The following is a 287,077-nucleotide window of genomic DNA, read 5'->3' on the forward strand; positions in this document are numbered from 1 at the left end:
GTTTTCAAGGTGTGGACATTATGGAGTTTCTCAGAATAACAGCTCTACCTGGAAGGATTTTAGAAATCTGTAAAGGCGCAAAGACATATGCTCAGACAAATTTTATATTCATGATCTGATGAGTGCTGCAATTCTGTTTTTGGACTGTTTTTTAGTCCAGATGCGCCGCTATACCTATACCTTTAAATTAAGAAATGTATTATTATAAAAATAATAATTACTGTTTGTCTTTGCTTTTGCAACATGGATCCACTTTTAAATAATTTAAAATATATTTTTCAAATAATAATAATGAAAAAAAAACACTGTCGTTGTGTGGTTTAAGTCTGATGTCAAGGACAAAAAGCAACGAAGTGTGCAGCCGCCAGACATCTATTATATTACAGGCCTAAAAGTATGAAGACCATCACCCTCAACTACTGTAATAATATTTACTGTGCACACAGTCCAGAACACAAAGGTATTAGCACCATGCAGTGTACCTGAGCCAACTTTAAGATTTAAACACACCGTGCATGCAGCTGTTAGTGTGTCCGTCTGAATGAAATAAGAAGTCTGCAGTTGCAGGGATGGTTTTATTAATTTGACCAGGAACAAAAAGTGCAAATATTCATCAGACCTCCTAGGCTGTTTTAGCTGTCACATAAAGGTCTACATGTTACTGTATAACACAAGTGTCCTAAAAGGTTAGTCCTGCATGCAAATTTCCAATGGTTCACTCAGGTTGACTATACAATTATGTACAAGCCTGAAAGCTCTGAAACATTGTGGTCACATTGGGAACATTTCAAACACAATGGATTACAAATGTAGCCATTTATAAATACATATATATCCACGACAAAATAAAACAAGAAAGAACAACAATCAATAAGTTAAGCAGTAGGGTCCTATTTTTTTTCCATGGACATTCTCACAGTTGGCTTCTGCACAGGCGCCCTTTGGATGCCATGGATGGAGGTATAGGGCGCCAAAAGACGCAGACAGTCTCATGAGAAACTGAAGTTGCTGGAGAGCTCTCGGATCCTGTTCTCACGGCTCATTTTTTTCAGTTTCATCCTCCTGTTTTGGAACCAGATTTTGACTTGCCTGTCAGTGAGGTGCACACCGCGGCTGATCTCCAGGCGACGCTCTCTAGTCAAGTACATGTTGAAGAGGAACTCCTTCTCCAGCTCCAGAGTCTGGTGCTTGGTGTAAGGGCAGCGCTTCTTTCGGCCACTCTTAGCTGTGAGCCAGTTGGCCGTGCTTTGCATTTTTCCATCTCCTATACAATAAAAAATGAAACAAGATATTATAGGCAACAGGTGTGACAAAAAAACAATAACATCACAGGGGAGAGTGGGGTAAGATGAGCCAATTGTTTTTACTTATGCTGTCCTCGAAGTTATAGGAAAAATGAGACAGAAGTAGAATGAAAACATGAACCTTAATTTCAGGATCTCTCCTATCAAATTAAATGATCAGCATGCATCTATAACAAAGCTGTCTGAAGGGAAGTATCATTAAAAATGATGGGCGAATACGATTCAAAATAAAGATGTCAAATTAAAGTAAAACAGAATAGTATTAAACTACTGAAGATAGATGTGCTATATAAATTCTACTGTTTGGACTGACACCTATACTACATAACCATGGAGCATAGAAAATACCCATATAATGACTATTTTTCTGTTCTATTTGATTTTTACAACCATTTTTACGCACAGCCACATATGTGGATATCACATACAGCTGAAATTCTGCACTTTACCAGAAACTATTTGCCCCGTTAAGCAGCCATGCAGTAGCCAACTGCACCTTTATTAAGACATAAAACAGACATAAAGCCTTGCACAGTCTGCTGCTGAAATTATATCAAGGCCTGCATGTGCCTTTGACGAGGAGACATGTGATACCAAAAATCATGCCAAGGACAAATCTGGATTGACCTTTTGTTGTTGCTTTAAATTAAATAATAATGAATGAGAATATATATAAATGCATGTGTTTTTTAATCATCAAATTAATCCATAAAGCCTGTTTGAATAGCATTGTAATAAAGCACAGCTATAACAGCCTATTTGTGATGTAAAAACAGCTAATAAAGCACAATAGCTCTGCTGCTCGGCTCTGATTAGTTATACTAAGTCACGTTCAATTTCGCCTCATGGCCGATAAATAGCCCGTTAAACTACACCTGTGAGTGTCTGGCTGTTGACCTAAATATTAATACACGAATAGACTATCATGCATTCATCTGGTTAGAACCCATTTAACACAATGGAAGCCTAAAGAAGTATATATGCGCATGCCCCTTTTACGCATAGTCTGCTATATTTTTGCAATACATTTCTACAATGCTACTCTTCTTTACCTTTGACTGGCTTCTATCAGCACTCATGCATTCATCTGGTTAGAAAGCATTTGGTTTAACACAATGGAAAGCCTAAAGAAGAGTATGCTCAGACTTGCCAACAGCATCTCTTCTGATCCCTTACATGTTTTAAATGGATGAATATCAACTTCTGCCCTCCAAGAGGCGATTCAGAGTCCCTACATTTAACCTGCATCAGGCTAAAGAACGCTTTTGTCCATCTTGTTGCTAAACAATAATAATTAATATGCTGCTAAAGACATATAAATCCAGAGGACAGATGATGACTTTTTTTTATAATGGGTTATGTATGAATAATTGTGATGTGTTTTTGTTTTTTTGTCTGATGGGTCTTACTTGTCTGTCTGTTTATGGTAACAGTATGTCTATTGTATGTGTACTTTTTCTCAAACTGAGCTGGATGCAAAATTAATTTCAGTGCAAACTGACAATAAAGTTGTATCGTATCGTATCGTATATGCGCATGCACCTTTTACGCAGTCTCCTATATTTTTGCAACACATTTTCTACAATGCATGTCGACTCTTCTTCTTCACCTTTGACTGGCTTCTATCAGCACTCATGCACTCATCTGGTTAGAAAGAACTGGTTTCACACAATGGAAGCCTTAAAGAAGTATACATGCATGCCCCTTTTACGCATAGTCTGCTATATTTTTTGCAACCCATTTCTACAATGCATGTCGACTCTTCTTCTTCACCTTTGACTGGCTTCTATCAGCACTCATGCATTCATCTGGTTAGAAAGGTTTAACACAATGGAAGCCTAAAGAAGAAGTATATGCGCATGCCTCTTTTACGCATAGTCTGCTATATTTTTTTGCAACCCATTTCTACAATGCATGTCGACTCTTCTTCACCTTTGACTGGCTTTTCTGGACACTCGGCGCTGCATGTCTCAGCAGCGGGCTCAGGAGAGGATGAGGTCTCCTCAGAGAGACGGCTGTCCTCCTCGTCTCTGGCCGGTGCCGGTGCGGGTGCGCATGGCGCGAGGACCGGCGGCGCCTCCTCGTGGCTCTCCCTCCTCCGCTCGAGCTCAGCAGCAGACGCAGCCTGAGGCGGCTGCTGCTGGCTGTCCAGCAGGCGGGCAGGTCGTTGTTGTTGCAGAGTAAAGTGATTCATGTTTGGCTGCACATCATGGTAAAGCCTGGAGGACGCGTACGTCTGAGACAGGCGGAAATAGCCGGGGACTGGGCACGACGCGCTCGAGTAGGAAATGTCATCTACTGTTGCTCCTTTGGCACATTTGTCCGGCTCGTAAAGGCAGTACTCCTCTTTTATATTCGGTGAGAAGGAGCACTGAGGAGCCATATTATGCTGCTGGTTGCTGCTCGGCTGATCCACCCGGCAGGACCTGGACGTCTCCAGCCACGTCTCCATCCCTTGGACATACGGAGCAGAGGACGGGATTTGGGTGCTTATTGGCTCGGTGCGCTTACCGATCCCGGGGAAACACGAGCCACCGGAGAGTCCATAGGGATATTCCGACGCCGGTGGCAAATAGACACCGTTACTTTGGTAATACGAACCGCTGTCGGTTCTCACGTTGATCAAAGAGTCCACGAAAAACGAATTCCCAGCTTGGTTGTTGGGGCATGTCATCGTCGTGGTGTAATTTGACGGAGGATGAAGATAGCCCTTTCTGCAGGCTGACATTTCTTGTGCAAAAACATTGCTGAATAATTACTGATACTCACGCTTTCTCACTAGTAGCCTGCAGCCAATTAAAACACCAGGCGACTACCTAGACTCCTCCCAGTCTGACCAGGCTGCTCCACTATGTGTCGTATATTTGGTTTTAGGCTAAACTGTGGAGGGAAAGTGGTGCATCAGAGGCAAAATCTTTTAAATCTCCTCCTGAATCTGCACGTTTTTGAGCCTCAATCAATCCTCACCTTAGAAGCTCAAAGCTGTGCCTGTGTGAACTTAACAACAACCCCCTATTTGACAACTGGGGTTGTTGAAAAGCTGTCCCTAACAATTATGTACAATGCATAGCTTTATGGCCACTTTTACAAGCACTGTAAAAATGAAGGGTTTCTAGAGGTGCCTCAGGGTGCATCAAAGATCCAAAAAGGTCCTGTGTGACTCTTCTTGTGCTGCTCTGATGGCTATTATTGGACTGTTTTTTAAAAACTTCCTCGTGGACAGTCCAAAAGCAGTGCAGACAGTGTTTCATTGCAACCACATTGCTGGTCAAAACTTCCTTCAGAAACCCTCGAGTTTATCTGATTGTGGTGTGAAAATTGTGGGTGTAAAATGCCACGATTGCGTCCAGACATATTTTTACTGCAAAGGCACTGTTATGGGGCATTTATAAAGGTGACACGATGAAGCTGAACAATGCCCTGGAGCTTTCTTTTTTTCTTAATGATCACTTAATATTGGCAAGACTGTAACTGCATATAGATGACATTAGAACTTGTTAATCTTGCTATTATCTCCCAAAGAACCACTGGGAATTTTGTACGGTTCTCCACGTATTTATTATCTATTTATAGTCCAATCTATTTACTACTACCTATTGAAAAAAGAAAAAACACACACACACACACGCACACTTATTCCGGTGCATATATATAGGCTATATAGCTACACAGAGGTTAATCCCAATTTTTCTAAATTAAATTGAAGTTTAATTTCAAATCAGCACCTCCTAATACCCATTACACCCACGCCTAAAATACTCAATGCGCCTATTAAACTTGTTTTACTTTTCTTTTCTTTTCTTTTTTTTAAATATGACAAATCTTCACCGTTTCTCTCTTTATAGTTTTTGTCCTTTTTATGAAAATTATGAGACAACAGGCCTGAGGTGGAGGTAATGAGAAAAATATAAAAACTAGTAAGCAGAAGGCAAAAAATAAAATAAAAGAAAGTATATATATCATTTAAAAGTGCCTAATGTTATATATAGTTTTAATTTGAAATAAACAAGACCACTATTCTGACATGAACCATTTTGCAAAAAAAAAAAAAAAAAAAATGGATATAGTTGGCCCTCATATTATGAAGCACAAACATAAATCGTTCGCCTGGACTGCAACAATATTTTAAACAAAATAAAAAGTCAGAAATATATTAACCATATGCTTCCTTAAAAGTCCGTCAATAGGAGTTTACATCACAGGCCTACAGATTCAGATCAGCCTAAAGATTTCTCCAAATGTGGGTGAAATGGCTACAACCTCGGCTACCTCCATTTTCCTTTAAGTCTGGAGCCATAAAGTCTAGAAATCAGAGCTACAGTTTATGTACAGCCATTTTATCTGGCGTCAAACCTGCAGCATGTCTGGCTGCAGTGAATGATAATAATCATTAACCCTGCAGGATTATTTCCTAGGATGTTGCATTGTGCGCAGTGGGTAATCTGATTTTATATTATTATTATTCCCATAAAACTTTTCTAAAAAATTAATTCAATTAATTTTGTTAAAGACAATTATTGGAAAATCCCCCATAACGGACTGCTTTGTGTGACATGTCTCTCTGTTGGTCGCACACGCACAATGACACACACAATAACTTTTTGTAAAATATCATTCAAATGAATGAATAGGTTATATAGTATTGCACTTCATATGGACACACAAGTTAAATCTTAATAGTAAACAAATGGTCTCATTCCAATTTCTCGTTTTCATGTGTTTCCATTGTTTACATAACGACTAAACAACATAAATCAAATTTATAAATTTATAAGATGAAGTATAAATTATAAAAGTTAGAGAGCCACAAAATGTTTGGTATATATCATATCGGCCCTTGTGATCTTATTATTACTTTGTGCGCATTAGTCACTCCAGGCCTGTGTGTAACATCTGCACACAACTGCAACCTGAGAAGAATCTGCATTAAATCTGATGCTCAAAAGAAACAAACTTTGCTTGATTTACTTGTGATAATTTACGCCAGTAAATGCTTTTCATGACATCATATAACATCTGCACCTTATTAAATGATAAACAGCGTCTTCAGCTGGAGATGGGACAAAAAAATAGACCCACATCCTTAAATCACATTAAGGATTGTAGTCTTGTAGTCATAAAAAAGCACATGATAATATGTCTGTGCCTACCTTAACAATGAAATCCAGAAGTGGTGGTGGTGGTGACATATTTTAGAGCAGCTGAGTCAAACTTCTTTTATATATCTCAATTCACGGCAATGACATTGATCTGAGGAGCGCCACCCAGTGGATGGAGACAGCACATCTGCAACACAACACACAACACAACATGCAGGATATTCCTCCCTAAGACGCTGCAACAAATGACGCCGGAAAGGTCCGTGAACACAAGCTTTCAATGCTCCCAGCCCTTGTTTTTCAGCCCCCTTAGTCACAGTTAATAACCTTGGGTCTCAGACGCTTTATTGCACTACACTCTCCAAATGCTCCAGACGAATCCGCCGTTTTATGGCCAAGTTACTGGAGCAACTGGGAGGATGTGCAGCAATCAAAGCGGAATTCCTGGGAGCCTCACAGGATGCATCAGGGCCCTTATTAGCTTATGGCAGGCCAATTCAAGTTGCTTTCAGAGGGTCCTGGTTGGTGGTGGACACACAAAGCCACCTGAAGACACTTTTTACCCATCTTTTTTTAAGGCTTTCAGTTGACCTTCCTAACATAAATCCTCATTCACTGTAAACAATTGCTGTTAATTTACAGCAGGATTTCAACAGCATTAACCTGTTATTGCTAAAACAGTGTTAATACAAAAGAAAACCTGTTAAATTACGCTCATAGGTCGTTTGTTTTTTAACTGAACTATAATGCATTCTTAAAAAGCAGCCCTTTACTGCTGATCAGCTGTCTAAAGTATCATCAGTAACAGTTTCATGCAGTATTTTTTTAATTCTGGGACCTGATCTGCACATGTGAGGCTTGTACATTGTACATGATTGTAAAATCAGTGAATTAGTTTTATTGTTCTTCACTCACATGTTGTTATGGTTTGCATTTTGTGCTTGTAGCCAGCTATAGACAGACATTTTGGAAAAAGTGTCAATGAGTCTATTATAGCCTTTTTCCTAACAAGTGCCTTTAATTGTATTTAGTGTGACTATTCCTATGTCTGTAACCTGCTAAGTCTATTCATCTAAGTAAACAATTATATTTATTAAAATTTATATAAAAAATACAACCTAAATAGTGCATTAAAACAAATCAGTAAGATAATGTAAAAGAAAGGTGAAAAACAGCTATATAATGTATCTTTAAACAGTAAATTAACTGTAAAAAAAATACTGGGAAATTAATAAAAAAAAACTGTATTTTTCATTAACAGTACAAAGCTGTACATTTCAGCGACAGTATAATAATGTTAATTTTACAGTAACATAAAGACAACCCTGCTGCCAGATCTTTACTGTTATTTTACTGTGTGGCCTAAATTCACATTTAGCATCAAACTGATGTGAAGAAGTTGGACGTAGGTCATTCCAATACAAAGAGCTCCATCAGACTGGAATAATCTTCCTCTTTTTTCTGAGATCTATTACCTCTTTCCGTTGCTTCATGTACATCTTTATTTTCTCATCTTAAAACAACCTGTTCATGTTTTTTAATTTGTGTGTGTGTGATCCTCAGTTTATTTGTGCTATACATATAACCTGAAGACAAACTGTTGCAATTGTTCTTTTATGCTGATGTAATTGATTTAAATATGGTCATTGTATCAAATGTTTCTAGTATAACAGCAGAGGGCTGATGAGGGGGTCAGGGTGGGAGATGGTGAGCAAGCTGTCTGTATCTGTGTATTTGCAGTGTATGTTTTTTATGTAATGCTGTTTTGTCTGTATGTGTTTTTTTTGTATTTGTGTCTATAGGACCCCCTCGAAAATGAGATGCAAAATCTCAAGGGGCTATCCTATCCTTTCAATAAATTCAAATTCAATTTGGATTAAACCTCTCCAGATGATAAATTAATGAACATACAGATAGTGATGGTTGTAATAGTGATCTGGAGTTCTTTATTTACCCCCAGTGTCACTCCCATGATTAGCTGACTTTACATAAATAGATTCACATTCTTTGGTATAGTGTGGCATGTAACATCTATTATAGCCCATATATGCATTCACACAAGTGTCAAGATTGTTTCAGTAAGATGATAGGGTGATAGCCCTACATGATAGGGTGTACTGTCCTAGACCTCTAACAATTTATCATGATTATTTATTTTATTTTATTTATTTATCTATTTATTTATCTATTTTTTTGTAAACTTGTTTTTTTTGAGTGCCCTCTGGGTATTGTCATGGGATATCTATCAGTCCAAACATGTTTGTGTAATGGATTGTCAGAGTTGTATTAACAAAATTCAGAAATAAACTCTGTTTGAAAAAAAAAAAAGATTGTTTCAGTATAAGCCCTAACAGGCATGTTATGTCAGGAATCAGCCCCAGAACTGAATGAACCCTTTGTAATGGATATCAAACAATAACTGCAGCGGATCTCGTTTCCCAGCCATGAGGGAATAAAAAGCACCGGACCTACATATCATTGCATCTGATACGATACACGTGCTGGCATATAAAATAAAAATTTGGATGGTGTTTCATTGCTTTTATCTGCGGTTTGCCTTTTGGATGAAGTTCGGAAATAATCCAACTTTACGGCCACAAGAGCTCAACAAAAAGGGTTCAAGCGCAGATGTTAAGTATCAGATTTATGAAATGGATGAATTGGTGTATCAGATTATAACTTAACTCACTCTCTAAATATGCGACATTGAGCGGTCATTTGGGGGTTAATAGTGTCAGGTGAGGTCTGATATAGTAATGCCAAAACACACAAAACAGGTTTAAAGTCACCGGAGTTTGTATTTGTACAATATAAAGTTAAAATATTAAGAGAAAAGACACGGACAGTATAGTTTGATGTCAAAATTTCGGGCCATATAAAAGTTGCGTGCGTAAATTTGGGGAAACAATTTATATTCTAAAGAATTTAAGGAAAAAATAAAAAAAATAAAAAAAGTCCACAATAATCTCCGTTTGTATTATTACATAATATTTTGTATTATTAAATAATACAAAATTAATTTAGACACATCTAGCTTTCCGCGTAAGAACGCTATACACGCAACCATGCAACTTTAAAATTGGGAAAATTGCTTATTGGTCGGGCAAGCAGAATAACAGGCCTATAATAATAATAATAATAATAATAATAATAATAATTGAGCCAACGGTGTTTAATGACAAAATAGTGTATAAATAGTATAATTCTTTATGAAGTCTGGCATATTAAAAAAAGTCGCCACCCATCCTGTCCAGGTAACATGTGAAGGCTTAGATGTGAAGATGTGGAGTCTTGATGTCACAGTGACAGTCTCTTTGTTCAGTGTTTATAGCAGGGGGTTTGTGGTGTAGTACTGTAAACGGTCTCTGTTCAGTTTCTTCTCCTTCATCCTCCTGTTCTGAAACCAGATTTTGACCTGGCGATCTGTCAGATTGAGCATCCGCGAGAGCTGCACCCGCTTCTCTTTGTTGATGTAGACGCTGAAAAAGAATTCCCTCTCCAGTTCTCTGATCTGATACTTTGAATAAGGACATCTCTTCTTGCGCGTCCTCTGGCCACCTGAAAAGATAAACAAATAAAAGAAAAAGGCAAAATGTCACCACATGAGATATATAGACACAATGTAACAACATGAAATCATGTGTCCATTTCCTGCTTTGAAGCAGTGGTGCACTGTAAACTGTTAATTTACAGCAGGATTTCAACAGTATTAACCTGTTATTGCTAAAAACAGTGCTTTACTGTTAATACAAAAGAAAACCTGTTAAATTACGCTCATAGGTCGTTTGTTTTTTAACTGAACTATAATGCATTCTTAAAAAACAGCACTTTACTGTTGATCAACTGTCTAAAATATCATCAGTAACAGTTTCATGCATTATTTTTTTAATTCTGGGACCTGATCTGCACATGTGAGGCTTGTACATTGTACATGATTGTAAAATCAGTGAATTAGCTTTATTGTTCTTCACTCACATGTTGTTCTGGTTTGCATTCTGTGCTTGTAGACAGCTATAGACAGACATTTTGGGAAAAGTGTCAACAAGTCTATAATAGCCTTTTTCCTAACAAGTGCCTTTAATTGTATTTAGTGTGACTATTCCTGTCTTTAACCTGCTAAGTCTATTCATCTAGGCAAAAAATAATGTTTATTAAAATGTATGTAAAAAATACAACCTAAATAGTGCATTAAAACAAATCAGTAAGATAATGTAAAAGAAAGGTGAAAAACAGCTATATAATGTATCTTTAAACAGTAAATTAACTGTAAAATACTATGAAATTAATAAAAAAAAAACAGTTCAAACTGTATTTTTCATTAACAGTAAGCTGTACATTTCAGCGACAGTATAATAATGTTAATTTTACAGTAACATAAAGGCAACCCTGCTGCCAGTTCTTTACTGTTATTCTACTGGGAAATTCTTAACAGTGGTGGTGGTCTGACTTTGGAGTTCAAGTGTTTCCCTCCTCTCTCTCTCTCTCTCTCTCTCTCTCAGGCCTGCAGGACCAGGATTTGTAAACAAAGATGTTGGGCATGAAGGGGTCTGCATGTCGGAAGTTGTGAAAACTTATTGAAATCTGTAAAACCATACCGGCTGGCTTTTAAGAGTTGAGGGCGTGGGCCTTTAAACCGAACAGTATCGAGTATCTGATATGCTTGTTGTACGCTTTTTGATTTCACTGTGCGTAAAAAGCTGTTGTTTTAGTGTTTAGTGAGAGCAAAGTCCATGAAAAGAAAATGTTGAATTAAATCCTCACAAATCCTGTGAATTTGTAAATATTTGTGTTTGAATAAGGAGCATGGTTTAAAAGCCAAAAATCTGCTCCAAAGTCACATCAAAACTCCTCTTTAGTCAACCCAGAATAACTCAAATGATCAATCCAAAAGTAAACAAGTTAAAAAAAAATAACATAAGAAGTTAATTGACACAAATATGTGAGTTATAGGTTGTTTCTAAAATGTTTAGATTGTTATTTCAATAATATCTTATAGGGGTTTAAGCCAAAATCTGCTTCAAAGTCACATTAAAATTCCTCTTTAGTCAACCCAGAATAAACTAAATTATCAATCCAAAAGTAAACACGTTAAAAGAAATAACATAAGACGTTAATTTGGTTTATTCTGGGTTGACTAAAGAGCAATTGTGATGTGAATTTGTAAATATTTGTGTTTGAATAAGGAGCAGGATTTAAGCCAAAATCTGCTCCAAAGTCACATCAAAATTCCTCTTTAGAATAAACCAAATGATCAATCCAAAAGTAAACACGTCAAAAAATATAACACAAGAAGTTAATTGACACAAATATGTGAGTTATAGGATGTATCTAAAATGTTTAGATTGTTATTTCAATAATACTTTATAGGGGTTTAAGCCTAAATCTGCTCCAAAATCACATCAAAATTATTCTTTAGTCAACCCAGAATAAACCAAATGATCAATCCAAAAGTTAACACGTTAAAAGAAATAACATAAAACAGTTAATTGACACAAATATGTGCCATATAAATGAAGTTTACAGGCCAACTATACAAGCTCATATGCAGACCAAAAAAAAGTGGAGATGTTGTTTGAAATGTTGGAAGACAAAGCTTAAAGCCAAAGTCTTCACGGCCAATTCCAATCCCAAGGCACGTGATCTTGTCGTTTAATAACATAGTTTTGTTATAGGGGTAAAATCTGCAGGCCCTCCATAAACCTTACTTATAAAACAGCATATAAAAAGCTTTTAAGAGCAACGCGTTAGATTTGTCCTCTCCTATATACTCACTGCTGCTGCTTTTGCTCTGCTTCTCTTCACTGTGGTCGGAGGACGACTTGGGACTGCAGCTCTCAGCCATGTCCGAGCATGCCGGACCTGGGCTCGTTTTGGCCGCATGTCTGTCCACGTCTGCCGCTTGTGCCGTCTGAGTCGTGCCGCTCTCTGCGCTCCCGTACGCGGTGTCGAAGAACTGGTCGAACGCCTGCGGCAAGACGCCGTTCCTACCGACGCTGCTGTGATAGAAGCCGTGCGTCGTCGGGTTGTTGGAGGAGCTAGAGTGGCTGGATGAGCCTCCTTTCACCAGGATCTCTCCACCTCCACCTCCACCTCCACCTCCACCCCTGGAGGTCTGGCTCGTCCAGCCGTCCCTGTGCACCATGTCCTCCGGATAGCAGTGTGACAGGCTCCCCCTGCTGTGGTGGTGGTGCCATTTACTGGACGCATCAATGCCATAGTCTCTGAAAGCCACGTCTCTCACTGGTACTGAGGACTGGTATGGGTATGTCATGGGACAAGAGGACTGGCTCTGGGTTAAATAGTGAGGGAGACCCGGGAAGTCTGCTCCGGAGACGTAGTAAGTGCAACTCGGTAAATACATATTAGAGCCAGAGATCCGCTCATCAAAATCCATATTCTGCCTGTTTTGAGAAAAACGTCCTATAATAAACCGCGTAACGTCCTATAATAATAATAATAACGCGCACATAGTTCCTCCGCGTTCGCTGCATGCGCTCCAGTCACTTTGAGAGGCAGACTGGTGGAGCAAGAAATCCTTTAGACGTGCAAAGCAAAGCTGACGTGGGGGATCCATCTCTATCCATTCCTGAGGGCCAAAAGCCATGTGACCACTGGCACAAAATGACAGATAGCCTACGCCTCAATGTGTAGAGGGCTATAAGAGTCAATGAGTTTATAAAGTAGAGCTTTTGGCTGTATGGGGAAGGGAAAAATACTGAGAGAGAGAGACACAATTTAGGCTATTTTGGAAAACATTTTAGGCTCTTTTTTCATTGTAGAGATATACTTCTATCCGTCTGTGTGGACTGTTATTGCTATTAAATTACCACATTACAGGGTAGAACAAAACAGAATTATATCCGATTTCACGCCCAAGCTGCTTAACCTGCCATTTTTATACCTTTAGGTTCGTTTTTAAAACCCAACCCTCACCTTAACCCTAACCTTAACCTCTGAAAGGGGACGCCTGAAACGAGACGAAGACATTTTTAGACCATGCAAAGGCAACACGATTTAGACTTTGCTATGCATGTGAGAGCTTAATCCTTCAGGCACACATAACATTTAACAGGCTAAAATAGATCACTTGTTGAGTTTGATATGACAGGTCTTATTTTAAGAATTAGGACCTGTAAGGCATACGTGTCAATTATTTTTGGAGGATATTTTAACCAATTAAATCTATTTATTTCTATTTCTATTTTTTTATTCTTATTTTATTCTAACGTTTTTATCTATTCTTTTGTTATTATACTGCTTACTTGCACCAACAAAACCAAAGCCAATTCCCAGTGTATACCTCTTACACCTGGCAATAAACACGATTCTGATTTTGATTCTGATTTAAAAGGATTTCATGAATTCGTCGTTTTCTCTGTGAGAATTTTAAATTGCTTCTCTGGCTTATAGACTCATCTAGTCTACAAGTGCAATGCACTTTTTTTTCAGGCATCAGTCCAATTTGGCACCAAACAAAAAGACGAAAGGCCTGTAAAGACAGACTCCTCTCTTATGGTTGCTATGTGTTTGTTGGGAGCAGCATTTCATTTAAAGGTCCCATATTGTAAAAAGTGAAATTTTCGTGTCTTTTATATCATAAAGCAGGTTTAAGTGATATATAAATACTGTGAAAGTGTCAAAACGCTTAATCCACAGAGAAATACACACAGCCCGTTTTCAGAAACTGTACGTTTGAAACAAGCCGTCAGGATTTCTGTACATTTGTGATGTCACGAATCTACAATATTTAGACAATTTCACAGTTTTAAACATAAACATTCTAAATGTGTGCCTGTTTATTTCCTGTTGGAGTGTATGTGAATGACATCAGCCGACAGGATGTAAACATGGACCCAAACTGTTTCCTAGCAACGCAATTCAGTTGCCACTCGTTGAAATTTGCTAAAACTGAGCTTTTCAGACAGAGGGTAAATACAGGCATATTCAGACAGACAGTATGAGAAAAATAATGTGTTGTTTGAACATTACAGCATGTAAACATGTTCTAGTGGAAACCCAAAATACAAGTATGAACCTGAAAATGAGCATGATATGTCCCCTTTAAGCATGCCAGCTCGCCTCTGTTGTAGACTTCACCATTTCACCCATTTATGTTTAAGTGCGTGCTGATTGTGTCTGTTTGTGCGCGTAAAAGTTGATACGAGGTTCCAGACGCAGCCTGGATGAAGTTCATATGAGGCTAATGAGCTGATGTACGCATGCGTTTACCGTCTAATGTAAACATACAGATGTTAGGCTACTACTAATAATAAAAAGGGGCTCCAGTCTTTACATCGTCCAATAGAAACCTTTGGACACGGGCTGTTTCCATCACTCCAATCCATTTTCATTTGTCATCGCTGCTGAGTAAGTGGGCACACATGTGTCACATATCACTAATCCTGTTATGCAGCCAATTTTAGAATTTAAGTCCAAACTCACTTTTCATACATCAAAGCCTGTGAATTTGTTATGTGCAGGGAAGCATATAGGAGACTGTGTGATAGTTCATTCTGCCCAGGTGCTTTTGCTGTTTGAGTTGTTACCACGTGAAACTGTTATTCATTTTGGAGATTAAAATAGCCTTACATGATAAACTTGACGACAATTTCCTATTTTTTTTTATTCTTTTGTGAATTATTCAGCCACTTCAGCCTTGAGGCCGAGGATTGGATTAGTTTTTCACATTAAACCTCTTTTCTACTATACGTCTACAGCTTCAAAGATATTGTTATAACCAGAGCCAGTAGATGCGCATTAATACACTAATAGAAATCGTATGCATTGTATTGATTAGGCGTGTTGGCTGTATGTTTTAACAAAAAGCTGGTAAACCTTGACCTCCAGCCGGTTTCCATAATAAAGGAAAAGAAACGCTCAAAAAATATAGTTTCATTAAATTTAAATCATCCTACTTTATCAATACGAAATTATTAATCTAGCCAAATTATATATTGTATTAAAAAGGCATCTTAAAGCATGGCCAAATACTTTGAATAAAATGAAATTTAATATACCAAAATATTTTGTTGATATCATTTTTTTTGTTGCCATTTACTTAGACAACCACAAGAAAGTCAAGGCTGGTTAGTTGTTTCTGAGTCGCCTTGAAAGGTTCAGATGCAATAAAGTTGAGGAGGAGGGGGGGATAAAAAAGGGAAAGAAATCCTGTGGCCTGAAGACCTCAGAAGAATAAATATATGATATTTATTTCAGTGTAGCAAATGTAGAAGCTGAAGCTGTATAAAAATACATGTGAGCAGCCACTCTCTGCTGATGTGGCTGTGAGGAGGCAGCTAGAGGGGATTTTAAAAATAAAAGCATGTTTTCTTGGTTTCTCTCTGACTTTTCCTCCGACACTTAGGAGGACTGTGGTTTAACTTAACTGCCTGAAAATCTGTGTGCTCCTGCCTTTCCTGAGTCCATTTCACAAGGGGCCATTTTATAATATTTAGGTAAAAAGTGCGGGTTCAGATTTACCCATTTAAAGGCCCAATCTGTCATGTTTGTGCTAAATAAATACAGGTTACATGTAGCTTTTATTTATGTATCCAAATTTTTGAGTTTGTGAGCAATAGATTACAAATTTGCATTTTATTTCAATTTATTTCCATGTTTATAAGCATTACTTGTGTAATCAAAAATATATATATAAAAAACTTAATTTAAATCTAGTTTGTCTCTGAATTAAAGGAGTTGTATAGGCTAAATCAATAAGACAGTGTCAGCAGATTTCAAACCTGTGTTTTGAATTGTGGTATTTACATTTGGATCATGCAGTCAAGGAGCAAAACATTTCCCACTTTTTTGATATTTATGATGATTTGAAAATGTTTCTGTACTGATTTATTACTCAAAATAAAGCTTTTTTTCAAGGTTCTTTCAGTGTAATGGCTGCAACGTTGTTAACGTGAATCACTCTGAAGACAAACGATTTATTTCAAATGACTGAAACAGGATGATTTGAGCCACAGACCATAAATACGGATTTTGAAGCTGAAACAAAAATGATCCCAGATTAGGTTTATTGATAGTTAACTGTTTGTATTAGTTAAGCTAAAACTATTTTTTTGCCACAGACTCCATGGTTTCTAAAGTAATAAACAAGGTATTTCATATTATTTAAAGTTAACTGGTGGAATACGAGAAAAAAAAATTACATATTTGACAGTGATGAAGGACAATATTGAAATCTGAACTCACACAATGGGCCCCTGGACATAGACATGTAAAGAACCACCACTCATTAGCCACAGATTCAAAGAGACATATTTTTGGTCATTTTGCATCTCTTTGTAGTTGTTTTGCATCTATTTTTGGTCATTTTGCATCTCTTCGTAGACATTTTGCGTCTATTTTTGGTTGTTTTGCATCTCTTTCTAATCGTTTTGTATCTCTTTCTAGTCATTTTGCGTCTCTTTTTGATTGTCTTGCATCTCTTTGTAGTTGTTTTGCATCTCTTTCTAATCGTTTTACATCTCTTTCTAATCGTTTTACATCTCTTTTTGGTCGTTTTACATCTCTTTTGGGTCGTCTTGCATCTCTTTCTAGTCGTTTTGCATCTCTTTCTGGTCGTTTTGCATCTCTTTCTAGTCGTTTTACATCTCTTTTTGGTCGTTCTGCATCTCTTTTTAGTCGTTTTACATCTCTTTTTGGTCGTTCTGCATCTCTTTCTAGTCGTTTTACATCTCTTTTTGGTCGTTTTACATCTCTTTTTGGTCGTTTTGCATCTCTTTTTAGTCGTTTTACATCTCTTTTTGGTCGTTCTGCATCTCTTTCTAGTCGTTTTACATCTCTTTTTAGTCGTTTTACATCTCTTTTTGGTCGTTTTGCATCTCTTTTTAGTCGTTTTACGTCTATTTGTTCGTTTTGCATCTCTTTTTGTTCGTTTTGCATCTCTTTTTGGTCATGGTCAACAGATACCAGAAAACTAAAATAATTGAACGTTTGAAGACATCAAGGTGTAGAGAAACTGAAGAGCGAACAGAAAAAGATGGAGTTTGACAGCACAGAGGAGTGTGTGTATGTGTGTGTGTGTGTGTGTGTGTGTGTGTGTGTGTGTGTGTGCGTGTGTGTGTGTGTGTGTATGTGTGTTTGTGTCTCCGGAAGTGGTGGACTGTTGGGGGGTTTACAGCTGAGGAGGATGCTGTAAAACACAACAACTTCAAAAAGATAATAAAATTGTTTGGATTCACAAATTCAACCTCTCATTCATCCTCAAATATTCTGTCTGTTACGCAGATGTGATAATATTGCAGAAGGCAGCAGGTCTTCTAATTAAACACAGATCAGTCAAACTTCCTGTCTGCCTGTCTTCACTTTAAAGTGTGAACGTCTGTTGCCATTATTGTCCAGCTATGTTTTCATATTCATAAATGCAGTTTTGTTGTATCATATTTCGGCAATAAACACTGAGGAAAGGCTGCTACCAAATACAGCTGTGGTGTGATGCAACAAATATGGAGAAAAAAATAATTAAAATAAAATGCTGCAGTAGCCAAAGACAAATGTAAATTAACAAAACTTTCTCATCCAGAGTTAAACATGTTCATGCATTTGATTGTGCTGTTTGGAAGGAAGAATACCCAGCTATGCCAACTCATTAGTGTTCTGATATATTAGTTTGTTGGGGGAAAGATTTTAATTTTCCTCAATTACATGTTTCCTTCAACTGTATAAATAGCAAATTCTAAATAAAGATTTGAATTTTTGTCTGAAGTTCATCGCACATTTGTTGCTGTGTTAACTTTAATGTCCTCTTTTGGAAAATGGAAAGGTTTCAATTCAGCAAGTTTTCACTATTAGATTTAGATTTTATATATTAGTTATTTAGCTATTATTAGTGTTGTTACTGAGTAATACAGTGGCACGCTTCAGGCCTACATACGGGGCTTTTTTGGAGTGAGGTGCATTAACCTGTTTGACTGTTAGGGGGAGCAATGACACAGAATAACAGAATAGAGGTTTGTGAAAAGGAAATCCATCTCAACAAGGTAGAAGAACATCTACACATCAACATGAGCCACATCATTCCCAAACAGCAGTCCAAACGCTTTATTAAACCATTTCAGCTTTATATAAGTATTACCTGTATTAAAAGTCACATCTATCCAGTCGATTAATAGCCCTTTAGCAAAAAAAAAACTTGCCTTGCTATTGTTAGTTAGAAGAGTTAGACAGTTTGGAACTCAGTGCTCCGGTTCTAGAATTTCATATTTTAATTTGATAGAAACATCTGGAATATTCTATCCGGTTCTAGAATTTAATATTTTAATTTGATAGAAAAATCTGGAATATTTGACACTGCGTTCTAAATTGGTTTCTATTGTGTTAATGAAGCTGCAGGCCTACATGTCCATTATGTGATTGTCATAAGATCATGTGGATCACATTAACGCCATAATACAATTATAATACTGTCACAAGGACCGACACATGAAAGATTTCCTGCCCAAAGCAATAACTCTATACAACACCACTCATCTGTCTAACAGATGAGGGCTCTCATCTTTATATAGTTTCTGTCACAACCAGCCTCCATGCTGTTTTGCTCCTGTTATAACCTTGCACATGTTTAATTTGCACATACCTCATTTAATTATAAAACAAAAAAATGTAACTTGCACACTATGCTAATGTACATAGTACATTATTCTATGTTTATATTTTTATATTCTCTATGTTAGCTGTATGGTATTTGTATTCTAATGTATTTGTTATATTTTGTATTCTATAGATATTTATCTCTAGTGTCATATGTACATTTTATTTACTGTCCCTGTGCATTGCCTGCATAACCTGCTGCTGTAACACAATAATCCCACAATTTAGGATCGTCCATCCATCTCATATCTATCTAATACAGCATTTCATTTGAGGTAGAAGGCCAAATATCAACACTGACAACTAGATAAAAGAGTTGGGTAATGTTTTGTTTAAATACAGTTTTTTACAAATCGATTTTCTTTGTCAGTTTTTGTTCACAATGAGATGGACACATAAGCAACGTTCGTTCTTTAACACAAAGAAGAGCAGGTCATGTACTTGATGAATTTACACACATAAAACAGACTGTACCTTTAATATTTCGTTTTTTTTCGATTGATTATTATTTAATAAATATGAGCTTGAATTGGATGATGTTTCAAACATTTTGGGAGGCATTTTAGGAACGAAATTTTGAATTGCATTCAACAAAAAAAAAGCACAAAAGCACGTGCATATGCAAAAAAACATGATAAAACACAAATGATAACTGTGATTCGAGAGATTATTTCTCATTCTCATTTTTTGAACAAATGTTATCATTAAGAAAAAAAAAGAACTACAATTAGCTGTGTAACAAAAAAATAGGCAATAACATAACAACAATAATAATAATAAGTCACCATTATCATGGGCTTTGAGCTGTGCCATGACTTCATAAAGGCTTCATAAATTATATTTTGTCAAATCTGTCATATGCTAATATCACAATATTTCTTCTGTAGCCCTAAAATATTTGTATAGTATCCTAAAGAGATATTTCTATTATTATTGAAGAGAAATAAGGTTTCGAGTTTTTGCCTTAATTGTTTAAGTTGAATATAATTTCATTAGGTAAGGTAAATACTAAATAGGTATAAATAGGCATGTTCTCACTCACACACACACACACACACTTACACAAACAAACAAACAAAACAATGAATGTGAGAGTATAGAGGCAGATGTATAGAGTCTATTAGCAGATGCTGTGCTGACAGAGCTTCACCACCAGATGGCAACACAAACTCTTAATGAGCTCCTGCAGGCCTGTTGGCCTACACACACACACACTCATCACTTTAGGGGAATATATATACACCATAGTCATTTGTAATTTTACCATGAAATTAATTTATAAAGCCAACCCTTGATCGATCAGGCACCCATGTCCAATTTGGACAACAACAAAAAAATGATGAAAATGACAAGATCACATTGTGTCTCTCAAACATTTATTGTCAAAAAACTTTGGCTATTGCAGTCAAAAAAGGGTAGAATAGATAGTTGCAGTCAGATAATATTTACATGTTTAAATATGCTTGTGTTTTTAGTACTCTTCTTGACTGACAGGGCGGAAGTTGCATAGGTCAGTCTGAGTGTTATTCTAAGTAAAAACCCTGTGTTTAGAAGAAGAAAAAAAAGACAGTGACATGGACAATAAAACCTTTTGAAATGCTCTGGCTATAGTTTCACGTTTGATAACGTTTAATGAGATCCGATACTGCTGATTAACTAACATATATAGGGCTTATTTTAAATGTTAAGACAGGGATGTAGTAAACTCCAAAGCTCCAAATTGTGGAGTTTATCTAAATAAGTGAATTATACACCCAAGAAGTGCTGTAGTCTACTATTGCCTCTGCAAGGAAAGAGTATAGATACATATTTTGTTTTTTTTCTCTTGAATGAATGCTGAAAATGTAATTTCCAAAATTCATTTTCCTTTATTCAATTATTTGAATTAACTTGTTGACTCTTTTCATTGTGAAGATCTCAGACTGAAGGTGCCAATTTAGCCACCCATTTGTTATTATGTCTAAAGAGAAGAATATAGTTATTGTAAATGACTCTAGTCGTAATTTCTGGATTGGATTAAGTGGAATAAAAAGCGCAGGATTTCTCGGTGTGTCTTCGTGCCTTTAAGGCCAATAAGTCTTATTGTTTGGTGAATATTTGAAGGAGATTTTGCATCCCTCGCAGAGTCGCTTTGGTCAACATGTCGAAGACCATTTCCTTTTTCTTCTGTCTGTCAACAGGCCGCATCGACTGGTTCCAATTAAAATGTGAGGAAGGAAATGTGTATAGGTCAAAAACAGAGTTCATAATGTAATAAATTATAGCAGTTTTTTCTTTTTTTTTTTTTAAAGATGAAGGCCTCCTTGTGCCTCCTGTCTCAGTATATCTCCACAGCTAACTGGAGCTCTTGAACTTAGTGACGACTTTCTTCTCCTTTACGCGCCGGTTCTGAAACCAGATTGTCACTTGTCTCTCTGTCAGGTTCGTCTGAGCAGATATCCTCCTCCTTTTGTCCTTGGTGATGAATTTATTGGCAGCATACTCCCTTTCCAGTTCTTTGAGCTGCACCTTGGTGTATGGCACACGCTTCTTTCTCCCACGGCGGACAGAGCTGTCTCCACCAGAAATAGTGTCTGGAGGGGAAAAAAATGAAATATCACATTTTAATCGAACACTGTTAAGAATTTCCCAGTAAAATAACAGTAAAGAACTGGCAGCAGGGTTGCCTTTATGTTACTGTAAAATTAACATTATTATACTGTCGCTGAAATTTACAGCTTTGTACTGTTAATGAAAAATACTGTTTTTTTTATTAATTTCACAGTATTTTAGAGTTAATTTACTGTTTAAAGATACATTATATAGCTGTTTTTCACCTTTCTTTTACATTATCTTACTGATTTGTTTTAATGCACTATTTAGGTTGTATTTTTTACATACATTTTAATAAACATTATTTGTTGCCTAGATGAATAGACTTAGCAGGTTAAAGACATAGGAATAGTCACACTAAATACAATTAAAGGCACTTGTTAGGAAAAAGGCTATAATAGACTTGTTGACACTTTTCCCAAAATGTGTGTCTATAGCTGGCTACAAGCACAGAATGCAAACCATAACAATATGTGAGTGAAGAACAATAAAGCTAATTCACTGATTATCCAATCATGTACAATGTACAAGCCTCACATGTGCAGATCAGGTCCCAGAATTAAAGAAATACTGCATGAAACTGTTACTGATGATACTTTAGACAGTTGATCAGCAGTAAAGTGCTGTTTTTTAAGAATGCATTATAGTTCAGTTAAAAAACGGCCTATGAGTGTAATTTAACAGGTTTTCTTTGGTATTAACAGTAAAGCACTGTTTTTAGCATTAACAGGTTAATACTGTTGAAATCCTGCTGTAAATTAACAGCAATTGTTTACAGTGTGCTTTCACGCCCAGTTTTTGGTTCCAACTGCTTTTATTTTGGTAAATCGAAGCATTATATCTACATGTTTGTGTTGATGAGTAAAGTTAGAAAACTAACAATGCACAGTGTAAAACAGACTAACTAATGATTGGAAAAAACAACAACTACATGATAAAGAGTTGTGATATTTGTATGCCCCCTAGAACAGATATATGGAGGCTTCAAAATAAGAGCAACAAAGTCCTGTTACTGATTACCGCTCCAGCTTGGCTGAAGATGACTTAACAGATTGCTTCAGATCATTTACAAACTTTAAAAGCAGCTATAAAGGTCAGTTTTAGGTTGAATGTTTTTTTCAATATATCATCTTACCATTGAACGAAAATCTTTTTGAATTATTTCAAAAATAAAAAAAATTCTTTCACGCTTATTATTATTAAATATCAACTGTGGAAAACAGCTTTTTACATGAGACATATTTCTGCAAGTTTAACTGCAAACTGTATATGTGCATATTTTCTGTGTCAATAAAACAATTACAAATATTTTACCCATTTTATCTTATTTATATGTAGAGTACATGAATGTGGGTATATGCATGTGTGTATATATATGCAATATGCATTTATACATGTGTATTTGTTTATCTAATAGAATTACTCTTACTATTTCTATATTTATCAATATTAGCTTGCTGTCAATCTGATATGGTGCTCTCTTTCTCTCCACATGGCACCCCAAATATATAGGGTTTCTTGGGAATATGTTGTGATTATGTATGTACACATGTGTTTGTATGGATATGTACAGTATGTATGTGTATAGGCAAGGCAAGGCAAGGCAAGGCAGCTTTATTTGTATAGCACATTTCAACAACAGGGCAATTCAAAGTGCTTTACATAAACATTCAAGAACATTGCGACAAGGTGCAAAAGAACATTAAGACATAATTAAAACAGTTATAAAAACATTAAAGATTAGAAAATAAAAACAAGCTAAAATAGAATATAACACACAAGAGTAAAAGCTATAGTGCAGTATAATATCATTATCTGGTTTCATAAAAAGCAGCAGCAAACAGGAAAGTTTTATCATATATATGTATATATGTGTATATATATTTGTGTGTATATGCAGGAATGTATGTATGTATATATGTATATATTTAACTTATTAATTATTTTTTTCCCCCATTGTTTAGACATTTTATGTGGACACTCTTGTCTCCAAATAAAAAATGAATTAAAAAAACAAAACGAGGATTTCCACAGAGGATTTGACTGTGGCTGCTCCTTGGTGCATATGTATGTGTATATGTATATATGTGTATATATATATGTATATATATATATATATATTTGTGTGTATATGCAGGTATGTATGTATGTATGTATATATGTATATATATATGTATATATTTAACTTATTTATTTATTTTATTTTTGTTTTTTTCCCCAATTATTTAAACATTTTATTTGGACACTCTTGTCTCCAAATAAAAAAATGAATTTAAAAAAAACAAAACAATTACCTTGTAACGAGGATTTCCACAGAGGATTAGACTGTGGCTGCTCCTTGGTGGTGCAGTAAACTTGACCGCTCCATCCATTGGTGATGGCCCATGGCTGGTATGGCTCCATAGGCAACAGAGACTCGTGTCTTGGCTCAGATGGAGGTACAGGTACGACAGGCACGTCCAAGTAGCTGGGCTGGTAAGGACCTGAGGAATAGCCCTGATAAAACGCAAACTCCTTTGCTGCCCTGCTGGAGAACTCCTCACCAGAGACAGACGAGTCCATGTATTTATCACCATAACCAGAGGGCTGCGCGCAAGCTTTGACGCTGCCGTGTGACATCCTGCACGGGTAATAGCTGCTGCCAAAATATCCATAAGGCAAAGACGCATTGGGCGAGCTCTGGGTGGCTGAACAGGGGCTGCATTGTTTGCCAGGCTCCCCCATGCCCATGCCCATGCCAGAGACTGGCACCTCACTTGCAGCAGCAGCAGAGTAGGTGGTGCTCGGAGCCAGAGAGGTCGGATGCGCTAACAAACTCCTGCACTGGTTCGCTGCGAAATTGCCTCCAGTAAATCCCTCCATGCTCTTGCTTCTCTCATCCAAGCTGCTGTTGTCGTAGAGGAACATCACCGGGTCAATCCAGTGCGAGTGGAGGAGTAATGAAGCGGTCATAGCATGGCATGTCCCTAAATCGAGACGAACCAACTCCTTTTTTAAAAATCCCCTCGACTGACTGAGCAGAGACAGAGACTCTCGTGCAGAGTAACGATACCAACATGAGTACATAAAGATCGCGAGGTTATTGGCCAGGGCCAAGCACGTGATATGCAAAGGAGATGATAAACGTCTAGACATCAGATAATGCACATCAAGCTGGATACTTGAGATGAGATGTTACTGTGCATCAGTAGATATTGTTTTATGCAAAAAAAGCCCTAAGGGTGTTTTTTCCTAACATTATTTTTAGTGGAATCTCAAACTGAGTGAACTTGTGATGTAAAGGCAGTCTTGTGTCATCACAACACACTTATATGATGGATTGTGTTTTACAATGCATGAGAAAAACTAGAGGATATAGCATATTTTTAAGGTGGAATTGATGCGTAATTACGCGTGCCATTTCGGTTGCACAAGCTCTTACTGTAAGAGTAAAGCAACACATTATTTCAGATATGTGGATTTATAATGATTTTGGATTTATATTCAGTCAAAAAGGTGCAGACTTTTGCTAAAATGTATCATGTTCTTAAATGATCTGGCTTTTAAGCATAATAATTACGCATGCAGATTTGGCCAGGGCCAAACACGTGATATGCAAAGGAGATGATAAACAGTCTAGACATCAGATAATGCACATCAAGCTGGATACTTGAGATGAGATGCTACTGTACATCAGAGTGATTCTATAATTAGGGATACGTGTCATGTCCATGGGCTGTATTTATCAATTTTACTAAATATTCACTTCAAGCAATTGTCAATTTTATATCAGGGCACATTTCTCTTTCATTTAAAGGTCCCATATTGTAAAAAGTGAGATTTTCAGGTCTTTTATATTATAAAGCAGGTTTAAGTGCTATATAAATACTGTTAAAATATCAAAACGGTCAATATACGGAGAAATTTTGCGTTTGAAACAAGCCGTTGGGATTTCTGTCCATTTGTGATGTCACAAATGTACAATATTTAGACCATTTCCCGGTTTTAAACGTAAAAATTCTAAATGTGTCCCAGTTTATTCCTGGTTGCAGTGTATGTGAATAACATCAGCTGACAGGAAGTACACATGGACCCAAACTGTTGCCTAGCAACGCAATTCCATTGCAATTCCGTTGAAATGTGCTAAAACTGAGCGTTTCAGACAGAGGGTAAATACAGGTATATTCAGTCAGATAGTATGAGGAAAATAAAGTTTTTTTTTAACATTACAGCATGTAAACATGTTGTAGTAGAAACAGAAAATACAAGTATGAACCTGAAATGAGCATAATATGGGACCTTTAATACAAAAAAGGTCAACAGGTCCCATCATTTATTTTGCAGAAAATGCATCTTATCTACTGGAATTTTTGCTGTTTTTGTGCTGTCCGATTTGCTAAAATGTCAGGTTTTGCTCTTCAGATTAACATTAAAATACATGTTTTTGTATATAATTTTCATAATTATTTGTTCAAAATAATCATTAAAATATGAGAAAGGTGTTTTAAAAAGCTATTTGGCTCATTCATGTACATTAAATCATCCACTTTGTGTGTGTCCGAGAAATCTCTGTCAACTGTGTTACCCATTGAAAAAGCCCCTATAAATCAGTATATATATGTAGTATATATTGTTATATGCAAAGAAGCCCTAAGCGGTATTTTTTTCCTAACTGGTTTTAGTGGAATCTCAAACTGAGTGAACCTGTGATGTAAAAGGCAGTCTTGTCAGTCGAGTTGTGTCATCACAACAAACTTACATGATGGATTGTGTAACACATGGCGTGAGAAAAACTATAGGATATAGCAGATTATTAAGGCAGAATTGATGCGTAATTACGCGTGCCATTTCGGTTGCACAAGCTCTTACTGTAAAGAGTAAAGCAAAACATTATTTCAGATGTGTGGATTTATAATGATCTGGGATTTATATTCAGTCAAAAGGTGCAGACTTTTACTTGTAATCTTCTGTGATTGTAATGTTTAAATGTATGTATCCTTGTTTCTTGTCTTTGTCCTTTCTGTGATGTTGCAAATGGAGCTGCTGTGATGCAAAACAAATTTCTGACCTGTCTGACAATAGAAGTATTATCGTATCGTAAAATGTATCATGTTCTTAAATTATCTGGCTTTTAAGCATAAAACAAACACAGATCAATGTCTTATGGATACATTTAAAACGCATATTATAAACAACATTAATAAATGTTAATCATCCTCACATTTTGCACAGCAATGTATAAATGTAAACACCAGTTCAGTGTCCACTAAAATACCAAAAGCATGCCACATTTGGCTGCACTCTTCCTCATAGACGCGGCTGGAGGCCAAGGTCAAGTTGAAAGCTGCAGTCTGGCCAAATAGGCACTTCATGCCAGGAAGCCCGAAGAGAAAACAGCTAAAAACCGAAGAGGAAGTTTCATGGACAGACTGTGCTTGTTTTTTTTTTAAGACAAGTTACATAAACGTGATCTCTTCTTCCTTTAAATCCTATCCGACTTTTTCCATGAACAAAAAAAGGCCAACAAATGGTCAAAATGCTCAGGATGACTTATTTTATCCTTCTACTAGAATGAAAAAGTGACTTGTAGGAAAATAAAGCGCTCTCCACGGTTCCTACATGCGTTCACATTATGCGTAAAATGCCTCCATAGGTGGGCTCTTGTTTTCCTGTGCAGAAAAGCAGAGCTAAAAACAGTCGTGCATTGCACCACATATACAAACAAAGTATGTAGTGCAAGAATAAAAATAAAATGTTTACACTTTAGCCTATATATGGCACTAAAACACTTAGCTGTGTGTTTGTGTACTGTGATAGACTGAAAAAAGTGTCAAACTAAATACTGTTTTTAAACTTCCAGAGTTCATTTTTGTTTTACATTTCTAAATGTGAGATCACAGACGCAGAGAAATGTGTACCCACCTAAATTTGAGCACCTTTTTTATTTTTAATAGAGTTTTCCCACCTTTTGAGGCTGTAAATCTTTACGGCCCAAGTTCATAGCTGCTTGCAGGCTGGACTGAGTATAGTGGTCCACGTTTCAGGCAAAAAAGCATAATGTTTTACTAAAATGGGTTCATGTTTGAGTTCTGTTTTTATTGCATCATCACGATACCAGACTTTAGAATCGGCTTTTTTTTATGTACTACTATATTGGATAGAAAAATTCTCTACTTTGTTAAATTTAGCACGAAACCAGTTTAGAGAAAGTGAGTGTTGGCTGGACAGGAATCATCTCAGCCACGTTGTTCACACATTAGTCTGTCTCAACATATAGCAGCTGCTAGGAGCGCTTATATGAGCCAGTTAAACCAAAAACATGACCCATGGCTAAACTGCAAATAGGTCAGGAGATGTTGATAAAGAAGAATTTAATTTGTTCTTTTTTATTTCCAATATGCTGTCCACACACACACACACACACACTCCACACACACACACATGCAGGCTCTTATCCGCATATTCAAATGGCAATATTTAAAATATTTTGTGTTCATTTGTCATCATAACCGAGATGGTATTATTAGTGACGCTGGCTAAAAGGCGCAGTTAGGATGAATAAAAATGATGTGGTATTTTAATTATTAATAGCCTCTGAAAAGTTGACGCCAATATGCAACTAAAAATACTACAATTGGTATATAAAGTCTGAAATATACAAATATCTGAAAAAAAAAACGTTTTGACCAACTGTAATCAAATTAATTAAAAGAATATCTCTTTAAGTACGACGGATAAACAGACACGGGCTTAATAAAACAAAGTACAACCGATGGTTGGTTGTAGTATTTTCACTGATAAGTTTGCAGAGCGTTTCTTAACGGTTCTTTGAAAAATATATATTATATTTTTTTGCAATATAGCACACACACACACACACTGCTTTAAATTTGGACAAAGAGGCAGCTATTAAAACTACACTGATGTGACAAGAGACCTTAGTCATTGCTTGGAATGCAAAAAATAAAAATTGGTTAATTCTTGGAGTATGAATTAAATAACAATTTGCAAAAAGAAAACACCAAAATAAATGTTGTGACAAGTCATCAATGTTAGACAACATGCGCACTAACTTGCCAACAAAATGCATCTTTTTTGTTGACTAGCTGCAAAATATAGGCATGCGCAAAAATGCACGTAGTATAAATCTGCATCATCACCGAGTTTAAGAACAAACACAAATCGCCTGCTGAATGCAAAGCTGATTAAAAAGTGTTGAAGCACTGGGATGAGGCTCGCAGCAGCAGCAGATGATGTCAGGCTGTGTGTGTGTGTGTGTGTCACAGTGTGCTGGAGGCCTGAGACCAAAGTGCTGCTCTGTTTGCAGTACCTATCAAGTTAGATGGCAACACAGCTCTTAGCCTACAGTGCTTAATGGACTTTTTATGGGTTTGTCTTGTGATCGCATGACCTATGGCTCCTTGGCCCCTCAGTGGCTCTTGGCAAACTTAGATCAGAAACATGCCGCCCTCCTGGTCGGCCTAAGTGGGGAGAGGAAAAGAGGTCCACATCCCCAACATTAGCCCACTACAGAGGCTGGCTGCATGATGCAACAGTCGGTCACAACTTGGTTTTGTGGAGAAAGCAATATTAAAATCTTCATTAGAGGGGATTTGTGTTGGATAATTTACTTCTAACTGAAACAAAGTCGATGCGTCCTTTTCGTTTGGAACAACATGCGCAGTTTTGGCGCATCTGCTCTGCAGCCAAACCTTTGTTCAACGTTTTATCGTGACTACTGAACCAGTGGGACACACGATGCAAACTGGAGCTATTTAACTTACTAGCGCTCAGAGACATGGAGGGAACATTTTTGCATTGCGTGTGTCCAACATACAAAGCCTTTCGAATTTAAATTGCCATTTTCATGGCGAGATTAGTATCCTTCATTCTCATTGTCTTGAGGTTTGGCTGCATGTGCATGCAAGTTTGTGGACTGCATAAATTTAAGTTATTTAAACTGTGTGCACGCAAAGCTCTTCTCTTTCAATCCATGACAGTTATTCCAACAGAACGAATCAGTATGTATGGCCTTATTGCAACAAATCAGCAGAAATCACTGAATAAATGTGGTGCTTTATAGTTGTTTTTAGAAAAGTCCAGATCCAGAAATGAAAAATGGATGAATTTTAAAAGGAAGGTGGTAAATTAATTGTTCACAAAGTTTAAGACATCACAATGTGTCTTTATTTCCGAACAGGATATGATATAACACTCTTACCCCCAAAGTAACATTTCCAATGTCAAGAGAAGTGCCATGAACAGAAAAGAACGGCAACATAAAGAAGTGATCACAAACAATAGATAAATATGTGGAGACTAAACCGTGTTTGCATTTGTTGACAGTGTAGATTAACAGAGCTAATGAGTTGTCTTCATAACACCACAGATTCCCACTGGATTATTTGCATTATTAGATCTGCAGAGCTGCCACTGCTCGTCAGTCTACTAATCTTTTGAATCCTCTGAATATCTGACAGTTCACTTGTTTCTAAAACTGAGAGGAGTGTTGCATATTAAAAAGGCTAGATCACGCAGGAATCATGATTTCCAATAGGAGATAAGTGCTCACATGATTTGTCACGCTGTGTTGGAACTTTCTTGGCTTCATGTGTCTTTCACAACTTTGAAAAAGAAAGTCCTCAGGGCGAAATGCACCCTTCACTATGCTATGTTAGTCCTGTGCAGGGCTGGGCCTGGCAAGGCTGTGGACGGGGTGGAGGTTGACATTACTGGCCGCCCTCCTCCTCCTCACGCAGGAACTGGAATACGGAGGAGAAATCTTTAGTGGCATAGCCGCGTGCGCACATCATACGGTAGATCTGATGGGCTAAGGAGCCCAGAGGGACAGGCGTCTTTGTGTTGGTGGCTGTGTTCTGTGCGAGGCCCAGATCCTGAAAAAGAAAAGCAAACATATGTTAGAAAAACCAACGAAGCTGAAAATTAAACTCTGAAACCAAAACCACCAGTCCACACACACACACACACCACAGAGAATTTTTCTTTATGTAGTAATAATAAGGGCTTGGTTCCCTTTTAAGAGGGATGTAAACTAGTGCAGAGTAGTTCACTGCATCATTTTAAGTGGTGTGACTGAAGATAGAATTTTTGTTTTTTATCACTGTCACTTAAATCCCTGTCACATGTACGGCATGTGGCACAGAAATGACTTCCTGGCTGACTTAACTCTGATACATACAGTATATGAATGAGAACAATCCACTTAAATCAAAATATGAAGGCATCTGTATCTTTTTGTTCCAAAACAAAGGCTAAAAAAGGGATAGAGTATTTCTCTAATTAGAGAAAACTAATTATTACGGTCATAAAATATACTTTATTTCCTCATGTTTGTGATGACAAGGTCAACATGTACAAACCTAAAGGTGAAATGCTCAAACATAATTGCAGGCTCAGGAAAAGTCCAGCGTAGCAGGTTATCAAACTGACCTTAGCCATCAGCTGGGTGCCAAAGCCTCCCTGGTAGTTATTCGCAGAGGGGACTCCCTCCATGACTCCAGGCACAGGGTTGTAGGTGTCACTGGACCAGCAACGACCTGAACTCATGTTCAGGATCTTGGCCAGCAGTTTAGGATCAAGACCAAGTCTGTGAGTGAAAAACAAATTCCATGTTACTTACACAAAGTGTATTGCTGCTGCTGCATCTAATCACCGTGAGTTTAAATGACTGCATATACTGATATCTGTAACCAAGAGAGTGTTCACCTGATTCCCAAGTTCATCGTCTCTGAGGTCCCAATCATTCCAATGGCTAGAAGCATGTTGTTACAGATTTTAGCAGCCTGCAATAAGTTGACAGTATGTTAGAATTCAATAACCTGAAAACCACATTAATTACTTGTATTTTATCCAGTTTTTTTTTTAAATAAATTGACCAACAAGAACACACACTAAACTACTATCTTAAACAAATGAAACTTGTAAAAAAAACAACAAGACTTTGTTAGCTGAATGACAAATGCATCGTGACAGTTACTGAAAACATTAAGACCTACCTGTCCAGTTCCGACCTGACCGCAGTACACCACATTAGCTCCCATGCAGGTGAGCAGTTCTTTGGCTGCAGTAAATTCCGCCTCTGCTCCCCCAACCATAAAAGTCAGTTTACCCGAACTGGCGGCGCCCACACCTAGGAACGCAAAAGTGTGCTTATATCCACAATGATCCATGTGCAAGCATGCAGAGACGGTTGGCATATATGGATTTTCTGGAAGTATCATCAGTTGAAATGCAGTGAACAAAAAGGAAAGTAAATCATATGAATGTGCTAAAAGTAATCCTTGTAAATCATAGCAGCCTTCTCAAAGTAGCTGGAATAGCAGCTAACATCCTTTATGATACATGTTTGTCAAATTGTGGATTTTTTTTCATGTTAAGACAATTAAATCTTTGCATTTTGTGGGTTACCTTCAAGACACGACCAAACAATATGAAAGGTGCATCAACCTTCTCCAAAGACGACAAGTGTTATGTTGTCCGAAAACAGCCATATGGGTCCATATATTATATCTCAGTACCTTCATTCTCCTGATTGACAAAGCTTTCTTTGGAACATCGAGGTGCGGTACAACCAGAATCATTTCAGTGGAGATGGGGAGACAATGAATTAAACATTTAAATGTCTTTGTTGCACGTCGTACCCCATCTCTCTCCCCTCATTTCCTGTCAGCTCTGCATCTCCGTACTATGGACTCTCTAGTAAAATAATTTAAAAGCAATAAAAAAGGTGTCGGGAACACAGTCCAGAATAAATGAATACATTTATGGACATGCTTCTGGAGTGACAAAAATGTGTCAGTTTCGTTAAGTAGTTTGGAACTACAAGGACTAAATCACTGTAAATTTAGGGGATCTAATCAAATTACAATGTGTCTCACATAAAAAATAATACAAACGAGAAAACAGTATTGCATTGCGAGGTTAAATGCTACATAAAAAAAAATAAGAATAGCAATGTGTAGTACAATAAATTGGGAGCAATTGCAGCCATTTAGGTGTTAACAGCAAGTCTATGAAAGTATGTCTTTAAAAAGAGATTTGGACAATAACCTATGAGGCCTTTTCTCACTGGACAAGTCAGCCCAAAGCTTTGGGACACTGCTGGAAAAAATGTTCAGTCAGCTCTTGCCTGGATTTAAAAACAGCCGGATACATTTGACGGTGCATTCAGGTTCACATACGGTTAAAAGCTCAGTAATCTACAATAACCAGGTGCAAGCCACATGGGTGCCAAGAAATTAACCAACATAGTCTTATAATTAATCCTAAAGTTTACAGGAAGTCAATGGAGAGAAGCCAAGATGGGTGTTGCGTTACGTTTCCCCCCTTCCCTAGACCTCGTGAGCAGTCTGCCAGCAGCATTTTGCACTAACTGGAATCTAGAATGACTGAGCTGCTGGAGACATGTGGGAGGTACAACAGTCAGCCAGAATGTATGGAGAAGTAAAAAGCAAGATTTACCAACCGAGTTAAGTTGTCAAAGTGACAAATTTCAACTTTAACTTCTTCTTCTCACAGACATGTAGTCTGAAAGAATTTGAAGACAGTTATCGAGATGAGAAATCTGCACAACACTGAAAGCTAATAGTGAATGACTTGTTCAAGAGGCGATTGTATGTAACTGATTAGCTACATACAGTATGTAGGCAAGTAATTAACAAATACATTTTTAACAACTTCACATAATTTAATTTATGATCGATGATTGGAACTCTTTAGATTTATTCTATAGTTTCTGATGCAACTGAAAAACAAGTTACAACATGACCCGCACAGCACAAAAACCAGTACAACCTGTACAAAATATCCAGTTCATGATTCAGAAGCAGTCAAAAGGTGCATTTCTCTCTCTTGAGTGGGACCATCGCTATGCAACACGGACTTCGGTTAAAATACCAAAGCTGTCAGAAATCAGGTTTGTGGATTTTCTCCAGTTGAAGAATTCCTTTTAACTGTGCAGATGCCAAAACTTCACCGACACATTTAAAGTGAGAACTGACAGCGGAAACTATAGAGAAGGACTGCTGTTTACTCCAAAGTAGCTGGACAACAAATCACACAAGTTCCTACCCGGCAGACATTTGTGTCAAATTGCGTGGTCATGGATGTCAAAAATATAATCCTCCTCCAGGAAGTGAACACATACAAGTATAGGTTTCTTCTTAATACATGTTTCTCTTCTCTACCGCCGGTTAACCTGTCTCTATTTCTGTTATTTCAGACCTCTACTCTGCCTCTGGTAAGGTAAGCATTCCAGCCTGAGGAAAAATGAAAGATGGCCCTTATCTCATCTGGTCCTTACATATTTTTCACACAAAAGAAACAACCATCAGACACATGCTGACTCAATTATGTCCCCATCACCATGTGTGCTTTTTATGTTTAAACATTAACCACACTGGATCAAACAGTCACTACCATGCCACTGTACTTCTTTTGATTTCTGTATGACCACTGGAGATGTTCAAAAAACTTTCATTTAGGTGATTGACGTGATATATCAAAAGTATGACATACACTTCAGTTTGCACAAGTTAAACTGCCGGCACCACACGCACACACAAGTTCAAGGCGGAGAGCTGGACAACTTTAATCCATGTGCACTACCATGGGACGGAAGCATATAAATCATTACTAATCTTTAGGGCCAGGCTATAAAATGGGCCAAATTCAATTCAAAGAAAGTGGCTGTCTTGACGTTGACGAGGCCGAGTTCAAACAAACTGTGTTTTCAGTGTGTGGACCCCCAAGAAAGTTACAGAGCCCACACGTTACAGCGGGGAACATTTGTGCAGGCAGAAGCTGCTCCTCCTCCTCTTCATCCTTAGACAGATGTTGTTGCTTGCTTTGTTAACCATACTGGATTTGCCCCCACCAAAAAAAAACAGTGCTGAAATGCCATTCTCTATTCACTGTTCAATTTGACATAACATAAAAGGTAGCTGGTGAATAGAGTGCTGCAGTGAAGACATATTTTTGTAGACCAACTCAGAAGTTAGTATCGCCCTAGTTCCCTTGACAAAGAAAAAACAAATGGGATTTCTCCATTGGATTTGGGATTATTGCAGAAAATAAACTCTGTGGCAAACAAAAGTTAATGATACTTACATGTTTTGTTCAGCAAGATAATCTTCATGAATGAACACCACTTTTATGATTTTTGAAGCGTAGATGCAACGCCAGAAGTAAAACGCTAACGTTAGGATATAAATGAACTACACCATGGTCACATGACTTCACATCACCACCACTAAGCTAAAGGAGAACTAGTGTTCAGCGTGATGACGTTTAGTAGTCTTATTTAGCCTCTTGTTAGCAACCGCCTTAAGACAAGTAAAAGCTTCAAAATTCCCGACTGGGATATTTATCTTATGTCGTAGAACAAAACTTTAAAATCTCTTATGCTTGAGTTAACCATAGACCTTATTTCAGCCATCTAACCAAAAACCCATTAACTTTGAGGTGAGGGAACTGGAAGTCCTAAAATAATGACTACTCCATTTGGTTAATATTTAGCCCCGAGAGTCCCTTCCCTGCTTTCTACACATACAGTACATAATACTGTAATACATATCAGAATTCATGATCACACAAGGTAGATTGTTGAATATACCTTTCCAATATTGTAGAGCTAAAACAACTAGTAGATTGATCGAGCAACAGGAAATAAATATGCAAATATTTTGATAATTGATTAATCCTGTAAGTAACTTTTTGAGCAGAAATGGCAAAAATTCACTGATCTAGTCTCTCACATTTGAATATTTTCCTGTTTTCTCAAACTCCCATGATTGTAAACTAAACATCTTTTGGTTTTGGACTATTGGTATGACAAAACAAGATGTCACTATGGGCACTGGGAGCTTGTGAAGGGATTTTATTGCTATTTGCTGACATTCTATAGACAAGTGATTCTAAAAGTGGGGTCTGTGGTACTCTCTCAGGGGATCCGCAAAATAATTTACTATAAATTATAAAATTGTGCTGTATCATTAAAAGTGCATATCCCCAGATGGGGACAATTTGCACCAATAAAACAAGCATATTGTGTCCATAACTCCCACTCATGCTAGCTTTGGTCCAATAGAAACTCTGATGTGACTGACCATTTTGAAGTTGAAGCACTTACTGAAAGTCAGCTTTAGACTGGTAAGTATAAACATCTGGATTTATTAGGACTAAGCCAATCTTGCTACGGTTAATTTTCCGAAAGCTATTAAGATCAATTACTTGAAAAGTATGAAGTCTGTCTTGAGTCCAAATGCAATTTGAATAAAATGACACTCTGTTTAAAAGAATATAAGTGGTATCAGCAGGATTCAAATTGAAATGCGTTTCTGTTTATCACTGTGAAACAGGTCTGAAGTATTTAGGTTGAAAAGTACTAGAATAGAAGTAGTTCCAATAGTATCTAAGAATACAAATGGTAGTAATCATATGCTTAATCAATGTTACGATTAAGAGGGAGTACTTGGAAAATTATCTTCCCTGTAAGGGGTCCCTGGCCCCAAAATGTTTGATAACCCCTGCTATAGACCATAGGATTAAATCAATGATATATAATATATAATGGTTTATTAATCGATAATGAAAATAATTGCAACCTTACAATGATGTAAAATTGCAGAAATGCTAGATCGGTTGGAATGATCAATTTCTGAAAAACACCAGTAAATAAACCTTTTAACAGATAAAATATGTTCTCAAAAGGTTTTAAAGTATACGCTCAATTGCCAGTTTATTGAAAACCTCAGTTTTTGCTCACCCATTTATTTCAGTGTGAGGGCTGACTAAATATTAGAAGCACCTCTCAGTATGCTGCAATACAGTTCACAGCTCCACAATAGCCTGCAAAATGACCATAAAGTTGAATCAACACCTCTCTAAAACAGTTTAAACTAAACATTACCTTTGTGAAGAGGGATTTATTGCAGGACCTATATTACGTGTATTACGCTACATCAGGTTTAGTTAAGTGAAGGCTACCCGATAACATGGCAACCTGACAAGCAAGTGTATGTATTTAGTATTTGTATTAGATTGTAATAGATATTATACAAGCTATGTCGCGATCAAAAATGTAAAATGTACCTCCTGATACAGGTGCATCCATAAAAACTGCCCCCATCTTCTCCGCAGCAGCAGCCATCTCTTTTGAAACAGAGGGGTCGATGGTGCTGGAGTCAATGAGAAGGGAGCCTTTCTTCACCTTTCTGTTGAGAGAAGTGCATGATTTAGAATCTGACTTAAATCAATCAGGTTATTATGTACATATTGAAAGAGAAACAAACGTGTAGCCTACTTCAGAATGCCATTGGGTCCGGTGTACACGTCTAAGACGTTGGGACTAGAGGGGAGCATGGTGATAACACGGTCAGCCTTGTCTGCTACCTCAGCAGGAGTATCCACAATCTGAGAAAACACAAAAATCACATGGTGAGAAGAGAAAAAAACAGGTGAAAACTGTATAAAAATGAAAGAGGCTTGGGTACATTTTACACACCTGAGCACCCAGCTCTTGCAGTTCCTTGCAGGACTCCGGGAACACATCGGTGGCAATGACTGGGTATCCGTGCTTCAGCAAGTTCTTTGCCATTGGGTTTCCCATATTGCCCAGACCGACAAACCCCACCTGTGTCTTCGAGGCCATAGACCTTGCGGAGACTACAACATAACCAAATAGATAATGATAAGACATGGTATGGATACATATTAAAGAACAAACATGCTTGTTTGCATGTCATGAGTCAAGATACCTTGTTTTCCCCAACACTATGTATGTAAGATAAGATAATATAAGATATACTTTTATTGTCCCCGTGGGGAAATTTTTCCTGGACTCCTTCCAACTGCAGTTACAAACACTAAATTAAAAAAGCATCAACAACAATAACAAACAATTCCACACAAGACAGGGAAACAGTTCCACAGAAACAGATGTTTCAACAGGTACACAGTCCACGTACATGATGGCACATACTATCACACACACCATGGCAGGTATTGCACCCAGGTAGTGCACTTCACCGTCTACCGTCTTGCCCATATTGCACAGACAATAGCCCAATATTACACAGATGCAACATATTGCACTGTCTAACCATATTGCACTGTCCTTATGATAGCTTTATGTTACGAGTTGTGTAATGTAATATCTTAGTATTTATTCTGATAATAATTAAAACATTTTTCTCCAATCCAAGTAATGAAAGCCTATATGCTCAGATGTAATGTCTTAACATGTTTACATTTCATTCAGGTAAACAATCCCAATGCCCTTCAGTGTCAAAGTCATCTAATCTAAATGGTACCAAGCCTTTTCAATATTTACTTAGCTACTCTTTGATAACAGAACATGCAATGTAAAAGACAAGCATGCTTATTTCATGGTAGGTTTAAAGAAATAAGTCATAGAAATAACTTTAAATACTGGAGTGTTGAATGATATCTTGTGAGGTTTGTTTTACTACAATATGTTCACCCACATACTGCATCTCAAATGATAAAACCTTGTTGTGTAAAGGTGTAAAACTAAAAATGCATGCAGACAAGAAACATAAATAAGGTAATCTGTTTGAGTGGCTGCAAAGAGCCACCTCCCATCTTTGTAAAAAGACTTGACAGTATGCAAAGTGACTGACATTACATAATGTGATTTACACAAAGAGACAGTAGGACACAAAATGTCGACAATTTCCAACCTTCAGCTCTTTTGCAATATAGCAGAGGAGAGCATTAGCTGTGAGCATGCAGCACTGGCATGCAAACACGACGTGATTATAACAGAAAAGCTCCTTCTCCAGTATACAGTGAAGTGAAGCAGCTGCAGCAGCTTTAACCCAGTCTAGCTAGAATTAACTCAAACTTCTCTTACAACGAACATTTCAAGCAGAAGTTGTGTTTTCATGTCACAAACAGCATTTAAGCAACAACATTAGCTTGTGAAATTAAGCACAGAGATGTGTACAGTGTCTATGTAGGTCTAACTTTGTCCTCCTTACCGAATGCAAAGTCAACATGCTTGCTACACCTTCCAACCAGGTACCGAGACCCTCTCAACACAGCGGCCATGCTTCTTTTCCTCTTGACCTTACGTCTGACGTAACAGTATGCATGTTAATGACGTGTCCGCCGTCCAATCAGATGATAGATCAGAGCAGCACGGCCTCCCAAATCAGCCAATGAGCTGTAGGGGGAGGGGCTTAGATGTGCTACGTATTTCCGGAGATAGACAGATAGATTTGTTACAAGGCACAATTGGATAGGAAAGATAACTTAAATTATAAAAAAAATAGTATAATAACAAAATAAAACAGGGTAGAAAATAATGAAAGGAACAAAAAAATAAATACATAAATAAATAAATAATGTTAGAAGTATTGAGTTTAGATTGCAATGCCTTAATGTTTGTAAATTAATTATCTTCAATAAAAGATAAATAAATAAAAATAAAAAAAGATAGATTTGTTACATTTCTTTTGTGCAAATTTATGACTTTACATTTTTCAACAATATATGTGCTTGCTGCAAATATGGATAACCTACTGATTTTAATATTTTTAACCTTATTATTATTATTATTATTATTATTATTATTGTGTGTAAAGTGTGTCTTCATCATCAAAGCAATTACAAAGTATTATCTTAAAAGATAACAATCAAGCATAAAAAGAGCCAGCTCCAGGGACAACATTTAGTAAGATTAATATATCTGAAAACAAAGTGGTCTAAAATGCAATTACATGCATAGTAGTTTAAAAAAACAACACAATGATAATAATAACTCAATGATAAAAAATGAATAAATAATAAATAAAATGAATAAATAATAAATAAAATAAAATAAAATAAAATATAATTTAGGAACAACAAAATCAAGCGTTATTGTTTACAAACTTAATATGTGTATTGATATACACATGTATCAGTTTTCAAAACTTAGTAAAGTGATAATAAGATAGATAAGGAAGATAAAAACCTGAGTTAGAAAAGAAGAAGTGCAGTACCGTATATTAGGCATTTCTACTTTATTAGTAGAAATGAGATATTATTTACGCTACAGAGGATGAATCTATTTTCTCATTTGGAGCAATTTTGTTAATAGTCTGTTTATTGTCAATACTGTATATACTGCTCCTATTTTTATACTTCCTTCTATTTAAATGGTTCATATTTTGTTACACTTTGTGTAGCTCTTTTTTTTTAATTGTATTAGCTGATGCATCTTGTTTTTTGCACTATCCCCGTTGCTGCTGTACACTGCAAATTTCCCCACTGCTGGACTAACAAAGAAATTGCACAAGTGGAAAATTATATTGCACAATGAGAATGAATGAAATTCCACCTGAAAATATCAGGTTATTGTCATTATATTATATTATATTATATTATATTATATTATATTATATTGACATGTATGTTATTATTTAATCATTATTACTGACACTTATAACTTAACTTATAGCTTTTCAATTGTTTCTGGTCCATGATGTCAACCAAAAAATATTAATAGCATTTTAATGTTCCATTATATCATTGTTTGTTCTTTGTAATATAAGGTATTATATATTATTAAAACAAAAATTCCGACTGGTGGGATTCCCAAGCAAAGTCCCCCTTTCCGGAAGTGACGTAATGTTGTTATTATTCCAGGAAGAGGTCTGGGGGAAAGCACTGAACTGCGTCAACAATTGTTTTTGAGATATATTCGGATTTCTAGCTGCTGAACGACATGGCATCTGGGTATGTTTAAGCTTTATTTTATAAATGTGACTTACAACGCAGCTGTTGTTGATATTCCTCCCGTTTAACATGTGTTTTAAGAAGCTAATGTTAGCTCCAGAGACAGCGGTGCTAACTAGCTGCTGAGCTAACTCAGCCAGACATGATCACTGTTCTAACATCAGGCCTCTCAGCTCGTGTTCATCCAGCTGTTACCGTCGACTTCTACCAATATGTTTGATTAGAGTTATACATCAGAAGTTTGGTGATTGCTGTAGATGACAGCTAGTTGTTCAGTGGATCATCCGAGCTGCTGTTTTGACTGTCAAAGGCCCAATTACGTCGGACAAAATTATGTCAGCTGAGGCCAAAATGGAAGAAGATCCACCCTGAAGTAGGAAGTCTGACGGTGTTGTTTTTACTGTTAAGTTTACATAACAGTCAGTTTTTAGTCTCTGCTGTCATCTAGTTTATTGTGAATGATGTGGCACTTTAGTAAGATTAATATACCTGAAAACAAAGTGGTCTAAAATGCAATTACATGCATTGTAGTTTTATGTTGTTGTTTTTTTAAAGTAAAGTTATCTTGCCAAACAATGACTCAGATAAGAATGAATGTCATCCATCAAAATAAGTAACAATTCTTAATGTATCAGGTGTAAAGTGTGTCTTCTTCATCAAAGCAATTACAAAGTATTATCTTAAAAGATAACAATCAAGCATAAACATCCTAGTACTTAGTAAACTATGTAAAGTGATAATAAGATAGATAAGGAAGATAAAAACCTGAGATAGAAAAGAAGAAGTGCAGTACAGTTATGAGGCATTTCTACTAATAAATAACGTGTTTGTCTCTGCTGTCATCTAGTTTATTGTGAATGATGTGGCACTTTAGTCAGATTAATATACCTGAAAACAAAGTGGTCTAAAATGCAATTACATGCATTGTAGTTTTATGTTGTTGTTTTTTTAAAGTAAAGTTATCTTGCCAAACAATGACTCAGATAAGAATGAATGTCATCCATCAAAATAAGTAACAATTCTTAATGTATCAGGTGTAAAGTGTGTCTTCATCATCAAAGCAATTACAAAGTATTATCTTAAAAGATAACAATCAAGCATAAACATCCTAGTACTTAGTAAACTATGTAAAGGGATAATAAGATAGATAAGGAAGCTAAAAACCTGAGTTAGAAAAGAAGAAGTGCAGTACAGTTATGAGGCATTTCTACTAATAAATAACGTGTTTGTCTCTGCTGTCATCTAGTTTATTGAGAATGATGTGGCACTTTAGTAAGATTAATATACCTGAAAACAAAGTGGTCTAAAATGCAATTACATGCATTGTAGTTTTATGTTGTTGTTTTTTTTAAAGTAAAGTTATCTTGCCAAACAATGACTCAGATAAGAATGAATGTCATCCATCAAAATAAGTAACAATTCTTAATGTATCAGGTGTAAAGTGTGTCTTCATCATCAAAGCAATTACAAAGTATTATCTTAAAAGATAACAATCAAGCATAAACATCCTAGTACTTAGTAAACTATGTAAAGGGATAATAAGATAGATAAGGAAGCTAAAAACCTGAGTTAGAAAAGAAGAAGTGCAGTACAGTTATGAGGCATTTCTACTAATAAATAACGTGTTTGTCTCTGCTGTCATCTAGTTTATTGAGAATGATGTGGCACTTTAGTAAGATTAATATACCTGAAAACAAAGTGGTCTAAAATGCAATTACATGCATTGTAGTTTTATGTTGTTGTTTTTTTTAAAGTAAAGTTATCTTGACAAACAATGACTCAGATAAGAATGAATGTCATCCATCAAAATAAGTAACAATTCTTAATGTATCAGGTGAAAAGTGTGTCTTCTTCATCAAAGCAATTACAAAGTATGTATGTATTAAAAGAAAACAATCAAGCATAAAAATCCTATTACTTAGTAAACTTAGTAAAGTGATAATAAGATAGATAAGGAAGATAGCAACCTGAGTTAGAAAAGAAGAAGTGCAGCACAGTTATGAGGCAGTAAGGTGTTTGTCTCTGCTGTCATCTAATTTATCGTGAATGAGGTGGCACTTTAGTAAGATTAATATACCTGAAAACAAAGTGGTCTAAAATGCAATTACATGCATAGTAGTTTAAAAAAATAAAATAAAAAGTAAAGATATCTTGCCAAACAATGATAATGATAATAACTCAATGATATAAATGAATGTCATCCATCAAAATAAGTACAATTCTTAATGTATCAGGTGTAAAGTGTGTCTTCATCATCAAAGCAATTACAAAGTATTATCTTAAAAGATAACAATCAAGCATTAAAAAGCCTAGTACTTAGTAAACTTAGTAAAGTGATAATAAGATAGATAAGGAAGATAAAAACCTGAGTTAGAAAAGAAGAAGTGCAGTACAGTTATGAGGCGTTTCTACTAATAAATAACATTCAGTGTTTGTCTCTGCTGTCATCTAATTTATCGTGAATGAGGTGGCACTATGATTAGTAAGATTAATATACCTGAAAACAAAGTGGTCTAAAATGCAATTACATGCATAGTAGTTTTTAAAAAATAAAAAAAGTAGCGTTATCTTGCCAAACAATGACTCAGATAAGAATTTATTTATTTAAAAGGGATCCCCATTAGCTGATACCAATGGCACCAGATAGTCTTCCTGGGGTCCGAAATCAAGTACATTACATTTATCACATACATACTATATACAACATCATATTTGTGTTACACTTATAACATTCAAATTTTCCAAACATATATAAATTTCACATTCATACACATTTTCCACAACCATTTAGCCTCAAGGCCCATCATCAGGGAAAATTAACGTCATCCATCAAAATAAGTAAAAATTCTTAATTCAAAATGTCACTTTGGGGAAATAACTATCTGAATACATTGGTTGCTCAAGCCCTAAAAGTCTAACAAACAAAATCTTAAATTTGTCTTCATCATCAAAGCAATTACAAAGTATTATCTTAAAAGATAATCAAGCATAAAAAGCCAGCTCCAGGGACAAAATCTTATAGAATATAATAATTTGGGAACAACAAAATCAAACGTTATTGTTTACAAAATAAATATGTGTATTGAATTACACATGTATCAGTTTTCAAAACCTAGTAAAGTGATAATATTTTTTTTTTTTTTGCACTATCCCCTTTGCTGCTGTACACTGCAAATTTCCCCATTGCGGGACTAATAAAGGAATATCTTATCTTATATCTTATAAGATAATTAAGGAAGATAAAAACCTGAGTTAGAAAAGAAGAAGTGCAGTACAGTTATGAGACATTTCTACTTTATTAGTAGAAATGAGATATTATTTACGCTACAGAGGATGAATCTATTTTCTCATTTGGAAGAGCTGTTTCACTTTTGCTTCCGAGGAAAGACCCTATCGCCTAGCTCTTGAGGACGCCCTATCATATAGTCCTTGGCGTGCCTGTTGGTGTTATCAGTGTAACTGTGTTTCAGCAATCATGGATAGATACATGAGCTGAATTGGACCAATTAAAATGCCACTGAAGGCATCTTTATCTTAAGACAGGCACCAATACTACTTATAGGATGATACAGATTAGTTAAGTAGATTGAGAGGATGTATCTACAGTACAATCAACCTGTTGCATTGTTTGTCCATCATATGTTATAAAAAGTCATGACTTCTGTAAATTTGGGTTTCCCACTGACAAATGACCATACTGCTGGTCATACAGTATTAGAGCAACCTTTTGTCAACCTTGGAATTTTTTTAACTTTACATCTTGACAAGGACTTCCCGACAGTCCCTGACTAATCTGCCTCACACAGGGACAAGGCACAAGTCCATTAACCCAGTAGTCTAAAGACCTACAACTAAGCCAAATTTATACATTTGTAATTTGCATATAGGGAAGTTTATTCAAATCAGACATTCCCTCAATTGGGACAGAGATAGCATGCACTTCCAACATGTCATCTGTTTTTGCTGATAGAGCAATGTCCATCACAAAAAAAAAACAAAAAACAAATTGGTCTTGTGTAACTTTCAAACTACTTATTTCCTGAACAAATCTATTTAAAGGACCAGTGTGTACCATTTAGGGGGATCTATTGGCAGAAATGGAATATAATATTAGTAGTATGTTTTCTTTGGTGTATAATCACCTGAAAATAAGAGTTGTTTTGTTTTCGTTACCTTAGAATCAGCTGTTTATATCTACATAGGGAGCGGGTCCTCTTCATGAGTCCACCGTGTTGCACCACCATGTTTCTACAGAAGCCCAGAACGGACAAACCAAACACTGTTAACCTGTTCCTGCTTGGGCCAGAGTCGATAACGTTTTTTTCGCTAGTCCGTTAGTCGATGCCGCTCTCTCTCTCTCTTGCTTTACCACTCACGTCCCACGTACAGGTTGTACAGGTTTGTGTCAGGCACCGTAGCAATCCTCCACACTGCACACGGGAGAAGTTGTAATTTGCAACCTAACCGCGAGATACTGCCAGATCCTACACACTGTTCCTTTTAAGGCTTAAACAGAGTTTCTTAAATGTTGGGCCAATCAAAGATAACTCTGGTATTATGGTATTATCCATTTTCTTTTTTTGTCACTAGCAGACATCTGTTTACTGGAAATATTTATCCCATACACAAACGATTTGACTCAAGATTTAAGATAGAAATGTCCATGCACTGGTTGACATTCCTTGAAGATTGCCTGCGTTTAAGTCTAATGAGAAGCAGATTTTGATGGCAAATGATGGAACAAACATTTTAATATGGGTCTGGATTGAAAAGTTATTTCACATTCTTGAATAATTATTATATTTGCCATCTGACAACTACACATGGCTCTGTTTGAATATCAAAAATGGTTAGCCTGAGTAAAAACAAGGACATGTTTCCACTTTAAAATGTGTTAATAGCAATGTTACCGTCAACTAGACAGTTGATGGGACAAAATGACATTTTATTCAATAACAGTATACAGTAATGGTAGGACTTTAGTGTTAAATCAGATGTGTTGTATAGAACAGACTTGCGTCTTTACTTATTCTCATTCACTGGCAGGATCGGTATTTTTGGTTATTTCTGTGGTTATTATTGTGTCTAATCATATATTGTGTTGCTTTGTCTCTTTGTGTGTAGCCACTGCTGAGTGATTAATGGAACTGTTCCTGGGCGGGACTTTATTAAGCAACGACATGGACACGTCAAACTTTGCCCACGTCATCTTCCAGAATGTGGGGAAGAGTTACATGCCCCACGCTGCACTGGAGTGTCACTTTACCCTGACGCAGTTCATCAAACCAAATCCAAAGGACTGGGTTGGCATATTCAAGGTATTATAACACTCCTCAATGCATCATAAAAGCCTTAACAATAAATAATCTGATTATTAGTAGTTGTTGTAGTAGCAGAAGTATTACAATATGCGCTCTAATGACGAATAGAACATATTGTGCATGATGTATTGGAAGGTAAATGAGCTTGGAAGAGCGAATGGAGCGTTTTGACCCCCAACCGCACACTTCAGTGTCCCACATGGATCTTGTTATAGGAGCAGTAATTTATTTGAGCCTCATCTGTAGTGAATGGTGGATGTACACAGAAGCATATGGCTCCAGGCTCTTCTACACCAACAAGCTTTTTTATCTTCCGGAGATGAGACGGAAGCTGGAGTTAAATCACACCAGATCAAAACAAAATCTAACTAAAGGCTCTCTCTCTGTGCTGCAGAGTGTGCTTCTAGTGTTAAGAGGCAGAAATATACTTGTATCATGCACTTATACTGTAATGCCATTAAGCCAGCCAAGACAAACTGTTGCAGTTTCGCTGAACATGACAGATTTATAGTGTTCATATCATTGTAACGGTGATGAAAGCCATCTATTTATTCTGTGTCAGAGAATATACCTCTGTATACGGAGGTTTTTTTTGCCAAGTCTCACTGAGGAATGAGGTCACGTTAGGCTACTGGAGGTGGATCAGGTAATGTCTGGCTGTTTAAACACTGGATTCAGCACCCTGCTGTACGTAGCTGGATGCCTCATCACATTGTGTTTAGCCTCAAGCGAGGCACCAACCAGATCTTTAAAATCACTAATTTCTTGAGCCTCTAAAACACAGAGCCGAGCTGGAAAAGGCTGAGGGCAGGATCATAAATTGTGTAAATGTTCCTGGCAGTGCTGACAGATGAGACGTTCGGTTGCCAAGTTGTTTGCGTTTGTGTGCATAGAGATAACCTGGATACACTGTGCATCAGTGTTAGCTCCTTAACACATGCTTTGTTGCTATTGGCTCCCAGTCAAACCGAGTGAATTGGGTCTTGGATTGTTTGGAGTGCTACCACTTTTCTAGGTTATCTATTTGATAAAGATATGACTACAGTGCATGTACCGGATAAGTGATGCGGTTAGACTAGAAAATGTCGGTTGAAATGTAACTTGTCAGCACAGCTGTCAGTAATTTGGTTCAAAGATTTGGTTCAAAGAATGATCAATTTGAAGAATTACGACTAAATTGAATTATATTCACATTTTTAATTTAGGCTTTCACATGTCAACCCTAAAATAATTTATAAATTATACTCTTTCACTCGGATGGGAGACAGGTTTCTTGTTTGCACATAGACAAAAAGCAGCCGTTTGATGTTGGAGCGCTCACCGTACTGCGTGCGTGGTGCGAGCTGTTCCGGGGCTTCATGGAGGAATGTTGTTGGGACAGGTTGTCACAGCAGCCCAGGGAGAAAGCAAGCATAGCTTTATAATTAACCTGTCTTTGAGCACAACCTCTCCGTGTGATTCATGAACAACTCGCTCTTGGGATTTATACAGTTCTGACTGGCACATAGACAATGCATTACCTCCTGCAGCAACATTGCCACCGGCTTCTGTCAGCTTTTCTTGCAGAAGTATGACTTTGCTGGAATGCTGCGGAGGTGGTGTCATGTTTAAACTGAAAATAATCTGCTTGTATGTTTGGAGATTTTACTCTTGCAGTGTTGCCTGCGTTATCACTTCCAGTCCATTTTTTTTTTAACGGTGGCTCTACACCGTCTCGACCTCCTTTCCTCTCCTATTTATTCACATCGCAGTCTGTTGTAAGTGAAAGAGTTCCTCTCAGACTTTTCACCCACCACCACCTCTGCTGCTCTAATGAGTGGACTGGTAGGGGCTAGCCCTCAGTAATGACACTCTCTAACTAGGTGCATGTTTTAATTGCTTCCTGCTCTTTACTGCTGGAGGCTGGAACTGCACTGGTAACAATTGGGGGTTTTGGAGCAGCAGGGCCTTCTATCTCTGGCTCTGATGAACACTTGCAGTATTGTAGCTGCAGGCTTTTTGTACACAGGTTAAGAAAATCAACTGTCCAAAAAAAGCCTGTAGACATCAAAGCAACATCTGTTGCATAGATTCAAACGTGATCTGTCTGGCATGAATATTTAAAAATATCATTTTGGCAAAACTTTGAAAGTCACATCACGCAACATAATCCATGTTCTTTGGCATATTAGGCTAGTTTGTGGATGCTCGTGTGTGTGCCTGAGTGTGTGTGTGCACACTGAAAGCCAGCCAGCTCGATGTGATTCTGATTTTGTTTGACAGTTTTATGGCACCGGGCTGAAGTTATGGATGTATTTTCTGTACTCCCCCCAACCCCCCTCATTCGCCATCAGTTAACAACACATAAAATACGTATAATTACATTTTGCTTTTCATTTTCAAGTCACCTATGTATAAAATTTTCACCTATTTTCCTCTTCCTGTTAGAAATGAGTTATAGCTACATTTCCGCAGTTGGGCTCGTTCACGACGAGAGCCGGGCCGTACGCACGTACGTGGTGATGAGGAGATTCAGTAGTTCACAGAAATTATAATTAGATAATAGAAAAAAAGTCACAGTCTAACACTATCATCCCAACATAGATTGAAAACCCCCATGATTACCGTAATAAAACCAGTTTGAGATATTTTGGAAGTTTGGCACTGTGTGGATTGATTCTAGGAAGTCTCCTTGTTAATCCTCCATTGTTATTATCTGACACTGATGTGGCGAGAGAGAGCGTCTGGTTCAATGGATTCTCCACAATGTCTCACAGGTTGGTTGGAGCACAGCGAGGGACTATTACACATTCTTGTGGTCGCCTCTCCCTGAGAACTACGTGGAAGGCACCGCAGTCAACCGAATAGTGGTCTTTCAGGGTAAGATCATACCATCGTTTTCTATAACTTTGTCACCTTTTAATAACCGCATATCAGAGGGCTGTTCAGAGGATTGTTAAAAGTTTAATACTGAATCAGTGGGCTGAGTTAAATGAGAACCTTTCCCTACAGATCTGTTATGGTGTGAAAAGACATTTCAGTTTATGTGTTTTTTTATCTTTTATACTACTTTTTATAAAGTAATGGAGAGTGACATGACGGGGAGAAAGACTTATTTGCTTTTTAGAATTCAAACCCTGCACTTTTTTAGTTATACACACACTTATCTCAAAGTTATAACTGGCCTTTTGTAATAACTTTGTGTGCAGTTTAAGAGAAGCTGAGGTGAGTTTAGGGTTGTGGAGGAATATCTCATGCTTTGCTTCTCTGTTCACTGACTGGATGTCGATCTTCCCCCAGGATACTATGTGCCCAACGACGATGCCGAGTTCTACCAGTTCTGTTATGTGACCCACAAAGGGGAGATCAGGGGAGCCAGCACGCCGTTCCAGTTCCGCGCCAACAGCCCTTCAGAGGACGAGCTGCTGACCGTGGAGGATGAATGCAACTCCGACATCCTGGTGGTCACCACCAAGGCTGGCTACCTGGAGGTATAGTCTGCCTTAGCAGTGCTTACTCAATACAACCATGTTCTTATTTGGCTGTCACAATCCAGAACGGCTACTTCCTATTAGTTTGATAAGGACATTATGTTCAGCCGTGAACAGCTTGATATACTATCTGAACAAAGGGGACGTGAATTATTGTGTGAACTGACCGAACATCTTGAACGATTTATCTTTTTCCGTGCAGCAAAAGATGGAGGAGGCCATGAGAGAGAAAGAGGAGCTGGTCAAAAACATGGGCCTCCTGCAGCAGGAGAAGGAACAGCTGGAAGCGGAGCACCAGAGCCTGCAGAAGGAGTGCGAGCAGGAGAAGGAAACCTGCGCCCAGCTGAGAAGAGAGAGCCAAGTAAGCTGAGAGTCCATTTTTTGAAGGCAGAAAGGAGGGCCAGCAGAAAGGAGGGGGGAGACAAATGTTTGTTGCTGTTGTAAAAGTTTTGTCAGTGAAACAAGAAGTCTCGTTCCTTTCTGTTGTTTAGTAGAGTTGTTCCTTGTTGTTGATTGAGCAGCACATGTTTCTAAATGTGCTAAATTATATGATTGATAGTCTTCTCTAGTTCTTGTAGTTCTTCCAAGGACACTTTTACATCTGGCCAAACAGTCTCTTAGCACCCCCTAGCGAAAGACTGCAAATATGCAGAGCCATCCGAACTTGTGACTAAAAGTATAAATCACTCTCTGACAGATATGAATGTCTAAATTATCAAAGTTGTAATTCTGGGTTTTTTTTTATAGCATAACATTAAGTCTTAAAAGCGGTGTCAGTAATAATTCATATTGCCGTCGTCTGCCATAAATCTGCTGCTTTTAAAAACGGCTTTCAGATGAAAACGTGATTACAGATTTTGTGGCTGTTAATTTTATGACTATACTTTTATATGATTTTTTTATATGGTGTGAATATAAAGATTCCAAAACTCTTCCTATAAACAAACTGTAAAAAAAATAAATCATTTCCTTTTTGCTTTTTCCATGTCATCTTTTAAGCTTGAAAAGTCTGCATCGAGGGCATAATGTTCATTTTGATTTAGACTTGCATTTCAAAAGACAGTAAAAGTTTTATGCTCTACTCACGTTTTTTTCACATGCAAGAAATGGAAAGAAAGAGATGGAAAGCAATATACCAGGAAGCTAGCATTATTTTTGTCATGTTAGATTAACCCATGTAGATTTATGTTTTGGCCGTGGCACAAATTGGAGTAAATTATTTATTTTATGAATGAGAATGATTATTTAATTCGGTATTTCATTAGATCATGCACGTTACCAAACTGAAACATCTTTCTTCTGCACTTTATTTGGTCTTGTTGTTGTTGTTTTATTCCACTTGTTTCTAACATTATACTTTATTGTCTCCCCCAGGAGGTGCAGAATTCTTCCCGGGCCCTGCAGGAGGAGAAAGAGGAAGTGAAGAGGAGGCTGGAGGAGGCCACAGCCAGAGTTATACAGCTGGAGGAGGATCTGATTGGAGTCACCCAGAAGGGCCTACAAAAGGAAACTGAGCTGGACAGGTGAGTCCAAGATGGAGGGCTTGTTGCAGATAACATGCACGCTGGCTTGGGTGATCATCACATGTCTCCTTGTTTTATATAAAACCTATTGCTAAGTCAAGAAGGGAGGAAGTAGCTTTTGACCTTTGCGTATTTGTTTATTGTTTTATCTGCTAGAGGTGTCATAAAAACAGGGTAAACCCTAGACCATAATCTCTCTGGCCACTAATCAATTATTCCAAACTCTGAGTGTGAACATAGTCACTGTAATGCTTGATACAATTTGTAACTAACATGTGTTTATGACTTTTTCTTTAGTCTCAAGGATAGAGTGAAGAAACTTACAGCAGAGAAGGAGGCACTTGAATCTCATCTCAAGAATGAGAAAGATGAGAAGGAACTCTACAAGGTAATTTGCTGCTAGTATCAACACGTGTCTTCTCATAAAGATTAATAACAAAATAAAGGGTGTCAAGGTTCAGGTAGGCAGCAGCTAGGTGCTTTCACGTCACATGATCAGTATGTCAATGGGCTTGGCTCAGCACTGCTAAAGTACTGTTAGTGACAGTTTTGCAATCTGTACAGTTAACAATAGTTTTGTAATATTAGATTTCTCAAATTGGAGGTCCAGTTAATTGACTTTTTCCTGCTTTCCGCTTTTTACTACTGTGATTATTCTATATACTCTCTTGCCCAAACATTTATTCTAAAGAAGGAATGCCTTATTCTGTCTTCTTCTGGTCCGTCTGGTGTTTCTGTGCCTTTGTTGTGGTCGGCACTGCACAGGAACTGGGAGTGCCACATACTGTCGTGTCGCCACGGAAATGGAGCCAAAAACCCCATACCTAATTTAACTTGCACCATCACACTGGGGCCGTTGCACCAGGGAAAAAAACTTTATGGGCCTATCTCAATCTCTGTTTTGTAATTGAGGTCACGCAACATTTATTTTAATAGTCATATGTTCTTCGGTACATGATCGTGATTGGTGTTGTATAAATGAGGCTAACGCCAAGGACTTTATGTTTTATAACTTCTCTCGTGTTTTATAACTTCGTCTGTGTGCGTGTGTGTGTGTGTGTGTGTGTGTGTGTGTGTGCGACAGATTCACCTGAAAAACCGGGAGCTGGAGAACACTAAGCTGAGTGCAGAGCTGCAGATGCTGAAGTCTGTGGATGTGAACAAGGAGAACACCATTGCCCAGTTCAAAGACGAGGTGGGACGCCTGCAGGCGTGCCTCACTGAGAAGGAGAAACAGTACACAGAGATTCTGGCCAAAGTTCCCCCCTTGGTATAAATAATTTAGTTTTATTACAACACCTACGTAGATTTGTCATATGCAGTATTTAACTTGATTAATGCTTATGTCATAATAATCATGACTTAAGAATGATAATTTGAAGAATAGGAAAAAAATGAATAATGACACCTTTCTAGTGACCTTTACGGAAATTAAAAAAGCTTCACTGAAAACCTTTGACGTTTGTTCTGGCAGGGAGATATGAAGGCCCTGAAGGAGCAGCTGCGGCAGAAGGAAGAGCAGCTCCAGGCCAAGCAGCAGCAGTCCTCCCTGTTAGCCGCTGAGTTGAGGGACGCCTCCAGCACCCGCGACCGAACCATGTCTGAACTCTACCACATGAAGCTGGAGGCCGATGCCCTCCGCCAGGCCAAGGCTGAAGCTCAGGCCCAGTGCGTCCGCATGGAGCGCCTGGTGGAGCAGATGAAGGCAGAGGCCAAGAGGGAAGCTGTAAGGATGATTATCAATGTGCTCACAGGCTTTCTTGGTTAAATTAGCTTTACATGAAACAAGTATTTCACTACAGACCACTTATTATAATAATAGTACTGTATATTGTTGTCCAAACCTTTTCTAAGTATGCTCTGTTTTGCTGACACCAAACATAGCATATGTGAGAAAGTTACTGGTAGGAAGCAAAATAATGGAAACAGAAACAAAAAGTCCCACAGGGGGTTTTATTGTTTCTGCCTTTGAAGAGGGCTGTAATTCTTTCTACAGTTCAGACCAAGCCGGGTCTAAACTAAAAACAAAAAACCAAGACAACATCCTCCCCCTGATCAGCAGTTTCCTGGGGTGCATGAGCGCTCCACATTACAACAGATTTTTATTGATCGCCACGGTTTTACTGAAGAATCATTTGACAGCATCTCTTTTATTATAAAGGCGCTGATAGTACCTTAATAAGTATGATTGATCATATACAATATCTGTCTTGCAGTTGGCACATCACTGTGTTTGATGTCTGATCTGTTTTTTTTCTGTACTGTTTTGTCGTCACCAGGCCAAAGCAGCAGAAGAAGAAGCTGCTGCAGACCCGGCGCTTTTAGCAGAGCTGCAGAGAGAGGTGGAGGACCTGAAGCTGCGGCTGCACATGGCTGCAGAACACTACAAGGAAAAATACAAGGAATGTCAGCGACTGCAGAAACAAGTGCTTAGACTCTCTGATCAGCAAGGGGTAGGTCCCACCTGACGCTAGTCGACATACTGTATACTCGTGAAAGAACAGAACATCCCACGAAATGCTCTTAATATGCAGATTGTGCACCAATTTGCTGTCTCTGTCAGTTGTTTCTGTCTTCTAGTTGCATTTAGGTTTAATGTTCAACACGTATTTGTTCCTGCCTGTAGGATCTGAAGAGAAGCTCAGCACAAGAGGCCTCAACAATCCCTCTATCAGTGAGTCCAGACACATCAGTGCCAGGTACGTTATTATCCTACGGTGCCAAAGTGTAAGTCATGGAATGAATAATTGCATTTAAAACTGTAATCATGCCTTGCCAAACTGTCTGACTCGCCTTCATTTGTCTTCACAGGGAGTCCAGGTTCTGCTGATCCCATGCTGGAAGCCATCATCCAAGAGAAGCTCAAAGGCTTCAGCAGAGAGGCGTCCGACAGGAATGACAAGTACAGGAAATGCAAGCAGATGCTGGTGGTAAGAAACATATTATTTACGTCCCTTTTATTGGTCATGTGCCCCCCAAATTAGATGTTCAAACCCTGTTGTCAACGACTCATGTTCTCCAAAGGTATGATATACAGTATGCGCTCTCTGCATTGTAAGATAGAGGAATATGATAAAAAGAGCATTGGTTAATATCTAACTGCTCTTCAGGAGGAGAAGGAGCGTAGCTGCATGTTTGCTGATGAGCTGGCCAAGATGGAGGTGAAATTTAAGGAGCAACTGAAGACGAATGAGAACATGAAACTGCAGTTGGCAGCAGAGGAAGATCGCTACAAGGTCAGTTCAGACACTTAGCACTGCGGTCAGGCCATTCGCTGCCACTGATGCTCCGTCGCTTTCCAATCAGGTCTGTCTTTGGACACTTACTGCGTTTTTTACCGCTGGGTATGGCTGGTCTAGCTCAGGGATGGAGCCTTTGATGCTATCTCCCTCCCTTGAACAGAGCCGCTCTGACAGTGTTGTTTATGAGCAGGCCGATCTGTGAGACGACATTTTACTGCTGTTTATGTCAGACTCTGGAGACAAGCGAAGCTGGAGTCATCTCCAGTTGCCTGGCTAATGCTGTGCTTGGCTCAGGTCAGGCGGATATTTGCTTAGTGTCTCAGAGGAATTCAAACAGGTTGTTTTGCTTTGAGCGGTATCGGGCATAAATCAGTCCTCTGCAAAGGGAAGCCTTTTATGGCTGGGATCAATTAATGTCACGCACTGAGGTCTGAGAGTATTTCAATGATGCCGTTCTCAATCACGTCAGATGTTTGAGAATTGAAAATGTCTCTGTGTCTTGTGTTTACTCCAGAGCCAGGTAGCTGAGAAGGGACGGGAGCTGAAGGAACTGAAGGACACACTCGCACTTGTTGTGAAGGAGAAGGAAAAAGTGGAGGGGGTTAGTGACAGCTTTCATTTTCTCTTTTATAGACTTCTTCCACTCTAAAAATTCCTCGAAAAGTGCCATTCCCCTGCCATTTTCCCTCTCCCAATCTGGTCTGTGTTTAATATGCCTCTAATTGTAGAAGCAAAGTAAATGAGTTCTTATTTTCCATTCCATTACTCTGGACCACAGCGAGGTCCTCACTGACCTAAAATATTGCTTCGAGGTAATGCTGTTACAGCTAAGAGGAGCAGAATGACCCAATTTGAGGTTTAGACTGTAAATTAAATTGGCGTCTGCAACTAACATCAATAAAACACAGCGTCCCGATCCCTTTGAAAACGAGAAGAGTTTCTGTTTTAATGAAGGCACTAATTAAACTGTTTGTGTGTGAGCGACAGAAAAAGCAAGAGCTCGTAGCTCAGGAGCTGTTGTGTGATTGTAAGCACTGATGTATTGCTTGCCTTGAAAGACATAGAGAGATGAAACCAGATATTTAGCTCCCTCAGAAAACCTTTTTAATGTTTAAATTCTGCTGTTTCCTTCCCCAGGGGCTCCAGAAGGGCAGCAGCAGCAGCAGGAAGGGAGATCAGGGGGCCAGTGAGAAAACCAGTTTGGAGAGTATCCAGTCCAGCGTGCCTTTATTCCTGCAGTACCCTGTCCCTTACACCCAGGATGCCCCCACCCCCCTGCTGGTCTCTCAGAGTCCCAGCAAGCTGCATTTTGGGAACCCTTACTCCATCTCAGACTCAAAAGGTTGGTTTCCTTTCATAATACGTTTGTTGAAAACTCTCCAGTAATAATTGACTTGTATTTACACCAGTTATTTCTCTGCATTCTTTCCCCTGCAGATGAGGAAGATGGGGAGTTCTCAGATGACCAGCTGCTCAGGCTGCCCCCTGTGGGCCCGCCCTCCTGGGACAGTAATGTGGTGTGTATCCAACCCACCCGCAACCACAGCCGGCCAGAAGGCCACGAGGAGTCCGAGGAAAAGCAAAACAACAACAATGTAAGCCTCTCGGACTGTCCCGTCTGCGTTGTCTTTCTCATTCATTTTCACATTTGTGTTAAACATTCACTAATCATAAACTCTGTCAAAAAACCTCTCTCTTTCTCTCAGGGTAATACCAACGAACAGCCCGCAGCGACCGAAACTCAAAGCCCATTTGTGACCGATGGACAAACCGCCTTCTGCTTTGATCCCAGGTAAGCACACCCTCGCATGCTCAAACTCCCATAAATGCCATACGAGTTTGCTGCACCCTACGTTTTCTTAAACCTGTGCATTGTAACATGTGTAAAGTGTTTGTTCTGCTGCACAACCCCCCTTTTGTTGGTGTTAGTCAAGCAGCGGGGCCACCCACGTCGCATCAGACAGATGCTCTTTATTAGCCCGCGCTCCTGGTTTTAGCCCACATCATCACTTCACCGCTTATTAACGTGAGCTTTCTCTCCACCCCCCTGCCTTTTTCTCTTCTCCCTCTCGTGTGCTAGCATGGACATGAAGCGATGTCCACTGTGCGAGGTCATCTTCCCACCCAACTACGACCAGAGCAAGTTCGAGGAGCACGTGGAGAGCCACTGGAAAATCTGCCCCATGTGCAGCGAGCAGTTCCCGCTGGACTGCGACCAGAAGGTGTTTGAGAATCACGTGCTCACCCACTTCGACGGCCACCCGCTCAACTTCGAATAGAGAGAGAAAACGGAAAAATCAGCACATCCGGTCTGCCTACTTCCTGTCGCCACTGAAATAAATCACTCTGCACTCTTTTTCTGCATGTAATGGTGTGAAGATCCACTCTTTAGGACTCCTATACTGACTTTCGCTTTGTTACTTCAACTTAGAGAAAACACTTTGAAGTGATGTGACATTTTGAAATGACATTGTAATTCAGTGTACATGGCGGGGCTACTGAAGCAGCATTTCTTTTATAGGTGAAAAGGTTTCCCTTCATTTGGATTTAAAGAATAATTTAGGGGGGATAAGACTGTTCTACGTATATATACCGACTTTAAATTGACTCTGTCAGACTACAGGATGTAACGAATCAGGGAAAGAGATAAGTGTTTACCAAACTTACATTTAAAACATCCAACCAAATGGTCCCCCCCCCCCCTTAAACATCACTGTACAAGTCATTTTGCTCATTCTTTATAGAAAGCAGCCTTGGTGCACTATATGCAGTCAGGGAGGAATCTTCAGTGATTACATTCAGACATGATAATACAGTATATCATCAGATCATTTATTTTAGAATAATTAAAGCCAATATCGTGAAAGCATTGATACTTTGTGTATGATATAGATTTGTTTTACGTTAGGTTTCCTTTTGTTTTGATTTTAAATATTTCATTGGGTTTATGTGTCCGAACCTTCATATCATCCGCTAATCAGTGCATGCTGAGCTTATGTTAAATTCCCCCTTCTTCTGTTTTCTTCTCTTTTACAGTAATAAGTTATTTCACTCATAGAAATGTTTCATTTGTTAAGTGAGTTTCATGTATCTAATAAGAACTAATAAAGTCTGTTTGAATCTGATTTGTGTTCACATCACACAGTTAATGACGATGCAGGAGTCTTTAGGCACACATCAGAGGACTTTTTATTCTAAATGTAACAAAAGTTTTACATGAAGCAGCTTTTTGAAGAAATACAGTACATCACCAGTGTTTCTCCAAACAACCTCTGGTGTTGTCTTTTCATACACATTATACTATTGTTGTTTTTTTAAACTCCAGAAACATATGAAAATATAATTTAATGCACTTAACACATAACAATACATTCACTGTACACTATATCAAAGACTTTTCCTCCGTACTGGCAGTACAATACTGTCACAATTGGACCGTAGTTCATTAACACTAACATCCATGCAGTGAAGATGTTTACCTAATGGCTCAAAGTTGATAAATCCCCAATCTTGTGGCATTTAATGATCTGCGGTTCATTACTTTCGGGGATTAAATGGGGGTTGTACTGACGTGTTTTTTATGGCACACAGTAGGAGCCGCCATGTGTTTATCTCACAGCCCGACATAAATGTGCTAAATACATGGCTAACGTCGTTCCCCCGGCTTTTCTTCTATCCATGACAAACACAATCACATGGTTTCAAAAGAGCGGGGAGTCGGTGAACAGTCTGGGCTGAGCTGTCTGCGTAACGTCAGCTGAATTAGTTCGAACTGTCAAAATAAAGCCATACAAAGATCTGCACTGATTGGAATGGTTTACAATTCAAGGCAACTACTGTACATACAGAAATCTCACAATACTGGAAACACTGGAGGTTTGGTATACGTCTTCCCTTGGAGCAATGGAGAACTTGCGAACTTTCTGCTCTGAAGGCCTTTTGACTCGTTTCTCGGTAGCTACTGTACAAACACCAGAAACGAGATGTTGGCAAAAAATGCTAATTTGTTGGCAACTTGTTACAAAAAAGTGCTTCAATCCCTCACTGTTAAAAACAGCACAGGGAAACTGCTTAAGTCTTCAGGAAAGTGACCGGGAACATTGTGACACACAAGAGTTCCCATGATCCCACTGAACAGCATCAATACTATCAGAACACTTGGGCAGGATTGTGGTGCTGAAATGCTTGCAAACGTCACCTGAGATCATCCTTTGGTGCTCACACACAAGTGTTTGCAGTAAAACAGATGAAAAAAGGTTTTGGAACTTGTGATATGAACGGAAAAAGTCAAACTGATTATTAACATTAAATCTGATAAGAGAATGAAACACGTTATACTGCACACATTCTGATTGTTTTCATTTACCTCTGTCCCATTTTTTAGGTTCAAATGAGACAGAAGCAAGGAAATGGTGCCTCCTTTCTGTAAAAAAAAAAATCTTTCCTCAGTTTCCTCTGACGTCACACTGCCTGTAAAGCAGGATGTACATGCAAGGCTACTCATGATTTGGTGTGGCTAGTCTACAACGAGCCCTCATCATCAAACGAGCACCATATGTCGAAAAAAAAATAAAGTCAAATAGATAAATGATAGCTTAAATGTGCAAAATACAAAACTGTGAACTACATAAAGATTTAACATTCAGAATAAAAGTTAAGGATGAATAATAACACATTTATACCATGCAATCAAAAATAGTGTCATAGCAAAGTGGGGTAAGAGAGAGAGGAAGAGGTTTTAAGGGAGGGGGCGGGGGGGCGGGGGGGGATGAATGAACGGGGTGGAATGAGAAACAGCCATTGCTGGTGATGGTGGTGGTCAGATGGTCGGGAGATGGCCTGAGGGAGAGTGCTGGTCGCTCACTCCATCACTACTGCTGCATCTTGCGGATGATGTCGGTAGAGATGGGCGGGTGGAAGTTGATGGTGTGGTGGCGGAGACCCTGAGACGTTTTGTAGCTCTTCCCACACCGGCACTTGAAGGGTTTGCGCACCCTTATCTGGGTACGGTGGCCGTTCTTGGCGTGATACTTGATCCCGTTCACATTCTGTAACGAAGCAAAGAATATGACACTCAACCTTCACTTTGGCTGAGTTTCCCACATCTACCTCTTACATTTTACTAATAAGAAGTAACATGTACAACTGAGCTTTCCTGTAACTATTTTTTTAGATTAGATAGATGCATTTCGAACATGTAACAAGTAATGAGAAATCAAAACAAGAATTACCATTAAAATGAAAAGTGAAATTCTAAAGGAACAAAGGAATAAATAAATATTATATGTTCGAAAATGAGCGGGCAGAAGTCAGTGGTGGAAAGTAACAAAGTACATTTACTCAAGTACTCTACTTAGGTACAATTTTGAGGTACTTGTACTTTACGTATTTCCATTTGCTGCTACTTTATACTCTTTATACTCTAGATTTTATTAGTTATTACTACTACTAATCTACCCAGTTGTGCACAAAGTATCTAAAATTGGCTCCACATTGAATAATTACAACATTAAAATGTATTCATTAGTGACAAAACACAATAATATAATATATAACACTATGAAAGGAGCCATTCTGCATGAGTACTTTTACTTTTGGTATATTTTGATGGTAATACTTTTGTACTTTTACTTAAGTAACATTTTGAATGGAGAAGTTATATTTGTAACAGAGTATTCCTACACTGTCATACTTCTTCCACCTCTGGCATAAGTAAACATTTATAAGGTCCTTCTATAACTTCAATAATGAACTTAATGTTTATCACATAGACACATAAATAATCATCTTAATATATAAAATAACAACAATCACATCAACAAGTGTCACAGTCCTGAGACAAGGCCCTTTCCTCATCCCTGTACCTCTCAAAAACATTTTTTTTAATACATTTTAATATCTCTTACGTACATATAAATAAAAAAGAGGTTGCTTGTTGACAGTAGGCTATAGAGAGGAAATCAAATGTCTTGTTCTGCCCCTAAACAGATGCCTAATGCTGCCTCAGACTAAGTCATCGCCCATAACCCTGTCATTCACGTCAGCATTGCAATTTTCTCAAGCTGCACATAATTTATTCCGACCGCACATGCCAGATGTGAACGGAAAATCCTGTAAAACTCCACATCACTGAAGTGGACTACATGTATGCATCTATGTTGACATGCTGTAATGCTCGACTGATTTTCCATTGTCAACAGCAGGGACTCCCATTTTTTGATTTTTACACAAATCACAAATCTCACACATTATGTCTCATCTATAATGTGTGGATGCTGAGTCAAGCCTACCTTGTATCTCTTTTTACAGCCTGGCACGGGGCATGCGAAAGGCTTCTCGTCTCCTCCGTTCATGCACATAGAACTGAGGATGGACTCGGAGCTGATGGCGCTCTCTGTGGTCCACGACTCATCACTGTCAGACTCCTCAAAGTCTACCTCCTCTTCATCACACTCGCTACCTGTGGGAGGGTGAGAGACAGGAAGTCAAACAGGAATTGACTCAGGGCATCACGAGCAGACATGCAAACTGTTCTCCACGGAGCTCTGATCTATGCACACTTGATGACTAATCTGTGTGAGATCGATGAGATCCTGGCCTTTGAGCTTTCAGACTCACAAGCGTGGACCGTTCCCAACAAATGCTTTGGGGCAGTGTTAAAGTAATCTCTACTTTATGTGTTACAGTGCCCAAGAAGTTTCCGGAAATATGCCAGTTGTGGGAAAGAATGTTTGCATTTTATTGAGGTCTTGCGGTTTGAAAAGTTTCATCAATTAATTAAAGATGTTATGCCAGAAGACAAACTAAAAAAACCACGAGAGCAAAAACAAGGCGAAACAAGGACATGAGTACATGGGAAAACATTACAAGGGAAAGAACTAGAAGTTTTTTTTCTGTTATGTAATGTACACTGTAGTCAATTAGACTAATCAGCCGGACTATGAAAGCTGCCCCTCTTTCTCTGTAGCTTGAAGCTCCTAAACTCTCCTGCTGATGCTTTTACTTACAGGGTAATTCATTTATATAGTGCCAAACTTTCAGCCCTGCTCTGGAGTCATAGATGTTGAGTTCATTAACCGAGTGATGGAAAACATTGAGATGTAACTAACAAGTTAATAATGAAATATCACATAACAAGGGAAGAATTTTTGACAAGCAACACCCAATTATATCATTTCAATTTCAATTAGCCGTTAAAGCCATTACAACTGACAACATATAATTTTAAAACTGAATAAAGGGTGAAGATATTATGTGCTCTCTGATAGTATATCTTGACATTAATTTCAGCTGTTACAGCTTAAAGGTGAAGTGTGTAGGATTTGGCAGCAACTAGTGGTGTGGTTGCAGATTGCAACCAACTGGGTATCCCTCTACTCACTCCTCCCTTTCCAAGACTGCGGTAACGTGAGCCGCCGAGTGCAAATCTGCGGTAACCCCATTCGCCTCGCTCAGAGGCCATCCATACCATAATAACACTACTTAAGGAGCAACAGAAGTCATGCGGCGGCTGGCGGTACCACAGTTCTGCACTCTGCAGCTCACATTGCCACAGTTTCACAAGCATGTCGGAGAACTACGGAGGCCTTCAGGTTACGTAAAAAAACGCAAAAGGCTCTCTCTAGAGTCAGTGTTTGGTTTGTCCGTTCTGGGCTACTGTAGAAACATGGCGGAGCAACATTGGCGGACTCCGTGAAGAGGACCCACTCCCTATGTAGATATGAAGGGCTCATTCTAAGCTAACGAAAACACACCAATTCTTAGTTTCAGGTGATTATACACTAATGAAAACATAGGTATGAATATTATATTCCATTTCTCATAATAGATCCTCTGAAATGTTACAGACTGCTCCTTGAAGTAAGAAGTAAGAAGACAAGGGGAGCAGCCTTTTGTGATTCTTATTTTATCCCTTAAGAGGACATTCAATATTTGCCTCATTGCTCTCCTTCATGATATAGGAGGGTGAGAGCACTATGTATCTAAACTGATTCAGATTGACTTCAGCAGGGTGGATGCTTGCCTTAACGGTGTCTTGAAAACGGACCTCCCCGATGAATATCGGTCTCCTTCACTGCTACACCACTCTGCTGCTTGCTTAATAAACAATGCATAACATGTATTTCACTGCCATCAGTCACTCCATTCTGGATCTAACTGGAGAGGTGAGTGTGTTAAGGTTGGTTATGTACCTGTAGGCGTGCTGCTGCGGAAGGAAGAGGAAGGGGTGATGGGTGGGGTGACTGGAGGGGTGAGGTTTCCACTGGTGTGGCGAGGCGGAGTGGAAACACTGCTGCGCGACAGACTGCCTGTCAGAGACAGTGACAACTTGGGCTGCACCTTCTTCTTCAGGGTCTCGTGTTCTCGCCGCGCAGCATCTGTCATGAACCTGCCGTTGTGGGAACATAAGACCGGTCAGGGTTTCTTATGAAAAGAGGGTCATCTCATTCAGTTTTCAATACTTGCTACTGTTCCCTGATGTTTACAAAGTTCAGTATTTGCTACTGTAGAACACATGTTTGAGAAAAAAAAAACATAATTGGCTCTATTCCCATCAAAAAAACCTTACACCAGGGTTTATGACGGATAGTAAAGTCTTTGGTAAATGCGCATCATAAAAATGAAATGTTAACGTAGACATTGTTAAAACAAAAGTGGAATTAACAAATTAAGCGATAACCACATCAAGATGTGTTTGTGGAGGCAGGGAGACAGCGGCAGACCTTCTTGTTCACTGGCTTGTTGCATAAGGCTTTTAAAACCACTATTCAAGCACCATATCAAAGACGACTGGGATGAACCTAGAGCAATAAAAATAAAACAGCTACCAAATACTGAAGTAATTCATCTAAGCAATCCACCAGATGACATTTGACATTGCTGGTAGAAGAAGCTCATAGGAGCAGACACAGTAGTAATACTCACTGATGTAGAAGACTCTTGTAGATAAATCTTTACGGGGTCAAAGACTAATAACATCGATGTCATAATTATTATAAGTAGATTTACTTATATTAGAGTTACTGCACGAAAAAGTGGAAATTCAGCTGTTTTCTTTCCCGGTAATAGTTCATACACTTCTTTACCTGTTGACGTAGCTGAGGGCGACATATGTCGGCTGCTGCTGCTCCTGCTTCTCCAGAAGTCGGGGGTCTGTGTCTGAGCAGACGAGAGAGACCGTGAGTGGTTAAATCTTGTCATATAAGGCAATATTGAGAAAAGCAGTGTGCTTGTTTTTTGTTTTTTATTTTGCAGTTTTCTGTTTTTTCTCCCTATTTGGTACGGCCAGTTCCCCCCAGCGCTGCAGTCTTTGTGTCACTGGGGAGGATGAAACACACAGAGATTCACAAGATATCCCCCCCAGATCCTACCCTTCTCCAAACAAGCATCCTGACCAACCAGAAGTTACTGGTGCGGTGACAAGGATCCCTAACTGGCTTCCGAACCATAACTCTCCCAATTGTTTTCAATGAAGTGTACTACCTTGCCTTGAATGTCCTTGCACTGCCCAGGCACAGATGGTGCAAAGGTGCAGGGATGTGGTACATTTCATTGACTTTATTCATGTTTAAAGGAGGTGCAATTAAACTACAGATTTTTTGTTTTAAATGTTAAAGGTGCAAAATGCGAGATTGGGAGCATTTCTATTGCCTCCGCATGGCTCTCAACATGGCGACGGCTGAGCTGCTGGCTCGCAGCTAACGGTGCTAACAGTGCTAACAGTGAAAACAAAGGCAACACTGCTGATAGAGCTAACAGTGTTAGCCTGGGGGGGGGTACCGGAGCGTGGGTGCCACGTTTCCGCAACAGTGCCGTCGGTTGCGATGCACGAACACACACTAAAAGCACGTGCTGCCGGCTTGGATTTGTCAATGAAGCACAGAGATACTCTGATTACAACACACACAGTGAGAAAACGACTTCATTCTCTACTCAGGTAGACATGACTCCTCTTTATCTTTACATAGCAAATATTTGTGTTGTTTTTTGTTGCTATATTAATGCTCTGGATATTGTATAGAGCACCTTTAAACTGTATTTTTAGTTAAGTAAAATTCTTGAATTCAGAAGTTTGTATATTTTGTTAAATGGAAAAAAGGAGTTAGTAGAAACACATGTTAAAATAAGATATCCAAAAAGTATTGTTTAAGTTAGTGACTGGCACCAATATTGGAGAATGTCGAGGCATAATCAAGACATTACAGATATTTATTGATGTTGTGTGTATCCTACTTTTAGTTCCAATATTTTACAATTTACTCACTGTGATTGTTAATTTCTTACCTGGTAATCACTCAAAATGAGCTCTCGAAACTGTTTTAAGTGGATTTAACTTCTCCTTAGGTAGAGCTAATCACAAAAAACATGTACTCATCTTGTCCTCTAGAAGCCATAATGACACATCTACGCATGTAGACAAAAGCTAAAACTATTCTTAAAAGCAAATACCAACATGGAGATGTACACTTGTGACTGAACTTTTGCTCTCTGCTACCTTCAAAAACCCTACATCGGTGAATAGTGCCCTCAGTGGCAACCAGTAGCAGACTGTGGCTGAACTGGGTGAGTCCCAGGTATGCATGTGTGTGCATGAATGAATGTGAGGAGTTGGGCTGTCAAACAGCATGCATGCTCAGCTGACTCCACGAATCAAGACTAATAAAAACTGTTTTGTGAAAATAATCAAAATGCAGGATATTGTGCAATGCGCAGTACAATTAGTTGAAACATGATGTCATGCACCACTGTCTAGACTTGCAGTCACTGTTTCCAAGCTGATGCTACGTTTCTTGACTTATTTCCTCTGGATCTATGTACACTTTTTTTCTATTAGTTGAATTAATTGCCCTCTGTGCTCTTTGCTGCATGATTAGGCTACTTCACTGTTGGTTAAAAACACAGGATCCAGTCTGTCTGAAGCTATAATCTGCTACACTGTTTACTTTGATGGAGAAAGTAATATATCGAGTGCCTTGTCTTTTGAATTTCCATGGCAAAGACGCCACATTGCTCATACATGACCACACTTGACACATACTGCGTTTTCCCATGCTGTGCTCCAGACATTCATCTTGCTCAGCAGTGCTAAATGTACAACAATAGCCAATCTCCACACCCTGAGGTGAAGCGGGTCTGACTTCAAACGCTCTTCCCGCTGCCGTCCATGTGGGAGAAGAGAGATGCCCCATAAAACAACAGTGTCTACCACTAACCAGCTGAGCCTCCCTGTCTGCCTCTGACAGAGCTGTGAAAGCCTGCAGCCCCATGTGGTCAAATCTATTGCTTGTTTCCATCCACAAGCTCATTTATACACAACACTTACACCTAGGGCTATTTGTAACATTAAACTTTCAAATGATGCCACAGTGAGTGACTACACTGAAGCTTTAATAGAATCTGTATATTCAGCAAACAGAAAACAAAGCAGCAGCCCAGTCCTAGTTGATAAGATTTAAAAATGGCTGTGATAGAAAACATGTGGAAATAGTGTAATTAAAGTTGTCTTGTTTAAAGGGATAAGCAACACCTTTAGGAGGCTGTAATAACCCCCTGAGTCATACTCCATTACTTCCACAGTGTTGGGCTTTTCCTCCTGTTTGTTTGTTTGCCTGGAACAAAAACACCTAAAACAGCTGGACAGAAAGCCCTCGTGCCAAAGAAGAACTGATTAGATTTTGATAATGCTCTCTGATTACCACCATTAGATGATGATATATTCTTTACTGTAATGGGGACAGAAAATAGAGGTGTCTGAAGGGACAAGATTAGTGCTAGGAATCAAACGTCAATACCAACTGAGATGCAGCTGCAGCATCAATTATCAATAACTGTAAAAGTATTGACAATTGGCATTAAATACATGGTCATATTTAGTCTTGTTTACTTATGATTTCATCACACATTTACCATACTTGCCAACCTTGAGACCTTAAAAATAGGGAGGATTTAAAAACCAAAGTGAGGGGTCTGGGGGTTCTTCCAGTTTCAGAGAATTTGTTTCCTGCATTCTGTTGACTTTTAAAGAATGAAAATAACAAAATAATGCAACAGCATTTTATGTTAAATAGGCCTACTTTTAATTCTCAGGAGAGAAAATGTAATAATTCACCCCTCTGGAATGGATTTGTGTGAATCTCTGGTATAAACTAGGCTAATATTCATCAGTTTTTATTCATTTTGTGCCCTTGCTTGAGTATTTCTTTCTCTCAGTACTCTCCATTTCTCTCTCCTTCTCTCACTCACTGAAGGCCCTTTAAGACACAATGCGACAATAGCACCAACACTCATTATTTCTAATGGCTTGCGCCACACCACAAAAGCTTTTCACTGCGTCGAGCAAAGCCCAACTTTGGGCGCTGCTTGCGGTGATGTGCGGCGAGCGCAGTTGAAACTGCGTTGTAACTGCGTTGTGTCACAAGCATCTCTTCCACCGGGAAACGAAATTAGGTGTAGCTGTATTGTCGTACGGGTGGAAAGATTAGGGCTTATACACGCAGTACAGTGCCAGAAACAGTTTGAGATGTTGTTGACATGAAAATGTGTCATGTGTCTCTGCATGGCTCTCAACATGGAGACGGCTGAGCTGCTGGCTCTCAGCTAACGGTGCTAACAGTCAACACAGTACAAACAATGGCAACACTGCTGATAGAGCTAACAGTGTTAACCTGGGGGGGGAACCGGAGTGTGGGTGCCACGCTTCCGCAACAGTGCCGTCGGTTGCGATGCACGAACACGCACTAAAAGCACGTGCTGCCGGCTCGGATTTGTCAACAAAGCGCGGAGAAACTCTGATTACAACACACACAGAGAGAAAGCGACTTCATTCTCTACTCAGGTAGACATGACTCCTCTTTATCTTTACATAGCAAATATTTGTGTTGTTTTTTGCTGCAATAGTAATGCTCTGGATATTGTATAGAGCACCTTTAAACTATATTTTAGTTAAGTAAAATTCTTGAATTCAGAAATTTGTATATTTTTTGTTAAATGGAAAAAAGGAGTTAGTAGAAACACATGTTAATATTCTTTAAAATAAGGTATCCAAAAAGTATTGTTTAAGTCAGTGACTGGCACCAATATTGGAGAATGTCCAGGCATAATCAAGACATGACAGATATTTATTAATGTTGTGTATATCCTACTTTTAGTTCCAATATTTTACAATTTAGTCACTGTGATTGTTAATTTCTTACCTGGTAATCACTCAAAATGAGCTCTCAAAACAGTTTTAAGTGGATTTAACCTCTCCTTAGGTAGAGCTAATCACAAAAAAACATCTACTCATCTTGTCCTCTAGAAGCCATAATGACACATCTATACATGTAGACAAAAGTTAAAAATATCCTTAAAAACAAATACCAACATGGTGTATAAATTTAGTACACCCACATCTATAAAGGAAACACACAGCGCAGACTGCACTCTCTATTTCAACTACTGGCTTAATTCTGTCAAGGTGAAAGTTGATGTTGACTAGTAAAAACTCAACCCAAACCACATTTAAGTATAAACGAGGAAGCATACATTTTAGAGGTCTAACAGGAATCTAAGTCAACAAACCAATGTCCGTCTTACTGAAAAGTAGACACGGGCGACGAAAGACGCATGGCACCATCCACTCTGTGGTTACGGCCAAGCCGCTTGGTCAACGATGAAATAGTGGCGAAGTTTTATGATACTGGCAGGTAGGCTCTAAGAACAGCTTAAACCTCAGCGCCTGAGGCTCAGGAGGGTTCTCTCAAGGCCTCAGTCGTAAGCAAGTGTTTCATTAACAGTGGATTTATCCCCAATGAGAAGGACAGCACACCTCTCTCTACTCTCCAGCCAAAGTCATGGAAACACAGAGTAGGAAAGACATAACGGCACTATTCCCCTGCCAAAAGCCAGAGGCAGTGCAGAGGCTATTCTGAGCTGCTGTGTGTTGGTATGTGTGTGCGTGAGTGCACAAGAAATCCCTCCTAAGATCCCTAATGAGACTCTAGGAGTGGAATGGCAGCCTGCTCACAGAGCGCTCAAACAGCAGTGGATCAATCTGTTCCCACACACTGTAAATCACGCACACCTCAGGTGGGGACTGGGGGCGAGGGAGGCCTGCAGGGGCCACTTCCCCCCGCAGACTCTGCTATTCTTTTGGGGCCACCAGCAGTCAAGGAGAGGGACGAAGCAGGCGCCTCAAGTAGAGATGAGAACCACCTCTAATCAAACTACACAGGTGGTCCACCTTGGTGGCCGACTATTAGAGGCCTTCTGGGAAACAGAAAAGGGCATTTATTCAACATCACTAATTCCAGAGGCAAACAATCGGTTCCTTATCAGCCCCAGTGATTGTTTAGAAGTGAGGTGTGGGATGAAAAAGAGAAAGGTAAACAAGAACAGATCTATGTATAATTAATCTATAATAAAGCTCTTCAAATTTTGGATTTTCACTGAAATATACTAAGATATTTTAAAGATGTACAAAAAAATATTATTTACTCTGAAAATCTAAAATGTTCACACGCAAGGTGTCTTGTTTTTCCAGCAAATTCCATTTTCTGTAAATTGTAGTTCACAAACTGTCGCAATGTGTAAGAAAGCTGCTGAAAAACCTTTAAGTAATTAAAAAAACATTTAGTGAAACTACACCCAGTCTTAGAAATGGATCATGTTTCCATCCAGAGTTTAGTGTTTCTTATCTATTTTTCTTAATATTCAAAAACCCTGATGCGTTTCTCTTTAAAAAACAATAATATACCCTATATTTATTTCCCTTTTTACCCCTTCATATTTCTCATTTCATCAAACCTGCTTAGCCTTAATGCGACCTTACTTAAACCTTACTTTATAAGCATTGACTATGCCTATTGTTAGTGTCTATGTGTATGTGAGCGTATACTGACCGAGTCAGTGGCTGCAGTGTATGAGTGCAGAAAACATGATGCAATAACATGTTCTCATTAGGGCCCCTGTGACGGCCTGCAACAGGAAACCAAGGGACGATCACACAACAAACCTTCCTAAGGCAACGGGGGAAGTGACGCCTGCTGCCCTCTCATAACGCCCTCCACGACCCTCTCCCTCACGCACACACACACACACAAACACACACACACCAGACGCACAGCTCCCTCTCTCATTTCCACCAGTGTCTGGCTCTCCCCATCCACCCTCATGGCCAAATGCACTGTGGGGTAGAGCGGAGTGGTGAGCATTATGGTGACATGTTTATGGCGGCTGTGAGCAGCGGGGGACATTACCAGGAGTGGTGGCACAGGTAATTCATTACGATGTGACCTCTGAGGAGGAAATGAAACGGAGTCAAGATCCATGTGTAAGCTGCCTTCGCGGGTTACTGAAAAAAAAACCCAGGGAGGTTAAAATGATCTATTGTAAATATGTTTAGCACAGACAGCAACCTAAACGTATACATGTGCACTACAACACATGAAGACACATTTGTACAAACACACGGGGAAATACAAGGGGGACACGTATAAAACACACACAGTTATTGCTGCTCATTGCAGACGTATTGGATTTGTGATATGCATTAGTGCAGCAACTAAAGATTATTTTCCGATTATATTCTCTATTTATCGTTTAATGCTCGGCCAGGTGACTCTTGAAAAAGAGATTTTAATCTCAACGAGACTTTTACCTGGTTAAATAAAGGATATACTGTATATATAATGTACAAAATGTCCAAACAATTTGAGTTTCTCAGAGCTCCAGACGACTACAATTGCTTGTTTTCTCTGACCAACAGTCCAAAACCCAAAGATATTCAGTGTACAATAGGGCTGCAACTAACGATTATTTTCACAGTTGATTAATCTGTCGATTATTTTCTCGATTAATCGATTAGTTGTTCGGTTTATAAAACGTCAGAAAATGGTGAAAAATGTCAATCAGTGTTTACCCAAAACCCAAGACGATGTCCTCAAATGTCTTGTTTTGTCCACAACTCAAAGTTATTCAGGTCATAGAGGAGTAAAGAAACCAGAAAATATTTACATTTAAGCTGGAATCAGAGAATTTTGACTTTTGTTTCTTTAAAAAATTACTCAAAATATTTGCCGATTAATTTAATAGTTGACAACTTATCAATTAATCGATGTAGCTTTAGTGTACAATAATGTAAAACAGAGAAAAGCAGCAAATCATTATAATGGAAGAGCTGTAACTAGTGAATGTTTGTCATTTTTGCTTGAAAAATTACAGAAGCGCTTATTAATGGAATAATCGACTAATCATTTCACCTCTAATATGCATTTTTCAACACAAATGCCAGTGTTTTTAGACTAGTATACTGTATTTGCCATCTTTGAATTTGACTTTATGTTTAAATTGCAGGTACTCGGTGTTCTCAAACCTGCATTTTTGGAAAGCTGGAAAAGTGACACATTTTTGCTTAAATCCATAGTAGTTAAAGTAGGTGGGATATCAGACCACTTTTATTTACAAAGGTCAGAGAATCTCAGGGATACACTGAATGAAGAGATAGTGTAATTTGCCAAATAACCAATAAATGACAAGATTTAGGTACAATTTAGGTTTTAAAGTCTAATTTATGTAGCTGTAGTAAAGGAAGAATCCTCATATCGGCAGCATTTGACATATGTTACGTGTTTAACATGATCTACTGAAGAATTGAACACAATCTTTAAAGAAAAGTCACAAATTTCAGCAAAAATTTCACATCCGTTCTGCGTCGAGCTACAATCCCGTGTTGTGTGATGTCAGGCTGTACATCATCTCCTATGAAGAATGTTTTATCGAGTACAGGAGCCCCTCATGTCGCAGTCACCGCACAGGAACAGGAGCACTGGTGTCGGGGGATGGGGAAATGTAATTAGGTCCACCAGGTGCACAGATCAGGGAACTAGTTACTGCTTCCCAAATTTATCACTTCCGCACAGATTTTGGGGGTGCATACCAAAATGTACTAAATGAGCCTCCAGTGAGTATTGGCAACAAACAGACTCATTGTTACCGAGCCTGGACACTCTCAGGTCTAAATAACACGGTCGCTATTTGCTTCTAGTCTACAGTGGCCTGGTCGCTCAGTGACAAGGTAAACATTTCACTGGCTTAGTGCGTGCAGTTCCTTCATTGCCGCACAAGAATACCAGACCATTGAGGAGATCTTTCAAGCTTAACGTGACTTAGGCTCAGTGTTAAAAACCTTCCTCTGGTCTTACTGGTGTTTTCTGGGGCTCATTAACAATCTACTCTCTTAAAGTTCGCTTGAATTTGTTCACAAAGGTCTAGCGGACCACCCAACACTCATCAACTTGAATCTTGCTGTCACGTTGGTGGACAAACACTAGCAGATCCATTTTGAGTTTGTTTTATCATAATTGATGTGGGATGGAAATTATTCTGTATTTAATATTGATTTGATATTTGTTTTAAGATATTCTAATATAAGTTTTTCAGGAAAAGCATAACACTTTCTCACATAGCTCTATGTGTTTTCTGAGCAATATTACGATATACATTGTGAAAATGATGTCTATTGTATACATTTTTCTATATTGTTTCTATCACGATATAGGTTAGACCTATATTTATTTATTTTTTTCTTTATAATTGCACTTAAATCTTCTAAGTTCATTTTGCACTCAAGTTTTTAAAATGTGAAAATTGATTTTATTTTGATTTGGCCATAATCGCCGAGCCCTGTGTTTGTATATTTTGAAGTTACTGTAATAAATAGTACAGAGATGTATGGGTACAAAATCACTTTGGAAGGATTATGCTATATTCAATTATAAGAAATATTCTGTAAATTACCAATTAGTTATCTCACTAATTTACCAATTATCCTTTTCAACATGTTTTCATTTGCTGACGCTTGTCTCTTTGGGCTGTTTACTATATGACACAATACGCTGTGTTGTTAAATTAGTCCAGGAAGTAAGTTTTGGCCTACAATATCCGCCATAAGCCTTTTCTGTACAAACCAGGCATCTCAAGAGAGAGCCCCCTTCAACCGACAGCAGAGCAGCGCCACCTCTTGTTCACGGACCTGAGCAGCAGGCCGGCTGGGGAAAACGGGGACAAGAATGTGCGCTTGTTTTCCAGGCGCCTAATTATAAAGGAGAATGTGCTTTAAGCAGCAGGCCACCAGATGAGGAGGAAGACAGGCCAAATCAAGCACTCTCTCTGTAATTATGCTTCACAGGCACTTGGCACAGCGCGCAAGATTTCGCACTTCTCAGAGTGGGCACAGGCCAGCGGACAAAGGAGGGGGGCAGCAAAGTTTTTCCACTCTGAGCCAACTAATTGCCTCATTATTCCCCAATAAGTCATTTAGAAGCATTTTTTTCTGAGGCTAACACCTCGGACACATGCACAGCACACAATCGGAGGGCAGAGGGTATTAAAGCCAGTCAAGCAACAAACAAGAACAACACAGACAGCTGGGCCTTGTCAGCTTCAATAATAAGAGTCTGAAATATTAGATTGAAACAGATGTAGGAACTAAAAGAGTGTCACACTGTGAGGACGGGAATTCACTTTGTAGCCTGGGCGTAGTTAAAAGATATAAATGCTTTAGTGCAACACAAAAATGTAATGCTGATAACATATGATATAATGTAAAATGTATGTAAGATAAAACTAATTATAGTTTTTGTTAATACACTTTTATGTACTTCTATTAAATACAGGGATATAGCAATATAGTTGAGGACCAAAACAGACAATAAAAATAAATAAAGTGAATTGCAAATTTCTATATATAGTGATTTGGTGCTTTGGTATTTTTATATATATAAAAATAAAGTGAATAAAGGCTATAAATACATTGGTATGTGGCACTAAACAGTAACATGCAACCACCTGGAAATTAAATTAAAATCCTTAAAATTAAGTTGTCATATAAACTCAATACCATACTTTTATTTTTACATACTACTACAGTAAATAAAAACATACCTTTTCATACCTGTAAGGGGTGATTTAGACCATGAAGTGCTTTGTAAGCATATAAATAACTAACTGCATTACAGTATACACACAAGTTAGCGATGCTCCAATTAAATGGGCACCATCTGGAATTGGCCACCAATTGTCACACAAATAACTCAAACAGAAGTCTGAGATTTCGCCAATTAGAAGAATGTATCGTAAAGTAGCTGAAGCAAATAAATGTTTTCATGGCTTGATTCATAATGACTTCTCCATCTCCACAGACAGGGCTTCTTGTTATTGTTTCGCCTCACATGAACTAGAGGTGGTGCTGTTGACTGTGGTTGGACTTGATGTGCAGTCAGGAGGGCATCATTATGAGCTACAGTATGTGTGCATTGATAGCAGAGTTAAGTGTTAAGCATGCTATGAGCTGGTGCAGGAGACCAGCACTAATGTGGGATTAGATATTATTTAAATACAATAAAATATAATACAATTGAATCATTTTTCTGACTGTGATACGCTTGTTATAGTCCTCATGAAGCAAAGTCAAGGTCCAAATGGTAAGCTGCCCAGTCTCTATAATGAACTGCTCCAGAAGTGCAATCATTTATTTGAGATAATTGCTTTAAAGAAATTATAATAACTGATTAAACAAAGTTGTTTGCAGGTTATATTGTAATGTATTGGTTACATTTGTGGATTCGTGATCAACACTGATGACACCATACGTTCCCAAGAGTGATTTTTATCAAATGAATACTGCAACTTTTGGCCTTTAATAAGAGTGTTAGGACTTGTCTCTTTCATTGAGTGGACAGACACAACAAAGGCTGAACATGATTGTAAGCTATTTTCTACAGTATAATACAGTACCAATACAGTATATCTGATATTTTCACATCAGCTGACACCATATATGGTTAAACGTGATGTGGGATATATGTATATGTATCCATATACTGTATGTTTTTAATAAGGCACAATTATTATTATCATTATTATTATTATTGAATACTTTTAGGCTACTCATTACAATGATTTTGCATGTCCTAAATATGATGATATGATATATTAAATTATGAGATTTGATTTAATTGTGAAAAAGTTGTTATTTACAAAGCTATAATAATGAGGGGAAAAATATTATTATTATTAATTATTATTATTATTATAATTAATAATAATAATAATAATAAAAAAACATTTTCTTTTTGTTCTTTTGTTTCAAAATACAACTGGCCAAACACTGGCAGTAAGTTAATATCATACACATAACATTGATTTTAAAAAGATGATATAGGCGGATATATGTAGATACGTTGTACATCTCTAAAAACGACCCTGTGAGATATTTAATAATCGCAAAGATATGCTAACAACATTAATAAAAAATGAAATAGCCTACCCTAAACTAGGCTACATCATTACTGGAAACGAAACAAATGTGAAACTTAAACCTGCAGTAGGCAGAAAAGTTTTTGGCATCATTTGGGCAAAAATTCCATAATAACATTTCAGCATATTGTAATTCAAGTGTTCTGAGAGAAAACTAGACTTCTGCACCTCCTCATGGCTCTGTTGTCAGGCTTTAAAAAATCTAGCCTGTTACGGGAGACTTTGGCCAATCACAGGTCATTTCAGAGAGAGAGAGCATTCCTATTGAGCGTTCCTATTGGCTGTGCTCCGACTGGTGGGCGGTGCTTGATATTTCCTCAACAGATCTCAACATGGCGTCCGGGTAGGGATGTCACGAGAACCGATACGCAGAGCGCTGACTCCGATCTGTACCGATGGGTGGCAATGTGTCCTCTCTGGTAGCGCTTTTGCTGTGGGGCTCTACCGCGGGGGTCTACCTGGCGCCGGTGCTCCGTGCACACTGGCTGTGACCGCTCCATCAGCCGTGCAGCGATTACCTCATTAATGTTATGGTTCCCTTATAGCATTGGTATTAAACGTGAAATATTGCCAAATAGGTGCATTTGCATTTCACATCGACAACAAATCCTCTGCTCCTGCTCCTACTACTCTGAGCTGACGGACCAGATGCGTTCATGGTCAGTATGTAGTGTCCGTCGTCTGACTATCGATTGATAACATGCCGCTGATACGCCAAAATGAACAAAATGGGTCAATTATTTTTATTTATTACTTAAAGGCTACATGCCTCTGTTTTTTGTAATGTTCAAATGTTTTTAATAAAAGAGTACGTGTTGAATTACATGGGATTTATTGTTGTTTTGTTTTGTTTTTGCCGTGGTATCGAATTTGGTATCGAGAACCGTGGAAATTCACTGGTATTGGTATCGACTACTAGATTTCTGGTACCGTAACATCCCTAATGCCGGGTCACAAACTTTCTCATTTTACAGCTAAACCGTGCACTACAAGATGTTTCTGAAACATTTCAGGTGTGAAATAGACATTACAGTAACAGAATATTGATTCAAATTTGTATATGTATATTATATCAGCGCTGCCTAGTTTGACCGGTTTGATCAGAGTTTGCAGTGATTGACAGCTGCTCAGAGACGGCAGGCTCCAGCTCCGCTCTGATTTGTTGTTTTCCTCCGGCCTGTGAAATCTTGCAGATGCCATTAGAACAAAGAGGCACATGATTTTAATTCAGATTACCTGTCTCATGCACTACTGTCAGGATATAGTCACCATTTTATAAAAATAACTTTTTTTTCATCATATATATCTCCAGTTCTACCCACTGCAGCTTTAACACATGCATGACAGTAACTTGGGTTTAAGAGTGCATCCTTACTTCCAGCAAAGTGCACTATGTTGTCAGGCTTGATTGACTCAAACTGATCAGTAATCAGTGTCTCTTCATTGGCTCCTCTACAGGCTGCAACTTTAACTCACTAGGCTGCTCTGCCATCGGGCCTTGCACTGCAATAATGTTGCACTAAACTGTCTTCCTGTCGGTGTGTCGGTGCTGCAGCTAGTCGGTGATAACAGCGTTGATAAGAGAAATGCAGCTGGTGAACAGGAACTGTTATATCTAGCACATACACATCAGCAGTCACCACACCTAGCAACAGTGTTGTCAGGACGCAGGAAGTAACTTGCTAGCTCGCTAACTTAGCCACTAGCTTGCAAACCCCTCGGCCATTGCTGCTGCGCTGCTGGCAGCTCCGTGACTTTATCGGCTCTTACCGATGTGGTTGTCCTCGATGTGCACGATGAGCTCGGCCAGAGAGTCGAAGTGGAGTCCGCAGCCACCGAACCTGCAAGCGTTGGAGAAGAAAGAAGCAGCGGCGATGCCTGTCATGGTCGCTGCTGCATTGGAAATGAGGGCAGCAGGCGGCGGCGGCAGCAGCAGCGAGCAGCGGGGAGACAGCAGGCGGACAGCGGTGGAGAACAGCTGGAGCGGCAGAGCAGAGCAGGGGCGGTGCGGTGCGGCGCGGTGCGGTGCGGCGCGGTGACTCCTCCAGGCTGCGTTGAGAGACACTACCAGACCGGATGTAAGGCGCTCTGGCTTTCACAAGAAAAGCTTAAACTGTTTATAAAGACACAGATTTCATCTAATAATTGTGAATTTATATCATATTTATCTTAAATATTATAAATTACATAAATTGAATATAAATAGAAACAGATTTGATCTAATAATTGTGAATTTGTATCATATTTATCTTAAAGATATAAAAATAAACAAACCAAAAAATGTTCCTGCTACTAATAATTAAATAATAAATAAAAATAAATACCGGTTACTAGTGACCAAAGTAGCTTTTTAAGGCTACTGTGACGACTTAAAGGTCCCATATTATAAAAAAGTGAGATTTTCATGTCTTTTATATATATATATAGAGCAGGTTTAAGTGTTTTATATATACTGTTAAACTATCAAAAAGCTCAATATACAGAGAAATACACAAACGGCCCGTATTCAGAAATTGTGCGTTTGAAACAAGCCGTTAGGATTTCTGTCCATTTGTGATGTCACAAATATACAATTATATAGATCATTACATGATTGTAAACGTAAACATTCTAAATGTGTCCCAGTTTATTCCTGGTTGCAGTGTATGTGAATGTCATCAGCTGACAGGAAGTACACATGGTCCCACGCTGTTGCCTAGCAACGCAATTCTGTTGCAATTCCGTCAAAATGTGCTAAAACGGAGCGTTGCAGACAGAGGGTGAATCAGGTATATTCAGACAGACAGTATGAGGAAAATAAAGTTGTTTTTTTTAACATTACAGCATGTAAACATGTTCTAGTAGAAACACAAAATACAAGTATGAATCTGAAAATGAGCACAATATGGGACCTTTAAATCCCAATTTATAATGATATAGAATGGAGTAAAGTACCTTTGTACAACTTGTGAAGCAGTGTTAACCAAATACTAAGTACCTTTACTGTAAATATATATATATATATATATATATATATATATATATATATATATATATATATCACCATTGAAATAAATTCATTTTCAATTAGATTTTCTTCTTCTTCTATTAAAATAGTGCATAGTCAACGAATCAACTTACCTTTTTTTTATCACTAACTCACTAAATATTGCCACTACAATAGTCTAATACTCTAAACTAAATATGGAATAGTGTTTATGTTATAACAATGTACCGTTTTAAACATGAATAATAAATAAACTACACAATGTATATTATTAAGCTGTTATGATCTATGGTAATAATACAATAGATTAAATAAATAACATTTCAGCAAAGGCCCAGTTTTATCACGAAAAGAAAATGCACATAACTCTAAAGTAGTCATTTAAAGTTGTATTTGTATATTTTGAGGGGAAGCTGGGTATTTTTCGTCTAACTTGACACATGTAGTTTGTGTAGTTAGTTTGCAGGATTGAAGAGAAAGAGGGACTGTCAGAAGCAAATCAGCACCATTACTTCAAACTACCTGCGGAATCCTTCAGTGTGTATACTCTAAAGGTGTGTACTGCTTTAACAAACTCAAAGTGTCAACAAAGTGTTTGTGTTAATTTGAATCCAATCTAAACTTGGATTTGTGTCCACTTATATCCACACTAAAATGATCTAATAATTACTTTATTGATTATGCGATTATCAGTAATTATTTTTTGTGATGAACAGTGATACAGTTGTGTCATGAATCACACACTGGAGCAACACTTAACTGCAAAGCATCTTATGGCCACAAGGTGGCAGTGTTGGTCAGCAGATAAATATGAGTCATGTTTGTTCTTTGTGTTCAGTAATTTAGGGGTCCTCTAACTCTCCCAAATTTTGCCTCGAGTGTTGTTGCATACAAGATGCTAATAAGTACTCAAAGAGAGCAGTATCAAATATATTTTAAATACAAGTTGCTTCTGTCTGATGTTATTCTACATTGGTTTAGTACCATCAAAATCACTTGATGAATCATGTGTTGCAAGATAAGTGTATTCATTCAGTTGTTTGAGACAACACAAGCTAGAAAAGAACACATGTTGCTGTTCTAGGTGTTGTCACTTGTAAAAAGTGATCAATTTCCAAAAGATTCAGTTATGTATGGAATCATATTTCAGTTTACATAAAGTAAACAACTACGGCTTGTATGTGCAGATTTTACTTACTTGTCAGAGCAACAGATATGAATGATTTTGTGTCTTATCCAGCTATTTTTTTCCTCCGTCTGTTTTCAGTGGAAGAGATGGAGTGATGCAATCACTTGCAAGACAAAAAGGGATGTCTGCACAATGCACTGGTATGTAGACAGTAAATAATAATCTTGTTTGCGTATGGAAATGCAGATCTGCCCCAAATTGTCCAGAAATTGATTTTGAAAATGCAAAATTACAGTAATAATTTTTAGTAACTTAAACTTTCTTCAGTTACATTCTTTTTTGCATTCATTGACTTTGCAGTAACTTTAAGTTAATGCGTGGTGATGATGTAGTGGGACATTGTTGGGCCCAGCCCATTTTCAGATCATTCACCACAGTGATGGTAAAACTATTTTTCCAGTTCTAGCTTGAGAACACTTTGGGATATTACCTTAAAAGCATTACATCACACACAGCCTCTTGTTTGAGGAAGCTGATGGCTTTCGTTTAAGATGCTGGCATTGCCTGTCTTCAGTTATTTGTTGATGGTTCTGCTTGATGAGCATAGCTGCAACTAATCAGTCGTCTTCACTCAACTTGTTACAGCCAATAAATGTAGATGAGGCAGATGCATTTGTGATTTTCTGAAGGAGAGATATACTGAATAGGCTGTTTAACCTAAATGTGGAAACAAATGCAGGGAAAGTCACATATCACAGTTGCTGGTTGCCCTCTGTGACCTTCTGTATCCAACAACTTTGAGCTGACCAACAAGATAATTTGCTCTCTGTTAGATAGTTACATGCTTCTATAGACTACAGTAAAGAGGGGCGATCAAATATACGATCAAATATACAATTGAAAATTTATAACTTTATGATATAAAGGTAAATTGTCTTGAAACATTGCAGAAACAGAGATTTTCCAGCTCTAAAACTCCCCTGAGAGTTATTCAGTTCAAATCACCAGCGTGTTTATTTATGAATACTATTAATAAAACAGATGGTTTTGCCGGCCAAAGTAAATTATAAAGGAAGAATAACACAGTGGTGACAAATTAATCCAACATTGTTTCCAATGTTGTAATATAAATTATAAGATTAAAATCTTTGAAAGTGAAATATATAAAAGTTTATTGTTATCATCCATTTATGTGACACTTTTCAAAGCCCAGCCAGAGAACATTTATAAATGGTGTTACACATGACTTTAATAATCCAGTATGAACACATACAGAAGCCACATTCAGATGTCAGAAGAGTGATGTACTCACCCTCAAATGCAGAGCACAGAGGACATCACCCTACACTGTTGTAAATCTAAAGAGCCATCACACAGGCAGCACTATTCACCAGCCACCTAATGTAAATGTTACGGGGTTGAGTGTTTGAGTGCGGGAGTGACACTGGGGTTATCTACTGGGAACCTCCCAGCACATATGTTTTGTTGAATTAGGCTCTCAGTTCCACCATGAAGCTCTACAGGGATGTTTGGTGTCCCAGGACCCGAGTCTCTCCCGCACCAGTGGAGTTCCCTACTCTTATGTTAAAGTTATACTCCAACAACCCCATACAGAATTGAAATTAGCAACTATCATAGATGCTATGTCCTGGCCCCCTTACAGCAGAGCATGATGAATTACTAAAGATTCTCCTTTTAAGAGTAACACATAAATATTTTTTGTAACCTGCCTCAGACTTTGATAAACAATGTCATACTTTGGCAGCACTGTTAACAAGTCCCGAGGTCTGAGTCATTATTCAATATTTCTTGATCTATAACCACTAAAACATCCTTCCTAGAAGTTCAGAAACTAAATTACATAAACAATTACAGGCTACAAGTATGGCTGAGAAGAACTAACATGGAACTTGGGCTACATCCATTGGGTAAAAGTCAGCCACTGTGAGTCTATGAACAACAATTTGAACTATGTTTCTCAGTCACTCCTTTTTAAGGTCCTGAATAGAATGGGAAATATGGAGATGTACCTGTAGTTTGCAAGGGGCAGGGAGATTCATTTGAACCACTGCATATAGAGAAACATAGAAAACATCAGTTGCCAGAGAGCTACTGATAATAGATTCAATTCTTCTAGCATTTAATTAGCCTTTTAAAGGAACAGTGTGTAACATTTAGGGGGATCTATTGGCAGAAATGGAATATAATATTAGTATGTTTTCTTTCGTGTACATTCACCTGAAAATAAGAGTCGTTGTGTTTTTGGTACCTTTATCGTTTATATCTACATACAGAGCAGGTCCTCTTCACGGAGCCGACCGCCATGTTTCTACAGTAGCCCAGAACGGACAAACGCTGTGTTAACTTTTCCTGCTTAGGCGATAACGTTACTCACGCCGGAGTTAACCCCCGTCACTCCACTCAGCCGCCGGGAAAACAAGACACGGGAAACCTCTGTTGGTGTTGAGGAGCTGCAGCATTTCTTTCTGCACAACATGCAACTTCCACTGTACATTAGCTTGATATTCTCAGAGCTAAACTAACTCTGTCTTTTGCTCCACTAGCTCACTTGCTCGCTCACACACATTTGCCACTACTCTCTCTCTCTTGCTTCACCACTCACTTCCCACATACACACACACACTCTACACAGTGGCGTTTGTTATTCTCCAAATTACCTACGCTACTCTTACAACAACAGCTCTAGAGAGGGCCATTTGCATTTTCACGTCAGCCACCGTAGTTCTCCTACACGTTTGGCACACAGGAGAGGTTTCAATCTGCAACCTCACCGCTAGATGTCGCCAGATTTTACACACTTTACCTTTAAGAAAACGTTTTTTTTTGTTTTTCACCCCCATAATTTATGCAACTTTACACCTTAAAGCTATTTGCTAGAAGTGAATATAGCATGAAACTGAATCTGCCATCTTACTTGTCTTGCTGAGGTGTTGTAATGTGGAATAGCATGTAGTTATACTGAGAGCCAATTTCCATCCCTGCAGGCACAATATTCTCTGATTAAGATGTAGAGAGCAGGACACAATGTTTTACAGTAACAATCCATTTGTTCAAACATCTACTTTCCATCTTCCATTGTTGTGCAAAGTAAAATATTTCTATTTTATATTTTAATTACAAATTGAAAACCTGTATGACACTTTTGTTATTTCGCCTCCTTCACCTTTTGCACTCGCCGCAACAAAGCATCCTCGCCGGTGCTAATCTTCCCAAGGTGATCTTTCTCAAAAGCATTGCACAAAGGCATAATAATAAAAGGTTTAGTATAATATAGATCAAATCTGCCTTAGTGTGGGTCACTGACCCAAACTGTATCGGCTCTTTCCAACCTTAATAGTCTGCTCCTCTGGGAACATAATGTTTGGATTGGTTGGGAAATATATTGGCAATAAAGAGACAAAAGGATGTCATAAACGTTGATTAAAGCTCTGGTTAAAAGACAGAGGCGGAGAAGCTCTGAGTTATGAGGGCTTTTCAGACTGCGTTATTGTTTCAGTGACAGAGCTCTTAGTGCGTCTAGTGGAGTGGTCGCAGGCGAGTGGTAAACATTTCTCAATGTGTGAGGAGTCATTAATCCCTGAAGCCGAGGATGGCTTCACTACTGGTGTCTGTGGCCTAAGAAATCACAGCCAGTTGGCACCAGCAGGTCACACAGAGCTCCAATATAAATGCTTTGTACTCCAAAGCCGTTTAAATCTCTTCTAATGTGCCGTACCTCAGGCACACATTTCAGGGAAGGCAGTGTGGAACAACTATGTGTATGTGTGCACGTTCAATTCATTTGCAAGTGAAGCTTGATGATGCGTGTAAGGTCTGCCAGTTTATAGCCCTTTTGTGAGAGATATGTTTTGCAAATATAAGTAGAAATTTGTTTGATTTGACTATCAGAAAAGAAGCCAGTAGCAAAGAAAACAACTGTTAGGGCACTGACGAGGAAGTGCAACGGTGATATGTAGCTTTGATGCTTTGAAATAGAAAACTGTCACCAATGATGGATTGCCAACAGCTACTTGGGCCCCAGAATTAAAAAAAAGGACGCTGAAAGTTCCAGCTTTACTGGTTTGTGCTAATCCAATCGAAAAGATTCACCGAATGATAGTCCATGTCCTGTCAAAATCTAGTTTGAAAATCTTCTTTGTTCCAGTTTTGGGCTTATTTCAAAATTAATTTGTGTTTGATCAAATTACCACACAGCATATCTGAGACCAGGTAATATTCCAGTTTAGAAAAACTGCACACATTTCACAGACGGTAAGGGGAATGGTGGGGTTAATAGTGGCCAACAGCTCATTTGTGCCTCAGGGCCCCATAGCAGGTTAATCCAGTCATTAGGTGCCACTGCAGGCCTATTTTAATAAGGGTGCATTCCGAATCACATACTTTTTCTTTTTACTTTTAGTAGGTACTGCAGCTGTCCTTACAAAGTACCTACTGTTGCATGCAGTATGCACACTATTGGGTCATACTACCAATGAGTATTGAAGCAAAGAGACAAAACTCCGGTGTTTTTTGACAACAGCCGCTGCCGCCATATTGGACTTATTATATTTATAATATCTTATTGTTCAACACAGGCCATTTAGGAATAATATGACAATAGAAAATAAATAATTTAGTTTTACTTTTGTACGGCATTTTTTAGGCTGACGTTTTACTGGCGTTCGGTAGTTGCTTTCAGTCTAAAATGGCGGAAGCGTAGCTTTGCTTCTGGATGGAACAAACAATTGACTTTCACTTCTGGGAAGATTGTTCTTCTTGGCAATATATTGCCAAGAAGAACGTATAAATACATTCTCTGATACTATTTCATCATAACATTGCACCTTGAACTTTGACCCTCTTGCTCATACATCCGAGGCGCAGAGGATTGTGGGTCAGAATAGACAGAAAATCCTGCTGACTTCCGGCGACCAGATGCAGTAGGACGTCCTGGTATATTTGGCAATATTTGACATACTATGTATTGGGACAGACTTAATATTTTTTCTGGCATACTAAATAGTATGGTAGTATGGATATTAATATAATATACTGTATATTATTTATCGTCAACAAAGGGTAGAAAGACAAAAGGTGCATTATATTAGCCTGTTACTAGGACTCAAATTGGCTATTATGATAAGATAAGAGATAAGATATTCCTTTATTAGTCCCGCAGTGGGGAAATTTGCAGTGTACAGCAGCAAAGGGGATAGTGCAAAAATGAAGATGCATCAGCTAACACAGTAAAAAAAGAGCTAAACAAAGTGTAACAAAACAATGAACCATTTAAATAGAAGGAAGTATAAAAATAGGAGCAGTATAGATAGATAGATAGATAGATAGATAGATAGATAGATAGTAACTTTATTGATCCCGAGGGAAATTCAAGTTTCCAGCATCACAGTTCCATAGTGCAAAACATGTTAGTAAAAAGGCAGTAAAAAAGTTAGTAGTACAAAGTACAAAAAATATATCAGATATAAAAATACAAGGAGATGAAGAAAACTGTTAAAACTGAATATAGTGCAGGGTAACAGCTGTGATACAGGACTATTAAAAAAGTGAATATAGTGCAGAAGAGACTGTTAAAAGTGAGTATAGTGCATTATTATCTGTATATACAGTATTGACAATAAACAGACTATTAACAAAATTGCACAAGTGGAAAATGATATTGCGCAGTGTGAATGAATGAAATTCCACCTGAAAATATTGTAATGATTTCAGTATGCTACTTGACTTTTTTTCTGTTTTTTACAGTATGTGAAGCCCTATGTATTGTCTTTCTTTTTTTTTCATTTTGTTTTTCCTTTATTTGGTTTTACTCAGACATTTACATAAACATACTTAATTAGATACAAATATGAAGTGAACCAACTTTTCCACTTTTTTACAATGAAATTATAGAACACACAGACACAACATGGGGTGCTTCTCATGTGAAATAAGATCAAATAAATAATAATAAATAAAATTACATTTAGAAAAAAAAGAAAAAATTAAACAAAAGAAGGGCGTTTTGGGGAATGTATTCTCTTTCAAGTGATGAAGTGTGTGATTAAATCCTCTCATTTCACACATAATGTAAGTGATGTCACTCATCATGCTAATGAGACAGTTCAGAGTTGTCAGTTCAGAAGATGCTGGTGCAGAGCGCTCATTTGCATGCCTAATTGGTCAGTATTGGAGATGCAGCTTTTACAACCACACCCACTCCACTCACTCCAGGTCCAGCAGCGTCCGTCCATCCATCCCTCCCTGCTCCATCCATCCATCCATCCATCCATGCCTCTAGCTGGGTGTGTGCATGTGCAAAAACTCCGCCCCACGCTCGCGCCGCCTACCAAGCGGACCGCAATGATTTAGAAGTTCAGGAATCCCACGTGACGTCACCCGGGGGGATGACGTTATGCTTCTCTAAATAGATCGTATTGTAATCTTTTTACCCAGTCCAACGTGGTTTCTTCTCTCAGAGACCTGCTTCACACATTTTTCTACACTTGTTTGGTAAGTTTGAGAAAAGCTCGCAACCAGCATGCAGAGGACCGTGCACGCGCCCCTGCAGGTTTGTTTGTGTTTGTTATAAAAAGCGAATCCTTCTTCTTACTTTTTTTTTACTGCTCCTTTTTTTTCTCTTCATGCAACAGCTTGTCTTGTTGTGCGCTTTCAGCAGTGTGTGTCGAGATGCTATGTTTTGCCTCTGAGAGGAGATGTTGGTTTTGTCAGAGTAGGTGCATTGTCATCTCACTCCTGTGCGTCAGCCTGTCTATCTGTTGACTGTTGGTGAAGTTGGAGTCAAGTGCTGCTCAGTGGAGACAAGTCTGCAGGAATTCATCTACAAAACTACACAATTGCAAAGGATTTTCATTGCACTTTACACCAATTTGGCACGTCTTCCAGTTTTTTCCTTATGTGCTCCATATAGCTCCATAAGCTGGACCCCTTGCTGCAGCACTGCCATGCCCATGCCCATCGTCCCATCTCGGGATAAACGAACAGCCGGCAGTCGGTGACTCTTTCTGCGCGCTGCATGCGGTTCACCAGCTACTGATCGGTCTGGAAATGATGTTTTTTTTTACTGTCATGCCAAGTTTAAAAAAGAAAAAAGAGTGATGATGCTCCATGTTTCCCGAGAAAATGTACGTTTCCCCTTTTTCTCTCTTGAACAGTGTATATGTGACCAACATTACGTCATTCTGCAGCTCCAGCAGTCGATATTTGATTAACCGCTGAGATGTTGAGGGTTACTTTCAGGAAGGTTGTGCTGACGAGGCGCGCTCTTGTGCATGGCTGGAAAAAAAGAAAGATGTTTTAATCATTTGATTACTCTCCGCTTGTCATTATGTTTATGTGACAACACACTATCAATAACCGCTTGTTTTTCATGCACGCTGCTTTTAGACTCGTGGAGTGGAGGCTGTATGGAGGTTATATTGTGTTCCCTTTTAATAAGCACCTAAAGGCATTTAAGTTTGATGATGTTGTTAGTGATTCTGATCATTTAATACAGATTTTATTATTATTTTATTTTAATAATGAGATCAGGCACCTATTGTACTTCTATAGATTTTATGAAAGCAACAGTTTGAGAAAAAGTTTGGAAGTTGAATCCTTTTTTCACATTTTTTCACTTCTTTGTTGTAAAAAGCCTTGGCAAAAAAAAATCCATTATATTTTGAGTATGAGAAGAGTTAACAATTGTGACTTAATAATAATAATAATAATAATAAATGATAATAATAACAATAACAATAATAATATTAATATTAATAATAATAAATGATAATAATAACTGATGATACATATTTTATTATTATTTGTATCTTACGTTCAGTAATATTCTACTGAAGTGAATAGCCAGCTACCAGCAAGCAAAATAAACATCAAATTGTGAATAATTACATAAATAAATAGAAAACAGCAAATACTTCTACATTAAACTTACTGGATAACTTGAGTTATTTGGTAACCTTGATGCAGATCTAATTCTTCACATATTTTACACAGTATTCAGCCTGATTGCAGTGCAGCGGCTGATTGCAGTAATGAAATGTGACCTTTATTTGTTGATGGTTGTTGCATGTGCTCAAGGTGAAACATTCCTCTGGTAATGAGTGTACTAATGTAGGAAGGGGTCGAATAACAGAAATCATAACACCAGCCACAGAAGTCTCATTTCACCTTTAAAAAAAAAAACAACTTTTTGGGCGTATTTTATTATATCGACTTGTAAATTTTTAATCATTTCATTCTGGGACTTTTTCCTCTATTCTATAAAACATGTTGTGAGTAAGAATAATGCGAGTGCCCCTCTGAGGAGGCTTCTTTGTATTGTGTGAGTTTACAAGTTGTGGAAGAGGCCAGTAATTGATAGGTCTTGATGTTTACATCACAGCAGGCTTTTTGTCATGCATTCACTCAAGAGCAGAAGTTCAGGGCAGACATTGTCTAAGAAAGGCTATGTTCGCCGCCTCAGGGTTCGCCGTGATCCTACCTTGAACTTGTGCTGTCAAAGGCCCCGGCTATGGGGAGTTAGAGATTTGAATTGCTGCGCATGTTTGTGCTTGCTTTAACCCCATATGCCTTTGCACCCGAGCCCCTCTTTTCCTCACCATATTGTTTAAATTCTAATATATGCGCTCTACCTGGAGAATTCCTCCCCAGCTCCTCTTGAAATCGAACGCCGGACCCTAATCCTTCCCCTCGCACACATCAGGATGTAGTTAATGTAAAGTGTAACCAAATTTCCTCTGCTAAACTAAAACATCTATATCAAATGAGAGCCAAGTGCCTCTTCCAAGGAAAGGGGCGTTGAGTACTGATAATTTGAAGTGTGAAAGCTATTGGATAATTCACAGAGGCATTCACAGAATTAATGGTTAAAAGTTTTATGCGTCATATGGTTCGAATTTCCTGGTAAATGTGATGAAATGACCAAGTCTCATTTTAAGAACAGGAAGGTAAATGTAAAAATGTTGCATCTGTTTTAATAGTCATGGATACTCTTTGTTTCTTATTAGTGCTCTCTGGTGATTTGGGGATTTTTGGTCGAGTTGTAGATTTAAAAGAAGTGATTCATAGTTGTACAGGTGTTCAGGAAGAAAGCCTGAAAACGATGGTGGCATTGTACGTACAAATAGCTCAAAGTTCTGTATATTTTGAATAAAAATGAGGCCTTAAATGTTGATTCAAGACGTGGATAATCACGTCACTGGTTCTTCAGTCGTTCATACTTGCCATCATCCTTGGTTCAGGGTTAGGATCAGCAGCGTTAGTCCTGTTTGTTGTGTCAAAGGAGACCAGGTGAGTTTTTAGGGGCCCTGTATGGAGACGGAGTGGACTGGTGACAGAAAGAGAGACCAGGGCTCATTGCTCTCTGACAGAGAGACCCTGTCCAGACCCTGTTCTGCAGGCTCGCTCATGAAGTACAGCTTGTTAGGTAAACAGCGCTGCTTAGCATAACACAACATTTGAGTGTTTTGACTGTGCTTGAGGAAATAGTCTGTGCCCATGAAAAAGACACACATGTACATAGTGTATGAAGGTATTCATGCTCGACACGTGACGTGAGGCAGCGGCATTGAATTTCGGGTTCGTGAATTGATGATGGTGGCAAACTTTGTGTTATATGTATGTAATAAATAACAACTGATAAACACCTAATGCTGATGATTAAATTAGTATAGCTTCTTAACGGACCCTCTTTGAACCGTTTGTTTTGATGAGATTGGAGCAGTGCTATATGAGGGAAGACGGATGAAAACAACAGAAATAGTGTGTTTTTGCTTCCTGTAGATTCTTTATCCGCACATTTCCTCATTTAGCTTTACTATTGTGGTGTCAGAATAGAGATGCACTGTTTTTGTGCCCTCTTCCAGGCACCATTCAAATAGTTTGTAAAGGCTTAATTTAGTCACCCTGGACGTTCACATGCTCTCAGTGCGGCTTTGGTTCAGACCTCTCAGAGGCCAACTGGGGCCTTTCTGTATGGAGTTTGAATGTTCTTTCACCAAAAAAGACCTGCATGTTCAATGCTAAGGATCTTCCTGCAGTTGATCGAGGCGCTGGCTCGAAGATAAAGTTGGTCCCTCGGTGCTGTGCTGTGCTTGGGGATTAATAAAGACTACCTTAATACTTGTCGTACTCACTTAACATCTGTTTAAACATCTGTCAGAAAGTGCTGGGCATCTGTAGTGCTGGCTGATATGGTGACTGCTCAGAGGTTGGTTGTTTGTGTTTGTCAGAGATGAGGAAAGTACACTGCATTGTACCGGACAATGATAAGACCTTGAAGTAAGAATACTGACACAGTAGCCAGCAGTCATTAAACATAATGTTAGAGGCCAGGACAAGGGCTTAAGTCCAAAGAATACTTTCTGTACCTGAATTTACTGGGTATAATAATAATACAAAATTCTCATTTAAATAAATCTGTGTTTAATATTGTCTTAACATACTCTTTACAGACACAATGGTTTCTAAACCAGCTATACTATACTGGTTGCCTTGTTGATTCTTTCTTATAAATATTATGTAAATTATGTAGATTTCTAATTTTACAATAATAGAACAGTCTTGCTATAGATACTGTTGGCAGGAGCAATTATGTAGTATTAATAGTTAAATGTGTGTGAGGCATCACATGCATCAAATGCAATGATTGATTAGAGTGCCTTTTAAATGTCATGTCACTGCTCTTGGTTTGATCTTGAGAAGCTGTTAAAATGCACCTGTTATTTGTGTTGTTTTTCTCCCTGACATCCTGTCATAAATATAGTCGCGCTGTTTTCAATATAGTTTTAAAGCTGCATGTAGAATGCATCCTCTCGTGCATGATTTAATTTCTGCAGGTGAACGGAGGGACAGGACATTTACAGAATTTGTTGGCCTTTAATTTTTTACGCGTTTCTCTTTCCTGGGAAAGTTTGTCCTCTTTTTCACTCTAAATTATTAAAGCCTTCTAAAAAAAATACAATGGCACATTTGATATGATGCATGGCTATGGCTGTAGTGTGCGGAGCAATTACTTACAAAGCACAGATTTGGAAGATAAACATATGTTTTTAAAGTTGTTTTTTAGAACAAATAAACTGCATCTTGTATCCATCCCTCATGCACTGCTGCTCTGCAACCACTTCCTTTTCTCGTTCTCACTATGACGTGAACTGAATAACTTGATTAAATCCTTTAATGATTGCTGACTGAAACATGAAAATAGAATGTCAACTTTCGAAAAAAGGTATTCGATGAGTTTTAGGTGCCAGTTTGTCTCGCTGTATAAGTAAATTAGTGAAAAGGGATTTTTCACATTCACTACTGGGGAGTAATTGTAGTTACCAGATGTGTTAGACCAGAGTCTGTCACTTTGTGGTGAGATTAAACATTTCAAGACAACCTTGTTGAAACCACCAGTGTTGGTGTTTGATTGCAAATTTCAAACATAGTTTATCGTGTCATTGTTTCCATCCAAATTCAAGCTGAAACCATCGCAACTGTTCCTAGACGTGTATGTGTACCTCTGCATACGCAGTTGGCCCAGTAGAAATAAATGTTAATTGAGTTTAACAGTGATTGTATGTTTTATAGAGTGCTAGCAATACATTATTTTCTTGTTGTTTTTGTTCATGAACAACTTTAGAGGTTAGAGTCTATGATTATATGTAATAAAACATAGTAATAAATTCAACTACTTAAGTATGTTGAACTTTTTAAATACTTTCCCAGTGTTTCCAGTCCTTTTATAACCCCAAACCTTAGCCTTGATGTCATTTTAGTTGATCCTTGATTACCGACAAAACTTTTTGTTACTGAAAATAACCACACAACTGTTTCAGGTGCAACGGCAATTTTATGTGTTAGCGTGACACAATGAGTGTATTTTTCCTCTTGGATGCTGGTGGGGGAAACTCAAGTCATTCACTTCCTCTCTCCGCTTTCTCCTTTTGTCTTTTTGTTATTTTTTTTTTGTAGTTTTATGAGAAGGTGGCCAGAGTGATGAACTCAGACCAGGAAAGGCCGTACGTGTGCAACGCTCCTGGCTGTTCTCAGGTGAGTGTCGAGACAAAGCAACACAACACAGTGTGTACGTGTGTGTGTAAAATGAAGAGGTGTACATTGAGGAGGCCTGAGGAGAGGGTTACTGCCTCACGCATAGGGGAGAAACAGAATAGCAATGATGTGAAACATAAACTGTAAATAACGCTGCAGGTGTAGAAAAAAAATTCTCTTTGAAGTCAACACCAGGGATGATGCTCTTTTGGGTATTCACTCTTTAAATGGGGAATAACAGTGAATGTTATTTTGGCTTAAAGCTTCAGTGTACTGGTTTATAACACTTATTTGTCTTTGTACATACAATTCTCACAATCCTATTTCTTAAAAAACTCCACAGCGATTCCCAACGGAGGACCATCTGATGATACATAGACACAAACATGAGATGACCCTTAAGTTCCCCTCCATAAAGAACGACAACATGTTATCAGGTGAGTTACGGCTGCATTGATACAGACTCTACCTCAGCAGGGTTCACGGGGAACTCGTAGCTCATTTGCAGGTGTGCGCCTCGGTGACTCATGCTCAGACAGACACACTTGTCTATCATCAGAAAGCGTTATGGCGTGTCTATACCAGTTGTTTACAGTAATGTAAAGCATGTGACACACGCTACCTTGCGGCTCAGTCCTGTTCAGTGCATACCACTTACGCACACTTCAGGAGGCGCTGACGTATGATGGGAGAAATCAGCATGTTTAGCTAAGGTGTGATTTGCATTTTCCCATCATCAGATGTGTCATTAGTCTAGATCTTATTATAGAGGGAGATGGTTTACAATGGTTTTAAGAATATTGCAGTATACATTAATCTACTGCTCAAAGAAATATCATATTGTGGTTTGTGTACCAAGTGTCAACCCAAGGCCGATCCATAAGTATAGATCTCCATTCCTAGAAACGGCCAGGCCACACTAGATGACAGCTCTAGCCACACCGCCGAGATTGTGTCTTCTTTATTATTTACGCCCAGTGGACAGGAGGATCGGATTTTCTAGGCCGGGTGTTCTTATCGTCTGAGTTACAGCTCTGACCATTTCTCTTACTGAGACCTTGAGCTCAGGATAAAATAGTCAGCGCTTATACTGTAAGTTACAGCTCAGCCACACATGGTAACATGTGCTCTAAGCTGGTCATTACAATCTCTTTCAATTTTAGTGCTATAATTGTTGACCTAAAGTTAACCTCCTGCTCCGTTAGCTCATATCCTCAACTAAAAATTGACTCGCTTTTTTATTAATAGGGTTGTGTCGAATTGGAAAACAAGCGTATTTGTGGTAAACCTGTATTTTGGGTGCACAGGTCATGATGAAAGTTTGAGTCAATCCCCAGTCTAGCCAGAATGGATAAACACACCATGAAGTATGCTTTTAGCCTTTGAAACAAGCCTGATCCTAAAATCACCTTCAACTGTCTGAAACCTGATCTCTGTGCACCCCCCACAACGTCAAGTTGAATACCGCAGCTTGACGGAGCTCAACAAATGAGACCCCCACTCTGTAGGTGGGATCTGTACTTCATCAGCTGGAATGGGGCTGTCAAGCGCAGTATCTCTCCCTCGCTAACAGAATGGGAGTTATGTTTTCTTAAAATCATCGCAAATACGTAACAACAACATACATTCTTTACATTTTGATCTTAAAAGAGTTTGTAGACTAACAGTGGTCCACATAAATACTGTACATAATGGATATATAATATACTCTGCATCAAGATTACTCAGATCTTCCGACCAATTAAATATCCCATGGTTTAGGCTCAAAACAAAGGAGGACCGTGCTTTTACCATTTTAGCTCCAACACTATGGAATTACTTTCCCCTCACTGTCAGGTCAGCTGAGCCTGTAGCACATTTAAAATAAAAAACTTTTAAAAACACACTTATATATGCTAGCGTTTTTTTATAAGTTTGTTGCTTGCAAATCCTTTAGTTTTGGTTTTATTTGTCTTTTAATTCTGCTTTTATTGTTGAGTATCTGCTTCTGTTTTATAAAATATATACTGTATGTTTTTATTCTGTGTACTAACTGAACTGAAAAGTAGATAAAGTTTATTATTATTATTATTATTATTATTAATAATAATAATAATAATAATAATAATAATAATAATAATAATAATAATAATAAAATAAACAGCATTTTAGCAAAATGCAGAATCAATAGGGCTAGAAAATACAAAACAAACTAAACATAAGGATCAGAGAACAAGGATACTGATTTTGCAAATTAAAGTTTAAACAGTAAAAGTTATACAATGAAACAAAAACAATATATCAATACATATACTTTGCTTTTATTTATTTGTCTAATATGTACTATACTTCCTGCTAACTTGGTGTGTGTGTGTGTGATGTACTATATGTGTGTATAATGTTGAATCATGTGTCCTGTTTGTTTGTTTAACGCTGCTTTGTCATTGTGTGTATGTTTCATTTATGTTTAATGTCGTACACCGTCCCTTATGAATAATGGTAATAATAATTTTGCTGGTGCTGCAGTGTTTTTCTGTCCATGATCGTGGTGTACATGCAGCCTGATACAAATACACACTTATTAACAGTAGTTGATGTCAAAGCTAAAAAAACTTCCCTTGATTTCCAGACCAGACGCCCACACCGACACGTTTCCTGAAGAACTGTGAGGAGGTGGGATTGTTCAGCGAACTGGACTGCTCCATTGAGCAGGAGTTTTGCAAGGCCCAGGAAGAAGAGGACACTAAACAGGTACTGCAGAGTGGAGAACAAAGCCTCAGGCTGGAAATAAAAACCTGAGGTGAACCCAAAGCCACAGCCACCCAAAGGGGCCTAGGTCAGGTGGTTATGAACTGTTATCTGGTGCTATCATCAGTCATGTCACCACACACTAGCTGAAGCACACATAGATTCAAAATACCTAGACCTCATGTGACCGCACTCTGCTAACCACACATACAGAATATATACACGTCTGATATTCCTGCCATATTCTCTCCTTTTTGTAAAAAAGTGTAGTCATGTGTTGCACATCCAGCCCTTGTTGACGCCTCACTCCCCGATTCCCATCGGCCTTGTTGACAGTGACAGACAGGCCTATAGCAGGTGGAGATTTGTCACCCACCACAGATGAGGAGAAGAGAGATCAGGTTCTCCACCTGTAACTTCAAACAACTCTCCAGCTATCTCTCAAGGAAGGAGTCCTATTTCCTCCCAGACGTGCACACAGACCCCTGAGACAACTTTTGTGACAGCAATAAAAAGACCTGGCCAGACATTCTCACATAAGCCGTGGTCATTTATGCATTATAGATCTGCCCTGCAGGCACCTTCACCTGAAACATGGGTACTAGTCAAATCACCACAAGACAGACTGCTTATCTAACGTCTGGAAAAGATGTGCAGTGCACGCCGTAGCTAAGCTGTCGTCTGGGTGGTTTGGCTCTGGAGCTCGTCTGTGCTCAGGTCAGCCTTGTCTAGCCTCCCAGGCCTGTGTGGTTTATGATGGGAGGCTCTGCGAAGTCAGCAGGCGGCAGCGAGTCAGAGCAAGGCTTTCTGGGAGTGTAGAGACCAATAAGCAGAGTGGAAGCTCGAATTGAAAAATTAACATATTCAATTACCGATAAACTTTCCTTTCCCTTTCCTCCATCCATATTTTAAGGTCATTACTTGTTGTCAGGTGAACTATTTTTAACATTCTGTATTCTCCTTTTTATATTTGATCATTGCCACCCGCTGTTTCACATTTGACTCAATGCAAATGACTTCAATTTGGTGTTTGTTTTATGCCAAGATATGTGCGTTGAGCTCGAAGATATATTGTTACTTACGGTACAGGATTATTTTGAAATGCTTATGCGGTTACATGTAAACAATTACAGTTACATGTAAAACAAACAAACTGTCCTGCTGGGCAAAGAATTATAAGGAAACCTGTTGTTCATTAGACTCTCAGTGTTTCCTCAACTCAGAAAAAAGCCTGTGGATGATAGTTTACATAGATCCTCATTACCCATTCAAACAGTTGCTATGCTTGAGCTGTGCTGAAAATACAACTTGCTGGGAAGAATGTGACATTCTTGACAGATTCCTAACCTCAGATATACTGCTTGCTTTTCTCTCCCCTGTCCTTGCTGCAGAGCATCTCACTGCACGGCCAGTCAGGCCAAGGCCAGCAGCACCAGCAGTCCCACTCACGGATGGGCAACCATGATACCAGCATAGTGATCCAGCAGGCCCTGCCCTCTCCTCAGTCCAGCTCCGTCATCACTCAGGCTCCATCCACCAACAGACAGATAGGGTGAGTAGAAAACCAGCAGAACACCAGACAGTTACAAAAAAATTAATGAATTGTATTAGACGTGGAAGAGAAAGAGAGGGAAGAATAGATTATTTGTTTCATCTTTGTGACGGAGTAGTAGAGATGCAAGTTAAGAACTGCTGACAGGCTGAAAATTATCTGAGGAGTGCTGAGAGTGAGAGTGTATCCTCTCACCTCAAGTGTGCCCCTGTTATAGCGACAGCCTCAGGGTCGGCCTGGTCCTTTTGTGTCCGTGCCGATTGTCATCCCTCCGTAGTCTCTGAGGTAATGTCAGTGTTTTGTTACATTTCGAGCAGTGTGTGTGTGTGTGTGTGTGTGTGTGTGTGTGGTGCTGGCGATTCATGTTTTGCTGTTCATTCAGTATTGTCCCACAGCAGAGCATGCCAAAGAGGGTCCCAGAGGGACAAGATGAGGTCATTGTTGAAGCCGTAGCTGTGACGGCTTTTACAGCGGTTTAGCATTTCATGCTCTAAAATAGTTCCTTTCACTGTATGGGAATGTCAGCCAAGACCTCAGATCTCTGTTTCTCTGATACCTTAGCGCTGCCATGCTACAGGTGTATAATAACCAGAAAATAAAAGGCAATTGCAATCTGTGTTGTTGTGCTGCTTCGTTATTTACCTGCAGTGTTTAGCAGTCAAGGCGTATTTCATGGGAGTTTAAAGCATTTTTAATCACCGTCATAATCAGACCCTGATGATCCACATCTGCATACTGTGTGAGGCTGTGGGATTTTATAACCGTCATGGGTCTTTGAGGGTAATGTTTTCCCTCTCGTGACTTTTTGTCTATATATATCAAGAACATAATCATTACCACACACAAACATTTATGCACTTTTTTCCCTTATGGAGACACTCCGCTGACCTCATTCACTCCTTATCCTTTAACCCCAACCACCTTCAAACTTGTGCCAGGGCTTTGTTACTGTAAACCAGACTAGTTAGACATTGAGATGGCTCTCAGTGTTCGGCCTGTGCTGCGTCGATGTTGTTGCTGTGTAGATTTACAGCTTGAGGAGCTAGTGAATATTGGATGGGAGGCCCATCTCTAAGCCTGACTGACACCACGTCACACCGACTCTTTGTGGAGGACGGAGATGGAATTTCACCCCCTTGGAGGAGCAGCAATCACTGCCAGTAACAGAGACTTCGCTGGGCTGGCTTCACCTGAGTTTACCTGTCATTAAAAACTCATGCCATGTGGTGGGTGGGTTTCAGCCACAGAATGGTGCGTTAAGTCTCAGTTACGGTTATCTGTTGCACATTATTTGAGGCATTCCCCAAGCAGAGGCGTCACTTGTTTAGTAGGAATCCTAACACATGAATAGGATGAGCAGATTCACATGAGGGCAATGTGGAAATGTTCCCATCAGCAGGAAAATGGGTTGAGGAAACCCCTCCACTGAGAAGCAGTGCTTCCACAGGAAGCCATTAGGGCCAACCAACAGCTCCATGCACGGGGTCTCTCCACAGGAACTTCCCACACACAGAACAAGCCGGACACTTCACAGGCTAGCTGTGCTCCGTCCACATTGATAGTTAGGGAGAAGAAGGAAGGTCAGATCAGGGGTTCCCTATGACGCCCCTGTTGTCATATTAATCCACTTCAGCTGTAGTCTCCAATATGTTTTGATTTCTCATGTCTTCGTGAAGAAAAAGCAATCAAACCTAGTGGTTAATCCACAGTGTATACATTATTTACTGTGCAAATGTTTATGCTTAGTTTTAATCATAATAATCTGAGAGAGATAATTAGGGAAAAGTGGTCCTGGTCAATTAATCTGCCTTGTTTGTGTATGTCATCATTGCTTCTAATCTGGACACACTTTCTGAAGCTCTTTGGTGATGAATATATCTCTGAATGAGAATAATTCAGTTTAATCTCGCCTCCATCTGCTTCCTCCCTTCTCGGCTCTGCTGAACGCGCAGCGTGAGCATCCAATGAATTAGGATAACAAGTCATTTTCATTGCTCCACAATGTTTACTAAAGAGCTTTGAGGCTTGGAATCAATTAGGATTGGCTTTCCTCAAGTCCATTTACTTTAGGGTTGAGCTGGGCCTGCAGCTGTGAAACCCGAAGACCTCGCTTTTCTCTCTCTCTCTTTTTTCTCTCTCCGAGTCCCTAAACAAGGTCTTTGGGGAGCTGCTCTGACACAAACCAGTGTTAAAACCAGGCATAAGAAACAGCCAGCAGATCTTAATGTCACGGCTATCATTATCACACAAAGCGAAGCGGCGTCCAACAGATTTGAATGCTTTTCAATTATAAACATCTGGCGCTGAGTTATGTCAGAGTTAAACGCGTTGGACATTACTAGTCAACCATGGGAGATACAACATTGTGTGGAAACCTCAAACCTTTTCGCTCGTAAGAGGACATGTGCGGGTATGGGTGTGGGCACGAGGCACTAAAATGACATTCCTCTACTTTGGCTCTCGCAGAGGAACTCAGTCCAACTGTTTCCATTACATACAATCAACCTGAATGCAGCTGGGTTAAGTGAGGAGCGATTACCGTACAGATGTGGTAAAATATCTGATCAATGTATGATGATGTGGTATTTAATTATCTCAGTTTTGGCTGTGTATAAAAACAGGTGCTTTTATTAAATTGATTAGATGAATAATTCTTAAGAGTGTTGAGAACTGTGTGAACCTAAAAGATGCTATCTTCAAAACCTGTTGAAGCAGTCGGTTTTGATTTGTCATCATCATCACAGCCATTTCAAAATTTCAGAAGAGAAGTCTGAACCATTTTATTCTTGTGCAAGTGTGACATGAACAATTTCTTTTACTTCAAAGTCACGGACCATAATCAATTGCAGAGTTATTTTTCTGTCAGTTTTCTACATGGAGATTTTATCTCTGAACTTGTCGATGATGTCCCACCCAAGGCAGACTGTGTGAAACTATAAGTTTGACTGTCACATCACCGTGCAAAGCTTGAAGGAAGTCAATTTGTGGTTTTGTTTCCCATGCTGCTTTAAATGCACAATATTTTCACACCTCAGAGCTACCAGCTACTTGTCTTCCTTGTTTATGCTTTTAAGAGAAGTAGCTCAAATAGATGTTGGTCTGCATGCCTTACAAACAGCGGGGTTTCATGCAAAGCTCAAGTGCGGGGTGACACATTTGGACTTCCTGTGTTTTCTCAAGAAGATTTGGTGATATGCTGATTGATTATTAAGGACCACTTCTCTCTGTTTCAAAGAATGTTTTTGACAAATCACATTTGCATTCCTTTTTTTGCTTAATTATGATCATCATATCAATCCAGCCAGATATGATTTCTAGATAATGGCTTCCACTTTCTAAAAAGCTAATGATCACATCTTGAAAACAAAAAAAATGCAATACATGTGCAAATGAAATCTGTGCATGGTCTGTCACATACAGTATATTTTTAATCCTCATGTATAACATATTCTCTCTCTCAACTCGTCAATTACCGACCGAATGTCGGTGGCCCTAAGCCTCAAACTATGACGCTCTACGTGGCCCTCTAGCATCAGTTTTGGACGTGTCAGGGACAGAGTGTCAAAATAAGCTCATTATGCATAATGTCTTTTCAAATCAGACTTCTGGTTTCACAGGACGTTGGGTTTAGGCAAGAAAATCACTTAGTTAGGGTTAGGGTTAGAATCTTTTTGCTCTTTAAACTACGTCACCACACTCCCGGCGTACTTTCTTTGTGCGTTCACTATTGCCGCTGATGGGTTTACATTGGAGTTAATGGAAAGCCCGGTGCGTCTCATACCGGCGCTAAAGGGTGCCTTGTGCAACTATAGTGATATAGTTTTCTCAGTTGTTTACATATAGTACTTCTGCTATTGCCGTACAATACGTAGCGTAATGGTGCTCATAGTTGTGATACCTTTGATTCCAGGATGTATTGCATATCCCCTTTTTTTAAGATAGATTGCATAACACTTTTTCCCATGCGTGTGATAAAACAAGCGTGCTGATTTCAACACCCATTGTGCCAGCGCCAAAACAGAGAAAGTCTCCACACCTCTACGGAGAGTTATGGGCTTTCCGTGGACAAACTTTGACCTCATGAACTTCGAAATTTAAACAAAACTTCCTTTATTATTGTTTATGATTAGATTGCATTCAGAGAGTGGTGATAAGGAGAGAGGTCCGCCCTGAGTGCAGGAGCGCGGGACCTCTACAAAATGCCTAAGGTGCCCTCATGCTCTGACTTGACAAATGCCCTTCTCCGCAGGCAAATATGGGCAATTGTCTCAGCTGTGTATATAAACTGTAGGGCTAATGCACATAGAGTAGTAGCAGGCAGAGATGAGAGAAGAACACATAAACAAAGGTGCAGAAAAACAAAGGTATACAGTGTAATCAATTACAAAAGGAAGGAAGGAGAGAAAAAGAAAGAAAGAGAATGCAGGATGTACATCTGACCTGAATTAAGATGAGCTCATTGTGTACTGCAGTGGGTTTAATAGTGCGTTTGTAGAGGAACGCCCAGACTCTGTTCCCTCTCATTCCAGCGGGGCTGTGTCATCCCTGCCCCGGGGCCACCACACATGCAGGCTCCTGCACAAGCAACTCACACACAGGGACATGCCTCACAGCTCTGGGGAGCGCAGGGATCACAACGCGGGGAAGTGTGGAAAAGGGGGATCAGAGGTGGACAGAGGAGAGGAAGAGAGGGATCAGAGGTGGATGGAGGAGAGGAAGAGGGGGGATAGGAGGTAGATGGAGGAGAGGAAATGAAGGATCAGGAGGGTGGAGGAGAGAGGCATCAGATGTGAGGACATGGGTTTTCTACCGGGACGGTGGCGGGCGGAGGAGAGGATAAAAGACGTGTCTACACAAGGAAAGGAAAAGATAGATCATGTTTGGATGGAAGTATGGACAAAGTGGGATCAGAGGAATGAAGGTGTGGGAAAAATGCGCTGAGATTATGAAAGGAAAATGAAGATGGAAAACTGAATGAGAAACAGAGGGATGAGACGGGAGAAGACAGGCATCAGGTGGCTGGATGAGAGGAAGTTGTTTATGGAGGAGGGAGACGAACAGGCTAATTAACAGTCAGGTTTTAGTAGATGAAGACGAAGAAGGATGAAGTATCATTAAAAGTGAAAGGGGCGGTGCAAGCCAAATGTTACAACACCAGTCAGGTGCTGCGTGCCAGGTTAGCTTGTAAGGAATTTACTGACATGCTTTTTGCTTTTGTTGAAAGTGAAAGACTACCCATCTTCGCTCAGCTAATGACATCCAATGGATCAAAACAATATCATATTTGGTGAATAAATTCCACAACGCTCATGGTAATTCGCTCCAGAGTATCATCCAACGCCATTTCTCAACTGTGCTTTGGCACGGTTTAACTCAGCTCGATGCTCCCTAATGTGAGGACACCCCAACCCAGATCCATCCCAGTGCAGCACCCTCCCAGCATCCATCCCTCCTTTGGCCCACTAATAAAAGTCAGCCTGTGTCGTAACCCATTAGGGCTGATTTATTTGATCAGATTCGTATTATTTCCTCAGTCCAAACCCCATGGCACTCTCCTCCCACCAGTGATTAAAGGCAGTAAATCAGGGGCAGGTCCTGTGTAGTGTTTACTCAGAGAGCCAGGCAGCTGCAAGCTGTTTGAGGCCCTTGTTTCTCTCTCTGTTTACCTCCGTTCCCATGGCGACTGCACCACCGTCTCCCGAACGTCTGGAACTTGGCCCTGGGCTGTTTTGGTTACGTTCGAAAGTTTTTAGCTGCTGTGTCTACCCAGAGCTCGCAGTGACTTCACCCGGCGAGGAGTGAGCGCAGAGATGTTGGACGAGTCGAGGAGGAAAAGAGAGGGAAAGGCGAGAGGAGGAGAGGAGGGAGGGACGAAAATCTGGGGGTGGGCAGGCACAGGGTGGGGGGAGGGAGAAAAGCCAAGAGCATTACATCATTGCTGGAGCAGAGTCAGAAAGGGAAGGATATGAGTCAGTGGACTGACTGCACCTCTCTCTCCCTCTCGCTCCCTCTCTTGCTCTTCTTGGATGGCAGCCAAGCCCCTTGTGTTTAAGTCTCCAGTGCTCGAGTTGGAGTCGGGACTGTGGGGACAGTAAAGCTTAGCGTGTGTGCAGACTGCAGGATTTGTAGGTTAGAGCAAGCAAATCCACACGGGCTTGAGTTGAGGTGTGGGCACCCTGAGGGGTCCAGAAGAGAGTTATAGAGGATTAACAGGACAATGGGAGGAGGGGGAAACTAGGAGAGAAAATAGCAGGATAACTTAGAGAAATAGACTGCGGAGCAAGAGATACAAAGCAAAAGAGGGACTCGGGGAGAGAAGAAGCAGTGATGTCATGGTGGAGCGAAGGTGGGCGGTGGGGTGGAGGGGTGGTGCTGTGGTGGTTCTTGGGCGGGGATTGTGGAGGAGAGCTGGGCTGAGAGCAAGGCACTCAGTAATGTGAGAGTGCAGGGTCAGGACTGCAGAGTGTCTACCTGCTCTCCCCTGGGGCCCACAGCCCGGGCTATTATCAATCCCCTCAGTGGAGCCACAGCCTGTCATTATTCACTCACATGCACACACACACACTGGAACATGCACGTATTCACACACACAAACACTCTGAACATGAATCCACTAATCCACCGTACAGTGTGGTGCGTAATGTATTCCTATAGGCAAACAGATGTAAACACAGAAAAAAGAAGAAACGCCTCAATTACAATGCTTTTATCATCTATATGGAAACCCTGCATCACAAGCTCAATAAAGTATGTTGATACTTAGGGCTGCAACTAACATTTGTTTCGATTATTCCTTAATTAATCTGCCGAATACTTTGTCAATAAATCAATTAATTGAAGAATGTGGAGGCCAAACACAGATTTTAACACAGAAAAGAAAATGTTCTTCAAGCACCATAAAGTTGAGCAAAGAGTAAGTTGTATTAAAACTTTTAATATAATTTTATCTTCAAATATAAAGATTTTTTATTTTAAATTGAAAGCAGAAATATTGGTTGAAAAACGCTGACTGGTTTCAACCTCACAGGGTCTTTTTCAGGGAAATAGAAAAAAATAAAAACATTTGTGCTATAAAATGTGTCACAATAGTGAAAATGCCCTCCACAAGTAAACCAATATGACTTCTTCAAATTGCTCGTTTTGTCGGACTAACAATTCAAAACCCCAAAAGATGCAATTCATCATCACATAAGACAAACTAAAGCAGGAAATCATTACATTTGTGAGGCCGGAACCAGACAATTGGGGGATTTTTCTTGAGAACAACTTGACTAATCAATTAATCGACTAAAGTTAACTCTGTTGATAAAAATTATCATACACATCAGTAAGTGTTAAAATCGATATGTTCTTTCTAACAAGTAACACAATTCTTATATTCATTAATAGTGTCTTTTTGCCTCCAGCCGGTCTTTATTTATCAGCAGAGTCAGCACAAAGCTGAGTTAATCCCCAGAGGAAGTGCTGTCAGATGTTAGTGTTGTTTTTCCGCCCGCTGGACAAGCAGCAGGTTGTGTTTTGGTGTGTGTGGTGGTGACGGACGCGGTGTTGGTCCTCCCCCTGCTCTGTTGCAGGTGAAAGGCGCAGCAGCATAACCTGTACGAGCTTCAAAGGAGCCTTTCTTCTCTAGAAAGCGGGGGCCTGACCTGCAACAACCAGCGACCTGCCGGTTTTTCCCTGTCCTGACCTCTGCTAGTTATTGACTGTCACAAGTAGCTCTGTATTAGTACATTTCATTGTCTCATCTTGAATGAAGATGGACAGCTGCAGTCTTTTTCTTAATGAGAATATCAGCACCTTAAAGCATTTAATTCATCTCTTATTGCTGACTTTGAGGAGTTTTTTTCTGGCACTGAACAGTGGTTTCTGCATTTATCACAGTCCCTGTAACATCTAACATCACAGCACTACTTTGAGAGGGCACATACACTGAGATGGTGCATATCTTTGTAAATGAAATAAAGTATTGACTGAGTTAATCTTTGGATGTAAATTATAAATTAAAAATCTATAGTGTTTTTGAGCGATACAGTATAGCAAAACATGATATCGCGATACTCAATATTTTTTTTATATTTTCTTACACCCTTACTTCCAGTACCCAGGTTTAAAATGTTTTCTCATTTTTTACTCCTCAGCTTCATGGTTGAAAATATTAGATTTTCCATAAAGGTTGCTGCAGCAATCAGTCTACGCAAAACCATGTAACATTACTCTAAGTATGAATTAAATCAGCATCATTAATGTACTGTTTATTCCACCATCAAGGTAGGTAAAGATAGGTTGGTCTTGGACATATACATCTATGAATATATGCATATTATACAGTATAATATACTTTATATAGATTTGCAAAAGACAACATTGTAATGTTTTTAATGTTTGGATATCCCGTAATATGAAAAAAGAAATTAGATATGTTTAATAAACCACTTTTGAAAGAAAACACTGTAAATGAGCCTATTTCAAGATTTTACAGCATAGTTTTAAAGAAATGTTCGCTCACATTTTTCCCTTTTTGGTTTGGGGCAAACAAAATTGCCTCAGAAAATCACTCACTAGGGAGTCATCATACTAAAAACAAATCCAGCAAAACAGTTTTTATGTACAAAAAGTCAACAGCGTTTCACTGCCACAGCCTCGTGACTATTCTACTTCATCCTCTAAACGCAGAGGCAAAACTGTGTTGATGTAGTGCGCTGCAGCTACACTGCATATACCTCATTGTACTTTCATGACTTTTCCCATGTGGAACTGTTTGGATTCGCAGTGTTGCTCAGATGTCATACGTGCAGTTAAATGAGTGTGATTGTGATAAATTGGGATGTTAGACAGGAATGACACGCAGTCGGGATGGTAATGATCCTGTGTGTGTATGGAGCAATCTAACATGTCTGGAACATAAATGCACATATTTAGGTCTGGAAAAATACAGGTATTTATTCAGGTGGGCGAGCGTTTGCTCTGGTGCCCCCCTTTCCCTCCATTTGGCCATCACTCCCTCACTACTCACTATTACGGTAATCCAGACTATGATGTGGTCAATTGATTATATTAACCCGTTGAACACAGCTGACCTAAATGCTTCTTGTTCCTAAATGTTCAAGGAAATGGAGCTTTATTGACTGATATTGATCCTGATGCTACCGATAACTGGAGGCTTATTGATTCTCCTCTACAGGTTATTTAAGAATCAAGTAGTGTTTTTTTAAGCTGTGGACTGAATACAGTTACTGTATGCATGAGGGTGTAGCAGCGCTCTGCAGCTGGGAGTCGGTGTTCTTACAGCAGGGATTTGGTGGCAGTTGAATGATGTCATCGCGCCATGCAGATGGAGCAGTCTGGGTGTTTGGATGGCTGCAGCCCCTGAGCCAGTGACTGTGACAAGACTGCTGTCAATAGTTTAAGCTTGGCCCGGGCCTCGTACGTACATGTGATTTATTGATGTGGCCGTGAGTGTGGATAGGCCCGTTGGTCCGCACACGCTTTTGTGGTCACCAAGGGGGGATTTTTTTCCCCCCACAGGGCTCCCACCGCCGTAGCAGTCTCTGAAAGTGATTCTCGTCATGCACGTCTCGTGGTCGTCATGACAAATGTTATTCATTCATCATCGCCGTCATCGTTATTCATCTATTGTATTACATGAAGTGTGCTTGTTTAAAGTGCATCCAAAAACTCCCAAGATGCCTCAGCTTTCAACTGCACCATGAATACATGAAGCCACACACTCTTTTTTTCCGTTCTGACTTTGAAGCTGCAGAAACAAGTGGAAACTAAAAGCAAAAGAAGTCGGGGAAAACATTTACTCTGAAATAGCGCAGATGTGGAATGAATAAATGTGGGGTATTATTTTTAAGATGCAAGAGCAGTTTAGTGATCTCATGTTGTGGAATTGCAATAGGGTTCTTTTCAGGTGAAAGCATTTTGTAAACTTCTGTTAAACTTGGTTTTAAAACATAATGTGAAAATAACAACACAGAGTTAATGGTTTTTAACACTTTATACTGTAGTTGTGGGTCGATATAAGGGGTATTTATTAATGTATTTTTCAACAATTTTAACTCCTCCTGTGAAGACAGATAATCATTGATTGAATTAATATAACACTATTAATCTTATAAAATATCTTCTTAGAAATATGTAGTATTAAATAAGTATGTTTATTGTTTATATTTATTGACAAATTACTTATTATATTTCCTATTTATAAATTATTTATTTATTTATTTACTTCTTCACTCTCATGACAACTCTATCTGATGAAGGCCAACGGATGTGGCTGAAAGCTCTGGAAGAAATCAAGAAAGTTGACCTTGAATTACGAAGGGTTTTTGACGTGTGTACCACATATTGTTAGATATAATTACAGCTATGTTATACGGCGCTATTAAAGGTTCAGCCACTAGATGTTGCATTCTCCTTCCTCCGTTCCGTTGCATGCACTTCACAACAAGTGGTTGCCAGTTCGTTGCACGACCTGCTTATTTTATGGTGGAGTGGAGTGAGACTCAGACAGACAGTCGTGTCAAGTGATGAATCTTTCGTGGTAGAGTTATGGAGTCATTTTGCAACATATAGCTATTCATTATCTATAGATTTAGGTTACAATGTGTGGTGGTGTTTCAAGGTTAATGTTACATAATCTATGATAATCTGAGAATATGGCTGGTTTTGTTTGAATATGACAAATCGTAATTTTATGGGTTATTATTGTTCAGACGATCAAGCTTAGACAGCTAATATGTGCTAACGTCAGTTGCCACAGTAAATATTCACGTATTCTGCAGCCTGATGGAGACAAAAGTGTCCAACTCAGCCATTCATCCGTTTTTTTCTTGCTAACTGGCAATTTGATCGCTGACGACACAGAGACACCACGTGATACCAATGTTTTTATAGTATTGGCTCATAGAAGTGGGAAACAAACGTCAGATATCTTCCACAGAGATAAACAAAACGTTCATTTTGGACCCGTCAAAATTTAAAAAATGATAAATCTACGATCATAATATTTGTTTTTAGGAAAAGCCATACTTTTCACCTTTCTAAAAGCTCTATGGATGAACTTTTTTTTTTTTAAATATTCATCTACATAAAAAAATTATCAATAAGACCTTTAAGCAGTCATTATATTTTTATACACCAGTTATGGATACTTCACAGGAGAAGTTACAACTAGCATCATAGTGGTGGTGGTAAATGGGTTCGATGTTGTTATATGATAAAGCCAAGATTATTGATATCAGTCATCTATAACAGTGTGCAACTTGAAGTTCTCTGATTGTCCATCTGTGTGTCTACTCAGGCCTGTCCCCGGCTCTCTGTCCTCACTGCTGCACCTACGAAACAGACAGCGACAGCCTCTGCCAGCCTCCATGCCTGGAACGCTGCCAGACCCGACCATGCCTGGCTCCTCCGCCGTGCTGATGCCTGTGAGTACAACAACAACAACGGCGCACAGAGACACATTCACTCACACAGAAGCAAAGTCACTCACTCATAATGTGACAACAGTGTAAATGCAGGCCTGCACATGGATGTTTTCTATCACCATTAAAATGGTTTAGCACAGTTTATAAGGAAGTCATCGCCTGTAGAAATGAAGGAGTCCACCTCTGGGTTTAGACTTTATTGTAATTAAGCAAAAAAAAGACGGGGAATGATAACAACCCAGAGAAAGCTCCTCGTATCAGGATTCTAATGATACAACATATGTTCTCATTGTAACACAAGACAGCCAGTGTTTATGGTATGGGGGGAAAAAAGCCCTCCCATGTTTATTAAATTAAGAGCTAAGCGATTTTGGGGAAGATTGACGGTTCAGGAAAGGGGTGCAGGTTTGGGTGATATTTTTACACAAAACACACTTAGTGCAATTAAGGCTGTGTGTCAGGTTCTAGGCCTGAGTCTCTGTGGACGAAGGGGGGAGCGGGGGTCAGGCAAAGGGGGGGTGGAGAGGGGGTCGTTCCCAATGGAGACTACCACACCACCCAGAGTTCAGCAGCTGGGAGGCCACAGCAGCTCACACACATACACGTGTGCACGCAGAGGCTCACACAAAGGTTTCTTCTTTCCTGCGTATACTGCTCACATCATCACCCAGCGTTGGTGACCTTTCATCCCCGTCAGCTTAACCAGCTGATTTCCTCACATTCAGGTCTCAGCTGTGACACATGACCACGCTGGCCAGGGTCAGGCAGTAACCACACACACACACACACACACACACAAAGACAGATTCTAATGCATTCAAACAACTTACACCTACTTGCATCTTGTTCAACTTATTAACACGTCTTGCACCAAGAGGGGTTTTGATGTGTTGGTCTGACTGACTCTTGCCACACTATTATCAGAAACACACGTAGCCCTGTTGCACCGGCTTCCTGTGTTAAGTCCCTCCGTGCTGGCTTCCTGTTTTGGGTCAGCTCCAGTTATCATCACACAGAGCTGTGCACGGGGCAGCCTGTCATGTGAAATCAGGCTCTCGTGCTCTCTCATCTCGTCCCCTTATGTGCTGGAGGACAGTGGTGGAATGTAACTGAGTATATTTACTCAAGTACTGTACTTAAGTACAAATTTGAGGTACTTGTACTTTACTTAAGTCTTTTCTTTTCATGCCACTATATAGTACTTCTACTCCTCTACATCTCAGAGGGAAATATTGTACTTTTTACCTCACTATATTCATCTGGCAGCTTTAGTTACTTTACAAATTTACAGATTTTTTTGCATGCAAAACGATATATGATGGTTTCTGGGTAATTGTGATGAAATTAAACACTATTTGCCGGATTTTTACAAACCGATCAATCAATTAATGGAGAAAATAATCAGCAGATTAATCCATAATGAAAATAACCATTAACTGTAGTCCAATACAAATGAGCTCCACCTCAACCGACTACAGTAAACAGTAAAATCCTGCTTTTACGTGAATGCGTCAGAAATAATAATCTAATGATATGAGAATAAGAGTGATATAATATAGAATAGTAAAACAGTCACAGAGGACTTTTTTCTGCATTGAGTACTTTTACTTTTGACACTTTTGATACATTTTCCTGATTATAGTTACATACTTTTACTTAAGTAGCATGTTCAATGTAGCACTTTTACTTGTAACAGAGTATTTTTACAGTATTGTATTTTTACTTTTGCTTAAGTAAAGGATCTGAAGACTTCCTCCACCACTGCTGGAGAATGAGTGTCGCTTTAAATGAAAGCAGTGATAGCATCATAAAAATAGCATAGATCATAGCTAAATAAAGAGTTTTATTATTGATTAATCTGGTGAAAAAGTGTTGTTTCATGGGAATAAGAGTATGACTATTATTATGGCGTTGTAATCCTCAGATGGAGAGACAAATGTCCATGGGCTCTAATATGATGGGTATGCAAGGACCCCCCCACAGCAGCTCCTGCGCTTCCACTCACATTCCCTCCATGCACTCAGAAGCAAAACTGGTGAGTATACGCATGTATTCACATGGCTACGTACACATTTTATGCACACACGTACACAGCAAGTGCACACACTCGAGCTCAAAAGTGTTGCAACTTTCTTTTCCACTGCGCTGTGCCAGCAACACTGCGCTCTTAGGTCTGTGTGGATTTCATCATTTGGTGTGTAATCAAAGCTGTGTCTGAACCTGCCAGTGCAGCACTGGAGACTCGGGCTGGAATAAAGGGCCCTTTATGTGGTTGAGGCTGGGCTGCCCACCGACTGCCTGATGTATATCTTAATGTACAGAACATGTTCTGTAGGTCCTGCAACTTGTTAGCACTAGTTTAACACAGCGGGGGAAAAAATCAAATGACCTCATCCTTCACAAAGCAGGCAGTTAGAGCAGTGGGAACGAGACGTAGCCGAGGGAGGAGAGAGTCAGAGGACTGACTGACGAAAGAAACCTTCCACTCAGTTCGCATGTTAGCAACGCTCACACTGATGCCAGTGACTGACAGTGTACAGTATACGTCTGATTAATGTCAAACGGGCCAACAGTCACACTGTAGGTGATATGACTTGATTAATCCTGTAGCAACATGACCACCAGCCATCCTTTGTTTTCAAAATAAATAACTCTGAAAAAGGAAAAGGCGCCATAGAAATAAGAGCAAGTGTCATGACTTGGATTTTAAAAAAAGAATCACAAGCCATAATGAAAAGCATTGGCTGCTCTTTGTGTTTGGAAAGGTTCACTGATAGCTGAGTTTGCTGGACAGAAACATCTTGTAGAGAGAGAGAAAGAGAGAGAGAGAGAGAGAGAGAGAGAGAGAGAGAGAGAGAGGTAGCAGAGGTCATTAGAAGAGTTATTGCTCTGATAGAGGAGAGCGGGAGCATTCCCAGGGCATTTAATTCTCCCTCTTCCTCCTGCTCTCTCAAGATTGATCGTCTTTGTAGTCTTTTGAATCTCTTCAACTGTTCCTATGGTAACACGCTGGGGTAACACAATATTAGTGTATTAGGCTTATCTCTCCCCTGGCCTTCATCCAGACACATCTTACCTTTTTTTTCTTCCTCCTATCTATGTAATTGAATTGTAAATGCTCTGTTAGGCCTCCCATAAACATATGCAGTCACTAAATGGCTACAGGCCCCTGAGCTCGACCATGCAACTTTCTGGCTAGTTGGCTGTTCATACCACGAGGCACAGCAACCAAATGTGGATCAATTGAGATTGCGCTCCCTGATGTCTGAACGCAACTGATGGAATTCCACGATTGTGGACAGAAAAGTGAGAGACTAATTGTGTTATCAGGGTGCGATCTCCAGCGTGGGTTTCATAAGCATAGACGGGGGTCTCTAATGTCTGTAATATCCGCGCCCGGGCCAGGTCGATAAATACGGCCTCGCTATCAGATAACTGGGCCATGATCAGGCCCATGTGTCCCCTGCGACGTTCTCAATCCGGCTCTAATCGCATTACCCTGACCATGTTGACTTTCCGCCAATGGGAAATCTCCGCACTGTAACCCCACACCCCCGAGGCACGGACCTGGATGCACTCTTTCTGCTCGGCGTTTATGTTGGGAGAGCGGCAGAAGGGGATTGAGTGGGACTTTGATAGACACGAAGGAAATAGATAGACAGGCAGAGTGAGCAGGGGGAGTTGAAAGGCGAGAGACAGTATCGACACCAAACTTCGAGTGAGGGTGAGAAATGGGAAGATCTCTTTGTGAGTGACATGAAAGGACTTCTGCTCGGCCTAGTTTCCTCTGCATGCGTGCATGCATGTATGCTCATATGTTAGGGCTCGCTTGATATTTTGTGGAAACTGGAGGCCTCGGTTGCAGGATTAACCCTCCCCTGTCAGAGAGAGCATGCCCAGAGCCCGGGCTAATGAAGGCTAATTGATTTTGTGGTGGGCCAGAGCAGCAGGGAGGCCTGTCTCTGGTGTAAATAGTTAATGAGCCGAAGGACTGCTGTGGCCCCTTGGGGACTCATATCTCGCTCTAAGCTCTCTGTTTGTGCTCTCTGGGCCAAAGACTGTATCTGCATCAGTGCCCATCTTTGTTCTCTTTCTATCTCTGATTTTCTCCTTAAGTGCCATCGTTTAAGTGGTACAGCGAAGCCCGGTGGTGCCGTAACTGACTTGTATGTTTGCCCCCCCTTCTTTGCTTTTAGCTGGTTGTCTGGGAGGGTTTTTATTAGTTTTGGTTCTTTCTTCTTGAGAAGGAATGGGTGCTCGTGGTGCCGGGTGTGGTTGTGTTCTGCTCTGTTGTGGTCTGGGGAATAGAGTGGTGTGTGTTGTGTGTGCTGGAGGTTGTGGGATAGTTGACCCTCGCAGCGTAGAGGAAGCGCCGCAGAGAGGAGGCCAAGTTCCACAGCATGCCGGCCAAAAGCATTACGTCAACGCTCAGAACCGGTTCTCCACAGGGCCTCGCGAACAGTCGCACACACACTCACTGACTGCTCCAGCTCTGTGTCATCCTCCTCGCACGGTGTCACATACTTAGACAGCCACAGACATTCGTACACATACAGACAGTCAGGTACTTGAAAACAACAGCATGCAGAGAGGTGCACATACAGTACTATATAAACACACATGTGCACACTGTGTTTTCCCCCCGAATACCTTCCTCTCCCGCTCAGATGGTTTGATATCTTTGTTTGTGTGATGAAAGACTTCCGCTATCCTTTCTCATCTGTAACAAGGGAAACCCAAACAGGCCCTCATCAAGCTGGTTCTAAATAACATCTGCGAGTGCCGACTGTGGGACTCGACTCAGCTCATGTCTGTGGTGGAATTCGACATTGTTTTTGTGTCCCTTTTTAAATGAGCTCCATGCTTTCCGCACATCCTGCCTGCCTGCTAATTTCAGACAGAGGGGCCTTGAAACAGTTTGTATGAAAATGTGCTATTTATTATCTCCCAATTATCTATTGTTTACATTGTTACTAAGGACAATAAATTTGTCACTAAGCATCAGGCTAGGTGCTGAGTTTTTTATGAGGTAAACAATACTATATGTTCCTTCGCTGCAGCCCTCTTGGCCGTGGAGCTGGCACTGGACGGGTGGATGACATAATTCCTGGCATGCTCTAAATGTACTCCTTTTTACTTGAGGAGGGGGAAAAAAACAGAGCGTCTCTTAAAGAAACATTTCATAGGACACAGGAGGACCAATAATCAAAGTGTTTCTAGCACGCTAATGTAGCTTTTTATATTTCATTTACACAACCCTTACTATGTTTCAGTGTAGTTACAGAATTGCAGCAGGCATTTGGGTTAATAGGCTTGAAGTTAAAGTGTTGCTCTAAACAAGTGAAAAATGAGAAAGTTGCATTGCATATTCTGCTCAGAGATTTCCAAGAAAGAAAAACTTGTGAAGCAGCCACAGATGTGTCAGCTTTCAACTCTGCTACACGGTGATTGATTGAGCAATTAGCTCAGTATGAAGTAAGTAGTTAAACTATTAGCGTTCAGCCCTAACCCTATTACGTGATCCATTCATTTCCTTCCACCGTAGTAGTGGAGCACCTCTGGCTAAATCTCTTGTTGTGAGGAGGAGCAGCGCACACAATAGGAGTCAGACTCCAGGTTTTGTAAGCAACATCTGTATGAATGGTGGCATTGTCAGGGTATGAGGTCATTGGAGAGAGACGGTGAGCTAAGAGCACAGCTGAATCTGCAGGCTGCTTCACTGAGCTCTATAGAATGTGTACTGTATATGTTTGTATATATGCTTGCTTTCAGTGTATTGGCACCCTCTCTGGCACCCTCATTGTCCTTGGATTCAAAACACATCTGTGGACTAAGTGAGACAAACTATAAAGTTTGTAGATAGTATTTGATACAGATCTGTTATGCACATACGTGTGGTTAGTTAAGTAAATGTGTGGATGACGTGCGATAAACTGCAGTCAAACAAGGACACACAGCACATGGCAAATTTTGCTGAGATACAGTGTTGCAAACAGTAGAGAGAGTGGTTAATGTCAGTGTCTTGGATGCAAAGAAAGGTCTGTAGTTGATAAATGTATGATGTTTCTCTTTATCGCTATGGAGGCGAGTGGTTTCAGCAGGGCTGAGGAGCTGCTGGATCAATGTGCGTCTGCCAGTTTATCAGTGTTGGACTCAGACCAGAGAGGGGCCCCTCTCTCTCTCTCACTGCCTCCACTGTGTTGCCAGTGCCAAAGTGAAACACATACACACACTATATAGTAATAGTAAATCAAAGGTAAATGGACATGCTGTGTTTCAAGATGTTCTGCCTCTCATTTGACAGGCTTTGGTAGCTCACCAACAGGATCGTTTGTTGTAATAATGAATAATGAGTTTAACCGCAGTTGCCCCATTTATACACACTACGGTCTGCGCCTTTAGCTCCTTACACATCACTGCTGAATCATAGAATAATATTAGACCTCTTATGGATATAGTTGCTAAACACAATCAACGATATTGCTGCATTTCTTCACATTAGAGAGTCAACCTGGCAGAAGGTAAGCAATGTGATATAGTTTATGAGATTCATTTTTATACATTATTTAATAGAACGTAATACAAGCAGCCTACACTCTGTGATCATGTTTAAGTAACTAAGAGACTTGAAAAAGACATTGTCTACTTTTGTGTTATTTAAATAAACAGTAATAATTCTATAGTAACCAGATAGTAGAAAACCGTGTCACATACCCTTATTACAATTTTTTTACATCAGTGTTAACCCCACATCCCAGCCCGTTCTCATACCCAGGGCGTCAAATACTGACACTTTATCACGACCCTTAGCGTGGGATACCGCCGCACACTCTATAGCGCCGGTATGCGACGCACCAGGCTTTCCATTAACTCCAATGTAAACCCATCAGCTGCAACATTAAACGCACAGAGAAAGTGCGCTGGGAGTCTGGTGACATAGTTTAAAGAGCGAAAAAACTCACACAGGGCGGGTGGGCGAGAGGGAAGGTAGATAACAAACACATCTCATGAGACTGCTGTTCGTGTCTCGTGCGTCACGTTACAATCCGTGTTCCCAACGTTCAGTTTAATTTTCACTTTACAAACGTAGTAGTTTTAAGCTCAACCATGTAGTTTTTTTTCCTAAACCTAACTGAGTGGTTTTGTTGCCTAAGCCTAAAGTGACGCCAGGAGGCATGACAAAGTGGCAAAATGTGAATATGTGAGTTGGGATGAGAATGTGTCGCACATTCGGAAAAGGGTTTTGAGGTCAAATGACCTGCTTTCAGCCATTCAGTTTAAAGTTATCCAACATCACTGCATCAATCTGAAACGGTTTGAAATGGCATGCCTAAATTCAAATGAAATTTACATTTAACATGTATTAAAAATGTGAAAAAAGAGTGACTCGTGAGAACTTATAAACTATATAAAACCCAAATTGTTAGAACACAGCAGGTTGCTGTCGTTTGTAATTTGATAGAAAGCAGACAAACTTTTACAGCTGAAAGTTCAAGGTTGACATTGTAAAGCTTCTATACGGCGAGGTCTTTTAAGGACTGTGTATTTACATTTATATTTGAGTAGTTATGTATGTGTGTGTGTGTGTGTGTGTGTGTGTCTAACCCTCTGCATGTCTGTGTGTGTGTGTGTGTGTGCAGAGGGTTTTGGATGAGGGTGGCAGTTGTGGCGCAGAGTGTCGCATCTGTTTGTCTTTGGATGAGTGCGTGTTGTTTTAGCTGTGCTGATGGGCGGTGTATGTGAAGGCCATTTGGTCATGGTTCAGGGCCCGTGAATGGGTCGGGGCTCCGGTAGAGCCAAGCTTGGGTAAACCAGCTGCCGTCACCACACGGGCCAGACTGGACTGGTCCAGCCACTGTGAGCCCCCCTGGAGCCTGAGCAGCGAGCGAGATCCCTCACTGGACTCCAAAACAACCACCAAAACACTGGAGGGGTGACTGGAATAAAGTTTGTTGTGTCAGAGATTTTCAATCTGATAAAGTTAATCAATATTGACAAGTTAAGCCACTACCTCATTTCTTAAACCAGTAATGCTTACACATTAGATCATATTACATCTGTTTTATTCATGATGATCAAACTAACTTCTTTTTACTTGTTGCTTCTCAGTCATTTGACATGTTGGAGCACAAGAGGAATCTCTTGCCCTGTGGGTGTCTTAACAATGTGTGATCCTAATGCAAATGTTATAGAAATAGCTTGAATATTTTGAAAGGAAATATGAGTATTTGTGAGTATTCATGACAAGGCCTGAATGAAAAATCCACACACAAATAGGAACGCTGGTTACAATTTACATACAGCATAAACAGTGAGTGGGAAGTTACAGGTCCTGTTTCAGCCAAAACACACAATGATTTGTTATTTTAAGCATCTTAGAAATGATGTTTGATTTAAGTCATCACATTTCAAGTCTCATTACCAGGATGACGCATAATTTGCCAGTCGCTTTTGATGCCACAAATTAGGACATAATGTTAGTGTGTTTGTTATTGTATTCATGCTCTGTCTGTCTCCCTCGCTCTGAGGCATTCTCTGTATTGTGGCAGTGGGTGCAGTGATAACCATGTAGGCTGCTCTGGAGCAGGGCTTTACAAGAGAGGGAACAGTGGGGATATACAGACCGGAGTCAGAGGCCCATCCATTAACTTGACAGGGTGGAGGAGCTGCCAAGAGTATGAGTGCATGCTTTGGAGCGTGCTCCTCAGTGGGCGTGTGTCTCGCTGCGCCCATACCGCCACGGTTCCTCCGAGCACCAGCACCAGAGCGTCGGGCCCTGGCTACGTCCATCTCCCCCGTCTGCTTCTAGGACCACAGGGAGGGTCTGTTCGGCACCCGGCTCTGATCAGCTTGGCCCAGAACCCGAGAGAGGAGAGAGGGGGCGACGTTACGGCCCTCCCCTCAGACTGTCTGCCTCTCCATTCCCTGAGGAAATCAGTTTAACAGTCCCCAGCTCTTGGCAAGCAGAGGGAGAGGGGGTGGAGGAACAGGGGAGAGGTGTGTGCGTGTGTGTGAGAGAGAGAGAGAGAAAGAGAGAGAGAGAGAGAAAGAGAGAGAGAAGGGGGGGGACGTTACTGCCTCTTTGGGCAAGAGGGAAATCTAATAAAATTGAACTAATGGGGGCGTGGAGTTTTAGGGCACAGAGAGTGGGTTTTGCAGACTGGTGGGTAGTGGAGGTGGAGACGAGGAGGATGGAATTAGATCCTCTGAGTGCTTGAACCAAACGCCTGCTTTCAACTGCAGATGGTGAACCCATGTCGGGTTGAGAGAGCGAGTTAGGGCGCCTCGGCCCACGAAAAACACTGCCAGGAAAGTTACAGCTATGATATATTATACAATTAGAAATACGGTGTGCTTAAACATGATCACTGTGCCGGTAGCAAAAGACAGACAGAAGACAGACGGAAGCTTTAATGTTCCTCCATGGACTCCTCCATTTGAAACTGTGATCTTTTCGCACTTAAACAATGACTCCACACACAGACTGGTTAAATCTCTCTAACCTGCCGTAAGGCGCCACAGGTCCCCTGATAGTACACCGCTTCCACTTTTAAGGGGAATAAAAGTGCTCACCCTGACCTCGCTGGGTGTGATTTACCCATCCTGAGGCGGGCGTGGTCTCCTCCCTTTTGTACCTGCTCCGCTTCCATCCTCCCAGGGTTAATAGATATGAAGTCATCTGACTGAGGAGAAACCTGAGTGTGTTCTCAGGATGTGCCCAGAGCACTCACGGCGACATCACTCAAAGCCCCCATTCGTGTCAGAGAGGAAGCAACCATTAATAAATATCATTAATGGGTGATCACCTGGTATCCCTGAAACCACATAAATGAGAAAAGGCCTAAAAAAAAGGATGGGAGTGGAGAGGTCAGGGGGCAAAGGTCTGAGAGGAAAGACAGCTCCCCTCTGGGCAAAAAGATGGCTGAACCAGGGATGGTGTTTTAACAATGGAAAATCAATAGGCGTACTACTTTCAGTGCACTTGCAGAATGCATGAAATATAGTGTCAAATGCTCATATATAGACTGCTAGTTTATAGATTTACCCTGGTAGAAGCGTATCTCTGGTGTCATGGTGTTTTTTTTTCTCAATTCTCAACAACATCAGAGCAGACAGTGGTAGGACAGACTGTGTGCCATCCCATGTGTGAGCGCCCTGTGCCGCCGCCGCCACCACAGGCTAACACCTGCACTGATCTAATGACTGTTTTCTGTATAGCGGCCATGTTGCTGCAGGAGAAACGTATACGTATGTGTGTGTTATTAGAGTGAAATGAACGTGGTGGTTAAGGTTTTGTGCTTCAGAGCAGTCTGGGGAAATACAACCATGTGTTAAGGAGTCATTAGGGAGCTGATGAAGGTGTTTAAGAATCACAGCCTGCTCATCATCGCTCTGCTAACGTCCCGTAGTTGCGTCACTGTGGTTCTGGATACAAAGACTTAAGGTTTTGGCCGAGGCGGATTTAACTGAGCTGGAGTCTCGACTCGAGATGGAGCGGTAGCAGGCACTCGTGCAGAGATAGCGGTAAGGGTTTTCTCTTTTGACACAATGCGTGAACCGTGTTTTTTCTTTAAACTCTACTGTTTATTTTTGAGCGTGTTAATATAATACTTGCCACTTGTTTACGTAGTCTTTTCTTGCTATTTGTTCCTTTATCTCTTGGATCTGTTTATGTGGGATAGGTTTTTGCGTCAGATATGTTGTCTTGGTTCAACAATGTAAATATAAGGGCTGTCCTCGACCAAAGAAAATCTTAGTTGACTAACACTCGTACGATTTTGTCGACTTATCGATTAGTTGATTTTATCGACAGATCTGTAAAACTGAGTTTCTCCACAAAGAATCACACAAAAGCACCACTTTAAATCTTGTGTTAGCCAGAGATTTGCTCATATGTTTCTCAAGTCATTCAGCATGGAAAAAGCATAAAAACTACTAATTGACTACAGAAATCTTAGTCGACTGAAAAGGGGCATCCCTGGGAACAATTAACTTGTGTTTGGTGAAACTGGTGTGATCTTCTAATCATGCATGATCCTCTTCTTTTGTGTTTTGTCTCTCAATCCTGTTTGTAACCATCACCGCCACCCAGGCTTTTGGAGTGGCCCCCTCAGCTCTGTACTCTGACACTCTTGGGCCTCTTCAGATGCAGGCTAATTCAATTAATAAACAGATAGCGCTGTACTGCCAGCTGGACAGCTCTCAGAGACACTGATAAATGAGCACTGGTCGTCTCGGGCTGATGTGTGTGGGGAGGAGACACTAGAAGCCATCTAATCCCCCCCCACCCCTGCATGGTCTCTCTCTCTCTCTCTCTCTCTCTCTCTCTCTCTCTCCTCTCTGTCCTTCTTCCCTGGCGCCTGGTTGGCAGCGAGTCAGGCAGCTCCAGATGAGCATCTCACCCACACACAGACAACTTTACTAGGGCCTCAAAAACACAGTAGAGAGGCAGCCAGCAGATTCCCTTTGGCTTCTGTTCATCCAGGTGATTGCCTGCTCTGTGACCAAGTGGCAGGAGATTGTTAAACTCTGATTGATTCTCTGTTTCACGAGAGGGGTGGGCCTCACCTCTGTGGTGCTGACTGACAAGCTGAAGGCTGAAGGCAAGTTGTTTAGTGTGGGCTGTCAGCCTCTGAATTCATCCTGTGACACACGGAAGATGTCCTTGTCAACACACCGGTGACTATGATTGATATCTGTAAGCTTGTTTGAATTCCATTTTCTGTCTAAGTTGCATGTCAAGTAGCTGTTTGTTATTTCTGCATGGTAACAAGAACTATGAGCATATACAGACTGTAACTTATACTGTTGATAATATATAACAGTAAGTCAGAGCATACTTGTTACCCTCAGTGGGTCTCAGTGTGACTGTGATGCTGTGGACAGCTGCAGGCCTGTGGCTGCCCCGCTGTTTGTTAGTGTACACTCCATGGTATTTTAACCTCTGTGTCACCGGTCGCAGAGAAGAAGGGCTTTGGCCCCTGAGAGTTGTGCTGCTGAGGCTGTGGTGGTGAAGGTGGTTAGCAGGTGTTAGGGTGTGATCAAATGTAGATAAACACTAAGTGAGAACTTTTAAAATAGCATTCATAATGAGGAGCGACAGATGAAACTGAAATCATGCTCCAATAACGTAGCGCTGTTTCGCTATGTCAGGCATCCCTTGGTTTGACAAGCAGAAACTATACTCAGCCAGAACAGGCTTGGCAAGATCATACTTTAAGTGTGCTGGTTTCACGTGCAGTTATATCACACATGCCAAGCAAAGACAACTAGACAAATCCTTTCACAAATAGATATATGCCATTTGTAAATATAATACAAACCAGGGGGCTTTCTTTCATGACTGCCCCACTTCTGAAGTGATTTATTTGACTGTGCCTCCTCCCTCCTGGTAAAAAGCTTTCCACTCATGAACAGTGTGAGAGAGGAGACTGGATGGCTGATATTGTGCTCTGGTCATGTCTCAGCGTTGTGATCCAGACCAGCTGGATGCCATTCCCTATGGGAATCATGAATGTGAAGGTTGTTAAAAGATATGGAGCCCTGGACACGGCGTGGACTCACTGACAGCAGCTGGGAGAAGGGGGAAGGGAAGGGAGCAGGGAGAGGGAAGAGAGCACTGGGAAAGAGAATAGAAAACTTTATGGAATTCACAACAGTAGCCTTAAGATGAACGCCTTTGTTTTCAGTTTTGTTGAAGTCACAAGAAGACGAATTATAGACAGAATACAATGCTGGACTTTAGCATATATTTAATTTTTTTAAAGAATTTATTCACATCAGCAGTGCACTTTCAACCGTCTCAACACTCCCTTATCCTGTTATTCCTAAAGCGGTGAAAATGTAAATCACAAAATGGTTCAGACACTGATTTTTTTTTATTATTTTGTCTAGGTTTGTGTACCACAGATGTGGCCTGAAGACATACTTTAATTGGCACTTGTATATTTGGATTATGATTTTTTTTTTTCTTGCGGTTGTCTTTATGTGATGCCCAGAAAAACATAGTGTTGAAGAGAGGTGCATTCAGTAAACACGAGGAACACAAGCAGACCTTCAGAGACGCACCAGTCCAGTCAGGGCTAAGTAGACCACACGGTTAAAGCAACAAACCTCCTGCTGCTGGGTCAACAGCAAGGGAGCAGTCTGAGGCTCACACCTTGCCAGCACGCTCATCTCACGGGCAGACACACACACGCACACATGTGCACAGAGGAGAGAGAGGCTATTAGGAATATGAGGAGGAGGGACTGGTGGGATGGCAATCACGGAAGGTAAAGCGGGAGAATGACAAGACTGAAGGAGAGACAGAGGACGGCCTAAGTGGCTTTGATTTGTTCTCCTGACATATGGATTTATGGAGCCATTCATCATCTGCTAGTCAGCACATGAAGCTGCTCTGTAACTGTTGATAATCTGCACACTGATAGATGAGAGCATGTACAAACTTTTTAGATATTATTCCTAAGGCTGTCAATTAATTAAAATATTTAATCACGATTAATAACATAATTGTCAATAGTTAATCGTGATTATTTGCAAATTAATCACAAATTTTTTATCTGTTCAAAATGTACCTTAAAGGGAGATTTGTCAAGTATTTAATACTCTTATCAACATGGGAGAGGGCTGATATGCTTGCTTTGTATGTATATGTATATATATATGCATGTATGTATGAATATATATATTATTGGAAATCAATTAACAACACAAAACAATGACAAATATTGTCCAGAAACCCTCACAGGTACTGCATTTAGCATACAAATATGCTCATATCATAACATGGCAAACTGCAGCCCAACAGGCAACAACAGCTGTCAGTGTGTCAGTGTGCTGACTTGACTATGACTTGTCCCAAACTGCATGTGATTATCATAAAGTGGGCATGTCTGTAAAGGGGAGACTCGTGGGTACCAATAGAACCCATTTTCATTCACATATCTTGAGGTCAGAGGTCAAGGGACCCCTTTGAAAATGGCCATGCCAGATTTTCCTCCCCAAAATGTTGTGTAACTTCATAGCATTATTTAGCCTCCTTCCCTACAAGTTAGTATGACATGGTTGATACCAAAGGATTCATTAGGTTTTCTAATTTCATGTGATACCAGGATCTTCACTCTAGCTTTAAAACTGAGCCTGCTACAACTTAAAAATCACAGTTGCCTTAATGCGTTAAAGAAATTAGTGGCATTGAAACAAATTCACATTAATGCGTTATTATCGTCTTAACTTTGACAGCCCTACTTATTTTACAGAAAATGATGTTAAACATTGTGTTTTGTGTTCATTTTTGTCTACCCAGAGGCTGAAGGCTGCACTTTCACACCACCCGGGTACCATCGCCAACGGCAACATGAACTCCATGGGTCACATGATGGACATGATGTCGTCGCGGCAGGAGCAAGGCGCCCACCATCACATGCACTCGCACCCGCACCAGCAGCACCTGCAAGCCCCTCCCCACGCGTACCAGCAGCACCACGGCCACCACCACATCAGCCAGGGCCACGGACAGGGTGGACACCACCACCCGCAGCAGGGACACAACCCCCATCACAACTCCCACAATCCCCACCTCCATGGCGGGCACCCACACCAGACCTCGCCGCACCCTCCAATGCACTCCGCATCACATGTAAGCAACACACATTCCCCGGGAGAGCCGAAGCTTTTAGACAACCCAAAGGCAGAGCCACAAGTTCAATTAACTACGCTGCACATTAAAACCACTCATATAGCTAGAAGCCAATCTATATCATATATGATATCATGACTAAAACAAGTAGTAGCCCTTTGAGCACTTTTGAAGTCAGCAATTAGTGGTTTAGTATATAGCTGAAATGATGCTTTGCATTCACAGTAAGTCAAAGGATGAACACATCTTCCCTGCCAAGTAGTTTCCTGGCAACCATCTCAAAGTAGTTTTTCTCCTTTGAGGTTGGTCAGCCTCAGGTCAGTGTCGGACGCCTGCCATGGAGGGAAAGGGTCAAGAAGAGGTCTTAAAGTAGCCATTATAAAAGATCAGTACTCTCTTTTGAAAACCACGCTCCCTCCACGCTCCTCCTGCACGGCCAAGCTGCCATTATGTGGCCACAACAACATTCTCCAGGTGCCGAAGAGGTTTTAAAATAAATGCCGGTCCTGATGATGACCAGACAGCCTCGGCTAATAGTCCCGGAACATCTTAGCTGTGAATACATTTGGTTTAATTTTGACTGAAAGTTTGAAAGTATTGCTCACAGCATAAAAGAATAACATGATGTGAGTCACTTTGTCCTTGCATTGTCTAGTGGCCTCTGCTGTGCCGAGCATTTTGGATGAAGGACAGTCAAGAAATGTGATTTACTGTATGTTCCAAATGCATCATTAAGGCATTGAAACAACACTCTCTGTATGCACAGAGGCCATTAGAGCAGCTTGTATTTTCCATGGTTCCCATAAAAATGGTAATGATCTGAAGACTGAAAACACTTGACCTTGCCAAGTATATGTCAAGATCTGTCAGTGCACGTACGGTTTTAGAAACGAGTCTTTTGACTGTGTCTGGTGGCGTTAGTCTGAGTGGAAGTGGGCGGTGGAAAACTGCCTCCTGACACCTCTTTAACAAGGTGGGCAGGCTGGTGAATCAGCCCAGTCACTCACTCACTCTGTCACCCTGACGCACGTGGCACAGCCAGATGTTGTTTTTGGGGAAGTTGCCAGACGTGGACTAGCTGCAGGAGGTAATGTATAGATGCTTGTTTTGAGGCTTTGAGGGCAGTGGAGCTGTGACAGCAGACAGGTGGCTTCTCTCCAGGTGTGTCAGAATGTCTGGTTGGATGGTGACAGACAGACATCAAGAGAGCTCAGTGATGCTGATACCTTTCTCTCCTCCCCTGTTTTCAGATGTCACCTGCAACCCAGCAGATGCATCCCACGCAGACGCTGCAGTCTCCGCCACCCAGCGGCGGGCGGCGCAGACGAGTAGTGGACGAGGATCCGGACGAACGTCGGCGGAAGTTTCTGGAGCGGAACAGAGCGGCAGCAACAAGATGCAGACAGAAGAGAAAAGTGTGGGTGATGTCGCTAGAGAAGAAAGCGGAAGAGCTCACTCAGACCAACATGCAGCTTCAGGTACACAATGAACTTCAGGTGTTGAAAACTGAACTTCTTCATGTATGCACAGTACCACTCACAGTCAGCATGTATTTTTGACTCAGTTTCTTATTAAAAACATCATGATATTGTCCTGTTTTTCACCAGAGATAATGGCAATGATCAGATCAGTTGGTAAAAATCAAAGCTGCAGAGCTCCAAAAACACTGGATCCTACAGTTCCCATAATGCAACTGAATAGCATCTTTTGTTAGACCCCCCCTTCCTGGTAAATGCCCTCATCGTTCAAACTCAACATCACAAACTTGTAACACAGGTTTTCAGTTCAAAATTTGAATTCTTAAGATAATACAAGATATAAAATGTTTAGTGTCTATTTGCACCCGGGTGATAATAGTCACACGGCAGCTATTTGGCTATTTACACTTGGCCAAGTTGCATATGCTACTTAATTTAACATTAGTTCGATCGCTGACGGGTTTTCTGCCTGAAAGCCCTTTCTGACAGGAAGATTTAATAGTAGTAGAAGTAGTAATAGTAGTAGTAATATAAAGGGCGACAAAGTATGTGCAGGGAGTAGGTTGTGGTGGATGAATGTGACAAACTTTCACGCAGGAGGCCAGGGTTCAAGAGATATTTTTTTACACTTAGATTACTTCATATTTTTTAGTTTTTATTAGTTATGAATTTCAGTTTTCAGTAGCAGTTTGGTTAGGTTTAGGCAACAAAACTACTTGTATACATACGGTATCTAATGTGTGTCCAGTTGGGGTGCAAATAGCATTGTTAGCTACGGACACCTGGGTGCTTGTCTCTGCCTGTAACATATCTAATAGGACTACAATCTTTGTTATCCATACAAGTGATTAAGGATAAAAAAATTCCCTGGATGATAAATGCTTCTGTGTCTTTCCTGCATTTCAGAATGAAGTGACCATGCTGAAGAACGAGGTGACCCAACTCAAGCAGCTTCTCCTCACACACAAGGACTGTCCCATCACCACTATGCAGAAAGAGTCCCAAGGTTACCTCAGTGAGTAGCTCAGACATAAACACAGACACATACACACACCCTCATCTGTGTGCCTTAGCCCTACAGTGCAGTACAGATAGCACTGCGGGGAAATGTTAATTGTCCTGCCAGAGGAAAGATTTAAACTCTACAGACTGAACGGTGACTGCCAACACTCTTCGCTGCTATGTGCTGGTATCCGGCTCCCACGCTCGTGGCGGGACTCTTCCTTTCACATATGGGTGTTGCACACTCTGGTAGACAGCCCGGACTGGGAGTTGGTAGTCTGAATCCCCGTATGAGACCTGTTTTTCCATCTGACAGCACCTCCGCGCACAGAGGCAGCCGAGACTCGATGTGAGAAAGACGTCACGGGCTGCACGTTGGCATCCAAACTCTTATGGATGCCCCGAGATCTCACTGATTACCGGACTGCGCCTCGGCTCAGCCGCGCATGACATCAGAGCCCCACCCTTTGATACGGATACAAGTGACATTTCCACGTAATTAGGATAAGGCACCTCCCTGTGTGGCTTTAGCGCAGGAAAATAAGGCTCACATCCCGCTTGGCTGAATGGTTCTTTTATACAGGAGAGAGCCAACTCCCAGACTGGGCTGGGAGACTTTCATCGATGAGTCTAGCTTGTGTACAGATGTCACCTTCAATGTGTCCAGACTTCAGCAGGCGTGTTTATGGAGTTGAGTGATTCACTTTTCCATTTTTGTGCTATCCATTTATGGCTTGTTTTTGGATGACAGGTGAGAATTAAGTGTGTTTGACATTCATCTGTTTCTGCTAATAAAGCTTTTATTTTTACAATAATGAAATTTGGTCTGTGTTTATTTTGATATTATTTATCATCATTTGTTTTACTACATTATATTTTGAAGCTTCTGTGTAGAACTTGAAGGTTTGTAGTATTTACACTACTCTACACACATCCTCATTGATGTCTCTGCTGTCTCCTCAGGTCCAGACAGCAGTCCGGCGGGCAGTCCAGCGCCAGCGTGCTCCCAGCAGCAGGTCATTCAGCACAACACCATCACCACCTCCACCACAACCGTAGGGGGCAGCAGCGTGCACGGGCAAACCAATCACCGCACAGACATTAACCCCATCCACTAGGGACAAGAGAGACGTTATAATCCCAGCCCAAACTCCCCCTGCTTTCTGAGGGTCGCCAGCTGCACATGTATGCTGACCCCCACCCCTCCCTCCATCAAGAAAAACCTCAAAGGCCTGTGAGGCTGTTCTTTATACAGTAGCTACAGTATGTATTTTTATAGACCAACCCTATTAACGCATAAATGTTCTATGGTTTGTTGCCTCATTTTTTTTTATCTGTTTTTTAGCGAAAAAAGGAGTTTTGCTAATTTCATGCAGCGTTTAAGTGACTTTTTCTGTTGTGTTAATGGTACAAAATGGACGTAAGCCTCAGACTGTCATCTCTATTAGCAGACCTTGGGTCTCTGTATGCCTGATGGACTGAAAAATGAGTTAAATCATTCTCTAAATATCACTTACAGACAGTGTGTTGAGTGTATGCAACAGACACTAAATTGTCTGTGAAGTTGTTAAGTCAAACTGTCACCATGATGTCTTGAAGACAGGAATATGCAAGCAGGTGTAACGATCCTTTTCTTTCCTAGAAACGTATATGACTGTTAACCTTTTTCCCTGTTCTTAAAGAGTGTCATAAAACAGTGAAAACATGATCAAATGGAAGCAATACGTCGCAGTATTGATCATCTTCTCTACCGTGTGTCCACATTCTGATCAGCATGGCCAAGCCACTCTGGTCCCGAGGACATTACGATGCTGTTACAGCTACAGAACTGTACACTGTGATACCAGTGAGGCAGCTCGGGAGTCGAAACAAACTCCTTCGCTCTCCAGGACCAACTGAAGCTTTAATTATTGAGGCCTCATTTTTGTCTGTTTGTGCATCTGGATTTTAGGATCCATAGTTTTGAGTATGTATGGGAATTATGTTTTGCCTTCTTTCCACTGCAGAACAAAGTTCAGCAATGTGTAAAGAAAGAAAAACAAAAAAAGAGTGTGAGAAAGTGACTGAGCATGATTTTTTTTTTTTTTTTGACTGGCATCCCACAACTGGCAAAGCGTTTTTAAAGAGGAGCAGTTTATGCCTGTGCTTTTCCAAAATGTCACAATGTGCCTGAATCTCTCTTAAAATCTTCCGTTGGCTTTCTGTAGACAGCGACTGTTCTTCTTCAAACAATCAAAACCATTTAATTCTCTGCGTTTTATTAATGAGTCGTCTCTGTTATCGGCTTTGTCGTGGATGTCTGCTGCATGTGAGCTCAAAAACCAGCTGACCAAGGAGAAAAATACCCGCTTTCCATTTGACCTCTGACCTCTTCATCAACTTCTCTTCCTCTCTTTCTCAGGCCTCCTCTGCCGAGCGATGGATGTACTAACCTTTTTTTTAACCTCCCTTACAGCCTTGAATCTTCACGCCTTCTCACGTTGACTCCTCTTTCTCTCTTTTCCTACGACCAGGAATGTCGACTCATTAGCATGATGACCATGATGCACTGTGTTTTACAGTAGGATGGATGAAATACATTCCACTGACAGGTGGAGCGATCGCAGAGCTGTCTATGCACTTTGTCCTCTGTCGTGCCAGAGGGTAGAATAGCCATATTAAGGTCCGAGTAATTCTCAGTGATCCCCCTTCCCCCCCTTTTTTCACACACCAGCGCGAAACTTAAATGTGTTTGGCTTTATGGAGAGACTGTGCCTGGCATGCATCACATGTCTGTAGATAAAAGAAGGGAACCTATAGGTGCTCGTATTGTAAGGACCCTGCACCGTTAAGTTTGTGCTCTTTTTATTCTGGAAAAAAAAAAGATGAAGGATGTGAATTGAAAAGCTTTATCCTCATTATGGGTTACATTCAAGTTTTGTCAAAGCATTCAGACCGTTTGAGTCTGTGTGTGCAGTTTGATGTGTGTCGATGAGAGAAATCGATTCTCTTGAAAAGGGCTTTGTCGTACCAACCCTTTGAGCTGAAGCTTGCCTTATGTTAGGTTGTTTTTTAGACCATATTTAGACTGTTAGACCATTCCAAATTAACCTCTTGCATGTGAAATTTATGACCTCAAAATACTTTCAACTGGAATCATTTTAGAGCTATTTTAGAGTTAGATACGAAAGTCTCTAGTTTCCTTTTTGACATTTGGGTCCAGGTTCAGAGAAAAAGATATTTGTTACTGCAGAGGCAGATGAAAAAAGGACAGATGGAAGTGCAGTGTGAGTGTGTGGATTTGTGAGAGGTGGAGAACAATTCCTATGTATTAATGATGTTATAATTGTATTATTTTAAATCTAAAACTATAAATATTGTACATAATGTCAGTAATTTCTGTAATCCTGTACATGTAATGCAACCACCTTTCTTTTTGAAGGGAGTAAATGTGTGGTACATGTTTGTAAATAATGTTCGCATAGCACTTGTTGCCTTTTGTTTGTACGTCGAGGCTCATTTTCAGCGCTTAAATACATTGTTTATATGTAATGAACTGATGAAATCCATTCTGGCCTGCATAACTTTGTACATTTTTTTTCGTGTGTCTGTAATGACATTGTCTCTCATTTTTGTTTTGCATTTGTACAGATGTTAAAGTATCACTGCAGTTACATTACGGTATGAAAATAAAGCACTTGTTCTGTAACATACAACTAACTGATGTGATTTGATGTCACAATTAGCTTGTACTTGAAATCCGGTGACACAAATGTTTTCTGTGCAGATAACCAGAGTACAAAAATGAACTGAGAGATTAATTGAATATTTTAGGAATTCTATTAAAAAGAAAACTAATGTTGACATCAAGCGATCAACAGTATTTCCCCGATGCTTGTCCTTGAAATATAACTGCTCATTAAATAGTTAGGTGCTTTAAAGGTTTAGAATACTCATTAATTATTGAACCGTCTAGACATCTTGATAGATGCCTGATGAAATAACATGGCAGTTAACTTCAGTACACAAACATGTTTGTCAAAAAATAACCAACTAAAACTACAGAACACTTCAGCGTGTCAAATATATTTTAAAGCCACATGAATAGCCGAAAATAATGAAATTAATAGCAGGCATTGTTTATTGTTGTAACATGCAAATTGGCCCCTATTCTTCAGAGATATGAGCCATCTAATATTGTTTTTAGGATCTATGTTCAATAATAAGAAATGTAGTTGTATTAACTTTTTAAAAAATGCATTGAATGACAAGTTTTGTGAAGTGCTATTGTTTAATTTCTGTCTTTCTAAGGAAATTTCTTTGAGCACAGTGACCCCTGGTGGACAAATTCCATTCAACAACAGGTGTGTCAATTAATAAAAAGGCTTCTCTGATCATTAAGACACTCAGATTTAGAAAAAAACAAAAAACATTTTATTTCAAGACAATTCATCTCTGGTTTCAAGGTGTTTTCTTTATATTTCATCATCAAGCATGTTCTGATTGAATGCAACAAAGACTATTTTCCTCATACAATCAAACAGAAATAAACGTGAAATAGTTTTCACAGAACTCAGGTTTGATAATCAGACTGAATTGGCAGTCATTAACACTTATTTTCACTATTTGATGATTCAAATGTCTGGATCCAGGCTATGAGAAACTTATTTCATTCGCAGTCCAACGTCCCACACCAAATGTCACCTCTGCTAAAATACTGGGGGGGAAAAAAATCCACAAGGTGCTGATTTGGCTGAGACAATCAACAGTCATTAATCAAAAATATGCTTTTTAAAGTGGTTGTGCTTATGTGTTTCAGCACCAAAAACACATCATATAAATCCCTTTGTTGAGAGGAATCTGTCAATCATGTCAAAGGACCTCGCCGGTTGGTCGTAAGGCAGAATGTGTCCTCCTCCTCGGATGATGACCTGCGCGACAAGAAGGACAGAATTTAAAATGGGTGTTCACGGAGTTCCTTTCACATTGTTTTTCAACTGTTGTTATTAACCGCCCACCTGGTAAAACTCTCCAACTTGTCTCACATAACCTGCCACCTCGGTGTCGCTGGGCTGAAGCTTCCAGTGGAAGCGAGGGGCTGTTTTGTACTCAGCCGCCCCGGTCCAGTTGACGGTAGGCAGGAACCTCTCAGTCAGTGGGGCTGCAATGATTACATCCAGTTGACCATTGTAGATTAACACCTGGGTGTATGTAGAAATGGACCAAACAGGAAGAGACTATTAGAGAGGGATTTTCTAAGCAACATACAATTAAACAAAATACAACTACAGCGTATAATCCCACACCCCTCACCCTATAGTTGTCCATCAGCACCCCCAGCCACGGTTTGATGCTCTTCATGAGATCCTGCAGAAGGTACTTCTTCACCTCCGAGCCGTCGTGGAACATCAGGTTCCCCACATGGATGGCACGCCGCACAGCTGGCAGAGTCACAAACGAGGAGAAGTACTCCTGGTCTTCAGGCTCCTGTGGTACACAAAAAAAGCAAATGTAGTGGGTTAAAACTATTTTAAGTAATAATTAGTTCAGATGTATTTAAGGTTTTGCTCAAAGAAGAAGTCCCACAGGCAGCTTTGAGCCCTGCCAGCAGTGTTTCTACGCACGTGACATGTCATGTAGTTGTAGTAGTTGGTGCAGCCGGTAGCATTTTGAAGGAAGGAGGGATATGGTTCAATATCACCAATCACCAAGCTATCAAAAACCTGAAGTCAGACGTTAACAAAATAGTCAGCTAAAGGTTTGACTTTATTCACAATTTTACTAAGAATGAGAATAAAAATGGTATTTATTGAACGATTATAAATTAATGAAAATCTAGACAAATGATGATAATAAAAATCACAGACTTTTCTGACATATGTAACCTCTTACCTGAAAAGCCTCCAGCCACTTCTCCTGCTGGATGAGTTTAATCCCAAAGTCCGTCTGCTCGACGACGTACTGTTTCTGGAGTTCATCTATCATACCTGTTTGGTACATGAACTCAGCATAACCACCCAGCATCTGAGATGGGGAAAAAAAGTAAAACATTATACTCGTCTCATTTCTACATTGACATGTCTGAACTGTAGACTACTACACCAATAACACCTGACGGGGTCAAGCTGAAGAGAAGTGAAAAGCTCCCTGCTGGAGCGTGACTTTTTTTTTAAGTGTAGAAACATGAGAACAAAGAGAGCGAGAGAGTTATTAACCAACTTTCTGATTAACACAAGATTGCTTGATGATTGCTCCTCATTGTATGAGATGGGATGAGATGAGGCATGAAAGAAGAGATGAGATTAGAGATGCAATGAGATACTAGATGAAAGATGAGAAAATTTGATGATTTTTTTTTTTTTTTAGGGGCACAGAGCAACAAGTACAATCTGGAGACACAGGAAATAGGCCTTTTTCACTGCAGACATTTTGACAGTAACACCTGTGCTTTTCCTACTATGACAAGTTAAAATGTCTGCAGTGAGAAAGGTTCATTCATTAGTCAAGATGATGAAGTTTAGAATCTAAATCAGCCAGAATAACTGATTGTGTGTTCAGAGGCTTTAAAGAATATCAGAAAAAATGACTTTTTGTCAGATACGCACCAGTTCTGGATCACAGAGCCCGTCACCGATAGCCATCCCCATGAAGTTAATCTTCACCTTGGCAGTGGGGTTGTTTTTATGAATGTAGTAAGAAATGGCAGGAACATACTTCCCTGCGTAAGACTGCATGGGGACAGAGAAGGTTTACAACCTCCAATTTATCTTGCATGACAAGCATCTAATGAGTATAAATGTGTGTCCAAGTTAAAAAGCCACTTGTATAACACCACTACTATATCAATTAATATTAATATACAAAGCTTGAAAAGAAATAAAAACAAACATACCTCCCCGGTTGCATAGAACTCATTGGACTGATACTCAGGAAAGATCTGGAAGAACTGTGTTAAAGCACTTTTAAAGAAAAAAAAGGGAAGAGATGGGAATAAAAGTTAGTAATCAAACCACCAGACTCATAGATCCAAGTGACAATGACACTATGTGTGAGTTAGTTTCACCTGTACAGATCTCTGCCGACATCATCCTGGTTCTGAGCAAAACCTGCGTCCTCATCAGTGAAGCTGAAACCCGTTCCAACCTAGAAAAAACAAATACTCCTCCTCAAAGACTTCATGACACCTTGAATGAAAGATGTGTTTCAAGTTGTGGCTTTTTTTGTCTGAGGATGAATAAGTAATAGCGTACCGGATTGTCGATGTACAAAACTGAATATCTCAATGTCCAAGCGTAATCCCTCATACCAACTGCAAAGACACAAAACATATTATATTGGAGTAAATAATGCTCCAATATAAACTATACAGGGCTCAAGCTCATTCAGTTAAATAAGGATTACAGTGCATGTGTATGTATGCCGCTGTAGTACCAGATCGGTTCTTACCAGTCAAGTTCTTAAACACCACATACGGTCCATGTTCCACAAAGAGACCGAACATGGAGGTTCCACCGGGCCCGCCTTGCAGCCAGAGCAGCACCGGAGCTTTATCTTGATTTGCCTGTCAGTCAGGGCATCACACAGAAAGTTAAGATCTCAGCACCACCCAGTGGTTACTTCAGTTTATTAACAATAGAGGTCAGGTTTAGGTTCATCAGACTGTAGAACTGTGGCAAACAATCAAAGTAAAATGTCAAACATCTGTCTTTTATCACCGAATATGTGAATATCAACACCAGACTATCAGATTTAACAGATTTACGGCTGAAATAAAGATTTTTATTTTTATTTTAAAGTCTCAGAAATGTGTTTAAATATGTGAGTGACATCAACTCTCATACAGTATACTAATAAACACTGACTCCTGTAAATGGTAGCTGTCACCTGTAGAAGCATCTTCACAGAGGCTGAACTGAGAGGATGAAAATGGACTGAATGGAGAGTCATTATTTAGGGAGATGAAAATAAATGTCATGCACTATAATGTAGGGGTCTAAGAAAATATCAACACATATGAGTATCGTGATATTATTACTGTATCGATTCTCCTAAACACTGTATCGATTTTAATTAACCTCATAAAGATCTGACGGCCCGCCATCGGGCCTGGCTGCTAGGAGGCTAAATAACACTCCAAAGTTACGCTAAATTTTGGCGAGGAAACACTGGCATGGTTTTCACAGGGGTCCCTTGACCTCTGACCTCAAGATATGTAAATGAAAATGGATTCTATGGGTACCCACGAGTCTCCCCTTGACAGACATGCCCAGTTTATGCTATTCCAATGCAGTTTGGGGAAAAAAACATGCAGTTTTTTGCATGCAGTATAAACATGTTATTTTTGCCAATTCTAAAATGGTTTATTTCTGGTGTGTTCTTTACACTACGACAGTTTTCCTAAAATTATACTTCGCAATATATACAGTCGAAATGTTACTCCAGTATCATGATACGCATCGTATTGCCAGATTCTTGCCAAAACACAGCCCCGGTATAATGTGAGGTTTTCTATAAATATTCTTTATCGCTACAAATATTTCACTCAGTGTTATGCAAGTGGCATGTGACATTACCATGCTGAAACATTAAAAGGAAGATATGAGACTTGGTTACTGATTTACAGCTTTTACCAAAAACAAAGTTCACCAAAAATAGCTCAGTCTTCCTGCAAGACCCTGGTTAAAAAAAACGTGACTTTTAACACAAAACACAAAGTCTACCATCATCATAGCTTACATTCCCCCAATGATTGCAGCTGACTAAATACACACAGGTGCAACTCCTCCTCACAGGTTGGACTGAGTAATGAATACCTCAAGTGCAATCAAGTTGAGTTCCAAAGAAAACAATAAGCACGAGAACGAGTATTTATCTAAAAATATCTGCTTCCTCCTTTTTGTTATCCTCTCCTATAAACTGCAGCACTGACAGTAATGCAACTGTGTAACATGGAAAGAAGAAGTCTGAGCCTACCATCAGTGCACCCCAAAGTCAAATCTCCTCAATGGAAAAATGATTCTCAACATTGGTGCACAATAAAAGTTGCATTGTGTGTATCCTACCTGCCCATGCAGCACCACATGACAGACCCGAGGTTAGCTGTGAAGAAGGTGTTGCTTCTTTGCTATTAACTATGCTGGATTATCTTAATTAGTAACCTTCCACATTAGAAACCAGCTAAAGATATAATTTAAGTTAAAACAATATTTTTCAGGAGTTGGTGAAGACCAAACCAGAGGAAAAAAAAAACACTAGAATAATGGATTTGGATTCAGTCAGGTGGCCAGAAGCACAACTCCAGTGAGATAATAATGCTGCTCTATGTGCGCTGCATGTGTAAATTGGTAATTGTTAACCAGAATTAAATTTGTTTAATAATCCTGTATATGCCAGCTGTGTGTAAAATTAATGTTTTTTTTAAAATGCTACCATGTATACTAAAATCACTCACAATATCTTTAAATCTTTATATTGTATTAGCTATTACATTAGTATTAGGGTCTTTTTCACTGCAGATATTTTCACTTGTCATAGTAGGAAAAGCACAGGTGATACTAATAACAACAACACTATTTCAAGTGTCAAGCCATGCCAGTGTGAAGGTGAGCCAGCATGCACAACAACAGGGCACTCATTATTAATGTTAGTACTGAAGTCTGAGCCTACCATCAGTGCAGGGAAGAACCAAAAGAAGAGGTTACTGTTGTATTTCTTGTTGACAGTGAGGTACCCGGCATGACTCTTGACGTTTGCACCTGGCAGATCTCCTACCAGACTCAGTTTCTTGGCTGGAACAAAAAGAAGAAAAGATGTCTGCAGTATGATTTTTTTTTTTTTTTTTTTTTTTAAATTGAACAAATTCAAATTTACAAGCAACATGGGTCATAGATTATTGCATTCGACTAAAAGGAAAAGATGCATACAGAACAAGAACAGATACAATATGTAAAATTATATATGAAAATAATAATAAATTAAATTAAGGGCCAGGGCTGTATACCTGTAATTCATATTCTTCTATTATGCTAAGAAGTTTCAATGCATTTTTGTTTTTCCTAAGGCTCTGTATAGTAATGCGGGTGCACTTATATACCTTCATCTATGGCTCCCTTCTCCAGGTATGGAGTGAGGAAGAGAGGAGACCCGGGGTCGACTCCATTCAGGCCGCTGACAGAGTGAGATTTTCGGCAGAAGAAGGACGAGCAGCTCCGTGATGAGAGAGCAGAGTCCAGACAGTCCACCAGAAAGAGGAAACCCAGAGTTTCCCTCCACAGCCTGCCCAATAGTGACAACATCAATATCAGACTACAGACCTGCTCAGTCATGTGTGCACCTCAAATACCACAATACCACTCACATTTCAAAACAATCTGATCTTCTAATTTGTTAAAACTCACCTCATGTTCACTGTTGTTTCTATTGCAAACAGAATAAAGTCCAGCCTTTAGTCAGAGAGACGTCTTATGAAGTCTGTCAGCTGTGTGGACTGACTAAACGGCTGAGGAGTCACATGATCAGCTCTGCGGTGGTCACGTGACGCATTTAGATCACGTGGTCATTGTTGTTTAGTTCACTGTTTTTTAATTCCTCAACGAGGTCTTGCAGGAAAACTTCTATGTTCAGTTCAGTTCAGACAATTTTATTTATCCCCAAGGGGGCAATTCATTTGCAGCATTCCCAGTCCATACATCCATACATACAACAGACAACCAATAATTAGTTAAATCAAAGGAAACATATTAAAGGCATGGGGCAGTTTGAGGGATAAGTTACAATAAGAACCATATAAACACATTAAAAAAAAATAAGAAACAATATATGAGAACAACATCAGGACTATGCTAGTTGAACATAATGGTTAGAAGACAAACGAATGGGATTCAAAGCTAACAGTTAATAAGCATTAACTCTTATACATTATTATTGCATTATTATGTATTATATACTACTGTATGTATACAGTCTATGATTTAGAAGGATAATTCTGAGCATGTAGGTCTTTATAATGACCCATTTGATCCCTTCTTGTAATTTTTTTTTAATTATCTCATTTTAAATGGGGCAGTTGTATTCATAGATTAATTGAAGCACACACTTTATATTATTTCCTGTTGAGCACAAAGTGTTCAAGTGTTTCCTTTAAACTCACTGCCAGAATAATGCTCAGTCAGCATTTGGAGTTTCTGTACACTTTATATAATAAGGAAGGAAGCATAAAAATTGAGACACGAAATGACTGGTTTGCTTCTCACTGTCATCTCGAAACTTGATAATTAAAAGTTGTGTAAAGCCTCCAGGTTTGACTGTGATAGGCTGGGACACCTGTCAATCAAGCAAAAAACACCCCAAAGTCAAATCTCCACACATATGAGTATCGCGATATTATTACTGTATCGATTCTCCTAAACACTGTATCGATTTTAATTAACCTCATAAAGATCTGACGGCCCGCCATCGGGCCTGGCTGCTAGGAGGCTAAATAACGCTCCAAAGTTACGCTAAATTTTGGCGAGGAAACACTGGCATGGTTTTCACAGGGGTCCCTTGACCTCTGACCTCAAGATATGTAAATGAAAATGGATTCTATGGGTACCCACGAGTCTCCCCTTGACAGACATGCCCAGTTTATGCTATTCCAATGCAGTTTGGGGAAAAAAACATGCAGTTTTTTGCATGCAGTATAAACATGTTATTTTTGCCAATTCTAAAATGGTTTATTTCTGGTGTGTTCTTTACACTATGACAGTTTTCCTAAAATTATACTTCGCAATATATACAGTCGAAATGTTACTCCAGTATCATGATACGCATCGTATTGCCAGATTCTTGCCAAAACACAGCCCCGGTATAATGTGAGGTTTTCTATAAATATTCTTTATCGCTACAAATATTTCACTCAGTGTTATGCAAGTGGCATGTGACATTAACACGCTGAAACATTAAAAGGAAGATATAAGACTTGGTTACTGATTTACAGCTTTTACCAAAAACAAAGTTCACCAAAAATAGGTCAGTCTTCCTGCAAGACCCTGGTTAAAAAACACGTGACTTTTAACACAAAACACAAAGTCTACCATCATCATAGCTTACATTCCCCCAATGATTGCGGCCTCATTTTTGTCTGTTTGTGCATCTGGATTTTAGGATCCATAGTTTTGAGTATGTATGGGAATTATGTTTTGCCTTCTTTCCACTGCAGAACAAAGTTCAGCAATGTGTAAAGAAAGAAAAACAAAAAAAGAGTGTGAGAAAGTGACTGAGCATGATTTTTTTTTTTTTTTTGACTGGCATCCCACAACTGGCAAAGTGTTTTTAAAGAGGAGCAGTTTATGCCTGTGCTTTTCCAAAATGTCACAATGTGCCTGAATCTCTCTTAAAATCTTCCGTTGGCTTTCTGTAGACAGCGACTGTTCTTCTTCAAACAATCAAAACCATTTAATTCTCTGCGTTTTATTAATGAGTCGTCTCTGTTATCGGCTTTGTCGTGGATGTCTGCTGCATGTGAGCTCAAAAACCAGCTGACCAAGGAGAAAAATACCCGCTTTCCATTTGACCTCTGACCTCTTCATCAACTTCTCTTCCTCTCTTTCTCAGGCCTCCTCTGCCGAGCGATGGATGTACTAACCTTTTTTTTAACCTCCCTTACAGCCTTGAATCTTCACGCCTTCTCACGTTGACTCCTCTTTCTCTCTTTTCCTACGACCAGGAATGTCGACTCATTAGCATGATGACCATGATGCACTGTGTTTTACAGTAGGATGGATGAAATACATTCCACTGACAGGTGGAGCGATCGCAGAGCTGTCTATGCACTTTGTCCTCTGTCGTGCCAGAGGGTAGAATAGCCATATTAAGGTCCGAGTAATTCTCAGTGATCCCCCTTCCCCCCCTTTTTTCACACACCAGCGCGAAACTTAAATGTGTTTGGCTTTATGGAGAGACTGTGCCTGGCATGCATCACATGTCTGTAGATAAAAGAAGGGAACCTATAGGTGCTCGTATTGTAAGGACCCTGCACCGTTAAGTTTGTGCTCTTTTTATTCTGGAAAAAAAAAAGATGAAGGATGTGAATTGAAAAGCTTTATCCTCATTATGGGTTACATTCAAGTTTTGTCAAAGCATTCAGACCGTTTGAGTCTGTGTGTGCAGTTTGATGTGTGTCGATGAGAGAAATCGATTCTCTTGAAAAGGGCTTTGTCGTACCAACCCTTTGAGCTGAAGCTTGCCTTATGTTAGGTTGTTTTTTAGACCATATTTAGACTGTTAGACCATTCCAAATTAACCTCTTGCATGTGAAATTTATGACCTCAAAATACTTTCAACTGGAATCATTTTAGAGCTATTTTAGAGTTAGATACGAAAGTCTCTAGTTTCCTTTTTGACATTTGGGTCCAGGTTCAGAGAAAAAGATATTTGTTACTGCAGAGGCAGATGAAAAAAGGACAGATGGAAGTGCAGTGTGAGTGTGTGGATTTGTGAGAGGTGGAGAACAATTCCTATGTATTAATGATGTTATAATTGTATTATTTTAAATCTAAAACTATAAATATTGTACATAATGTCAGTAATTTCTGTAATCCTGTACATGTAATGCAACCACCTTTCTTTTTGAAGGGAGTAAATGTGTGGTACATGTTTGTAAATAATGTTCGCATAGCACTTGTTGCCTTTTGTTTGTACGTCGAGGCTCATTTTCAGCGCTTAAATACATTGTTTATATGTAATGAACTGATGAAATCCATTCTGGCCTGCATAACTTTGTACATTTTTTTTCGTGTGTCTGTAATGACATTGTCTCTCATTTTTGTTTTGCATTTGTACAGATGTTAAAGTATCACTGCAGTTACATTACGGTATGAAAATAAAGCACTTGTTCTGTAACATACAACTAACTGATGTGATTTGATGTCACAATTAGCTTGTACTTGAAATCCGGTGACACAAATGTTTTCTGTGCAGATAACCAGAGTACAAAAATGAACTGAGAGATTAATTGAATATTTTAGGAATTCTATTAAAAAGAAAACTAATGTTGACATCAAGCGATCAACAGTATTTCCCCGATGCTTGTCCTTGAAATATAACTGCTCATTAAATAGTTAGGTGCTTTAAAGGTTTAGAATACTCATTAATTATTGAACCGTCTAGACATCTTGATAGATGCCTGATGAAATAACATGGCAGTTAACTTCAGTACACAAACATGTTTGTCAAAAAATAACCAACTAAAACTACAGAACACTTCAGCGTGTCAAATATATTTTAAAGCCACATGAATAGCCGAAAATAATGAAATTAATAGCAGGCATTGTTTATTGTTGTAACATGCAAATTGGCCCCTATTCTTCAGAGATATGAGCCATCTAATATTGTTTTTAGGATCTATGTTCAATAATAAGAAATGTAGTTGTATTAACTTTTTAAAAAATGCATTGAATGACAAGTTTTGTGAAGTGCTATTGTTTAATTTCTGTCTTTCTAAGGAAATTTCTTTGAGCACAGTGACCCCTGGTGGACAAATTCCATTCAACAACAGGTGTGTCAATTAATAAAAAGGCTTCTCTGATCATTAAGACACTCAGATTTAGAAAAAAAACAAAAAACATTTTATTTCAAGACAATTCATCTCTGGTTTCAAGGTGTTTTCTTTATATTTCATCATCAAGCATGTTCTGATTGAATGCAACAAAGACTATTTTCCTCATACAATCAAACAGAAATAAACGTGAAATAGTTTTCACAGAACTCAGGTTTGATAATCAGACTGAATTGGCAGTCATTAACACTTATTTTCACTATTTGATGATTCAAATGTCTGGATCCAGGCTATGAGAAACTTATTTCATTCGCAGTCCAACGTCCCACACCAAATGTCACCTCTGCTAAAATACTGGGGGGGAAAAAAATCCACAAGGTGCTGATTTGGCTGAGACAATCAACAGTCCATCCATCCATCCATCCATCTGCAACCGCTTATCCCGTTAGGGGTCGCGGGGGGGGCTGGAGCCGATCCCAGCCGACATTGGGCGAAGGCAGGGTACACCCTGGACAGGTCGCCAGTCCATCGCAGGGCTGACACATATAGACAGACAACCATTCACGCTCACATTCACACCTACGGGCAATTTAGAGTCCACAATTAACCTAACCTGCATGTCTTCGGACTGTGGGAGGAAACCGGAGTACCCGGAGAAAACCCACGCTAACACGGGGAGAACATGCAAACTCCACACAGAAGGGTCCCAAGCCGGATTCGAACCTGCAACCCTCTAGCTGTGAGGCGCCAGTGCTAACCACTGCACCACCGTGCAGCCCCACAATCAACAGTCATTAATCAAAAATATGCTCTTTAAAATGGTTGTGCTTATGTGTTTCAGCACCAAAAACACATCATATAAATCCCTTTGTTGAGAGGAATCTGTCAATCATGTCAAAGGACCTCGCCGGTTGGTCGTAAGGCAGAATGTGTCCTCCTCCTCGGATGATGACCTGCGCGACAAGAGGACAGAATTTAAAATGGGTGTTCACGGAGTTCCTTTCACATTGTTTTTCAACTGTTGTTATTAACCGCCCACCTGGTAAAACTCTCCAACTTGTCTCACATAACCTGCCACCTCGGTGTCGCTGGGCTGAAGCTTCCAGTGGAAGCGAGGGGCTGTTTTGTACTCAGCCGCCCCGGTCCAGTTGACGGTAGGCAGGAACCTCTCAGTCAGTGGGGCTGCAATGATTACATCCAGTTGACCATTGTAGATTAACACCTGGGTGTATGTAGAAATGGACCAAACAGGAAGAGACTATTAGAGAGGGATTTTCTAAGCAACATACAATTAAACAAAATACAACTACAGCGTATAATCCCACACCCCTCACCCTATAGTTGTCCATCAGCACCCCCAGCCACGGTTTGATGCTCTTCATGACATCCTGCAGAAGGTACTTCTCCACCTCCGAGCCGTCGTGGAACGTCAGGTTCCCCACATGGATGGCACGCCGCACAGCTGGCAGAGTCACAAACGAGGAGAAGTACTCCTGGTCTTCAGGCTCCTGTGGTACACAAAAAAAGCAAATGTAGTGGGTTAAAACTATTTTAAGTAATAATTAGTTCAGATGTATTTAAGGTTTTGCTCAAAGAAGAAGTCCCACAGGCAGCTTTGAGCCCTGCCAGCAGTGTTTCTACGCACGTGACATGTCATGTAGTTGTAGTAGTTGGTGCAGCCGGTAGCATTTTGAAAGAAGGAGGGATATGGTTCAACATCACCATTCAGCAAGCTATCAAAAACCTGAAGTCAGACGTTAACAAAATAGTCAGCTAAAGGTTTGACTTTATTCACAATTTTACTAAGAATGAGAATAAAAATGGTATTTATTGAACGATTATAAATTAATGAAAATCTAGACAAATGATGATAATAAAAATCACAGACTTTTCTGACATATGTAACCTCTTACCTGAAAAGCCTCCAGCCACTTCTCCTGCTGGATGAGTTTAACCCCAAAGTCCGTCTGCTCGACGACGTACTGTTTCTGGAGTTCATCTATCATACCTGTTTGGTACATGAACTCAGCATAACCACCCAGCATCTGAGATGGGGAAAAAAAGTAAAACATTATACTCGTCTCATTTCTACATTGACATGTCTGAACTGTAGACTACTACACCAATAACACCTGACGGGGTCAAGCTGAAGAGAAGTGAAAAGCTCCCTGCTGGAGCGTGACTTTTTTTTTTAAGTGTAGAAACATGAGAACAAAGAGAGCGAGAGAGTTATTAACCAACTTTCTGATTAACACAAGATTGCTTGATGATTGCTCCTCATTGTATGAGATGGGATGAGATGAGGCATGAAAGAAGAGATGAGATTAGAGATGCAATGAGATACTAGATGAAAGATGAGAAAATTTGATGATTTTTTTTTTTTTTTAGGGGCACAGAGCAACAAGTACAATCTGGAGACACAGGAAATAGGCCTTTTTCACTGCAGACATTTTGACAGTAACACCTGTGCTTTTCCTACTATGACAAGTTAAAATGTCTGCAGTGAGAAAGGTTCATTCATTAGTCAAGATGATGAAGTTTAGAATCTAAATCAGCCAGAATAACTGATTGTGTGTTCAGAGGCTTTAAAGAATATCAGAAAAAATGACTTTTTGTCAGATACGCACCAGTTCTGGATCACAGAGCCCGCCACCGATAGCCATCCCCATGAAGTTAATCTTCACCTTGGCAGTGGGGTTGTTTTTATGAATGTAGTAAGAAATGGCAGGAACATACTTCCCTGCGTAAGACTGCATGGGGACAGAGAAGGTTTACAACCTCCAATTTATCTTGCATGACAAGCATCTAATGAGTATAAATGTGTGTCCAAGTTAAAAAGCCACTTGTATAACACCACTACTATATCAATTAATATTAATATACAAAGCTTGAAAAGAAATAAAAACAAACATACCTCCCCGGTTGCATAGAACTCATTGGACTGATACTCAGGAAAGATCTGGAAGAACTGTGTTAAAGCACTTTTAAAGAAAAAAAAGGAAGAGATGGGAATAAAAGTTAGTAATCAAACCACCAGACTCATAGATCCAAGTGACAATGACACTATGTGTGAGTTATTTCACCTGTACAGATCTCTGCCGACATCATCCTGGTTCTGAGCAAAACCTGCGTCCTCATCAGTGAAGCTGAAACCCGTTCCAACCTATAAAAAACAAATACTCCTCCTCAAAGACTTCATGACACCTTGAATGAAAGATGTGTTTCAAGTTGTGGCTTTTTTTGTCTGAGGATGAATAAGTAATACGTACCGGATTGTCGATGTACAAAACTGAATATCTCAATGTCCAAGCGTAATCCCTCATACCAACTGCAAAGACACAAAACATATTATATTGGAGTAAATAATGCTCCAATATAAACTATACAGGGCTCAAGCTCATTCAGTTAAATAAGGATTACAGTGCATGTGTATGTATGCCGCTGTAGTACCAGATCGGTTCTTACCAGTCAAGTTCTTAAACACCACATACGGTCCATGTTCCACAAAGAGACCGAACATGGAGGTTCCACCGGGCCCGCCTTGCAGCCAGAGCAGCACCGGAGCTTTATCTTGATTTGCCTGTCAGTCAGGGCATCACACAGAAAGTTAAGATCTCAGCACCACCCAGTGGTTACTTCAGTTTATTAACAATAGAGGTCAGGTTTAGGTTCATCAGACTGTAGAACTGTGGCAAACAATCAAAGTAAAATGTCAAACATCTGTCTTTTATCACCGAATATGTGAATATCAACACCAGACTATCAAATTTAACAGATTTACGGCTGAAATAAAGATTTTTATTTTTATTTTAAAGTCTCAGAAATGTGTTTAAATATGTGAGTGACATCAACTCTCATACAGTATACTAATAAACACTGACTCCTGTAAATGGTAGCTGTCACCTGTAGAAGCATCTTCACAGAGGCTGAACTGAGAGGATGAAAATGGACTGAATGGAGAGTCATTATTTAGGGAGATGAAAATAAATGTCATGCACTATAATGTAGGGGTCTAAGAAAATATCAACACATATGAGTATCGTGATATTATTACTGTATCGATTCTCCTAAACACTGTATCGATTTTAATTAACCTCATAAAGATCTGACGGCCCGCCATCGGGCCTGGCTGCTAGGAGGCTAAATAACACTCCAAAGTTACGCTAAATTTTGGCGAGGAAACACTGGCATGGTTTTCACAGGGGTCCCTTGACCTCTGACCTCAAGATATGTAAATGAAAATGGATTCTATGGGTACCCACGAGTCTCCCCTTGACAGACATGCCCAGTTTATGCTATTCCAATGCAGTTTGGGGAAAAAAACATGCAGTTTTTTGCATGCAGTATAAACATGTTATTTTTGCCAATTCTAAAATGGTTTATTTCTGGTGTGTTCTTTACACTACGACAGTTTTCCTAAAATTATACTTCGCAATATATACAGTCGAAATGTTACTCCAGTATCATGATACGCATCGTATTGCCAGATTCTTGCCAAACACAGCCCCGGTATAATGTGAGGTTTTCTATAAATATTCTTTATCGCTACAAATATTTCACTCAGTGTTATGCAAGTGGCATGTGACATTACCATGCTGAAACATTAAAAGGAAGATATGAGACTTGGTTACTGATTTACAGCTTTTACCAAAAACAAAGTTCACCAAAAATAGCTCAGTCTTCCTGCAAGACCCTGGTTAAAAAAAACGTGACTTTTAACACAAAACACAAAGTCTACCACCATCATAGCTTACATTCCCCCAATGATTGCAGCTGACTAAATACACACAGGTGCAACTCCTCCTCACAGGTTGGACTGAGTAATGAATACCTCAAGTGCAATCAAGTTGAGTTCCAAAGAAAACAATAAGCACGAGAACGAGTATTTATCTAAAAATATCTGCTTCCTCCTTTTTGTGATCCTCTCCTATAAACTGCAGCACTGACAGTAATGCAACTGTGTAACATGGAAAGAAGAAGTCTGAGCCTACCATCAGTGCACCCCAAAGTCAAATCTCCTCAATGGAAAAATGATTCTCAACATTGGTGCACAATAAAAGTTGCATTGTGTGTATCCTACCTGCCCATGCAGCACCACATGACAGACCCGAGGTTAGCTGTGAAGAAGGTGTTGCTTCTTTGCTATTAACTATGCTGGATTATCTTAATTAGTAACCTTCCACATTAGAAACCAGCTAAAGATATAATTTAAGTTAAAACAATATTTTTCAGGAGTTGGTGAAGACCAAACCAGAGGAAAAAAAAAACACAGAATAATGGATTTGGATTCATCAGGTGGCCAGAAGCACAACTCCAGTGAGATAATAATGCTGCTCTATGTGCGCTGCATGTGTAAATTGGTAATTGTTAACCAGAATTAAATTTGTTTAATAATCCTGTATATGCCAGCTGTGTGTAAAATTAATGTTTGTTTTTTAAAATGCTACCATGTATACTAAAATCACTCACAATATCTTTAAATCTTTATATTGTATTAGCTATTACATTAGTATTAGGGTCTTTTTCACTGCAGATATTTTCACTTGTCATAGTAGGAAAAGCACAGGTGATACTAATAACAACAACACTATTTCAAGTGTCAAGCCATGCCAGTGTGAAGGTGAGCCAGCATGCACAACAACAGGGCACTCATTATTAATGTTAGTACTGAAGTCTGAGCCTACCATCAGTGCAGGGAAGAACCAAAAGAAGAGGTTGCTATTGTATTTCTTGTTGACAGTGAGGTACCCGGCATGACTCTTGACGTTTGCACCTGGCAGATCTCCTACCAGACTCAGTTTCTTGGCTGGAACAAAAAGAAGAAAAGATGTCTGCAGTATGATTTTTTTTTTTTTTTTTTTTTTTTTAAATTGAACAAATTCAAATTTACAAGCAACATGGGTCATAGATTATTGCATTCGACTAAAAGGAAAAGATGCATACAGAACAAGAACAGATACAATATGTAAAATTATATATGAAAATAATAATAAATTAAATTAAGGGCTAGGGCTGTATACCTGTAATTCATATTCTTCTATTATGCTAAGAAGTTTCAATGCATTTTTGTTTTTCCTAAGGCTCTGTATAGTAATGCGGGTGCACTTATATACCTTCATCTATGGCTCCCTTCTCCAGGTATGGAGTGAGGAAGAGAGGAGACCCGGGGTCGACTCCATTCAGGCCGCTGACAGAGTGAGATTTTCGGCAGAAGAAGGACGAGCAGCTCCGTGATGAGAGAGCAGAGTCCAGACAGTCCACCAGAAAGAGGAAACCCAGAGTTTCCCTCCACAGCCTGCCCAATAGTGACAACATCAATATCAGACTACAGACCTGCTCAGTCATGTGTGCACCTCAAATACCACAATACCACTCACATTTCAAAACAATCTGATCTTCTAATTTGTTAAAACTCACCTCATGTTCACTGTTGTTTCTGTGGCAAACAGAATAAAGTCCAGCCTTTAGTCAGAGAGACGTCTTGTGAAGTCTGTCAGCTGTGTGGACTGACTAAACGGCTGAGGAGTCACATGATCAGCTCTGCGGTGGTCACGTGACGCATTTAGATCACGTGGTCATTGTTGTTTAGTTCACTGTTTTTTAAGTCCTCAACGAGGTCTTGCAGGAAAACTTCTATGTTCAGTTCAGTTCAGACAACTTTATTTATCCCCAAGGGGGCAATTCATTTGCAGCATTCCCAGTCCATACATCCATACATACAACAGACAACCAATAATTAGTTAAATCAAAGGAAACATATTAAAGGCATGGGGCAGTTTGAGGGACAAGTTACAATAAGAACCATATAAACACATTAAAAAAAAATAAGAAACAATATATGAGAACAACATCAGGTCTATGCTAGTTGAACATAATGGTTAGAAGACAAACGAATGGGATTCAAAGCTAACAGTTAATAAGCATTAACTCTTATACATTATTATTGCATTATTATGTATTATATACTACTGTATGTATACAGTCTATGATTTAGAAGGATAATTCTGAGCATGTAGGTCTTTATAATGACCCATTTGATCCCTTCTTGTAATTTTTTTTTAATTATCTCATTTTAAATGGGGCAGTTGTATTCATAGATTAATTGAAGCACACACTTTATATTATTTCCTGTTGAGCACAAAGTGTTCAAGTGTTTCCTTTAAACTCACTGCCAGAATAATGCTCAGTCAGCATTTGGAGTTTCTGTACACTTTATATAATAAGGAAGGAAGCATAAAAATTGAGACACGAAATGACTGGTTTGCTTCTCACTGTCATCTCGAAACTTGATAATTAAAAGTTGTGTAAAGCCTCCAGGTTTGACTGTGATAGGCTGGGACACCTGTCAATCAAGCAAAAAACACCCCAAAGTCAAATCTCCACACATATGAGTATCGCGATATTATTACTGTATCGATTCTCCTAAACACTGTATCGATTTTAATTAACCTCATAAAGATCTGACGGCCCGCCATCGGGCCTGGCTGCTAGGAGGCTAAATAACGCTCCAAAGTTACGCTAAATTTTGGCGAGGAAACACTGGCATGGTTTTCACAGGGGTCCCTTGACCTCTGACCTCAAGATATGTAAATGAAAATGGATTCTATGGGTACCCACGAGTCTCCCCTTGACAGACATGCCCAGTTTATGCTATTCCAATGCAGTTTGGGGAAAAAAACATGCAGTTTTTTGCATGCAGTATAAACATGTTATTTTTGCCAATTCTAAAATGGTTTATTTCTGGTGTGTTCTTTACACTATGACAGTTTTCCTAAAATTATACTTCGCAATATATACAGTCGAAATGTTACTCCAGTATCATGATACGCATCGTATTGCCAGATTCTTGCCAAAACACAGCCCCGGTATAATGTGAGGTTTTCTATAAATATTCTTTATCGCTACAAATATTTCACTCAGTGTTATGCAAGTGGCATGTGACATTAACACGCTGAAACATTAAAAGGAAGATATAAGACTTGGTTACTGATTTACAGCTTTTACCAAAAACAAAGTTCACCAAAAATAGGTCAGTCTTCCTGCAAGACCCTGGTTAAAAAACACGTGACTTTTAACACAAAACACAAAGTCTACCATCATCATAGCTTACATTCCCCCAATGATTGCGGCCTCATTTTTGTCTGTTTGTGCATCTGGATTTTAGGATCCATAGTTTTGAGTATGTATGGGAATTATGTTTTGCCTTCTTTCCACTGCAGAACAAAGTTCAGCAATGTGTAAAGAAAGAAAAACAAAAAAAGAGTGTGAGAAAGTGACTGAGCATGATTTTTTTTTTTTTTTTTGACTGGCATCCCACAACTGGCAAAGTGTTTTTAAAGAGGAGCAGTTTATGCCTGTGCTTTTCCAAAATGTCACAATGTGCCTGAATCTCTCTTAAAATCTTCCGTTGGCTTTCTGTAGACAGCGACTGTTCTTCTTCAAACAATCAAAACCATTTAATTCTCTGCGTTTTATTAATGAGTCGTCTCTGTTATCGGCTTTGTCGTGGATGTCTGCTGCATGTGAGCTCAAAAACCAGCTGACCAAGGAGAAAAATACCCGCTTTCCATTTGACCTCTGACCTCTTCATCAACTTCTCTTCCTCTCTTTCTCAGGCCTCCTCTGCCGAGCGATGGATGTACTAACCTTTTTTTTAACCTCCCTTACAGCCTTGAATCTTCACGCCTTCTCACGTTGACTCCTCTTTCTCTCTTTTCCTACGACCAGGAATGTCGACTCATTAGCATGATGACCATGATGCACTGTGTTTTACAGTAGGATGGATGAAATACATTCCACTGACAGGTGGAGCGATCGCAGAGCTGTCTATGCACTTTGTCCTCTGTCGTGCCAGAGGGTAGAATAGCCATATTAAGGTCCGAGTAATTCTCAGTGATCCCCCTTCCCCCCCTTTTTTCACACACCAGCGCGAAACTTAAATGTGTTTGGCTTTATGGAGAGACTGTGCCTGGCATGCATCACATGTCTGTAGATAAAAGAAGGGAACCTATAGGTGCTTGTATTGTAAGGACCCTGCACCGTTAAGTTTGTGCTCTTTTTATTCTGGAAAAAAAAAAAGATGAAGGATGTGAATTGAAAAGCTTTATCCTCATTATGGGTTACATTCAAGTTTTGTCAAAGCATTCAGACCGTTTGAGTCTGTGTGTGCAGTTTGATGTGTGTCGATGAGAGAAATCGATTCTCTTGAAAAGGGCTTTGTCGTACCAACCCTTTGAGCTGAAGCTTGCCTTATGTTAGGTTGTTTTTTAGACCATATTTAGACTGTTAGACCATTCCAAATTAACCTCTTGCATGTGAAATTTATGACCTCAAAATACTTTCAACTGGAATCATTTTAGAGCTATTTTAGAGTTAGATACGAAAGTCTCTAGTTTCCTTTTTGACATTTGGGTCCAGGTTCAGAGAAAAAGATATTTGTTACTGCAGAGGCAGATGAAAAAAGGACAGATGGAAGTGCAGTGTGAGTGTGTGGATTTGTGAGGTGGAGAACAATTCCTATGTATTAATGATGTTATAATTGTATTATTTTAAATCTAAAACTATAAATATTGTACATAATGTCAGTAATTTCTGTAATCCTGTACATGTAATGCAACCACCTTTCTTTTTGAAGGGAGTAAATGTGTGGTACATGTTTGTAAATAATGTTCGCATAGCACTTGTTGCCTTTTGTTTGTACGTCGAGGCTCATTTTCAGCGCTTAAATACATTGTTTATATGTAATGAACTGATGAAATCCATTCTGGCCTGCATAACTTTGTACATTTTTTTTCGTGTGTCTGTAATGACATTGTCTCTCATTTTTGTTTTGCATTTGTACAGATGTTAAAGTATCACTGCAGTTACATTACGGTATGAAAATAAAGCACTTGTTCTGTAACATACAACTAACTGATGTGATTTGATGTCACAATTAGCTTGTACTTGAAATCCGGTGACACAAATGTTTTCTGTGCAGATAACCAGAGTACAAAAATGAACTGAGAGATTAATTGAATATTTTAGGAATTCTATTAAAAAGAAAACTAATGTTGACATCAAGCGATCAACAGTATTTCCCCGATGCTTGTCCTTGAAATATAACTGCTCATTAAATAGTTAGGTGCTTTAAAGGTTTAGAATACTCATTAATTATTGAACCGTCTAGACATCTTGATAGATGCCTGATGAAATAACATGGCAGTTAACTTCAGTACACAAACATGTTTGTCAAAAAATAACCAACTAAAACTACAGAACACTTCAGCGTGTCAAATATATTTTAAAGCCACATGAATAGCCGAAAATAATGAAATTAATAGCAGGCATTGTTTATTGTTGTAACATGCAAATTGGCCCCTATTCTTCAGAGATATGAGCCATCTAATATTGTTTTTAGGATCTATGTTCAATAATAAGAAATGTAGTTGTATTAACTTTTTAAAAAATGCATTGAATGACAAGTTTTGTGAAGTGCTATTGTTTAATTTCTGTCTTTCTAAGGAAATTTCTTTGAGCACAGTGACCCCTGGTGGACAAATTCCATTCAACAACAGGTGTGTCAATTAATAAAAAGGCTTCTCTGATCATTAAGACACTCAGATTTAGAAAAAAACAAAAAACATTTTATTTCAAGACAATTCATCTCTGGTTTCAAGGTGTTTTCTTTATATTTCATCATCAAGCATGTTCTGATTGAATGCAACAAAGACTATTTTCCTCATACAATCAAACAGAAATAAACGTGAAATAGTTTTCACAGAACTCAGGTTTGATAATCAGACTGAATTGGCAGTCATTAACACTTATTTTCACTATTTGATGATTCAAATGTCTGGATCCAGGCTATGAGAAACTTATTTCATTCGCAGTCCAACGTCCCACACCAAATGTCACCTCTGCTAAAATACTGGGGGGGAAAAAAATCCACAAGGTGCTGATTTGGCTGAGACAATCAACAGTCCATCCATCCATTCATCCATCTGCAACCGCTTATCCCGTTAGGGGTCGCGGGGGGGCTGGAGCCGATCCCAGCCGACATTGGGCGAAGGCAGGGTACACCCTGGACAGGTCGCCAGTCCATCGCAGGGCTGACACATATAGACAGACAACCATTCACGCTCACATTCACACCTACGGGCAATTTAGAGTCCACAATTAACCTAACCTGCATGTCTTCGGACTGTGGGAGGAAACCGGAGTACCCGGAGAAAACCCACGCTAACACGGGGAGAACATGCAAACTCCACACAGAAGGGTCCCAAGCCGGATTCGAACCTGCAACCCTCTAGCTGTGAGGCGCCAGTGCTAACCACTGCACCACCGTGCAGCCCCACAATCAACAGTCATTAATCAAAAATATGCTCTTTAAAATGGTTGTGCTTATGTGTTTCAGCACCAAAAACACATCATATAAATCCCTTTGTTGAGAGGAATCTGTCAATCATGTCAAAGGACCTCGCCGGTTGGTCGTATGGCAGAATGTGTCCTCCTCCTCGGATGATGACCTGCGCGACAAGAGGACAGAATTTAAAATGGGTGTTCACGGAGTTCCTTTCACATTGTTTTTCAACTGTTGTTATTAACCGCCCACCTGGTAAAACTCTCCAACTTGTCTCACATAACCTGCCACCTCGGTGTCGCTGGGCTGAAGCTTCCAGTGGAAGCGAGGGGCTGTTTTGTACTCAGCCGCCCCGGTCCAGTTGACGGTAGGCAGGAACCTCTCAGTCAGTGGGGCTGCAATGATTACATCCAGTTGACCATTGTAGATTAACACCTGGGTGTATGTAGAAATGGACCAAACAGGAAGAGACTATTAGAGAGGGATTTTCTAAGCAACATACAATTAAACAAAATACAACTACAGCGTATAATCCCACACCCCTCACCCTATAGTTGTCCATCAGCACCCCCAGCCACGGTTTGATGCTCTTCATGACATCCTGCAGAAGGTACTTCTCCACCTCCGAGCCGTCGTGGAACGTCAGGTTCCCCACATGGATGGCACGCCGCACAGCTGGCAGAGTCACAAACGAGGAGAAGTACTCCTGGTCTTCAGGCTCCTGTGGTACACAAAAAAAGCAAATGTAGTGGGTTAAAACTATTTTAAGTAATAATTAGTTCAGATGTATTTAAGGTTTTGCTCAAAGAAGAAGTCCCACAGGCAGCTTTGAGCCCTGCCAGCAGTGTTTCTACGCACGTGACATGTCATGTAGTTGTAGTAGTTGGTGCAGCCGGTAGCATTTTGAAAGAAGGAGGGATATGGTTCAACATCACCATTCAGCAAGCTATCAAAAACCTGAAGTCAGACGTTAACAAAATAGTCAGCTAAAGGTTTGACTTTATTCACAATTTTACTAAGAATGAGAATAAAAATGGTATTTATTGAACGATTATAAATTAATGAAAATCTAGACAAATGATGATAATAAAAATCACAGACTTTTCTGACATATGTAACCTCTTACCTGAAAAGCCTCCAGCCACTTCTCCTGCTGGATGAGTTTAACCCCAAAGTCCGTCTGCTTGACGACGTACTGTTTCTGGAGTTCATCTATCATACCTGTTTGGTACATGAACTCAGCATAACCACCCAGCATCTGAGATGGGGAAAAAAAGTAAAACATTATACTCGTCTCATTTCTACATTGACATGTCTGAACTGTAGACTACTACACCAATAACACCTGACGGGGTCAAGCTGAAGAGAAGTGAAAAGCTCCCTGCTGGAGCGTGACTTTTTTTTTAAGTGTAGAAACATGAGAACAAAGAGAGCGAGAGAGTTATTAACCAACTTTCTGATTAACACAAGATTGCTTGATGATTGCTCCTCATTGTATGAGATGGGATGAGATGAGGCATGAAAGAAGAGATGAGATTAGAGATGCAATGAGATACTAGATGAAAGATGAGAAAATTTGATGATTTTTTTTTTTTTTTAGGGGCACAGAGCAACAAGTACAATCTGGAGACACAGGAAATAGGCCTTTTTCACTGCAGACATTTTGACAGTAACACCTGTGCTTTTCCTACTATGACAAGTTAAAATGTCTGCAGTGAGAAAGGTTCATTCATTAGTCAAGATGATGAAGTTTAGAATCTAAATCAGCCAGAATAACTGATTGTGTGTTCAGAGGCTTTAAAGAATATCAGAAAAAATGACTTTTTGTCAGATACGCACCAGTTCTGGATCACAGAGCCCGTCACCGATAGCCATCCCCATGAAGTTAATCTTCACCTTGGCAGTGGGGTTGTTTTTATGAATGTAGTAAGAAATGGCAGGAACATACTTCCCTGCGTAAGACTGCATGGGGACAGAGAAGGTTTACAACCTCCAATTTATCTTGCATGACAAGCATCTAATGAGTATAAATGTGTGTCCAAGTTAAAAAGCCACTTGTATAACACCACTACTATATCAATTAATATTAATATACAAAGCTTGAAAAGAAATAAAAACAAACATACCTCCCCGGTTGCATAGAACTCATTGGACTGATACTCAGGAAAGATCTGGAAGAACTGTGTTAAAGCACTTTTAAAGAAAAAAAAGGAAGAGATGGGAATAAAAGTTAGTAATCAAACCACCAGACTCATAGATCCAAGTGACAATGACACTATGTGTGAGTTATTTCACCTGTACAGATCTCTGCCGACATCATCCTGGTTCTGAGCAAAACCTGCGTCCTCATCAGTGAAGCTGAAACCCGTTCCAACCTATAAAAAACAAATACTCCTCCTCAAAGACTTCATGACACCTTGAATGAAAGATGTGTTTCAAGTTGTGGCTTTTTTTGTCTGAGGATGAATAAGTAATACGTACCGGATTGTCGATGTACAAAACTGAATATCTCAATGTCCAAGCGTAATCCCTCATACCAACTGCAAAGACACAAAACATATTATATTGGAGTAAATAATGCTCCAATATAAACTATACAGGGCTCAAGCTCATTCAGTTAAATAAGGATTACAGTGCATGTGTATGTATGCCGCTGTAGTACCAGATCGGTTCTTACCAGTCAAGTTCTTAAACACCACATACGGTCCATGTTCCACAAAGAGACCGAACATGGAGGTTCCACCGGGCCCGCCTTGCAGCCAGAGCAGCACCGGAGCTTTATCTTGATTTGCCTGTCAGTCAGGGCATCACACAGAAAGTTAAGATCTCAGCACCACCCAGTGGTTACTTCAGTTTATTAACAATAGAGGTCAGGTTTAGGTTCATCAGACTGTAGAACTGTGGCAAACAATCAAAGTAAAATGTCAAACATCTGTCTTTTATCACCGAATATGTGAATATCAACACCAGACTATCAAATTTAACAGATTTACGGCTGAAATAAAGATTTTTATTTTTATTTTAAAGTCTCAGAAATGTGTTTAAATATGTGAGTGACATCAACTCTCATACAGTATACTAATAAACACTGACTCCTGTAAATGGTAGCTGTCACCTGTAGAAGCATCTTCACAGAGGCTGAACTGAGAGGATGAAAATGGACTGAATGGAGAGTCATTATTTAGGGAGATGAAAATAAATGTCATGCACTATAATGTAGGGGTCTAAGAAAATATCAACACATATGAGTATCGTGATATTATTACTGTATCGATTCTCCTAAACACTGTATCGATTTTAATTAACCTCATAAAGATCTGACGGCCCGCCATCGGGCCTGGCTGCTAGGAGGCTAAATAACACTCCAAAGTTACGCTAAATTTTGGCGAGGAAACACTGGCATGGTTTTCACAGGGGTCCCTTGACCTCTGACCTCAAGATATGTAAATGAAAATGGATTCTATGGGTACCCACGAGTCTCCCCTTGACAGACATGCCCAGTTTATGCTATTCCAATGCAGTTTGGGGAAAAAAACATGCAGTTTTTTGCATGCAGTATAAACATGTTATTTTTGCCAATTCTAAAATGGTTTATTTCTGGTGTGTTCTTTACACTACGACAGTTTTCCTAAAATTATACTTCGCAATATATACAGTCGAAATGTTACTCCAGTATCATGATACGCATCGTATTGCCAGATTCTTGCCAAAACACAGCCCCGGTATAATGTGAGGTTTTCTATAAATATTCTTTATCGCTACAAATATTTCACTCAGTGTTATGCAAGTGGCATGTGACATTACCATGCTGAAACATTAAAAGGAAGATATGAGACTTGGTTACTGATTTACAGCTTTTACCAAAAACAAAGTTCACCAAAAATAGCTCAGTCTTCCTGCAAGACCCTGGTTAAAAAAAACGTGACTTTTAACACAAAACACAAAGTCTACCACCATCATAGCTTACATTCCCCCAATGATTGCAGCTGACTAAATACACACAGGTGCAACTCCTCCTCACAGGTTGGACTGAGTAATGAATACCTCAAGTGCAATCAAGTTGAGTTCCAAAGAAAACAATAAGCACGAGAACGAGTATTTATCTAAAAATATCTGCTTCCTCCTTTTTGTGATCCTCTCCTATAAACTGCAGCACTGACAGTAATGCAACTGTGTAACATGGAAAGAAGAAGTCTGAGCCTACCATCAGTGCACCCCAAAGTCAAATCTCCTCAATGGAAAAATGATTCTCAACATTGGTGCACAATAAAAGTTGCATTGTGTGTATCCTACCTGCCCATGCAGCACCACATGACAGACCCGAGGTTAGCTGTGAAGAAGGTGTTGCTTCTTTGCTATTAACTATGCTGGATTATCTTAATTAGTAACCTTCCACATTAGAAACCAGCTAAAGATATAATTTAAGTTAAAACAATATTTTTCAGGAGTTGGTGAAGACCAAACCAGAAGAAAAAAAAAAAACACAGAATAATGGATTTGGATTCATCAGGTGGCCAGAAGCACAACTCCAGTGAGATAATAATGCTGCTCTATGTGCGCTGCATGTGTAAATTGGTAATTGTTAACCAGAATTAAATTTGTTTAATAATCCTGTATATGCCAGCTGTGTGTAAAATTAATGTTTTTTTTAAATGCTACCATGTATACTAAAATCACTCACAATATCTTTAAATCTTTATATTGTATTAGCTATTACATTAGTATTAGGGTCTTTTTCACTGCAGATATTTTCACTTGTCATAGTAGGAAAAGCACAGGTGATACTAATAACAACAACACTATTTCAAGTGTCAAGCCATGCCAGTGTGAAGGTGAGCCAGCATGCACAACAACAGGGCACTCATTATTAATGTTAGTACTGAAGTCTGAGCCTACCATCAGTGCAGGGAAGAACCAAAAGAAGAGGTTGCTATTGTATTTCTTGTTGACAGTGAGGTACCCGGCATGACTCTTGACGTTTGCACCTGGCAGATCTCCTACCAGACTCAGTTTCTTGGCTGGAACAAAAAGAAGAAAAGATGTCTGCAGTATGTTTTTTTTTTTTTTTTTTTTTTTTTTTTTTTAAATTGAACAAATTCAAATTTACAAGCAACATGGGTCATAGATTATTGCATTCGACTAAAAGGAAAAGATGCATACAGAACAAGAACAGATACAATATGTAAAATTATATATGAAAATAATAATAAATTAAATTAAGGGCTAGGGCTGTATACCTGTAATTCATATTCTTCTATTATGCTAAGAAGTTTCAATGCATTTTTGTTTTTCCTAAGGCTCTGTATAGTAATGCGGGTGCACTTATATACCTTCATCTATGGCTCCCTTCTCCAGGTATGGAGTGAGGAAGAGAGGAGACCCGGGGTCGACTCCATTCAGGCCGCTGACAGAGTGAGATTTTCGGCAGAAGAAGGACGAGCAGCTCCGTGATGAGAGAGCAGAGTCCAGACAGTCCATCAGAAAGAGGAAACCCAGAGTTTCCCTCCACAGCCTGCCCAATAGTGACAACATCAATATCAGACTGCAGACCTGCTCAGTCATGTGTGCACCTCAAATACCACAATACCACTCACATTTCAAAACAATCTGATCTTCTAATTTGTTAAAACTCACCTCATGTTCACTGTTGTTTCTATTGCAAACAGAATAAAGTCCAGCCTTTAGTCAGAGAGACGTCTTATGAAGTCTGTCAGCTGTGTGGACTGACTAAACGGCTGAGGAGTCACATGATCAGCTCTGCGGTGGTCACGTGACGCATTTAGATCACGTGGTCATTGTTGTTTAGTTCACTGTTTTTTAATTCCTCAACGAGGTCTTGCAGGAAAACTTCTATGTTCAGTTCAGTTCAGACAACTTTATTTATCCCCAAGGGGGCAATTCATTTGCAGCATTCCCAGTTCATACATCCATACATACAACAGACAACCAATAATTAGTTAAATCAAAGGAAACATATTAAAGGCATGGGGCAGTTTGAGGGACAAGTTACAATAAGAACCATATAAATACATTAAAAAAAAATAAGAAACAATATATGAGAACAACATCAGGTCTATGCTAGTTGAACATAATGGTTAGAAGACAAACGAATGGGATTCAAAGCTAACAGTTAATAAGCATTAACTCTTATACATTATTATTGCATTATTATGTATTATATACTACTGTATGTATACAGTCTATGATTTAGAAGGATAATTCTGAGCATGTAGGTCTTTATAATGACCCATTTGATCCCTTCTTGTAATTTTTTTTTAATTATCTCATTTTAAATGGGGCAGTTGTATTCATAGATTAATTGAAGCACACACTTTATATTATTTCCTGTTGAGCACAAAGTGTTCAAGTGTTTCCTTTAAACTCACTGCCAGAATAATGCTCAGTCAGCATTTGGAGTTTCTGTACACTTTATATAATAAGGAAGGAAGCATAAAAATTGAGACACGAAATGACTGGTTTGCTTCTCACTGTCATCTCGAAACTTGATAATTAAAAGTTGTGTAAAGCCTCCAGGTTTGACTGTGATAGGCTGGGACACCTGTCAATCAAGCAAAAAACACCCCAAAGTCAAATCTCCACACATATGAGTATCGCGATATTATTACTGTATCGATTCTCCTAAACACTGTATCGATTTTAATTAACCTCATAAAGATCTGACGGCCCGCCATCGGGCCTGGCTGCTAGGAGGCTAAATAACGCTCCAAAGTTACGCTAAATTTTGGCGAGGAAACACTGGCATGGTTTTCACAGGGGTCCCTTGACCTCTGACCTCAAGATATGTAAATGAAAATGGATTCTATGGGTACCCACGAGTCTCCCCTTGACAGACATGCCCAGTTTATGCTATTCCAATGCAGTTTGGGGAAAAAAACATGCAGTTTTTTGCATGCAGTATAAACATGTTATTTTTGCCAATTCTAAAATGGTTTATTTCTGGTGTGTTCTTTACACTATGACAGTTTTCCTAAAATTATACTTCGCAATATATACAGTCGAAATGTTACTCCAGTATCATGATACGCATCGTATTGCCAGATTCTTGCCAAAACACAGCCCCGGTATAATGTGAGGTTTTCTATAAATATTCTTTATCGCTACAAATATTTCACTCAGTGTTATGCAAGTGGCATGTGACATTAACACGCTGAAACATTAAAAGGAAGATATAAGACTTGGTTACTGATTTACAGCTTTTACCAAAAACAAAGTTCACCAAAAATAGGTCAGTCTTCCTGCAAGACCCTGGTTAAAAAACACGTGACTTTTAACACAAAACACAAAGTCTACCATCATCATAGCTTACATTCCCCCAATGATTGCGGCCTCATTTTTGTCTGTTTGTGCATCTGGATTTTAGGATCCATAGTTTTGAGTATGTATGGGAATTATGTTTTGCCTTCTTTCCACTGCAGAACAAAGTTCAGCAATGTGTAAAGAAAGAAAAACAAAAAAAGAGTGTGAGAAAGTGACTGAGCATGATTTTTTTTTGATTTTTTTTTTGACTGGCATCCCACAACTGGCAAAGTGTTTTTAAAGAGGAGCAGTTTATGCCTGTGCTTTTCCAAAATGTCACAATGTGCCTGAATCTCTCTTAAAATCTTCCGTTGGCTTTCTGTAGACAGCGACTGTTCTTCTTCAAACAATCAAAACCATTTAATTCTCTGCGTTTTATTAATGAGTCGTCTCTGTTATCGGCTTTGTCGTGGATGTCTGCTGCATGTGAGCTCAAAAACCAGCTGACCAAGGAGAAAAATACCCGCTTTCCATTTGACCTCTGACCTCTTCATCAACTTCTCTTCCTCTCTTTCTCAGGCCTCCTCTGCCGAGCGATGGATGTACTAACCTTTTTTTTAACCTCCCTTACAGCCTTGAATCTTCACGCCTTCTCACGTTGACTCCTCTTTCTCTCTTTTCCTACGACCAGGAATGTCGACTCATTAGCATGATGACCATGATGCACTGTGTTTTACAGTAGGATGGATGAAATACATTCCACTGACAGGTGGAGCGATCGCAGAGCTGTCTATGCACTTTGTCCTCTGTCGTGCCAGAGGGTAGAATAGCCATATTAAGGTCCGAGTAATTCTCAGTGATCCCCCTTCCCCCCCTTTTTTCACACACCAGCGCGAAACTTAAATGTGTTTGGCTTTATGGAGAGACTGTGCCTGGCATGCATCACATGTCTGTAGATAAAAGAAGGGAACCTATAGGTGCTCGTATTGTAAGGACCCTGCACCGTTAAGTTTGTGCTCTTTTTATTCTGGAAAAAAAAAAAGATGAAGGATGTGAATTGAAAAGCTTTATCCTCATTATGGGTTACATTCAAGTTTTGTCAAAGCATTCAGACCGTTTGAGTCTGTGTGTGCAGTTTGATGTGTGTCGATGAGAGAAATCGATTCTCTTGAAAAGGGCTTTGTCGTACCAACCCTTTGAGCTGAAGCTTGCCTTATGTTAGGTTGTTTTTTAGACCATATTTAGACTGTTAGACCATTCCAAATTAACCTCTTGCATGTGAAATTTATGACCTCAAAATACTTTCAACTGGAATCATTTTAGAGCTATTTTAGAGTTAGATACGAAAGTCTCTAGTTTCCTTTTTGACATTTGGGTCCAGGTTCAGAGAAAAAGATATTTGTTACTGCAGAGGCAGATGAAAAAAGGACAGATGGAAGTGCAGTGTGAGTGTGTGGATTTGTGAGAGGTGGAGAACAATTCCTATGTATTAATGATGTTATAATTGTATTATTTTAAATCTAAAACTATAAATATTGTACATAATGTCAGTAATTTCTGTAATCCTGTACATGTAATGCAACCACCTTTCTTTTTGAAGGGAGTAAATGTGTGGTACATGTTTGTAAATAATGTTCGCATAGCACTTGTTGCCTTTTGTTTGTACGTCGAGGCTCATTTTCAGCGCTTAAATACATTGTTTATATGTAATGAACTGATGAAATCCATTCTGGCCTGCATAACTTTGTACATTTTTTTTCGTGTGTCTGTAATGACATTGTCTCTCATTTTTGTTTTGCATTTGTACAGATGTTAAAGTATCACTGCAGTTACATTACGGTATGAAAATAAAGCACTTGTTCTGTAACATACAACTAACTGATGTGATTTGATGTCACAATTAGCTTGTACTTGAAATCCGGTGACACAAATGTTTTCTGTGCAGATAACCAGAGTACAAAAATGAACTGAGAGATTAATTGAATATTTTAGGAATTCTATTAAAAAGAAAACTAATGTTGACATCAAGCGATCAACAGTATTTCCCCGATGCTTGTCCTTGAAATATAACTGCTCATTAAATAGTTAGGTGCTTTAAAGGTTTAGAATACTCATTAATTATTGAACCGTCTAGACATCTTGATAGATGCCTGATGAAATAACATGGCAGTTAACTTCAGTACACAAACATGTTTGTCAAAAAATAACCAACTAAAACTACAGAACACTTCAGCGTGTCAAATATATTTTAAAGCCACATGAATAGCCGAAAATAATGAAATTAATAGCAGGCATTGTTTATTGTTGTAACATGCAAATTGGCCCCTATTCTTCAGAGATATGAGCCATCTAATATTGTTTTTAGGATCTATGTTCAATAATAAGAAATGTAGTTGTATTAACTTTTTAAAAAATGCATTGAATGACAAGTTTTGTGAAGTGCTATTGTTTAATTTCTGTCTTTCTAAGGAAATTTCTTTGAGCACAGTGACCCCTGGTGGACAAATTCCATTCAACAACAGGTGTGTCAATTAATAAAAAGGCTTCTCTGATCATTAAGACACTCAGATTTAGAAAAAAACAAAAAACATTTTATTTCAAGACAATTCATCTCTGGTTTCAAGGTGTTTTCTTTATATTTCATCATCAAGCATGTTCTGATTGAATGCAACAAAGACTATTTTCCTCATACAATCAAACAGAAATAAACGTGAAATAGTTAAAAAACCCACGCTAACACTAACACGGGGAGAACATGCAAACTCCACACAGAAGGGTCCCAAGCCGGATTCGAACCTGCAACCCTCTAGCTGTGAGGCGCCAGTGCTAACCACTGCACCACCGTGCAGCCCCACAATCAACAGTCATTAATCAAAAATATGCTCTTTAAAATGGTTGTGCTTATGTGTTTCAGCACCAAAAACACATCATATAAATCCCTTTGTTGAGAGGAATCTGTCAATCATGTCAAAGGACCTCGCCGGTTGGTCGTAAGGCAGAATGTGTCCTCCTCCTCGGATGATGACCTGCGCGACAAGAAGACAGAATTTAAAATGGGTGTTCACGGAGTTCCTTTCACATTGTTTTTCAACTGTTGTTATTAACCGCCCACCTGGTAAAACTCTCCAACTTGTCTCACATAACCTGCCACCTCGGTGTCGCTGGGCTGAAGCTTCCAGTGGAAGCGAGGGGCTGTTTTGTACTCAGCCGCCCCGGTCCAGTTGACGGTAGGCAGGAACCTCTCAGTCAGTGGGGCTGCAATGATTACATCCAGTTGACCATTGTAGATTAACACCTGGGTGTATGTAGAAATGGACCAAACAGGAAGAGACTATTAGAGAGGGATTTTCTAAGCAACATACAATTAAACAAAATACAACTACAGCGTATAATCCCACACCCCTCACCCTATAGTTGTCCATCAGCACCCCCAGCCACGGTTTGATGCTCTTCATGAGATCCTGCAGAAGGTACTTCTTCACCTCCGAGCCGTCGTGGAACATCAGGTTCCCCACATGGATGGCACGCCGCACAGCTGGCAGAGTCACAAACGAGGAGAAGTACTCCTGGTCTTCAGGCTCCTGTGGTACACAAAAAAAAGCAAATGTAGTGGGTTAAAACTATTTTAAGTAATAATTAGTTCAGATGTATTTAAGGTTTTGCTCAAAGAAGAAGTCCCACAGGCAGCTTTGAGCCCTGCCAGCAGTGTTTCTACGCACGTGACATGTCATGTAGTTGCAGTAGTTGGTGCAGCCGGTAGCATTTTGAAAGAAGGAGGGATATGGTTCAATATCACCATTCAGCAAGCTATCAAAAACCTGAAGTCAGACGTTAACAAAATAGTCAGCTAAAGGTTTGACTTTATTCACAATTTTACTAAGAATGAGAATAAAAATGGTATTTATTGAACGATTATAAATTAATGAAAATCTAGACAAATGATGATAATAAAAATCACAGACTTTTCTGACATATGTAACCTCTTACCTGAAAAGCCTCCAGCCACTTCTCCTGCTGGATGAGTTTAACCCCAAAGTCCGTCTGCTCGACGACGTACTGTTTCTGGAGTTCATCTATCATACCTGTTTGGTACATGAACTCAGCATAACCACCCAGCATCTGAGATGGGGAAAAAAAGTAAAACATTATACTCGTCTCATTTCTACATTGACATGTCTGAACTGTAGACTACTACACCAATAACACCTGACGGGGTCAAGCTGAAGAGAAGTGAAAAGCTCCCTGCTGGAGCGTGACTTTTTTTTTAAGTGTAGAAACATGAGAACAAAGAGAGCGAGAGAGTTATTAACCAACTTTCTGATTAACACAAGATTGCTTGATGATTGCTCCTCATTGTATGAGATGGGATGAGATGAGGCATGAAAGAAGAGATGAGATTAGAGATGCAATGAGATACTAGATGAAAGATGAGAAAATTTGATGATTTTTTTTTTTTTTAGGGGCACAGAGCAACAAGTACAATCTGGAGACACAGGAAATAGGCCTTTTTCACTGCAGACATTTTGACAGTAACACCTGTGCTTTTCCTACTATGACAAGTTAAAATGTCTGCAGTGAGAAAGGTTCATTCATTAGTCAAGATGATGAAGTTTAGAATCTAAATCAGCCAGAATAACTGATTGTGTGTTCAGAGGCTTTAAAGAATATCAGAAAAAATGACTTTTTGTCAGATACGCACCAGTTCTGGATCACAGAGCCCGTCACCGATAGCCATCCCCATGAAGTTAATCTTCACCTTGGCAGTGGGGTTGTTTTTATGAATGTAGTAAGAAATGGCAGGAACATACTTCCCTGCGTAAGACTGCATGGGGACAGAGAAGGTTTACAACCTCCAATTTATCTTGCATGACAAGCATCTAATGAGTATAAATGTGTGTCCAAGTTAAAAAGCCACTTGTATAACACCACTACTATATCAATTAATATTAATATACAAAGCTTGAAAAGAAATAAAAACAAACATACCTCCCCGGTTGCATAGAACTCATTGGACTGATACTCAGGAAAGATCTGGAAGAACTGTGTTAAAGCACTTTTAAAGAAAAAAAAGGGAAGAGATGGGAATAAAAGTTAGTAATCAAACCACCAGACTCATAGATCCAAGTGACAATGACACTATGTGTGAGTTGTTTCACCTGTACAGATCTCTGCCGACATCATCCTGGTTCTGAGCAAAACCTGCGTCCTCATCAGTGAAGCTGAAACCCGTTCCAACCTAGAAAAAACAAATACTCCTCCTCAAAGACTTCATGACACCTTGAATGAAAGATGTGTTTCAAGTTGTGGCTTTTTTTGTCTGAGGATGAATAAGTAATGCGTACCGGATTGTCGATGTACAAAACTGAATATCTCAATGTCCAAGCGTAATCCCTCATACCAACTGCAAAGACACAAAACATATTATATTGGAGTAAATAATGCTCCAATATAAACTATACAGGGCTCAAGCTCATTCAGTTAAATAAGGATTACAGTGCATGTGTATGTATGCCGCTGTAGTACCAGATCGGTTCTTACCAGTCAAGTTCTTAAACACCACATACGGTCCATGTTCCACAAAGAGACCGAACATGGAGGTTCCACCGGGCCCGCCTTGCAGCCAGAGCAGCACCGGAGCTTTATCTTGATTTGCCTGTCAGTCAGGGCATCACACAGAAAGTTAAGATCTCAGCACCACCCAGTGGTTACTTCAGTTTATTAACAATAGAGGTCAGGTTTAGGTTCATCAGACTGTAGAACTGTGGCAAACAATCAAAGTAAAATGTCAAACATCTGTCTTTTATCACCGAATATGTGAATATCAACACCAGACTATCAGATTTAACAGATTTACGGCTGAAATAAAGATTTTTATTTTTATTTTAAAGTCTCAGAAATGTGTTTAAATATGTGAGTGACATCAACTCTCATACAGTATACTAATAAACACTGACTCCTGTAAATGGTAGCTGTCACCTGTAGAAGCATCTTCACAGAGGCTGAACTGAGAGGATGAAAATGGACTGAATGGAGAGTCATTATTTAGGGAGATGAAAATAAATGTCATGCACTATAATGTAGGGGTCTAAGAAAATATCAACACATATGAGTATCGCGATATTATTACTGTATCGATTCTCCTAAACACTGTATCGATTTTAATTAACCTCATAAAGATCTGACGGCCCGCCATCGGGCCTGGCTGCTAGGAGGCTAAATAACGCTCCAAAGTTACGCTAAATTTTGGCGAGGAAACACTGGCATGGTTTTCACAGGGGTCCCTTGACCTCTGACCTCAAGATTTTGACTTGGTTACTGATTTACAGCTTTTACCAAAAACAAAGTTCACCAAAAATAGGTCAGTCTTCCTGCAAGACCCTGGTTAAAAAACACGTGACTTTTAACACAAAACATAAAGTCTACCACCATCATAGCTTACATTCCCCCAATGATTGCAGCTGACTAAATACACACAGGTGCAACTCCTCCTCACAGGTTGGACTGAGTAAAGAATACCTCAAGTGCAATCAAGTTGAGTTCCAAAGAAAACAATAAGCACGAGAACGAGTATTTATCTAAAAATATCTGCTTCCTCCTTTTTGTGATCCTCTCCTATAAACTGCAGCACTGACAGTAATGCAACTGTGTAACATGGAAAGAAGAAGTCTGAGCCTACCATCAGTGCACCCCAAAGTCAAATCTCCTCAATGGAAAAATGATTCTCAACATTGGTGCACAATAAAAGTTGCATTGTGTGTATCCTACCTGCCCATGCAGCACCACATGACAGACCCGAGGTTAGCTGTGAAGAAGGTGTTGCTTCTTTGCTATTAACTATGCTGGATTATCTTAATTAGTAACCTTCCACATTAGAAACCAGCTAAAGATATAATTTAAGTTAAAACAATATTTTTCAGGAGTTGGTGAAGACCAAACCAGAAGAAAAAAAAAAACACAGAATAATGGATTTGGATTCATCAGGTGGCCAGAAGCACAACTCCAGTGAGATAATAATGCTGCTCTATGTGCGCTGCATGTGTAAATTGGTAATTGTTAACCAGAATTAAATTTGTTTAATAATCCTGTATATGCCAGCTGTGTGTAAAATTAATGTTTTTTTTAAAATGCTACCATGTATACTAAAATCACTCACAATATCTTTAAATCTTTATATTGTATTAGCTATTACATTAGTATTAGGGTCTTTTTCACTGCAGATATTTTCACTTGTCATAGTAGGAAAAGCACAGGTGATACTAATAACAACAACACTATTTCAAGTGTCAAGCCATGCCAGTGTGAAGGTGAGCCAGCATGCACAACAACAGGGCACTCATTATTAATGTTAGTACTGAAGTCTGAGCCTACCATCAGTGCAGGGAAGAACCAAAAGAAGAGGTTGCTATTGTATTTCTTGTTGACAGTGAGGTACCCGGCATGACTCTTGACGTTTGCACCTGGCAGATCTCCTACCAGACTCAGTTTCCTGGCTGGAACAAAAAGAAGAAAAGATGTCTGCAGTATGATTTTTTTTTTTTTTTTTTTTTTTTTTTTTTTAAATTGAACAAATTCAAATTTACAAGCAACATGGGTCATAGATTATTGCATTCGACTAAAAGGAAAAGATGCATACAGAACAAGAACAGATACAATATGTAAAATTATATATGAAAATAATAATAAATTAAATTAAGGGCTAGGGCTGTATACCTGTAATTCATATTCTTCTATTATGCTAAGAAGTTTCAATGCATTTTTGTTTTTCCTAAGGCTCTGTATAGTAATGCGGGTGCACTTATATACCTTCATCTATGGCTCCCTTCTCCAGGTATGGAGTGAGGAAGAGAGGAGACCCGGGGTCGACTCCATTCAGGCCGCTGACAGAGTGAGATTTTCGGCAGAAGAAGGACGAGCAGCTCCGTGATGAGAGAGCAGAGTCCAGACAGTCCATCAGAAAGAGGAAACCCAGAGTTTCCCTCCACAGCCTGCCCAATAGTGACAACATCAATATCAGACTGCAGACCTGCTCAGTCATGTGTGCACCTCAAATACCACAATACCACTCACATTTCAAAACAATCTGATCTTCTAATTTGTTAAAACTCACCTCATGTTCACTGTTGTTTCTGTGGCAAACAGAATAAAGTCCAGCCTTTAGTCAGAGAGACGTCTTGTGAAGTCTGTCAGCTGTGTGGACTGACTAAACGGCTGAGGAGTCACATGATCAGCTCTGCGGTGGTCACGTGACGCATTTAGATCACGTGGTCATTGTTGTTTAGTTCACTGTTTTTTAATTCCTCAACGAGGTCTTGCAGGAAAACTTCTATGTTCAGTTCAGTTCAGACAACTTTATTTATCCCCAAGGGGGCAATTCATTTGCAGCATTCCCAGTCCATACATCCATACATACAACAGACAACCAATAATTAGTTAAATCAAAGGAAACATATTAAAGGCATGGGGCAGTTTGAGGGACAAGTTACAATAAGAACCATATAAACACATTAAAAAAAAATAAGAAACAATATATGAGAACAACATCAGGTCTATGCTAGTTGAACATAATGGTTAGAAGACAAACGAATGGGATTCAAAGCTAACAGTTAATAAGCATTAACTCTTATACATTATTATTGCATTATTATGTATTATATACTACTGTATGTATACAGTCTATGATTTAGAAGGATAATTCTGAGCATGTAGGTCTTTATAATGACCCATTTGATCCCTTCTTGTAATTTTTTTTTAATTATCTCATTTTAAATGGGGCAGTTGTATTCATAGATTAATTGAAGCACACACTTTATATTATTTCCTGTTGAGCACAAAGTGTTCAAGTGTTTCCTTTAAACTCACTGCCAGAATAATGCTCAGTCAGCATTTGGAGTTTCTGTACACTTTATATAATAAGGAAGGAAGCATAAAAATTGAGACACGAAATGACTGGTTTGCTTCTCACTGTCATCTCGAAACTTGATAATTAAAAGTTGTGTAAAGCCTCCAGGTTTGACTGTGATAGGCTGGGACACCTGTCAATCAAGCAAAAAACACCCCAAAGTCAAATCTCCACACATATGAGTATCGCGATATTATTACTGTATCGATTCTCCTAAACACTGTATCGATTTTAATTAACCTCATAAAGATCTGACGGCCCGCCATCGGGCCTGGCTGCTAGGAGGCTAAATAACGCTCCAAAGTTACGCTAAATTTTGGCGAGGAAACACTGGCATGGTTTTCACAGGGGTCCCTTGACCTCTGACCTCAAGATATGTAAATGAAAATGGATTCTATGGGTACCCACGAGTCTCCCCTTGACAGACATGCCCAGTTTATGCTATTCCAATGCAGTTTGGGGAAAAAAACATGCAGTTTTTTGCATGCAGTATAAACATGTTATTTTTGCCAATTCTAAAATGGTTTATTTCTGGTGTGTTCTTTACACTATGACAGTTTTCCTAAAATTATACTTCGCAATATATACAGTCGAAATGTTACTCCAGTATCATGATACGCATCGTATTGCCAGATTCTTGCCAAAACACAGCCCCGGTATAATGTGAGGTTTTCTATAAATATTCTTTATCGCTACAAATATTTCACTCAGTGTTATGCAAGTGGCATGTGACATTAACACGCTGAAACATTAAAAGGAAGATATAAGACTTGGTTACTGATTTACAGCTTTTACCAAAAACAAAGTTCACCAAAAATAGGTCAGTCTTCCTGCAAGACCCTGGTTAAAAAACACGTGACTTTTAACACAAAACACAAAGTCTACCATCATCATAGCTTACATTCCCCCAATGATTGCGGCCTCATTTTTGTCTGTTTGTGCATCTGGATTTTAGGATCCATAGTTTTGAGTATGTATGGGAATTATGTTTTGCCTTCTTTCCACTGCAGAACAAAGTTCAGCAATGTGTAAAGAAAGAAAAACAAAAAAAGAGTGTGAGAAAGTGACTGAGCATGATTTTTTTTGATTTTTTTTTTGACTGGCATCCCACAACTGGCAAAGTGTTTTTAAAGAGGAGCAGTTTATGCCTGTGCTTTTCCAAAATGTCACAATGTGCCTGAATCTCTCTTAAAATCTTCCGTTGGCTTTCTGTAGACAGCGACTGTTCTTCTTCAAACAATCAAAACCATTTAATTCTCTGCGTTTTATTAATGAGTCGTCTCTGTTATCGGCTTTGTCGTGGATGTCTGCTGCATGTGAGCTCAAAAACCAGCTGACCAAGGAGAAAAATACCCGCTTTCCATTTGACCTCTGACCTCTTCATCAACTTCTCTTCCTCTCTTTCTCAGGCCTCCTCTGCCGAGCGATGGATGTACTAACCTTTTTTTTAACCTCCCTTACAGCCTTGAATCTTCACGCCTTCTCACGTTGACTCCTCTTTCTCTCTTTTCCTACGACCAGGAATGTCGACTCATTAGCATGATGACCATGATGCACTGTGTTTTACAGTAGGATGGATGAAATACATTCCACTGACAGGTGGAGCGATCGCAGAGCTGTCTATGCACTTTGTCCTCTGTCGTGCCAGAGGGTAGAATAGCCATATTAAGGTCCGAGTAATTCTCAGTGATCCCCCTTCCCCCCCTTTTTTCACACACCAGCGCGAAACTTAAATGTGTTTGGCTTTATGGAGAGACTGTGCCTGGCATGCATCACATGTCTGTAGATAAAAGAAGGGAACCTATAGGTGCTCGTATTGTAAGGACCCTGCACCGTTAAGTTTGTGCTCTTTTTATTCTGGAAAAAAAAAAGATGAAGGATGTGAATTGAAAAGCTTTATCCTCATTATGGGTTACATTCAAGTTTTGTCAAAGCATTCAGACCGTTTGAGTCTGTGTGTGCAGTTTGATGTGTGTCGATGAGAGAAATCGATTCTCTTGAAAAGGGCTTTGTCGTACCAACCCTTTGAGCTGAAGCTTGCCTTATGTTAGGTTGTTTTTTAGACCATATTTAGACTGTTAGACCATTCCAAATTAACCTCTTGCATGTGAAATTTATGACCTCAAAATACTTTCAACTGGAATCATTTTAGAGCTATTTTAGAGTTAGATACGAAAGTCTCTAGTTTCCTTTTTGACATTTGGGTCCAGGTTCAGAGAAAAAGATATTTGTTACTGCAGAGGCAGATGAAAAAAGGACAGATGGAAGTGCAGTGTGAGTGTGTGGATTTGTGAGAGGTGGAGAACAATTCCTATGTATTAATGATGTTATAATTGTATTATTTTAAATCTAAAACTATAAATATTGTACATAATGTCAGTAATTTCTGTAATCCTGTACATGTAATGCAACCACCTTTCTTTTTGAAGGGAGTAAATGTGTGGTACATGTTTGTAAATAATGTTCGCATAGCACTTGTTGCCTTTTGTTTGTACGTCGAGGCTCATTTTCAGCGCTTAAATACATTGTTTATATGTAATGAACTGATGAAATCCATTCTGGCCTGCATAACTTTGTACATTTTTTTTCGTGTGTCTGTAATGACATTGTCTCTCATTTTTGTTTTGCATTTGTACAGATGTTAAAGTATCACTGCAGTTACATTACGGTATGAAAATAAAGCACTTGTTCTGTAACATACAACTAACTGATGTGATTTGATGTCACAATTAGCTTGTACTTGAAATCCGGTGACACAAATGTTTTCTGTGCAGATAACCAGAGTACAAAAATGAACTGAGAGATTAATTGAATATTTTAGGAATTCTATTAAAAAGAAAACTAATGTTGACATCAAGCGATCAACAGTATTTCCCCGATGCTTGTCCTTGAAATATAACTGCTCATTAAATAGTTAGGTGCTTTAAAGGTTTAGAATACTCATTAATTATTGAACCGTCTAGACATCTTGATAGATGCCTGATGAAATAACATGGCAGTTAACTTCAGTACACAAACATGTTTGTCAAAAAATAACCAACTAAAACTACAGAACACTTCAGCGTGTCAAATATATTTTAAAGCCACATGAATAGCCGAAAATAATGAAATTAATAGCAGGCATTGTTTATTGTTGTAACATGCAAATTGGCCCCTATTCTTCAGAGATATGAGCCATCTAATATTGTTTTTAGGATCTATGTTCAATAATAAGAAATGTAGTTGTATTAACTTTTTAAAAAATGCATTGAATGACAAGTTTTGTGAAGTGCTATTGTTTAATTTCTGTCTTTCTAAGGAAATTTCTTTGAGCACAGTGACCCCTGGTGGACAAATTCCATTCAACAACAGGTGTGTCAATTAATAAAAAGGCTTTCTCTGATCATTAAGACACTCAGATTTAGAAAAAAACAAAAAACATTTTATTTCAAGACAATTCATCTCTGGTTTCAAGGTGTTTTCTTTATATTTCATCATCAAGCATGTTCTGATTGAATGCAACAAAGACTATTTTCCTCATACAATCAAACAGAAATAAACGTGAAATAGTTAAAAAACCCACGCTAACACTAACACGGGGAGAACATGCAAACTCCACACAGAAGGGTCCCAAGCCGGATTCGAACCTGCAACCCTCTAGCTGTGAGGCGCCAGTGCTAACCACTGCACCACCGTGCAGCCCCACAATCAACAGTCATTAATCAAAAATATGCTCTTTAAAATGGTTGTGCTTATGTGTTTCAGCACCAAAAAACACATCATATAAATCCCTTTGTTGAGAGGAATCTGTCAATCATGTCAAAGGACCTCGCCGGTTGGTCGTAATGGCAGAATGTGTCCTCCTCCTCGGATGATGACCTGCGCGACAAGAGGACAGAATTTAAAATGGGTGTTCACGGAGTTCCTTTCACATTGTTTTTCAACTGTTGTTATTAACCGCCCACCTGGTAAAACTCTCCAACTTGTCTCACATAACCTGCCACCTCGGTGTCGCTGGGCTGAAGCTTCCAGTGGAAGCGAGGGGCTGTTTTGTACTCAGCCGCCCCGGTCCAGTTGACGGTAGGCAGGAACCTCTCAGTCAGTGGGGCTGCAATGATTACATCCAGTTGACCATTGTAGATTAACACCTGGGTGTATGTAGAAATGGACCAAACAGGAAGAGACTATTAGAGAGGGATTTTCTAAGCAACATACAATTAAACAAAATACAACTACAGCGTATAATCCCACACCCCTCACCCTATAGTTGTCCATCAGCACCCCCAGCCACGGTTTGATGCTCTTCATGACCATCCTGCAGAAGGTACTTCTCACCTCCGAGCCGTCGTGGAACAGTCAGGTTCCCCACATGGATGGCACGCCGCACAGCTGGCAGAGTCACAAACGAGGAGAAGTACTCCTGGTCTTCAGGCTCCTGTGGTACACAAAAAAAGCAAATGTAGTGGGTTAAAACTATTTTAAGTAATAATTAGTTCAGATGTATTTAAGGTTTTGCTCAAAGAAGAAGTCCCACAGGCAGCTTTGAGCCCTGCCAGCAGTGTTTCTACGCACGTGACATGTCATGTAGTTGTAGTAGTTGGTGCAGCCGGTAGCATTTTGAAAGAAGGAGGGATATGGTTCAACATCACCATTCAGCAAGCTATCAAAAACCTGAAGTCAGACGTTAACAAAATAGTCAGCTAAAGGTTTGACTTTATTCACAATTTTACTAAGAATGAGAATAAAAATGGTATTTATTGAACGATTATAAATTAATGAAAATCTAGACAAATGATGATAATAAAAATCACAGACTTTTCTGACATATGTAACCTCTTACCTGAAAAGCCTCCAGCCACTTCTCCTGCTGGATGAGTTTAACCCCAAAGTCCGTCTGCTCGACGACGTACTGTTTCTGGAGTTCATCTATCATACCTGTTTGGTACATGAACTCAGCATAACCACCCAGCATCTGAGATGGGGAAAAAAAGTAAAACATTATACTCGTCTCATTTCTACATTGACATGTCTGAACTGTAGACTACTACACCAATAACACCTGACGGGGTCAAGCTGAAGAGAAGTGAAAAGCTCCCTGCTGGAGCGTGACTTTTTTTTTTAAGTGTAGAAACATGAGAACAAAGAGAGCGAGAGAGTTATTAACCAACTTTCTGATTAACACAAGATTGCTTGATGATTGCTCCTCATTGTATGAGATGGGATGAGATGAGGCATGAAAGAAGAGATGAGATTAGAGATGCAATGAGATACTAGATGAAAGATGAGAAAATTTGATGATTTTTTTTTTTTTTTTAGGGGCACAGAGCAACAAGTACAATCTGGAGACACAGGAAATAGGCCTTTTTCACTGCAGACATTTTGACAGTAACACCTGTGCTTTTCCTACTATGACAAGTTAAAATGTCTGCAGTGAGAAAGGTTCATTCATTAGTCAAGATGATGAAGTTTAGAATCTAAATCAGCCAGAATAACTGATTGTGTGTTCAGAGGCTTTAAAGAATATCAGAAAAAATGACTTTTTGTCAGATACGCACCAGTTCTGGATCACAGAGCCCGTCACCGATAGCCATCCCCATGAAGTTAATCTTCACCTTGGCAGTGGGGTTGTTTTTATGAATGTAGTAAGAAATGGCAGGAACATACTTCCCTGCGTAAGACTGCATGGGGACAGAGAAGGTTTACAACCTCCAATTTATCTTGCATGACAAGCATCTAATGAGTATAAATGTGTGTCCAAGTTAAAAAGCCACTTGTATAACACCACTACTATATCAATTAATATTAATATACAAAGCTTGAAAAGAAATAAAAACAAACATACCTCCCCGGTTGCATAGAACTCATTGGACTGATACTCAGGAAAGATCTGGAAGAACTGTGTTAAAGCACTTTTAAAGAAAAAAAAGGGAAGAGATGGGAATAAAAGTTAGTAATCAAACCACCAGACTCATAGATCCAAGTGACAATGACACTATGTGTGAGTTGTTTCACCTGTACAGATCTCTGCCGACATCATCCTGGTTCTGAGCAAAACCTGCGTCCTCATCAGTGAAGCTGAAACCCGTTCCAACCTATAAAAACAAATACTCCTCCTCAAAGACTTCATGACACCTTGAATGAAAGATGTGTTTCAAGTTGTGGCTTTTTTTTGTCTGAGGATGAATAAGTAATACGTACCGGATTGTCGATGTACAAAACTGAATATCTCAATGTCCAAGCGTAATCCCTCATACCAACTGCAAAGACACAAAACATATTATATTGGAGTAAATAATGCTCCAATATAAACTATACAGGGCTCAAGCTCATTCAGTTAAATAAGGATTACAGTGCATGTGTATGTATGCCGCTGTAGTACCAGATCGGTTCTTACCAGTCAAGTTCTTAAACACCACATACGGTCCATGTTCCACAAAGAGACCGAACATGGAGGTTCCACCGGGCCCGCCTTGCAGCCAGAGCAGCACCGGAGCTTTATCTTGATTTGCCTGTCAGTCAGGGCATCACACAGAAAGTTAAGATCTCAGCACCACCCAGTGGTTACTTCAGTTTATTAACAATAGAGGTCAGGTTTAGGTTCATCAGACTGTAGAACTGTGGCAAACAATCAAAGTAAAATGTCAAACATCTGTCTTTTATCACCGAATATGTGAATATCAACACCAGACTATCAATTTAACAGATTTACGGCTGAAATAAAGATTTTTATTTTTATTTTAAAGTCTCAGAAATGTGTTTAAATATGTGAGTGACATCAACTCTCATACAGTATACTAATAAACACTGACTCCTGTAAATGGTAGCTGTCACCTGTAGAAGCATCTTCACAGAGGCTGAACTGAGAGGATGAAAATGGACTGAATGGAGAGTCATTATTTAGGGAGATGAAAATAAATGTCATGCACTATAATGTAGGGGTCTAAGAAAATATCAACACATATGAGTATCGCGATATTATTACTGTATCGATTCTCCTAAACACTGTATCGATTTTAATTAACCTCATAAAGATCTGACGGCCCGCCATCGGGCCTGGCTGCTAGGAGGCTAAATAACGCTCCAAAGTTACGCTAAATTTTGGCGAGGAAACACTGGCATGGTTTTCACAGGGGTCCCTTGACCTCTGACCTCAAGATTTTGACTTGGTTACTGATTTACAGCTTTTACCAAAAACAAAGTTCACCAAAAATAGGTCAGTCTTCCTGCAAGACCCTGGTTAAAAAACACGTGACTTTTAACACAAAACATAAAGTCTACCACCATCATAGCTTACATTCCCCCAATGATTGCAGCTGACTAAATACACACAGGTGCAACTCCTCCTCACAGGTTGGACTGAGTAAAGAATACCTCAAGTGCAATCAAGTTGAGTTCCAAAGAAAACAATAAGCACGAGAACGAGTATTTATCTAAAAATATCTGCTTCCTCCTTTTTGTGATCCTCTCCTATAAACTGCAGCACTGACAGTAATGTAACTGTGTAACATGGAAAGAAGAAGTCTGAGCCTACCATCAGTGCACCCCAAAGTCAAATCTCCTCAATGGAAAAATGATTCTCAACATTGGTGCACAATAAAAGTTGCATTGTGTGTATCCTACCTGCCCATGCAGCACCACATGACAGACCCGAGGTTAGCTGTGAAGAAGGTGTTGCTTCTTTGCTATTAACTATGCTGGATTATCTTAATTAGTAACCTTCCACATTAGAAACCAGCTAAAGATATAATTTAAGTTAAAACAATATTTTTCAGGAGTTGGTGAAGACCAAACCAGAGGAAAAAAAAAACACAGAATAATGGATTTGGATTCGTCAGGTGGCCAGAAGCACAACTCCAGTGAGATAATAATGCTGCTCTATGTGCGCTGCATGTGTAAATTGGTAATTGTTAACCAGAATTAAATTTGTTTAATAATCCTGTATATGCCAGCTGTGTGTAAAATTAATGTTTGTTTTTTTAAATGCTACCATGTATACTAAAATCACTCACAATATCTTTAAATCTTTATATTGTATTAGCTATTACATTAGTATTAGGGTCTTTTTCACTGCAGATATTTTCACTTGTCATAGTAGGAAAAGCACAGGTGATACTAATAACAACAACACTATTTCAAGTGTCAAGCCATGCCAGTGTGAAGGTGAGCCAGCATGCACAACAACAGGGCACTCATTATTAATGTTAGTACTGAAGTCTGAGCCTACCATCAGTGCAGGGAAGAACCAAAAGAAGAGGTTGCTATTGTATTTCTTGTTGACAGTGAGGTACCCGGCATGACTCTTGACGTTTGCACCTGGCAGATCTCCTACCAGACTCAGTTTCCTGGCTGGAACAAAAAGAAGAAAAGATGTCTGCAGTATGATTTTTTTTTTTTTTTTTTTTTTAAATTGAACAAATTCAAATTTACAAGCAACATGGGTCATAGATTATTGCATTCGACTAAAAGGAAAAGATGCATACAGAACAAGAACAGATACAATATGTAAAATTATATATGAAAATAATAATAAATTAAATTAAGGGCCAGGGCTGTATACCTGTAATTCATATTCTTCTATTATGCTAAGAAGTTTCAATGCATTTTTGTTTTTCCTAAGGCTCTGTATAGTAATGCGGGTGCACTTATATACCTTCATCTATGGCTCCCTTCTCCAGGTATGGAGTGAGGAAGAGAGGAGACCCGGGGTCGACTCCATTCAGGCCGCTGACAGAGTGAGATTTTCGGCAGAAGAAGGACGAGCAGCTCCGTGATGAGAGAGCAGAGTCCAGACAGGCCATCAGAAAGAGGAAACCCAGAGTTTCCCTCCACAGCCTGCCCAATAGTGACAACATCAATATCAGACTGCAGACCTGCTCAGTCATGTGTGCACCTCAAATGCCACAATACCACTCACATTTCAAAACAATCTGATCTTCTAATTTGTTAAAACTCACCTCATGTTCACTGTTGTTTCTGTGGCAAACAGAATAAAGTCCAGCCTTTAGTCAGAGAGACGTCTTATGAAGTCTGTCAGCTGTGTGGACTGACTAAACGGCTGAGGAGTCACATGATCAGCTCTGCGGTGGTCACGTGACGCATTTAGATCACGTGGTCATTGTTGTTTAGTTCACTGTTTTTTAATTCCTCAACGAGGTCTTGCAGGAAAACTTCTATGTTCAGTTCAGTTCAGACAACTTTATTTATCCCCAAGGGGGCAATTCATTTGCAGCATTCCCAGTCCATACATCCATACAAAAGACAACCAATAATTAGTTAAATCAAAGGAAACATATTAAAGGCATGGGGCAGTTTGAGGGACAAGTTACAATAAGAACCATATAAACACATTAAAAAAAAATAAGAAACAATATATGAGAACAACATCAGGTCTATGCTAGTTGAACATAATGGTTAGAAGACAAACGAATGGGATTCAAAGCTAACAGTTAATAAGCATTAACTCTTATACATTATTATTGCATTATTATGTATTATATACTACTGTATGTATACAGTCTATGATTTAGAAGGATAATTCTGAGCATGTAGGTCTTTATAATGACCCATTTGATCCCTTCTTGTAATTTTTTTTTAATTATCTCATTTTAAATGGGGCAGTTGTATTCATAGATTAATTGAAGCACACACTTTATATTATTTCCTGTTGAGCACAAAGTGTTCAAGTGTTTCCTTTAAACTCACTGCCAGAATAATGCTCAGTCAGCATTTGGAGTTTCTGTACACTTTATATAATAAGGAAGGAAGCATAAAAATTGAGACACGAAATGACTGGTTTGCTTCTCACTGTCATCTCGAAACTTGATAATTAAAAGTTGTGTAAAGCCTCCAGGTTTGACTGTGATAGGCTGGGACACCTGTCAATCAAGCAAAAAACACCCCAAAGTCAAATCTCCACACATATGAGTATCGCGATATTATTACTGTATCGATTCTCCTAAACACTGTATCGATTTTAATTAACCTCATAAAGATCTGACGGCCCGCCATCGGGCCTGGCTGCTAGGAGGCTAAATAACGCTCCAAAGTTACGCTAAATTTTGGCGAGGAAACACTGGCATGGTTTTCACAGGGGTCCCTTGACCTCTGACCTCAAGATATGTAAATGAAAATGGATTCTATGGGTACCCACGAGTCTCCCCTTGACAGACATGCCCAGTTTATGCTATTCCAATGCAGTTTGGGGAAAAAAACATGCAGTTTTTTGCATGCAGTATAAACATGTTATTTTTGCCAATTCTAAAATGGTTTATTTCTGGTGTGTTCTTTACACTATGACAGTTTTCCTAAAATTATACTTCGCAATATATACAGTCGAAATGTTACTCCAGTATCATGATACGCATCGTATTGCCAGATTCTTGCCAAAACACAGCCCCGGTATAATGTGAGGTTTTCTATAAATATTCTTTATCGCTACAAATATTTCACTCAGTGTTATGCAAGTGGCATGTGACATTAACACGCTGAAACATTAAAAGGAAGATATAAGACTTGGTTACTGATTTACAGCTTTTACCAAAAACAAAGTTCACCAAAAATAGGTCAGTCTTCCTGCAAGACCCTGGTTAAAAAACACGTGACTTTTAACACAAAACACAAAGTCTACCACCATCATAGCTTACATTCCCCCAATGATTGCGGCCTCATTTTTGTCTGTTTGTGCATCTGGATTTTAGGATCCATAGTTTTGAGTATGTATGGGAATTATGTTTTGCCTTCTTTCCACTGCAGAACAAAGTTCAGCAATGTGTAAAGAAAGAAAAACAAAAAAAGAGTGTGAGAAAGTGACTGAGCATGATTTTTTTTTTTTTTTTTGACTGGCATCCCACAACTGGCAAAGTGTTTTTAAAGAGGAGCAGTTTATGCCTGTGCTTTTCCAAAATGTCACAATGTGCCTGAATCTCTCTTAAAATCTTCCGTTGGCTTTCTGTAGACAGCGACTGTTCTTCTTCAAACAATCAAAACCATTTAATTCTCTGCGTTTTATTAATGAGTCGTCTCTGTTATCGGCTTTGTCGTGGATGTCTGCTGCATGTGAGCTCAAAAACCAGCTGACCAAGGAGAAAAATACCCGCTTTCCATTTGACCTCTGACCTCTTCATCAACTTCTCTTCCTCTCTTTCTCAGGCCTCCTCTGCCGAGCGATGGATGTACTAACCTTTTTTTTAACCTCCCTTACAGCCTTGAATCTTCACGCCTTCTCACGTTGACTCCTCTTTCTCTCTTTTCCTACGACCAGGAATGTCGACTCATTAGCATGATGACCATGATGCACTGTGTTTTACAGTAGGATGGATGAAATACATTCCACTGACAGGTGGAGCGATCGCAGAGCTGTCTATGCACTTTGTCCTCTGTCGTGCCAGAGGGTAGAATAGCCATATTAAGGTCCGAGTAATTCTCAGTGATCCCCCTTCCCCCCCTTTTTTCACACACCAGCGCGAAACTTAAATGTGTTTGGCTTTATGGAGAGACTGTGCCTGGCATGCATCACATGTCTGTAGATAAAAGAAGGGAACCTATAGGTGCTCGTATTGTAAGGACCCTGCACCGTTAAGTTTGTGCTCTTTTTATTCTGGAAAAAAAAAAGATGAAGGATGTGAATTGAAAAGCTTTATCCTCATTATGGGTTACATTCAAGTTTTGTCAAAGCATTCAGACCGTTTGAGTCTGTGTGTGCAGTTTGATGTGTGTCGATGAGAGAAATCGATTCTCTTGAAAAGGGCTTTGTCGTACCAACCCTTTGAGCTGAAGCTTGCCTTATGTTAGGTTGTTTTTTAGACCATATTTAGACTGTTAGACCATTCCAAATTAACCTCTTGCATGTGAAATTTATGACCTCAAAATACTTTCAACTGGAATCATTTTAGAGCTATTTTAGAGTTAGATACGAAAGTCTCTAGTTTCCTTTTTGACATTTGGGTCCAGGTTCAGAGAAAAAGATATTTGTTACTGCAGAGGCAGATGAAAAAAGGACAGATGGAAGTGCAGTGTGAGTGTGTGGATTTGTGAGAGGTGGAGAACAATTCCTATGTATTAATGATGTTATAATTGTATTATTTTAAATCTAAAACTATAAATATTGTACATAATGTCAGTAATTTCTGTAATCCTGTACATGTAATGCAACCACCTTTCTTTTTGAAGGGAGTAAATGTGTGGTACATGTTTGTAAATAATGTTCGCATAGCACTTGTTGCCTTTTGTTTGTACGTCGAGGCTCATTTTCAGCGCTTAAATACATTGTTTATATGTAATGAACTGATGAAATCCATTCTGGCCTGCATAACTTTGTACATTTTTTTTCGTGTGTCTGTAATGACATTGTCTCTCATTTTTGTTTTGCATTTGTACAGATGTTAAAGTATCACTGCAGTTACATTACGGTATGAAAATAAAGCACTTGTTCTGTAACATACAACTAACTGATGTGATTTGATGTCACAATTAGCTTGTACTTGAAATCCGGTGACACAAATGTTTTCTGTGCAGATAACCAGAGTACAAAAATGAACTGAGAGATTAATTGAATATTTTAGGAATTCTATTAAAAGAAAACTAATGTTGACATCAAGCGATCAACAGTATTTCCCCGATGCTTGTCCTTGAAATATAACTGCTCATTAAATAGTTAGGTGCTTTAAAGGTTTAGAATACTCATTAATTATTGAACCGTCTAGACATCTTGATAGATGCCTGATGAAATAACATGGCAGTTAACTTCAGTACACAAACATGTTTGTCAAAAAATAACCAACTAAAACTACAGAACACTTCAGCGTGTCAAATATATTTTAAAGCCACATGAATAGCCGAAAATAATGAAATTAATAGCAGGCATTGTTTATTGTTGTAACATGCAAATTGGCCCCTATTCTTCAGAGATATGAGCCATCTAATATTGTTTTTAGGATCTATGTTCAATAATAAGAAATGTAGTTGTATTAACTTTTTAAAAAATGCATTGAATGACAAGTTTTGTGAAGTGCTATTGTTTAATTTCTGTCTTTCTAAGGAAATTTCTTTGAGCACAGTGACCCCTGGTGGACAAATTCCATTCAACAACAGGTGTGTCAATTAATAAAAAGGCTTCTCTGATCATTAAGACACTCAGATTTAGAAAAAAACAAAAAACATTTTATTTCAAGACAATTCATCTCTGGTTTCAAGGTGTTTTCTTTATATTTCATCATCAAGCATGTTCTGATTGAATGCAACAAAGACTATTTTCCTCATACAATCAAACAGAAATAAACGTGAAATAGTTTTCACAGAACTCAGGTTTGATAATCAGACTGAATTGGCAGTCATTAACACTTATTTTCACTATTTGATGATTCAAATGTCTGGATCCAGGCTATGAGAAACTTATTTCATTCGCAGTCCAACGTCCCACACCAAATGTCACCTCTGCTAAAATACTGGGGGGGAAAAAAAATCCACAAGGTGCTGATTTGGCTGAGACAATCAACAGTCCATCCATCCATTCATCCATCTGCAACCGCTTATCCCGTTAGGGGTCGCGGGGGGGCTGGAGCCGATCCCAGCCGACATTGGGCGAAGGCAGGGTACACCCTGGACAGGTCGCCAGTCCATCGCAGGGCTGACACATATAGACAGACAACCATTCACGCTCACATTCACACCTACGGGCAATTTAGAGTCCACAATTAACCTAACCTGCATGTCTTCGGACTGTGGGAGGAAACCGGAGTACCCGGAGAAAACCCACGCTAACACGGGGAGAACATGCAAACTCCACACAGAAGGGTCCCAAGCCGGATTCGAACCTGCAACCCTCTAGCTGTGAGGCGCCAGTGCTAACCACTGCACCACCGTGCAGCCCCACAATCAACAGTCATTAATCAAAAATATGCTCTTTAAAATGGTTGTGCTTATGTGTTTCAGCACCAAAAACACATCATATAAATCCCTTTGTTGAGAGGAATCTGTCAATCATGTCAAAGGACCTCGCCGGTTGGTCGTAAGGCAGAATGTGTCCTCCTCCTCGGATGATGACCTGCGCGACAAGAGGACAGAATTTAAAATGGGTGTTCACGGAGTTCCTTTCACATTGTTTTTCAACTGTTGTTATTAACCGCCCACCTGGTAAAACTCTCCAACTTGTCTCACATAACCTGCCACCTCGGTGTCGCTGGGCTGAAGCTTCCAGTGGAAGCGAGGGGCTGTTTTGTACTCAGCCGCCCCGGTCCAGTTGACGGTAGGCAGGAACCTCTCAGTCAGTGGGGCTGCAATGATTACATCCAGTTGACCATTGTAGATTAACACCTGGGTGTATGTAGAAATGGACCAAACAGGAAGAGACTATTAGAGAGGGATTTTCTAAGCAACATACAATTAAACAAAATACAACTACAGCGTATAATCCCACACCCCTCACCCTATAGTTGTCCATCAGCACCCCCAGCCACGGTTTGATGCTCTTCATGACATCCTGCAGAAGGTACTTCTCCACCTCCGAGCCGTCGTGGAACGTCAGGTTCCCCACATGGATGGCACGCCGCACAGCTGGCAGAGTCACAAACGAGGAGAAGTACTCCTGGTCTTCAGGCTCCTGTGGTACACAAAAAAAGCAAATGTAGTGGGTTAAAACTATTTTAAGTAATAATTAGTTCAGATGTATTTAAGGTTTTGCTCAAAGAAGAAGTCCCACAGGCAGCTTTGAGCCCTGCCAGCAGTGTTTCTACGCACGTGACATGTCATGTAGTTGTAGTAGTTGGTGCAGCCGGTAGCATTTTGAAAGAAGGAGGGATATGGTTCAACATCACCATTCAGCAAGCTATCAAAAACCTGAAGTCAGACGTTAACAAAATAGTCAGCTAAAGGTTTGACTTTATTCACAATTTTACTAAGAATGAGAATAAAAATGGTATTTATTGAACGATTATAAATTAATGAAAATCTAGACAAATGATGATAATAAAAATCACAGACTTTTCTGACATATGTAACCTCTTACCTGAAAAGCCTCCAGCCACTTCTCCTGCTGGATGAGTTTAACCCCAAAGTCCGTCTGCTCGACGACGTACTGTTTCTGGAGTTCATCTATCATACCTGTTTGGTACATGAACTCAGCATAACCACCCAGCATCTGAGATGGGGAAAAAAAGTAAAACATTATACTCGTCTCATTTCTACATTGACATGTCTGAACTGTAGACTACTACACCAATAACACCTGACGGGGTCAAGCTGAAGAGAAGTGAAAAGCTCCCTGCTGGAGCGTGACTTTTTTTTTTAAGTGTAGAAACATGAGAACAAAGAGAGCGAGAGAGTTATTAACCAACTTTCTGATTAACACAAGATTGCTTGATGATTGCTCCTCATTGTATGAGATGGGATGAGATGAGGCATGAAAGAAGAGATGAGATTAGAGATGCAATGAGATACTAGATGAAAGATGAGAAAATTTGATGATTTTTTTTTTTTTTTAGGGGCACAGAGCAACAAGTACAATCTGGAGACACAGGAAATAGGCCTTTTTCACTGCAGACATTTTGACAGTAACACCTGTGCTTTTCCTACTATGACAAGTTAAAATGTCTGCAGTGAGAAAGGTTCATTCATTAGTCAAGATGATGAAGTTTAGAATCTAAATCAGCCAGAATAACTGATTGTGTGTTCAGAGGCTTTAAAGAATATCAGAAAAAATGACTTTTTGTCAGATACGCACCAGTTCTGGATCACAAAGCCCGTCACCGATAGCCATCCCCATGAAGTTAATCTTCACCTTGGCAGTGGGGTTGTTTTTATGAATGTAGTAAGAAATGGCAGGAACATACTTCCCTGCGTAAGACTGCATGGGGACAGAGAAGGTTTACAACCTCCAATTTATCTTGCATGACAAGCATCTAATGAGTATAAATGTGTGTCCAAGTTAAAAAGCCACTTGTATAACACCACTACTATATCAATTAATATTAATATACAAAGCTTGAAAAGAAATAAAAACAAACATACCTCCCCGGTTGCATAGAACTCATTGGACTGATACTCAGGAAAGATCTGGAAGAACTGTGTTAAAGCACTTTTAAAGAAAAAAAAGGGAAGAGATGGGAATAAAAGTTAGTAATCAAACCACCAGACTCATAGATCCAAGTGACAATGACACTATGTGTGAGTTGTTTCACCTGTACAGATCTCTGCCGACATCATCCTGGTTCTGAGCAAAACCTGCGTCCTCATCAGTGAAGCTGAAACCCGTTCCAACCTAGAAAAAACAAATACTCCTCCTCAAAGACTTCATGACACCTTGAGTGAAAGATGTGTTTCAAGTTGTGGCTTTTTTTGTCTGAGGATGAATAAGTAATGCGTACCGGATTGTCGATGTACAAAACTGAATATCTCAATGTCCAAGCGTAATCCCTCATACCAACTGCAAAGACACAAAACATATTATATTGGAGTAAATAATGCTCCAATATAAACTATACAGGGCTCAAGCTCATTCAGTTAAATAAGGATTACAGTGCATGTGTATGTATGCCGCTGTAGTACCAGATCGGTTCTTACCAGTCAAGTTCTTAAACACCACATACGGTCCATGTTCCACAAAGAGACCGAACATGGAGGTTCCACCGGGCCCGCCTTGCAGCCAGAGCAGCACCGGAGCTTTATCTTGATTTGCCTGTCAGTCAGGGCATCACACAGAAAGTTAAGATCTCAGCACCACCCAGTGGTTACTTCAGTTTATTAACAATAGAGGTCAGGTTTAGGTTCATCAGACTGTAGAACTGTGGCAAACAATCAAAGTAAAATGTCAAACATCTGTCTTTTATCACCGAATATGTGAATATCAACACCAGACTATCAGATTTAACAGATTTACGGCTGAAATAAAGATTTTTATTTTTATTTTAAAGTCTCAGAAATGTGTTTAAATATGTGAGTGACATCAACTCTCATACAGTATACTAATAAACACTGACTCCTGTAAATGGTAGCTGTCACCTGTAGAAGCATCTTCACAGAGGCTGAACTGAGAGGATGAAAATGGACTGAATGGAGAGTCATTATTTAGGGAGATGAAAATAAATGTCATGCACTATAATGTAGGGGTCTAAGAAAATATCAACACATATGAGTATCGCGATATTATTACTGTATCGATTCTCCTAAACACTGTATCGATTTTAATTAACCTCATAAAGATCTGACGGCCCGCCATCGGGCCTGGCTGCTAGGAGGCTAAATAACGCTCCAAAGTTACGCTAAATTTTGGCGAGGAAACACTGGCATGGTTTTCACAGGGGTCCCTTGACCTCTGACCTCAAGATTTTGACTTGGTTACTGATTTACAGCTTTTACCAAAAACAAAGTTCACCAAAAATAGGTCAGTCTTCCTGCAAGACCCTGGTTAAAAAACACGTGACTTTTAACACAAAACATAAAGTCTACCACCATCATAGCTTACATTCCCCCAATGATTGCAGCTGACTAAATACACACAGGTGCAACTCCTCCTCACAGGTTGGACTGAGTAAAGAATACCTCAAGTGCAATCAAGTTGAGTTCCAAAGAAAACAATAAGCACGAGAACGAGTATTTATCTAAAAATATCTGCTTCCTCCTTTTTGTTATCCTCTCCTATAAACTGCAGCACTGACAGTAATGTAACTGTGTAACATGGAAAGAAGAAGTCTGAGCCTACCATCAGTGCACCCCAAAGTCAAATCTCCTCAATGGAAAAATGATTCTCAACATTGGTGCACAATAAAAGTTGCATTGTGTGTATCCTACCTGCCCATGCAGCACCACATGACAGACCCGAGGTTAGCTGTGAAGAAGGTGTTGCTTCTTTGCTATTAACTATGCTGGATTATCTTAATTAGTAACCTTCCACATTAGAAACCAGCTAAAGATATAATTTAAGTTAAAACAATATTTTTCAGGAGTTGGTGAAGACCAAACCAGAGGAAAAAAAAAACACAGAATAATGGATTTGGATTCATCAGGTGGCCAGAAGCACAACTCCAGTGAGATAATAATGCTGCTCTATGTGCGCTGCATGTGTAAATTGGTAATTGTTAACCAGAATTAAATTTGTTTAATAATCCTGTATATGCCAGCTGTGTGTAAAATTAATGTTTTTTTTAAAATGCTACCATGTATACTAAAATCACTCACAATATCTTTAAATCTTTATATTGTATTAGCTATTACATTAGTATTAGGGTCTTTTTCACTGCAGATATTTTCACTTGTCATAGTAGGAAAAGCACAGGTGATACTAATAACAACAACACTATTTCAAGTGTCAAGCCATGCCAGTGTGAAGGTGAGCCAGCATGCACAACAACAGGGCACTCATTATTAATGTTAGTACTGAAGTCTGAGCCTACCATCAGTGCAGGGAAGAACCAAAAGAAGAGGTTGCTATTGTATTTCTTGTTGACAGTGAGGTACCCGGCATGACTCTTGACGTTTGCACCTGGCAGATCTCCTACCAGACTCAGTTTCCTGGCTGGAACAAAAAGAAGAAAAGATGTCTGCAGTATGATTTTTTTTTTTTTTTTTTTTTTTTAAATTGAACAAATTCAAATTTACAAGCAACATGGGTCATAGATTATTGCATTCGACTAAAAGGAAAAGATGCATACAGAACAAGAACAGATACAATATGTAAAATTATATATGAAAATAATAATAAATTAAATTAAGGGCCAGGGCTGTATACCTGTAATTCATATTCTTCTATTATGCTAAGAAGTTTCAATGCATTTTTGTTTTTCCTAAGGCTCTGTATAGTAATGCGGGTGCACTTATATACCTTCATCTATGGCTCCCTTCTCCAGGTATGGAGTGAGGAAGAGAGGAGACCCGGGGTCGACTCCATTCAGGCCGCTGACAGAGTGAGATTTTCGGCAGAAGAAGGACGAGCAGCTCCGTGATGAGAGAGCAGAGTCCAGACAGGCCACCAGAAAGAGGAAACCCAGAGTTTCCCTCCACAGCCTGCCCAATAGTGACAACATCAATATCAGACTACAGACCTGCTCAGTCATGTGTGCACCTCAAATGCCACAATACCACTCACATTTCAAAACAATCTGATCTTCTAATTTGTTAAAACTCACCTCATGTTCACTGTTGTTTCTGTGGCAAACAGAATAAAGTCCAGCCTTTAGTCAGAGAGACGTCTTATGAAGTCTGTCAGCTGTGTGGACTGACTAAACGGCTGAGGAGTCACATGATCAGCTCTGCGGTGGTCACGTGACGCATTTAGATCACGTGGTCATTGTTGTTTAGTTCACTGTTTTTTAATTCCTCAACGAGGTCTTGCAGGAAAACTTCTATGTTCAGTTCAGTTCAGACAACTTTATTTATCCCCAAGGGGGCAATTCATTTGCAGCATTCCCAGTTCATACATCCATACAAAAGACAACCAATAATTAGTTAAATCAAAGGAAACATATTAAAGGCATGGGGCAGTTTGAGGGATAAGTTACAATAAGAACCATATAAACACATTAAAAAAAAATAAGAAACAATATATGAGAACAACATCAGGACTATGCTAGTTGAACATAATGGTTAGAAGACAAACGAATGGGATACAAAGCTAACAGTTAATAAGCATTAACTCTTATACATTATTATTGCATTATTATGTATTATATACTACTGTATGTATACAGTCTATGATTTAGAAGGATAATTCTGAGCATGTAGGTCTCTATAATGACCCATTTGATCCCTTCTTGTAAAAAATGTTTTAATTATCACATTTTAAATGGGGCAGTTGTATTCATAGATTAATTGAAGCACACACTTTATATTATTTCCTGTTGAGTGTTTCCTTTAAACTCACTGCCAGAATAATGCTCAGTCAGCATTTGTAGTTTCTGTACACTTTATATAATAAGGAAGGAAGCATAAAAACTGGGACACGAAATGACTGGTTTGCTTCTCACTGTCATCTCAAAACTTGATAATTAAAAGTTGTGTGAAGCCTCCAGGTTTGACTGTGATAGGATGGGACACCTGTCAATCAAGCAAAAAACACCCCAAAGTCAAATCTCCTCAATGGAAAAAATGATTCTCAACATTGGTGCACAATAAAAGTTGCATTGTGTGTATCCTACCTGCCCATGCAGCACCAGATGACAGACCCGAGGTTAACTGTGAAGAAGGTGTTGCTTCTTTGCTATTTACTATGCTGGATTATCTTAATTAGTAACCTTCCACATTAGAAACCAGCTAAAGATATAACTTAAGTTAAAAAAATATTTTTCAGGAGTTGGTGAAGACCAAACCAGAGGAAAAAAAGACCAAAGAATAATGGATTTGGATTCATCAGGTGGTCAGAAACACAACTCCAGTGAGATAATAATGCTGCTCCATGTCTGCTGCATGTGTAAGTTGGTTAACCAGAATTAAATTTGTTTAATAATACTGTATATGCGAGCTGTGTTTAAAATTAATGTTTTTTTTAAAATGCTACCATGTATACTAAAATCATTCACAATATCTTTAAATCTTTATATTGTATAGGCTTTTATATTAGTATTAGGGTGTTTTTCAAAACATGCAGTTTTTTGCATGCAGTATAAACATGTTATTTTTGCCAATTCTAAAATGGTTTATTTCTGGTGTGTTCTTTACACTACGACAGTTTTCCTAAAATTATACTTCGCAATATATACAGTCGAAATGTTACTCCAGTATCATGATACGCATCGTATTGCCAGATTCTTGCCAAAACACAGCCCCGGTATAATGTGAGGTTTTCTATAAATATTCTTTATCGCTACAAATATTTCACTCAGTGTCATGCAAGTGGCATGTGACATTACCACGCTGAAACATTAAAAGGAAGATATGAGACTTGGTTACTGATTTACAGCTTTTACCAAAAACAAAGTTCACCAAAAATAGCTCAGTCTTCCTGCAAGACCCTGGTTAAAAAACACGTGACTTTTAACACAAAACACAAAGTCTACCATCATCATAGCTTACATTCCCCCAATGATTGCAGCTGACTAAATACACACAGGTGCAACTCCTCCTCACAGGTTGGACTGAGTAAAGAATACCTCAAGTGCAATTAAGTTGAGTTCCAAAGAAAACAATAAGCACGAGTACGAGTATTTATCTAAAAATATCTGCTTCCTCCTTTTTGTGATCCTCTCCTATAAACTGCAGCACTGACAGTAATGTAACTGTGTAACATGGAAAGAAGAAGTCTGAGCCTACCATCAGTGCACCCCAAAGTCAAATCTCCTCAATGGAAAAATGATTCTCAACATTGGTGCACAATAAAAGTTGCATTGTGTGTATCCTACCTGCCCATGCAGCACCACATGACAGACCCGAGGTTAGCTGTGAAGAAGGTGTTGCTTCTTTGCTATTAACTATGCTGGATTATCTTAATTAGTAACCTTCCACATTAGAAACCAGCTAAAGATATAACTTAAGTTAAAAAAATATTTTTCAGGAGTTGGTGAAGACCAAACCAGAGGAAAAAAAGACCAAAGAATAATGGATTTGGATTCATCAGGTGGTCAGAAACACAACTCCAGTGAGATAATAATGCTGCTCCATGTCTGCTGCATGTGTAAGTTGGTTAACCAGAATTAAATTTGTTTAATAATACTGTATATGCGAGCTGTGTTTAAAATTAATGTTTTTTTTTAAAATGCTACCATGTATACTAAAATCATTCACAATATCTTTAAATCTTTATATTGTATAGGCTTTTATATTAGTATTAGGGTGTTTTTCAAAACATGCAGTTTTTTGCATGCAGTATAAACATGTTATTTTTGCCAATTCTAAAATGGTTTATTTCTGGTGTGTTCTTTACACTACGACAGTTTTCCTAAAATTATACTTCGCAATATATACAGTCGAAATGTTACTCCAGTATCATGATACGCATCGTATTGCCAGATTCTTGCCAAAACACAGCCCCGGTATAATGTGAGGTTTTCTATAAATATTCTTTATCGCTACAAATATTTCACTCAGTGTCATGCAAGTGGCATGTGACATTACCACGCTGAAACATTAAAAGGAAGATATGAGACTTGGTTACTGATTTACAGCTTTTACCAAAAACAAAGTTCACCAAAAATAGCTCAGTCTTCCTGCAAGACCCTGGTTAAAAAACACGTGACTTTTAACACAAAACACAAAGTCTACCATCATCATAGCTTACATTCCCCCAATGATTGCAGCTGACTAAATACACACAGGTGCAACTCCTCCTCACAGGTTGGACTGAGTAAAGAATACCTCAAGTGCAATCAAGTTGAGTTCCAAAGAAAACAATAAGCACGAGAACGAGTATTTATCTAAAAATATCTGCTTCCTCCTTTTTGTGATCCTCTCCTATAAACTGCAGCACTGACAGTAATGCAACTGTGTAACATGGAAAGAAGAAGTCTGAGCCTACCATCAGTGCACCCCAAAGTCAAATCTCCTCAATGGAAAAATGATTCTCAACATTGGTGCACAATAAAAGTTGCATTGTGTGTATCCTACCTGCCCATGCAGCACCACATGACAGACCCGAGGTTAGCTGTGAAGAAGGTGTTGCTTCTTTGCTATTAACTATGCTGGATTATCTTAATTAGTAACCTTCCACATTAGAAACCAGCTAAAGATATAACTTAAGTTAAAAAAATATTTTTCAGGAGTTGGTGAAGACCAAACCAGAGGAAAAAAAGACCAAAGAATAATGGATTTGGATTCATCAGGTGGTCAGAAACACAACTCCAGTGAGATAATAATGCTGCTCCATGTCTGCTGCATGTGTAAGTTGGTTAACCAGAATTAAATTTGTTTAATAATACTGTATATGCGAGCTGTGTTTAAAATTAATGTTTTTTTTAAAATGCTACCATGTATACTAAAATCATTCACAATATCTTTAAATCTTTATATTGTATAGGCTTTTATATTAGTATTAGGGTGTTTTTCACTGCAGATATTTTCACTTGTCATAGTAGGAAAAGCACAGGTGATACTTTTCAAGTGTCAAGCCATGCCAGTGTGACAGTGAGCCAGCATGCACAACAACATGCCACTCATTATTAATGTTAGTACTGTGTGTGTCCTGCTATGGATGTCAGAATGCTTGTCTTTAAAAAAAAGCTATTGGTGTCCATCAGCACCTACAATCAAAAAGTGATTTAAGTATAAATGCTGGGATTTTAAAGCTTCAGTTATTAATGTTTGGCCACTTGGGGGCAGAAGAACTCCAAAATAAGCTGGGTGTGGTGTTGACAGATACTTTATGTCCTACAATGCAGTGCACAATGGAAATGAAGACTCACAGCTGGGAAGGAAATTGTGGACTGTGATGTGACAGCTCATGTGAGGAGGCTGGGACTGTAAAACACTTATCTGCAGCATATGAAGCTGATTTTGCTTGAATCTGTTTTGGTGGCAATTAAAAAAATTAGTGTTATTTTTAAGAACCTTGCAAGGCTTGATGATAAGTATGCTTTGAGTCAGCTTTGATAGGTATCTCTGGCTATCACACTGCCACTGCAGTAGGCCATATGGTAATATGGCCTACTGCAATTTTCAAATCACAGTATTTGTTAAAATTGCAATATTTGTCAAAATAGCATTTTAAATTAAATATTGTCGTGCTGCAGAGATGTCCTGGCCTATACATCATATTCTAAAGGCTTAAGGAAACATCTTTGTTTGGTACAGATCTCTGCAAAAATCCCACCATAATCATTTTAATATGTTTTTTTAATGAATATGAGAAGACAGATGTAAAAATTCCCTTTAAAATCGTCATAACTAATATCATATATAATAATATAATTGCAATACTTTATATTGTATCTTCGTGCAGCCCTAGTTTAGTTGCATACACTCTGAAGCTGCCCACTACAACCACACACAGCCTTATCTGTTAGCCATTGAACATCTGCACTGGAGCATTTATGGGTTAAGTGCCTTTTTCAAGAGCATCTCAGCAAGTGGTACAGACAGAGAGGGGAGTGCTGCTCTTTCACTTAAAACATGGCAGGATTTATCCTGGGATTAAACCAGCAACCTGTTGGTCACAAGCCAAATAAAAATGGCAGCAATCAACCCACATTGTTCCTCAGTACAGGAAGATAACGTGAAAGAAACAGGAATCCATGAATAAGAAATTGAGGGAAATTAATGTGATATCTGATATTCATCTTTTTCTTTTTGTCTGTGATCCTGGAGAAAAGTGTGGAAAGCATTACCCGCCAGATGGCGCAAAAAATACACACATTCATGCAACATAACATGACATAACATGACATCTGATAAAAAATATGCCAAAAGATGGAACAATGTGGTTCAGCCAGTTATTATGGGCCTTTTTTGCACGAATCTCTTATAGCTTTCAAAACAAAAAAAAAGCAACATATGATTTTGGATTGTGCAAACAGAACTGAAGTGTGTTAGTTTTGGGTTTTCTAATAGCCTACATCTGGCAACCCCTGCTCCAAAAACTTTCACTTTAAGAAGGCGCGTCTACGCTGCAGTCAGTGTGTTTATTACCATCCTTAAAGTGGCACATGGAAACCATCGCTGCTTTCTGCAGCATGGCACAAATCTAGACTTACACATTCTGTCTTACTCTGTGTGAGGAAATGCTTTGGAGAAACTGATCGGAGTGTATTCCTGTGGCTTGTCTTGACTATTTGTATCTTGTTAGTAGCAGCAGCACCTTCAGTGAATGCTGCAGCGAGGAGCTCCTCACAGCGAGCCGAGGAGGAGGAAGGATCGGCGGATTCACGCAGACAGAGAGGCAGGGTAGTGGTGGTGGTGGTGGTGGTGGGCTGCTCTGGACGAGACGAGACATGAAATAGTCACCGGCAGAGAGAGAGAGAGAGAGCCGTCAGAGGTGAAGCACATTGTGAGTGAAATGGAGGCACCGCCGTGGACGAGCTGCTGCGAGCGCACCTTGGACAACCGGGAATAACCGAGCAGTTATCCGGTGCTGGGGATGGCAGCATCCAGCAACTCAAGCCTCTCAGGTTCATCTGTGTCCTCCGGTAAGAGTTACCCATACTCACACTAGACATGTAAGATATAGGTTCATAATAATAATAATAACAATACGCTAATAATAATAATAATAATAGGCCCTTATAATAATAATATGACAGTCCTTTGTGGGGAGTTTATAATTTTGCTTGTCTCTGTGCTTTGAAATGTATGCCTTTTTATTTTTCTTAAAGGTCCCATATTATAAAAAAAAGTGTGATTTTCATGTTTATTTTTTAATAAAGCAGGCTTATATAAATACTGTGAAAGTATCGAAACACTCAATCCACAGGGAAATACACACAGCCCGTATTCAGAAACTCTGCATTTGAAACAAGCTGTCAGGATTTCTGCCCGTTCGTGATGTCACGAATATACAATATTTAGATCCTTGACGCAATTTTGAAACGTAAAACATTCTAAATGTGTCACAGTTTATTCCTGGTTGCAGTGTATGTGAATGTCAGGAAGTAAACATGGACCCAAACTGTTGACTAGCAATGTTAATGCAATTCTGTTGCAATTCCGTCAAAATGCGCTAAAACGGAGCATTTCAGACAGAGGGTAAATACCGGTAAATTCAGGTCGACAGTATGAGGAAAATAAAGTGTTTTTTTAACATTAAAGCATGTAAACATGTTCTAGTAGAAACACAAAATACAAGTATGAACCTGAAAATGAGCATAATATATGACCTTTAAATCAAACTTTTTTCATTATTTTGCATAACCCCAACATGCATATTTCTCCATCTGCATCTCACACATGCTTGGTTAAAGCATTAAACAAACCTATTATTACAGTAGCCTCCAGTGACTTGCTGTGATTTAGGATTAATGATGAAGTGAAAAGTATCACCATCACCATCTGCTAGGTTAAGTGGTGGAAAACATTAGAGGGGAAAGGACACCTTTCATGTGCAGACTAGGTATTGAGATGCAGTCAATATGATGATGTTGGTTTGGATGTTATCATTAGATTCCATAATGCCCTTATTGACTTTCCACTTGGCTGGCTGTAAGGATTATCTTTGGCATGTGTAATCTACCATTTTCCCAAAACGCAGCACCAGGCTTCTGTAAAAAAAAAAAAAAATGATAATATGCTCTGGTTCAGTGACATAATACAGTTCATACTGCCACAGTGTGCACAAAACTTCAATCAAATCCCTTTTTGCATATAATGTGGTATAGCTCAGCAAGTCGCATTTATTATATATTTGTAAAAAAAAAAAAAAAAAGAAGAATTTCAAGGTTGAATTTTCACAGAATGAGAACAGAAAGTGGGTTAGCAGCTGTTCAAACAAACCCAGAGTGAAATAGCAGCTCCATGCTTGTCTCAGTGTATATCCCATTCTGTGTTGATAAAGCGTATGTTTGCCAGGGTATAAAGTACAAACTCCACTATCACAGCAGCACTGTTTGATGTGGAAGCCCCGCCAACATCCAGAGGCGTGTGAGTGTGTGTGACAGAGAGGCAGCGTGTGTGACAAGGGGAGGGAGAGGCTGTTTATAATACCAGGCTCAGCACTTTGGTTTATGTTCCACCAATATTTTACATTTTACTGTGAAGAGTCTAGGAAATGTGGAGCAATACGGTTTTCCACCTACAAAAAAAATTGAACATCACACGGCAAAGCTATAGGTTTATTACAGGGTGAGGACATCGTATAGTATACATAATGTTTGTTTTACTCTCTCTGCATCCTAACCACACAGCAGAGTCACATTTCCTTTAGGTATTGCCCAATGGGAGGGACAGTTTCCAAGCTGATATAGCCTGTGGCAACCACAATGCTTCACAGAGCATTATCTCATGTGTGCGTTTCAGAAAGCAGCGGATTTACTGTTTGACCACTGCTGCTTTAAGAGGAAAGTCTTTTCTCTCTGTGGCATTGGAGGGCTGTCATTACTTTTGGGCTCTCAATATAATTATCAGAGGTTACAAGCTGCGCTGCTGCCAGGGATAGAGTGGTTGTCACAAGGGTATTATTATTTTCATGCGGAGCTCTTTGGCAGTCAGACACAACATTTGAATAATCTTGTCTATGAGGCATATGACTGAAAAATGAATCTCGGCTGAATTCCTGCTCCATATATTAGGTCGTCGGTTCTGGCTGCAAACAAAGTGCTTTTGGTGTAGTTATTCCAGCTGCTTCTGATGAAATAAGTCTGTCTAGTAATCTTGTTTGGAGGCTGTTGCTCGGGGCAGAGCATGTAAATAAAGTTCATCCAACTTGTGTCACTGAGTGATGGCAGCTTTTTGTGCTGAGTATTGATTTATGATAGTGGCAACGATGATTATATTACGGGAGCAGACATTGATTTATTTTCTGTGCTTCCTGCAGATTATTGAAATGAAGGAACAATGGCATGCACACACGAACGCAGAGTATGTATAGACTTCCACAGTCTGTAACTGCAGCCTTAATGCACAGGTGCATGGTAGTAAACGTACCCTAAAGTTTTTAAGGCCAGTCATAATAAGGTAACAGTTGAACCGAGAGGATTGCAACAAGATTGCAGAATATATGTTGCAATCTCTTCCTTTCCCTGGAAAGATATTTTCTGGCTCTTCCTCTAGATCTGGGAGATTCCTACACATTCTTGGCACGGGCGGGCACTGAAGCATGTACTGTACCAGCAGCACACCGTTTGCCAGACGGCTCCGGGAAATAAAGCTTTGAAAATAAATTGAGGGATAGAGCATGAAAGTATGCCTTCAGCTCCCGGCCCTTAAATGACAAAATTGGTCAGGGAGGCAGAATTACAGCCATGTATTACAGAGAGACTGTCTGCTCAACACGATCCTGCACATGTGTCTGGCAAATGCTGCTGCTCACCTCGAGAAATCTTTCCACCGCATCTATTTCTTGTCCTTACCAGAGTAAATCATGTCGGACTGGATTTGTGTCATGTCTGCTGACTGACTGAAATGATCTGCATGTTTCACAGAATCAGCCAGGGGCAAGTTCGTCCCCCAAGTATTTCATTTCTGGTTGAACACATCCCAGTAGTCAATCCTGTATTAATCACAACAACAGACTCACTCAGTTGCAGACACAGAATCAAATTACTAAATTGCACTTTTACACTTTTCCCCAAATCGAAACTCAGCTGCAATTCTTGTTAACAAAAAAACATACAGTTTCCCTAACGGTGTCCACACAAACAAGCTCCAGAGAGGCTCCCTCATACCTGTCACATATTATCTGGTCAGCACTAAGGCTGTGTTGAAATGCTTGTTTTGGACCAGTTAAATACACAGATGGTCTCCCTGCTGCAGCTCTGCTGCATCCCACTGACACCACAGTGTGTGTGTGTGTGTGTGTGCGTGTGTGTGTGTGTGTGTGTGTGTGTGTGTGTCTTTATGTGAGGTCTGCATGTACTATATCTGTATCTGAGTACTCCAGAATGTGTTATTTATTTATATGAATAATACTGTCTATAAATTACATTGAGGCTTTAAAATATATGTTTATCTATTTTTTTTTCTCTTTTAATCAAGGGGTAATTAAGTTATTATTTGAAATTGTATCAAGTCTGTCAAATGGCCAATTCAAATCTATTTACTTCCCTAGCCAAGCTTAGTTACTTTTGCCATTTCAGGGCCTTTAGAGAGCGATGTTTTGAAGGAATAAATGACTATGATACCCTACACTCAAGGAAAATGAGAAAAAAAATGTTTTTTTTCAATAAAGGTTTATCTATTTTTTTCCCTTCCAGAACATCTAAGTATTGAAAATAGGAAAACAACAAGTATAAGTAATAGTATTACTAATAACATTCACAAATTGGACCAAGGACCCCCATTTGATAAGATGTTGTCCCAGGGTCCCCCCTCTGATGTGTTATTACAGAAAGTGTGTGAAACCCATGAGCAAAATAATCATATATTCTGTCATTGTGTTACTTATGAATGAAAATTATAGTGAAAATAAATCATTCCCCTTTTTGCTTGGGACCCCCTGGAACCCCCTTAAGGACCCCTGGGGTTCCCCACTTTGAGAACCACTGATCTAAGTCATCGAGGTAGCCCAATGGTAGACAAGGCCACTTTTTATGAGTGGCTTGTTTAGTTCCTGCAGAGCAGAGAAGAATATACAGGCACCAATGCCAACTTGGTCATCATTATCATCATTGCTCAGTCAAGGTCACGATAACAATGACCCTCAGGATCAGTGTCACAAGAAGAGACGGTGATCTCAAAGGATGTCATTATCGCCTGAAATGAAACAAGATTGGAGATCCACCAAAACACACAAAATACCACAAACTCACCTTCGGACAAACCCAACCCCAACATAGATGAGCAGGTGCATATAGACCTTGAAAAGATTGGACATATAAACTACCTGGTTTTTCGTTTTCTCATAAGGAGACTGACTCATTTCCACTAGTGTTTAAATCTGTAATGCTAACGAGTTGATAGCGAGTCTGGTTTTAAGGCGCCTGTGATTCATTTTCGACCTCTTCTTTTTAGCTGTTAGGATAGATGTGTTGCCAGTATGTTGCTATTAGACAGCATAGAAGATATGGTGCAGTGACAGCTGTGCAACTTGTATTTCATGTGTTGGCAGATGGACCTTGAAGTCACATCTAGTATCAATTAGTAACCAGCAAAGGGAGGAGAGGATAGATGTTTTTATCACTGGAGTCCAGCATAAATGTTCTTCTACTGGCAGATTTTAAGTGTTGAGAAACAGGAAACATCTCAAATGCACACAGAGTAATAAGACTTATGTCTGTAGTGTTCAAAGAAAATGTCATCATTATTTATTATCCAATCTATCCTGGTGTTTCTGTCTTTTAGAAATCATATAAGCTCCTTTCTCTTTGGCAAAATCCAGGTTGTTAGAAAAGAGAAATCTCTGGTCTCATATTCAAAAAGCCTGTCCCATGGTGCATCAATGTGCCAAGCATTTCAGGTTCTCGTGTCCCAATCCTGAAGACCATGTGGGTATGTTTACCTGGCTTCTGTTAAACATCATGTCGGCACACACCTGATCTGTATTACCCGCCAGCTGGCAGGGTCCTGAAAACACAAGAGTACAAACACAGCAATCAAAAATGAATGTAAGTAAATACAATTTACATCTCACAACCCACAGGAAGACTTTGCTCCTGATTTATGATGATGTGAACACATTCCTGAAATATATGATGGCGCCATTATATTCGCTGGAAAAGAGTTAGAGAGGTGATGAAGTGAATGCCCTGTAGCGACTGATAATTTACCCACCGGCTAAAGTAATGACTTGTCATAAAGCGTGTCACTAAACGACTCAAAAATGTGGCGAAATTTGCGAACCGTACTACATTACCAGTAATGTAATAAAATGTCTGGCCCTCATTGTGACATAAATGGTGCGGCATATTTTTACTCATAATGATCTTGTCAAAATTTTTTAACCACATCTCACACTACAGCAACTCTATATGTTGACGAAGGTCAAGAGATGTGGTTAAAAGCTTTGGGAAACAAACTGGAACTGAGAATTTTTATGTCAAGCTTCTGTTTCCAAGGTCGAGTATGAACCTCCAAACTCAAGTTACGATGTTGCTTCTGTATTATGTTACAAAAAAAAAGCTATAATTATATATCGCAATATTTCTGTTAACTCATGAGTTACAGTTCAACAGAAAGTAATGATCGTTCCTCTAATAACATTCATTTACTGCAATTTAGCAATTTCTTAACAGGTTTGGACCCATTGGCAGAAACATTTTATTTGCATATCTAAATGTTACTGCATGTCCTACATGTTCACACGGTGAGACAACCATGCAGTATCAAACACGGCGTTCTATAGGTATTACATACGCGGATGACACTAAATGCCAAATGCATGACATAGCTGACAATGAATGATTCATCTGCCTCTCAGATGTTTAGTGTAATATCTCTCATTAAACTCCCAGCACCACTGCTGAAGGACTCAACTGACTGCGTGAATAATGAATCATGTTGGTCCAGAAGATACATGTTGCTCATTTAAAACATTCCTTTGCACTCATCAGCAGATTGACGCCACACCCCTCTGGCCAGAGGGGAAAAGACATGAAACGTACCTGAGAGGGCGTGAAAACCAGTGAGCACTTGTTGGATGTGGGCGCTGACGTACGGGCAAACAAATTGTGAAAGTTACTCATAAAATGCATCAATGTAAAAACCGTGTCAGTAGCTCTCTTATAAGTCTCTGCACATTCTTGTGCTATATTTAACTGTTTAACTGACAGCACATGAAGAGCAGGCAGGCAATCAGAGTATTTCCTCCATGCTGGTTTTCTCTGCTCACTGCAGCAGGAGTTATCAAACACAACCAGAAGCTCATCATTGCTTCTCATCATAATAGCGTTGTTACTTTGGAAAGAGATGAATTAATCACACAGGAAAGACGAGAGGTGCATATGATCAAATGTTGAATAATTATGTAAATTATGAAAAAGCAGCTCGACTGAGAAGTGGATGTTTTGAGTGTACACGTTGTTGCTGAAGCCCTCCACAGAGTGTCTGCCTTCAAATACATTTAAATAGGCTTCAGGCTCAGCTTGCTGATGTGTGGCCAGCCAAGCTGCCTCAGAAAATGTATTGTCCTAACGCTGAAGCTTTGTCACTGCGTATTGCACTGGCAACAGTCTGAAAGATTTATTCCACTGCGGCTTGTTTAAAGAATGTGATTTCATCTGGTCGGCTGCCAAATACTCGCTTTTCAATCTGATGCTTTTTAATGACGAATGGCATTTCAGTCTGGAAGTCAGCAGCAGCTTCGGCTCGGAAAAGGGGGCTCTTAAGGGTCGATTCTGATGCAAACACCAGCGCGCACACACACACACGTACACACACGTGCAAATACATTAGGCTACACTGTACATACCCTCTCTCAACCAAACATACACATATATGCACACGCACAAAGACGAACGCAGCAAAAAAAAAAAAACATCAAAAAGAATCTGTAAGCAGCTCAGAGTTTGCGCGCCGTCTGATGATCAGGGAGAATTTAAAATTCTGGAGCAGCCAAGGGGTTCTTCCTCCCAAAGATACGGCTATTAATTGTGTTGCCCTCCATTACTCACCAGTCAGAGGCATTCAATAAAATAATTACCGGCGGGTGTTTGCTTTGGTGACAAAGAGAATATGTGATGAATGAAGCTCGCCTAAGACGACTATCCCCTGAGATAACGTCTGCTCTAGAGTCTGTGCACATGAAAAAAAAAAAAAAAAAATCTTCTTCAGCACATAAAACAATAACTTGTGTCGAGGTATAACGAATACATGGTTGGCAACAAGTCTAGAGCCTTTCATGACCTGTGCAGAGTCGTGTTTAATATCACTCATTATAGTGAAAAAAAGGCAGGTGTCAACAGAGAAGATATAAAGACGTCTGTGTCAAGTCATTTCATTTATCTGGGTAGATTGATGTCAGTCCAAATAAAACTCCCCACTAGTTTATTTAAGGTGACACAACAAATAGAATAGTTTTATATTGACTTGAAGCTACGTATTCAGCTGCAACCTAGACTGTAAAATACCCACAAAAACAACAAACACCAGTAGAAATGGTGTAATTGACAACTATGTAATGTTACATGGCTGGCAACGTTTTTGGTGATATTATGCTGCTGTTAGAAAGTTTCATGTCCGCCTTTATCCTGATGAGCTCTGAGAGGAGCCACACCTGGGTGAGCCTAATCAGAACACAATCAGGGCTCCTATAAATAGGACGGGAGGAGAAGAAGAACATTTCTCTGTTTGCCTGCTACCAGCCACACTGTTCCCCTGTCTTCATCGAGTGTGTCTTCTAAAATAAAACATGTGATGAGGTGGGAAATGCAACTGAAATAAAGTCCTTTTTGGTGGAAAAAAACAAACATTGTTCAGGTGACCAAAGTGGCAAGGGCTTGAGACTCTGGACATTTAGACAATGGATGTGAGGCAACCAGAAACAGGGAGAGAGAGAGACAGGAAATTCCACCATGAAGGGACTTAATTTCAGTTGCGTTTCCCCTTTAAACTCATCACATGTTTTATTTTAGAAGATGCACTCGATGAAGACGGGGATAGCAGGAGAGGGCAAACAGAAATCTTCTTCTCCTCCTCCCCTCCTACTTTTAGGAGCCCTGATTGTGTTCTCATTGAGCTCACCTGTGCTTAGTTCAGAGTCAACTAGGCACAGGTGAGCCTGTGGCTGCTCTCAGGGCTCATTAAGATAATGTCAGACATGAAACGGTTTCTATCAGCTGCATATGGATGGATAGGGAAATAACCGGTATGGAGCAGATCATGTTTCACCAGCCCTTTCCCAACAATAGTACAGACAGATTGGTTGTTGTCTGTCTCTATGTGTCAGCCCTGTGATAGGCTGACGACCTGTCCAGGGTGTACCCCGCCTTCGCCCAATGTCAACTGGGATCGGCTCCATCTGGATGGATGGATGGATGGATGGATGGATGGATGGATGGATGGTTGTTGTATATTGTAACAATATATTCAATGTCTGTTGTGTCTGCACATGTGTCAGACAAGCAGAGGTGCTTGACACACAGACATCTGTATTGATTGTCCTTGAAGCAGACGCACTGATTAGAAGTGTATTCACTGGTGCATCGTACAGTGTGAAGAAGGCCATATGCATAATTATAACAGAGAGATGAACAACAGTGACATAACCGTGGCGAAGGGCTCCCAGTCAGTCCACTGGGAAAGGGAGAGAAATAGAGATTTTAATGAGAGAAAGCAGGGCACACAGTCTATTAACACCGCCGTCAGTTAATAACAGACACCTGCTTTATGTTTGTGTTTTACAGACCCTGAGGATTACCAACCGCCCATATGGAAGTCCTACTGTGAGTAATTCATTCATTTGATATGCTGATTAGCCATGTTTGTGCCCGACTTGACCTGACTTTGGCCTTTAGTGTGTTCTCTTTAAATAACTGCACATTTATTTGTGATCTATAAATAACAAAGACACATTTTTTCTATACTTGGAAGAATTGGGTTTTTTTGTACATAGTACAATTAGATACACTGCAGGTTCCAAAAGGCAAACACACACGCATTAAAGGCACAAACACACTCTCCCACACAACACACTCACACATGCACAAATGCAAAACAGCGGATTCCTGATCTCTGAGTAAAATAGGTTACCATCACCCGGGGAAAATAGGATTTTCTACCTGCAAAGAGGCTCAGCTGAAATAGGGTCCTCAGGACACCCACCTCATTATACAATGTGTTTGCCATGTGGGAGGAAATAGGTTGACTCCCCAGAATATATGTGCTGCACAAATCATTTCAGCTGGAAACTGTGTCTGCCCTTGCAGTGATTACAGTTTAACCAATTACAATTTAAACCTTTTATATACATTTTTTTTCCTGTAATTAAAGGTCTCTTCTGTATAATTGTCCAATAATGCTGCTTTTCTAAAGTCTCCTGTCTTCTCCTCACTCCTCTGGTCCTCTGCTGGGGTATTTTTAGAGCTCACTGTGTCACAGGAATGGATGATGTCCAGATCTTGCTGGTTGGCTTAAGTCAGCCTGACAAAACATGAAAATTCACAGTCAGGAGTCTTCCTTCCCCGGCCTGGAGAATCTGCTGTGGCGAAGACTTAGCTCAACCTCACACAGCAATTTCTGTGCTGTAGTACCGCTTGTTAGAAATGAGGACACTGTTGTTGTCGTCCTCATCCACATCTCACAAGGTTATAGACTGCCAAACGCACATCTAGGAGCGAATGCACTGACGTATAAAACAGTAATGACTGTTATTCTGTTGATATGGCAGGATTTTTATACGGAGTCTGGTTTGGAAATGTGACAGTGTGTCAGATAATAGAGAAACTTCTAGACGCATGATGTATTTAAAATTGGAAGGAATGAACCACACTCAGCTGCGGATTTCTCTGTTGAGGTAATATTTCTATCCTGACAGACCGCAGCATTGCTTCGGCTTCTCTCACTTTTTATTCACTAATTGTAATGCGCTTATTCTGTGAGGCTGCTGAGGTGTTTGTGGCGATTACTCCGACCGGCACAAATCCCTCAATTCCATTTTCACTTTGCTTCACTGATTTACTTCAAGTTCTCCCAATACCTTAAGTACATCTAATACAGAGAAGCTTGGATTCGCGGCATGTGTGTATTTAGACGTGTAAGTATTTGGGTTTTGCAGCAGCACTTGTAAGTGCACATTAGGTAAGTACACAGCAGGTCTTAATTCACACAAATGGATTGCAGATATATGGCTCCTGTCATGTAAACCACTGACTGCTTAGCTTTGCATATATAAGCTAATGGCTCCTGTTGTACTTTGTTACCTTTGCTCTGAGTCCGAGCTGCAGTCAGAAGCTATATAGACTGAAGGCTGTTAAGTGAAGGTATTGTTTGATGTCCAGGAGCGTCCAGTGTCTGAAAGCAGCACTACATCATTTTCTGTGTCTTAAGTGTGCATTGAGGTTGTTATTTTGGTAACAAATCTACAAAATGTATGTAATTACAACTTGCACTGAGCTGTGTACATAACTCACAGGGGAAGAGGGCCTTAATTAACATTCATGTGTTTCTCTAACAGTGTACCAGCTACAGCAGGAAGCCCCGAGACCAAAGAGGATCACATGTCCTCAGGAGGTCAGTACATCCGTAAATCTGTATGCAGTAGGCCGGGGGATTTCAAAGTCTGAGACTGTGGGCCCCCCATCTCCCCTTTAATTTAGTTTTCCTCACTTCCAGTTCCATTTCAATGGTTATTTGATTCCACATACACTCAACAATTGAGCCAAGGTAGCTGTTTTTTTTTTAATTTGTGCAATATAACATTACAAAAACACATAGGGCAATTGGACAGTGTTAAAACAGACAGACAAATACAGTACACTACACCAGTTTATATTGAAGTGGGAGAGTGAATTCGGTGTTGTGACGTGACATGTAAGACTATGTGAGGTATGCTTGCCTTGCAACGAGGACGATTATTGGATATTGAGTAATGATGAAGAAAAGAGGGAAAAAGACAAGGTAGGGAGGATAACGAATAATGATAAGTAGTAGTAATGATTTAAACTGACGATGTGGGTGGTTGTTGTTGTTTTTTTGAGCCAAGATAGCCTAATATTACTGTGTGACATAACTTCAGACTACACCAAATACATAAAAAAGGTCTGTCCTGCGGCATTTATTGTATTGTTGCTGACTCTGGGAAAGTGTGAAAAACAGTAAAATGCCCCCAAACTACTACATCTCTGAACTATCTCTTTAACTGGATCACACACATGTAGGTTATTCTGTGATCTTCTTTTGATAACTAATGTAATATTTTTGTACACTTCCATTCACTGAGCCTCCTGTGAAACTGTTTGCAGCCCCCTTGGGGAGGCCCGCCTCAAACCTCTGCGGTAGACTACTGTATAGGCCTTTAAAAGATTGGTTTCATTTTCTTATTAAACAATAATAGCAAATGTCACATTCTCAGAAACCAACAGAGAGTCTATAGAGTCAACCTCACATTTGAGAAGCTGGAAACAGCAGTTGTTTGGTATTTTACCATCAAAGACTCATTGATGAATTGAGTAATTCTTTCAGCATTACAACTGTATATCATTGAAATGAAATACACAAACCACAGATACAAAAAGTCATAATAATAACACTTCATTTATATTTCATACTTGCTTCCAAAACCAGTCTAACAGACTACAGCCACACTGCATACTCAGTTTTCACTCTCAGGTTTTAGCTCGGAAAAACATTCACCAAGAAATGATTGAGTCTGGCAGCTGGAAGCCAGACCAATCAGTGACCTATGGAGAGAGACTCGCTGCTTCTTGAGACTCCCACACCTCATGAGTAACTGTTTAAACTCGGTGCAATTCTATTGTTAGAAAAGTAAGCGTGATCCTGCAACTGCATGCCTTACTCTTTGCTTTAGATTGATTAAATACTATCTCCTTCTGTCTGCAGGAGAGAACTGATAATCATCTGTTATGTAGCTTAACCTAGTGAGCAACCTCTGGGTCTGAAAAGTGAAGCCAATGTTGAAGTGCCTTACACTTGCATTCTTTCTAGTAGCCAGCAGGGGGCGACTCCTCTGGTTGCAAAAAGAAGTCTGATTGTATAGAAGTCTATGAGAAAACTTCTTACTTGATTTATTACCTCAGTAAACATTGTAAACATGAGTTTATGGACTTAATCACTAATTCCAAGTCTTCTTCAATACAGCATGATGTTCATTTAGTGAATTATGGTCCCATTTAGAGTCCAATAAACCATAGAGCAGGGTATGCAGTTTAGGGCGTGGCTACCTTGTGATTGACAGGTTGCTACCACGGCGTTGTCCGGTCTGGGAGTTGTCTGTGTTTTCGTCTTACTACTTTAAGCCTTTCACAGTGTGTTTTCAGTTCATGACAGTTAATTGTAACATTTTGGTTGCCCAAAAATGTCTTATTCAGCATTCGGTTGTACTTAGCTCCACGCTCTCGTGTCACTTCTGGTTGCAAAATACCAAGATGACGAAGGCCAAAATTACGAACTGGAGGCTTCAAAACCGCAGTCCGCAAACCAAGGGGTGACATCACAGTGACTACGCTGAAAAGAGGGGATTTTATACTAATAAGACAATAACTTTGGATGATATCCACTTGATTTGTCTAACTCAGACAGCTCATAGCTCAGACACCCCGATGACTTACATTGAAAGCACATTAGAAAGTGATCGAAAGGGAATAATTACAGCAAGCAAAAACTTGTTTCAGTGTCCAATATGGGCACCTGACTATCGTTTAAAGAGTAACAAGTATAGTAACTCCATGCAAGAAGCAGTAACACTGTGGATGGACAGCATATACTTTATTCCCTGAGCTATGTGAATAAAGCGTAGGAACAAGTTACTAAACTTGTTACTGCCCTCGCTGAGAGAACTGTCAAGCTTCTATTGTACAGCCTACCAGAAAATGATGCATGTCTCATCCAATTTTGAGTCTTGCCACGCTATGATGAGCAAAGTGAAAGTTGTGGGCTGACTTTGTGAGATTAGCGGCTACCCGTTAATTCAAAGCACGAAATGATGTTTGACATATTACCAAATCCACTGTGAGTTTTAAAAAGAGACTCTACACTATCATCTGTAAAAGTGAATGGAGTGGTTTGGATAATAAAAATGTTAGATGACATGTACAAGATGAGATTTTTTTTTTTTAGCCATATCCTTTAATTTGTAATGCAGACACACTACACACCCTGGCGTGACACGGTAACACACTAAATATTAATTCTTTGCAGCTGGCCATCTATCAGCAGCTGTTTTCTTGCACTGCCTCTAATTCATCTCCACACTCTGTGATTTGGCTCTATGGTGTGGTAGCTGCGAATAGACGTGGGGGCACAGATGGAGATAATCTGTCCTGTGGTGTGGACTCCTTTATCTTTTCACACAGGCTGTAAGAACAATTCGCAGAGCCATTTAATTGAGCTTTCATATCATATAGCTCCAGCCAATATGTCTTCTTCTGCTTTTACAGATGGAGAACAGACCCAAATACTACGGCAGAGAGTGAGTGCAACTTCAAATATTACTGAGCAGAGAATGGTTTTATTTATCATTGCTGCCTTGCATCAGATGTGGTTTGGGTTTAAGTGGGTGTATTTTGTGTGTCTCTTTGCTTTGGTAAGAGCCTGGAAGTAAATCTCTCTGTGTGTTTGAGGATGAAATGACATTGGAGGAAGATTTATACGCACTGCATGATCTTTTTTTTTCAACAGGTTTCATGGCATGATCTCTCGAGAATATGCAGATGAGCTTCTGGCGGGAGCAGAGGGTGCTTACCTCATCAGGGAGAGCCAAAGACAGCCAGGGACACACACCTTGGCCTTAAGGTACCAACACCATCAGTATGCAGCACAGAATCCCCCGAAAGGTCGGCCTTATCAGCAGCCCAGTCCTCGCTCTGTCGCCTCCTTGTTCACTTTTATTCCTCCACTCAACCGACTCCACCTCTGCTCATCCTCTGTCTTCATGTATCTCTATCCAGGTTCGGGCACCAGACCCTCAACTACAGATTGTTCTATGACGGGAAGCACTTTGTCGGAGAGAAGAGGTTCGAGTCGGTCCATGACCTCGTGACGGACGCCCTCATCACTCTCTACATCGAGACCAAGGCGGCGGAGTACATCGCCAAAATGACCACTAACCCCATCTACGAGCATCTCGGTTACACGTCGTTGCTCAAGGACAAGATGGTGCACAGGCTGAGCCGCGGACGCACGGAGCCACGCAGGGTCACCTTCCAGAGAGATGAAAGGGTGAGTTTTTATGACTGATCGTGTACATTAAGTGTACTGTACTTTTGTGTGTACTGTGGGTGGTGAAGAGTGTTTGAAAGGTATAAAGTTCAAGCATCTACCAAGTCGAATGTCCTTGAGCAAGACGCTGCTTCACAGATGCTTTTGTGCAGCCGACCTGCTCTAGAGTGGAAACGATGAGTCAGTGATTCGATAGACAGAGTCAACAATGTTGATGATCAAATAATTGCGTAATGATTTATCAAGCTGAAATGCTAACTTTCTCACATGTGCTGCTCTTGTCTGTTTTTATATCATTTTGAAGGATTAGTTCAACATCTTGGGAAATTGGCTCATTAAGTTTCTTAGGGTTAGAGGAGTAGATCGATACTCTCATGTTTGTTTGGTAATTATGGAGCTACAGCCGGTTATCTTAACTTAGCCTACTGGAAATGGGGGGGGGGAGGAAACAGCTTGTCTGCCTCTGTCCAAAGGTAACAAAATACATGTACCAGCACCTCCAGATCACAGGTTATATGCCATTTGTTTAATCCCAGATGTAAACACGACATATTGAGGTGTTACGTCGGCACTATTTCTAGTAACTTCCTTTAGTTTCATTGTCACCGTGAGGTTACCAGGCAAGATCCATGAGAGCGGTATCGATTATTGATCGATATCAGTATCGGTATCTCCTCTAACATGAAAGCAAATAAGCGTATTCCCCAAAATGTCAAAACTATTGCTTTGAATTTAATATCTTTGAGTTTTGGTCTGTTGATTTTGACAAAGCAAGCAAATTGAAGATGCAACTTTGGCCTCTGGTAAAATTGTGATGGGCCTTTTTATACTATTATCTGACATTTTGGAGACTAACTAGTGAACCGGTGAACAAAAGAAAAAAATAATCAATAGATTCATAGAAATAATTGTTATCTGCAGCGCTATCCTGCGGAAGGAAACCCGCTACAAGAGAGCTTACTCATTACCTCCTTCTAACAATGAGTATTGTTATTCAGAAGTGCTCCATATCCACTATAAAAGAAGTACGTGATTGAAACCAAACTTGAAGTTTGAAAGAATGTCAAAGAACCAGCCTTGAAAACTGTTTTCAATTTGTTATCAAAAGCCGTTAAACTCTTTTAATTTGATCGTCCAAAAACTTCAGTTCATAGTCATAATAAGCCAGAATTATTTTATGATTAGATGTTTTTTATTTTTCTAAAGCTCATTTAGAAAAAAAAACCTCTTCATCATCTCAGTACATGTAGATTATCTGGTACATTTCCCTCAGTCCTGTGACAGATACTGTATAATACCATGATTTTGAGCTACTTCCATGCTGCTGAACACTTCCAGTAGGATGAGAGTGCTGCTACTGAGAGGACACTTTGTCCTGTGAGTGAGACGTACATTATCCCTGTAGCCCCTGGGTGTGTTCACTGCCGCCGTGCTTGGTTGCGTTCACTGAAAGGTAATGATGACCAAGGGGACTGGGACTTTGCTCTGCCTGCCACGCATATCAGACACACTGATCTTGGGTGAGACAAATTGCACATTGTGTTCATTGGCACTTGTGAGCGGTTGTCGGATTAAAGTCTGTGAATGATTTATCAATGAGGAATGAGGAAAGTGTGTTTTTCTTACTGAAGAAGAATCCTAACTATCCTTCCACTAGGTGGCAATATAAGCTTGTTTCCTCCTCTCTTTTTGGCTGGACGATGGCACTAAGATTCACACCCAGCTCCTTTTATTTAAAAATATTTTTTCTTCAGAGATTTGATGAGCTGTATCCTTGATATGTCTCTCAGCTTGAAGACCAGATGTATTGCTTTGGGGATTCTTCAAGATGCCTAAAGTTTGACAGTCAGTGACAGATACATGGCAGGAGCATCAGTTGCAGTATTAATATCACTCTTCAGTTTGGTCTCTGTAGCTTGAAACATGAGCCAATAATACCGCATTTTTTAACCTAATGGCCATCGGTCAGTCTGCAGCAGATTTATAATGGTTTCAAATAGACTTAAAGCTACACATGCCTTTACCAACCTCTAGGAAGCCCTTAGAGCAGAGGACACAAGTGCTCTAAGACACACAGACTAAGCTATGTTTGCTTAACACAGTGCTTTATAGAATAGTGTCCCGCACTGTTGCACTCTGTTTGATTTGCAGCTATAACGTTTGAGATTTTGTGGACTGCAGCCTCCAATTAACCTCCGCTTGGCATCGACGTCTCTGTCTAAATGTCACACATCTCAGCGCTTTTGTCAAACTGACTTCATATTTTCCTCCTGCCAAGTTTTCTGCATGAGGATCTGAGTCACTGACAGCTGCGATGATGGCAAGCAGGCTTTGTCAGACAGCGTTTGAAAACCACCTGCCAGTCAAAAGGGAGAAAAATGTTTTGCTGTCTGCCTCGAATATTATGTTGTCCGAGTAGCAGAGACCCGGCCCTTGACGGCTCGAATCTGTGGTCGCTTTTTGAACTTCGTGTTTACCAATTACACAGCCACGCCCTGGGGCTTTACAGCCACAGTGGCTTCACTGTATAGGCAACATTCACATGTATTTACTCAGTGTAAGGTTGATACCAGCATATTGCCGTGACTGCAAATTCTTGTGTAATTAAAATGCTCCCAGAAGGTGAAAGAAGGAGAGGGGGTGGGGGGGTACTTTACTTTACTCGACCTGTAGATCAACCTCCTGAATTTACTTCTCTTTGCATGTGCAGGATTTTCTCCAGTGGCCAAAAACCTCTGCCACATTCCTCCTGATACTCACCACACTGGTTTAATCTCTGCGGGGCTCTCTTGACAGGCTCGTCTGCTCGCATGCCCTGGAAAGATTTCCAAAGAAATGGTCATGTTGTTTGTTAGGATAATTACCTGTTCTTTCCAGAGAGTTTCACGCTATAAAGATGCAAAAGCAGCCATTGACGTGTTTTAGTTTTTAAATGTAAAAAAAATGCTCCTCACGCCGCATTTTAAGTGTACAGTTCCCGACTTTTATAAGTCGTTATTTAGTTTCAGCCACAGACAGAAAAACAGATCAATCGTCAGTGTTCATTTTTGAATAATGGCCGATATCTTTGACTGCTATACCCTTCACAGTATGTCTATTTTTCTTTTTGTCAGGGATGTTGTTAGGGCTGTTTTGTTTGGGATGTGGGTAGTTGTATCCTGTTGTTTTACTGTGTCAGTGCCCACTGTGCCGTTTTCCCATGATTCCAAGTGCTCAGTCACAACAGAGTCCGCTCAGCTGTGCTTTCACAAAGCCCTGCAGGAATAAAAGAGCCAAGCCACTGAAAAGAAAGCAGGGCTTGTTGTGTGACCACCTTTTGTGTCCTTTCTTCCAAGCTCTTCTTTAAGAGACAAGAAGCCATCTGCCTGCAGACAAAGAGCGCAGCCCTCACCCCCCTCTCCCTCCCTCCAACCTCGCAAGGCTAAAATATCTCCGAGTGGTCTATTCCTCAACTGTCCCGTCAGACTTAGCTGTATTGTATGGTATGGTATGCGTAGGTCTTTTCAAGGAATGCCAACCACAGTGACAAATATCTTCACCTGTCCTGTCACTCTTGCAGCTATCAGACGGTTAACTGTTGCCCTCAGATGCCAGAGACAAAAAGAAAACACAAAAGGCCCACAGCAATTTCTGACTTTGCTACTGGATCTGTAAGCTGCCAATCCTTTCATTTTATCTCAGCTTTGCAGTCGCCCTTTGGGTCTTTTGCTCGCCGCCTCACCACTCTGTTTTTTTCTCCAGCTCTTTATCATCACAAATCCAATGCTTACTGGCTTTATGACCTCTCCTCCGTGTTTAATAAATCAGTTCAACCTTGGTTTTTTTTTTGCCAAGTCTTCCCATGTTCAGGCTTAGCTGTTCTGTAAAATAGCTGTTTGGCATAAAATCTTGCAGATGCTTGTTGTTTGACGTGTAGTTTGCATCTGCTGTCAGTGTTGTGTGCCTCGGTTCAGAGCTTCCTGATTAATTAGAAAAGCCGAAAGCCTTCTGGTGCCGTTTACTGGTTGTTTACAAGCAGAGCTAATAGGGACAAATTCAGCATGAACATAGCAACAGCCCCCCCACTGCCAAAATGCTATACGGCTGCAGACCTGCAAATGAGCCTGCTGTGGGATTTTACTTGGATTTGGGCACTGCGGGATTATTCCCTCCCTGTGTAAGGATTAAGGCAGTAATCCCTCCCCAATCCCAGTTGATGGTCTGGCTCTGCTGGTCCTCTGAGACAAATCACGATTGTGATTGGCAGGAGTAGTCTGCAGTCGGAGTGTCTGAAAGATCCAGTCTGGACGGCAGTGGGGGGAATTCCACCAGCCGACTGACATAGCCGGAGGTCAAGATCTGTTTGAATTACGAGGAGACAGCCTCGGCTCTGTCAGAGCGGAGAATCTTTGGACAGTCTTTGAGCAGTCGGCTGACCCGTTTAGGAGACCCAGCGCTGACTGGGAGCTGCTGGCGATTTGAGTATTATCTCCAGTTAAGTGAAGTGGAGTGTGTCCGGAAGGCAGCGTGCTAATGGGAGTGTGCTCTGTGCTATAAAGAGGGCGTCTGCACTATTGATCCTGCTTTACAGAGTCGGTGAGCTGTGTGAAGCGGTCCTGACAGCACCCGACCGCCCTCACTCTCAACCTCCTGGCCCCTCCCCATCAGGGACCCTGTTCTCTCTCTCTTTTCCTTTCTGGGCGTGTGAAAGAGGGCCATTGTGTGAGGCACACTCCTGCCCTCAGGCCGCCCACTACCAGTCCCATTCCCTCTGCTCTTCTTGCTCGCTGCTGCCACCGGATTCACACCAGATGCAGAGTCAACCCCGTGCTGGCTGTAATCAGTTGCCCTCCTGGGTCAGAGGGGAGTGGAGTGTAGCCGCCGCCGCCTCTGCGCTGGGCTGTTGCCGGCAGCGCCTGCTGCACAGCACCCACGTCTACCCTCCAAATCTTTCCCCAGATGAGATGGAGAGTCTGTGGGAACCCGAGCAGGCGAGCATGGACGCTGAAGAAAACAGAGGAGGGGAGATGATCACCCACAAGACTAAAAGACAGGACAGGAAGCGTCAGGAGCTGCTGGCTTTGGCTCTGGGAGTCAAACTAGGCAGCAAGGGAACGCTTCTGTGGAAGCCTATTAAACTGTTGGCCTCCTGTCCACAGATCACCTCACCTCTGGTGCGACGGAGTGCCTTGAAGGATACACCAGAGAAGCAGTGCTTCTATGAGAAGATACACAACTTCAAGGTGAGCAGGTTTTTGTTCAGAACAGTTTAATGGCTGCTGACAACTTACATTTTGTTCCTATTAACACATTTTCAGCAGTTTTCTATTAACTCTCGCAGTTTTTTTTGCAGTAATCCCTAAGAGTGCTGCATTTACAGATGTGCTTTTGCCTGCCTCAGATGTTTGCTTATCCCATCACAGACCATAGTGTGTGTGTGTTGCTGTTTTGATGAGAACACATGCAGCTGACACCCATATGCACTGAGGGGAACTAATGGATACACTGTGCCTCAACACATTAGCAGAGCCCATTGATTAGCATTGATTTTTAAGCTCTTAGATCCCTTTTTCTTTTAGGCTAGTGATTTTGTAAAAAACAGTTATAGAGTTGAAAAGTATTGTATTGTAGAGTGTAAGTGCATAGTACATTATGGAAAGCAGGATTATGGTTTGTTAAATATACAAAGGAGACTTTAGGGATACTTTGCCTCTGGGCACCTCAACAGTCTTGCAATTGTATCTTGGGTTTCAGTTAACAGGCAGGTTATAATGACCCCCAGCTTTTTGTGTACTCCCCTTTGAAAAAGAACAAAAACCCTCCACTCACCACCTGCCGTATGCCCTCTTCACTCTTCACTCTACTACTACCTATTCAAAGTACCAATGAAGGAGCGTGTGTGTGCACGTGCACGCAGGTGTGTTGCTCCATTTGCCATCTTATCTGAGTTTTTTTAGGGTGTACATCTGTTATTTTGACTTGCAGGCTTGCCTCTGTGCCTGCCCTGCATGTATCTGATTGCCCAGGAGCAGATGCCAGACACATTATAGTAAATCCTTTAATCTGCCTTGTATATACAAATGCTCTCATTTGGCGAGGGGTCCCGTCCACTGTAGCTTGTGATCACAAAGTAATCTCTGTCCAGTACATCAAAAGGGAGTTTCTCCAGTGACTTGCAACATGATGCGTGTGTATGCATAACCATGTCATCTCTGAACCCCAGGTACACACCTTCCGAGGCCCGCACTGGTGCGAGTACTGTGCCAACTTTATGTGGGGCCTCATCGCCCAGGGTGTCCGCTGCTCAGGTAACTATACACTCCAACATCAAAGTTGCATGTCATGTATTACACAGGGAATGTCCCATAAGTCTTGGACTACACGAGTAGTGTATGATCTGTGGCTAACTCTGTCCTGTCACGGATGTTTCAGTTGCATAATCCTCCTGTCAGTGATTCATTAAACACATTCTTCACACACAAACACTTTTATATAATCACAGCTATCGCTCTTTTTGAACCCTCTTCTCTAATCATATACCAACTGAAAGGCCACTAAATGTTTTTCTCTTTACACGCTATTTTCTAATTCCCTTATAACTGGTTACCGTGCAAAGAAATGCCATGTGATGCAGTACGCTGACATCATTTATATCCAAATGTAAGTTGTGTTTCTATGTCAACAGAAATCACAACAAATACAGTATGTAAATGATGATCAAATGCAGGTCAAACACAGGTCAAATGTACCGTAAACCGAAAATAGCAGCAGATCTAAGTGATTGATTGAGAGTTCGGTGGAGTTTTCAAGGCCTCCGTGGTCACAAGACTCGTTCACTGCACAAACACAGTCATGAAACCTATGTGCACTTCAGTGGCTTTCTCCCTAAACAGAGTGTTTGTTGTTGAGACATTTGCCACGCCGATAAGCCGGAGGCAAACACTGGTATCATCAGACACCTCATGTGCTGTGTGAAACAGGAGAGACTTCTTTGCCCGCTCTCACTCCCTGTCTATAGCCTCTATTTTTTTTCTTATCTCCTGCTACACTCTCTCTGCGAGCACCGACTGAGAGCGAGTTCCCCAATCAGCAGACCGGCGTTAACGTCGCTCGGGCAGTAAAAACGTCTTTGTGATGAACAATTTCAGTCGGTCTACAAGTATGTCCCTTTCAAAACCTTCATTCCAATCTGTGGCGCCACACAAGCGCTCTTGCCAGCTGTCCGGCACGCTCCATGTGACTAAAACTACAACAAGAACCCCCCCGCCCGTAGTGCACCGCCGTTATCAACCTTTGGCGCAGTGCACGGAGACGGCTTAGCTGCGGCTGTGCTGTCTGACAGTGCAGTTTATCACTGACTGTGGGAAGCCTTTTCGAACTGCTGTCTTAAGCCTGCTGTGATGGTTGTTACCATCAGTCTGAGACTAATCTCTCTCTCTGTTTATCTCCCTCTTGCTCTTCTAGATTGCGGGCTGAATGTACACAAACAGTGCTCCAAACTGGTTCCCAGCGACTGCCAGCCGGACCTGCGCAGGATAAAGAAAGTCTTCAGCTGTGACCTCACCACGCTTGTCAAAGCTCATAACACGACGCGGCCCATGGTGGTGGACATGTGTATTCGAGAGATAGAGCTGAGAGGTAGGATGCAATTAATCATATTAAAACCAGTGAGCGACCTCCAGGTCTGAAAACTGAAGCCAATGCTGAAGTGCCTTAAAATTGCATTCTTTCTAACAGCCAGCAGGGGGCGACTCCTCTGGTTCCAAAAAGAAGTCTGATTGTATAGAAGTCTATGAGGAAGTGACCCTACTTCTCACTTGATTTATTACCTCAGTAAACATTGTAAACATGAGTTTATGGTCTCAATTGCTAGTTTCAAGTCTTCTTCAATACAGCATGATGTTCATTTAGTAAATTATGGTCTCATTTAGAGTCAAATAGACCATAAAGCAGGGTATGCTTTAGGGCATGGCTACCTTGTGATTGACAGGTCGCTACCACGGCTTTGTCTGCTATGGGAGTTGTCCGTGTTTTCATCTTACAACTTGAACCCTTTCACAGTGTGTTTTCAGTTCATGAAAATTAATTGTAACGATTTGGTCGCCTAAAAATGTCTTGTTCAGCGTTCGGTTGTACTAAGCTCCACCTTCTCATGTCACTTCTGGTTGCAAAAAAAAACAGATGGCGACGGCCAAAATGCTGAACTCAAGGCTTATAAACCGCAGTCCACAAACAAATGGGTGACGTCATTGTGACTACGTCCACTTATTATAAACAGTCTATAATTAAAATCCATCAATCACTTCAGAGAAAGGAAAGCAGAACATAAAGTTTGATTAGTAAATGCTTAACTCAAACAATCAAGTATTCTGCAATTACTTAGCCACAGTTAGAAATGTCACTTTTGAAAACACACTTTTTTAGAATTGGTCTTCTATGATTTTATGAAATTTTATTTGTTTTACTCTTGGTTTTTATGTGTTTTAGTTATTGGCTTTTAGTACATTTCATTATCCTTGTGTTTTAAATGTGTTCTGTGTTTTAGTGTAAAGCACTTTGTAACTGGGTTTTGAAAGGTGCTATATAAATAAAGATTATTTTATTATTATTTTTATTATTATCATTATTATTATTATCATTATTATAAGATACCTATAGACCTTTTCATTGCCATTATGTTGCTAGGGCAGCTTTGGTTCAAGATTACTTCCTGTCAGCTACTGCATTAACAAACATTGCAACAGGAAATACGAAGGGGCTTTAGACTGTTATCAAGTTTGAAAAGATCTTTATTTCCTCAGGCTCATTTTTAATGTCTACGGCGCAGATAGGGAGGCAGGGGAGGTGATAAGAGATAAAAATCCCCCAAAAAACTGAGACAAGCTTTCCAATTTTCTGTTGCAGGTATGAAATCTGAAGGTCTCTACCGGGTGTCTGGCTTCTCAGAGCACATAGAGGATGTGAGGCTCTCCTTTGACCGAGGTTTGTTGACTTCAGATTTATTTGGTCTCTGAGGTTTCAGTTCACGGGTTCACAGCCTACTTTTTAAATGAGAAGCTTGTTTCAGCTGCAGTACGGCACGAAATAGCTCTGCACAAGAACATTCAGCCTTTTATTTATAATTGTATATCAAAATATAAAATGACATGTCAGTCATATATTTTTTTTTGTCATCAACAGATGGTGAAAAGGCTGACATCAGTGCCAGTGCCTATGCAGACATCAACATCATTGCTGGTGCTTTGAAGCTCTACTTAAGAGACCTTCCCATTCCAGTCATTACGTTTGACTTGTACTCAAAATTTATTCAAGCTGCAAGTAAGAGCTCCTCCTCCACTCTGGGCTATTTCCACCCTATTACTGTGTTACTGGTACCCTGCAGTGCTCTGATACTAATCGTGTTACCAATGTGATGTAGAACTTCCAAATGCTGAATCCAGACTGGAGGCCGTCCACGAGAGTCTTCTGCAGCTCCCCCCGGCCCACTACGAGACCCTACGTTACCTGATGGCTCACCTCAAGAGGTCAGTTCATACACACAAGTCAACAACACAAGGACATGCAATGATTTTAGTTCTTTTATGCAAAGAAGTAAGTTCAAATCCCTTGCACAGACCAAAACCAACATTGAATTATTCCTACTAATATTGCATGTCTGGCTAAAGCTTGGTATATCTTCTCTTCTAGCATAACCCTCTGTGCCATATGGTGCCTTCAAATGGAACATGTGAGCTTGTGTTTACAACATGGGAAGTTGTGTACACAATATGCTTGGCGTTCAACCGGTTAAGTCGTGAGAACACCGCTGCTAAGAAACGGCAATATTAACGTTAGAAACCACAGAGGCTAACAATTTAGCAAGCTAGAAAGTGGGTAACATAATGCCGTAAATGCAAAGGGATAATGACAGAGGAAAAAGATGAGGCCGTTGGCAATATCAACATTTTCCTAAGCAATATAAAATTACGAAGAAAAACTGTGACTAAAATTTCAATATATTCACTAATTATGTACCAAAAAATTAACTTTCATGGCCTCCGTCATTTCTGACAACGCCAACAAACACGTCGCAAGTCGGAGCTTTGAGAAACTTTCCACTTACGAGGTTGTGAATACCACAAGAGGGGGGCGTTCATATGGACTCTTATTGTGAACACGACAAACACGACCCCATTTGAAGGCACCAATAGACCTCCATTGATGCTCTACAGGATCTATTCCTTCATATTACAATGAACATGGGCACTGTAGATCCCACATACACCATACTACTGTCATAAATACTCACTAAAGCACCACTTGTGTATTAATGTGCAAGCAATTAGTGTATTAATATGAAAATAGTCCCCAGAAAAGTCAGTATAGGCCCTTTTCACAACAAGCATTTTGACTCATAGATCAAATAAATTATGGCCCACCTAAATGGAAGAGGGCCATAATTAATGTCATTAATTACACCTGTGTTTAACCTGCAATGACATGTCAAAATGCCTGCTGTGAAAAGGGCCTATTACTCATGTTTGTGTAACATTTGCGACTCGTGTACCAAGATTGGGTGGAGGACAAGGAAAAAAGCTCATCAGCTTATCTGTCAACAGGGTTTTTATTTACCCTAACTCACAGTCATTCAGAAAATCAACTCCTTCATGAGCCCAATCACTATTATTGATAACCAAAAATCGACTTGCTGGTTCAAAATACAACAAAAGCTCACCCTGGTGATCTTGGGGTGAGAAACTGAGAGCTCCTCACTCTCTGCATGAGCCACACAAAAACAACATTTTGCTGTTTTTGTATTTTGCCTGATTCAACTTTCACTACAGACTAGTTATCTTGTTTTGTTTTACAGGGTGACACAGTTCGAAAAGGACAATTTAATGAATTCGGAGAACCTTGGGATTGTCTACGGTCCAACGCTCATGCAGCCGCCGGAGCAGAATGCCTTGATAACCCTGAATGACATGAGGCAGCAGAAACTAGTGGTGCAGCTTATGATCGAGCATGAAGATGTCTTATTCTAAGGACTGAGGCATGCAGGCCTTATTACAGAAACGAAGGACGTTTATTTATTCTGTCGTAGAGGAAATTCAAGCCACCTTGACTCTAATGAAGTTTCAGAATAGTTTGTAATCAAATCGAACTTGAAACACTTCTTTTCTCGCATGACTGTTTTAGTTGAAGTTGGTTTTAGTGTTGACATCGTCTTGTTACTGTAGGTTTTGGGTTTTCATACCCAGCCAAGACCATCATTTTTATATGAGGAAAGGATCCAGTATTTTTAACTACCTACAGTGCTGTTCTCTCCTCTCTTTAATTTGAAGACTGTCACTACCTGGTGTAGACTCAGTCATGATGACAACGCTGTGTGAAATCTGCCCCAGGCAGTCCGTCAATCAGTGCTGGTGCTGTGTAAACCAAGCCTCACAGCAGCAGCAGCCGACTTAACGTTCACACATTACATGTGTGCATATTGTGATTTTAGTGGGAACGCTGTTTAACATTGAATTGTAGATAAAATCAGATCATGTGATGATCAATATTTTAACTGTGTGTACTAAAAAAATGAGACAATTGGGCGCTCATGAAGCACTTTTTTGCAACAAGTGTAAAGATTTATTTTGTAAAGATGTTTATTTTTGTCTTTTACTCTGCATCATGTTCTTTTGTCACAATAATATATACTGTTGAGAATGATTGTTGAATTGATGTCTAAATACAAAACTGAGAAGAGACAAAAGAAAATAATCGGAGGAGAGGCAGTTTGTGGATTTTTGCATTTTCATTTGTACTCAGTGTTACGGTGGTGAATACACAGGTGGATTAAAAACTGGTCGTTTGAATTCACATGGCATATTGCAAAGCTCTTCTGCACACATGTTGGTTGCCAGCTTTGTAGTGTTTCCGTTTACATGCTGTAATTTGGGATATTTTCAAGTTTAAAAATATGATCTGGGCCCATTTGTTTTTCTTCATTTTGTATGCCAGTAACATCGCTCGGTGCAGCAGTAAGTTGCCATTCACTTCACAGTGCCATAGGAGTTAATAGTCATTACTACAGCGGCACCGAGCGTGTTTCTTTCACACTTGGTTTGATGTGATTAAGTAAATCCTTTCTACAAATCCATTTTATCAAAATGTATTTTTGTGACGGTTGCAATTAAAAATGTAATTTATCAAATGTTGATTTATTAAAGGAAAGAAAACTTCAGTTTAAAATAGCGTGACTCATTGTACTTTCTCATGAATGTTTGTCCCCATTTAACATCATCTTATCACCACAGTGTGATAGCTGTTTCTTGAGAAGAAAGGCCCAGCCCTGCTCTAGTGATGATTGCTTGTAGCCTGGAGCACAGTGAGTGAATCATAGGTATGTAGTTCACAACCTGTTTTTTTTTTTTATCTGATTTGGATTTCCTCATGTCTAATACTCACACGTCCAGAGTCTCCAGCCCTCGCCACTTTGGTCACTTTAACAACTGGTGCATGTCAGCCTTCATCAGAATTTAAGTTCAGCAGGAAAAGATTGCAAAACAATAATAGCACCTCCTTTCTCTGTCATTTATTTAAAGAATTGCAATATGATTAGTTCTAGTTTAAGTTGGAGACTAAAATAAATGTTGAAACTGTCTCTATGCACCTATGTAATGGAGCAACTGTGATATTATATGTCTTATACTCAATACTTGAATACAGTAGGCATGTGATGCTGATATGCTTGTTGGTAGCCTTTGGTGTTATGGGGGAATGAGATTGTATCTTTTTCTGCATCTCAACTGCATCATCAGACAATATTTTATTTTTAGGTCAATTAAACTTGGGAGGCTTATATTCACTGTCAAGCTTCACTCAACCAGAATCATACAAAGCTTTATTTTGTATGGTTTGAGGAAAATAATAGACTGAGAACAGCGCTGACCATCACATATCTCACTGGCTTCTTTAATCTTTGAAACATTGTGCTTCCTGTTGATGCTGTATAGCTGATCTCATCCTAACCACTGATAGATCATTGAGCCATAGTAGGCTACCTCTGCTCTGCCTGTTATAGTGTATGTGACCTACAGTATATCGCCTGTGGTCGTCTGTATTATAGATAGGCTACTGTAGATCTTTCACTATAATCACAGGACATTTTATTTTCAGCAATGATCCCACCAAGAGTCACTCATCATTACTGAATGGAAAGCAAATCGGAAGTTGGCAGTGTGGACACATCACATGACATTAATTTGACAGAGCTATGAGTATGCCTGGGTTTTCCCCATCCTGTTTATGGATTGTCCTAAAATACTCAGTGTTCAACAAGACCATTTTGCATCTGGATACTGTTTTAGGCTGCATTTCTGTTAAGTTATTCACTGGAAAATGTACATTTTGGATTCCACTGAGGGAATTTGATGATTGCTTAAGTCTCAAATATAATCTGTTGTATATAAACTACAATTATACATGAACTGAAACAAATATGAAAATAAATGTAATGGTATTCCTTTAGGGCATAATTTGGTGTATGCATCACTGCACATGACTGAAATCTTTATTTATTGAAAGAACCACATACTTTTCCATGATTAAATGGTATATGACTGTATTCTCATTTTGATGTGCCAGAAACGGTATGAAATCTAGAAACTGAAAGAGAAGGGACCCCTGACAGTGCACTGATGCTGTTTTGTTTTGATCAAGATTTGTTAAATATGATACAAAAGTCTTGGACAAGAGTGCCCTCTAGTGATTAATGAAGACATACACAGAGAAAAACTACCATCATCCAGTATCTCATCACCAAGGCTGACTGCATACACTTGTGATGGCCCTTCTGTGTTTGGATCCTCTGCTTTCTCTCTCCAGGGCTGCAGACCTGATGAGTGTAATTGGCAGCATGGGACACACCGGGGCCCGGTGTGCTCCATGCTAAAAAGCCAGAGCATACAGCAGTCTGTGGCTGGCAGATCTCCTGACGTCATACCTCTGTGCCTTGGTTTTTGTTTCCTTCTCCTTGTTTTTACAGCACAACATCCATGCAGCATATTTTCACACATCCACTCCCTAGACTACTCACTCGACAGATTCCTTCCATACACTCTTTTGATTTACTGTTTGGTTTATAAATCTCTTTATTTGTTCAATATACCTGCCCATTTTTTGTCACAGTTCTAGAGCCGGGCTGTGACGAATGGCTGCTCGTCCAATTCTTCTTTTTGGCCTTTGTAGTGTTTCAGGTAACTTGGAGTAGTGCATTTTTCCACATTTTCTCAGGACCTTCTTGAGAAAACCATCCCAGACGAGCCCCCTATTTGTCACAGCCCGGCTCTAGAACTGTGACAAAAATGGGGGAAACACAGGTATACTGAACAAATAATGTGATTTATAACCAAAGAGTAAGTCAAATGTGTGTGTGTATGGGAGGAATCTGTCGTGTCAGTAGTGTAGGAAGTGGATGTGTGAAAATGTGCCGCATGAGTGTTGCGCTGTAAAAACAGGAGATGTGAGGAGATCTGTGAGGAGGCTTTGTAGCATGGAGCACACCGGGCCTAGGTGTGTACCATGCTGCTGATTACACTCATTAGGTTTGCAGCCCTGGAGAGAGAAAGCAAATACAGCAGAGGATCCAAACACACAGAGGGGGCCGTCACACAGTAGTACACAGTTTCAGTTTTCAGCAAATGTATTGTAAAGCTAATAAAAAGAAATTAACATGAAGCTCTGTTTAATTCAAAAACATTTATTTCATGAAATCAATGAAGATGTCCAATACTGTTGCGTAAATTCATCTGTGGTGACATCATCAGTGCGGAATGGAGATATAAATGAATTGTGGATCTCATTTTCCATAAAATGTTCAACCAAAAGTAACACAATACTGTTCAACTGCAGTGTAAAAAAAATAGCAAATTCATGTCACTGCTTTGGAGGAGATTCATGAAACAAACACTTGTTGATAAAAGTAAATGACATCAGTCCTTTAGAGTTCATCGTGTTGGTAGGTGAATTCCCTCACAGATATAAAACCATCTTTGTCTTCATCCTCATTTTTGAAGATGTCCTCTACCATCGACTCATGATCTGTGTCATTATGGGAGTATCCGTGCTTCTCAAATTCTTTCTTCAGGTACTCTCTCACCTGTAGTGCACACAGAATAATAATGACATAGCAACAAAACAAACATTACACTCTGCAAAAAAGAAAAGCACTTTAGAATTTCACACCTCCTCTCTACAGAGCTTCCAGTCATCATTGAGATCCATCTCCTTGAACGAATCATGTGACCTGGGACCATTTCGGATCTCCATGAGCTCAATGTCAAAAATGAGGGTACTGCCCGGAGCGATCTTGCCTGTAAACAAAAAAAAAAGGTTCATGTAAAAGCAGGGACTTAGGATTGTGGAGAAAAGGGGACAGAGTATACATGGCCCTCATGTAAGTGGATGTGGGGAGGGAGCCCAGAATTGTGTGCTTTGCCTCTGAAAAGAAGCACAGATATGTTATGAAGAAAAGGGGAGTCAAGAGTTACCTTTTCCTTCCTTGCCATATGCCAGAGATGGAGGGACGGTCAGCTTCCTGCGCTCTCCTGTGCACATGTTCTGCAGACCCTTATCCCAACCCTTGAGCACCTCTCGCAATCCAAGAGTGAACCAGACTGGATTGTGATCCCCCTCTTTGCGGCTGCCAAGAGTCACAAAGATCCATCACAGTTTTCTTTGAGAAGGAAATGTCCAGTACAATTGATATCACAAATATGTAGGGTCATATAGCTGCCACCTAATAATGACCGTCCAGTTGTTACTGTTGAGGTCTGAATTTGCACAGATACTCACAAGTAGTGGGCTGCAGCATTGTATAGATAGATAGATAGATAGATAGATAGATAGATAGATAGACTTTATTGATCCCAAATTGGGAAATTCTTTTGTTACAGCAGCAGGTTATCCAGACAATGCACAGGAACAGTAAATATACAATAAAAAAACACATTAACACTTGAGATAATATCTATAGTATACACAATATAAAAAATACATTAAAATACACTATAAATATACCAGACTACTACACCTAGCTTAGCACAAAAGCAAAGTGTGCAATGACATACTATATATTAGAAAAGTGTGCAAGTTACAATTTTTCTTTAAAATAAAATGAGGTAATCCAATAGATACATGCATTGATGTTTACAGCTATAACAAGCAGTGACTTTTCCTGCATTATGAGTGTAAGAAAATTGCAAAGCAATGCATGCAGCTACAGGCATAAAGCATCAAATTACCTGGAATAAAACAGGGTGCCATTACTCTCCAAGTATCCCTCGTGATGAACAAGAAGCATGTCTCCATACTTTGACTTTCGTAAACACATGAAGGGTTTATGTAAAACTTCAATTTTAACTTCTGGCTCAGGCAGTTTCGCCCCAGTGACAAACAACACAAACAGTGAGGGCAATATCGAACAAATAGAAAAAATAATCATTGTTGATTGCTATAACTTATTTGAAAAATTTACAAAAAAAAACAACTGAACCTTTCCCTAAAAAAAAATGCAGTGCTTAAAATAAATACATGGCAGGAATGCCAACTACGTGGCAGCCAACTCCTGCATGAGTGCAGCCTCTTGTTCAGCTGTCTGCACCTCCTCCCTCTCTGATTGGACAATTCACTCCTAAACCCCGCCCACAATATATGATCTCGTATTCTATTGGCTCTTCTTTGTTGTCAATCACCTCAATCCACACCCCACAGTACTTAAACCCCTCTGATGTAAATAGGAGGAACTAGTGATGGGAATTTAGGCTCTTTTTAGTGAGCCAGATTATTTAGCTCAGATCACCGAAGAAGAGCCGGCTCTTTTGGCTCCCAAACGGCTCTTCGTTTTACTACTTCTGTCTTTTATAATTCAGCCAAATTCAGCGCTGTTTTGACCTATGATTATGTGTGCACACATATCACTTAAATTATTCAATATAATTATACTAAACCGTATAATTTCCTGAATACCATAATTTTACATGCTGCTTCGTTTCCGACTGTCACTCATCTTGTCTGCTATTTGCGCACCGCAATCCTCTCTCTCTTTCTCTCCTCCTCTCCCTCCTGCTCTGTACCTGTAGACCAAGGGTGCCCAAACTTTTCCCTTGGTGGGCCAAAACTGGAACTCAATGGAGGGCCACGGGCCAAAATTAAACACCTATTGTATTGTATTGTTAAGATGCAAAATGGTACTAGGATCCCAAGTTCCCATATATACTGCATTCAAAAAACTGCATGTTTTCCCCAAAACTGCATGGGATTATTATAAAGTGGTCATGTCTGTAAAGGGGAGACTCGTGGTTACCCCTAGAACCCATTTTCAGTCACATATCTTGAGGTCAGAGGTCAAGGGACACATGACAAATGGCCATGCCAGTTTTTCCCCACCAAAATTTAGCCTAACTTTAGAATGTTAGCCTCCTTCCTGACAACTAACATGACATGACTGGTATAATGGAGTCCTTAGGTTTTCTAGTTTCATATGATGTCACTATCTTCTAACCATAAAGCCTGGTACGGCCTCCAAAAGACAGTAAAGTCGGTTGGGTCTTTTAATGAAAAAAAAAAAAATTTGCTAACATCTGGCGGGCCAAATCAAACCTGATGGCAGGCCAACTTTGGCCCGCGGGCCCCACTTTGAAGTAATTAAAGAAAGAAAAACACGGTTCTCTGACGGGAGCCGGCTCTTATCGTTCACTTAAAAGAGCCGGCTCAAAGAACCGGCTCGTTCATGATCCACCCATCACTAGGAGGATCAGGCTGTAGAGTCTCAGATTCACAACACAGTTAACGCTCTTTTATCCACGTAGCTGTAACATGTGAAGCCGAGGAGGACGTTCTTCCACTAAATCACTCTCTAGGCCTCGATGGAGTCGCTTCAATCAGCTGGCCATCATATCTTGTTATGATAAAACAAGTAATGAACGGGAAAAACTCATAATAATAAACAAAAATGGAAGGAATGCTGCATAAATGGACCAATTACATCAGTGGTGAGTATTATAATCCCTCAGTCGCTGCAGTGTTTTCGGTTATATAGCGCTCGTTGTTAAGGCAAGCTAGCTAGCATGACAACGTCAGAGCGCACTGTCTGTTGAGCTGGAGATAACGTTAACGGGCAACGGTTAAACTAACGTCAACGGGTAACGGCTATCTCAGGGGTCTCTAGGCAACCTGCAGCTCCAGAGCCTCATGAGGCTCTCCAGCGGATCACTGTGGCTTTATCAACATGGAAATCAATAACTGTTTTCTTTGTCTATATTTTAATTTTTATTTATCATTGTTGTAGGTCTATGGTAGGACGGTACGATGGAGTATTAGGGCCACATTGAGGACAAAAAATAAATCTGAGATTTAGAGAATAAAGTTATAATATTATGAGAATAAAGTGGTAGTAATTTTACGTGTTATTTTTATTTTTTCTCTTTAATTTATGATTTTATTCTCTTTAATTTATGACTTTATTCTCTTAATATCATGATTTTATTCTCTTAATATTATGACTTTATTCTCGTAATATTATGACTTTATTCTCTTAATATCATGATTTTATTCTCGTAATATCATGACTTTATTCTCTTAATATCATGATTTTATTCTCTTTATATCATGATTTTATTCTCTTTATATCATGATTTTATTCTCTTAATATCATGATTTTATTCTCTTTATATCATGATTTTATTCTCTTAATATCATGATTTTATTCTCTTAATATCATGATTTTATTCTCTTTATATCATGATTTTATTCTCTTTATATCATGATTTTATTCTGTAAATCTCAGATGTTTAATCCCTCATTATGGCCCTAATACTCCATAGTACATTTGCTCTTTGACCCTCACTGCATTAGACTTATATACTATATACTTAGACTTTAAATTGTGTTACCTTCATCACTATGATCAAATGTTTTGCAGCTCCAGACAGATTTCTATTATTATATTTTTCCTAAAGTGTCTCTTGACAGTAAAGCATGAGAACCCTGAGCAAAGCCAACGTTATCTATCTAGCTTCAACTGTCAGCGTTTTGTGCACCACTTTGATGTCACTAGCTTCTCTTTTAACGTTTCTAAGTTATCTGTTTAAGGAAGTACAAGTTATTTATGTAGTCTTAACAGGTAGCAGCTATCTAATTGTAGGTTAGTTCCCACCATCTGTCATTATAAACAGATTAGCTGCATTAAACAGCTAAAGTTAGTGAAGCTATTCAATTCAAACTTTATTCAGACACACAGGAGGTCCATAGCAATAAAATAAAAAGAAACAAAAAACATACAAGATAAGACCACAGCAGTTCATCATTCATTCAGTTCATATGTAGGCTATCTCTCCAGTGTTTTCTGAGCCTGGATGAGTACTGAGTGCAGCTCTTGCTGGTTAAAGCCTCTATGATGCTGTTCTCTGACTCATCCAAAAGACAAATAAAATGATACATCAAATGTCTTAAAATGCCTAATATGTAGGAACACCAGAGGACACTAACAGTTGACTGACACTATGACATCTGGGAACCTTGAAGCAACAACCTCATTGCATCATTTTTATTTTTTATTTAACCAGGAGTAAAAACTCATTGAGATTAAAAAATCTCGTTTCCAAGAGTGTCCTGGCCAAGATAGGCAGCACCACAGTTACACAGTTGCAAGTCATAAAACAAACATAACCATTGAAAATGAAGACAAAGAGCAAATTTCAAAATCATAAGGTATCAAAAAAACATTCAAAACATCTACAGCCAGATGTGCCTGTTTCCAAATCTTGTAGAAGCACTTTAAAGATGTCCAGTGAGACCAGCTCTCCAAGTTTCAGGTCATTTTGTAGCTGATTCCATCAAGAGGGAGCAGCATTCCTGAACACCCTTTTTCATTGTCATTGTAAGCCACTATGAGCCTTCGGCATACTATTTTTCTTGTAGCTAAACCAGAGATGAGCTGTGTACAAAGGCGTGCAGAAAGCTCTAAAAATAATGATCATTTTACATTTACAGAACACACACTGAACTTACGAAGCAGCATATTTGCCTGAGCATATAGTTTACAGCACTGTCGATAGATATCTCTGTCAAGCTAGCAGTTAAAGGTTAAATAACGCTCTCATACCGAATAAGTGCTCGCTAAACAGCAACGTTGTAATTATCTAAATATATATTTTTCTTTCTAGGTTGGCAACCTCGTTGGTTTGTTCTTGATGGAGGAACTTTATCCTACTATGACTCGCAAGAAGATGCCTGGAAGGGTTGCAAAGGCAGCATTAAAATTTCCGTTTGTGAAATCCAAGGTCTGTATTATGGCTCACTTTGTTCCCTGTCTGCTGTGTTTCATTGTGCAAGTGTGTGTGTGGGAGTATAACTGACAAGCATGACTCCCTCTGTGTTTTATTCATTAGTTCATTCCTCTGACTCCACGCGAGTTGACCTGACCATACCAGGAGAGCAGTACTTTTACCTCAGAGCCATCAATGCAGCAGAGAGGCAGAAATGGCTGGTGGCACTGGGAACAGCCAAAGCTTGCCTTACAGACAACCGGACAAAGAGAGAAAAAGGTATTTTGGATGCCATGACATCTTAATGTCTTGTCCCACACATTGAGACGATGTCCCACATTTTCATTGGCTCCAGTTTTCAAAAGTCAAACCACCGCAGGACAGACGCTTTTTAAAAAAAAAATCTGACTTTTATCCAAAGGCTGTGAAGAAAGCAGGGAAGGCTGTCATCATAGGGCTGTGTTTGCTGTCAAACTGCGCACATACAGTATGGATCAATTGCAGGTTAACTTTTCACCGTCTTTGCTACGTTATGCCCAAAGGGGAAAATTGCGAGTCACCGCAATGTCACAAGCTATGCAGATTTAGGTAGAATATGATGGAAACTACCACAAAGAAAAGGAAGAGCAGCTATGACAAAGACTGTGGAACTACTTATAAGTATTTATAAGCCTGTGGAAGGCGAATCTCAGTTATTTTTCAATTTCACACGGGGTAAAGCAACATGAAGCAACACATGTGACACATGTTCATGTGAGTCTCACAAGAAACGCGCGGCTCAAAAAGAGATGTGCCAATCTATATATGCATTCAGGCAAAGCATAGAGACGTAACAAGTTAAGGGGCAGAATAGAAATGTTTATTATTTAAGTTAGATGGACATTATGTCAAAATTGTAAGCTACCTCTCAGCATTGGTAACATTGTCCCGCACAAACATACTCTTTGTCCCACATTTGGTCTGTTGGGATCTGGTCACCCTACCCTTAAAGGGTACCCAAAAGGACCTATTCTATTGTATAATGTTGTAAATGTCTTCCCAAACGTTGGCTCATTTGCTGTTATTATTCCAGAGCTTCATGAGAACACAGAGGCACTGAAAACTAAGATGTCTGAACTCAGACTGTACTGTGACCTTCTTCTACAACAAGTAAACAAGATCAAGGAGAATGATGAGCTAGAAGACACAGCGGAGGTAAGTTTAAAGTTTGGATGAGCCGATGAAATAGGAGAAGCTGCGGTTGGTGTGAAACTGCAGTATAGGGTAGCGCATTTGCATCTAGCAAGACAGAGACTAGACTGGCAACGAATGTTATCACAAGTGCATTTTCTTTAAAACTTGGCTTTGTATTTGAGCAGATTTGTGTACTAATGTGTACGTTTGTGTGCCATTTTCAGACAGGAATAGACACTGGAAACATGGTGAAGTCTACATGCACCACTTTCCTTAAGACTCTAGAGGAATGCATGCAGATAGCAAACCGTACTTTCAGTACGGATATGGCAACACAGAGTCCTCCAGGGTCTCCTCCAGTAGCAGCCATCAAACCTCAGAAGGTACGTTTTTGTCACTAATGATATCTACAGTAGTATAAATCGTATGGTTTTTTTAAAATGATATATATATAATCCTCTAATGTCTTGTTTCTCCAACAGATTAAACCTGTCAATCATTTAAATCAGAACCTTGGAGAAAAGTAGGTTGCTTTTTCTGTCATTATTTATTTATATTGCCTAGACTTTCTCCCTCACTCAGTAACCGTCACATAGATGTTCAAAGTAGCACTCAGCAAAGTGAGTGACACAATAATATTTTGTTATAAATGTTGCATTTCTGTGGCACAATTGTCAATTATATTTGCCCAAATGAAGTGCATTCCACGATTTAGAATTAACACTCAAATTCATTCCAGATGGAGAGATTCGGCTGAAACCTCAGGAGAAGCAATTGCACATGACAACCAGAGCCTTGACTCTGGAGCAGAAGGACCAGATGAGCCTGTTGGACAAGAACAGCATCATTCCCCATCAGATAATTCAGGTATCCCAAACACTCACTTCACATGCTGCAGGGTTCCCTCAACTAAAAACCATCACTGCATTCCTTAAAGGAAAGACCACACACGAAAAGGGGGCCTGGTGGTTGTGTGTATATCATGTGAACGGATGTGGATAGATCATTGCCTTATAGTGAGCTGACAGTGATAGATGCCCCAGTTACATTATTGAATTTCCCTTAGCAGTGACAAAGCCTACATACAGGGGAAGCTACTGCCGGTGATGGAAAATAAATCTTCCAATTTATTGTTTTGGATTATATATAATATATATATACAGACACTATCTCACCGTAAATACAAAGATACATTATTTAAAGTTAATAGTAATAGAGAAAATTGCTGATGTGGAGTACTGCGGAGGTGTCCCGTAAGATTTCCTTTATTAGATGGGACTATTTTAACGTAATGTGGCACTTCATTGGAACTTTTAAAAATAATACATTATATAAAAGAGACCTTTCTTCTGGTACATAGTTTACATCATGTTACATTAGAATATATTACATACTTTGGTTCAGACTTGATGTGATGCAATAGTGCCAGTTAACACTGTTACAAAAATGTAAGAAAATGTAGACAGATTATTTTAACACAATTGTTTGATAGTCCTAAAATTAGTTTTTTAAATATTGGAGACTTTTAGGAGATATGAAAGATTTCAAGAACATTTTGTTGGATTGTTATGGAGCTGTTAGTCTTTTTTGTAGGGGGCAAACCAAAACAAAGAGAAGGTAATGAAAGGCATTTCATGATGCGCAATGCTAAATTACAGTCGGGTGTGGTCACAACTGAAACCAGTCACACCTTACCAGTTGGGTGAACCTTCAACCCATTGAGGTCAGTGCAGCAGTACTTGTTATACGAGTCTAAATGATGGTTGTCCAAGTCATCGAAGGGCTGCTTTCACAATTCACTACACCCAGTCTGATGAGAACTGGGTTTCAGACTTGATGTGGTAGACAATTTGACTGAAACCAGAGGCAGTTCAGAAAGGAGACGGTGCACTGGGAGTCAGTTTCCTGTGTCTGTGTCACGTGGGTTTCACCACGGCATGTCCTGAGTCTATTAACTCCAATGGAAGAAGTGAATGTTAACACAGATTATAACTGAATCTTTCGCCCCATATTCACCAAAGTAAATATTGGACCCACTTTTCACATAGTCACATATCATCCGAACATCCTGACACTAAAATTACATTTTCAAGACAGACAAATCAGGAGAAAATGAACTTGTTCGAGACCTTTCTCTGTCTCAGCAACACATTCTTGCAAGATCTGACAACTAATGTTCGCGAACGCCCTAGGTAACTAATTTCCGTAATGCTAAATATGGCTGATAAACTGTGTAAATATATAATATTAGCAAAATAAAATATCAATACATTATGCATATATAGCCCAATCTGCTTTCATCCATCCCCACAATGTTCACAAACAAGGAGGGAGGGTGGGGGGAGAGGCGAACACGCCATGACCACGCCCCATTAGGAGATTGGCGGCGCTTGTAATGCATCATCTTTGTTCTAGAGCGTCTTTGCTGAAACCATATTCTGTATTCCCTTTTGTCTGGTAACACAAAATTATATTTGTCTACTGTTTTGTCTACCGTGTCACGCAGATATTGATGCCGCCAACGGCAACAGCTCAGTCCACGAGGAGGGAGACGATCCTACTTTACACACTACCCAGAATACCTCTGAGATTGAACACTACGACCAGCCAGCAGAGGGGGAGGAGGAGGAGGAAAATGAAGCTGATGATCAAGAGGAGACAACACAAGAGCAGATGCACAACGTGGACCAAAGTCAAGAAGAGCATGACAACAACAACAAGGAAGCGAACGCCGTCCAGCCTCAGCACCAACAAGAAGCCGTTCCAGACCAAGAAGAGGCTCAACACGAAGGCGAAACCTCCCGAGATTCAACCGAGTCAGACGACACAGAGCAGGTGGAAACTTTCTTCAGCACAATGAGTAACAGGTATGAAAATGCCACTCAGGAAGGTCACATCCTTTAGGACACATTCGTTACTGTATGATGGTCTGTGATATTTCACTATGACAGTATTAGGGTTAACCAATCTAAGCTATATATATATGTAGTATTTTTGTCTTTGAGGCACTGCACTTCTGCTGCAACTTTTAACTAAACTGCACAGTTACTTAGTTTGTGGAAATATATAAATTGTGTTACCGTGTTGCACAGATTAGATATATAATAATAACAGAGTTTGGAAAATTTTAAACTGAATCCATTTCAAGATGTCATTATAAGTGTTTTATATTAGTGTGTTCTCTCTTGATCACATGACACAGAGAGGCCCTCATCTGATATTTGGGTTTGTAAAGCTTTTTTGTTTCACTCTGTATTTCAAACGTATTTTAATTTCTTTTTTAAAAGACCATGAAAAGTGTTACTGAACAATGGACTAGCCTGTTTATAATCAATTATGTAATATTCAGTTATGACGTAATGGAGAATTGTCAAACTTAACCAGTATTCAACTGCAAGATGGGGACTACAGTATGTGCATTTTGGAGTTGGTCTTTTTAAAATTGATGAGACAGTTAAAGAGCATTAACATTAGCAAAAAAAAAAAACAACATCTCTGTTAAGTTGTAGACAAAGTAGCAGAATAGTCTCAGGTATCGTCAGGCATAGAGATTGCATGTCACTGTGTGAAACATTTCTCTGGCTTGGTTTTGACGTTTGTACCCTTTTTCTTTTTTCTGTTTGAGTTGATCAAATAAAAACTGAAATGGCATACTTACCTCTAATATATTCTCCTGTTTGAATCTGTTCTACTTTTTTAGATTTAGTGATATAAGACTGGACGACGACAATGGTATCCCTACACAAGAGTTTTTGGACTCATGCTATGCAATAGTACCTGTATTAGGTAGGCCGGTCACTTTAAGTCTCTCCTCCTCTTAATCTGCCACTCTTTTCCTCTTTTTCTCATGTGGTCATTTCACCCTTTATAGCTTTTATAAGAAAAACGTCTTCCTACTGTTTTTCTTGTCATTTGTGCATGCGCTGTTGTTAATGTTGTCTGTAACTAATGAGGTGGCAGCTTTCTGTCCTGGGTTCTTCATCATCATCCTTTTCTTTCATGCCCTCATTATTTCCTTCTGCACCTGTATGTCTTTCAGTGATTTTATTTATTCTTTGTAGCCACAGTCTAAAACGTTATCTCATTAAAGGAACAGTGTGTAACATTTTGGGGATCTATTAACAGAAATGGAATATATTATCGTCATAGCGATGTTTTCATTAGCACCTAAAACTAAGAATCGTGTTTTCATTCATTATTGTTTCCTTCATATCTACATAGGGAGCAGGTCCTCTTCACGGAGTCTGCCATGTTGCTCTGCCATGTTTCTACAGTAGCCCCAAACAGTGCAGTAGCTCCGATAAACCAAACACCGGCTCTAGGGGGAGCCTTTCGCGTTAACATCTTACCCGAAGGGCCACCGTAGTTCTCTGACACGCTTTTGAAACTGCAGTAACTCTGCAGAGTGCAAAACCGTGGTACAACCAGCCGCCGTCTGACTTCCGTTGCTCCTAAAATAATGTTATAATAGGAAGGATGGCCTCTGAGCTAGGCGAATGACGTTACCACGATTTTGCAATTGGCAGCTCACGTTACCGCAGTCTTGGAAAGGGAGGAGTGAACCACGCCGCTAGATGTCGCCAAATACTACACACTGTACCTTTTAAGTTTATTGTTAGCTCATACATGTTAATGAGGCTGCATGTGCCCTTGTCTGTGTGCACTACACATCTACAGATGAAGGTGGTTGGAGGGAATTGCTTGAGAGCTTTGTCAGACTTGGCCCAATAATTAGGAGGGTGGTCGGATTAGGGTTTTTGGTCATCAAGAATTTCTTGGTGGTATGAGAGATATGCAGATCAACTTAAACTACAGGGTGTAATTTGCACACATGTGAGATGGACAGGGTAATATTAGCCTGTTTCATATTAACCAGCATTCCAACAAGATGCCTTTTTATAGTGATCCTCTTTGTAAATCTCTTATTAATGACTAAATTTATATCTGAAGTGACGTGAACTTTCGCTCACCTCCAGCCGTGCTCAAACATTTTCAGCCCAGATTAATGACATCTCTCCCATTAAATCTTGACACAGACCCAGATACCAGTGGTATCTGTGTTTGATATCCTGTATGTCATGCAGCATGTCTTCAGAATCACTAAGGATCTTAGCGCCTGTAGTGTGTCACAAGCCTTCATTATTTTCCCATCAAATCTGCAGTCAAAAGGGGAAATTTTCTTCTGAACTTAAAGGGTTTTCTGCCCCTTTTTTTTTTTATCATTGCTTTAAATAAGATCAAGGCAGCTGCATCGTGCATTAAAGGAACAGTGTGTAACATTTAGGGGGATCTATTGACAGAAATGGAATATAATATGAATAAGTATGTTTTCTTTAGTGTACAATCACCTGAAAATAAGAATTGTGAATTAGCCTTAGAATTAGCCATTTATATCTACATACAGAGCGGCAGGTGCCATGTTTCTACAGCAGCCCCGGTAGTTCTCCTACATGCTTAACACACGGGAGAAGTTTCAGTTGGTTGCCATCTGCAACCTCACCGGTAGATGCCGCCAAATCCTACACACTGCTCCTTTAACAGCCACAACATTGTAAAGTCTTGATAATATGACACAAAACTAAGAATCTTTTGTTCATATGGAACAAAGAAATGATGATAGATTTTCTCTTCTCAGACAAGCTGGGGTCCACAGTGTTTGCACCAGTTAAAATGGATTTTGTTGGAAACATCAAGGTATGTGTGCATGTCATTGATAGGTTGTCTTAAAGCAGATTTTTACTGTTCCAACAAAAGAAATGATGACACAGTTCTTCAAAAGTGGCTCTAAATCTTGTGCTAAACATAGTGTGACAAACAGAAGGAATCAACATTAGTACTTTACATCTTCTGTAATATGTCAACAAGAAGATTTGCTGTATACAATACTACCTGACTCCTTCTTGTTTAGTTTAAAGAAATCAGACATATGCCTTATCAATCCTTGTATTCTTGTTGTACATGAGATCAACTAACTTACTGAACTGTTTAAATGTATTCTTTAGTTTAAGAATGATGGCAGAGTAGAATCTATTTCCAGCTTATGTCACTACATCACCTTTTCTTTTAACCCTGTAGAAAATTCACCAGAAGCTGATGTCGGACCCGGACGGCTTCCCCACACTACAGTCCATCGTGCTGCATGAAGTCCAGACAGGTGTCGCCCGGGTGCGCAACTCGGCCACCGAGGCTCTGCTGTGGCTCAGACGAGGCCTGAAGTTCCTCAAGGAGTTCCTGTCAGAGGTTAATGCGGGAGAACAAGACATCCAGGGAGCGCTAAGTGAGTCCCGATTCCTACGATAAACAAATCTACAAAGGAGTTCAAATGCATGTTCCAGATCCGTCACGTTCTGTCTGTTCTCTCACCCAGATAATGCCTATGGAAAGACCCTTCGGCAGTACCACGGATGGGTTGTTCGAGGTGTTTTTGCTGTAGGTATTTCTTACTTAAAACCAATTGCTTTTCACCCTCTGAGGTTCACCTGTTCTTGGAGTGTGACTATCGCGTGATTCTGTTCCCCCAGTTGGCGCTGAGAGCTGCCCCGTCTTATCCAAGTTTCGCCGCTGCCTTAGTGTCCACACAGGGCGAAGAGCTGAAGGCCGGCTTCACCAGCGGCATGCACAGGGACCTGGGAGTGTACCTGCCCGCCATGGAGAATCAGCTGGCCATCCTAGACGCCATGTACGAAGAATACAACCTGGAGTCTGACGAAGTGGTGTGAAACCTGAACAGAGAGAAGGATCCGAGTTCAAGGAAGGACAGGACCTGACCGCAGGGGCAGAGTATAGCGGCTGACTGCTGCAGGAGGGCGCCAGATGCATCGAGTGTATCTTGTGTACAGTACAGAGTAGTGTGAGCATGTCCCGTGTCAGTGTGAGGTGTTTCCAGTGGTTGTTAATCTCTACGACAGTCGAGGTTTGAAGAAGGTATTAATGTCTGTATTTAGGAGAACGCATTAACAGTTGAGACATTATGGTTTGACAAAATGTAGTTTCTGGGTCTTGTTTAAAAGACAAGTGTAGGGGTGTTGAGCCCTATTATGCAGACTCCAACCATAATGATACATTTGTTTCTGGTGCACATTTTGTGGCTGTATTGTGGCTTTTTATGTACAGGTACATAACCACAAGGCTCTAGTAACTTCCCTGGAAGAACACCATTTGTGATTCCCCTTGAACTGAAATTTTTTAATCAAGATTGTCCTGTTGTCTTCATGAAACCGAGTGAAATAACAAAGCACTATTTTGACAAAAGCAATGTTCCAATGCCCAAAATATATATATTTGCCTTAAGTATGTGATGGAATTACATACTGGGCTAACATTTAGTGTATTATGTAAAAAGTTAGTTATTGCACTGACTGTTGAAGTTTAGAATTTATGATCAATATTGATTTTTTTGTTTTTTTCCTTCCCTGAAATTTTAATATAAATCCTGCAGTTTTGAAAATGTATTGTTTTTACATCGCTAACATGTTATATGAGTTATTGCTCTAGAGACTTTTCCGTGGGACCAAAAAGGAGCTGTCATCATGTGAATGTGGATTTAGCCTCTGCTGCCTACAGTACCACAACACACAAGAATGAAATAACACAGTGGAGCTGTTAAAGTACTGACAACTGCTGAATACTTTAGTGGACGACTTCTCTGCACAAACCTATGCATCGAATGCATTTTCACAATGTCTATTTATTAAGTAAGTTATAAAGTTCACATTAATGTCATGGGGATAATTTGCAGTCCAGCTCTTTGTGTGAATGTATGGATGTTTGTATCCATAGAGCATGTTTATTGATTGCATGGTTTTATGTATTAAGGTGCCAATGGAAACTGAATTTAGGCCAAGGACTTGATTTAACCAAGTTAATAAATAATCCTAAAGGGGGATAGATTGATAGAAAGTTAAAATACATTGCTTCTCCTTCATCTCTGTACTGATAATGAACAGTAACATTCAGCTACTCATCATCTCGTCCGTGCACTGTTCTACATTAACTTGAGCGTTGTTACCAGCCGTACTTAATATTTGATGATGTCGTTACAACAATGAAAAATGAGCGGTAAGACTCCCGGCCAGGTTTGTCCATAGAGTTACTGAGCCATTCGAACAAAGCAGGAACATCCTCATAGGGCTTTTTTCTTTTTTTTACCAAGACATACCGCATAGTATTTTTTAACTTTATTCTAACTTTTCTTTTGTGTTTTCAGGAATGCATACAGTAATAATTCTCCAAGTAAGTCATTTTGCAGCAGGTTTATGTCACAGGTGTGCAATGGGCAGATTTCCTGTTGCAGATAAATTCCAATGTTAATCCTGAGAATACGTCATTGTAATATTGCAAAAAACATTTGATTTGGTTTTTCTATGACTGTATATAAGATGCTATTTGATTTTTACATAATAAATAATGAAGTTGTCTCAGTGTGTGTCCGGTCCTGTTCTCGTCAGATATGTCGTCTTATATATTTTGTCTCAGATAGGAGCCCAGATGTAATGTTGATGTCCACTGATTGATTCCTCGGTCCTCTTGTCGGAAGAGAGCTGATCACCCACACCTGAATCTCATTCAACAATCAGTGGCGCTGTATTTTTTTACTCCCAGAACCAGTGTTCCTGACCTCTTGACCCCTGAGGTGTCTGTTGTTGAGTTTTGTGGCTAGTTAAACAGATTAGTGAGAGAGTTCATTAGACCATTTTCTGTCCACCTTGGTGACTTTACGGATGGTACTTGACTCAAATTGAGTGTATAATTGACCCTCTACATCTTGCTTGTTAAACCAAACTTACAATGACTAAGCAATAGATCCACACAGGTGTTTTGGTTGGTCTAAACAACAGTGGCACCGAGTTCAAGTAACACCTTTGCCTACCTCGCTGTGAGTGTTTTGCATGTGCAGCAGTAGTGTGTCGTCCTCTGCCAGGACCGCGGCTCCCTGCGTGCCAGTCATTCCTGCTTATAGGTCAGGGATTTTCACTTGCCTTGGGCCAACAGCTGGGTCCCCTGCCTGCTTCCTGTGGCCTTTCTTTGCATATAGCCCCCTTCTGCTACAGCTGTAACGCTACACCACCCAACCTGCACTAAAATAAACCCTTTTGTTGGAAAAAGTGTTCGATTTCAGTTCATCAACTTAATACCTGTGTGATCTCAAAATAGACGCTGCTTCCTGCATGCATACCATCATGACCAGTGTCTTTGAGAGAGAGAGAGGGGAAACCAATCAAATAAAATGTTAGCTATTAGTTCATAAATTAATTTGTACCTAAGAGAACTGTTCAAGGTTCCCAAACTCCTCAATTAGTGAACTTTCACTTGGGGATTCTTCTGTGAGCACACAGCAGATCTTTTCATTAGTGGAAATCAGGATGGGAACCGCATATCCAGCGACATTTAGTGCTGCACTGAGACATCTGTGGTACAAATGCGATTGGCCTGGTCAGGGGAATGCACATGATGGGATAAATACGCCAAGGTAAGCTTTTACTCGGCCATCTCAGCAGACAAATTGTCCTGATGTGATTTAGAGAAGAAATACGGCATGCTAATAGAGTTACGTGGCCAGCCTCAAACATCTCTGCTGCAACACTGGCTGGCTGCCCGTGCCCGACCTGTATCGCTGTGCCCTCGTCTCCAGGCACAGACTCAGCTTCATCGAGACGCAATGAAAAGCTGAAGAAGAAAAAAACATGTCTGAGAAAACAGTTCACTGTGTGGTCTGTTAACTATTTAGTCTAAGGCAGCACTCTGCAAGGAGCTGCTGCTGCTGACAGCATCTTTTTTTCCACTTGATAGATATCTGCTTTTCTTTTTTTTTACAGTGAGTGCTCTGAAAGAACATCAATAGCATTTCTATCACTGTCTATTGGCACCAAATCACTGTCACCACTTGCTCACAACACACAGGAAGCAAAGCTGCTGACAAATCCCCGTTTGAAGATTAAAGATGCATGTGTGTGTAAGACAGACTTTGAATGATTTCCTGTTTTATTTCTTTTTAAAAGTACCCACAACTACTGTATAAATCATATCAGAGTGATGAAACAAAATGAAATGTTCACTATCCCAGTCACAGTGCATACTATATTTCATAAAGCCTTACAGTATGTTACCACATGCGTGTTATGTTTCAGCATAAACACAGTACAGGCCACAGACAGAACATTCAACAAAAGGTATTTTGGTTTTTGTGCAAGGCACAGTTCATCACTATCATATATAAGGTGTGTCATACATACAGCTACACTCTGGGCAGATATATCTTAAGACACCTGCTACGCTGATGAATGCGGTGATTTACAAAGCAACAGGAAGGGGTTTCACACTCATTTAGCACGGTTTCACAAGCATGCGGAGGCGATAATAGTTAACAGTCTTTATCTTTTTACAGAACATCTAAGTATGGCTGAGAACAGGTCTCCCTTGGCACTGCGACTCATACAGTAGCTTATGGAAAATGTCAGCTTATATCGGCAAAGTCATTTTCACCATTTGGTGCCTATAAACACACACAAACACACAGCAGACTACATCTACACTGTTAAGTTTACTGTTGAGTTTCTCTGTTGTTGTTATATACTGTAAGACAGAAAGACTGGATAAAGAGGTATTAGAGTAAATACAGTAATGACCATTAAAACAGACTGGAATTTAAAATTCCTCTTAGCAGCTACAGACGATTCCCAGCCTTTCCTCTGTGCAGAGAGAGAATTAAGAGCATAACAGTTTCAAGCCTTCGTGTACAGTGTATTTCATTTCTCACCGAAGCACAGGGAAGAAACTCGAGTTATCTGTGTGCTTCAGCGTACAGTCACTGCCATTTCATTTACAAAGAGAGTAGTGGGGAGAAAAAAAGGTGCTATGTGGAGCTACATTACCTGTTGGTTCCTGAGAAGTTTTTTTTGGGATTCATGAAACCTTGTCCAGACTGTCAAGCACAGTACCACCACAAGCTAATGAAGTCGGCCTCTGAAGTGTGGCCTCCTCGTATAACAGTCTCTATCTCCATCCCTAACCACACATATTGATCTTATATGCCGGGCTTTACCTTCTACATTTGAAATTCTTGATGTGTTATTGAGACTACACAGTGCGAGACTTGTCGTGGCAATAATAAGTAAAGTGATGGGTTACATGCTTGGATCGTGACAGCTGCTGTCATGGTCTCCCAGCCTCATGCAAATGCTGTGCACCGTCACTGACGCTGCGGTAGAATACCCGAGGCCAGGGCTCTGGATGTCCTACTGCCTCTCTTCCTCAACAGTAACTGGGTCAAGATTAACACGCCTCTGGCAACGGCTACTGCTCCTCTGCAACATCTCCCACTGGCACATAATTAAGTCTCTGCATGGCTTGTCACACAACTGTTGCATCCAGAGGCTGATTCATGGTGAGGAGGCCAGTCTTAAGTCCTGCTTGTTAAGACTGAGTGCAGTTGTCCTGTGCATTTCCTATGTGTGGGTGAAAGGTTTCCACTTCCACTGACCGACTATAACTCCGGGGGAGCTACGTGGCATCTCAGCAGCAATACAGAGGAGTTATATATAGTATATATAGGTTTTGTTTTCATAGAATCGTTGGCTGCCTCTACCTTCAGAGTCTCTTGCTCGGAGCAATATTGTTCTTTTTTTTTTGCATGAAAATATTCCAAATAACACACAGAGGATCCCGCTGCACCGTCCAGCTTCCTCCTCAAGTAAAGTACTTGCAGTTTGTGGAGTCAATGACACAGTATGGTGTGCACTTGAGGTGACCATATGACCTGCGAATAACAGGAGAAACAGTCAGTTTAACACGTCAACACTTCTCATACAGCAGTTTCTTTTTAAATAAAATAAAATAAAATTAAATAAAATTAAATTAAATTAAATTAAATTAAATTAAATTAAATTAAATTAAATAAAAATAAAAATAATAAACTGAAGAAAAAACAAGATAAGATCCTGCCCTAGGTGGAGTTATAAAGAGAAAAACTCAATTTATTGTCTTGGTAATGTCATGGACTCCATCTCCTGAATTTAATTCTTTGAAGCCTCAGTGAGTGATTTATTTGTTCCGTTTCATATATGTCCCATAGTTTTGTATCCATAATTTATAGGTGGGGTGGGTCTGGTTTTAACCAATTTAGTGTAATACATTTCACCACTGCTGTAAACAGAATTTTTGGAATACGTTTTTGACTCCTTATTATCCCCTCAGGTGTCCCAACAGGGAGTCTTGGGTCTTGTAGAATGCCAATATGCATTATTTCCCTAGCAGCTTGCAGAACATCATTCCAGTATAGTTTCAGTTTTGGGCACGACCAGAATGTATGCACATAGTGGCCCACTTTCGTCCCACAATGCCTCTAGCAATTGCTAGAAGAAGAGGGGTTTATAGCTGTTATATATGGGGTTCTAAAAACCTGGATAAAGTCATCTACCTAAATCATTTCCATGTATTTAAGCATGTAACTAGGTCTGCCTCTGAGCATATTTCCTCCCAAGTGTCTGTTGGTACTTCCTGCTCCAATTCCGTCTCCCATCTTTTTTTGGATACATATTGGATTATTTGGGTCCATACATAAAAACACCTGACATAGTCTGGAGATGACTTTATCCAACCTCTTCTCCAACTGCATATTTATCCAGAATTATACAGCAAAGAGTTTTGTCAACACATACTGTAGTTGCATACTATGCTTACCCTGGAAGATATGAATTACATGTCTGGTATCCAAAGTCCTTTCCATCACACTCCTCAGCCCCCTCATAGCGGTATCCGTCTCCACAGTAGGCGTGTTTACACTCTGTGGTAAGGGGAGACAGCAGAGGTGGAGGGGTCATGTTATACGTGCACAGCAAAGCACAACCAAGGAGCTATTAGAGACCGCCTAATGCTGACGGGTGACTTACTGACGCAGCCGTCGGTGACAACTCTGTTTCTGTCATCACACTCCTCCCCGCTGGAAATCTGCACTATCCCGTCGCCACAGTAACCCTCATCATCAGGTGCGTTTTCCATGGACTGGAACGGCGTCAGCTGGGATGGAAAAGTCTATTACAGAGTTTAAAACAGATTTACACAAAGGAAAAAACTGTTTGAAAAGTCATCATGTGACAAAAAAGATGAAATAATAATCACATTTAGCTGCATGCAATGATACCTGGATTGGCAGCCAGCCGTCAACGTCTTTGAAATAGAGAGATCTCTGGTCTTTGCGGAATGCGAGAGCGTTATCTGTGTGGAGACGCTCCAGTTCTTCCTCATTGCTCACAACAAATATCTGATTGAAAAGGAAAAGTGAGGAAAGTCATGTTTTCAATGTTTAATGTATTTTGAATTACATGGTTGGAGGCCTTTCAGGGTGCAATTTTGAGATATTGAGCATCAAAATGTTATATCTCAGCTGGCAGTATGTGTCTCAAAGTAATATCCATCTCCCCAATAGGCATACTTTTATCTGAATAATTAACTCAGAAGTTATTAAAACCCAATAACCCCTGAATTTCTAAAAATGCACAAGTGAAAATATCATCTAGTTGTATAAAATCTGAGATTATACATTTTGATAAAAAAAAACCTTAACTGTGATTTGACTTTTTTCAGTAATGTGTCAAATGATTCAGTACATCACAAAATACTGCACATAACTTTTTGCATTCGACAAGAAGTTCTCACCGCTGGTACTTTGAGATAGTTTCCTCTGGAAGGATAATCATCAAATGGAGAATTACTGAGAGAGCCGCAGCTACACTTCCCAGGAGGCCCTGGTGGACCACGTCCACCCTTTGTTCCAACCATGTAGAGTCCTAAAACAAGAGAGGAGAACAATATTATATAAAAAGACACAAAGCAAAAAGAGTTTGGTGAGAGAGAGTAGCTAAAGTGATGATTCATCTATCAAGAAGCAAACACAATCAACTTAATTCACTCCAACCTGATCAAGATAACAGATGTCACATTAATGATCTGGTGACATAATATTTGTAAAACTGCATGGAGATTCGCCACCTGTTAATTCAGTTTAACCACATGTTGTAATGAGGACAGCATCTTGTTTCACCTCGGGGAGATATCGTTTCTATGGCGCGAAATAGGACTACCAGTGTTACCTCTTACACTTGGCTAAAGTGTGCTTCCTTTTGCTGACAGCAGTGTTTGCTACTCATCACACTGGTTGCACAGCTTTTCACACACTCTCAGAGAAAGTGCAGAGACACACACACAAACCGATCACTTCAAAATGTACGCAGGTAAATTCATGCCCCGACTGAGCAATATGTCAGTTTTTAAATCAGTATATATCAGTATCAGTATAGTCGAGTTAATGTAAAAGGTAAAGGTTGTCACCTGTGGCAGGTGAACCAGGAGGACCAGGGTGGCCTGGAGTTCCCTGTGGGCCTGCAGGTCCCATAGGACCAACACTGCCCAGGTCTCCTTTCCCTCCCTGAAACACGATTGACACAATACACAAGGTGGTCAGATTTTAAACATTTCTTCATGATGTTTCAAAGATCAAAAGGTTAAAACTAATACTGATACACTAATACTAATCCCGAGTGTGCAACAGGACATTCTGAGCATCGAAAAGTATTTTTTTTGCATCGACGTGAATTACATTTTGAAGATAAATTATTAACACACAAGTAATAATTTAATTTGAGAAAGAAAAATCTACTGTTCTCAATAAATGCATGCGTATCTAACTCTATTTATTGCTTTTTCCCCCAAAATTGTATTGGAGGATAAACCCCTTGAGATGCACCATCTCGTTCGATCATCGATTAATCAGTTTGAGTAATTTTTTAAGAAATAAAAAGGCTAAATTCTCCTCCAGCTTCTTAAATGTGAATATTTTCTGGTTTCTCCACTCCTCCACAACAGCAAACTGAAGATCTCAGATTTGTGGACAAAACAAGACATTTGAGGGCGTCCTCTTGGGCCTATTGTTTTTGAAACAATGCAAAAAGAACTCCTCACCTGTTTGCCTCTTTTCCCCGGTCGGCCAGTGGGTCCTCTGTTTCCTGAGATCCCAGGTTCTCCTTTTGGACCCATTTCACCCTGCACAACAAATCACATCAACTCAAAGCTCATATTCAGATTTGGAAAGTTGGAATTCTGTACCACAAATTTAAAAACTCCTTCTTGTTTGAATGTGTTTCTCACTTTCTGTCCAAGCATCCCTGGGAAACCCATCCCACCCTGCGGATAAAGAACAATGAATGATGATATCAACTTAGGTTACACACAGCATATATGCACTATAGTGCTGCTACATTCGTAACATCTCCTGCTACTAATAAACTCTGCTCACCTTGTCGCCTTTTACTCCACTCTCACCGCGATCACCTCGAGAACCCTGATGGAGCAGATTACAGTGTGTTACATCACATTAAGTCTACATGAAACAGAGTTAATCAATATTGCATTTTCTACTGGATGATAATTACCAAAATGGTCACATACCTTTTCCCCTTTGTACCCAGCTAAACCCTAGAATGAAAGATACAAAATTTCCAAGATTAAATAAAGTAGTTTGCAGGTGAGATCATGTCAGATCAGTGTAGTTTATATGTATCTCATACCCTTGGCCCAATTGGTCCTCTGGCTCCAGGCAAACCCATCAGCCCCCCGTCACCTTTCTCACCCTGACACACAGAAACACATCAGGAATAAGACAAATGTGAACTGGCTTTATTTATTTAGACACACGTCCCAAAATATTACCCAAAGAAGAAATTATGAGTGCAGACTTTGAATTGAAGGTTATAATGTACCATTTCATTCAAGCACTTCCATAGAAAAGTTACATAACAGAGTATTTTATTGTACAAATTGGACCCTACCTTGTATTGATCTTGTGTCATATATTATATCATCTACATTATGAGGTCTGACTTACTCACTTTGGGCCCCCTTGGTCCAGGCCATCCAGCTGGTCCCTGTTTCCCAGGAAGTCCAGGAGGACCTGTCCGTCCCTGACAGGAGACATACATTTTAAATCTCAGATATAGAAATAGCTAGTAAAACAATTGCTGCCACAGCTGAGGAAGCAGTTTACAGATTATGAAATCAGGGGCCTCTTACGCCTGTTAGCTTTGCAAGGAAAAGAAATCTAAGTGCAGGATTTGCTGCATAAGCTGACAGGCTGCTTGGTACAGTATTTATCAGACGCTGCTGCACATGTAGGGGGAGAATGACTTTAACGAGCCCTGTCACTTTGCTCTCTTTAATTAAATGATGGGCCGTATATAGAACAGGAGCCCGTGCTTGTGGGAAATAAAATGATTTATGACCTGGCTGAAGCACTAAGCTAAATTGCACTGCAGTGCTGCAAAGCTGCTCAGTCAGGCCACCCGCCAGCGAGGCTCCCCCACTGGGCTCTCCTCTTCTGCCTGCCCTGGTCAAACGCTGTGTCCTGAGCGTTCAATAAAGCTGTGTGGGCTTGTTCCTTCTGTTCTAATAGAAAAGGGAGGGCTATCTGACAGGGAGGCGTGATGCTGGATGTCTTTGAGGGGTCAATAGTGAGAGAGGAGACCATCCACCCTCTGCCATCCAAACAAGCAGCAGCTCTGCATCCCTTGCATCCTGTCAGTGTATGTCTGTGCTGTCTCCTGTCAAGGTTGTGCTTGCACACAAGTCCTTGATGCTCATAACCAGGCACTGGCAGCGCTCTGAGTTACAGCTATAGCCAGCAGGCGGAGGCACGGTATCTCATATTTGAGTAAATCCACTTAGCGGATAATATGGAGTGATTAATGGAGACTCTCACCTTTTGCCCAGGTCTTCCGATTTCTCCCTGACAACAGGATGCGGAGGAGGGGACAAGGACAGCAGCTATTCAATACACTTCCAGCAAGCATGTTTCAGTCATGTGCAACAGGTCAATTAAACCTGAGTTTAATGTATAATGTATAATGAGCTACATAAATGAGATGAGACTAGAACACGGGGAAGTAAACTGCTTACCTTTTCTCCCTTGGGCCCTCCTATCCCAGGTAATCCAGGTGGCCCCTGATGAACATGAAAAAAAAAACAATAAAATGATGACACATGCTCATAAATCTCAGAGATAACTATCTAATTAGTTCTGTTGTCTACAACATCCCACCACAAAGTTGTGTCTGCCTCTGGGAACCCAAAGCTGCAATTTCAATTAGCTAAAGGCTGAGTGGCCACTATTGATTTAAAAAGTGCCTTGTGGGTCTCTTTTGATCAACTGAAACGCTGCTGCAGTCCAGCCGGTGCTGTAACAGCCTGAGATGGGCAAACAAGCTTTAACAATCATTTGTTGAATATGCTTTTCGTTTAAGAAATGCTTGGCTAACAGGACAAGTTTGGGTTTACAAGCACCTATTGAAGCAAAATGTCTTTAGATCGTTCATCAACAGAGTACACAAACACACGGGCACATGCTTGTGTAGGTAATCCCTGGAATTTACGCAGCCCAGTACGCCTTTCCAGGCAGACAGCTCTTCGGACGGTTTCTGAGAATGATGTGTGGGGCACTGGCAGCCAGTGGAAAAAGGCTATTTGTGTCCGAGCTAAATGTAGAGCGTTAATGGGCCGCTGTGTTGCATGGGCCAGAGAAATCCCCATCTCCTGCTTTGCAGGAACTCTCAAGTTTGAGAGGAGATGGAGGGTAATACGTTGTCGGAGTACTAATTCTTAACGCCTTGAAACACCAGAGACAGTCTGATGAGACATGGAATCCTACATGCCAGTGGCGGCTGGTGGATTTTCTTTTGGGTAGGGCCAATCAATTTCAACAAACATCCTAGTACGATTCAATGCAAAAAAAGGTATCAAAAAGCGCTACTAGTGCTTGGCTGTTCCATTGTCATGCCGTTAAAATGGGCTGTGAGAGAAGAGAAGTGGAGAGAAGCGAGAGACGAGAAGACAAGATCACGCGAGAACTGACATGAGCCCTGACGAGAACAGAGAGAGACACACGTGAACGTGCGCGCGCACACCATGGGCCAAATCAGTTTGGCCCTCCCGGAAGTCTTTTTTACGGCGCTGATTGGATGAATTGTATGTCATTCATGCTTGTAATCATATATCTTTAATCAGTGATTGGCTGTACTGCTTATTAGACCCGCCTTCCTTGGGCCAAATCCATTTGGCCCCAGAAAGTGCACGTGCAGCAGAGCAGCTGAGAGGTGCACTAGCAGAGAGTTCAAGGAGGAAAGCAGATATTTGGCGCAGTTATCCTATTTTACAAATATTACGGGTATATTCCATAGGTCAAAAACACACATATTGACAATTTTTATAATTTTTAGAATTTTTATAATTAATAATTTTATAATTTTTTTTTTTTTTTTTTGGTGGCTCAAGGTGGGTGGGGCCAGGCCCCGTGGCCCTCTATTGGCCGGCCGCCACTGCTACATGCTGTAAGTCAAATTGCGGGAGGTGTGCTGGAATAGTGTGATGATGCAACATGATCTACAGCACATTATTCATGCTGTGATAACCGTAATGTTTGGGAAGAGTTTGGATCCTACCTGAGGGCCAGAAGGACCAGCTGGCCCGTGGGGGCCTCGGACGCAGGAAGAACCTTTGTCCTCATTGCCCGGCTCTGACTCACCGCCATCACGGTCTTCATCCTGTAAAATGAAAATAAAACTTTATTTTACATTTTGACTGTTTAGATAGAAGAGAGAATCAACAGAATTACACCTTTACGATTTGTTGATAAAGAAGTTCATGTCTGACATTCATCCCAATTCACAACCCACAGCAAAGGACTTGTTAAGCCATTTTCTTCCTGCAAACATGTTCCACCATCTGAGTGTGTTTTAACGGTATCGTTCAGGGGTCAAAAGACACTATAAGCGTGGGGCAGTTTGGACATCACCCAAGGACATATCAACAGTCAGATATTCCACAATAGAAAAGTCACATGACTTTGACTCACATGAGCGTGGCGGCGCCAAAGTGAAGGGGGTGGAGGGAACAGCGGGGGTGGAGGCGGACTCAGTAAACAGCATGGGCTGAATCTCTTCTGCTGCTCCTGGGATCGGAGAGCTGTGCAAGGTGTGCATGCAGGCGATGATGCCAAAGGGGTCAAAATCAGAAGAAGACAGTCAGGATAGGTCAAAGGTGAAAACATCTTCCATCAAAATGAGAAGAGTATAAATGCTGACACATGGACATGCACGGGCAACATAAATGTTACCGACTAATATCCCACACATAAAGGCAGAATTGTACAAGTCAAAGAGGTTAAAAACATGCAGGAGCAGCAGGGAAACAGGTGCAAACTATCAGATCATGACAGCCGTCCAGCAGAGTCTCTAAAGCTGGACACAGATATGAAGTGCCTCTCTCTGAAGGACTGGAGCTGGTCTCGCTATTTATAGAGGCATTTTCAGTCTACCTCATGGGCAACAAGAAAATAAAAACAAATGTATTTGACTAAGATAATGAGTCAAACTGAATCACAAAACTACACATTTAGTGTCCATGCTTTTACAGCCGAACTCTCTCAACACCTGTGCATGCATAGTACTGTATGTACAGTACAGTACACACACACACAATACACACAGAGACACAAACACAGTAGACACAGAGACACATACACAGACTCAGGATTACAATATTCTTACCCGCCGGGAATGAAATAAAGCTGTCCAGAAAAGAGGACTGAGCCAGGCCATAACAAACCCACAGTGGCAGATACAGTCCAAGTGTTAGAAGAGTCATGCTGCCCCAGATAGTTGCCTGACTTTATTTCTGAGCCACAGCAGCCCTGACACGCTGCCTTCCTCTCTCCCTCTCTCCTCACTGTCCTCTCCCTGTACTCCCCTTCCCTCCCTCTCTCTGCTCGCTCGGCTCCGTCTCCTTTACGCCCTCACAAGAGGGTACGCCGACCAATGCCCATTAAACCTTTCCTCTGCATCAGTGTGCGCTAAAATTACAGGAGACAGCCCGCCAGCTGCTTCGAGTGCCAATATTAGATCTCTACTACTGCAGGGGGTGTCTTTTGTTGTTTCCACTCCTCTCACACAAGGAGAGACTCATCAGGACTGACACACACACAGTGGGCTTGAGTCTGCAAGAGAATGATTCTGCATGAAGGTGTCATTTGTGCATCCTGAGACAACTTTAAGTGTATCTGTCTTCTATTCTTTGTAATTATTAGTCTGTCTTTTTGTATGCAGCTCACTGTGCATCCCCTCTGTGCATTGTGGTGTCCATTTAGTCCAGACCAGATTGGTTTTATTGCCTAGTCTGTCCCACAAAATTAAGTGCCTACATACCCAGTGAGGCTCTTTGGGGGATGTGAGACCTATAAAAAGACCCGGGAAATAAAAACAACATTAATTAACAATGTAGTGATATGAAAATTTTATATTTGCATAGACTGCTCATGCACAAGTGGACAAAATGTTTCATTTAAGTCTGTAGGAGATAGTGAGAAAGAATGCAACTTGATATAAACAAATACACAATTATTAATCTAATAAAAACACTGTGCACTCACTCAAAAAATATGTAGATATTGCATAAGATTGTCGCTGCTGCTGCTAGAAACCCTCCATCCGCCTGTTTTAAGATGTTCCCGACAAGGTGTGAAATCAAAGGAAGGTGTAAATGTATGCATGTACGTGTGCAAACTTGGCAAATCTGGACCAAGAAGTGTTTTTCAGTACTGAGTTGACCATAAAATTAAATTTTCACTTCCCGAAAATGGGAACCTGAGGGGCCAGGTGGCTCAACTCACTCCCACATGACAGCATTGGTGAACTTTTGTTTTATTTTGAACTCGTAAGTCAGCTAAAGTAGTTTCTGGTTTTCTAGTTATAGTGATAGGGCTCCTGAAGGAGCTAGATTTTCTATTTTGTTTGTAACACTTTGGGTTGGGGTAAATAAAAACCATGTTGACAGTTGACTCTGGCTTTGATTGCTGTTAGGGTTTTCACAATATCAGATTTTCACTACACGATTATTGTGACCTAAAGTATTCACTATGACAATATTATCGCGATATCTATAGAAAATAAAAAAAAATAATGCTATCAGTCAAATTCCTTTTTAACTTTATTATGTGTTTGGTCTCTCTTTACACTCAAAATACGAGTGTAGGGAAGTAAAGAGAGTCTGTAACTGCATACACAAAATTATTTTAAGAGATGCTGGATTATCAACACTATATCATATGTGCATTATTAACATATCAATATTTCATTTTTAAATATCAAGGTATATCGCGACCTTCACCCAATCCTGTTTCAGAGCCATATACCGTATCACGTTACCTATTAAATTTATTATGTGAGAGGGAAAAAAACACAGTTTGACATAAAGGAAAAAAGCCAAATAACACTCAGCGTGTGTTTAAAAATGTTTTATTGTCGTATTAATTATTTTGTTAATTTCAATACTACTGTGTAGTAAAAGCTGTTATTAAAAAAATCAGTTATTTCATGGAAACAATCACAAAAAAAAACAAAGCAGCTTTATATTCTCCCAGTTTTAGTTTCCTGAGGAAAACGACCACTGCTCTTCTGATAATGTTCTGGACGGCGGAGGAGGCAGATCCCTCATTCAGTCTATAAGTTGGGGCGTGTGAGCCAAGGGAACTCCTGTAAATACAGACAACACAGCAGCATATTAGACCTCCTTAGCTGACAGAGAGCCTGTTTATGTAAAGATCAATGTTGAATCCATCTCCACGTTTTGCCAGACAAAATAAATAGTTAATCTACATCCACTGTCTAAGACTCAACCACAAACCTGAATATGAATAGCAGTAACGAGGCAAACAATGAGGGCAGTACACCTCGAATACGAGGACAAGTCTTTCTCCTGGCCAAAGAGAGCTCAGGGCCATGGATACGGCCCTGAATACAACCTTCAAACATGTCTGCAAAGGGTTGCGTGGATACATTCAACATAAACACAAGGGGGCCATGCTTTCTAATTATGGGGACCCTGAAATAGAAAGGTCAGGTTGGTGTGAGGTGGAGGGATTGTGAGAGGAATACAACAGTTCTGCGCTGCACCTGGAGTGTGCGGATTACACTGTTCAGTAAGGCATGTCGGTCACGCGCGCTTTTAAGGTTGAGACGAGAGTCAAGTAAACACCGAGCTGCACTACACGTGAACCGAGATGCTGCTGCTTTTAATCGCGCCCGGCTTTGCTGCTGCGACTGTCAATGTCATTCGAGTCATTGACCATCTCCTTTCTGTTCTACTTCCTGGGGTGGCACCAGGTTAACGTGAGACGGGCTGAATCCAACTTGGTCATATATACTATTACGTGTCTGTGCTCACTGTCATCACGTCATGTCTGCAAGGGTGCTGGGGGATAAAGGGGATTAAATGTAGTATGACAGGAGACTTAAGATCTCAATCGTTACGATGACCAATGCCAAGTTCGTCACCCTTTAATCGTGACTCTCCGGAAGTCTGCAAAAAGCATGCATAAGTCTGGACATTTAGATTCAGCCATGAACATTTACTGTGAAGCTAAAGGTGGTTATTCTGTTCTAATGACAGGCAGGAAACCTCAGTAGTTATCCGGTGGAGGTGCCGTGCCTCCTTATGAATGAGGAATTGTTTTAACAGTTCATATTCCACCTTCGCCAGATGAAGTCCCAGCCCCAGAAAAGCCAACACAAGAGCGTTTTAAGCATCAGGAAAGTGGCGTTGCAGCATGAATTACATCCTCAACCACCAGGGGGCATGACATTTCCACAAGATCTATGCTGAGGATTTCCTGCCATTACTAAGAAGCCATTCAAGGGAACCAGGACTCCAACTTCACAATAAAACTCCAGTGGATTCTTTCATTTTGACCTCAGGATGACTGAGATGACTCACTCTACTACATGTTTTCCTGACAGGTGACAGTTACCTGCTGTTTTCTGTCGGAGGAAGGGTCGATGAGCACATTTAGGAGACTCGGTCTCTCCCAGTCACTCAGGCTAAGCTGTAAAGCACTGCGCAGCTCCTCCTCCGTCCTCACCAGGAACCCTCGACCTCCAAACGCCGTCATGACCTCATCGTAGCGCGCCTCGGGTAGCAGGGTCACAGGAGGGGCTCTGACAAGCAACACGATGATATTAGATACATTTCATTTTATCACAGCTGATTACATGTAGAAAACCATCACAGTGAATGTGTTACGATCATAACGTGTGACTCACATGGAAGTCAGATCTCCCATCTTTGCCATTTCCTTCCATGTCTCAGGATCCACTCCGCTGTAGATACCATTATTATTCACCACAATGATGACCACAGGTAGATTATACCTGTTAAAAAAACAAAGACAATGTGCAATTAAGTAGCAGCGAGGGATTGGAGTGTATATATTGTATAGAAAGGGAGGCAACCAACCCACCTGCACATGGTTTCAACTTCCATGCCGGAAAATCCAAAGGCACTGTCTCCTTCCACGCAGACGATCCTTTGTTGTTTACTCTCGCTCTTCTCCACGGCGGCCGCTGCTATAGCAAAGCCAAGGCCTACTCCCATTGTTCCAAATGTACCAGCATCCAACCTGCACATCGTCAGGATTAGCTAACAACAATCTACTTGAAAGCTCACTTTAGCCGAACACTGTCAAACAATTTCATCCCTGATGGTTTGTATGTCTCCATCAGACCTGGAGGAGGAATGATTTTAGGGTGGGAGGGCTGGCTTAAAATGGGATGCAACATTAGCTGGAGCACCTGCTTTCATCTGCTCGCATAGTTGTTTACAAGAGTCTACTTTTTTTGAAGAAAGGATTGCTAGTTTTTGCAGGACTTAACACAACTGCCTGATATTGGATGAGCCTGAATTTAGTTCCCGGCCTTGTACATATTCACTTCTTTCCATTTATACAGGTGGTTTCCTTAATCAGTTTGGGTATTTCATATTTTTCCACTGTTGTCTCTCACTGTTTAAACCTTAGGCTCTGGGATTATCTGCCTCCAAAAGCCTTTGACACAAATTATTGTAATGCATAATTTGGAGATTTTCATGCGAAGGGCTCCGACAAAAATTCCCCAAAAACAGACAGACATGAACATATACTGAACTGGGGCAAACATGTGACACAATCGAGAACTGTGTCTGCTTCAATGAGACTGCCTTGCCTGTGTCGAGGTAGGTAGTTGTTCAACATAGTGCGTCCTATGTCCATAGTGTTGGCACCCTCGCTGACAATGATGCAGTCGTGTGGCAGCAGCTGGGAAACGTGATGAAACACTGTGTAGTAGTTCATGGGCATTGTCGACCCAAGAGCGAGCGCCTGTGGATAGAGAAAAAATATCTCATAAAATGGATAAATAATACAATATGCAACATATAAATGGATCAAACACATGCCCAACACCCACCTTTGATATTTTTGCATTAGCAACAATTTTGTCCTTCAGTGTGCTCCACCACATTGTGTCAGAGGGATATCTCCAGGCGTCTTTACGGACGCCCTCCAGGAGCTGTAAATCAAAGCCATAATTACTTTCCACAAACACACACATGAGCTGTTCTCTTAGTGTTTTCAATGCACATCAGACAGAAGCACACACACCATCAGGTCAAAAATGTGAGATTGTGTGAGTTGCAATAGTTACCTGAGTGACAATAGCGTTGATGTCTCCCAGGAGAGCAACAGCGGGGCTCACATTGTTCCCCATCTCCTCAGCACAAAGGTCAACCTGCGTACAGAGCACAAGTGTATTATGTTATTACAGCACAATTGCAGCAACAGTGAAACACAGTTGCGGTATATGGTAAAGAAAGACATAAATAAACTGCATGTATTTACACTAATGCTGAAATGAGTGATTTAATACACCATTAGCTTTATACCAGTGAAATATTCTCAACATTATTTTTAATAATAATACACAGATTTTGCGCAGATACACTTGGCTTACCTGGATGATCTTGACATCAGGGTCAAATCTAGGCGGCAGACCAAAATGCAGGATCCAGTTCAGCCTGGCTCCGAGCAGGAGCACAACGTCAGCCTGGAGAAGAGCTCTTTGTAACAGAAACAATTCGAGGCGTTAACATTGACTTAACCTGTACTGAATATAAACATTTTCTAAATACAAATAATAATAAAATGCAACACATATACATTCATTAATAAGTAACAAAGGTTCTGGATGTTGCCTTCATATATTGAATGATAATGATAATATTGGCTAAAATCATTGTACTTCACACTTTTTGATTCCTGCACATTTTTCATAGTGAAAGGGAGGCTGACCTGGAGCGGGCAGCAGCCACACAGTTGGGGTGATCATCAGGTAGCACCCCCTTCCCCATGGGGGTGGGCAGATATGGCAGACCGCTCTCTTCCACAAACTCCCTCAGGGCAGTTTCAGCTCGGCCATAGGCTGCTCCTGTTGGACACAACAACACTCATATCATCGTGACTTATCTAATGAACTACTCTGGTTCACCAGCGACGGAGGAAATGTAGGGTTTAGAGCTTATTCAATGCAACAGAGAGAGAGTGCAAATGTTACCTTTGCCAATGACGACTAAGGGTCTTTTAGCTGCTTTCAAGACAGACAAGGCTTCATTGATGGCACCGTGGTGAGCCAAACTCACTGGTGGAGTCGGACAGCAGGGCAAAACTCTGCAGGATAAAACACACTTATATGAATGTCAACACACCTGGAATCACAGAAGTGATATTATGCAGAAAATATATTCTTTAAAAAAAACTGCAAAAATGATGGCAAACCTGACTAAGCTCCTGTCCACTTTAGCATTGACCATGTCCCCTGCAATATCCACATAACAAGCACCTGGACGCCCATATATGCTGGTGCGAACCGCCTATGAGCAAACAACATCATATTTAGTCTGTTGTGATAAAGGAAACAATGCAACATTAAAGGTCCCATATCATGCTAATTTTCAGGTTCATGCTTGTATTTTGTGTTTCTACTAGAACATGTTTACATGCTTTAATGTTAAAAAAAAACTTTATTTTCCTCATACTGTCCGCCTGAATATGCCTGTATTTACCCTCTGTCTGAAACGCTCCGTTTTGGCGCATTTTGACGGAATTGCTACAGAATTGCATTGCTAGGCAACAGCTTGGGTCCATGTGTACTTCCTGTCAGCTGATGACATTCGCATACACTGCAACCAGGAATAAACTGGGACACATTAAGAATTTTTACGTTTAAAATTGTGTCAAGGGTATAAATATTGTATATTCGTGACATCACAAATGAGCAGAAATCCTGACAGCTTTTTTCAAATGCAGAGTTTCTGAATACGGGCTGTGTGTATTTCCCTGTGGATTGAGCGTTTCGATACTTTCACAGTATTTTTATAGGACTTAAGTCTGCTTTATAATAAAAAAACATGAAAATCTCACTTTTTTTATAATATGGGACCTTTAAGCTAGTATATTACCTTTTCTATGACTGAAGGGATGGCTTCCAGAGAGCTGGGTCTGGCAGAGAACTTGCTATAAAGGCGACATGCTTCCACCTATAGCAACACATGAAAAACTGTCAATGTCATGAAGCATCAGCATGCAAAAAAATCCACATGAAGGTGTGCATTACCTGAGGAAACTCCTGAAAGGCTCCTGTTGTTTCCTGGCTTCGATCCGAGGAGCCTCCGATAACAACCACCGGCCTGTGCATAAAGGCAAAGTACACTTTATATTTGTTAACACTGTGACCCAACAGGACCCGTGTTAAAACTGTTTACACTGGCAGCTGAATCAGTTTATTGAGTCATACATACCAGCAGTTCACATTAGCATTGGCCATCCCACCCAGAGCATGGATGAGTCCAGGTCCAGACACCACCAGGCAGGAACCTGGTCTGGATACAAACAGAACCATGTTAAGATATACAACCAGCTGCTCACATTATTATGTTCACTGACTATAAAGGCCTTACCTCCCAGTGAGGTATCCAATGGCGGATGCTGCATAACACGCCTGTTGTGTGATAGAATTTATTGCATATTAAAATAGCATTGTGTGATTTTCATAGTAAGAGGTAAAGTTGAGGATTTTTATATGATGTGGAAACCTTTCATACATTTAATGAACGGCCTGACTGTAGATCCCTGTGATCGGATAAGGATTGGTGCTACCACCGTCACTCCAAGGTAGCTTGTAATTTGTATCATTGCTGGAGCAGGATGATTGTGAATAGGGAGATAGAACAGGATGATGACTGTTGTGTATACTGATTTTTTTTAATTGATTATATGTGTTTTTGTATGTGTATGTACTGCATGTGCGTATATGTATGTATATGTGTATACAGTATATATATGTATATATAAATAGATTTAATTTTATTGTTTTTAATTTTATTTTTTTACTTGTGTATATTCTTTTTACTTATTTATCTATTTTTTTATATAATATTTTTTTCCTGTATCCATACTGGCTTATTTTATATTAATATTAGATTTGTTAAGTTTCTTTGTACCGAGAATGTTATTATTGGGGCGATTGTGAATGTTTGTTCTGTTGTTTCAAAATGAACAAAAAACAATAAATATAATATTGAAAAAATAATAGCATTGTGTTATTTCATTATAAGTGGCATAATAATAATAATATGTGTTTTACCGCTTGTTCATTGCGCATTCCCACATATTTGATCCCAGCAGCCTGAGCAGCCATGGCCACTTCCATGATAGGAACGCCAACTATCCCAAACATGTAGTCCACTTTCTGCAGGGAGAGAAATAATGCTCTTTAACAAGCTGACATTGAAATGCATGCATTTTTTTTTTTTAACTTACTTTTTATTGCAGTTTCAGCAACTTATACAATCATCATCACATTCTCTACCACTGTATTTTCAATTTATAGCTGTCTCTTTGTTTTTACACAACATTTTACAACTTAAAACAAGGGGGGAGAGAGAAAACACAAAAAAACAAAACAAGACTTCATCTTAAAATGTAATTTCAATTGAATTCAGAGAGAAAGGGAGGACACAGACTTAAACAATCCAAATAATTAAAATAAAATAAAGTAAAATAAATAAATAAATACATTTAAATACAAATAAATGAGGTCAGGGAGGGGAAGTGTGTGGAAGGGTATGTGTTGTATGGATGTGTGTATGTGCTTAGAGAGATGACCTGGGTCAGGAAGACAAAGATAAGAGTATAGTCCAGGATATATAATAATATTCAGATCACAAAGCACTGTATTAATATAATCATGGCAGGGCTCCACCTTTTAGAAATGAATGCATTTTAAGAAGAGGTTGGATTGTACATAGCAAATTTACATTTTACTGTATTCAGAGTTTAAACTTGACTGCGCAAGACTTGAACTTTGACACACTTTCTGCATGAGACACATTGTTGCAGGTCAGCAGCGACAGACTTCATACATCTTCTCAATGTGTTGTTTTTAAAGGTCTTACCTGAGCCTTTAGAGACTCAGCAATCAGCTCAGCTCCTGTCACTTCGTCCATGGCTGTTCTGAAGGCTGTTAGCTAAGAGTTGTTGCACTGTTTGTGCTCCTACTGAGGTACAAGTTACAACTGTCATAAAACTGTTGCAACTACCAGCAATTTATTTACTCTAGTTTACCACAATCCTCTCTGCCCCTGAACCCGCCCAGTTCCTATCGCTTCCGGGTTGCAAGCCAATCAGAGGAGCCACCACGTGTGACCTCACACATCTTCTTGTAGGCTGATGTATTACTGAAATATGATATATAAATATTTCTTATTCATTTAATTTTAATTCTCGCGAAGTTGTTTTTTTTAAAATTGATTTTATTTATTTTATTGTTTTTCATTTTATTTTATTTACTTGTGTATATATTTTTTTACTTATTTATCTATTTTTTGTATATAATGTGTTTTTCCTGTATCTATACTGGCTTATTTATTATTAATATAAGGTTTGTTAAGTTTCTTTGTACCGAGAATGTTATTATTGGGGATGTTTGTGAATGTTTGTTCTGTTGTTTCAAAATGAACAAAAAAACAATAAATATAATATTGAAAAAACAACAACAATATAGCACCATCTTACCTAAGGTTAAAAACAAAACAAAAAAACATTAAGACTTTTAAATTATTAAATCAATAAAATATGATGTATATAACGTAAACTCTGGCATTATGAAATGTATGTATAATTATTTTTGTTTTGTCTTAATTTTGTCTTGTTTTTCAATTGTCTATGTATCTGTTTGTAGGGGAGACCGGGGACGGTTGCAACACTTTTTGCATTTCTCTGTTACTCAGAGACTATTTGGACTAGACCAACCAAAATGTGATATATTAAACTTACATCTGTCTGTTAATTATCCATACCATTTAAAGATGATTACATATGACATATGGTTCACAATATTTATTTGAATGGAAGAAGTCAGATCTTGGGGGACGGTTGCAACATGTTAAAAATACATTAAATTTCACTAATTAACTTTTATTATACAAACTGCAACTGGTTTAAAATCTTCTCACTCCAGTGAATGTGAACTGCTAACCCTGCAAAAGAAAAGTTTCTCAGATTCTCCTTTGAACATATGGACGACTTTCATGTTATAACAACATACGAACTTATCATTTTATCACTAGAAAGAGAAAAGCATCTTGTTTAAACCAAATGAGAAAATAACTGACTGCTCTGTTTTCATGGTGGCAGCAATGTGCCATAGTTCTGTAACTTATATCCTGTGTTCTGTTTTGAGACAAAATAAGTATCCAAAAGGATTATTTATTTATTTCTATGAACTGTCAGTAGAAAGTGGATCCAGTGGGTCAAATTCCACGACAGGACGACTGACAGTACTGAATTTTCGCATCATGTAAACAAAAACTGTTTGTGCAAACGGATGAATCTCAAAAACACTCATAGTGAAACAGAGAAACTAATATGTGTTCAGTGTGTCCAAACTGCTGTTGAGCAAAACCGCAACCGTTTTAAAAAATGATCTTTGTCATAAGCGAACAAACAACTCATCCAGCACCAGGTGTCCAATAAAACCATCATAGTTAACTCATATTAGTGCCTGAAAATGAACTGTACATAATGTTGATTCTGTGTTTGATGGGCCCTTTTCACAGCAGACATTTTGACTTATTATCAGAGTAGTTAAAGCACAGGGGTAAATAATAATACTAACGATGGCTCTGTTCCATTCACATCCCAGTAAACTGTGACAGTGAGCCAGCATGAACAATACCAGGATCCTGAAACTGAAGCAGCTAAATGGAATTCAGCAATCATTCATTTTATTATTTACCCCTGTGCTTTTCCTACTGCAACATGTCTGTCAAACTGCATCAAATGTGTCCCGTATTTAACAGAATTAGAGACAATACTCCATAAAAAGACTCATGTTCATTATTAAATAACTCATTTCTTTATTACTCATAAAATATACAGCAATCTCAGTACTGAAAGAATCCATTGGAGCGTTGAATTCACAGTCATAATTTCTATGTACATGCTAGTTTCATCCCTCTTCAAGAAAAAAACAAGGAAAAGAAAGAAAACACATTTTCTGTTCTAAAGAAGCTAGCAAATGTATTGTACATATTTCCAGTTAAAAGGATTTTCCAACAGACAGAAAAGGGGCATTTTTTGAATCATGGTAGGATCGAGTGGTTTCTTTTTCTGAAGTTAAAGCAAGCAAAACCTGTCAACAAACACTGACTATTATAAGAGCAAAAAATATCATTCAAACAGAAGAAAATCAAACGCTGTCCTATCATTGGTTTACAGTGTTTCTTCTCACAAAGCGGAGCCTCAGATACCTCAGTACAGGATCAGTGCTTCTTAGAAATGTCTCATTACTTACCTAGTGCGCATCACTGTACTTTCACAGCTGCCTCAACAAACTCACTTCTCTCAGTAACTAATGAAGGCACAAAATGAACACATAAATAGGAACCGAAATTACACAAATAATTTATTCTTGAAAGACTAAACCGCGATGGACAGGTCAATATACAAAGGTAAGGTTGATCAACTTAAAAATAACCTGGTGCACATATCAAATGTTTTTTTAAATTACTCAGGTCTGTAATTCAGATTTGTTTTTCTTCCTAGAGGATAAGGTGTTTAAGACATGAACATGGGTGTATTAAAATTTTTGATCTCAAAAAATAAATGATTTTCCGCCTGTATGACTTACAGACTCGAAGGACAAGTGCATTCTGACGGATGTAGTGTGCGGATATCTACCTTCTCTAACTCATCAAGAAATCCCAAAAGTGAAAACTGGCTCCCGCTAACCAATAAACCCAACAATTCTCACTCTCCTTTACAGTTAAAACTGGGTTAAAATGCATCCATGTCTTTTGGTCCCTGTCGGTTTAGCTCTCTGTGAAGTGCTACCATCCTTCTTCAGCATGTTATTGCCCGTACAAAAGTCGCTGTCCGCCCAGCAAGTACAGTTTTTAGCACTCAAGAAGTCAGTGTTGGTAAAGCAGCGGTTGCTGCGGTCCAGTATCAGCTGAAGGACACCTGGTGCTGGATGAGGTCGCGATGAGTGTGGGCCAGCCTGCTGCACCTCCTCCCGCTCTTCTCTGGTGGTGGTGGTGGTGGTAGTGGGGGGGGGGGGGGACTCTTAAGGCTCCTGTGGGGGCTTTTTCTTTCTTCTTCTGCCCTCCCAAGCTGGCGGTGGGTGATTTTTAAGACACAGTGTGTGTGTTTATGCATTTATCGCTCCCTCTCCCGTTCCCTCAGTACGTCTCTGAGTCCGAGTCATTGAGCTCTTCGTCCTTGTAGAGGCCGTCGTGATGGCTGATGTTGTTGAAGCTGCAGTAGGAGCTGTGCTCGCCGCGCAGCACGGGCAGGCTGTCGAAGGTGACGCTCTTGGAGGGGCTGGTGGTGTAGTGGTTAATGGCACTGAAAGGGAGGGTGGGTGCCGGGGCGCAGGGGGACACAGGCATCATGGTGGCCAGGATGAGGGCGAGGCAGTCTGCCACATCTTTGTTGGGGGCACAAGCCAAGGCGGGTGTGTAACCTGAAACAATGACAGTGAACACATGTTACACACAATACTCTAATCTCTACTATAAAAGTAATAAACAGTTTCTAGTAGGGCTGTCCTCGACCAAAGACTAACGATTTTGTAGACTAATCGATTAGTTGATCATAAATTTCTTGGAAATAGGTTATTAGCATGAAAAAAGCATGAAAAAATGACTAATGGACTAAAGAAATCTTAGTCGACTAAGACCAAAATGACCGATTAAGAGGGGGCAGCCCTAGTTTCTAGCATTGGTGCTACTGTGTTGTATGATTTAGCAGTAATTACATGGCTTTTCAGATTTACTTTACATAAAATCATAATGAGTCTGAGAATTTCTCATTAAGCTGATCTGAAAAATCTGTCCCAGTCCTGACCCAGGCATATTTTAATTGCTGTTTTTGCCTCTTTGTGGTTTATCTACATCATGTTTCTGAAATAAACATTATCCAAAACATTAAGAACATGTTTTAAAAGGTTAACAAGTGTGGAAACTAATTGAAAATGGAAAATAAAAGAAGCCTAATAGCCATTTGTAAGGAGATTCTGCTCTAGGTAACCAATCATTTATGATCCTGCTGTTAGGATGTATGTTTAGCTGGGGCTTCCTGATGTGCTGTAATATATGAAAGGTGATGATATAGTAAGAGAAAAAACAACATTGTGAATTTACCGTTTTCATCGACTGCAAGTACACTGGCTCCCTTTGCAAGCAGCTCTTGCACCACCACAGTTAAACCGTTTCTTGCAGCCACGTGTAGAGGCCTTAAACAAAGAACATAAAACATGGATGTGCTGACAGAAAAGTCAATATTTTACAATTTGTATCTCTACATTAATAATTCAGATCCCCACAGAAATCCACCCACAACACAACACCACTCCATTCCATCGCTTAGATGCGGTGAGAGACGAGACACTAATGTGATACTAAAGTGATACATACGTCTGTAAGGCGGCGTTAGTGGCGTTTATGAGGTTTCTGTCTGTAATCTTCTCCAATATCAACAAGGCACTGGTTTCATGTCCCTGTAGAAAACAGGTATGATAAATATCAAAAACAACCACACAGAATAGCTCCTAAATGTGCTGTAAATACAATTTGTTCATAGTATTTCAACACATATTTGCAGGAACATGCTGTACATTTGCTGCTGTACAATGTGAGAACAGTGCCACCGTATGGCGATACCGACCTTACTGCAGGCGAGATGAAGTGCAGTGTTCTTCACAGCATCCTGCAGAGTGAGATCTGCTTTTGCACTGCTCACCAGCAGTTCTAAAAGTGATACGCGGGGAAAAAACAAACAATATATCGCTGATTAATAAATCCCACAGAGATAATTTCCAGTCTGTTGGTTATTAAAGTAGAGAAGCGTTCGTACCAACGGCGTTGGTCTGTCCATTTTCAGCAGACATCATGAGCGGAGTCTTCCCTGCGGCATCGACGCTGTTGACCTGAGCGTTGTGGCTCAGCAGCAGCTGGAGACACTCCACGTGGTCAGTGAAGGCTGCTGCATGTAGTGGAGTCCTGCAAAAAAGAATGTCATCAGAACAAGGCTTATTTTTATCATCCTCCTATTCATTATGTTAGCTTTTTAATTACAGTTACAAAACTCTTGAGGCACTTGTCTTTAGAGGAGTGTGTATACCTGTCTTTACTGTCTTTGGCATTGACAATGGCAGGGCCCAGAGTGTCTATCAGCATCTCAGCGGCACCTTCGTTGTCATGGATTCTAAAAGAAGAGAAGAGAGCGCAATTATTTCATCCGTTAGAGGTTCTGTCCTCGCACATCGCATAGATCGAACGGCTCAAGAGCAGCTTACACAGCACAGTGGAGGGGGCTGAAAGAGCTGCCTTCGGCCTTGTGAAAAACCTCTTGTTCCAGCAAAACCTCCACACATGTATCGTGACCTGCAGGAGAGAAAGCATTAACCATGTCAGCCTTCATCTCGAGCTGCTCACAATCAGGGCTCTATTAAAACATTTATCCTTATCAGCATGTGTCAAAATGTTGCCTTTGGGTGCATTAGGAAATAGCATAAAAGAACTGCATGAAGAACAAACATGAAAAATTAAGTTTATTTTATATCCACACTTGCTTAAGTGCTCCTTTTTACTTTCTTGGCAGCTTGCCTGTATTTACGAGCATACATTACTAAACATTAAATATACATTTCCATAACTATATTGATTGTTGTTTTTAAGAAGGTCTTCAAACCCTCAACTCTGTACCGTTGTAGCAGGCCCAGTGCAGTGGGGTGTAGCCTTGGTTGTCTGTTAAGACGGGGAGCGTTTCCACCGACTGGGCAGCGTGCAGCAGGCCTCCCAGCACCCCGATGTGTCCACACGCCGCTGCCAGGTGGACCGGTGTGCGCCCTTTACAGTCTCGCACCAGGAAGTTGGCGCTGTGCTGAAGCAAGGCCTCCACACATTCCTCGTGACCGGTCACCGCCTGCGGAACAGAAAACAGTAGATGTTAGTGTTATTACTGTTGACTGATCATATCCTGGAGGGATTATGCGTTTCACATGATTTGATGAGAGCTGATGTTTTGGAGTTTATTTCCTTCCGTAGACAAATAGGCAGGGAGCTGCACTGGCCAAATCAAATGTTTGCAACTGATTGAGGTGACTAGTTGCCATTGGGAGGAAAGAAAATCATATTTATAAATCTATAACGTGCCTGGCAACATCTCAAACATATAAACTACCATGATGAAAAAGATCACTACAGACAGTCAAAATTATGGTACGGGTATAAAAGAACTATCCCACAGTACATGTACAGCATGTGTCAGTGTATGTAAGAATGGTAAGATCTCCTTACTCCTCTATGTAGGGCCGTCCTGCCCCACCTATCTTTGGCTTCTACATTGGCTCCCTTATTTAGCAGAGAATACACACAATCGGTGTGTCCACTCAGGACCGACAGCATCAGAGGGGTTCTAAGAGATAGACAGACAATAATGTCAGAAAAATCATTTAGAACATGAGTGGGGAAAAAACAACAACACAACAACAAACACATTTCACTTACTGTCCATTCCCGTCTTGAATGTCTACTGCACTTTGTAGATCAGCATTTCCAATCAGCAAACGCAAACATTCTGAATGACCATTAGTAGCTGTAGGGAAAGAATGAACTACATTAGCAACTCACAATAATAAATCAACTTTATTTATATGGCATCTTTTAAAACAATGTTAGAGAGAGAAAAACTACATTAAAACAAATTTGCACCACAAATAATCATCATAATTAAATAAAAAACACAGTTCATTATATTGTATACGGATCTGAAAATTCAGATGTAAGTAAATTCATGAGCCACCAGCTCCCGAGTCCATACCTGCAGCATGGATTGGGGTTCGCTTCAAGGTGAAGTCTTTGACCATGATGGAGGCTCCCTGGTTGATTAGGACGTCCACACACTCTACGTGGCCCTTGAAGGCAGCCAGGTCCAGGGGCGTGCGCCCTTGGCTGTTCCTCACATCCAGATCCAGCAGAGACTGCACCAGGACCTCCATTGCATGGTGGTGACCGTGGTACGCCTGAATGATTCATTTACCATGAATAAGTTAACATAAATTAGATTGAGATTGAGGATAATGCCATAATAAGGACAGCAGGATGAGGATAAAACACATTACTCACAGCGAGGTGCAGTGGGCTGACGGGGGCTTTGACATCGGAGTCATTCAGGATGTCTGTCCCTGAGGTTTCCATCAGCTGAACAAAACCAGGGACACAAGTTAAAACCTACTTCAGATACTTGCTTTGGTCGTGAAGCTCAATGCTACAGATAGAGATGGCATTTTGGCCCGTTCTGAAGGCAAAAGTCAGACAAAAGCTCCACACACTGTACTGATAGCTCCCAGCAAATTCAATTTAACAGAACAGTTTCAATCTAACAGAGATCTTTGTCAGACATCGTAAAATTACCATCCCAAAGCAGAACAAGCAATATAGGAGAAGAAAGGACAAATTCAACTCACCACGTCTAGAGGTGTTTCACTTGCAATCTGTAAAAGACGGTGGGAGAAGCAGCGATGCCATAAACCATTAAAAAACAGAAATACGGAGATGATAATTGTTATGCGTTGTGTACTCGGGAGTAAAGTTCTCACCAGCTCCAGACAGAGGCGATGTCCGTACGCCGAGGCGTAGTGCACAGCGTTGTAGCCCTGATTGTCCCGGATCCCTGGATTTGCATCGTTTCGCAGTAAATATTCCAGGCACCTGCAGACAAAACAACGAGGCTGTAGTCAAGGAAACAACACCATCTTTCAAGTCTTGAACCGTTACTCAGCAGAACCGATAATGCAGCGACTGAGCTTTTATCCATGAAAGCTGTCAAACATAACCCGCCTCCCACACAGCCTTTTAAGAAACTGAATTTCCAAAAGTATTACTGACTTTCCATCTGTGTCGGAGGCAGCGGCGTAGTGGAGAGGAGTGCAGCCCCGCTCGTCCAGGTCATTGACGCTGGCCCCAGAGCCCACCAGAGCAAACAGGCACTGGTAGTTACAGTTGGCAGCAGCATAGTGCAGAGGGGTCCTGCAAAAGCAAACACAGCTCAGTTCCCCTCTTCAAATTTGACCAAGAAAACTAGGAGAGCACAAACTTTTGATCCAAATCTTTAATTAAATGCCACAAACCTGCCGAAGCTGTCCTTTCTGTTAAAGTCGGCCCCCGTGTTGAGGAGAAGATTGAGACATTCCAAGTTTCTGAGAGAGTTAGGGAGATTTAGAAGATGATCTTTTTGTTATAGGTCGGGAACTACATTTTAACACTTGCGGTTCATGTTAAACACACTATTCAGCTGTCCTATACTCACCCTCCAGCAGCTGCAGCATGTAAACAGGTCCTTCCAAAGTCATCAGGAGTATCAATATCAAATCCTGCAACAGAGAGAGGAATAATGAAGAAGATCCTGCATACTATATATATGAGGTTTTACAGTACAGATGTTGCACAGTTTTGAAATGTTGGAGGTGACAAACCTTATTAAACTGCAATATCTGACCCATTCAGATACAAGACTTGTGTCCTTTTGTACTGTGACTAGTTGATCTAGTACTATTGTAGGTAGCCACACAACATTAATTACGGGTTGCTCACCTGAAGACAGGAGCTTTCGGCAGCAGTCAGAGAACCCACTGAGAGCAGCCAAATGCAGCGGGAACATACCATGAACCCCTCGTCTGAAAATGATACAATCATGTCGATTTACTCACTGGTGTTAAACTAAAAGGTAGCAAAGTACTACTGACAGTACAGGATAATCTGCATCAGTTACATAACAGACATTACATCTATCCTTTGGAAAGGTTTAAACACGAAAAGTTGGAACAGTTGCTGAAAACGGGCTCGCTTACTTCGCCGTATCAGCTCTGTTGGTGATGAGTGTGTTGATGAGGAGCTCGTGTCCGTATCGAGCTGCGATGTGCAGTGGTGTGTTTCCGTTCTTATCTTCACAGTCAATCTCAGCGCCTTCAGAAAAAACAACAACAGAATAAGCACTTAGCCGGTGTTACGCTGAGGAGCAGTTCTGCTTTTACAGTCCAGCGTGAGAAATAAAGTCAGCGAGGCTACATTTTTTAGGAGGAGCTCACCGTTCTCAATGATTGCTTGAGACCTAGAAAACCTCCCGTGGATGGCCGTCATGTGGAGGGGAGTCTTACCATCTTTACTCTGGAGTGAAAGAAAACGTGGAGGTATCACAAAGTACATCTAGTCCCCCCCAAAAAACAGGCTCCAAATAACTACCAGAAGTTATAAAACTGCATTTATGACATTTATCGAAAATAAAGAATTGGATTCACACAAACAAGTGTGACTGTTTAAACACTGACTCTTAACCACAAATATTCTTTGTTTTGACTATTAATAGTAACAACGATATAATTATTATTTTTAAATCACAATGTTGGGCTCAGTGGTCGATGACTGTAAGCCCAACCCTAAGATATATATCTGGAAAAAGGAGCGCCCGTTATTAAGTAACAGCTTTCTCCGGTCACAATGAGCAATCTTCTTCCAAGTTTGAAATTGCGAGAAGCAACAGTCTGTTTTTTTTTTTAACTCACCTTAATGTTGACATCAGCTCCGTTGCACACGAGGAGCTCCAGACAGAGCGCCCCGTGGCGTGAAGCGGCGGTAAAGTGGAGAGGTGCGAAGCCCTTCTCGTTCACTTGGTTGACGTTGGCTCCGCACTCGATGAGCTCGTTCACCACCACGTCCTGCCCGTTGTAGCAGGCCACGTGGAGGGGGGTGTTGCCATACGCATTGGGCTCATTGATCTAGACAGCAAGGTAAGCAGGGATTAGTCATGACACCACTGCTTCCCATCCAGACGCCATCACTCTTTTTAAACACAATATAAAAGTGCATAAGGCCAGGTTAAGGGTTATTACGTGTCCCCTGATTACATCATGAGATCTAGCAGTGTCTGCAGTGTAATGACACTAAGCTTGTGGGTGGAACTTACATCCACCCCCAAGTCCAGGAGGTATTTGACAACACTAATCATTCCACTGGAGGCTGCCGCATGTAGGGGGGTGTAGGATTTCTTATCTTTGCAGGCCACCTCAGCTCCATGAGACGCCAGCAGCTTCACCACTTCTATGTGTCCTGAAGACAAAAAGAGAAGGATTTCATTACATGAATCTGCCATCAAGATATCATCAGCTATTTCATTTGGTCATATCAGAACACAAGTATTCATTTTAACATCTAAAACCTAACAATGAAATAAAACTATTTTCAACAAAGTCCTGGTGACTTTCATTGACCACAATATGAGCTGAACTCCTCAAGTTACATAGAAAATGAATAATGTGATGCGATTGATTTCTTACCCATGTAGGCTGCCCAGTGGATTGCGCGGCGGTCCCTCTTGTCAAAGGCATTGATGTTTGCTCCTCTGGAGAGCAGGAGCCTCACCATCTAACAGAAGCAAAAGAGAAAGAAAAAAAAAGCAGTCAGGAAAAATGTCAACGTGAACACTACTAATTCTGCTGCCTTTCGGTCACTGTGGCAACTCATACAACCCTTGTGTATACATGGTGTTGAATGCCTTAATACTCTGGTCTACACCACATACACGCAAACAGTTTGATTTGATTTAATCTAATCTCGCATGAGCTTCCACAAGGCCATAAATTATTTTTTAAATTGCTGAGCAAACGTAAGTTGAAAGACATTTTTGAACCTTTTTGCATACACTCAACAGGACAAGAAGACATTAAGCATAGTCAATTTCCACAGTGTACCTATTGAAAACTGTTATCAAGTTGAACTTAGGCTATAACTGTAGTGTCCGCATGTCTGTATTGGTTGTGTGTTTTACTGGAATATTGCTGCATAACCAAAAGATTGCACGAACAGCTTTTGTGCACTTGATTTGCACACATGATTAGACGAGACATTTCCACCTTAAAGCCAACTAATTTGCATGCGAGTATATGATTGCATTGATACATTTGCATGCAAGCACATGATTGGACAAAGCACCGACTCTGCCCCTCGCGTCATTGAGCGTGTGACCACAATTTAAGACTGACAGCCGTTAACGTCAGTCTGCATCCGCGTGGAAAACAAACTGTCAGTCTGAAAATGTGTCATTTTCTTAACAAGCTATGACTGGTTCATTGGAAAGCAGCTTTATTGTTTGACGAGCTGTGGCTTCTCCAACTTATGAGTTTGTCCTGGTGCTTTGGATTTGTGCAACTGACTCTTACAAAAAAAAGCTGATAATTATCTCCTTATCAAAACTCTACTATACACCAATACAACAGAAGCTCAGTTCAGTCATTTGTCTAAAACAGAGTCGAATGAAAGTATTATCAATATTAAAAGGAAGAGGAACAACTGACTACATGTTTCTGTTACGGGTAAAAATGTAGCCAATCCAGTTGTTCTGTATTGCAATGCCCTATTGTGTTTACACATTTATGAGGCAAGAAGAAACACTTCCTCTCAGTAAAGAGGAAAAGATCAAGAGCTTATACTAACAGCCAGACATCCCTCCCGACATCCAGCCTGTTGTGTCAATATGAGCAGAAGTGGTGACACTTTTAAAAGCACAACAAAGACAGGACAGACTGTACAGCCACATAGTCAGCACCGACCCTTTAAGTTAGCACACCTTTTGTTTCTTATAGCAATTGATATTCAAATGTGCTGCCATTTCTGTCCATTGAGGTACAACTAAATCGATACTAAGAGCACTTCTTGGAGTACAGCTGAATCAAACAATACTCCAGGCTTAATATATTACCTCCAGATGACCACTGAAGGCCGCGTGGTGCAGCGCCGTCCGGCCTGCTCTATCTGACACATTCACATTGCTGAGCAGTGGGACGAGGGCTTCGGCGCAGCGGACGGCTTTGTTTGCTGCGGCGATGTGAAGCGGCGTCTGCCAGTTCTTGTCTCGGGCGTTTACGTCTGCAGAGTGTTTCAGCAACACCTGGACAGCCTCCTGCAAGAAGAAGAAGAAGAAGAAGAAGAAGAAGAAGAAGAAGAATCACATGTAGGTTTAAGTTCCACACTGTTTAGTTTTGTAAAACATTGTGCAACAGTATATGTATGTTATAACACAACATTCAGTTATAACATTCGCATACCTCACTGCAGGAGGCCACGGCCCGGTGCAGAGGAGTGAGCCACTTGTTATCTTTGGCATTTACTCTGGCACCTACGAGTCAGAGGACACAGGCTGTTAGATTGTTTAAGGTCATACAGTTACACGACATCTAGTGCAGCAAAATGACTAAAACCTTTTTGACAGTTCTGTTTTGTAATATCTCCATCTGAATTATCATGAGAAAAAGAGCAGAGTGCAAACGGTGCACGTAGAGGTATGTTACAATATTGAATGCAGATGCACCATCTGGCCACATAGGCATTTGATACACGTCATTACGCTTTCAGACAGGTTAACCCCGACGATCATCAGAAAGGTGATGAGGATTTTGCCCATAGTGATTTTTAAAAGGTTAAAACGTCACGGAGAACAATACTTCCCAAGAGGATACAATAAATTTGACCATATTGGTCACATATTAAACATTTTAACAAGCTCAAATTGTGACACTAAAGACAGAATTTCTGCAAATTAGATAATCTCTCCTGCTGATACCGGATAAACACTCCATCATTTCTATATTATAATATTAAACTAATATTTGTTTTCTCAACCATTCGGCTTTCAGATCATTACTGGATATCTGACGTTAAGGTTGAGGACGAAAGGTTCCATTTTCTGAATACTGACTTTTAAGGGCAAAACAAACCTGAAAGAATCAGCAGCTCTATAATTTCAGCATCTCCGAGATAAGCAGCAGCATGCAACGGGGTTCGCTTCTCATTGTCCTGTAATAAGTGGACAGAAAGACATTACTAGGACTAAATAGAAACTAAACAGTTTGCATTTACAACAGCTTGATATGGTTATGATCTGTTGTGACTGCTAGAAAGGAGAAATAATCATTAAATGTTGACAGCCACACACAGTCACCATTCATCACGCACAGTCATCATGGCATGGCAACTTGAAAATCCTTCCAGTGAAACGCAAGCAAGCACAAGCCAGCTTTATTTTGAAACAAACACCCCCACCAAAGCAGTAATGGTGAGGAATGTAATAAAATAAGCAGAGCCAAATCATGCAGTGGGAAACTGTAAAAACAAACTGGGACTTTTTGTACAAAAAAAACAAACTATTAACAGAAATAGTTATAAAAGGCCTTTCAAGGACAAGTATACATTAGAGGTTTTTAAATTCTGTGTTGCTGGGATGTTCTTAAAATACAACAATAATGTGAGGAAACAGATGCAGGGATTAGTGAGAGTCGGTTGGGATTACCTGTGCATTCACATCCTCTTTTTTGAATATGAGCGAGCGTACTTCATCTGGGTCCACATTGAAAATGGCTTTCAGCAAAGAAGGCTGTAAAAGAAAAAGAGACTGCGTCAAAACCAAGGCTTTTCTGGCTGAGATACAACACTATCTCAGACTTTCATTATTACAGTAAAAACGAAATGCAAGACCAATGACCTGTAAGGGAAAACCCTGTTTGTCAGACTAGAAACGCCAACAGTATAGATCAGATTTGAGAAAACAATAACCATTCAGACCTTGGAGACCTTAGACCTTAGAGAGTCTTCGGGATCCTCGTCGTCAAGCACCACAATGCACACGCGGCTCATTTGCTCAGCGTTTACTCAAGAGTTTAATCATGTTTAAGCTGCTTAAAAGTTTCTATATATTGTTAAAATCCCTTAAAGCATAGCAGAGGTTATAAAAAGATACTAGAGCAGGTCGGTGCAGACGTTCAAAAGTACATTTAAAAAAAACAATGAGTCCACAAATCGGAGGATGATGGAGGCAGACTGTCGGGATTGATACTGGCAAATGCTGAGCAGACACTTTCTAATTCTGTTCGGTGTTTAGTGTCTGTTGGCAAGCACGACCACATCCATCCCATGGCACAGAGAGAAATATCACAATATCCGAATGAATACAAGTCCTGCTCTAAATGACCGATGTGCTGTCCATTTCGCTTTTTGTCCAGACATCGATGTGACTGTCTGCATCTTCAACGGACACAGAGACGAAAAAGAGGAGAATGTCCACAGCTGGTCTGGTTCACCAACTTCACAACAGGTGGCAAAGATCATAAAAGTCAAAGAAAGTTTCCGAAGTAAAACTGAAGTAAAGGAGAAAACCGTTGGGAGTTCTTTCCGAAGTCTGACTCTTATGGATCATGCCATTTCTGCCCTGGCTTCTTAAAGAGTCGCTTCGTTGGCCCCACCCTTCTTAGGGGTGTATACAAAGGGAAAGTACTACTGTCTGTGCGTTTTTTGTTTTTTTTAACAAAACTTGAGCTGTGCTATACAAGTAAAATACTGTATATATATATATATATACACACACACCACGATATTTTCCTTATTTCCATTTTGCACATGTTCGTGCCAAAAGAAAACACATTTATGACATCTAACTGAAACCATATTAAAGATGCGGGTAGCTGAAGATATTCATTGTGACACTGTTGCAGCATTTTGCCAACACCTGCTGTAAGACAAAGCTAACTCACAACACTTGCAATGTCTCTGAATAGTGAGTCTGAACTGGGAACCCAATGCTCAGTGTGCCTACAACATTTAGTCCATGTAGTTGCCCACATCTTCACAACAACTGTCCTCATTATGACAACCTCAAGTGGTAACTTTTGACCACAAGCTAGTATAAATCACTCAATTGTTGGTAAAGCATAATTATGCCACACCATAAATGACAGGTTTGAATCCCAAAGGGAGTCCGTTTAGCGTTACCACTTTCTGGTTCATGTTGGACGGCTTGTTTTGACAAACCTCACCGAGGTGGCACCTGATTGTCGCCACGCAAGTGCTTGTTCCATTCTACAGTACATTTTGTCAAACGTTTGCTTGTGATTTTAACCAGTGTTACATCTCTATGACTTGTCAAATTGATTTGGAAAGACTGCTGAGATCAATGCTCCTATTGGGGCGGCTGTCGCTCAAAGGTAGAGCAGGTTGTCCCCCAATCGGAAGGTCGGCGGTTCGATCCTCGGCTCCTCCGGTCACATGTCGAAGTGTCCTTGACACTTAACCCCAAATTGCTCTGAAAACGGTGCCATCGATGTGTGAATGAGTATCTAGATTAGATCCTGATGGGTAGGTTGGCACCTTGTGTATGAATGTGTGTGTGAATGCGTGAATGCTGACATGTAGTGTAAAGCACTTTGAGTGGTCCAAAGACTAGAAATGCGCTATGTAAATGCAAGTCCGTTTATCATCAACAGTCACAAATTGAGTTGGCTAATGTGTCATGTTAACCAGCTCGACACTGCTGCACAGCCCCATCTGATCCACCATAACACCAGCAGAGAGGCTTTATGATCAGGCAGTTTTCCACAGCCTGTGGGAGGAGGCTGGCATCGATGGGGAGAACAGTGAGGGCAGGGGATCCCGTCCAGAGGCTGCAACTGGTTACCCATGAAAGACCCAGATGGAACATTCCTCCTGGCTTTCACAAAAACTTAACTCTTCCCTGACTTCAGTCATGTTTAAAAAATAAATTAAGCCATTAGCATGAGTTTACATCTGCGACAACCACAGTCAAACGTTTTTTTCCCCACAAATTCTAGCTGTGAAATTTGGCGATATTAAATGTGTGTCAGGTGAGCAATGTGCACCCAAGTAAGAAGCAGGAAGGTGTCCCGTTATAAAAAGTGCCAGCAGGTTTTAAAACCACCTGTAATGTTTGGCTGGAGTGAAAAACTGCATTATCTTATATTACCTTTGTCTGCCTTAAGTTAAATACATCTTAGGTGGAAAATCTGGGAAATACTAAATAAGCCTAATGTTTGAAAGGAAACAAAAACACTGACCAAATATTGTATTTTAACAGTCCATCTCTCTGCATACGATCATTGCCATGTGCTGGATTTCTCTCTGCGTACAGTCAGAATGATGTATCATGCAGAGCACATTTGTTCATTAAGTCTTCATCCCTCATTTAACACACTAGGCTGCCCAGCAAGCTAATTAGCTAATGTGCAGCCATGCAGCTTATAAGGCCTCATGTACAAAAGACCAGACTAGAAGAACTAGACTTTCTGTACTGTTTCCTAATATGTTTCAATGACTCACAACCACATTGTAACCCAGTATCATTCCCTCTAAGCTTTGTGTAAGACGAGCATGAAACCAGGCACTTTCACCTTTAGCAGACAGAGATAATTCTTCTGTATGCAATAAAACTCAACTTTTCTGCTGCAACACATCTGGATTAAACTCAAAAGTCAAACATTGTAAGCACTAGTGCTTTTAATCAAATAAAACTCTACTGTGAACACTTTACTTTGGATAGTTCAAGGTATACGTGGTGGCTTGGGTGAGATTATTCCCTTTGAAGTATATTGAAACCAACAGGACAAGATAGTTATGCCCTTGTACAACTTTGAGCCACATGATGCATTTCAGCAGTCGGATTCAAGCTAAGTATTTAGAATAAGCAAGACAAAGATTACCATTACCATCTAGGGACCAAGTAGCTTACAGTCCCTTTTTAAAAGGCATAAGACAATCCTCTCATTCACTCATAATGCCCATGACTATCTGCAGGGTGCAATAGTGCCCAAGAGTTACTCGGAATGAATTCAGGGTAACAAACGGGGACTTGTTTCATTTTGACGATTTCTGTATATCCCCCACAGAAAAGGAAGGACAAATCTGCATGTTGTTGTTTTCAGTTCTCCAGTCCTGCACGACTGATGTAGGAGATTTTCTATGCTTCTCTGGCTGCACGACTGTGTGTGTGCACCTCCTCTCCTCATACAAGCCAGCCTAGTTAATACCATCACCATGGAGACAGCTCTTTGGCAACTCCACCGGCTCACATGAGCCCAGGTACACGATCATTCACGCACACACACACAACACACACACCACACACACACACACACACACACACACACACACACACACACACACACACACACACACACACAGAGAGAGAGAGAAAGACACATGCTCGTACATATGCTGTAAGAATAGCAGGCATGTCCAAAACACACAGCCCCTTAAATGATAAGGAAAAGCTATTCTTGTTTTCACAAGTAGGTGGCAAGTGTTTAATATAGTTAGAGGATGCAAGTCTAATCACATTGCCAGTCACTTCATACATTTATTATAACCATTACACAGCAGTTTACCTGCATATATCCCATTTGTATAGTAAAAATAAATACATTTTGTTAAAAAAAACAACAACCTTCTTCCTAAATACCTATATAAATTCATTTATCAGCAGCATTTACCAGGGGGACAAACACTAAAGGCTTGTGATCAAGGACTTAAACTTATCTAACTTAGCTATTACACTGTTATAAACCTGCTTTAGAAATAAACATGAATAAAATCACTAAACTGAGCAAGGGCACAAAGCCTCTCGCAGATCCCCCCAACACAGTGGTGGTATTCAAACAAGATTAAACCTTTAGTTAGGGGGAATGGGTGCAATAAAAGATTCATTATTTATGTGTTTACATGTTATCCAGTCTTATAGCTAATCATAAAACCTCACCAGCTGAGGTAGTTGTCACAGTAACACAACGATCAACAGATAGCTTTGTGGTTGTTGTGGTAATCATCTCACACTACATTACAGAGATTTAGTGGCTATTATTATTAAATCATAGGATCACTTGGATTGTTTAGTCACAACATGCTAACTAAAGTCACTTCCTAAGCAGCATTTCCACGCAAGGCTCTGGCTAATTGCTGAGATAAACACACAGTGACATTAGCTGTGTTGCAACTCAAACAACCAGCTTTGAGCATCAAGTCTCTCAGTGTAAATGTGATGCCAAAAACAATCAATACTACAATTCACCCAGCACCTAACTATCACCTCATAAGTGACAATTTAACCAGCTAGTGAAGCCTAAGAAGAACAAGATTAAACCTTTAGTTAGGGGAATGGGTGCAATCAAACATACATTATTCATGTGTTTACATGTTATCCAGTCTTATAGCTATATCATAAAAACCTCACCAGCTGAGGCAGTCAGTTGTCACAGTAACGTAACGCTCAACAGATAGCTTTGGTTGTTATGGTAATCATCCTCACACTACATTTAGTGACTATTACTAAATCATAGGATCACTTGGAAAGCGATGTTGGATTGTTTAGTCACAACATGCCAACTAAAGTCACTTCCCAACTGAGCAGCTTGTAGCATTTCCACGCAAGGCTGTGGCTAATTGCTGAGATAAACACACACAGTGACATTAGCTGTGTTGCAACTCAAACCAGCTTTGAGCATGTGTGTCTCAGTGTAAATGTGATGCCTTCTTTATTATCACCCCAAAAACAACCAATACTACAATTCACATAGCACCTAACTCTCACCTCATAAGTGATAATTTACCAGCTAGCTTTACGTTTAAGGAGATGCTTCCGTTTTGTAGGAGAATAGAATTACAATCCTCTGTGCGACGGTCAGCTAGCATCAGCCAGCTAACAGCAGCTTCAACTCATCTTTCACACATTCATCACTCACCTGGTCTCGGATTTTGAGAACCACCATATTTCTGTGATTTCACTTCTTCTCATGCAGATTCATAAAGGTATATGATATATTAGTCTCTGCTCTTGGTAAAGCTCTCCCCCGCTGGTCTTACTGCAGGCCTAGCGTGACGCTAGCGTGTTAGCTCTCGGTGCTAGCTTCCTAACCTGATGGCAGTAAAGCAGAGAGCAGCAGCGGAAACTCCATAGCGTTGCCGCCACCATACGACGCCTCCCAACAAGACGCGATTCTATTGGACGAACGCGCTGCGCCTCCCAGTAAGCGAGTCGGTGATTGGTTGTTTGCTAACAGCGTGTGTGTGTGACAGACGCACTGTGTTGAGTATTGCGTTGCCGTCTGTCTATATACGCTCATGTTATAATAAATGTAATAGATAAAAGAACTCACTAAATGAGTGTTATAGAATATTATTTCAGTATCATAGACAAATTAATATGATTGGAAAAATATGAGGTTGATTGTTTTCTTTTTCTTTTCTTTTTTCTTTTTCTTTTATTTATTTTTTGTGGATATAGTAATTATTAGCCAGAATTATCCTAACTCCATACCAGTTAGTGGCGGTAATGCACCAAATCGTTGTTTGCCAACCGCCACATAAACCTTAAAGAAGAAGAAGTTAAAGAAGAAATTATTTAAACATGCAATGCAATTAATTCACACTATGGCACATACTATACTGCGCTCTTTTGAGTCGATGTGTCGAGCTATTTGGATCCGTTTTGGATCCGGCTTTTCCACTAACAGCTGCTAATTAGGCCGAGGTTATAATGTGCCCTTAAGGAGAACAAATCGTTACTCCAAGTCCTTTATCCCTTCTGCTGTTAAGCTGATGAACACAGACCATACCCATTTTAAATGACTGTCATTTAGAGGAACTTTAAGATATGTTGTTCTCATATATTGTTTCCTATTTTTGGGCTTTTATTGCTATAATTATATTTATATGGTTCTTATTGTAATTTGTCCCTCCAATTGCCCCATGCCTTTAATATGTTTCCTTTGACTTAACTAATTTTTGGTTGTCTGTTGTATGTATGGATGTATGGACTGGGAATGCTACAAATTAAATGCCCCCTTGGGGATAAATAAAGTGACTTGATTGTTTTAAAACATGCAATGCAATTAATTCACATTATTTGGCACATATACTGCGCTCTTTTGAGTAGATGTGTCGAGCTATTTGGATCCGTTTTGGCCGGCTTTTCACTAACAGCTGCTTATTATTCTATTTACACACAGTGACTCATCTTGAAGTTGCAGAAAAAAGCGAGAACCATGCAACAATTGGCTGCAGAGCAACTCTATAGTGGAGCCACTGGTTTTATATTAACAGTATTCTCTCAGGAAGGGGACGTTTCACTCTTCTTCAAGAAGGTAGCCATGACATGCTGTCACAAAAAAACATGCAACGTGTTTAATTAGCCCCATGGAAGCCAGGAAATCCGTTTTGAAATTGTGTGCAGATATTAATAGCTGAGGAAGTATAATACTCTTCTGGCCTAGAGGTCACAGATATCTTCTTTTTTTGCAGCAGCAGCACTTCTAAATGCCCTAACTGTTATAAACCTGCAGTCTTCTTCCTCTTTTTCCTTACCATGGGTGCCAATTGGGTAAGTTTTTCAGCCATAGTGCATAGTTTGTATACAAAATAATTGTTTTGAGGAAAGTGGTGGACATGTTTGTTTATTTGTTTTGCACAATTTAAAACTAAACAACATAACAAAAAAATAAATGAATAATATAAAGTGCAGGAAGAGGCAAAAAACCCACTGGGCTTATCTGAAGCCTCCACCTAGAGACAATAAATATAAATAAAGAAATAATATGACTACATGATAAACATGCACAACTGAAACCATATACTTCTACCACACCTTTGTACTCCTCTTGGGATCTCATGGGTTTATTGTAAGATAATAAGACAGTATATTGTCATCTACTGTACACAAAAAGTGAGTTCTGAAAAACCCCACAGGTTGGAGGGTTTTAAATCTCCAGTGCGTTTCAGATCCTGTATCCTAACACCAAAATGTTGTGCAATATGGCCCTCTAGTGACTCACCCTTCAACTACAAGCAGGCTTTGAAAGTAGCTGATTTGCATCAAACTGATTTAAGGTTTATTTATTTATTTTTAATTTAACCTTTATTTAGACATGTAATCTCATTGAGTCAGGGGGTCTCATTCTCAAGAGAGACCTGGTTAAGACACAACAGCAATAGAACCAAGTGATAAGTGTAAAAGGTAGGAGTAGTTTCTTAAACGTATAGTTCCCCAAGGGGAATCATACTGGACAGCTTCAAATGAGGAATACAAATACAATATATAAACTCTTGTGAACTTAAAGCCCAAATCTGTAGACTTATTACTTGTTATTTGGGCATTTTTGAAGGGTAAATTTGAGAGCACTAGACTTGTGTGATTCATCCAACCCTTTCCCTGTGATACAACTTAAAACAATTTAGAACAAAAATATTAGTGATTCCAGATCTAGACAAGATTATAAACTCATTTCCGCTTACACGAAAATTTTAGGAAATTTAAGTGTATGCATTAATAATCCTGAAAATAAGGGTGTCTGTTGAATCGCTCGTGGAATGTTACAGCCACAACAGCTGATGATGTGGGACAGTGATTTCCTCTGTATGGTGAAAATACCAGAGATTGGACTGGCAGGGATGACATTATGGAAGAGTGCCAAAAGGCTTGGACACAAAACTGTCTGTTTATGGTGCACTCAGTGACTTATAGTGGTTCTGTCACAGAGTCAGTACATTGACATTCAAAAGTTCACAGTTCAGGACTAGCAAATGTGCTGCTTGATTTTTGCAGCACCGCCACTCAGTTTCAACAGTTCAGTATAGAAATATATATATGTTAATGTAGCATACTGATAATATGTAACTGCTACAGTATTAAAACACCAAGAGCAGTGACACTCTTTCTGTTGAAACCTCTTAAATGAAAAATAACAATAAATCTTTATGCCACTTCCCCACAGAAACATGTTAGAAATAAGCAACTACTGTAATATGTGTCTCATGCTGTCAGGCAGGACACAGATATGTATTACTCCCTGTGATCCTCCAAGAGGCATCTGTGCCTTTTAAGAAATAAAACAAAGCAGTATGGCAAAGTAGTACAGTTTTGTGAGTGAGGGAGGTATAGTGGGGGTCTTGTGAAAGAATGTGGGTTATGCTCACCAGGCGACTTTCCAGGGTAGTCTCACATTTCAAGGCACTGGATACAAAGAGAGGGGAGAGGGAAAAGGTTGCGGCAGCTATGTTGATGATTTTGGGTGTAGGTTGGTCGCCTTTGCTGGGGGTAATCCTCCTGGATCTGTCCCTAAGCCCCGCGAAGGCCACAGTAACCAAAGCAGGAGTAATTTCTCACTGGGGGCGGCTGAGGTGGAGAGCGGTTCCCACAAATTGAATTAAGAAGAGGAGAAACAACGGACAAAGGAGTAAATGCATAAATGGAGAAAACAGATGCATACTCGCATACCTCCCCAATCTGCACCCCTCTTAAAAACTGCACCCTGACCCTTCTTGTTTACAGGACTCTGCATGTGTGTGTGTGTGTGTGTGTGTGTGTGTGATTTCTACTGGAGCCTTTTGAAGCTGTTTGTTTCTTTATTCAAATATTTTATGTAATGAAGACATTTTGATTCTTTGCTAGACAAAAAAATCCAAAGCACCAGTTTCCGGGTCCTCCCACCTACCACCAGAACAGAATAATGTAGTAACATTAATAGGAATACTAAAACAAATATATACCAAATTCTTAGCAGGCCCTTTTGCTGAGAAATGACATAGTTCTTATCGTCCAGGTGCCAGCTGTGGAGTACTGCACAACGATGAGACAGCCACAGTGACATGCATGCAGGATCACGTCTCAGATCCGCTGATGCTGGGCTGTGCCCCTGTCTGTCCAGCCGTCAGGATGAGGGATAGCAAACAGCTGGACAGTCGGGGTCCTGGGATGAAAGTGGTGTCACCCACTGGGTCATTCCCAGCTGCTGTAGGACAGTGGCAAGATGGGAGGAGAGAGCATTTCAGCTCACCGCTTCCCACCACTGTTCCTGGAGCGCTGATATTGAACCAGAGACCACATAATCAGAAGATAAATCCAAATCCTTGTCATATACTGTCTTCTGAAAGTCAGGGCTCAAATTATTTCAAGAAGCATTCATATTCATGGGGAACATGACGGAAATGGATGAGGATGTATCAAAACACATTGAACAGTGATGTGGAAACAGGTGGACAGAGATGAGATGAGGTACTTCTGCTAAAGCGAAGACATTTGTCCTCCGGGCCAAACAGTAAACTAAGGAGAGACACTGAAGAATGCTTTGAAGTGACAAATAAAAATGTGAGACCGTAGACAGCTGTAGATTTATGACGATGACAAATCTGCATATAATCGGTGCTAATCACACAGGCCTTGCTCCTGGTTGAGATAATAAACATCTCCCTGTTTCACCAAATTCCCTGACAGTGGGCAGTTTATGCAACCAGAAGAGTGGGAAAGTGCTCAGTTTGTAGGTTCACATCTTATTGTCCCCTAGTTATGGACCGAGTGCAATGGCAGATTCTTTGATACAAACCTTGTCTGAGCACAGGCTAAACCACTGGACATATAAGAATAGATTTATTGATACTAGGGCTGTCAAAGTTAACGTGTTAATGCAAATAAGTTTTAACACCGCTAATTTCTTTAATGCAACCTGCGAATTTTAAGGTTGTAGCGGGCTCAGTTTTAAACCTAGAGTGAAGATACTGGTATCAACTAACCTAAATAATACATTGGTACCAACCATGTCATACTAGCTCGTCGTGAAGGAGACTAAATAACGCTCCAAACTTGCGCAAAATTTTGGCGAGGAAAAACTAGCATGGCCATTTTCAAAAGGGATCTCTTGACCTCTGACCTCAAGATATGTGAATGAAAATGTGTTCTATGGGTACCCACAAGTCTCGTCTTTACAGACATGCCCACTTTATGATAATCACATGCAGTTTTGGGGCAAGTCATAGTCAAGTCAGCACACTGACACACTGACAGCTGTTGTTGCCTGTTGGGCTGCAGTTTGCCATGTTATGATTTGAGCATATTTCTTATGCTAAATGCAGTACCTGTGAGGGTTTCTGGACAATGTTTGACATTGTTTTGTGTTGTTATTTAATTTCTAATAATAAATATATACATACATTTGCATAAAGCAAGCATATTTGCCCACCCCCATGTTGATAAGAGTATTAAATACTTGACAGCGGATAAAAAAATGTGTGATTAATTTGCGATTAATCGCGATTAACTATGGACAATCTTGAGATTAAATATTTTAATCGACTGACAGCCCTAATTAATACATGTCTAATTCATAGATTATTGTTGTTGTACGCACAGCAGCAACTGATGTGACAACGAGGCCAAACACTGTCCCAGTCAAAGTCCCACTGGAGTCCCAGTTGATGACAATGACTAGTATGACCAGTGGATGGCACTGTTTCCATTGTAATAATGTTATACAAAGTCCCATTCGAGTCAGTAGAGCCCCAGTTGATGACAATGACTATAGCACGACCAGTAGATGGCACTGTTTCCATTGTAATGGTCTTTTTGTGCACTTTGTGGACGCTACAGGTGCTATTTTTAGGAGGTGCATCATTGCAAACTGTAGTCTGTAGATGCAGCTGTCGTAGCATTCACATGTTATGCAATAACAAGCAAATAATAGCCTCTTTACAAGCAGTGAGCTACTTGAGAGTATCATACCCCCTATTATCACAATTCCTGGTGCATCCATCTATTGATATTATCATCAGAATCAGAATCAGAATCGTGTTTATTGCCAGGTGTAAGAGGTATACACTAAATTTGCTTTGGTTTTGTTGGTGCAAGTAAGCAGTATAATAACAAAAGAATAGATAAAAACGTTAGAATAAAATAAGAACAAAAAAATGTAAATTCTACCAATACATACAATATACAAAATAAGCTATAAACAAAAATAAATATAAACATGATATAATGTTAACTGTTTAAAAATAATAAAAAAGAAAGAGCAGACTAGAGCAAAAGATACCAATTCTTTACATGCAAACCAGTTTATTATATGAGTTTTTTAGAGGTTGACACAACAGGATATATAGCACTATTATAGTGAAAGTTATCACCAGATGATTGATGAATTTGCACGAGAGACAGCTGGTGCACCTGCTGAGGACAGACAGTGCATCGTCTCTCCATCACAGACATCACCAGAGAGGACAGTGGAGTAGACAGTGTTGTTCACTACCTTGGCTAGGATTTTATATCGTCCCCTCTTTCGACCAAGTTAGATTATTTATAGCTCAGTCGTCACAGACGCTGTCCTCCAATCTACAACAACAGCAGCAGCACGTCAAACAACCCTCAGCCCTGTCCTCAAGGTAGATGAATAGCCTTTCTAATTCTTATATTTAGGTATGTGAGTAATGTTGGAAGAAATTCGACGTGACATGTATGCAAACTGTTTCAACACAAATGTAGGAGGTGAACTGCTGTTTAAGCTGCAGAATAAGTAGGCTAGTGTTAGTGTTTTAAGTTAAAATTGCTTTTATCATACTGCAGTTGTGTCCTAAACAAAACAGTGAAAGCAAAGAGTTGATTTATTTCCATTATCTAATACTTATTTAAGAATAATAATGTTTTCCCAACAAGCTATTATGTTCTTGAACAGTAGAAAAACAGTTTGCTAATGCTATACATTCATTAGTGATGTGTAGGTCGCGAACGAGTCGGTTCATTGAGCCGGCTCTTTTAAGTGAACGATAGGAGCCGGCTACCGTCCAAGAGTCATTTTTTAAATTCAAGGCAGATTGATCGGATGATCTTCTCCGCGCCACGGGCAACTCCATGCACTGACTTAGAGTGAATGTTGTGTTAATGACGTCCGTGCGACTAATCAGGTGATGACAGACAAGGATCATGCCATCAAGCAGGGAGGAGGGGGTGCACGGCGCGCTGACGGTCTACAGGTACAGAGCAGGAGGGAGAGGAGGAGAGAAAGAGAGAGGGGTATGGTACGGTGCGTTGCGCTGCGTTGCGTTGCGCTGCGTTGCGCTGCGTTGCGCTGCGTTGCGCTGCGTTGCGCTGCGTTGCGCTGCGTTGCGGACGTGTAGCGTTGCGGTGTGGAAGTGTTGCGTTGTGGAAGTGTTGCGTTGCGGAAGTGTTGCGTTGCGGTGGTGCGGTGCGTTGCATTGCGGTGCGGTGAGGTGCACGAATAGCAGAGAAGATGAGTGACAGTTGGAAACGAAGCAGCATGTAACATTATGGTATTCTGGAAATTATAAGGTTTAGTATAATTATATTGAATAATTTAAGTGATATATGTGCACAATTACTAATTATAGGTCAAAACAGCACTAAATTTGGCTGAATTATAAAAGGCAGAAGTGGTAATACGAAGAGCCGTTGGGAGCCGAAAGAGCCGGATCTTCTTGGTGAGCTGGACGAAATGATCTCGCTCACTAAAAAGAGCCGGAATTCCCATCACTAGTTGGTACTGCGGTCACAGGTGATCGTTTTGTACATCTGTTGTGAGTCCGCCAACAAAAGTAGACCGGAACTGTCTGTCATAACCAGGGAATGAAATTAGCACCTGCCACCTGTGGCTGGTACAAATTTCAGGTCACTTGCCACCATAGCAGGTTTTCCTTATATTAAAATATTATTTTTCAAAAGCAATTCCTAAATTAAAAATAGTCAGTGATTAAGGTTACATGATCCATATTTCTACTCTCTGTTACCACTGAGTCAGTGTTTACTAGGGGTGTAAGAAAATATTAAAAATATGAAGTATTGCAATATTATGTTTTGTGATACTGTATCGATTCTCAAAAACCCTGTATTAATTTCTAATTAATAGTTTACAAGCAAAGATGAACTCAGTCAATACTTTATTTTATTTGCAAAGAGAAATGCAAATGCAGATCCTACTATTCCGATTGCATAAAAAGTTTAAAAAAAATGTTTTTACTCAGATTTTATGCATGCGGCGGTGTGATTTTTATACTATGACCGTTTTCCTGAAATTAGATTTTAAAAAATCAATATATTGCCTTACTTACAGTATCGCAATATGTCGCGATATATTGAATTGTAACCCCTGTATCATGATACGTATCGTATCGGCAGATTCTTGCCAATACACAGTCCTAGTGTTTAATATTCTAAAGCGTTCTGCATAGATTTCAGAAGTGGCAGACAAAACAATTGTGTGGCTAGTAGAAATGTTCAGTGACCTGCCACAGTGGCACTTGAGGAAAAAACTTACTTTCAGACCCTGGTCAAGGTGCGACATTCTCCTCTCAACCACAGAAAATTAAAATGTTTTTTTTTTTTGCTAAACTACTGGAGGACCTTATAATTATTTCTTTTGCAGACTGTTATTATTATTTCCAACATGTAGGGTATTGTTGTGCAGTCTATAAATAGACTTGCTTACGAATGTATGATCCCACCAAATGTGGTTGAAAGTCCTTATCTGAAAACTTGTTAATTAACCAGGCTGCATCACCCCTTAAAAAAGTAAAAAGTACAGTTGGCTATTAAGTGGCAAATGTACAAAATGATATGTACTCATAATGCAGAATGGTTCCTTTCAGTGTTGTATTAGTATATTATTAGATCATTATTACGGATGCATTAACATGTAGGCAGTACTTTATTGTAGTTGGACAAGGTGGAGTTCATTTTAACTGTAAAACATTGTTGGTTATAGTTTAATCTATTAAAGTGCATCATGTTTTATATACTGAACACATGTTCTGCATGTGTAATCTCAATCTGAACTAAACTATAGATGTTAGATGAATGTAGTGGATTAAACATTCTTATATTTCCGTCATGAAATGTAGTAGAGCAGAAATGTAAAGTTGCATAAGATGGAAATACTTAAAGTAGTGCCCCAAAATTGTACTTGGGTGCAGCACTTGTGTAAATGTAGTTAGTTTCCACCACTGATTACACGCTTTACTTCTGTATTTCTATCCTTTACAATGTGTATATCATATGGTGATAAGCAGTAAACTGCACATTGTTCTGTGTACGATTATATATGTGACGAATACATCTTTAAATCTACAGCTACTTTCCTGCATGTTTTGTGTTTATACTAAAGAACCAAAACCGCAAACACAAGCAGATGAAGACATGAACATGCCTGGGTAGAGTCAAAAGTAAGGAGCTTATTTTTTTCATCTTAAATATATATTTGGATGCCAGTAATGAAAGTGAATTGACAGTGCCGCTGTTGTAATGAGGTTTATATTATGAAGTTTGTGTGGTTCTCAGTTGTTTTGCTGGACACAATCTCACTCCAACCAAAACTTTTAGCAGATGTGTTACATTTGAAATGGCTCTTGTATGATGGCTTTGATGACCAGTGCTCTTTCCACAGCTGTCATATGGTGACAGCATTTCAATCTTCGCTAAGCAAGGTATTAGGAAAACACAAGAACCACAGACCCTCAAGTGTACACATGACATTTTCACTTAGACAGCAACACAAGAAAAACACTGCTCATACTTGACATGAAAGCTTTTCACAGCCACTCCAAATGACCCTTCAGCCGTCTTTCCATTTCAGAATATTTATAATATTTTTACATTGGACTTGTTCTTGGCAGGTTAATGCTCACAGATGTCTGCACTGCTCAGATGGCTTGAGGGGGCAGGTACCATCTGAGCTGTGTCAGGGAGAGAAAGTCATTTTAACAGCACCTTACACTTAGCCTAACACATAATTTCATAGTACCAATGAATGTGTTAATGAGACAAAATGTTTTTCGATAGAACAAATCTTGGCAGGCATCTGTGAATTATTCACTGGACCCGATAAGTTGGCATGTTTGGCTATACAATTGGCAAGCAGTATTCACAGAAGCAGCATGTTGCATGACATCCCAACTGTGTAATGCATGTTATCTATAGTGGATTATTATTGTCCTAAAGTTGGCATCTGGCAGCTTTGTGCACTTTAAATCATTGTGTAGACTCCGCAGAACAATCAGTCAGCTACTAGCAGAGATGACATAAGAAGTGAGTGTGAGCTTGTTTATCAAAGTGGAGCGAATACAATGCCTTTTCTTTTTTTTTTTTCACAACTAAAGTGATGGAAGTGATGAATTACGCTTTGTCACCGTGGATTTATTTCCTGTATTTGTGTGCCATCCTTGACTGACCGTGACAGTGTGAAGTCAGCCTTCATGTCACGCAGCAGAAATTGCAGCTCCAATAGAGAGAAAGAATGCTGTGGTGTTTTGTGCAGGGTGACGTAAAGTATGACATGACAGGATGATTAAGCCAATCTTCTGCTTGAAATGGGCACAAAGCAATTGTAGGAAAAAAACACAGTTGTAAGCCTGTGTGTGTGTGTAAGTGTGTGTGGCTGTGTACAATACATAGTGTACAGGTGTGCCAGTGTAACCATATGTTAAAACATACATAGCTAATTGACAGTCATGGTAGAATAGCAGTAGGATTATTTGCTTTGTGAGGAGTGTGTTAGTACATTGTAGTATTTGAATAGTAGCTTATAATAGATTCTCCTTAGAGATGTGGACACCTGCTCTCCTAGCTAGTATAAAGCCTTGTGGTTTAGTATTTTTTCTTCTCATGTATTGGCGTAAATGAACTAGGCTGGTATGTTCTAATTGAGAAACCTCCATAAATGAAATGATGTCTTCCTAAAATAAAACTGAGTTCAATTTTATTTGACATCTATGACAGAAAATGTCATAATACAATAATAGTGCATAATGAATCTCACGCTGATTTGTTGTTTTAACACGGAGCGCTTCTATGTTTATTAGTTTATAACAATTTCAAAGCACTTAAAGGACCAGTGTGCAATAATTAAGGGGATCTATTGGCAGAAATGGAATATAATATTAATAAGTTTGTTTTCTTTAGTGTATAATCACTTGATAATAAGAATCGGTGTGTTTTCGTTACCTTAGTATGAGCCGTTTATTTCTACATAGGGAGCGGGTCCTCTCTACGGAGTCCGCCATGTTGCACCGCCATATTTCTACAGTAGCCAAAAACGGACTAACCAAATACTGTTAACTTTTCCTGCTTGGGCCAGAGCAGATAACGTTACTCGTTCCCGTCGCCGCAGCTCTCTCTCTCTCTTGCTTCACCACTCACCATCCTCGTACACACACACACTGTACGCACTGGCTCTGCTCCAAATGACCTACGCTAGTCTTACAACAACTGGTTCTAGATAGAGCCATTTGCGTTTTCGCGTCTGCCACCGTAGCTCTCCAACACGCTCGGCACACGGGAGAGGTTTCAGTTGGTTGCAATCTCCTCATCTCACCACTAGATACCGCCAGATCCTACACACTGGACCTTTAACACTTTAATTGCAATAGCCCCAGAACATAACAACATGTTATGAGTTTTGGGGTGACCAGGTTATAGCTGTAATAAGTACTGTATTAAGCAGAGGATTTATTAGATAGTGCAAGAATTATTAGAAGAGGTTTATGTTGTATCAACCAGATCTTTACAGCTCACAGTGAATGCATGTTGTTTCATTTCTTGACTCTTTTGCAACAGATCGTCTGATGTTGCTTTATAATTTAATAAGTTTGTCGAGCTCAAGAGAGTTACACTGTAATACATTATGGGACATTAATAAGAGTCCCAAAACTCATAATAGACTACATATGATGGCATAAACAAAGCAATTACAGGTAAATATATGATGCCCAAAAGACTCATAACACCAACACATAATGTATTATAGCCTATTGTGACAATTTCTGATACACTTAGGATGTCTGGCCTAATTGTAATGTTCTCATTTTGCATGCAGGAAAGCTATATTAAAACCAGCCATAAGCAGCATGGAGCATTGCAAAGCACTGAGTTTTAAATAGTATGTCTTTGTGATGCCGTGATAGGTAAAAATCTGTATGTTAGCTTTCAGTTCTGTCATGATCCATATTTCTCGGGAGTCTGCAATTTGTGTAATTCAGTATGATCCAAAAGACTTAAAAACAGCTTTGGTAATTAGTACGCAGCATCCAGTGCCAGTCTGCATAATGTGTTCTTTAGCTGGATTTCACACTTGGAAATAAGCTCTCATTCTATCCATCATTTCACTTGAAAAATGACAGATGAATAATAATTATGTAATTTCACCAGTGGTTGCAATCACAGAAACACTTCCAAAATTACTTAAAAACACACATTAAAAAAGCGAGATTTGTTTCTTAAACATACATCTCTCATGTTATGTTTCTCAGCTTCATATTCACGCTTGTTGACACCCTTAAACAATTTTTTGTGTGGTCCAGGATCTATTATTGGCTCTGGCTGTAAGTGTTTTCTGTTCCATAACAAGATGAATCCCCAACATGGCATTAGGTTACCAGGCAACAGTGTACACTCCACTGCTCGGTTATAATTTTCTTTGTATAGTTATGATGCTTAATAGTAAGTGACTGCATGGCAGTCAGCCAAAATTAACCACTGTTAGCAGAACCCGTAGAGCCTGATGTATGTCAGGAGGCGTAGAGGCTATATTTGGCTGCTATGTTCCCTTCAAAGAGACGAGTTCTAGGTCTGGACTTGACATTTCTCTTAGACTGGAAAAAATGGGTTTGGGTCAGTGAGTTTTTGCGAGAGGAGGGGTGTTGTTGATGCCCAGAGGAAGGTGCTGGTCTCTGTTCTGCAGTGGCTCATTGTTATGTTCTCTTCATCGGTACGGCACAGGAAACTTAAATGACAGGATAAAACTAGCAATTATATGTGCTGAAATACAACACTGTCTTTATCACATAAAAGGCTGTCAGGACAGCAGATTACCATTACGGTAATCCACACAAGAACAGTACAAATTGTCACTGTCAGGTTACAGCTTTGTACATGTCAGTTCTATGTTTTCTAGTAAGTCAACATATCACACTGTTTGTTCTCTGCTGCAACATCTTAGGCTCATATAATCATTGTAATACGTGTGTTTTCAAGTAAAAGACATTGTCCACAACTGAAAATAAGATTGTTTTTCTTGGTTATTGAAAAGGTGACATGTTGGAGATACCAGGTTAAGACAAATTTTGACATGACAGGATGGTTCAAGAGCAGCTTGGTGTCAGTCTTTAGTGAACATCCCTGGAGTGGAGTTGTGAGCCTTGTTGATCTGGCAGGGGCACAACGTATTCATGTTAGAAATCAGTCAGCCGAGATCAGTTCATCTGCTGTGGAATCACTGCTGAACGGCTACGGACCTACTTCACGATGCTGTTTTCTTAGTCCACTTGAAGCCTCTGAAATCACTGATCATCTGCATTATTGGCAAACCTCATAGCAAATGTTTTTTTTTCTGTCTCTTTTGTGTGCGTTGTATGTGTTTTGAGGTTAAACAGAAGCATGCAGAGTGCAGTCCTGGGCTTTATCTCAGTGTATTGCCATGAAAAAGAGATGGAGAGTCATGTTCTCAACTTGTATTTATTTTGCTGTTCTTGGCCGCTGCTGCTCCAGTGGAAGCAAGAGTGTGGCTGTACAACAGACATTGTGCAGACTATCTGAATCCAGCCCAGATGCCGTGAAACTACTTTGACATAAATATGTTTTTCCTCACTCACACTCTTAGTGTTTGTTGATTCTGTTCAATTTTTTTGCAGTCACGTTATTACAGCCCAGATGCACAGCACTTTGTAAAATAGTCACAAAATTGAATGCATTGATTCATTTACATAGACATGAATTTCCCTTTTTTTTCGTGATCAATCAATTCTTATGTAATCCATGTAATTGTCAACTGGCAAGTATAAAGAGCGACAAACGCAGCGTAGGGAAGAAGTCGGGTTGGATAGGTGGATCAAAAACCACCAGCATTTTGCCCAGGAGACCGGTGTTTGTGTCGCGTGTGAAACCAGAAGTCAATGTTGATTTATTTTTCACCTATTTTCCGTACTGAAGTTACACCACTTCCAGAGTTATAAGCCAATCCACGATCTTTTCCTAAAGCTAACTAAGTATTTCTGTCCTGTAACTTCCGT

General features: G+C 39.8%; 19 protein-coding genes and 1 pseudogene across 30 annotated transcripts in view; 5 read left to right on the forward strand and 15 right to left on the reverse strand.

Moving 5' to 3' along the window:
• Positions 1-561: 561 nt before the first annotated feature.
• hoxa10b (homeobox A10b) lies at positions 562-4,057 on the reverse strand. The gene is made up of 2 exons (XM_037783924.1): positions 3,237-4,057; positions 562-1,264 (listed from the first exon to the last, which is right to left on the reverse strand). Exons 1-2 carry the CDS (start codon positions 4,030-4,032, stop codon positions 990-992), a joined length of 1,071 nt encoding a protein of 356 aa, XP_037639852.1. The 5' UTR covers positions 4,033-4,057; the 3' UTR covers positions 562-989.
• Positions 4,058-7,715: 3,658 nt separating this feature from the next.
• Positions 7,716-13,529, reverse strand: hoxa11b (homeobox A11b). The gene is made up of 2 exons (XM_037783488.1): positions 12,176-13,529; positions 7,716-9,961 (listed from the first exon to the last, which is right to left on the reverse strand). The coding sequence occupies exons 1-2, from the start codon at positions 12,795-12,797 to the stop codon at positions 9,729-9,731; spliced, it is 855 nt and encodes a 284-aa protein (XP_037639416.1). The 5' UTR covers positions 12,798-13,529; the 3' UTR covers positions 7,716-9,728.
• Positions 13,530-20,396: 6,867 nt separating this feature from the next.
• Positions 20,397-24,708, reverse strand: hoxa13b (homeobox A13b). Of its 5 annotated transcripts, XM_037783486.1 has the most exons (3): positions 23,887-24,708; positions 23,053-23,074; positions 20,397-21,557 (listed from the first exon to the last, which is right to left on the reverse strand). In XM_037783486.1, the coding sequence occupies exons 1-3, from the start codon at positions 24,662-24,664 to the stop codon at positions 21,341-21,343; spliced, it is 1,017 nt and encodes a 338-aa protein (XP_037639414.1). In that variant the 5' UTR covers positions 24,665-24,708; the 3' UTR covers positions 20,397-21,340. The 5 variants fall into 5 exon arrangements, with proteins under 5 accessions (XP_037639414.1, XP_037639415.1, XP_037639411.1 ...); XM_037783487.1 differs by lacking the exon at positions 23,053-23,074 and having other exon boundaries at positions 20,397-21,561; positions 23,893-24,708; XM_037783483.1 differs by lacking the exon at positions 23,053-23,074 and having other exon boundaries at positions 20,397-21,579; positions 23,893-24,708.
• Positions 24,709-29,741: 5,033 nt separating this feature from the next.
• Positions 29,742-38,751, reverse strand: hibadhb (3-hydroxyisobutyrate dehydrogenase b). Its single transcript, XM_037785090.1, has 8 exons — positions 38,599-38,751; positions 37,101-37,261; positions 36,900-37,009; positions 36,689-36,810; positions 31,594-31,727; positions 31,304-31,380; positions 31,028-31,184; positions 29,742-30,471 (listed from the first exon to the last, which is right to left on the reverse strand). The coding sequence occupies exons 1-8, from the start codon at positions 38,666-38,668 to the stop codon at positions 30,307-30,309; spliced, it is 996 nt and encodes a 331-aa protein (XP_037641018.1). The 5' UTR covers positions 38,669-38,751; the 3' UTR covers positions 29,742-30,306.
• A 1,428-nt stretch (positions 38,752-40,179) lies between these two features.
• On the forward strand, positions 40,180-57,020 carry tax1bp1b (Tax1 (human T-cell leukemia virus type I) binding protein 1b). 2 transcript variants are annotated; one of them, XM_037785081.1, is made up of 18 exons: positions 40,181-40,339; positions 45,464-45,657; positions 48,417-48,519; positions 48,940-49,130; positions 49,333-49,491; positions 50,505-50,653; positions 50,951-51,041; positions 51,738-51,923; positions 52,128-52,379; positions 52,933-53,106; positions 53,280-53,352; positions 53,465-53,583; positions 53,764-53,889; positions 54,410-54,496; positions 55,033-55,237; positions 55,333-55,490; positions 55,602-55,687; positions 55,976-57,020. In XM_037785081.1, exons 2-18 carry the CDS (start codon positions 45,481-45,483, stop codon positions 56,172-56,174), a joined length of 2,535 nt encoding a protein of 844 aa, XP_037641009.1. In that variant the 5' UTR covers positions 40,181-40,339; positions 45,464-45,480; the 3' UTR covers positions 56,175-57,020. The 2 variants fall into 2 exon arrangements, with proteins under 2 accessions (XP_037641010.1, XP_037641009.1); XM_037785082.1 differs by lacking the exon at positions 53,764-53,889 and having other exon boundaries at positions 40,180-40,339.
• jazf1b (JAZF zinc finger 1b) lies at positions 52,882-76,108 on the reverse strand. Of its 2 annotated transcripts, XR_005208880.1 has the most exons (6): positions 75,961-76,108; positions 62,982-63,054; positions 62,088-62,284; positions 60,186-60,355; positions 58,674-58,943; positions 52,882-52,893 (listed from the first exon to the last, which is right to left on the reverse strand). XR_005208880.1 is itself a non-coding variant. In XM_037785091.1 (5 exons), exons 1-5 carry the CDS (start codon positions 76,073-76,075, stop codon positions 58,767-58,769), a joined length of 732 nt encoding a protein of 243 aa, XP_037641019.1. In that variant the 5' UTR covers positions 76,076-76,108; the 3' UTR covers positions 57,066-58,766. The 2 variants fall into 2 exon arrangements, 1 of the variants encoding a protein (XP_037641019.1); XM_037785091.1 differs by lacking the exon at positions 52,882-52,893 and having other exon boundaries at positions 57,066-58,943.
• Positions 76,109-76,124: 16 nt separating this feature from the next.
• Positions 76,125-124,306, forward strand: creb5b (cAMP responsive element binding protein 5b). Of its 5 annotated transcripts, XM_037785088.1 has the most exons (12): positions 76,125-76,268; positions 78,444-78,505; positions 90,279-90,356; positions 90,700-90,793; positions 92,965-93,086; positions 94,475-94,635; positions 105,941-106,067; positions 107,992-108,102; positions 120,376-120,708; positions 121,959-122,186; positions 123,093-123,201; positions 124,152-124,306. In XM_037785088.1, exons 3-12 carry the CDS (start codon positions 90,303-90,305, stop codon positions 124,304-124,306), a joined length of 1,494 nt encoding a protein of 497 aa, XP_037641016.1. In that variant the 5' UTR covers positions 76,125-76,268; positions 78,444-78,505; positions 90,279-90,302. The 5 variants fall into 5 exon arrangements, with proteins under 5 accessions (XP_037641016.1, XP_037641014.1, XP_037641015.1 ...); XM_037785086.1 differs by lacking the exons at positions 76,125-76,268; positions 78,444-78,505; positions 124,152-124,306 and adding exons at positions 84,220-84,873; positions 123,505-124,136; XM_037785087.1 differs by lacking the exons at positions 76,125-76,268; positions 78,444-78,505 and adding an exon at positions 84,223-84,815.
• Positions 124,307-127,578: 3,272 nt separating this feature from the next.
• LOC119497171 (probable serine carboxypeptidase CPVL) lies at positions 127,579-133,650 on the reverse strand. The gene is made up of 13 exons (XM_037785092.1): positions 133,565-133,650; positions 133,261-133,442; positions 132,834-132,955; positions 130,614-130,728; positions 130,418-130,476; positions 130,231-130,310; positions 130,060-130,126; positions 129,773-129,895; positions 129,060-129,191; positions 128,792-128,890; positions 128,481-128,654; positions 128,186-128,368; positions 127,579-128,098 (listed from the first exon to the last, which is right to left on the reverse strand). The coding sequence occupies exons 1-13, from the start codon at positions 133,567-133,569 to the stop codon at positions 128,000-128,002; spliced, it is 1,440 nt and encodes a 479-aa protein (XP_037641020.1). The 5' UTR covers positions 133,570-133,650; the 3' UTR covers positions 127,579-127,999.
• A 4,839-nt stretch (positions 133,651-138,489) lies between these two features.
• LOC119497168 (probable serine carboxypeptidase CPVL) lies at positions 138,490-144,276 on the reverse strand. The gene is made up of 13 exons (XM_037785089.1): positions 144,121-144,276; positions 143,817-143,998; positions 143,388-143,509; positions 141,169-141,283; positions 140,973-141,031; positions 140,787-140,866; positions 140,618-140,684; positions 140,331-140,453; positions 139,617-139,748; positions 139,349-139,447; positions 139,038-139,211; positions 138,743-138,925; positions 138,490-138,656 (listed from the first exon to the last, which is right to left on the reverse strand). The coding sequence occupies exons 1-13, from the start codon at positions 144,123-144,125 to the stop codon at positions 138,558-138,560; spliced, it is 1,440 nt and encodes a 479-aa protein (XP_037641017.1). The 5' UTR covers positions 144,126-144,276; the 3' UTR covers positions 138,490-138,557.
• A 4,767-nt stretch (positions 144,277-149,043) lies between these two features.
• On the reverse strand, positions 149,044-154,698 carry LOC119497139 (probable serine carboxypeptidase CPVL). The gene is made up of 13 exons (XM_037785022.1): positions 154,679-154,698; positions 154,375-154,556; positions 153,941-154,062; positions 151,722-151,836; positions 151,526-151,584; positions 151,340-151,419; positions 151,171-151,237; positions 150,884-151,006; positions 150,171-150,302; positions 149,903-150,001; positions 149,592-149,765; positions 149,297-149,479; positions 149,044-149,210 (listed from the first exon to the last, which is right to left on the reverse strand). Exons 1-13 carry the CDS (start codon positions 154,681-154,683, stop codon positions 149,112-149,114), a joined length of 1,440 nt encoding a protein of 479 aa, XP_037640950.1. The 5' UTR covers positions 154,684-154,698; the 3' UTR covers positions 149,044-149,111.
• Positions 154,699-159,160: 4,462 nt separating this feature from the next.
• LOC119497137 (probable serine carboxypeptidase CPVL) lies at positions 159,161-164,547 on the reverse strand. The gene is made up of 13 exons (XM_037785021.1): positions 164,409-164,547; positions 164,105-164,286; positions 163,670-163,791; positions 161,840-161,954; positions 161,644-161,702; positions 161,458-161,537; positions 161,288-161,354; positions 161,001-161,123; positions 160,289-160,420; positions 160,021-160,119; positions 159,709-159,882; positions 159,414-159,596; positions 159,161-159,327 (listed from the first exon to the last, which is right to left on the reverse strand). The coding sequence occupies exons 1-13, from the start codon at positions 164,411-164,413 to the stop codon at positions 159,229-159,231; spliced, it is 1,440 nt and encodes a 479-aa protein (XP_037640949.1). The 5' UTR covers positions 164,414-164,547; the 3' UTR covers positions 159,161-159,228.
• A 4,408-nt stretch (positions 164,548-168,955) lies between these two features.
• Positions 168,956-174,153, reverse strand: LOC119497138 (annotated as a pseudogene).
• A 4,900-nt stretch (positions 174,154-179,053) lies between these two features.
• LOC119497741 (probable serine carboxypeptidase CPVL) lies at positions 179,054-184,432 on the reverse strand. Its single transcript, XM_037786090.1, has 13 exons — positions 184,295-184,432; positions 183,991-184,172; positions 183,563-183,684; positions 181,734-181,848; positions 181,538-181,596; positions 181,352-181,431; positions 181,182-181,248; positions 180,895-181,017; positions 180,181-180,312; positions 179,913-180,011; positions 179,602-179,775; positions 179,307-179,489; positions 179,054-179,220 (listed from the first exon to the last, which is right to left on the reverse strand). The coding sequence occupies exons 1-13, from the start codon at positions 184,297-184,299 to the stop codon at positions 179,122-179,124; spliced, it is 1,440 nt and encodes a 479-aa protein (XP_037642018.1). The 5' UTR covers positions 184,300-184,432; the 3' UTR covers positions 179,054-179,121.
• Positions 184,433-189,668: 5,236 nt separating this feature from the next.
• chn2 (chimerin 2) lies at positions 189,669-216,704 on the forward strand. 2 transcript variants are annotated; one of them, XM_037784036.1, is made up of 13 exons: positions 189,669-190,216; positions 199,019-199,057; positions 200,788-200,843; positions 203,729-203,760; positions 203,970-204,083; positions 204,239-204,509; positions 209,648-209,731; positions 210,712-210,796; positions 211,953-212,126; positions 213,393-213,470; positions 213,669-213,806; positions 213,907-214,012; positions 215,338-216,704. In XM_037784036.1, exons 1-13 carry the CDS (start codon positions 190,168-190,170, stop codon positions 215,507-215,509), a joined length of 1,398 nt encoding a protein of 465 aa, XP_037639964.1. In that variant the 5' UTR covers positions 189,669-190,167; the 3' UTR covers positions 215,510-216,704. The 2 variants fall into 2 exon arrangements, with proteins under 2 accessions (XP_037639964.1, XP_037639965.1); XM_037784037.1 differs by lacking the exons at positions 189,669-190,216; positions 199,019-199,057; positions 200,788-200,843; positions 203,729-203,760 and adding an exon at positions 192,676-193,117 and having other exon boundaries at positions 204,020-204,083.
• Positions 216,705-219,197: 2,493 nt separating this feature from the next.
• On the reverse strand, positions 219,198-221,122 carry fkbp14 (FKBP prolyl isomerase 14). The gene is made up of 4 exons (XM_037784046.1): positions 220,757-221,122; positions 220,004-220,155; positions 219,699-219,826; positions 219,198-219,612 (listed from the first exon to the last, which is right to left on the reverse strand). Exons 1-4 carry the CDS (start codon positions 220,954-220,956, stop codon positions 219,454-219,456), a joined length of 639 nt encoding a protein of 212 aa, XP_037639974.1. The 5' UTR covers positions 220,957-221,122; the 3' UTR covers positions 219,198-219,453.
• A 1,343-nt stretch (positions 221,123-222,465) lies between these two features.
• On the forward strand, positions 222,466-234,368 carry plekha8 (pleckstrin homology domain containing, family A (phosphoinositide binding specific) member 8). Its single transcript, XM_037784028.1, has 13 exons — positions 222,466-222,505; positions 224,678-224,794; positions 224,903-225,058; positions 225,852-225,973; positions 226,177-226,335; positions 226,435-226,475; positions 226,692-226,819; positions 228,459-228,819; positions 229,653-229,738; positions 231,588-231,646; positions 232,028-232,229; positions 232,320-232,381; positions 232,474-234,368. The coding sequence occupies exons 1-13, from the start codon at positions 222,466-222,468 to the stop codon at positions 232,669-232,671; spliced, it is 1,731 nt and encodes a 576-aa protein (XP_037639956.1). The 3' UTR covers positions 232,672-234,368.
• A 1,544-nt stretch (positions 234,369-235,912) lies between these two features.
• Positions 235,913-246,192, reverse strand: colq (collagen-like tail subunit (single strand of homotrimer) of asymmetric acetylcholinesterase). Its single transcript, XM_037784040.1, has 17 exons — positions 245,542-246,192; positions 244,848-244,957; positions 244,435-244,536; positions 242,897-242,941; positions 242,700-242,726; positions 241,834-241,905; positions 241,513-241,575; positions 241,394-241,420; positions 241,242-241,286; positions 241,094-241,129; positions 240,908-240,988; positions 240,278-240,374; positions 239,606-239,736; positions 239,091-239,210; positions 238,840-238,981; positions 238,631-238,733; positions 235,913-237,707 (listed from the first exon to the last, which is right to left on the reverse strand). The coding sequence occupies exons 1-17, from the start codon at positions 245,636-245,638 to the stop codon at positions 237,638-237,640; spliced, it is 1,368 nt and encodes a 455-aa protein (XP_037639968.1). The 5' UTR covers positions 245,639-246,192; the 3' UTR covers positions 235,913-237,637.
• A 1,076-nt stretch (positions 246,193-247,268) lies between these two features.
• Positions 247,269-254,491, reverse strand: hacl1 (2-hydroxyacyl-CoA lyase 1). The gene is made up of 17 exons (XM_037784029.1): positions 254,309-254,491; positions 253,498-253,602; positions 252,812-252,852; positions 252,653-252,733; positions 252,469-252,541; positions 252,314-252,391; positions 251,631-251,725; positions 251,410-251,522; positions 251,148-251,283; positions 250,810-250,915; positions 250,504-250,587; positions 250,267-250,368; positions 250,024-250,178; positions 249,285-249,443; positions 249,088-249,195; positions 248,796-248,982; positions 247,269-247,521 (listed from the first exon to the last, which is right to left on the reverse strand). Exons 1-17 carry the CDS (start codon positions 254,357-254,359, stop codon positions 247,489-247,491), a joined length of 1,707 nt encoding a protein of 568 aa, XP_037639957.1. The 5' UTR covers positions 254,360-254,491; the 3' UTR covers positions 247,269-247,488.
• A 1,755-nt stretch (positions 254,492-256,246) lies between these two features.
• Positions 256,247-273,290, reverse strand: ankrd28b (ankyrin repeat domain 28b). The gene is made up of 28 exons (XM_037784015.1): positions 272,986-273,290; positions 267,756-267,839; positions 267,184-267,262; positions 266,515-266,585; positions 266,169-266,369; positions 264,748-264,835; positions 264,378-264,520; positions 263,977-264,189; positions 263,503-263,581; positions 263,266-263,380; positions 263,009-263,091; positions 262,725-262,788; positions 262,546-262,614; positions 262,304-262,444; positions 262,015-262,126; positions 261,883-261,909; positions 261,542-261,616; positions 261,237-261,438; positions 260,924-261,011; positions 260,714-260,831; positions 260,120-260,339; positions 259,711-259,798; positions 259,536-259,619; positions 259,269-259,414; positions 259,080-259,162; positions 258,830-258,912; positions 258,557-258,648; positions 256,247-257,877 (listed from the first exon to the last, which is right to left on the reverse strand). The coding sequence occupies exons 1-28, from the start codon at positions 273,010-273,012 to the stop codon at positions 257,594-257,596; spliced, it is 3,159 nt and encodes a 1,052-aa protein (XP_037639943.1). The 5' UTR covers positions 273,013-273,290; the 3' UTR covers positions 256,247-257,593.
• Positions 273,291-282,187: 8,897 nt separating this feature from the next.
• hdac9b (histone deacetylase 9b) overlaps positions 282,188-287,077 on the forward strand; it is a 36,782-nt gene continuing 31,892 nt past the window's right edge. Inside the window, exon 1 of the mRNA XM_037784020.1 lies at positions 282,188-282,238. Coding sequence (XP_037639948.1) covers position 282,238 — 1 coding nt within the window. The 5' untranslated portion in view covers positions 282,188-282,237. The remainder of the gene's footprint in view (positions 282,239-287,077) is intronic.

Source organism: Sebastes umbrosus, chromosome 11 (assembly GCF_015220745.1).
Source record: "Sebastes umbrosus isolate fSebUmb1 chromosome 11, fSebUmb1.pri, whole genome shotgun sequence".
Lineage (NCBI taxonomy): Eukaryota > Metazoa > Chordata > Actinopteri > Perciformes > Sebastidae > Sebastes > Sebastes umbrosus.

Coding starts and splice junctions, on each gene's coding strand:
- LOC119497741 (XM_037786090.1), bottom strand. Junction 181,849..183,562: donor GGTTCTTCCCTGCACTGATG/GTAGGCTCAGAC, acceptor CCTGACTGACAG/GCAAATCAAGATAAAGCTCC. Junction 179,776..179,912: donor ACAACTACATGACATGTCAC/GTGCGTAGAAAC, acceptor TGTGTACCACAG/GAGCCTGAAGACCAGGAGTA.
- LOC119497168 (XM_037785089.1), bottom strand. Junction 143,510..143,816: donor GAAGGGAGCCATAGATGAAG/GTATATAAGTGC, acceptor TTTTTGTTCCAG/CCAAGAAACTGAGTCTGGTA. Junction 141,284..143,387: donor GGTTCTTCCCTGCACTGATG/GTAGGCTCAGAC, acceptor CCTGACTGACAG/GCAAATCAAGATAAAGCTCC.
- tax1bp1b (XM_037785081.1), top strand. CDS start 45,481: ATGGAACTGTTCCTGGGCGGGACTTTATTAAGCAACGACATGGACACG. Junction 51,042..51,737: donor ATGAGAAGGAACTCTACAAG/GTAATTTGCTGC, acceptor TGTGTGCGACAG/ATTCACCTGAAAAACCGGGA. Junction 55,688..55,975: donor GCCTTCTGCTTTGATCCCAG/GTAAGCACACCC, acceptor CTCGTGTGCTAG/CATGGACATGAAGCGATGTC.
- jazf1b (XM_037785091.1), bottom strand. CDS start 76,075: ATGACAGGCATCGCCGCTGCTTCTTTCTTCTCCAACGCTTGCAGGTTC. Junction 63,055..75,960: donor CATCGAGGACAACCACATCG/GTAAGAGCCGAT, acceptor TCGTCTGCTCAG/ACACAGACCCCCGACTTCTG. Junction 58,944..60,185: donor GCTGTAAAAAGAGATACAAG/GTAGGCTTGACT, acceptor GCTTCGTTACAG/AATGTGAACGGGATCAAGTA.
- hoxa10b (XM_037783924.1), bottom strand. CDS start 4,032: ATGTCAGCCTGCAGAAAGGGCTATCTTCATCCTCCGTCAAATTACACC. Junction 1,265..3,236: donor TCCAGAAAAGCCAGTCAAAG/GTGAAGAAGAGT, acceptor TTTATTGTATAG/GAGATGGAAAAATGCAAAGC.
- plekha8 (XM_037784028.1), top strand. CDS start 222,466: ATGGAAGGAATGCTGCATAAATGGACCAATTACATCAGTG. Junction 226,336..226,434: donor CAGCCATCAAACCTCAGAAG/GTACGTTTTTGT, acceptor TTTCTCCAACAG/ATTAAACCTGTCAATCATTT. Junction 232,230..232,319: donor AGACATCCAGGGAGCGCTAA/GTGAGTCCCGAT, acceptor TCTCTCACCCAG/ATAATGCCTATGGAAAGACC.
- LOC119497171 (XM_037785092.1), bottom strand. Junction 130,477..130,613: donor GGTGTTTAAGAACTTGACTG/GTAAGAACCGAT, acceptor GTGTCTTTGCAG/TTGGTATGAGGGATTACGCT. Junction 128,099..128,185: donor AAGTTGGAGAGTTTTACCAG/GTGGGCGGTTAA, acceptor CTTGTCGCGCAG/GTCATCATCCGAGGAGGAGG.
- hoxa13b (XM_037783482.1), bottom strand. CDS start 24,664: ATGTACTCATGTTGGTATCGTTACTCTGCACGAGAGTCTCTGTCTCTG. Junction 21,580..23,886: donor ATCCTCGTTACAAGGTAATT/GTTTTGTTTTTT, acceptor TTTCCCCTCCAG/ACACTATTTCTGGTGGAGAC.
- ankrd28b (XM_037784015.1), bottom strand. CDS start 273,012: ATGGTGGTTCTCAAAATCCGAGACCAG. Junction 261,910..262,014: donor ATCGCCTCTGTCTGGAGCTG/GTGAGAACTTTA, acceptor CGTCTTTTACAG/ATTGCAAGTGAAACACCTCT. Junction 260,832..260,923: donor ATTCAAGACGGGAATGGACA/GTAAGTGAAATG, acceptor TCTATCTCTTAG/AACCCCTCTGATGCTGTCGG.
- colq (XM_037784040.1), bottom strand. CDS start 245,638: ATGACTCTTCTAACACTTGGACTGTATCTGCCACTGTGGGTTTGTTAT. Junction 241,421..241,512: donor GAGGACCAATTGGGCCAAGG/GTATGAGATACA, acceptor CTTTCATTCTAG/GGTTTAGCTGGGTACAAAGG. Junction 240,375..240,907: donor CGGGGAAAAGAGGCAAACAG/GTGAGGAGTTCT, acceptor ATCGTGTTTCAG/GGAGGGAAAGGAGACCTGGG.
- LOC119497139 (XM_037785022.1), bottom strand. Junction 154,063..154,374: donor GAAGGGAGCCATAGATGAAG/GTATATAAGTGC, acceptor TTTTTGTTCCAG/CCAAGAAACTGAGTCTGGTA. Junction 151,007..151,170: donor AGTTCTATGCAACCGGGGAG/GTATGTTTGTTT, acceptor GTCCCCATGCAG/TCTTACGCAGGGAAGTATGT.
- LOC119497137 (XM_037785021.1), bottom strand. Junction 159,597..159,708: donor TGCTGATGGACAACTATAGG/GTGAGGGGTGTG, acceptor ACATACACCCAG/GTGTTAATCTACAATGGTCA. Junction 159,328..159,413: donor AAGTTGGAGAGTTTTACCAG/GTGGGCGGTTAA, acceptor CTTGTCGCGCAG/GTCATCATCCGAGGAGGAGG.
- chn2 (XM_037784036.1), top strand. CDS start 190,168: ATGGCAGCATCCAGCAACTCAAGCCTCTCAGGTTCATCTGTGTCCTCC. Junction 204,510..209,647: donor CCTTCCAGAGAGATGAAAGG/GTGAGTTTTTAT, acceptor TCCTGTCCACAG/ATCACCTCACCTCTGGTGCG. Junction 214,013..215,337: donor CTGATGGCTCACCTCAAGAG/GTCAGTTCATAC, acceptor TTTGTTTTACAG/GGTGACACAGTTCGAAAAGG.
- hibadhb (XM_037785090.1), bottom strand. CDS start 38,668: ATGGCCGCTGTGTTGAGAGGGTCTCGGTACCTGGTTGGAAGGTGTAGC. Junction 31,728..36,688: donor GGATGCACCTGTATCAGGAG/GTACATTTTACA, acceptor TTGCGTTCCTAG/GTGTGGGCGCCGCCAGTTCG. Junction 31,381..31,593: donor GTCAGGTCGGAACTGGACAG/GTAGGTCTTAAT, acceptor AACTTATTGCAG/GCTGCTAAAATCTGTAACAA.
- hacl1 (XM_037784029.1), bottom strand. CDS start 254,359: ATGGACGAAGTGACAGGAGCTGAGCTGATTGCTGAGTCTCTAAAGGCT. Junction 252,392..252,468: donor CCTTTCAGGAGTTTCCTCAG/GTAATGCACACC, acceptor GTGTTGCTATAG/GTGGAAGCATGTCGCCTTTA. Junction 249,196..249,284: donor GAAGTTGAAACCATGTGCAG/GTGGGTTGGTTG, acceptor TTTTTTTAACAG/GTATAATCTACCTGTGGTCA.
- hoxa11b (XM_037783488.1), bottom strand. CDS start 12,797: ATGGATTTTGATGAGCGGATCTCTGGCTCTAATATGTATTTACCGAGT. Junction 9,962..12,175: donor GCAGAGCAAAAGCAGCAGCA/GTGAGTATATAG, acceptor TTATCTTTTCAG/GTGGCCAGAGGACGCGCAAG.
- fkbp14 (XM_037784046.1), bottom strand. CDS start 220,956: ATGATTATTTTTTCTATTTGTTCGATATTGCCCTCACTGTTTGTGTTG. Junction 220,156..220,756: donor GGCACCCTGTTTTATTCCAG/GTAATTTGATGC, acceptor GACTCTTGGCAG/CCGCAAAGAGGGGGATCACA. Junction 219,827..220,003: donor ATATGGCAAGGAAGGAAAAG/GTAACTCTTGAC, acceptor TTTTGTTTACAG/GCAAGATCGCTCCGGGCAGT.
- creb5b (XM_037785083.1), top strand. CDS start 84,844: ATGCAGAGGACCGTGCACGCGCCCCTGCAG. Junction 93,087..94,474: donor AAGAAGAGGACACTAAACAG/GTACTGCAGAGT, acceptor TCCTTGCTGCAG/AGCATCTCACTGCACGGCCA. Junction 108,103..120,375: donor TGCACTCAGAAGCAAAACTG/GTGAGTATACGC, acceptor TTGTCTACCCAG/AGGCTGAAGGCTGCACTTTC.